This window comes from Diadema setosum, chromosome 18, assembly GCF_964275005.1.
Source record: "Diadema setosum chromosome 18, eeDiaSeto1, whole genome shotgun sequence".
In the NCBI taxonomy this organism is placed as follows: domain Eukaryota; kingdom Metazoa; phylum Echinodermata; class Echinoidea; order Diadematoida; family Diadematidae; genus Diadema; species Diadema setosum.
The window spans coordinates 25,014,030-25,286,529 of record NC_092702.1 but is presented as its reverse complement, the minus strand read 5'-3'; the positions used below and the strand labels follow the sequence as shown (position 1 = coordinate 25,286,529).

The 272,500-nt window shown below is 38.1% G+C and overlaps 5 protein-coding genes across 8 annotated transcripts; 4 read left to right on the top strand and 1 right to left on the bottom strand.

Annotated features, from left to right (window-relative positions):
* Positions 1-33,496: 33,496 nt before the first annotated feature.
* LOC140241755 (poly(U)-binding-splicing factor PUF60-like) lies at positions 33,497-60,284 on the top strand. Of its 3 annotated transcripts, XM_072321504.1 has the most exons (12): positions 33,497-33,609; positions 39,015-39,090; positions 44,299-44,531; positions 45,611-45,883; positions 47,111-47,238; positions 48,670-48,738; positions 50,088-50,190; positions 52,499-52,600; positions 53,018-53,201; positions 53,527-53,756; positions 54,806-54,995; positions 57,813-60,284. In XM_072321504.1, exons 1-12 carry the CDS (start codon positions 33,586-33,588, stop codon positions 57,920-57,922), a joined length of 1,722 nt encoding a protein of 573 aa, XP_072177605.1. In that variant the 5' UTR covers positions 33,497-33,585; the 3' UTR covers positions 57,923-60,284. The 3 variants fall into 3 exon arrangements, with proteins under 3 accessions (XP_072177605.1, XP_072177607.1, XP_072177606.1); XM_072321506.1 differs by lacking the exon at positions 52,499-52,600; XM_072321505.1 differs by lacking the exons at positions 33,497-33,609; positions 39,015-39,090 and adding an exon at positions 42,101-43,664.
* An 8,258-nt stretch (positions 60,285-68,542) lies between these two features.
* Positions 68,543-111,547, top strand: LOC140242026 (lateral signaling target protein 2 homolog). Of its 2 annotated transcripts, XM_072321770.1 has the most exons (11): positions 68,543-68,641; positions 74,713-74,866; positions 89,496-89,620; positions 90,616-90,765; positions 92,196-92,338; positions 97,697-97,888; positions 98,284-99,765; positions 100,227-100,378; positions 101,031-101,348; positions 102,733-102,836; positions 105,350-111,547. In XM_072321770.1, the coding sequence occupies exons 1-11, from the start codon at positions 68,606-68,608 to the stop codon at positions 105,464-105,466; spliced, it is 2,973 nt and encodes a 990-aa protein (XP_072177871.1). In that variant the 5' UTR covers positions 68,543-68,605; the 3' UTR covers positions 105,467-111,547. The 2 variants fall into 2 exon arrangements, with proteins under 2 accessions (XP_072177871.1, XP_072177872.1); XM_072321771.1 differs by lacking the exons at positions 68,543-68,641; positions 74,713-74,866 and adding an exon at positions 81,601-81,725.
* Positions 111,548-112,293: 746 nt separating this feature from the next.
* LOC140241408 (transcription termination factor 2-like) lies at positions 112,294-152,145 on the bottom strand. Its single transcript, XM_072321137.1, has 21 exons — positions 152,009-152,145; positions 142,178-142,286; positions 140,802-140,885; positions 139,076-139,136; positions 137,763-138,558; positions 136,341-136,594; positions 133,861-134,008; positions 132,613-132,762; positions 131,836-131,935; positions 129,832-129,971; positions 128,839-128,928; positions 127,757-128,022; positions 126,045-126,250; positions 125,368-125,435; positions 123,739-123,821; positions 122,307-122,398; positions 118,979-119,210; positions 118,061-118,216; positions 116,871-117,175; positions 115,538-115,696; positions 112,294-114,018 (listed from the first exon to the last, which is right to left on the bottom strand). The coding sequence occupies exons 1-21, from the start codon at positions 152,034-152,036 to the stop codon at positions 113,955-113,957; spliced, it is 3,591 nt and encodes a 1,196-aa protein (XP_072177238.1). The 5' UTR covers positions 152,037-152,145; the 3' UTR covers positions 112,294-113,954.
* Positions 152,146-154,698: 2,553 nt separating this feature from the next.
* On the top strand, positions 154,699-169,921 carry LOC140242093 (ADP-ribosylation factor-like protein 3). Its single transcript, XM_072321852.1, has 5 exons — positions 154,699-154,768; positions 158,013-158,223; positions 159,844-159,950; positions 161,462-161,653; positions 163,092-169,921. Exons 1-5 carry the CDS (start codon positions 154,766-154,768, stop codon positions 163,131-163,133), a joined length of 555 nt encoding a protein of 184 aa, XP_072177953.1. The 5' UTR covers positions 154,699-154,765; the 3' UTR covers positions 163,134-169,921.
* A 7,346-nt stretch (positions 169,922-177,267) lies between these two features.
* On the top strand, positions 177,268-191,228 carry LOC140241407 (uncharacterized). The gene is made up of 7 exons (XM_072321136.1): positions 177,268-177,677; positions 178,216-178,693; positions 180,204-180,430; positions 181,722-181,884; positions 182,887-183,051; positions 188,557-188,689; positions 189,575-191,228. The coding sequence occupies exons 1-7, from the start codon at positions 177,337-177,339 to the stop codon at positions 189,793-189,795; spliced, it is 1,728 nt and encodes a 575-aa protein (XP_072177237.1). The 5' UTR covers positions 177,268-177,336; the 3' UTR covers positions 189,796-191,228.
* The last annotated feature ends 81,272 nt before the right edge of the window (positions 191,229-272,500 follow it).

Here is a 272,500-nt window from a genome sequence, read left to right as displayed (position 1 = left end):
ACCGATACGTTATTATATCACGTGGTCACACGTACGTACGCTTTCCGTCGTGCTGCAATCAACACTGTTCTCCATGACGGAACTTGTGGAAAGAAACCCAGCGCAGAGGAAGCAGATCACGCGCCAAAGTCCCACGAGTATTCTTTACAGTGACTAAACGACTTCATATAAATTCTTCGACTGAATGACGCGTAATGAGTTGTTGTTGGCAACAATCGTCAACCGGGTTTCAGGCATGAAACCAAAACAGCGGGACCATCTCTTCATCGTTTCATCTCACACCTTCCGCACTTTCTTTCGCCCGTGACGCTCTTCAGAGGACGTCAGAGAAATCTTCCAGTTCAGGTTGGTTTCTGTACAGGCAGTCCTTGCCACCTTTTGATTGTGGGGTCACAGTAGAGGACAACCCGCGATCACGGGGTAGAGTCACCAGACTGTCACCTTATGAGTACGCGGTCTGATGGCGGAGGGGGAAAAATTGTTTCTTCAAATAAACCTCGTGGTGGAAATCCAATCAATCGTTACAAGCCATTCCTGTCCCTGACAGAAAGTCGTATGAATTTGTGACCAGAGCAACGGGGACACACAATATGGCAACGAGTTGTTCAAGTCACATGAAACTAGAGTGAATCATACTGATATGTGGGAAAAGATGTGATTGGGCTAGAAAGGTCGAGCCGGAAATCTTGTGTTTTGTCAAAGACGGTAAAAAAAGATCATATTATATTAGCAATAGGTCGTATGTAACGCCTCCAAAACTTATCTATACACAACACCAAGTTAAAAGGGTATTTCAAGAAAACTAAGCAGTAATCACAGTTATTGCAACATAGTTTGACTGTTTTTCAATGTAGAATCTAAAACATCGTGCGCATAATTACTGAAGAAGATTCGCATTTCATTAACGTTCACTGTCACAATAGTCAGAGAAGACACTTTTTGCAAAAGCGAAATTTCATCACAATCTGTTCGTTGTAAATGTCTTGTTTGTTAGCTTCTTGCTAAGTATGATTTATACGTCTTGTCTCATGCTTCTCTTTTTTTTTTGGCAAAGGTGTGATTGCCCACCTTAAACTTGGTGCTTCAGATTGGAGATATATTCTCGTGCGTATATAGCTACCTCCATCTAGGTTAGATGTAATCAAGCTTCCACGAAGGACACTGAACTATTGCGGCGTTTCCAGGGTTTCGCACATTAATATCCTCTCTTTGAGTTCCTCTTGAGACGGGCTTTACATTGAAGTCTTTCAAACATCCATTTCCCGTCATCCCTGAGCTGTATTTTACAGGTCGAGGGGAAGGTGTGGGTTCGCGAAGGAGAAGGTACGAGCCGTTACACAGGGGAGAGGATGCAGGGACGCAGTAAGTGGAGAGAATAGAAACAGCTATAGTCGGTGGATCGGGAGAGGGGGAGGGCGACTGGGGATAAAAGTTATTTGAGGAAATTGGTGCACTGCGCATGGGGATGGGAGAGTGTGCTTTGTGAATACGTGGCGGAGAACTACAGACATCCCCACTGGAATATATGGCGGGAAATATGCGTTATTGAGTTACACACGTATTTCCATTGGCGCTTCCAACACAATGCCAGCGAGAACCGCGGCTGCCCTCCTCAAATTGCAAATATTATTGGTCACCATCTGACTTCACTTTTTTTTTTCTCCTTCTGATGGTGAAGCTCTTTCACTTGTGGCATCTTTAATTGAACTTCAAGGAAGGAAATCCACACGAAATAAGAAGAATAAGACTTCTTTAAGATATTTCCGGAGTTTGGTATCGGCATTGTTGGCGATGCCTGCTGTATAGTTATAAGCGCAGAAGAATCTCCCTCGATTGTGATTGCAGGCAATGTTGAGTGTGCTCAACATCAGGGTAAGATAATCCACCATTCGGGATTAGGCTCTTTCACCACGTTCGGCGAGGATTTAGCGAAAGTAAATTAGATTGTTGGCTTCTGAGGGACGTGGTCGTGTCGTTTGGAACCCCTAAATCGCTACTCGCGATGGACAGGTCGACGCGGGCCGTGCCGTCTCGCAGATTGCCTCTAATGGGATTTCGTGAGTGCCGGCGCGAGTTTAAAAGAAAGAAAAAAAAAAGGAACTTGAATGTCACACGATCTTACGTTAAATGTCAAGGAAACATGCACTAATATTGTTGTTTTATCCCTGCGCCAAGGGGGAGGGGGTGGAAGGAAGAGGAGGGAAAGCTTAAAGTCCCGAAAATTCTAATGATGTTTGCAGGGAAGAAAACTGGGCTAATTTGCATACATTTTGATTACAATGAAAACGGAATAAATCAAAACATTCATCACATTAGTCGCATATTTAGTTGTTGTTTTTTCATTTTTTTAAATTAATGACCGTGGATAGCGTTACCAGTCTATTGTGTCCTGTGCATACGAAAAACAAAAGCTGGTAACTTAGCTGTTTCACATAAAATTAGGAGTTTGAAGTGGAGCCGGGAATATGCCGCGTCTGTTTCGGTTGAGCGACGTGAAGTCCACATAGCTATACTCTTCGGTCGTAGAGGCCAATTGAGCCTTGATCTGTAGCACTTTCTGGGAGGAACGGATATTTCACTTGAAATGAAGATCGTGCACATGAATTATTCTGAAAGTGAGATCAATTGATTCTAGTGACGAGTGTTTCAAAATTCTGCCATGTGCACATATACAAATATTATGAAGCATTACTATATAACACCAATTGTTCGACTAAGAAGCTTCAAACAGGAGAAATGTTTCAAACTCTGTTGTGTAATGTTAAAGTCTCTGTGGATATAATACCTCTTGGTAAAATCAATACTTTCCTGTTAAAATTATAAATAATGCATTTTCACTGTTAAGAGACTTACTTTTCTTCTCGAGCGGTGTTTACTTCTTGCGTTATGGTTTTGACACAAATCATTATGAAAAACGAAATGCAACAAGGTATCCCTTATGGAACAAAAACAGTGTTGCCACACTGTGTTCACATAGTTAACTATGTGTAAGATGTGTGACTATAGTGTGTTCACAGTGCTGTCACAGTGTGAAATTGCAAACTATGTGGTTCACCACGTACAACTCACATATAATAGTCATTCACATTTACCACAACTTACCACATAATGGTCACAGTGTGTTATATTTTATGCTGCAGTATTTTGACAAGGTGTGTTCACAGAGTTGTCATAATATGAATTTCTAGACTATGTGGTTTACCACATACTTATCATATGGTGACATGTGGTTACCACATAATAGTCACAGTGTGTCACATATCGCAGTCTATGGGAATAGTGCCTCACAGAGACGTCACAGTGTGAAACAATTGACTGTGTAGTTTATCTCCTACTAGTCACATAAATGTGTCACATAGTTGTATGCACTTACCACAGCTACCACATAATAGTCGCAGTGCGTTACATATTTCAGTCTCTGGGGAAGATGTGTTCACTTAAGTGCACAGTGTGTATTTCAAACTATGTGACTAACCACATACTAATCTCATAGAAATCACAGTTACCACAGATTACCACATAATGACCACAGTATGTCGCATACTGCAATATGTGAAATTTCTATGTCCACAGAGTTGTCACAGTGTGGAATTGTAGTCTATGTGGTTTTTCATCGAAAGTCACATAGTAATCGCAGTTGCCACAGCTTCCCACACAAAAACGACATTGTGTAACATATTATTGCAGTATGTGGAAATATTTTGTCCGCCGAATTGTCACAGTCTGAAATTCTAGATTATGTGGTTTCTCACCAAAAAAGTTACACAGTGACTCATCACCACAGCTTACCACAAAACAACTATATAACGTGTCACATGTTGCAGCATGTTGAAAGGTAGTGTTGCAGATTTGTCGAAGTAGACCGACCCACAAGTGATTGGGGAGGGGGCATTATATATGATTATTTTTTATTATTATTATTATTATTTCTATTATTATTATATTGCCGGAGAAAACATTCATTCACAATCATTGTTTTATCACAGACGATTGGTCCCAAAGTACGTCAGACCTATCCAGGCAATCTCAACAGTCACACAAGTTATAGAATAGATTTTTTTTTATTATATATCAGCCCTATTGCAAGCAATTCCAAATCATGGCAGATGAATTTTGAGTGATCCTGAGAGACATGATTTGGCTCAGCATGCTTTCTGAATATGAATAGTGATATTCATTCTCGACTTTGTTTTGCAAAATTATGAATTAAGTGAACGATAGAGCCTATACTAAGCTGTTGATTTACTTTAACCCATCGTTCTGTTTCACAAATTGTAAAGTAACACGACGTGGCGTGATGTGTATGCCGTGACACAGAAGTAAAGTATTTGGGGCCCATATGGGTTGAACATGGGCCTAAATTACGGGGCCCATCCAATGTCATGTTTAAAACCCACATGCATAGAACCCACATATTACAATGTTACATCTCGTAACGGATTAGTGCGGACATCATTAGTCATCCCTACCAAAAACTACCATCCCTACTGTGGTATTCCCTGACGTGGTACTTGTCGGTTCCACACAATGTACCACACAAATACATGTTACCACAGGCACTGTATGGTACTGTACCACAGGCTTGTGTGGTTCACTGCTCGTGAGACTGTGGTTTGATTCAGAGTGTGTTTAATATGTGTTTTGGGCCATGTGGTAACGCTGTGGTTGCACAGTGTGGTGACGCTGTGTTGCACACTGTGGTAAATACAGTGTTACCACACGTCCCAATAAACACATGGTGCTATTATCATGATTATCCTGTGTTCGACACTGTGTTACACATTGTGTACATAGTGCGGTAAAACTGTGTTCTTTCCATTTGGGATATTCTACTTTTCTCTAACAGGAGCTTAGGAACAATTAATGAATTGGATGTCTGGCAGAAAACTATTTCAGAAAAGTATGTTTCCGAGAAGACAACTGACGTCACGTTTGACGCTGTGTAATGTTACACTATGATGCATATCACAGTTTATTACAACTGTCCAACAGAACGAAGTTTCACGAATTAAAGTTGTTACAAACAGTAATTTTGAATGAACCACGATGACCAAAAATATATTACAATGTGTTCTGATTCAATAGATTTAACCGCATTTTGCCAGCACTGCTGTAATAAAAAAAGAGAGAAGCCCCCCCCCCCCCCCATTAAAACATTTCAATATTTGTACACGACTGTCGTCAAATGAAGCAAAAGAAGCCTAATTACCCTGGATTGTCCACCGGTTAATACATGAGTAATGTTTGCGCTTCTCATCACAGCGTGAAGCATGTTTTGAGTACCTTGCGGTGTCGTCTGGTACTTTGAAGATGACACGATAACGGGTGGCGCCCCCGATCATGTCCGCGAGTATATACACAGAAGAAACCATACAGGCGACCAAAAAGACTTTTAAACTGAAAGATTATCAAAGCAGCAAAAAGTACAGCTTCATTAAATTCTCACTCCCATATTCAAAGATCCTGTCAGATTATGATTGTTACAAGGTGATAAAGATTACGAGAATTATAACAACAATGAATTCATAATATAGAGCGTGGTAATGACACAAATGTGGCATCATCAGTATTATCATTACGTTTCAAGAGGCCGTGTTTTCTTTTCTCAAGCACTTTAACACTATAGAGGATCAAAAGAGGTCGACATAATGATTGGGAGTATTTTCACTTTGGTGGAGGCATGTTTGTTCGTTTGCTTGCTTGCTTGTTTGCTTGTATATAGGATGAATTCCAGGTATACTGGGCAGGATACGAACAGAGTTAAACCAAGCAGTATATCTCAGTGCTTGCACACATGAGCATTAAAGACACACCACCTATAGTCTATCTGTCATTATCTATCAAGATTTTAGTCAGAACAGAATGATGCTCTCCCTTTACTGACATGGACTGTGCTATCTTGATAAGATGTGAATTTGAGCAGAAAGTGATGGGTGTGTATCTAGATCGTCCGATAATTGACCGCTCGTCTGTATGACTCCGGGTTTCATCATCTGCTCTCCTTTCCTTATTTGCACCTATTTGATTACATCTAATGTCGCTACTCAGAATTTTATTTACTCAGTACGAAGACATATTTCTGCTGACTGCACACAATCTTGGAAAATGCGGCATCAGTACATAAGAGCTCTCTACAATACTATCGCTGCGCTACACACTCCTCTTCTTCGCCTTTCAACTAATATTACATAACTACATATATACATCCTCTTGAAAGTAGTAATGCTACCAGTATATATACGTGTGCATACGCCTTGTGATTTCTGCAGTGTTTATTCTACGAGACTGGTAATACGATTTCCAATCTACGCTGATTATCGAAGCGTAATATTATGAGACACAGAATACTCAATGTTTTTGGTAAGATATCATCATCCATCATTATTTTTGAGATGACTCCGCCCCTTCATGTCTTAATGACCTCTTGCATCGTTTGATCTGCTCCCGACATGTAATGAAATCTAGCACCTCTTCAGCAGTCCTTTTAAGCTACTAGTACTTTATAAAATTATCATATCAGACGACAGATAAGTGTGATATTAATATCGTCTGTTCGAACACGCCAGACTGGCATTTTTATACAAAGAGATAAAAGAGTGCAGGGCTTGTATGAATCATAATCACTGTGATTCTGCGGGAAAAGTGCGTAATGAATGAGCAAATTAATAATAGATGAGTATACTGCTTATCCATATTATTATGCACTTTATATGTTTTTTATCGTTGCCTTCTGTACGTTGAATGCATGGCATCATTATCACAACATTGCGCGCATTTGTGCATTTCTCGGAATTAATCAGTACAAATTAGCGCTCTCGCTAAATTAGGGGAAGGTGGGGCAAGATGGGACACCGGGGCAGGATGGGACAATGCGACAACTATCTAAGTAAGCATCAGAGGGCACTATAATCTGCACTGATAAAAAGCGCGCTGTCAGGAAGCCATCTTTACGCTCTGTGAAGCCGAGATTCTCTTGAGCTTTGGTGGACAAACGCAAAAAATTGATATTGATGACGGCAGAATTTCTGCGGTTCAGAATTTTATAATATCCCTGGCATAATATGGAGAAAGGTAGAACGTTGATATCGTGTGGTTTTTATAGTATATACATCAAGTTTATTTCACAAAATGTAGGCAGACTGTATGTCATTGCATGTATTGTGTAGAGCTTAGAAGTCTAGTGTGTGTGTGCATGGGGCAGGATGGGACATCCACCTCGGGGCAGGATGGGAGTGTGTCCCATCTTGCCCCATCATATTTGATGTGGTTGATATAAATGTTTTATTCTTTTTTCAGTTTCAGAATGGTCCGCTATTACAAACGAAAGAGCGACCGTTTCAAGTGGAACACGGAAATATGCGTCTTCATTGTTTGTCCCATCGTGCCCCACGTATGTGGGGCAGGATGGGACAGATTTGGCTATTTTGAGATGGCTATTACGTAAAATAAAAGAAGGCAATTAAGATGATATTACGTGTGATTGTGTTGCCTTACACAATCTTTGCAAATCCTGTTTCATGTGGTAGTTTGTGACGTAGTATTTGAAATAAAGCACATTTAGTGAAATGTGGCCAATCCTGCCCCACGTTCCCCTACATTTGCGGAGAGCTGCAAAATAATGCTCAACTTCAACTGCAAATAAAAAACTTACATCAGGATGTCATGATATGGCAACTCATCATAAAGACCCTCGAGTGGCTTATTCATAAGATTAAAATCACCAGAATACATCGAGCTAAAAAGGGCGAAAAAGCGCCATCAGAGAGAAAAAAAAAGAAGAAAACAATTGGGCTAAAGCCTCGTGCGGATATGTCAGGTGCAAAATCTGTCACACTTATCTCGAAAGCACAAGAAAGAAGGGCAAGGTTGATAGACTTCTAGACATTTTTTATTATAATTACTATTTTTTTGTTTCACTGGTTTGGCTTGATGCATCTTTTCTAAAAACTTTTATTTTGTTTCTTTCCTTTCAAACATCATGTCATACTTTGAAGTTAATCTATTTGAGTTTCAAGTTTATATAGATTAGACAAACTGGAGGATTATCATGAATGATAATATTATGCTTGCTCCACAAAAATAGTTAATTCCTGCGATGAAAATCCATACCAAGCTTTTGATGCACTCTAAAGCTGGTATCTCACTGAGCGGCGAACGTTTGCGAACGTAGCGAATTTGAGATTCGCCAACTTTTCTGACGAATGTTTGCGAAAAATCAAGGTTCGCTTCTGCCATTAGCGACAGTTAGCGACTTTTAGCGATGCTTAGCGACAATTAGCAACGCTTGAGCGAATGTTTTGCGAAAGTGTTTGCGAAACACAGGTGGCGACTGTTAGCGACAGTTTTGCAAATGTTAGCGACAGTTTTGCAAATATTAGCAACTGTTTGCAAATCCCTTGCGACAATTTGCGATGTTTTGGAACCTGGAAAAGCACCAGACGATTATGTATAGTCAGACCCAATAAAACGAACGTACAACCTTCCAGATCTCTTGTGACTACCGTTCAAGATGGATTTCCAGAATATTGAAATGAATTTCTGCCAAGAAGAGGCTAAACGTGCTGCTATCCTTGAACAGCTGCTTTGCCTGGCTGCTGCTACAGCTATCGTGCAGCTTAAGAGAAAGAAGAATATGTTTTATTGGTTTAACAAATTGGTGCTGTCGTTGTTTTGTTCAAAGTGTTACTCGTCTTACAAGCTTGGCCTGAACACTGTTTTCCATCGTTATGATTATACTATTTTTGTTGCCATAACAAAATGCATTGTTCCTTTTTTATGACATCATTCGTGCATATACTTTATATTGTATTTGAAAAAATGCCCTTATCAGACGAATGAAAGACAAACTGAAAACTTGTACCGCTTTTGATCATGTTCCTTTTCTTTTTCTTTTTTTTTGATGATGGAAATAGATAAACTATTGAACTTGTACTTGAACTTGAAGATGAAGAAAAACAAGAAAGGAAGAAGAAAAGAAAGACTGTTTGGGTCAGAGAGTGGTTGTTGCAGAGGACAGACTTTGGTCAATATGAAAACTTTTGCAGCAATATTTACATGATGGAGATGTCAATAGCTTCAAGAACTTTCTTAGAGTGGAACCTTGCCTGTTTCAGGAGCGTTTATATAGGAACTATATGGTTACTTGTTCGCTAGCAGTGGCGAATCAAATAAAAATGTTAGCGACACCGTATTACGACCTTTTGCGAATTCTTACGAGTCTTTGCGAATTCTTTGCTAATGTTTGCAACTGTTAGCGAAAATACAAATTCGCAAAGAAATTTTGAGCATGTTCAAAATTTCTTTGCGACAAGAAAAACTGCTTGCGACAATAAAAACCGTTTGCGAACTTTCTTGCAACTGTTAACGAACCTTTTGCAACCCTTTACAACGTACGAACCCTGGCGAAATCCCAAATTCGCTACGTTCGCAAACGTTCGCCGCTCAGTGAGATACCAGCTTAAGTATACATTTTGTGCTCCTATAACTACACGTGCAGACGTGGCGCGGTCGGATTGATTGAATTATATCTAATTAGTTTAATCGTAAAGCTCGGCAGCTTTTCTGGCCTGCAAGAGAGGAAACTATATACGGCTTTCCTTGAAGGCAGTTGGTATTCTATTATTTCCTCGACACACTTTTCTCTTCTCATCCCATGCCAGGCGTTGAACCAGATTCTGAGAATATTCTCCGCATTATCCCGACCTACCTTCTGATCACTTCCCCTTTTGTTCTCTTTCTCTGAAACTTCGAGCGTCGTCGCTGCGCTGAATTCTCCCTTTGTTTTCCTTCCGTTCCATTTTTGGGGACCTCGTTATCATTACTGCACTCTCTTCTTTCTCCCACTTCTAATTTTATACATTTCCACGATTTACTTCTGTTCATTGTCTCTTGTCATGTTGTCATAGGGCGATTAAGTTTCTTGCTATCTCGCTCTGCTTTGCCTTTCTTTATGCTTTTATAGCATGGAGACAATATAGGGTGAACCTCCAAGGGCTTGCCTGAATTGTGCCCCGTTCGACGCCCCGCACACCGGTGAAAATGCCAGCAAACCTTCCACGCGCATGACTTCACATCCCGAGTACCTCCACCTGTTTTCTGACGACCGCGGGGCGCTGCTTCCGCGGTCGAAAAGAAGAAGATATTGCTGGGAGGAATATGGAGCATCAGTGCAAGTCAGAAGAAAATCGAATCATTCTGCTCATATTGACGCAAGAAGCCTGAAATATAATCTCTCTTTTTTTTTTCAAAGTTTCTGCATGAAAAAGACGAATGTTATTTAAATCGATGAGGTAAAATCTTCATAAGGTGATGACAGCTATCAGTTGCTTGGATATCTCAGAAATTAGTCATCATTTGCAGTTTAATATAGAGAGAGGAGGAGTACTAGAATGCGTCATGTTGAATTACTATAGCGGAAAAATAAACTTGCCGACTATAAAAAATACGTTATTGTAGATAAAGTCTCCGGTTTCCAATAATAGACTATATGGATTCATTTAAAAAAAGAAAAAAGAAAAAATATATATAGGTTGAGTTTGATCCATTCAAAAGATTGAAAACTTGGCTTGATATATTGAAGGGCCTGATTTTAAGCTGTTTAGCGATACGTTCGCATGTGTAAATTAATATTTTGGCGAAACCACATCTCATGATAACAATGAATAATTCGATAGTCCAACACCTTGTCATAACTCGTTCGGTGGACAGTGCGGCTCTTGAGTACTTTCGTGTGAATATACAGAGTTGAGAAAGGACACTCAATATTATTTTCCTCGCAGATGATGCGAGGCACCGGGGCAATTATACAACAAAAACACTCATCGCAATGCACCACGCCGTCCTAAATCTAGGCCAATTATCCCCTCGACCAAACGGTCAACGTTTACGGAGCTGCAAGGCGGGGCCAAATCGCCGCTTTTACCTCATCGCGAGCGAGACATGAATTTGCGATCCATCGCACCTCCGTAGTGGAGATATTCGATCAACAAAGATTTATATGAGCACCTGTTTGCTTTGGAAAGGACGGCGTGAATGCCATCGTTGACGACAGCCTTGAGCGATCTCGACGATGGTACCGTGATCTGGACTTCATTATGGTAGTGAACGAGTGATTAGCATTCGGCGTGAGAGCTTGGGGGCGCTATAGCAAGGCCAAAACTGATAAAGGTAAACAAAAAAGGACTATTATAACTTAGGCTTTGAGATGCACTGTCTAACCTAATATCTCGATGCATGGTGATATTGTGGAACACCTACAAACAAAGAAGTGGAATTTTACCTGTGTTTACCTGACTATATATAATCCACATGGGCGTGCACTCGTTAGTCTGTTTGTAGTGGGCGTATGTGTGAGAGTGAAAGCTTTCAGGCAAATTGTTGCCAAAGGGAATATTTAGCTTTATGGAGCACAATGATAAAACAATAACATTCATACACGATGTACAACATAGGACAATTAACCTTAAAGGGAAGGTAAACCCAAAGAACAATGTGGATTGAGTGAAAGCAGCAACATTAGTAGAACACATCAGTGAAAGTTTGAGGAAAATCGGACAATCGATGCAAAAGTTATGAATTTTTAAAGTTTTGGTGTTGGAACCGCTGGAGGAGGAGACTACTAGAGGATATGACGTATGAGTGGACAACAGTACAAAGAAAATATAAAGGAAATTCAACAAAAATTCACTTTTCTAGAATTATGAAAGAGCAATGGACCAACCGCTTTCAGAAAGCAGGGGGAATAATTGCTACCCTTAACATATGTCAACATCAAGTTGATGGAATTTGTAATTTTCATGAAAAATTGATTTTTGCAGAATTTTCTTTATATTTTCTTGGTATTGTTGTCCACTCATACGTCATAACCTCTAGTAGTCTCCTCATCCAGCGGTTCCAACATCAAAACTTTAAAAATTCATAACTTTTGCATCGATTGTCCGATTTTCTTCAAACTTTCACTGTTTAATTCACTATTAATGTTCTTGCTTTCACTCAATCCACATTGCTCTTGGGGTTTATCTTCCCTTTAATATGCGTCATTATTCAATATACACACTCCTTTTCCACTGGCTCGTTTATGTCTGATCGTGGGAAACTGATTATCATTTTCTCATGCAAGAGCTAACGATATCTGACATACAGTTAGGATTTACCACCAGCAAAAGACTGGACAATTACTGAACGTGCCCTATACGACAATACACTTGACAGCTTTACTGTGCAGGGGCACATACCTTACCAACGTGGTGTTATTGAATGTTTAAATCTCTACGTCACATCTTTCCAAATTGGGTATTGGGTTTCTCGTCTCACGCCCGTCGCAAAGATCGCCACGAACGTGCCCGGATGCAATAATTAGGCTAAACCGGTTCGTTGCGATACACTACACACCCCTCTTTTTTCTTGACCTGTTAGCACTAAAGCATTATGGACGCGATGATCATCGCTGAGAAGGCAGGTAATCATATCAGGTTACCAAGGAACGATTGGGTCTTTTTGAAAGTTTCGCGGATAGAAAAAGTTATATTTTCCGTCCCTCTCAGGTAAACTGTCTAAAAATTCCATTAATGTTATTTGTACGAAAAGGCTTCCAATAGCAATTTCGACTAAATTGACTTTGGCTTAATTTTACCCAAAATTTGCGCCATTTTGTTCCGTCTCGATATTTCCCTTTGCGATTAATTGAGGAGAGATGCTTAAGTATTAGAAAGTAGGGCCAGAATGACTAAAAAAAAGAAGAAAAGAAAACAAATCCATCATTAATGCCATTCCTGTTCTGTTTATTGACTTTGTGAACTTTACAGCGTTTAAAATATGATTTATTCAATGTCACGATGATAAGAAATGTCAAGAAATTTGTCATTTGAAAAATGTAAAGGTAAAAAAGGCCTACGTTTAACTCTTAGAAAAAAAAAATCTGTTTTTATTTTTCTATAGAAACAATATACTCCCAGTGAGCCTTTTTTTTTTAGTTTTTTTTTTCTTTCTGGTTAAAGTGTTGCCTTTATCTTTGCTTATCACGAATTGAAACGGTCTCGTACGGGAAAGTACCCATTTCTTACATTTTTGGAGAAAATAATGAGGCACCACAGTCTTCTGATTTCAGTCGTCACTGACAAAAGCTTTAGGGTACGGACGAGGATAGTTGTTAAGAAATAATGTATATCAAATGTCGCTGAAATTGGTCATGTTTGAAAGGCCATCTTGTGATATTTTTTTTTTCTCTCTCTCTCTACCTGCAATGACGTAGATCCAAGTGACGATGAACTCTTCAAAATAACGTTTCGATCACGAAAATCATTATGTTCTTGGTCTATATGATCTCCAAAACCTACTTCGCTTTTCTTATCATCTTCATTTTTCTAGTACACTCCCTCCCTAAAGCCAACAACGAATAACAAAGACGTGATTATTCCGTATTCAAACAGTAAACTGTTGGACAATTGATGGAGAGGGATGGGATCTTCATATAGCTAGAGGCCATGGTATACTTTAAAGAAGCATTACAAACAACCATAAACGCACAACGATATTATGAATAATAGTATTTCCCAGCGCACACGATGAACTGTGATATACCTCCGTTGTAAGTGCACGAGCAAAATGTTTCCTTTTATAGGTGCGGTAGATGGAATTTCTAATTATAGACATGTCACGCTGTAGTGCTATATTACCTTAACATTCTAGAGAACATTGTATTCCTCGTCACAACGCCAGATTTTTTCCTTACTGTGAAGTAAGCACACGGGACTAACATCCCCTTTTCGATAATAGGGAACCGCTTTTGCATCACAATTATCATGAGGTATAGCTCGTAGAGCCTGAAGTGACGGCACACCTCATGCTGTAAAAAAAAAAAAAAAAAAAAAAAAAAAAGTACTAATTGATCGATGCGGAACATTATGAGCTGGTTGTGGTATACGCGCGCTGACATCCCTATATGCAACATGTAACACAACATCGCAATATATACTCATATCACGGTTAATGCGATGAAAGCTTAACTAGAATATGGATTATTATGAATAATGGATGATGTCCTATCCACGTCAACTCTACTTCGGTGGCAGCTGCAAGGGAGAGAGGGAGAGAGAGGGAGTTGAAAACAGGGTAGCTGCATCCAAGCTTTCCTATTTTAAATATGAAAGGAAACTGATGAAGGCGGTATTTTCCCCACTTCTAAATAAGTTTGCAAATTGACACATCCAATTCCAATCCGTGACGTGATAACTAATAATGTTTTTTTTTTTAATTTATTTATTTATAGAATGGATGCCTTGTAAAGAAGGGTGCCCTCCAATATGCTTTCTCCACAGGAAAAAAAAAAAAAAAAAATTGGATAGAAGGGTCTGACCAGCACCGCTTTGATGGGAGTCAATTCATTGACCAGCCTAGTTTAATTCGAGGCAATATCACTACAGCAAAAAGCAAAACAATGCTCAATAATTTGTTTATTTTCATGAAAAAAATTGTGTGAAGCACTCGAGTCATGACCGGTGTATTGTTTGTTTTTAATTATCATCTATATATAGACCAGAGAAAAAGTAAAATTTAACTCGAGATCCATTCAAAGCCAGCGGCTTTTAATTGTCTCGAAGAATTTAGCTATATCAAAAGCCGTGGTGGCGTTTTGTCTTCCGTCACAAAGGGAAGAATTTATACATGCTGAATTCATTTAGGCCGAATTCCTTGTCAATAACAGGTTCATTGCTTTTATAGTACCGCAGCTTTACACTTGCCGTCAATAGCTTTTATTGATTGTGAAGGACAGCTGGTATAACTTACAGGTCGGTAAATGATTCAATGATGAATGAACTATGACACTTTTTCATCCTTACCGCTGACACAAGTTCTCATTGATTTACTAATGAGAAAGATACAATGGATTTTTGCGGCGCAGATTGCTATTGCACAATTTAATTGTCGACAAATTGAACGGGCAATGACATTCGGATTGCGAGCGCGTGTGAGTGTGTGTGTGAGCGCGCGTGTGTGTATTTTCATTTGTCTCCTCATGAGTCTGTCTTTCTGTCTAATACGATTCACGCCTATTGTCTACGCCTGCGTTTGTGTTTGACTCTGGATTAGTTTTTACGTAAACACCACTAGGAAAGCAATTAAATGCTTTTTATAGATAATACTAAGCAACTACTTTTTTCGTTCATGCACTTAATAAATATGATCCATCAGAAGAAGTCATAAAGACAATGAAGATAAACAAAGTTGGGTGTTGTTTGTCTGTTTGTTTTTGTTTTGTATTGTTTTGTTTTGCCTGCATGGGGCATACTGCTGTTGCTGCTAATTCCAACGACCTCGACTAAAGGGCCCTCAAGATTGAAAGTCCATGATCTAGACCACTGAGCGCAATACGTCCTCCCATGTATAATGTGAATGATAATGAGAAATGTGACAGTGTGTTTCTTTTTCCTTCAAATCTTTTGTTGAACTTTATGTTGATATGTAGTGACATAACTTTTGCTATAACTGTATGATAATATATAGAGACAATTCAAACAAATGACATTGACAATAACTATTGTTACTCTCTCCTTCTGGTACGATCAAAATTTCCATCAATGATTATACATCAGTGCGATGTGCGTTTCTTATACATCTACCAATATCTCTTTTATTATTTTTTTCCTCTCAACATCCTTCTCATTTCAGATGTACAGGCGCGTGCTCTAGACCCAACGCCGGACATCAACATTATGAACAGACGCGAGTTACAGTACACCACAGAGACCACAGCGACCTGTAAGAAAGTGATCAAGTATGATGTTGGTTCACTCGAAGGATGAAGATTTCATAACAAAAGCGAAGTATTCATGCATGCCGGGGAGGCGGTCTACTTTACCCCTATTTCACGACTTCATTACTCTATAGATTGGTATCTCTTTATACTTTGCTTCACGTTTATTATTTCACTCGTCACACCCTGACAAGCTTGTAAAGTAATGCGATATATACCTGAAACTGAAATTCTGCTTTAGCTTTTCATCAACCACTGTCAACAGCCTCGTGAGTGAGGTTTCATTATGACCATCAGTCGTATCATTAACACTGATCTGCATGTGTTCCATTCGCATTATACTTATCAATCATGATTATTGTATAACACCATCATTATAATCATCTCCATTTTCACCATTAGTATCACGATTGCTTATCAATGACATCATTATCTTCAAACGCGGACTGCAGCGACTCGTAGAGGATGGAGAAGGTTCGGTATACAGGTTTAAACAAAAGATTATACGTCAGGCGCAGAGTCAACGCCTGCCTTATTATATAGATATCACATCTATATTCATCTATATCAAAGCTATAGAAAATCCCTTTTCCTTCTCTCTGCTTGAATTAATAAAACAAGCCTTTACTGCTTTGATTTTTGGGATTCTGTCGTTGGCCTCATTTTTCTGAGGGTAGATTTTGTCCAGCACTATAACTGTCTTCGAGATGGATTTAATCAAGCTTTGTGTTATTCGCGTCCTGGAAAAAAAAAAGAAGAAACGTTGCATTTCAAGGCGCCTGCGAACTCTTCTGGAAAATCAATGCCTTATATCCTTTTGTGACGGACCATTCTATTGATGCTGTAATAATTATAGTAAGTGTTGTCAGCATCAGCATAATTCTCAGTCCATATCGTGATTATGATGATGACGATTGTCATGTTATCATTGTTATACTTATCATTAATTTCATTATCGCTATCATCGACATCGTCGTACTCATCATTTAAAATCAATATTGATAATTATGATCACCTGGGGGTTTCGCAGGGGCAGGAAAAGTGAAAGAGAGCAATACGGAGAAAAAGATAAAGTCCCCTCTGTGCAATTGTTATATGCAAGATACGTAATAGTCATGATAATTATACTCCTCCATTAATGTTCCATTAAAAGCCACTCCGAAGTTGTGGGTGATAGATATAAAATATTACATTTAATGCAGGACGAGCAGGCTCTCCTTGCTCCGGCGCTATAAAACCACGATTTTTCTTCCTTTTTTTTTTTAAATGGTGAGAATCTTCTTGACATTTTTCGACATGATTTATGGGAAGCGACCTTGTCGAGAGCACTAATGAAACGAAAGAAAATGTTAACCCTTCACGATTATTCCGATTCACATGCTCATCAGCTCTTCAAACAAGTTACAACTGGAAGCAGATTTTAAAGGAAACCTCCGGATGATTTTCAGATTTTTACATTTGAACAACTATAGATTAGTTACACTGAGTACAGAGTTTCAGGATTTATAATGATTGGGATGAGGAATAACAATGTTTTCAAAATTTACAATAAATTGCAATGATCAAGGATGATCATTGCAATCTCACCATAAGAATGCATGAGATGGGGCTCAAGGAAGCAGAACAAAATAAGAAGGTATGCATAGATTCTACACAGGTGAACTTGTTTACTAAGCAAGCGGTATTGTGACGGAATTTATACACTGCTATACATTTCTGAAATATGTGAGGCTCCTATGTCACCAACATTGTTCAGTGGAATTTGTTTAAGATTTTTCAGATTATTGGCTTCTCTGCTCAAGGACCACAATAAATTCCAATAAATTCTACACGATGTGAAATTATGAAAATTGTCTGGAATGCCCCTTTAAATTCCTGTTCACTTTATTTCGCTCGACCTCGATCCAGTTGAACGTTGTGCCTGAATGACAGAGAATAGAAATCCATCTAGTGTCATTTTACGACTGGCATTTGATGACTATCAACATTCATGCCCAGTGATGTTCATCTGATGTTCACGGCATTCAGTGATAAGTCTCCAATCACAGGAATGATCGTGACGATATCTACTATCAAAATTGATGTGACTTTAAGCTAACACCTCTGCAGACTTAAGTAATGTATAAAGTCGCTGAATTCGCGAAGTTTGTCTGGTTATTATGCAATCGTAGAATACCAGGCCCTGCCTGCCGTCACTTCCGAAGTAGCACTGATTTTACGGTGTTGACATAAGGTCAACGATTAACCAGTTACTAATCATAAACCGCATCATCGGTCACTGTTTTGAGATCTAGTCCAATAGAACCAGTAAACTAATCAAGGCAACCATGGCCATCAAGGGATAAACGAAAAGGGAGCAATTTTTAGTTTGAAGCTGCGAGTAGTATTTTCTCCGGATGGGACACAGATTCCCGGCAAAAGGTCAAACTATGGTCTTCAATGACGAAAATAATAATAGCGAGATGAATGACAATAAGTCATGGTTAACAAAATGAAATATCGAAGTGTTTGAACAAATAACTTGACACATTCCTTTCATGACAACGAAAATATACCACACGTAACCTGACTTGCGCAAAGCGGATCATTCTGATCTTTTTTTTTTACTGAAAAAGTGGTCACAGGGATAAGAGTTAATGGAGTCGTGGTCATCAATGTATCAAAGGAAAGTCATATGTGGACGAAGCATTTGCACTATCCACAATAAATTAATAACATGATCTCATAGGTGCCTAATACGCAATAATAGAAAGTGTAGGTATTTAGCCTCATATCATATTACTAGTAAAGTCATTAAAAACTGCAACCGACGTGATGTGCCATGAGGTCCATTGTAAACAAAACAAAACAAAACAAAAAAAACAAAAAAAAACCTGCTTGTACAATGTATTGTTATGAGTTACAATACCTGCAACCACCACACAACCACATCATTAACTTGAAGTCAATATAGTCATTACTCAAGCTGTTGTTACAGTATCTGTGATTTACATTGCGACTTTGTTGTTCTACAGTGAGAACCAGGAACCTGAGAATTTTAACCAACTGACCAAGGCATTGTGTGAAAAGTTACTTGAAAAAGAATTCCAGGTATGACTATCTGTTGACAAAATTGAAAGAATGACTTTACGTATGAACAAGAGAGACAAAAAAAAATCAAAATAGCTCACCGAGTTATTCCAATCCAACAGAACAAACGCAAACCGCAGAGTTGACTGGACGTGATCAGGTAGCTCACAGCTGCTTTTTGCGCGATCTGACTCTCAACATCCCGCAGTGAAAATCGAATAAACCCTCGAAATGGTAATCGATGAACGCTGCATTCCGTTTTAGATCAAGCCCGAGCCTTAACGAATGCAAACAAGGAAAGAGTACGACATCGTCAGCTGGAGATAAATTGACTCATGGGCACCGAGTGACACAGCCGTCTAACTCCGTCGATGCAGCCCAGAGTTCCCCTCACCACTGACAATCAAAAATTTTACTGAACCTCCGACGAACGCGAGACTTCGCACCACAGAACCCTAGTTGTCTGCTCCGTTGTGTAAGGTTAGCTAACGGTGCGCGCGTGTCAAATTTTCCCGTTCGCACACAGGTCGTCTGCGCTGCGCGTCACAGGTCCGACGATGTAAGCTACGGAGAGCGTCAGGGTCAACTTTGAATTTCATAAAATTCCCTAGATTTTTTTTTTCCGTATGCGTACTTGACTATCATGTTAATCTTAATACTATTGTTTCGTTTGTTTGTTTGTTTCTTTCTTTCTTTCTTTCTTTCTTTGCGGGTAGGGTTTTTCATCGTAGTAATGTATGCCCCCCTGTCCCGTGATAACGAGCAAGCTGAAACCAATGTAGCGCGCGTTCCATTATGCAGACCTTGTGTTTTGTTTTGTCTTATCCCGTTGGCATAAGTTCTATGTGTAAATTACTATAACATTCTTTTGTCTGCCTTTATGTAGAAAACTGCTACATCGTCGCTCTTTGTCTGGAATCTGGATACAAAAATGGCTGCCAGTCATGTCGACTTACCTTGATCGCTTGGGTATGTAGTTTTATTTAGTCCCCCTCCCCTTCTCGTTGCAATATTTACGTTTTACTGAAAGAGGAAAATATACATATTTAATTTTTAAGTTTATTGATGTTTTAAATGTTACATTCATGTAAGTATAACAGTAAATAATAAAAGAGCAGGGCCCCGTTGCAAGAAAGTTGCAATCAATTGCAAATAATTGCTAATTTTGAAACAACCATTCTGATTGGCTCAGGGTCTGCCCTATTAAGAAGACATGCATGCAACAATGATTTTGATTGGCCAGTGACAATCAGCTGCAAGTTGCGTTTAAACGCAAAGTTTCTAGCAACGGGGCCCAGATCTTACGTAAAATGTAGAACAGATCCGGGAACAGATGAGCTCCACTAGTATCATACGCTTCAGTATATTATAGTACTAATTCACATAATGTATGCATTAACATAATTAGGTGTTATTCGAGTGCAGTATAGGGCCTGTTGCGTAAAAAAAAAAAAAAAAAAAAAAAGATGTGGCGACAGTGGTGAATAAAACGTTCGTGTAGGGTCCAATAACAGTTAATGTCACTGAATCCAGTCCTGTCTATTGGATGTGCTCGATCATCACACGCAGTATGTAAACCCCGTGTTGCGTTTAAAGTGATGTTCAGTCGATTACAGTTTGACGCTCTTCAGTTCAGTGCTCGTCTTTTTTATCTATGTAATGTATATTTATGCCTTTATTATATATATATATATATATATATATATATATATATATATATATATATATCTCACATGTAACATAAAGCAACTTACACCAGATTCAACTTCACAATATCAACTTATTGTATCAGAACTTAATAGATCAGAAAAATACATTTTAGAAAAAGAATTGCAATAGTTGTATGCCTAATAAACAATCAAACAAACAAACATCCAGTCAGGAGATTTTTTTTTTTTTACTATATTCAACATGGTCCAATAAACGAATGTATATACATGCAGTGTTTGATAATAGGGAAACGACTAATAAAGGACATCGGTGTCAGAATTGTCCAAAGTGGTTTGTATTTTCCTTGTCGACCATGTGTTATCGTATTACCAACGAAATCTTTCGCAGTTTGTAAGTTTGGGTTGAATTGATTTTTGTAAAACATATATATGAAAATACACGATTTATCGGAAATGCTTTGCTGGCTGTCGAAACAAGATCCGTCGTCTTTCGTTTCATGTAGATCTTACATTTGCATATGTTTGAGGGCTTATGTGTGTGTGTGTGTGTGTGTGTGTGTGTGTGTGTGTATTCTTGTGCATATTATTATGTGTGTGTGTTGTGTGTTTGTCATTCAATGGAATGTGTCACTAGGCGTTTATAAAGGTTTCCTCTCAGATAATTCACAAATCGATCAGAGTGCCATGATGAAATAAGTGTTTATATACTGAAGAAAATCATCAAACAAATAACCACACCTTTATCTTACATTTTCAATCTTTCACTGTCTTCTGGAATATGCCCAAACTCATTAAAAATTGCGAAAGTAGTTCCAATTTTCAAAAGAAAAGATGACCCTTCTCTTTTAACAAATTATAGACCAATATCGTTATTACCTAGTATTTCTAAAATTCTGGAAAAAATTATTCATAAACGCCTGTACATTTTTCTTCATGTAAATGACCTACTTATACCTAATCAGTTTGGATTTAGAAAGGGCCATTCCACCGATTTAGCTATAATTCAATTGTTAGATAAGATTACTGAATCTTTTGCAAATAAAAAACACTTTATAGGAATTTTCATGGATTTATCAAAGGCTTTTGATACCATAGATCATGATATATCAATTTACAAATTAAAATATTGATATGGTATTCGTGGTTTAGCACTTTCTTGGATTATTGATTATTTATCCAACAGAAAGCAATATGTACTATTTAAGTCATCTAAATCTCCGAATTCTAATATTGTATGTGGTGTTCCCCAGGGATCAATTCTTGGCCCCCTACTGTTCCTTGTATATATCAATGATATTATAAATACATCAAAAACTCTTAAATTTATACTTTTTGCGGATGATACTAATATTTTTTACTCCCATGAGAACCTTGAAACACTGTTTGATACTCTGAACACGGAAATAGACAAAGTCTCCCAATGGTTTATATGTAATAAAGTATCCCTTAATGTCTCTAAAACAAATTTTATATGTTTCAAACCTACTGCTTCACAGAACATTAACAGCAGTTATAATATTAATATTGATGGATTATCCTTAACTGAAGTAAGATCTATTAAATTTTTAGGAATCACAATTGACTCGAGTTTAACTTGGAACGATCACATTCATAATATCCACACGTCTGTCTCGAGAACTGTAGGAATTTTATATCGACTGAAAAACTTCATTTCTCAAAATTCCCTGACTATTCTATACAATGCATTGATCTTTCCACATATCACATACTGCAATATCGTTTGGGGAAACTGTGGCTCAACTAAAATTAATCCAATTCTTACCCTCCAAAAACGTGCTGTACGTTTGATTACCAATTCCCGTTACTTATCCCCATCCAATCCCCTATTTCGTCAACTAAAAACATTGAAAATTGAGGATCTTCACATCTTTCAAACTGCTGTTTTTATGTATAAATATACATTTAATTGTCTTCAAAAAATTTTTGATGGCTTTTTCACTCCAAATTCCACCGTTCATTCATATCCAACACGTCAGTCGTCCGATTACCATCTCGAAAACCCCAGAATCATTTTAGCTCAAAAATCATTAAAACATAATGGACCAGATATTTGGAATTCCTTACCCCCTCATTTAAAACAAAGTACGTCGTTGAACATTTTCAAACGAGAACTAAAAAACACCCTCATAATCCAGTATACTTCTGACACATAAATATTCATACCACCTGGTCAACAAACACCCTAAACAATGAGTTCAGGGCCATAACTGAAGTAACATTCACCTCATCACACTGATACACAAAATAACACTCGACGTACAAACCAAGATTCATCCCAACACAATGCACACCGCACTGCACCGCACGTCCTTCGCACAATTACCAGTACTTCCCACTCAGTGAGTGGCAAGATTTTCTTTATGTATCTCTTTATTGTGCCCTTTGCACAATTACCCCCCACTCAGTGAGTGGCAAGATTTTCTTTATGTATCTCTTTACCTGGGGCCATCTTCCTCGTCAAGCTTAGCTTATGATGATGGTCCCCTGCATTTCATATTTATCATTTCCTATTGCTTCCTTTCATATATGATATTCGTTCTTGAAAAAAAAAGAAAGAAAATGTATGTAAGATCCAAACGTTACGAATATTAGCTGTGTAAATGACTATATAAGTATTTTGTTGATTTGTTGATTTGTACTGATTTTGAAATGCAGAAATAAAAACTGAACTGAACTGAACTGAACAGAGTCGCATTGTGTCGTCTGCATACTTTATCCCTACTATGTGAGTTAGTGAATGTGTCTGCATGACTGTGTGTGTCAAAATTTTTTTACTCAGATTCTTTTTTTGAGAGGTACAGTTTCAGTTTGTTGTTGTTATTTTAAAGATCGAAAGAAGAGAGAGAGAAATGGGGCCCTATACAAATAATTTGCCCCAAAGTTTCAGTTTCAGTTTGTTTTATTTCTCCACTTGTACAAACTTCAACGCAATCAGTACATGAGAGGGAGAGTGAGAAACCACTAATATTATTTTAAAGAATGATGTTTTTCTTTGTACTTCACTCACACATTTACCGTGCGCCAACAGCTATATAAATCTTTAAATCTGCGATATATACACTAGATACAACTTATCTAGAGAAGCTTAGTGACAGCAAAGTTGTTGCTTTTTGGCCAATGGCATGTAGTAATGGCACCTGCTAGAAATGATAGCAGTTATAGTTTTCCCATGCGTATATAATTTATACGAATTTGGAATGTGAGAAGTAATTGTGTTACCGCATTGACTCAGATGGGAGAAAGGCATGCCTTGATGAGAGTCGATCGGCGGGACATTTTGGTTGTAACGACTATAAAAGCATGCCATGCAGTGCAGCTCGTCTTCGTCGTCGATTTATCAATTTACAACTTCTGCCCGTCGCGTTACGATTCGCTGCCAATTTGGACGCGGCCAATTGAGCAAAACCTTCGGAGATTGAGAAGATTGAAATGACACACACTGAAGGGTGTGTCACTAGCAGCGTGCTATAGTGAACCACTATTTTTTTTTCTTTCGTTTTCATGACATTCATTGACAATCAGAATGGCCTTTCCTATTCTTGAGCGCGTAGAGAAGTGTACACTGTTGTGCGATATAAGAGTTGTTAATCATGATGATTCAATTCAATTCAATTCAATTCAATTCAAACTTTATTTCATTTTTCGAAAAAAACATAAGCATTTCACTTTCTTTGGTAACAGAGAATAAGGTTACATATACTCAAAACAGAGTAAATTGAAAAAACATAATTGTGGAACCTTGGGGTAACAAATAATGTTGTAATGAAAATTGACTGAAGTGATATAGACGATATAACATTACACAAAATATCGAAAAATGGAGGGACCCACTAAAAAGGCAATGCTTGTAGAATGTGGGCCCCTCAGGTACAGAATGTCAATAGAAAATGATCCGATGCAAAAAGGGGAAAAATTGGTAATAAAGTCAGATAAAAAAAGTCTGGAAGCCCAAAAGAAGACAGGGTAACAGACAGACACACATACACAGGCGAATGGACATTAAACAAGACTGGGACGATAAAACTTATAAAGGGGGACTTGAATACAAGACTGTCATAATAGGAAGACAATACAACAGACAGAAAGGCAAAACAGATCCAGCGATCCTCGACAGAACTATATCGAAAAAATAATGGGATGCGTGGAAAGGATACGGAAATATGAAAAAAATAGAGAGAAATAGATGCGGAAGTAATACAAGTAGAATCGAATCTACTCTGTAAGTGTCTCAGGACAACAGGGACGAGAAAATATGTGACAGTATATATGGTATATAATCAAAATTCTTCGAAAAGAAATTAAAATGAGCCAACAGGCTGATTCAATTCTGTAGGAACATAACATTGCAATAAGAAAGACTTTAATCTCCTCTTAAATGAAAATATAGAGGGTGCAATTTTTATGTCATTATTCAGAAAATTCCAATAAGTTGGGCCAGTATAGATAAGTGTGTTCTTAGCAAGAATTGTTCGTAAAAGAGGTAAGTGAAATTCATTGGAACGTCGAGTGGAATAGTCATGGAATGATTGATTTCTTTGAAACGTAGAATCGAATAAGGAGGGGAGTGAGTTGTTACTGTACGTATACATAAATTGCCCCAAATTAAATAAATACAAATCTTTAATTTTTAGCAGCTTATTAGCGGCAAATAACAGTGAGTGGGAGGGTATGAAAGGATAACTGATGACACAGAGAGCTTTCTTTTGAAGAAGGAACACTCTATCCAGTAGGTTCTGGTGAGTGTTGCCCCAAACTAAAACACCATAATTAAGATAAGGCAATATCAATGACGAATATAACATAAGTAATGATTTTTGTGGATATACAATTTCATTCTATTTATAACACCTATATTACGTGAGATTGTGTTGGATATATAATCAATATGTAACTTCCAGGAACATCACATGATGATGATGATGATGATAATGACTTTTATCTTTATTATCATTATCATAGTCATTATTATTATTGTTGTTATCATTTGTATTGTTATCATTATAATGATGATGATGATGCTGATGATTATTATTATCATTATTGTCATCATTATTGTCAGTATTATCATCATCAATGATAATAATTAAAGCAATATGACCCTATAGTGTCCCTCTCATCCAAGCATTCATTGGGGAGTGTAAATTCACAAGAAGACAAAATGTGTCAGAAACATTTGAAGAAACCTCCTTTGAGCTAACTCTGTATACAAAAATGAAAATCAACCAACTGATATAAATTGCCACGTTATGAGCTGATTTTCACAATGTGATATACGCTGTACAAAATAATGAAGATTATTACAGTTATTATCATCGTTATGTTTGTCGTTAGAGGTTGAAACTCTGACTTTTATTATAGTAGCCAAAGATTGCGTCTCTACTTGGACGTAAATCGCTTGAAACTGACGAGTATAAGGCAAGTAATTCCATCATGTTATCACAGTATTTGCATTGTGTGTGTGTGTGTGTGTATGTGTGTGTGTGTGTGTGTGTGTATGTGTGTGTGTGTGTGTGTGTATTAATGAGGATTTTAATTCACGTTTCGGTTCCGGCACACAAAAGATAGGCGGAAGTGTATGAGTAAGTTTGTGTATATAACTAATTTAAGATGTATAATTATGATTCTCGGGTTATGTACCGATTGATCGTTTTTCGTTTGATTAAGCATTGTTTACTGAATATTGTTTGTATCCATTCAAGATGAATTACAGAAATCAAATATAAAGAAATATTATACCTTTGCATAAATCCATCATTTACTTCAACACAAAAATGCAATCTAACATCATCTCTTCAACAGAAACATATTACATACATTATACGATATTGCGCTATATTATCATGGTAATATTGATAATATTTCACTTATCATATCATGGCACATTATGCCACCTAGACTATTATTGTAATGTGTGTTCTGTTTGTAGATCCTGATGAAGGGCATGACAGGCCGAAAGCTCGATTAAAAGGGAAAAGAAGAGAGCAATTCACGTCCGCCTCCAATTTGATTTCTTCACTATAATAAAGTATATGCTATGCACAATGAGGCACCGCGTACATTTTGGTCAGGAATGATCTCTCTCTCTCTCTCTCTCTCTCTCTCTCTCTCTTTCACACATACACACACACACACACATAATATATATATATAAATATATTATATATATATATATATTATATATATATATATATATATATATATATATATATATATATATATATATATATATATACATATGCACGTATACATGTCATGATGTGTTAATGTCCCCTAAAGTTCATTTGGTCTGGAATGTATACATATTTTTATTACCTATGTCCGGGCTCACTATAGATGCGCCATTCCGAAGAAGCAATAGATTGCTTAAAGGGGATGGCTAGTAACTGATCAGTGGGACTCAGTGGGATTCTGGTGGATGATTGTTCCAATCCTTGTGGGATTCATTTAAGAATACATAATATATCTATTGTTGTGTGGAAATTATTTGCTTCTGAATGGTTTCATATTCAAGTAATGTGCAGTTTAATTTTTCCAGGTTAGCATGCTTGTACAATGACGGGGCGATCGTTAACGGGCCGTTAACCATTGAACTGCACATTACTTGCATATGAGACCATTCTGAAGCAAATAATTTTCACATAACAATAGATATATAATGTACTCTCAAATGAATCCCACAAGGATTGGAATAATCATCCCCCAGCATTCCCACTGATTCCCACTGATCAGTTACTAGCCATCCCCTTTAAGGGATTGGTATAATTTTGGTTGGGATGAGGCTTCAGGTTTTTATCTATTTTTCTGTCTTTTTTGTAAGATAAATAAGAAATTACGTATGAAATTTGAAAGAGCATACAATTCTAAGAGGAATTCAGAATATATTTGATGAAAATCGGTTTTGAAATGGTTGAGATATCCAAAACCAACTTAGTCCTAATAAAATGTGGACCCCACCTTTCATTAAGCGACCTCTTTGTTTTACCTTCTTTTCGGATATCTCAGCCATTTCGAAAACAATTTCATTTCCATCAAATAAACCTTGAATTCCTCTAACATATTGTACGCTCTTTCCCTTTTCATGGTTGGTTTATTATTATCTCACAAAAATGTAAAAACCGGAAACCCCATCTCAACGGGGCACTCCCCCCCCCCCCCCCCCCGCCCGCCCAACAGTCGGTAAAGTGTACATAGCCCTGTATGGCTTGCAGTTGCCTTGCAAACTGCAAACAAGCGCACAAAGAAGCCGGTCTATAAAAACATGTTATGCATATTAGTTTCTTTACAGTTTGACAGATGTCCATTCAAAGTGCGAAGCTTTCCACTACATCCTAACCCCTCCCCCTCCCCCACCCTCCCACCCTCGAAAAATATGTTGAACAAAATCACCAAAAGTGCATTCAATTTGTCAGGCGAACACGCGTCAGAGATCAGGATGTTATCCGTGGGGAAAAGTGATCGGGATAGATAAACCGTTCCGTTTCAGGGAAATGAAAAAGCTTTCAACCACATTACAAATTACTCCATATGGAATGGTCTCAGTCCACGGTAAGAACGCAACTCTTCATTCCGGAACTACTTTCTCAATTCAGCAACACTCACTGCGTAATAATCGAGGCAGAGGTGTACTGAAAAAGAAAAAATAAAGCCTCATGCTTTGGACGTGATAATCACACGTTCATTTGGGATTGTTAAATTCATCTCGATTCAAGTAAAATTTATTTCACTTCTTTTCTTGTGAAAGTGCAAAGCTCGAGAATAAATGATATAATCCGGACAAAACAAGCTAAACAATGTGATTCATATGTTTTGCAAGATGTCATGATCATGTTCAGCAAATAGAATAGATATATGATAAACTCACAGAAAACCAATGCTTTATACCACGTGAATCTCTCAAATGAATTCCCTTACCACTGAATGTGAAACGAAAATGTCAAACCCTAAACTTTCCCCCTTATTGTAGTTCTTTATCCTGTGTTAGTCTGTTTTGTTTCAATATGAAATACATTGACGTCAGACAGACGAGCATACAAAATGCAATAAAACAAAACAAGATAAAACAGAAGCAACATTTTTTGAGAGAACCTCAGAGAAATGAAAGAATTCTTGGTAGATGATAGCCAGCACTTCGAACGAGGGGTCTACAAAATGCACAAAATAGATCGCCACGACATCATCACAGGTCAAATAGGCCTAAAAGTGATGATCAAATTGATTTGCAAGCAAAAGCACTGATCGCTGAAAATATGTGAAACAGTAAATTTCCTCCAATCGTGCTGTTGTAAGTCAGAGTGTAACTCCGAAATTTCTACCACAATTCTGTTATCTGATTTCATATTCATTCATTTAAGTGAACTTGAATATGGCGTGGAGTAGTCCTTTACTCGAGGTGTGTAAAACAATTAAGACTGGAGTAACGCTCCTATTATATCACACGGGATTTATTCTTAACAAGTTTTAGCTATGTAGTTCTGGATGGTGTATGGCGTCAAAGCATTGGTACAGTCCGGGAAACATCATGCTTGAGGAGCTTTTCCCATACATGCATATATGAAAAAGGCTATAAGGCATTGGGGGTTTGTTTGTTTGTTTGTTTGTTTGTCCGTTTGTTTTGTTTGTTTGTTTGTTTCTTGTTTCTCTCTGCCTCTCTTTCTTTCTTTCTTTCTTTCTTTCTGGAGAGAAATCAGGGGAAAATCCGCTATGGCGGTATGATATGAGAGAAATTTGTACGTTCTTTATAGATTCTAATATCCAGTTATCTTTTGTTAATGCTGCATTCGAAATACGTGTAATTGATAACATTGAAACTGGTATAAAATATAGATTATGTCCTCACCAATGTCCCAATTATTTAATCCATAATGAACTTGTGCTTATGTGAAAGATACTGTCATTAGGTAGATCCCCTCTTTGAAGATTGTACTGCACGTAAAAAAAAAAAAAAAAATCGCAGACATATACCCATGGAATTATGAGAAAAGAACGCAATGAATGACCATGTTTGCATTGGATGTTCATGATTGATTATTATGTGATATGTTGTTATATTCCGATATGTTGATGATTATGTAATAATAACAATCGATTTGGAGGGGTGTGGGTGGGGAGGGAATATCAGTCGGGATGGGAGGGACAACTTTTTAACGGGCTTCTTGTGATGTTGTTTCAGCTAATGTACTGATGTATATTGTATTTGTATGATGTTATTCTGTGTATGCATGAATGCGTATGTCATTGATTATGTGTGTATCTATAGATATATATACACTCAGCAAAAAAGAAAAAGAAAAAGAAAAAAGACGAAGAAAGTAAACTTTATTTCCAGTTCGTATTTTTCATAGAAGATTTTGATAAAAATCATTGTGTCATATACAATATTGAAGATTATCTAATTGGCTATCAACCTGGTAGGTTTATACAAAGGTTAACTTTACGCATGAGTGAACACATTTGTTGTTTGTTTTTTTATTCCTCCAAGGCAGAAAAGTAAGACTTGCAGAAAGTCGCATATTGAAATTCATTTTGCAAATGCCCTTCAAGATAGCAATGATAACAAAAGACCAATTTAACGCAATGAGAGACATGAAAATGACGCACCGACCGCTATATACTAGTTTGTATTTCTATTTCTTTTTGTATATATCCAAGCTGGACATTTTGCATTGTTTATTATTTTGTTATATTTCATGTACAGTATTTTCGGTCGAGAAATACGAAAATAATATTGAAATTGAATTGAAATTGTAATTGAATGAAATTGCAGAAATAAGTTTCCCTTCCCTTGTATTTCTCTTTATAGGCAGTAAGCCGCAAAGGTGATAAAATCAACAGAATTTCTTCATTCATTTTTTTAATTAAGAAATTTAAGAATGCACGAGATAAATTCAAGAACCAAATATTATTTAAAATTTTCTTAAATTGAAGTAACGTTTCAAATTTCTACCATATTTGTTGCCATTGCTTCTTCTCTTTTGTCTTTTGACAACGGATTTTACAGAAGATTCTTCATTTCCTCCATTGTTTGTTGCCTTTTTATCTTTGGAGGGTTACAGAGACATTATAGAGATCATAGGTTGATATTTGCAAATTAATTTGTATTTTTTGTTATGCTGAATTTGTTTTTTGTTCTCATTGCTATACGGATCAAAAGCACATTGTGCTTGAAAAATAACAACGTGTCCATTTTTGCAATTTTACTTTTGTGTCTTGGAAGAGCAAAACGAATGTGTTCACTCATGCGTAAAGTCTCTTTTTTTTTATTGACCTAATAGGTTGATACTGATATTTTACGAGAAAGATGAATTTGAAAAAAAAAAAAGTGTTAACTTTCTTTTCTTGCTGAGTGTAGTTTCGTTGATTTCATTGTGTTGAGTTTCAAATGTGGTTAGTCATGTGAAGCTGCGCCCTTGGAAGGTTGCAGCACGACCATGAAAGCCGAGCTGATAGCAGGGCAATCCATCCGTTTATTTTAAGCTTTATATTCCATCGTATTGTATCATTATTACTTTGTGATTTTACGGTGAATAGATAAACAAACAAACAAAAGATATGGGACAAAAAAAATGAAAGAGCGTACAATTCTAAGAGGAATTCAAAGTTTATTTGATTTTAAATTAAAAAAAAAAAATGTTTTTGAAATGGCTGAGATATCCAGAAGCAAAAAGGTTCTAATAAAAGATGGGACCAAACCCTTTTTTATAGGACCACTCTGTTTGTATTGGTTTTTGGATATGGCCCATTTCAAAACCGATTTTCAACAAATAAACTTTTAATACATGTACCTCTTAGAATTGTATGCTCTTAAATTCACAAACTACTTTTAATTCCGGACTCAGCTGTGCTGTGCTGTGACAAGGAATAAGTTGGAAGTTTGGTTTGAAACAACAAAGACACATAAAGAATATTGACCCCCTCTGATGGGAATATAATACGATGGGATTATTTCGTAACTCGCAATAGTTATCAATGTGCGCTTTTCACGTGCATGAGATGTATGACTGTCACATTTTAGTGTCCATGTCAAAAGGGCTAGAAAGGAGATCAAGTTGATTTCACCATGAATGTCCAGTATTTTGTTCTTCTTCTTCTTCTTCTTCTTCTTCTTCTTATTATTATTATTATTATTATTATTATTATTATTATTATTATTGTTCTGTAAAAAGCAACTTCATGTTTGAAGATTACGCACTATGGTGTGCAGAGTGTGCAGCCGTATATTATGTGTACCCCAGCAGTCAAATTCCACAAGTAGTGTATTTACAACATAATATCTACGTGGAGTGCAAGTAAAATCCATAATTTCTTATATAAGCTGCAGTCACTTCTCCCTCAAGAAGGACTTGAGTGCCTCGAGGGAGGGTGAGTCAGCCGGGTCTGCTGGTAGGTGGTCCCAGCCTAGCTCTGGTATAGTTCTGGAGAAGAAGGATGAGCTATACACCAGATTGGTGCACAATGGGTTCTGAAGCGGGAATCATCCCCCTTGTAGAAGATGTTGACTTCTGAAGGTATTGCTGCCAGCAGTGTCTACCAGATCATAACGCATGCGATACAGCGTTACAAGACGACTTTGTAGACGTCTACTAGCAAGTGAACGCCACCGGAGTAACCATCTTTTCTCTCTTTCCTGTAAAGTTTGTATCCAGATGGAAATACTTCACCATCTCCTGTTCCTGAATTCAACCATGTTTCACAGTCCATGATGACATCCGGTCTTTTACACGCATTACTTAATTAACTTACTTATGCCTATCATCTCTCACTGGACACTCAATAGACCACTAACAAATCAAATATGTTGCTCATGCGAAGCAATAATATCTTCCATGTTATACGAAGCAACTATGTTGAAAATAATTCGGGATTTTTTTATTGCTAACAGTGGAACCTGCAGTAGCAATACGCGTTAAAGAACAAAGTTCTCATTTCCATCATTATCATCCTCACGGTAATATTCGTGAAAACACCACTATCATTGTCCAGGCAATATAAAGTAGATATGATATATCAATATCTACATATCTATCCATATATCATCACCATCTTAATCATGGATTTTAGAAATTAAAAACCATTACGTGCCAGTCTATACAAGTTATTCATGTTTTAAGTTTGGTGAACATGTGCTTTAAAAGGCTTCGATTGTGTTTGTGTATCTGCATTAAGTTTGCCTATTTGTCCATCGATTTGCAGGTTAGTTCAGTTTTAAAAAGTGCATGTTTAACTATAACATAATTTCCATTTTTATTTCCTCAGCACAAATTAAGTAGTCAAGCAATACATCGGTTCAAAACCTTTTTGTTCAGGTACCCTGAGAAAACTCATAGCTGAAAGTTAAGAATCGCAAGTCGCAAGACTAAAATCAACGCATGGCACTTATTGAGAAATAAAATATTCTGCTAAATTTGAAGAGTTTTATTGCAAATTGAGCTAATCGCCATTTTTTAACATTTCAAAGTAAGTCCATCATCAGAGCAAAACAAAACCTCTCCAGTAATACCTCACTTGTAACATTGTAACATAACAAGGAATATTTTTAGAAGTTATGATTAAATCCCGTATTTTCTTATCATTTTCTTTGTTTTTAGCAACTTTAATCACAAAAAAAAAATATCTCAATTTAACAAGAATGGAGTAAGCTCATTTGCGATAAAAACCTTTATATGATTTAAGTAAATCAAGTTGATTTACGCGGAAATTAAACCTGCAATACATAATATGTACCACGTCATGATATCTCATGTAGATATAAGTGTATAATTTTATGATTATTTATGTGTTTTTGCACAGCATGCACACAGTTCGTAATCATGATGGCGCTATGGCGCTGAACAATATTTCGCTGCTACTCATCGGACTTTTCACACGTATTGTGCCAGTGCCAGTGGTGTATTATAGCACCGGTAGGGCCATTGCGCACGTAGTATACGCACGTAAGGCTTGGCTAGAAAAACAGACACAGCTAGCTTCATATTTTGAAGGAGCTTCGAAATATCAGGGCTGACGGTGGTGTGACGTGCGTTTGTTCCCTAGATTTGGAGATTCCAACGCAGAAATCGTGCCGAAGAGGACAACAAAATGGCCGAAACGAATGGAGACACGGTAAATATGTGCAAATATTATGTTTGTAGGTGCTTAATTTTTGACAGGAATGGATGTTATCGTTGTAATATACTGCTAATCGACACTGAAACCGACCAGACGCCGTGACTTCTGAAAGCGACAGGGCTGTGTATATCATTCATGGCATGGGGAACGTGTATGACAGAGGCCCTATAGTATATGGGCTATGTATGCTATGTGATGCATGCGCATGCTTGAGCTTGGGTGTCCAAATACATCGATAGAAGCTTAAAATATCTCACAATTCGCCTGAAATTTTACTCACATGTTAAAAAAATTACTCTATATTCACAAGCGCGCCTTAAAAATGCGATTTGCGGTGGGAAACCTACACGCAAAGTTCAAGATAACTGCTTGGAACACCATCAGCGATCAGTAGAGACTTCTAGCCACCACCACCATGACCACCCGAAAATCAGATGTACATCAAGCCATGAAATGAGATCAATTATCCGTAGATTAATACGTGATATAGACATAAACAGTGTTTAAATCAGTCTATTTTTTCGTTTTCTTGAAAAAATCTCACATTTTACTAACTTTTCGCGTACCCGATTTTCCCATTGTAGTGGCGGCTTTGATTCGCCCATCATCGTAACAACAAGAGCTCGCTAGCGATGAGCCAGCGCGCAGCCTGCGCGGCATCTGCGGGTAGTCGTAATGCACTTGTCAATGTAATGACGCACCCCACTACCCCCGGACATGGGTGCGTCATGGTCATTTTTTGACTGACCACACGGGGTTTTTGACGGACACCACAGTCACTTTTTTGACGGACAAAAGGCTGCAAGTGACGAACACCACAGTCACTTTTTTGACGGACAACACGTTGAAAGTGACGAACACCTCGGTCACTTTTTTGACGGACATCCTCAGTACATTTGACGCACCCCCGAAAATACTGAAACGATTTTTGCATACGTTTTATTCAAGCAATTTCATTTTCTTTTGGTTCGTAAACATAATTTGTAAAAGTTTCGGCAAGTTTCCCTTACCCTGGCCCTGCAAGCACCGTATTGTCATTCACCGTACATCACGCTGCTGCTACGATATTCCGTACAGTAGGCCCTAGTATGTATTCTGTGCATGCAATCCATCCATACGACAATCACATGTGTGCAGATGCGCTGTGTGTGCGCGGCCATTGCTAGTCCATGCATACTGTAGCGCAGGTACACACCACGCCACGGCATTCCCGCGAGTATACACAGCCGGCTAGCCCAGTCGCTGTACGTAGAGATTCGCACAGCAAATTGTTACATCGCTAAACAAGTCCCTGGTTTGACTTGAGATTGAGTATGCGTGATTTCATGGGTTTGTTGGATAGAAAATGTGAGGAGAAAGGGTGGCTTTTAAATTATTTGCTTGCCAGATTCTGGCAAGCATTTTTCCCTCTTATTCCAAAATGCTTCCCGACTTTGATTTTCACTTGCCGCGGGAAAACGCTCACCGTAATTTCACTCGCGGTACGTGTATACGGTACTGGTAGCGTGCAAAAATGCGTGCAGTTTTCCATAGGCTGTAGCCAAGTGACGCACCCCTCGGTTCAGAATAATGCGTGTTATTTTCCATAGCCAAGTGACGTACCATGACGCACCCCTCGGTCAAAAATTTGACCGACAATGATGGGATTTTGACGCACCCCTCGGTCAAAAATTTGACGGACAAAGCTGGTAAAATGACGGACACCTAAGTCACAAATTTGACGGACCAAACGAGGAAATGACGCACCCATGTCCGGGGGTAGTGGGGTGAGTCATTACATTGACAAGTGCATAAATCACACAACACCCATTGCGACACCCGCGGCAGCAACCGCGAAGCTCTCCACCGGGCTCCGATCGGGCAGCCAATTTCACTGAAACAGGCATTGCAAGGTCCATTTCGTGTACCGTTCTTGCCACATGCGCTAACTTGCGCTCGATAAATTTTCCTTTCAAAAAATCAGAAAACATTTCAATTTTGAAAAAAGTGAAGTTTCGATACTGCCATATTTTGCGCAGCCATATTTTGCGCAATGTGGATTAAGTACAAAATACACCAAAGGTCACGACAAATAAGTGCGAAATTTCGACTTAGCATGCCAAACAGATCGTCCTCCTCGGGCTACTAGCGATAGGTATGTAGCAGCCGCAAACCCACGTACAGGATGGCAAAAGTAGTTCAGGTTTGTGATTCGAACATGTTGTTTGCAGTACGGCCGTATTACTTTTGAAAAGAATGATATCAATGCACCCTGTCATAACTGCTACAGCTAGCGATCGTCGCGAATGGGCTCAGAAATTGAGCACACTGCGTGTGTAGAAAACGATGTACATGCGCGACAGCGCCATCTAGTGCTGAATGACGAACGCTACGATCAGGTCAGACCATGGCATTGAACACGTCAGTCGTGAGGTGTAGAAAAGTAACTGTTAGTGTTACCAGGTCCAGGCCATGTTGCACTTAACGGAGTTAAACTTACTGAAGGCGAAGCTGGAAGGGTGTAATTTCAGTGCGTGGACGGTACTCGCATGCCACACGCTGGTACAACTTGGTAGCGAAGCAGACGCCGAGATATCAAGATAGGTGTGATTCTAACGGCATTTACATGTAAAATTTACACCAATTTATTGTTGGATTCATGTAAATTTAGGCCTACCTGCGCTTTGACAGAATATGGAACAAAACTTCCTCTTTCATATGATACCAAATTTGTTAGGATTCGATAGCGGCATGGACCAGGGATTTTGCAATAAATGTGATTTTTAGCACAAAACGCGGGGTCAAAACAGCGTAGTAGGCGCGCGACTCCATTGTGTTCTATGGGGCTTGCGTGTTGTAAGATAGGGGCGCGTTTTGTCCGAAGGTTGGCAGTGCACGATCAGACACCCTAGTACAGTGTCGACGTGTTGGACACCTACCATACTAGGGGGTCGGTAGCGCGATGTGCTTTGTCATCCCCTTCAAAATTCACGCACAAGTCACGAGTTCACAAGACCTAGGTCTATATGCATTTACAGAGCATAAAACTACTTCAAAACATTTTTTTACAATAAGAGAAATCTATCATATTATTTTCGATACATATGATATCATGGAAGTCACATTTTGATTGCAAAAGCGCTAGCATTTTCAAATAAACTTGCGACTACCAGATGCGTTCAGTGCGTGTTGGGCAATGGGCAAACGTAGGGCGCGCGTTTGGTCGAAAAGTGGACCCACAATTTTGGCTTAAAATCACCTTTCATGCATTTTTGCGGGTTCATCCCGGGAACAAATGCCCATAAATTTGGTATCATATATAATGAACATCGATGAAAGCTTTTGGTGGTCTCATTCTTCTCGTCCTAGGCCGAGTTCAGATATCAAGACGTATTGCTACCTAAATTCAGAAAAAGCCCAAACATCGCTATAACTCGGCTGTTCCGTCCGACTGTGAAACTGGCCAGGCTGGTGTAGGAGGATTCAATGGTGCTGAATCCAAAAATAGAATTGGTTTTTCGCTTATTCAACGGGATGAACCCGCGAAATAGCGATTAAGATACCCTGTCAGCATAGTAACAGCATCAGCGAACTAAGTGAGGCGGGGCCTACTAAGTCTTAGACACGTAGTTACACGCCATGACTCGTGGTTACGGCGCGCACTTACACGAAGCTCCAGAACAGTCGAGTCATTTTTTCATGCATAGGTGCGATGTTCAGCCTCCGCACAGCATAGCGCACTGCCGGTACGTATTTATGTGAGTACATGTGCGCGTCTCCATGCAATCTGTAGACCAAAAGCTATAGCGATGCACATGCACCACTACTGTGTGCGCTTTTACTCCACCGCGCTGTTAGACCGACGTTTTATACTGTATGGTCATCGGTCTCGTAAACCTGTGTACAAATCGGTCTGTGGCCGGGAATATGTCAGGGGCCGCGGAACCGGGGGGCTGGGGGGGCCCCCACACCTTTGGTCGGAAAAAAAAAAAAAAAAAATCGTGAAAAAAAATCACAACCCATTAATTTTAATTTCCAAAGCTTCCAACCTCAGATTCTTGCCGTCTAAGCGGGGGGGGGGGGGGGGGGGGGGGGGGGGGGGGGGTTCTTGACCTTGACCCCCCCCCCCCCCCCTCGCACAGCTAGCTGGGTAGGTGTGTGCTAGCTGACAAGGATGCGCGCTTAGCCTTAGAAACACGCATGCTTTGAATGTGATAAATGCAGTGAATAGCACCGCCCACTGGAGTGCGCTTAACAGTGAATTTTCATTACGCTCGCGACCCACTTTTTCGCCAAGGTTTTAACAGCGTGAGGATGAAAAATACCATGTTTTTATTTGCTCATAACTTCACCATTATTTGTGATTATGGTGAGAAATTTTGCACATGTATTATGTTAACTATGGACATTATGGATATGTTTCTGTGTGAAATGACATGTATTTCTCCAGTTGCAAAAATCTATCAGACGCCCTAACCATACATACAGCTACGAGTAGAAAAGTAGAAGAAAATGCTCTTCACAAGCTTGTGAAGAGCATTGAAGCTGATACAGAGCGGTTTAGTGCACTGAATCATAAATGACATAATCATATAATTATGTCATTTTGGCCCGAATTCACGAAGGTGGTACAAATGAAACCATGGTTTAAACCATGGACAAAAACCATGGAGCGCCAAGTGTCGCACGAAATATTTCGTTACGAAACGGTCATTTTGCCGACGAAATGACCAATTTCGTAACGAAATATTCCGTGCGACACTCGGCGCTCCATGGTTTTTGTCCATGGTTTAAACCATGGTTTCATTTGTACCACCTTCGTGAATTCGGGCCTTTATGTCAAAATTTCCATGCACCACCAGATCAGATCCCACATGCTTGTTGTTGGACTCGACACCAAATTTTATCTTCGATGGAGTAGGCTATCGGATCCTAACTGAGTAACTGTGGCAGTATGCGGCCATGAGCCATTTCACGGCAGGTGCATGTATGGTAGGTGTCCAACACATCAGTCACATTCAGTGGTTGGCACAGCAGACAGATTTTCTTTTATAAGTTAGTGTGACAAGAAATGGGTAGATACCATACATGTCTTCAACACTGGTGAAGAGCATGGAGGCAACACTCCACTACCTGGTAGATCTGGGCTACCAAGCTGCAGTGGGGGAAGTGATGGGATCACCATCTTGTGTCATGTGTGTATAATTTCTTTTTATTGCAAAATGTAAAATTAAGAAAACCTGCACTACAGACATCCCATTAAACCTGCTAGTATTCCTGTCTGCCATAATCAAATTGATATTGTGAAAATACTAACATAGTAGGTTATGTTGGCTTTCTCTCGTTTGCCATTACAGCAGTGCAAGCCCGGGAGTAATGACTTTGTGCAACAAATCTTGTGTCTTTCTCATCATCAACAGGTGGCTCCTGCAGCTGAGAACCATGTCATCCAGGAACCATCTCCCAAAAAGATAAAGGTGGAAACAAGCTCAAATGGTGGGTATCTGGTGGTAGTAAACAAGAATGTCAAGTGTGTAGAGAGTCTACTCTGCCCTGACACACTGAAACACCTCATGAAGGAGGACACAGCACAGGTTTCAACTTGTCATTGCTGAAATGCCTCTTTTGCAGTAGGAAACCATGCAGTGTGAAAGATGAAATGTCAGTTCTCTTGATCATAAGTGTCAATTCATTGCATTGTTGAAAGAGCATGCCCATGTTGTAGTCAGATGCTGCAGTCTTGTGATTTATTTTCTCCCCTGCGCTAACCCCATTTGTGTGATGGTTAAAGTGTTCATCGTTTGTAGGCATGTTAAAGTGTAGTGACATCTTGATATACCTTGTATTGGAGGCCCAAGGAGCAAAAGCAACAGCATTCTGTACTAAAAAGTGTGATTTGTGGTATAACACCAAACAATGTGAATATTTCTCAAAAATTATGTGCTACTTCTCACATACACACACAAAAAAGAAAAAAACAGTGTAAATTGTAACTACTGGTACATTTGCAAGTACCTTATAGGGCATACAATCTACATGTAGACTGTCTCCTAACTTAAACTGGAGTTGTTCAAGGCAAGGCTGCCAGTAAAAAAAAAAAATAAAAAAAAATGGATAAATAAAAATGATCATAGAAATAAAGGGGGAAAAGAGTGAAGCTTGTTAGAAATAAATAGTGCCTTGTAATTTCATGCCAAAGGTAGGAAAAATCAAATGTATATTTACATGTATGCTGCAGGATTGGTTGTTGAGACACAATCTGAGTATGATGAATTACTGCAGTGGAAGTGTGAATTGTTTGGCTATGTGTGAACACTTTAGCCATTGTGAAAGTCATATGAAATCCCTCTTCTTTGTGCATGGTAATCATCCTTTTGTCTTTGAGAGTTTGAACTTGGTATGCTGCAGTAAGGAGGTGGATAGCTTTCATCTGTTCTTTTTCAGTTTTTTCTTTTTCCCATTTGAGGCATTACCAGGTCATTTTAAGAAAAGGCTCTTGGAACCTGTGCGTGAAGATTTATTCTGAAAATCATTATTTCCTTTGGAGGTTCTCAAATCTGTGACTTCAAAAAGCATTTGAAAGGTTATTTGTATTACAACTGTAAATGGCATATTTGCTTTTTGGACCTAAAAATTTACAGCAAAAATATGTGAATTCAACCTTACCATATTCTTCAAATTTGTTTTGTGTGTCATGCAGGATAGATCATCAGGCTTGATGTTCTTTTAACTCATTTGTTGGCTTGTTGTCATTTTACTTTGCAAGGACTTAAGTTGTGTGTACAGTGGGAGGTGAGTGTGCGTACGTTTGTCATCAACACAACATTATGTGTTCTGTTGATGAGTTCAGCATCTGTAAATTGTGCTTCATTGAAATGACAGTCCCTTATTGTTTTTTTCTTTTTCTTCTGTTTTCTTTTCTTTTTGTCTTTTTTTTTTTTGGAGTTCTTCTTTTCAGGCAACAATTTCTAGTCTTCACACCGGGCGGAGAGCTGAATGAGTTCTTAAACTCAAGCAGTCACGTGGACAAGAAGAACTAATGTAGTAAAATATACTGCTCACAGTTTAGGTCTTCCCTGTCATACTATATCAGTTGTCTACAAATCCATTAATACAACCATTCTTAGAGCATCCATGGCAAACCCACGTCAGAAGTAGGGAGAAAATGCATGTGTATGTGTGAATTATACAGATTAAAGTCAATTTCATGTAAAGTTGCTGTGATGAAAAGGAAACTCTGTGACTATGCATTCAGGTATTTGATCAGGCTAACTAACTGCCTTTTGTATTCAAAATATTTATGCCCAAATGATTCCCCCCCCCCAAAAAAAAAAAACAAAAAAACAACAACAACAACAACAACAAAACAACAAACAAACCAACAAACAACAACCCACAAAACACTAGCTCATAAGAAATGATCAAATTAAATGCAGTTTTGTTTGGAGGACTTTCTAGCACTTGCAGAGTTTTAGATAGAAGAGCTGGTTACCTTTTTTGACATTGTGTACAATATGCCTTTATTCATTTTAATTGAACAGTCACTTTAATATTTCCATCTTGTAGCAAAGAATATCTATTTCCGTTGCCCCAATTTCCTTAAAACATTTTGAAATCATCAAATTTACCATTTCACTTTGAGGAATTTCTCAATAATTCATAATTTTCTCTCCTTTCTTGTTTATTTCTTGTAATTAATTCCAGAATAGTCAAGTCAACACCATAAATACTACATGATGGAAAACAAACTAGTCAGATAAACCAATTTGTCTTCAATTTTATTAATTTCTTAAATGTGGGGAGGGGGGAGGGTGGTGAGAAGGTCCAGCCAAGATCATGCGTAGAAAAAGAAAGGTCATGTACTGTACTGGAAATCTACTTTCTATGCAATATGATATGCATTGTGTTCTTTAGTAAACTAAGTGCGTAGTTCCAAATTGACAAGGCAGTTCACAGATTTGAAGTTGGCAAACTCTTGTGCAGGCCCAAAGTTAAAAGAAAAAAAAAATCCAGTTTCTGCAATAACTCATGATACTTAAAACAGTGACATCAATTCAAATCCGTTGATAAACATCTTTTAGGGCAGTAAATTGATGTCTGCAGAATATTGTGAAAATGAAGGGTAATGGGCAAGATCAAGTGATTACATTTCATCAGTATCACAGGATTCAAGTAATTATTCGTTTTTCAGCTACATATGGTAGACATTTCACCGGTTACACAATAATTTGAACTCTTTATTTGTAAACTGGACAACTTTTTTGAGAGTATGAGGTGGGATTGTAACTGTGTTTCAAACCACTGCTTCTTTACTCTAATACTTGATAAATTCTTTAGTCATGCAATACTGACAGTCAAAGTCACTATAGTTTGGACTAAAATCCAATCGTTTAGTGGTGAGAGAGATGTAAACTGAGACTGCTATAAATGCTCTCCTCTTTCTTTGTCTTTTTTGTCTTTCATTCTTCCTTCGTTCCTCCAGGTTTGATGCTTATCCCCTGCACTTGACGAACGCAGCTGTGCGATCAGACTTTCAGAAATGCGTGCATTTAAAGAAAGAAAAGTAACACACTGTCAGACCAGACTACAGATAATTGTTGATACATGCATGTTCAATTTGGAATAGGATGTGCTTTTCATGTTTATTTCCATGTAGTCAGTACAAAAAAAGCACAAAGAAAAAATGATAGAATTCTACGTAAATAGTTGCTACACACAATTGAGCTAGGAATGGATTGAACGTGTGAAAAAAAAAAAATTCAGACATGGACCACAAATATTTTTGTAACACTCGGCAGATTGATGACAAGAGTTTATATTGAATCAAAGAGAGTAATAGAAAAAGTAAGTCAGCGAGTGTGAGATTGTGACTGTGAGTAAGTGGTTGTTTTTCTTTCTTTTTTTTTTCCTTTTTTGGTAGTGTTAGCAGTCTGGCTTGTTTTTGTTTTTTTTTGTCACACAATTTGTTCTTCGAATCCGATCAAATGAAGGTTACTGTTGGCCCTCTGTGGCCATTTGTGTGCTAACCTCTGTGTTCTTCTCTTCTTGTTTGTTTTTTTCTGGTCATTTTTATTTGCATATAAATGAAGCACTTACAGCCAGAGAGAATGGTAGTTCGTCGAGTGTCGGAGATGACCTGCTGCATTTCAGAACAGATCGGTTCCAGAATCATCAATTTCTCTTCTCTTCCTCCCTCTTTTTATTTTTATTTTTTCATTGCGTTTTGTCCGTTCATCAAGTTTGATCAAGTACATGACATTCCCTGTAAACTAGTCTTACATGTGAACAAATTTCAGTCAGATTAATCAGAATCCTGTTCATACATACTGACCCCTGTATTGGCATGGCATTCTGGTTCCTATGCAACCATGAGCCAGATTTTTTCCCCTCTCCCAAATTAGATTTATAGTGTAGCTTCTTACATGAATACAATTTTTTTAAAAACAAAGGTAGGAACTTTGATGCAAAAATGATGTGTATTTGTGTTGTGAAATTACCATACCATATAAATCAAAGAATGCAGGAGAGTAGCATAAATTTCATGCTGTTAACATGACATGTTAGAAACAAACTTTTTAGGTTCATTTGTGTCAGTGAAAACCTTTGATTGCACATAGTGAACTTGTAGAAAATGGATAACTGTAAAGGAATTACACATGCAAGAAGTGCTCCAATTACGCCCCGCTCAATTGCTGCGATATGTTTCCTTTGACGAAGATTAAGTTACAAATTGTGATTTCCCAACCCCCATCCTCCCTGTTAAATGCAGAAAAGGTGTGCTTATTAGTTCTTTCATGTGGATGTGATTCAAGGTTTTCTTTTCCCCACTTTTTTTTCTTCTGTGCATTATTTATTTTTATCTTGTGCCATTTAGCTCCAACCAGTGTGAAGTGGGCGAGGTTACATAAAATGTGACCTTTGACCTATGCGAGCGGAAAGCATTCATCATGAATGTCCCAACGGGTCGCTCACCTAGTGCTTCAGCAGCGAGTGGCCTCCCTTTTAATTTTGGCCTGATGCTACACTGCAACCTATGCACTCATCCAACCACCCCTTATGCTACTCCAGTGGTAAACAAGCAGTGCTGTTTGTAAACAGTGGTGGTGATTCTTTTCCGTTGAAGACAGAGAAGATTTGAATGCAAAATTACTCTGTCCCCCACCCCTCTCCATAGTCGTGTATTTTCAGTCTTTCATGCCGGGTTTGTGCTTGGTAGAGGATGTTTAGGGAAGGTTGAGTGTAAGTATGCGTGTGTCTTGGAAGACACGACCAAATGTACCACAATCCTACTTGGCTACCAGAAGAAGAAGAAAAAAGTATTTTTGAAATGTTTGAAAAATGTTCGAAGTTATGTCTGGAGTTTTGAGGGAGTGTTCCAAGCTGTCCAAAAATATATCTTCCATCTGAATTAACTGTCTTTACTTGAGCTGTCCATAATAATACAATTAGACTTCATATGGCTTGTTTCTCTTTGTTGTGTTGAACAAAAAAGGAAAAATTAAGTCATGTGGTATGTAGTGCAGAGCTTATTGTGACTTTTTGAGTGGGTGTGTTTGCATGTAGGTGAAGGGTATGCTTGTCTGGGGTTGAGGGTGTGTTCATACTCCCATGTGCTGCCACTAAGGGGAAACTAATGCTACGTTTTATCCTCGTTCCCTTCACTGCCTTTCCCTGCCGCTGCTGGCCGTCCCCTCCCGACACCAGAGCGCTCCCCCTCCCCGCCAGTGCTCTTCGCAGAGCAGACGGGTCCAGTGCTGGCCGGGCCGGGCGCCAAGAAGGAGACGCTGCTGACCAACATGCCGGGGATGCCCACCATGCAGGGCCTCCCCAAGCTGAGCTCGGAGCAGCAGGAGGCCGTGATGAGAGCCAAGAAGTATGCCATGGAGCAGAGCATCAAGAGTGTGCTGGTCAAACAGACCCTCGCCCACCAGCAACAGGTGAGCCCACACAGAATGAGGAAGTTGTGCTCCATTGCAGAGCAGAGTGTAAAATGTCACCAGTAACATCTCACAAGACAATTTTTTTGGGGGGGGGTCAAAAATATCTTTTAAATCCTCTTCTTTAAAATGCTATTTTCATGAGTATGGTAATTTAAAAGGGCAATTGCCATTCAAAGAGGACCTCCAGACTAAAGGACAGTTTTGTTTATCTTTTTTGCCCATCAAATCCAATCAAATGGAGAGTGTTATTGGTTTATTGTGGAGAAATATTATTTGTAATGCTCTACTTAGGCAGGGCCTAACGTTAGCTGTGGCTTGGCAAGATTGATGTCGGGTCACCAAATTTCCAATTGATTATCTTTAGGTGGCCCAATCGGATACCAAAGATTGAAATGGATTGTAATGTTTCCATTTATTTTGCGGCACAACATTTCTTTGTCGGACCAACAAACTTGCAGATTATCAGATTTTAGTGGCCCGAATTTTGTGAGGCTGCTAGAAAAAAAAGAAAAAAAGTTAATGGTTAAACCCTGACATACGATAGAGGAAAAGCAATTATACTTACTTTCTTTTGAAGAAGCATTTAAAACCTCAAATTACAGACAATCTGATGCTCCCCTGCAGTACAGTAAAGATTATGTTCTATATGCAGTGGGTTCATGTTAGACCTCGCTGAGGATTTCTCTTGATCTTTATCTAGTTTTCAATTTGCATGTGATGTCAATGACAAATCAGGTGCATTTTGGTGTATGAGCATTTTCGGTAGTGTTTTCAAGTTTTAACCAAGGCACTTTGGGCCATAGTCCAAAAGCCAGAAGTTGTGCTACATTTGCTTGCATGAAGGCAGATGGTACATGAGTACCTGAATTATTTTGTATGACATGCACTATATGCAGCAAACTTCTTACCTACAAGATTGCTCTAACTTCTTTGTCAGTAGTATGTATTTTTTATTTTTTTTTTTTTAGGGAGAGTTCATGATGAATGATAGCTTCTTCCATGATACGAGTAACTTGGCTTCTGCTGGTGTCCACTCAACAACATGTTGGCACTTCTTTGTCTTTTTATTCTCACAGCAAATGTCCAACCTTCAAATGCAAGCCCAGCGACAGCGTGCCATTGCCCTGATGTGTCGGGTGTACGTCGGCTCCATCAGCTTTGAGCTGAAGGAGGACACCATCAGGCAAGCCTTCCAGCCGTTCGGCCCCATCAAGTCCATCAACATGTCTTGGGATCCCATCACCATGAAGCACAAGGGTTTCGCCTTTGTTGAATATGACCTGCCCGAGGCGGCTCAGTTGGCCCTTGAGCAAATGAACGGTGTCATGATTGGAGGTCGCAACATCAAGGTGAGTGGGGTGGGGAGGCAGCAAGGGGGACTCGCTCAAAAGCATTGCCCTTACCTCATGTGATGACAAAGGGAAGGATGGTAGTGGTGGATAATATTTTTACATGTTTGGAAACAGTATACTATGCAGCTAACAGGTGCTGGGTAGTTGCGTGGCTTAAAGACCGATCCCCTGGGTATGCAATGGACTGGAAAGGCTGGCCTGGCTAGGATATATTCAAGAATTCCTGTAATGAATTGTGTACAGCTTAATTACTGACCTCTAGTTATAAAGTACAAACAAAGAATCTTGACTCGGGTAGACCGTTACCGATGAGTGTTCCGGTGAGCGATGCACATATTTGCTGATGGGCGCTGTTCATGGTTTTTCATATGTTTCCTTGTGGACAGCAGATGAAGATACGTTAAATCAAGCCATCCTTGTCTCACTACACTATGGGGTCTTTAAAAACATGTTATGTTGTGGGATGTTGTACCGCCAAGATATTTTTAGATTGTGATGTGGAATAATATTACGATTATTGTTAAGCTGTAGATATTTTGTCAACATGAAAGTTAAGATGAATAACAGACAGGAGGCTGTGCTGCATTCAGGACCTCAAGATACTCAGATACTGTACATACTCAGACAATTTCTGCAGAATCAATGTAAGAGGTATTTTAGGTAACAGCAGTTTTTTGATGTTATGAAGACAGTGTATGACTACCATTAAAACAGCTATTTGTTTGGCACTAATAAATCATATCAAAAGGCAAGTTGTACAGAAGAGTAGCGGTGGATTGAATTGCATTCCAAGTTCAAGGTAGTGCATGATTGATAACCTTCCAACCAATCTATTACATGTTTTCATGCTTATGGTGATTTATTTTTTTTTTTTGCTTGATAATTAGAGAGCAGTATAAGCTTTATTTTTGTTGCTTTCCTCTTCAACATAATGATTGCTATTAGATAAAGTCTTCCATCAGATTGTTGAAGTGTGTTGTGTGGAACTGCCTTACCAATCTGTACTCTTAATATTCATTTATATTATTGATGTGCACATACCTATAAGCAAGTGCTAGAAGGCTGTTTATTACTGTTTTTGCCTAGGAGAATGAATTGCTGCCCTGTAATGCAAGCCCTTATTTAATAGCCCTAGGAAGCAGGAAGGGGAATGGGCATGTTGATATACTATGTTGTTAGAGTTTAAGATTCTGTTAACTGTCCATTTATATTGCTCTCCATTAGGTTGGCCGTCCCAGCAACATGCCCCAGGCACAACCTGTGGTAGACCAGATCATGGAAGAAGCCAAGCAGACTCCCAGGATATTTGTCACATCAATTCATGGAGACCTGTCAGCAGATGACATCAAGAGGTAGGTTGGCCCTGCATGCATTCTCATGCACTAAGCTGCCGAGAACTTCCTCGCCCCCTGCCCCTGCTGGTCACATGGTTCCATGACTCCTGCGACAAATGCTCTCATGAAATATCTGCACGCTAAGCCAAACAAATTCTACTAACAAACATAATGCTAACCCTTATCCTAATCCTCACATCAAACTTAACGTAAGACCCTATCGCAACCCTAACCCTTAGTCCTTGGAGAAAGTAAGACCAGAGCAGTTGTGGCAAGAGCAAATGTTGTGTCAACTGGCCACACAACTGCCCTGAGGGGAGCCTACTGGCACACTGTTTTGCTGGGGGCCAGCAGGGGGCATGGCCCTCCATTGTCTCGCCCACTCCTGGTGTAATTTCCATGTTTGGTACTTGGCCCCATCCCTGGGGCCCACACACCTCCTGCCTGCGGTAGTCACAGACTGTCATGATAGACCAGCTAGTAGGATTTGGAGTGGGGCTGCCAGCATGACTGTCGGGCTGCCAGCATGACTGTAAGGCTGTAATTTGTTGAGCTCACTGCTAAAAGTTGCAAGCTGGGGAGGCAGACCTGTCTGTGGGGTTAATTGACACCTTTAATGAAGTAAACAGACCCCCTTCTCCCACATTAAACTCATTGCTGTCGGTCGCCATACTAAACCCAGGTCATTGCTTGGAGGAGGGTTTCTGGTGCATTCTTCAATAGGCCCCTCTTTGCCTCATATATTCCTGCAGCAGTTGTTAGTTTGGTCTGTCAGCAAGTGATTTTTAAAAATATGTTAGTGACACTGCTTATTTCAATTTCTCACAGAGCAGGCAGTGACATTTTTCAATTGCCATGCCCTCATAAGGAGTAACCTTTACACAGTTTCCATGAATAATTCATCACAACCATTACATTTTATTATGAAAGAGCCATTGTCGGGTCCCTTGCAGAAACAATTGATTGTCTTGCCCTGTCTATGTGTGCTAATAGTGGTCTAGTCCTCTGTACTAACATGTTATTCTTTGCAATGCAATTTGATGAAAATAGTGTGAAATATTAAAGCCAGAATTAATAGCAGACTTTAAACTCCACATTCTGCACAATCAGTACTGATTAGTGTTTCCTACCAATTAGTTTTACTCCTTACCTATTTAGAGTGAGAAATGCAATTTGTGATTGATTAACTGAGATGAAAAAACAAAATCGAACTGTTCTAAAATGATATTTAAGAAGTAATCAGATACCTTACAATATTTTATTTGCATGCACAAAATTTGCGTTCATTTGAAGATGACCACGTTCTACTAGAATGAAGACTGGTAAGGAAATGTGAAGAAACTAAGTGGGTAATGTGTTGTGACCCCCCTTTTTAAACACTGCTCTTGATTAACAGGTGCACATGTCGTACCTCAGTTCATTTCTTCCCATCTTTTCTTTCCTCTACAGTGTCTTTGAAGCATTCGGCAAGATTGTATCCTGCAATTTACCTTCAGACTCAATAGGAGGCAAACACAAGTAAGTCTTTCTATAATAACCACTTCCTGTGAGAAATTGAAAAGCATGTATAGAGGAATGAATTTGGAGAATTGGTTCTCTCTGAAATACGAGTATATAATTCTGTATGTGTCCTGTCCCTCCCCCCCCAAAAAAAAGAAAAGAAAAAAGTATGAGGGCACCATCTTGATTTAGTTAAGTCAGAGATCAGAGTTTCATCTGTGAAATTCCTAAAAATGGTTTGAAAATTATCTTGCTGCTTGAAAAGGACTCAATTGATGGTGATTTTGAAGACTGAGCAGAGATGGCCGACGTTACTCATGAAATGTACATGAAAGATACATTGTAGATTTAATGCCGGAATACAAGGAAGTTAGATTCTGTGAACTGTTGTGAACTTCGTATGAGATGGTGCCCTTCGCAGTCAGATATGTACTTTAACCCTAATCAGGCCGGGCTTTTTTGGCTATGCTAAAACCGGAGGGGGGCGGATTCCGCCATTGGTGCGTTCGCGACAAAACTTGGCATGCGTGACACCCTCATCATAAATTACAATGAAGCAATCAATTTCTAATTTTAATTAATTAATTATGCAAATTAAGCTTAAGATCATATTTTAGCCTAATTAAAAGTATCAAGAGTCTACTTTTTGGTCTGTAAATCTGTTTTAGCATATTTAACAATTGTACATCACAAAAACTTCCAAAACTCGTTTCAATTCTTATGTATTTTATTGTTTTCAGAATTTCTTATGTATTTTTTGTTTTTCAACTTTTGTTTTTTCTTTGTTTTTTTATTGGAAATTGTCACTGACCACTTTTCTACCATAATTAGCATAAAATTAATCAATGAAACTGATTAATTGTATAAATAATCAGGTTTTTATAACTTTCATGACAGAGCACTGTTTTCCATAGGAAATGTACACAAAATCACAAAATTGTGCCTGTTTTGGGGCGACATGCCGTTACCAAAATGGGCGTGGCTTCGAAAAAGTATGTGCGGACGTTGCAAATTTGGTCTCAAAAATTGCGCGAGACTTGAAAGAAAAAAGTGAAGAAGCCTCGCGACGAGGCCTTCTCGCATTACAGAATTATAGCGCGAAACATCAAGGGGGGTGGCGGATTCTGCCCCTCTCGCAACCCCCCCCCCCTCCCCTCCCCCCCGGCCCTGTTAGGGTTAAACTCAAGGGTTGAATATTCTGTGATCTGTGATTTGCTGTTGTTTTACCATTAGAATAACTTAAAGTATACATTTTGTGTGCATGTTTTTGTCCAAAATCCATTCTCTACATTGTTTTGCTTGAGACTACTAATGTTTAAAGATCATTATGAAGGCACTCTAAACTTTCTCTTTTTTCTCCTTCACAGAGGTTATGGTTTCATTGAGTACGACAAGATGCAATCAGCACAAGATGCAATATCATCCATGAACCTTTTTGACCTGGGTGGCCAGTTCTTGAGAGTTGGCAGAGTATGTAGATTCTGATATTATTTTTACAATATTTCACATATCCAGATAGCTCTCTAATGGATTGCATGTATGAATTATGAAATGCTCGTCTTTGATTTGAGCCCTGTTGCGTGTTTTGTGGTAAGACAATATACTTACTCTTCCTGTGTTTTTGTGTGTCTGTGAATGCTAAAAGAGTTTATCTGCTATGTGTAGAGTGATCTCAACTTCGTGAAAACACATAAGAGATGAAAAAAAGGACAAAACAAAACAAAACCTGTGGCAGAATTACATTACTGAAAGATGGCTTGTAAAGTGCTTGGTGAGGGTTGATGGAAAATATATTTTAGACTGTAGAACTAGCACTTTCCCCAGTACTGAGAGTAGTATGTGGCAGCCAGGCCATAAGTGGTTTCTTGGTCAATTTATTTGATTTGTCTTTGTGTTTGTTTGTTTTGCTTTGTTTTTTTGTAGCGTAGCGTACAAATGATGCATAGCTTGCATGTTGGTTGCACCAAATGTGAGATCAAAATCTAATTGGAATGCACACTTACTGCTCATTCTATCTTATGCATTTTGTGATAAGGGCTCTACGTGTAGAGGTGACACCTATCACACAGCTGTATGTTCCCATGAGATGTCTTTCAAAGCTATCAGTCATATCATTTTTCCCCTGCTATTATCTGCTTCTTCCGCATGTCTATTATTAGCTCACCTGAGCCAAAGGCTCAAGTGAGCTATTGCGATCGCCCTTCGTCCGGCGTCTGGCGTGCGTCGTGTGTTGTCCGTCGTCCGTCGTGCGTAAACTTTTTACATTTTCATCTTCTTCTTGAAAACCCCAAGACCGATTTTCCTCAAACTTGGCAGGTAGCATCCCTAGGGGGTTAGGAACTCAATTTGTTAAAATGGGCACCATGCCCCACCCAGAGGGCCCCCAGGGGGGCCCAAACCCCCCAAAATTAAGGAATCTGTAAAAATCTTCTTCTTTAGAACCAGAAGTGATAGAGCTAAGTTAATACTATGAGTTAGTACATTGATGACTGTAGTTTCAAGTTTGTTCATGGCAGAATCAGGGGTGCCCCCCTTGGGACCCAGGGGAGGGGGATGGGGAGGGGTCCTAATATGGCCTAAATTGTACATTTTCATCTTCTTCTTGAGAACCCCATGACCCATTTTCACCAAACTTGGCAGGTAGCATCCCTAGGGGGATAGGATCTCATTTTGTTAAAATGGGCACCATGCCCCACCCAGGGGGCCCCCAGGGGGCCCAAACCCCCCAAAATGAAGGAATCTTTAAAAATCTTCTCTAGAATCAGAAGTTATAGAGCTAAGATAATACTATGAGTGAGTACATTAATGACTGTAGTTTCAAGTTTGTTCATAGCAGATCCAGGGGTGCCCCTCCTGGGGGCAGGGGGTGGGGTTGGGAAGGTCCAAATGGGGGCCTGAATTGTACATTTTCATCTTCTTCCTGAAAACCTCATGATGGATTTTCATCAAACTTGGCAGGTAGCATCCCTAGGGGGTCAGGATCTCAATTTATCAAAGTGGGCACCATGCCCCGCCCAGTGGGCCCCAGGGGGCCCCAATCCCCCCAAATTAAGGAATCTTTAAAAATTTGGGCCCTTATTGTACATTTTCATGTTCTACTTGAGAATGCCTGGTCAAATTTTAGTAGAGCTGTGAATAATTTACATTAGCGACTGCGTGAAAGGTGAACTTGCGATACTCAGGTGAGCACTAGACCCGCGGGTCTCTTGTTAAAATGAGTAGTATGAGCTCATCCCTTGTTAACCCGCGGGTCTCTTGTTAAAATGAGTAGTATGAGCTCATCCCTTGTTAACTAATGCACTTGCTAGCATTGCTGCATACTAAGTTCTTCAACTTAATGCTTGAATATATCTCATGTGTAGCTTCAAAGATGTTACATCAGCTGTCAGCATTGACTCGTTAGTGCTGTATTCTTTGTGTGATAATGCATGCTATAACATTGTCTTCTATAAACCATAAGCATTGAAAGTACATACAGATTTGACTGTCAAATTGCAATGTTCATGAATTTAACCCTTCCCCTCGCAGATATCTTATATTCTAAGAAAAATACCATAAAGTAATTGCATTTTATGATTTTGTAATCTTTCTTTGTTCTGACATCCTTCAATTAATTGAGTACATTCAGCTTTGGTGTGAAAACCTTCATCGTGTTGATTATAGGGAAAGAAGGTTTTAGAAAGCATGAGGTTTAGGATACAGCAAGGCTTCATATTTGAAACTTCATGCAGCATCAATGATGACCAGACCAATTCTTGCCTTGCCCCTCCATCCCTAGGCCATAACTCCTACATCAACAGCAGTCCCCACAGCTGTGGTAGGAACAGGTCTGCCTCCAGCTGCCGCTGTGGCTGCTGCTGCAGCGACTGCCAAGATACAGGTAAGTTATTCGCGATATGCCCCTTTCTTCGATATGGGGCTAGGCCAGGTGATGAATCTTATTGTGACTCTAAGATGTAAGAGGTTGTTTTTGTAGGGTTTTTTGTTATTTTTGTTCGTGTGTTTACATTTTTTTTCCCAACCCTCACCATGCCACATTCATATCTACAAGCACACAGCAGAAGGCTTCGTCCATGTTTCCTTGCAGTAAGCAAACAATTTTTATCTGTAGGCCTATTGCTCTTTGGGAATTTTACTGAATACTTGACTTACTCCATTGTTACAGTAGTACTCCATCATCCTTTATCACACTGTGAAGAGGATATGGGACAAACCATCTTGCATTAGATATCAATTCAGGCAGTTCTGAGGTGTAGCAGTATCTTGACGCCATTCTCTTGTCCCTTTTTCTCATCAGGCATTGGATGCCGTGACAGCCCCAGCAGCAGCAGCCGCACTCAACATGGCCGGCACAAGTACTCCTTCCCTTCTCAACCCCACCACCCTGACAGCAGCTCCCGGTCTACTTGCCACACCCCAGGTTGGGTTACTGGGCATGCCCCATGCAGTCATGGCCAGCAGTGCAGCGGGTGTCATTACAGGTGAGGCACTGAGATGAGGAATAACCCCCTCAACACCTCTACTTAAAAATGCCAGTACCATTTTTATGCAATGTATTTGCCAGTGGTAATGCCAGAATTAAATTTTAATTGTGTCCCCCACACAAAATGTTGGTGAATGAGAGCAACAATTTACATGCAACTTATCAATTCCAGTCTAGATTTTAGCCACATTCTGACTGATGATGACAAAATTTTCAGACCATTTAATTCAGTTATAGTATGTACCTGAAGTTTATATGTAAGTTTATGACTGAATGATGTGGCATGTAATGATAAGCAATGTTATTCAATTTTGATCTGGCAGGTGTCACGCCCGTCAGGCCACAGGTGAGCACAGTTCCCATCACTACTGCTCCAGTGGCCCTGACAGCCGGAGTGATGGCCATGCAGCCAGTAGTAGAACCTGCCAAGGAAGAACCAGCAGAACCCAAAGAGACTGAGCTCCCCCAGACCATCAGTGAGCAGGAGAATATGACCATCTCAGGCAGCAATGCAAGACACATGGTCATGCAAAAATTACTAAGGAAGTCAGATGTAAGTTGGACCCCTTGAACTTCTGTCTCTTATTTTTTTAAATTTTACATTTCTTGTTACAGTTCTTGCTCAGTTGTTTTTGTTAGGAGTGGTGAATCATGACATAAAGCATCATGTATAATTTGATAACCAAACTGTGTTTTCATGCCAATCATAAACTTTACTTTTGCTCTTTTTATAAATGGTCAAACTTATACTTGAATAGATGTTCAAATGTAAGATTATAGTTTATACAAGCTGGTTGTGTGAAATTTCAAAGTCCTGTCGGTGTGACACTTAGAAGATGAAGTCCTGTGAATTAACTCCTCGTCCAGCTCACACGTGATAAATGTTCAAAGGTTGTAGTCATGAGATCTGATACTGCTTTATTTACATGATTGTGAGAGGGATAGTATGAATCTAGATGCAGATTAAAGGGACTGTACAGTACTGGTTGAGGTGGGGATTCATGTTTTGAACATTCCTAAGTGAGATAATGAAAAGGCTCTTATGAAATATGAAAGAGCATGTAATTTTAAGAAGGATTCAACGTTTATTTGATGAAAATTGGTTTTCAAATGGCTGAGATATCCAAAAAAGTGCTAATAATAAAAGGCGACATGCCACAACTTTATTAGGATCTCTTTGTTTCACCTTGTTTTTGGATATCTCAGCCATTTCAAAACCGATTTTCATCGAATAAACTTTTGAAACCCTTTAGAACTGCATGCTCTTTGACATCTCATAGAGTGGTTTCTTAATATCTCGCAAAACCTTATAAGCTAAATCCTCACCTCGACCAGAACTGTACACACCCTTTAAATGCAATACAAGTCTTCAGTGTCTCACCACGGAACAGTGAATGTGTGAGTTCATCGACATGTGAAATAGTATGTTTACGTTTCTGTTTTATTTATTGACTGATAGGAAGGAGATAGTATTGGGTTCATTTAGCTTAGAGAAGGGATACTGCTTGTATCAGATGACTGCTGTGTTATGGTTTTCAATTTCTTGCAATGATACAGTTTTAATGTGCCAATGTTTACTATTCCAATGAATCTTGAATGCAGTCAAATGTGATGGTGTTGCGCAACATGGTGGGCGTGGAGGACCTGGACGACGAGTTGGAGGGCGAGGTCACAGAAGAATGCGGAAAGTTTGGAGTGGTCAACAGAGTGGTCATCTACCAGGAGAGGCAAGGGGAGGAGGAGGATGCTGAGGTCATCGTCAAAATCTTTGTGGAATTCTCTGACCCATCAGGTGAGCATGTCGTAGAATTGACTATGAAAACATTCTATATACTCACATTCCGGAAAAATACCAAACAATACAGGCACAATTATATCAGAACTAGTAGGTACAATTATATCAGAACTAGTAAGCACAAATGTGGTAATTGTGCAGTTTATGTGCATATCCAATTATCACATAATCCGAGACCTATATTTAAGTAAATTCAAAAAACATTCTTCACTTCACGGTTAATCTTTGACATGTCAGACTTTGATGGGATGCTTCAATTATTTCTTGATTTTGGCCTCTGTATAAAGACTGTTCGTACTACGAGATCAGAAATTAATTGGTCGGCTCAATGACATTTATTTTCGGCAAACAATATACATAAACAATAGTGTGATAATGTTGAGCATGCTGGGGGCACATCTCTAAAAGTAAAGAACTTTTTGTGAGTGTGCCCTCTACATGAAGGAATATGATACACAGTAATATATGAAATCATAGGAGATGAAGATACAGAAGCAGAGATGGGGACGAGAACAAGGTCAGAGACGAAGACAGACGTATGGACATGAACAAGGGTGTACATGACGATAGCAAGAAAAACTTAGGACATAACAGATGTGCAGGCTAAGTGGAGAGGAATGCAGAATGGAAAGCGGCAAACTCGGGCAGAAAAACAAAGCATAGGCTACAACTAGGAGTGACAATTAGGAGAAAATAAAACATACTTATACCATACTCGGGGTTGGACATTAGTGGTGGTGCTGTGGCTCAAGACCACTAAAGATTAATTTTGGGCCACCAAGTTTTTCTTTTGGTGGCCCAAGCTGGCAGCTAAAATCCACAACGTATTTTTATATTTCCTATTATTTTAGGCCACTACCTTTCTTTTTTGGGCCACCAAAATTTTCAAATCCAAAGATTTTAGTTGCCCTAATGAGCCACCAGAGAAAAAAGAGTTAGTGTCGAGCCCTGATGCATTTAGTAGGAAGCGCCAAACAATAGAATTATCATGAAAGAAAATGTTTCCCAGGCTTTGTTTTGAAATTGTTAAGCAAACTAGCACTTTTAATGGGGATATGCTGTTGAATACGAGGTTGCAAGATTTGTGAGTGTTAGTCTGTTGGGAGCAGGTGTCTCATTCCCCTCTCTTTGTGTTGTTATCAGTGAGAAGGCAGATTATCTGTCTACCTCAGCACTGATAAGCGTGTGAGTGTCAACACACTGTGCCAAACACTGCCCATTCATGAGAGACAGAGCTATTCTTGGCGCTCGGTGCGGGACGATAGCTTGATAGTGGGACAGCACACCTAATTAGGAGGTGGCTCAGTGTAGTCAATGAATGACAACCTTTGAACCAAAATATTTACCGTCCTTCGTGTGAGGAATACGTTGAACCCTATCGGGATATGAAGGAAGAAGGAAGAAATGTTGATGTAATTAAAGGCAAGGGCAGATTGTCATGTATTGTTATTTGTAAATGGGAAAAGCAGCATCACTATTTCCATGAATAGATTTAAAGGCATAAATCTGAATAATTCTGACTGATGTTACCCAAATCAGCTACCATAGGGCAGTGTAGTCTCTGACTTCAAAAACAGTTTGAATTCTGTTGCACAGATACAACAAATTATTTAGTTGAAAAATTGATTACCATTAATGTTTGCTCATACAGCAAGTGGAATAGAAGATAAGTACCGAATATGACCATTGCATCAACTCTTGCTGAGTAATTGCATCATGTGTGTGTTGGAGAAGGGAGGGATTGTGCAAACAGTGAACCACAAGGCTGTTTAATGACATACTTGTCCAGGTTCCATTGTACAATGGTCTTGCTGACAAGTGGTATTTTTCCTTGACGTCATTCTGAAATAGAGGAGACATGATGTCGTTAATATTTGATCAGTTATCGCTCTCTGTCGAGTATTTCGTATAGATGTGTATTCAATCATTGACTTTCTGAGTCTTGATTGTAATGTACTTGTACTGGCCAACCATTTTAAGACAGTGAGATATTGTGTAAATATGTTGACTGTGCTAAGGTCCAAGGGGTTTCTCTTCCACTACGGAGAGTGCAATTATGGTGTATGTGATGTGTCAACATACTATGTCAATTTTGCTTTCTTAGGTTGTTTTATACACAGTGGTTTCTACAATGTATAGATGTGAGTGGGTGTATCATAGTGTATGTATGTGCTGTTAGTATCACTCACTGATGTAGTGTAATAGACTCCCTCTGAAACTGTTCTTAATAATTATTAATTGGCCAGACTGTGATTATGTGTATAGTCAGGGTGAAAAAATGACTGTAATTGGCATCTCTGGGGCTAAAAGATTGTGTTTCTTGCTACATATTCCACAGTAAGTCTTGTAATTAGCCTCCAAAAAGATTCACTTATCTATCACATATCACATATCAAAGGAGACACAAGACATTTGTCCTTCAGTGGAGTTCCAGCACACAGATATTTATACTTATGCTACCATTTGACGGTCCTGTTTTAATAGCAGTTTCATAACTGAGCAATAATTGCATGTGTTACTACGTGTCTCTTCCATCAAACTCTTTGTTCATGTTTTTGTTGTCATTGATTGCTGAGGATGACTTCAGAGGAATGCTGCTTGCACAGTAATGGAAATTTTTATCAGTAGAATTAGGATGAGAATTTATCTAGAGCTTTACACCATCAAAATCATCCAAATAATCTCTGAACAGATTTTCCTTTTTTTTTTTAAGTGTTCGCCAACATTATTGTACTGCTAACATACAAGGAGGCGTCACGTAGATTGATTTTTCGTAAATTTCTGAACCTTTTTTCTTTTTCTTGATCGCTACAGAAGCAGAGAAGGCTGCTGATGCCCTCAATGGCAGATGGTTTGGTGGAAGAATGGTGCGAGCCGAGAGCTACGACCAGGACAAGTTTGACTCCAGTGATCTATCAGGCTGAGAGGGGAAACTCATTCTCAACTCAAAAACTCTCCATTCGTCATGGATATCTGAATGTTCTGTTCAGTGAGATTGGCGAGTGCCTGGCAGAAGGGAACAACTGAATGCATAATCAGAAATGAAAAAGAAGCAATGCTTCATTGCATTTCTGTTGCTGTGATATTCTCTTCCTGCATATCTTCTTCCTTTTTTGCACTTTGTGATTCTATTTTTGTATTGTTCTCTGCTTCATAATGATGGCTTATATGTTTCTCCATGCCCTTTCCTCACAAAAAAAGATATCCAGTTTTCACATTCTTCTGCCAGGCACTAAATGATTTTTTTTTTCTTTTTTCTTTTTTTTTTCAAGTTGAGGGTCAATCTTCATTAACTATGTGATGGTATTCATCATGTTCTTGTAGTCCAGTGTGAGTTGGGTTGATTTGTACATTCCCCTTTCTACAATGAATGTCCATTATTGTTGACAATCGATCAAGGACATGATTAACATTTGCCATCCGTCGCATGAAATGCAACTCGAATGTATCGCCAAAGAAGAAGAAAAAGAAAAAGATTGGGAGTGTGGTGTAGGAGTTGCTGCTTTCTAATTTTGAACCTTTGAAGGACCAGAATGCCCACCAAGTATCAGAGCATTATCGTCACTGTTATCTTATATGAGTGGAGATGTGGTTTGCATGGGCCAAATTTTGTACACTTGTATCCTTTTGCCAGAATTATATGCTTGTCTCTCGGCTAGGAGTTGCACTTATGCTGCTTGTAGAAAGACTGACAAGAGTGATGTGGATTTCACACATGCTAGTTTTACGTTAGTTCTGACGTTTGAGACATTACAACAAATTTGGTGTGCCATGGTGTTGTGAAGTCTGCAAGCGCGCTTTCACGTTTTGTTGCCAGAACACCTCACCTTGTGTGTGATTAGAATTTTCCTCCCAACTGGCTGATACTGTATGACAGTCAGTAAGTGTACACCTTGGCGGACATCTAGAAGGGGGTTGATATTGCATAACAGGTCAGTCGGGACACCAGCTCTGACCTAGCAGAATTTCCAAATCGAAAGGAGGTGATTTTTTGTGAGGTTGACTGTGTGTTGTTGAGGGCAATTTAAGTGCAAGTTTGCACTCATTGTCAATGTCATAAGCTTAAATGAATGTGGATTACGCATGAAGATCTGATCAGTATGATTTAGCATTGAATCCTTCAGTTAAGTTTCTGAAGAGAGGTTTTTACTTGTACATAGTACAAAGCTCTCCAAACATATGAGTGCTCCTTATCTCAAATGCTAGTTTGGTATTGTAATCACAGATTTATGATGAAGCAAGGATCCATTTGCAGAGAAAACATAGCAATGCTGCACATGTTCAGCATGATAATAGTAAATCAAAAAAAAAAGAAACTGGAACATAACTGATTGAAAAAGAATGTTTTGTTGATATTCACTGACTCATGGAAATCAATTTAGTTGCACCATTGTATTTATTCTGAATTTATTCTGATTCAGTCAAGCATCACTTGCTGTGAACCAGAAAATTTTCATTGTTTTTTTTAATATTTCAAATCCTGCCTTGTCAACTTACGCCCTGCCTAGAGGATGCTATGATAGTATCTTTGGCCAATATGTAATGGTTGAATGATCTAAGAGTACATGTCATTATATCAATGAGTGATAATGATTGTCTGCAGAAAGTGTTCCAAACTGTTGTGATTCAGTGAACAAGACGACAGATGCAGCAGTTGTAAAGGAACAGTTATGCAGGGTTTCTTCTTGAATATATGATACTGTACTCGCTGTATTTTTCACAAGCATTATACAATGTACAGTGTATTTTGCAAATTGGGACTTGTGAGACAACTTTATGAGTGGTTTAATTTATGTTCGAGAACTACAGTGAGAAATGACAAATAAGTACCTGTACTGTTCTTTTGGGGTAAGAATTTAGTAATTTTGCATGACTAAGAGAATATACAGGGCGTTTGTGTTAAAGTTGACAATTTTTCACAAAAAAAAAAAAAAATAAAAGCACTGAATTATACCATGTGTACAGTTGATGAATTACTAGGTCTGTTGGGGGAAAGTAATTTCCATCCCCTAGCTTACATCAGTTACATGTACGCTTCAAGCATTCACTTAACTTGACTTACCGACTGTGCTCTGACTTTGCAGTCAACAGAGAGACTGTAAACAGATACATGCCTTATCCTAGGTCATTATCTTCAATAAGAACAGAGGTTGATTCGCAGCAAAAGCTTGCAATAGTTTTGTCTTTTCCCCGGTCACAAACTGTTCTTGTGCTCTTCGACTCGTTGATAGAGTTGCATTGCTGCCAGTGGCACATTGTGAATAAAATTTGTGTAAATATCATGAATGACTTAGCATGGCAGACTGACCTTTATTTCAAGTGATGTCCATTTATACTTGACAATCAAAACACTTCTCTCAGAATTCAAGTTTTTATTGATTTTTTTTTTTAATTCTCCAGCTACTTCTGTTCTTCTTTTTGTTAAAGCATAATGTATTTATTCAGCTAATGTGTACATGAGTGTTCATGTGTTTTGTGTGTGTGAGTGAGTGTGTGTGTGTGTGTGTGTTTCATGTGTGAATGTGAATGGGCAAGAGGTTTGTCCTGATGATGGTGAAATCAGTTGATACCAACAACAACAACAACAAAAAAAAACCATATGAAACAAGTGCCTGTCATTTCCTTGCCTGTGTGAATGAATCCATGTCCGTGCAAGACAACCAAGAAACGTATGTGACACATGTACAAAACATTAATGTTCAATTTACATTTACTGTGTACAGTAATGATTAAAATAGTAAGTCTCAGGGAACATGCTGTATTTAAGAGTCTACATTCATGTACAATGTTACACCACTTCAAAGTAGCTTTAAGTTAAAAAAAAACACAAAACAAATTGTAGTTGACAGCTTAAAGGGACTATACAGTACTGGTTGAGGTGAGGATTCAGGTTTGTAACATTTTTTTGTGAGATAGTGAGAAACCTTATGAAATATGAAAGAGCATGTAATTTCAAGAAGGATTCCTCATTTATTTGATGAAAATTGGCCTTGAAATGGCTGAGATATTCAAAAAGCGATTCTAATACAATTGACAGGCCACAACTTTTATAAGGAGCTCTTTGTTTAACCTTGTTTTTTGATGTCTCGGTCATTTCAAAACCGATTTTCATTAAATAAACTTTTGGTCCTCCTAGAATTGTGTGCTTGTTAACATTTCATAGAGTGGTTTCTACTCACCTCAATCGCTACTGAACAGTCCCTTTAATGATGCAGAGCTAATGAAGTGAGATACAATAAAGCAAATCATTACTTGGATAGTAATTTGTCAAATGATGAATTTTACAGGTGTAAGGGAAAACGTACTACTATCCTCACAGACCCAATGACACTAACAGAGGCAGTTTTAAGACCAATGCTATGAATCACATATTCAGCCTGCACATAATTATTGGTCTTAAACTTTTCTCAGTTGTTTTAAGTGTCAGTGGGAGTTATAATGTGAGAAAACGGGCTTTCTCCCTCTCCACACTTCTTTTTCTCGTTCCTACTCCCATTTCTTTCTTGGGTGCTGTTCGTTATTCCGAAGGTTCGTTAATCCGAAACACGCAAATTCCCTATACCTAGAGGTTCGTTAATCCGAATGTGAAAAAGGGTTCGTTAATCCGAACATTAATTTGTGGCGTTATTCCGAAGGTTCGTTATTCCGAAGATTTGTTCATCTGAAAATGGAATTCTGAAAAACGAACCTTCGGAATAAGGAATCTGCGGACTGAAGAGCCTTCGGACTGAAGAGCCTTCGGAATAACGAACCTTCGGAATAACGAGCTGTAACCTTCTTCTTGACCTCTAGGCCCTACTGATTCCATTTCCTTCTATTTTTTTCATTCTCCTTCAGTATTTTCCTCAGTAATCATTACTGTGGTTTCAAGAATAGGCACAATACAATAATTGAAGGGGTCGGTGCAATATAGTGCTAACCCACACAATGTTCATTTTGAGATAATCGCTGTTGAATGTTAGGAAAGTCCATACATTATATACACTGATAAAACATGAATGCATGCATTTTTTACCATCTTATTGGTTGAATTCAAATATGATATTTTCACGGAGGTTAGAGTGAAGGATAAGGATTATGAAAATGCATGTAACTCAATTTTGACAGAAGTGTGGGTTAGCACTATATTGCACCGACCCCTTCAATTATTTGTTCAACGTAACAGTGGAGATTTAAAAATATCAGAAATCAGTTTTGTTTGATGATGTAAAGATATCATCTTTTGTGATATAGATATTTACATTAAGAAAGGAACTTCTTACGAATTGTTTTATTAACCAATGAAAGTTTGTCTTTCCATTTTTTTAGTCTCCATTCAAGAAATTTCACTTTTGACTGGTGCATATAGCAAATAATAGCATCATTGATATATCTATCCTCTGAAAATTGAAATGAGAGACACAATATGTTCATCCTAGTTCTATCGAAGTATATATAGTTCCAAATTTAATAACCTGAGAATCATCATTTCTTGCTTGATATAATCCTGCCAGCCATATACAAAGTAGTAAATCCTCGTAGCATTTTTGCCTTTGTCGCGTCAGCATGATTATTCCAATCACGAAGATGTGTAGTTGCCCAACACCTGTCTTCCTTCCCACCAGGACCTCGCATGCATGATATATTCACAGACAATTCAAATACTGGTACTGATTGTAGATACGTGAGCGATTTTACAAATCCATACACAAACCTTTTCACCCACTGCCCCACGAATTTAAGTCGGCCACAGACACTCTCTTGACACTGCAGGGCCGCCATCCTTAACTAGTGTGGAGTTCGGAGTAAAGACAACGCGAGGGTTGGGCGTGGCAGGGGTATTCCCCTTCCAAGGTGGGAGCTCTTGCGAGTTAAGGTGGTTAAATATAGAGGAGCTCTGATTGACGGGAACTCTGACAATTTAAAATGGTGCATTGTGCTCAGGGGCGGATCTATCTTTTTATAAAGGGGGGGGGGGGGAGGGTGTGGGAGGGGGTTGTCCCCCCTCCCACAGTAGGGAGAATTTTTGAAAATCTGTGTGTGAAAATGGCGTTTTCTTGCATCTAAAATACAATAATAATAATAATAATAATAAATGAAATAAATACATAAATAGAAAAAAAATAACATTACAAGTTTAAACAAAAAAGATAAGATTAAAAAAAAATGGTCCCCGGATTTTTTTTTTTTTTTTTTTTTTGGGGGGGGGGGGGTTGCAACCCCCCCCCCCCCCCCCCTCTAGATCCGCTTCTGGTGCTATGGTGCAAACATGTATTGTATTACAGGTCGTAGGCCTACTTATTAATGTATTAAGTCATGATTTCAACACATGCGTAATATGTACTATAGGTTTTCCCGCCCAATTTCATTTGATTTGCATTCGAATTAATGAAAAGGCGTTCAAATTCAAGCGATTTTGGTCACTGCTCTCCTCTCACGGTTCATTTTAATTCTTTGAGTATTTAATTTCATTTCATGTCATTCCTTTTAGATTTTATTTCATTCAATTTAGAGAGAAATTAATTCAATTAACGACTCAAAGTTGGCATTCAATTTCGCGCCAGCTGGATAAACTTTCAAATTCATGCCAAATATCAGTTTCAATTTAATTTAACGAAGCACGACTTCGCACTTTGAAAGTTCGAATTCAATCAACATACACAACTATACCTATTGGCCTTTTTTTTTTTTTTCACTGTCACACGATTGGATGATACAATTTAATTTTCATGTCAAATTCTCATTGAATTATAACTTCATTGTACTGGATGTATTTCTCTCCTGTCGACCTTTCGGTCACTTTCAATTCATCCCTATAACAGTGTGGACGTATCATCTAGGAAATAGCCATAATATCTCAGAATTGTATATCTTAGGGGTCCTATACGTCCAAATCCATAGTGATCCATTTGATTCCATTCCTTAGTTTCCCGCGTCCATATCATAAATTGCTGCAGTCGGATCAGCTGTTTTATAGATAGACCTACAATTGTATTTCACCAAAGGGTTATATCGCCACTATTTGCTGGTTGTCAAGGTCATGCTTCATCCACTAATTTCGTATTCGAGATGTTCACGCGTACTCTGCAGCAGCGCCTAAAATCGTGTATGAATGAAGTGTAAATGTATGTGTTTGAAAGTGGGGTTATACGAGTTAATAGCTATATACATGTAGTATGAGTAAAAAATCATATTTCAAAGTACCTGGTATGTTAAGTTTGCATAATTCAAACAGCTGAGTAACTACAATAAAAGCAACAAAAAAAAAAAAAAAAAAAAGACTGCCCATAGGGCCTACTTTGTAATTGTTTGCCCAATCGTGAATTCGAATTCTTTGCGCTCTCCACGGCGGTGCTGATGCGAATTTGAATGCGTTGCACTTGCATTTTTAATTTGAATGCCCGTTTTACACCCTTCTGTGAGAAACTCCTTGAAATCGCATGCTGGTGAAATTAGATTGAATGAGCTGGTTACATTTTTGAATGTCGATCTCGGTGATCATTCAAATTCACTCCAACTTGAATGACCGCATTGAGTAAAATCAAATGCAAATCTGATGAAATTGGACGCGAAAAAACTATAGGCCTAATATTTCCCCCTTTCTATTTTGGGGGTTCTGCGTGAGAATTCGTTTATCAAATTAGTTAGAATCGGGTAGATTAGGGCCTACGTGAGTGAGCTATTGATATTACCAAGGAGTTGGAGTTAGAACTCCATGGTATTTACCGGTGTCACAGACATTGCATCTAATAGCCGCTCTAGAAACTAGATCCACAGCATCACACCGTTTCTGTCCGACTACGCTCCATCTCACCCTGATGAACCAGGGAGGTGGGAAGAGTCCCACCTCCCTGGATGAACAGACAGCCCTTAGACGTCCACGCACAGAGCAACGAGCGTAAAATGCCTCTCCGTAGTACCAGGGAGGTGGTAATCCCACCTCCCTGGTATACCACCTCCCTGGTAGTACCGTGACCAAGTAAGATTATGAGCAAAGAGCACATTCCCCAGTGTGTGCGGTATTATAATCTTTGGTATAGCAGGCCTACCGTGAAAACTCTAGCTTATAAAACCCGTTAGCATATGATCGTCAACTGCAATCGTCTACGAAACCTCGAGATTGTTTACAGTAGTCGAATGAATCGCGACACTCAAGTTGCATTTTACTTTCTACTTACTGGTGTCTTGTGGATGGGGGATAATGAAAGGGAAATGTGAAAGATGTATGGAACAAAAACAGATCTATCCTTTAAACTCTAGGCCAGTTAATTATTCCTAAGGTATGCTGATGATTCTGTGTGTTTTTTTTTAATGGTTCTGATAATTCCTTTTTTGAGCTTTTTGAAACTTTGCACAATTTCGGGCGTTTTTCTGGTTGCAAAATTAACTCCAGCAAAACTGAAGCTATCTGGACAGGGGCTAAGAATTAGGTAACCAAAATGTTCCTTACATAAATTGTGGTGTTATACATGGAAAGTTTCAAGATTTAAATGTTTAGGGGTAGTTTTTTCTCTCAATGTTTCGCAAATTTATGATTTGAATTATAAGGGGAAATTAAAAAGAATGGAACAAACTTTAAACTGCTGGCGAACTAGAAATCTTTTTCTAATTGGCAGAGTCTGTGTAATGAAAACTCTTATTTTGCCGCAGTTAATTTATCTTTTCTCCGTTCTTGCAGTTAAATTACACAAAGTTTTTTTAAAAGAATTAAACAAGTTATTTTTTTAATTCATTTGGAATGGTGGTAATGATAGAGTTCAACGAAAGATAATGTGTAATCATTATACCCAGGCAGGTCTTAGAATGATTGACCCTTTTTCTTTTGCATGTGCTCAAAAAATTGTATGGGTAAAACATCTACTAGATGAAAATTTTGATGCCCCATGGAAAAATACTGAAGTAGCTTTAAAAAAAAAAAATCAACCAAGATGTCCAAATTCTGTGGAAATTTCATGCTCCTGAGAGTGTTTAAGTTGTCTTGGTAATTTCTTATCTGAAGCATTGAGAATGTGGTATTTATTTAGAGAGGAAGCCACAATTGAATTTTTTGGTAACAAATTTTCACATTTGAGTGGTTGTCAGTTTTTGTGGTGCTATAACAAATTAATTCGTTCAAAATCTAAACAATATCTTAACTATTCGGTGTGGTGTGATAAGCATGTGTTAACATTGTCAGATTTATTTAATCCACCTCTTGCAGGTCATAAACTCTTTGAAGAGCTTGTGTTATTGGAGTCCCAGAAACAGACAGAAGGAAATACAATTTTTTAGTTAGAAACATTCCAGAAGAGTGGTTGGAGAATTTTGACCCTGATATTGTTGGTGTTCATGAAACAATTGTACATAAACTATCGAGTTTTAAAAAAGTTCCTAAGAATACATACAATTTATTATTGGGATCGCACACTCCTGACAAAAGATATGCCTACTGGGATAAATGTTTATTCATACCGGTGACCGTTAATTGGGAAAAAGTTCATAGAGCAATTTTTTTTCTTTTTTTTTTTTTACCATTGATACTAAATTGAGATCATTTTATTTTAAGATTTTTCTTAAAGCTGTTGCATTAAATGATTTCCTTCTTAAGATTAAATCTAAAGATTCACATAATTGTGTTTTTTGTGATAAAAGTGAGGAAACAATGGTCCACTTATTTTGTGAGTGTGAAAATGTTATTCCTATTTGGTTAGCTCTCCTTTCCCCAGTTTCCCAAAATGATGTTCAAATAAATGTCACTAATTTTGAAAAAATGTTTGGAATTTTCAGCTGATAAATTTATTACATATTTGTTTTTACTTTTGAAGTATCATATTTATATCTGTAAATTTAAGAATAATCTCCCAAGTTATGCTTTGTTTAAAGTATTTGTGAAAAAACAACAGGATCTAGAATATTCGATAGCCAAGAAAAGAAATTTAATTTTACCTGCACATTTCAAAAAATGGCGATTTGATATTTAATTTTTTCTTTATAGTCATCACGTCATAAGAACATTAGAATGTAATTGTTTTATTTAATGTTCAAATGAAATAATTTGTTGAGATTTAGTGCTTCTTTTTTGTTGCGATACTGCACTCTATGTGTTTATTTTAGCAGTACTTGATTGTGGACATCATATTTCATATTTTGTCACGCAACCCAAGTTTAGAAATTGTAAGTTAGTTTATTTGATGTAGTAATTGAACCTTTTATACATGTATATTGCTTTTTATGACCATCTGGTGTCTATTAATGTTATCATTTATTTGCTAAGAAAACTACTGCATAACTCCAGCTATTTTTGATATGATTTTTTTTTTTTTTTGGGGGGGGGGTAAATTTTTTAATATTTACTAAATCACTTAATTTTGTTTTGATTAAACTTACATTAAATAATCACTTTGCCTTCTTTTTTTTTGGGGGGGGGGCAGGGGGATGGGTGAGGTTCATCAAGGGTATTATATTTTTGCTGATGTACCTTTTTATTTTGTGTAATCTTTTTGTTTTGGTGTGATTTGTAATCATGTAATGATTGTTGTAAATGTTGTAATTGATCTCAATTTGTTCTAATAAAAACAAAATTAAAAGAAATATTCCTAAGGTATTATAGGCCTATATAGAGGATGTTAGTTAAGTCGGAACGTCACGTGAAGCTCAGCACTTAGGTGATTATTCAAATTCATGAAATCCTTCCGTCGAGATGTATGAATTACAACTGATTGACAAATTGCCCTACATCGACGTCGATGTAGGGCAATTTGTCAATCAGTAGGTTATTTTTCCCCGTTTGATTTGGTCTGTCCAGTACATGGCACATCTCTTAGTGTAAATGCTTAAAAAAATAAAAATACTCAATACTAAAGTAACCTGAAACCTGTCGATTGTAGTAATTTACACCAAAGATCCTATACACTCCTTGGGATTTTTGCTTTGGAACACACCACCTTTCACTCCCCACCAGACGAGTGTACGTCACAGAACTCCTAGTGAGATGATAGGTCAAAGAGGTTTAGAGAACCTCTCTCTTTGGATGAGCTGAGAGGTGCGGGCGGGCTCATGCTACATGCTGTATGATAGCCTGCGCGCAGTGTGATCTCCGCAGTGCGCGCGCCGTGCACACGGATACAGAATCGTACCGCATCGTAATGCATGCAACGCAACGTCGCTGTGTGTACACCGTACCCGCAGCGCAGACAGATACCGATACCGTATACGTATAGCGTACATCGTATACAGTACGTTATATTTTGGATTTTTAACGAACAGACTCGCTGCTACCTTCACTTGCCGGTGTATTAATTCGTGAGATCGGTAGTCATTCGTTGCAATTAGTTACCGACGCCCGACACTCTGAACGAGAGATTTCGCCATATGTCCTGCATGTTGAAAACCTTAGGCTGTTAGACTCAATTATCGGTAAGCTAGTGCATCTCATGGTGTTACTCACAGCTCTCTGCGTTACTTGACCAACGTAAAATCTGCTAGCTGTTTTGGTGTTGGCTTCTGGATTCGCCTAAACAACGACTCGAGCTTGGACATCCGCCGTGGCCCGTGGGATTGCTCGTGCACGAACCGTCTCGCTCGCGTCGCGTCTGCTCGCCTGCTGCACAGTATAACCTTTCAGTATTTGTGGATGTAATGTTAGCAGGATGTTAGCCTTTAGAAAATGGTTCTATAAACCCAAGGTAAGTGAGTGATACAACACACTTCGAGTTGTAGACCTAACGTTACTGATACGGAGAAATGATTTACTGTTTTCGGATGCACTCATGTCTTTAACTTGTATTTCTGTACTGAAAACTCGATCTAAAATTTTATAGAATAGAAGTATTTGATTGTAAAAAGTTTACTTGTGACTTGTGTTGTATGTTGTGACTTGTGTATTAAACATTTGCCATTGCGAGTTGTCAAGATCATGTCCTACGAAATCAGTGAAATGTATTTGATCCAAGGGTTCAGGAGAATATCAAATGGACTGTAGCAGCAGAACTTTCGTGTTTGGTAGTCTGTAGAACAATGAGGGATATAGATTCTAGTAGGAAACTTTAGTATTGACCAAAAGATCACGATTTTGCCTAATGGCTTCACAGAATCTTGCAGAAAAATGAGAGAATACAAGTTTCAAGTTTAAGTTTCAAGTTTATTTATTCATTTGTCTTTCTTCCAACAATAGGCAATATAACAATAACATAACAATAACATTGACACTTTCTTTCAAGAATATATAGGAACAAACAACAACTAATACTAAAATTTGTGCAAATACATCAGGGTTCGAAATTGGCGATGGTCCGCTGGCCATTGGCCACCCAAAATCACGTCGGACTAGCTAAAAATCATAAAATTCTGAAGTTACTAGTCCGTCTGGCTAGCCAAAATATTGCTTCAGTGTTAAAATTGATTCTAAGTAGTCCGCCTGGCTTGTTAAAAAAAAAAGTTAAGTGCGACCCCTGTACATAAGTATATGATTACATACCAGAAATGATAAAGAAAGGGTAACAAATATTTTGAGAAAGGCAAACGAGGAGACCTTAGTGAAGCATAGCTTGTGAGACAAGGTCCCTCAGGAATAAAAGATGGAAAAAAAATACATTGTGTATATATATATATATACGTAGTGGGAAAAAAAATAACAAAAGGTACACAATTCCAAACGGAAACAGGGAATAGACAAGGGAGGCTATGTGTAATGGGGTGAAGGGAGATTATGTACATAAAACAAGGGTAGGAATGAAGGGAGGGGGTGGAAAGGAAGGATAAAAAAGGGTTATGTGAGACGATAAAATACATACAAAAAACACACTTATAACAACAAAAACAAAACAAACAAAAACACAAAAACAAAACAAAACAAAACAAAACATAACAGAACAAAACATGACAAGAAGACAACTGGGTTTCAATAATATTATACATTGATTCTTTCTTTTCTTTAAAGGGGAAGTCTGACATAAAAGTATATGCAAAATAGAAACAATGCATGCATATGTCTGGTAGCAAAATTTAATTGAATCCCTGAATACTATGATGGCCTGATCTTCATGATGTAGGCCTACACTGTTGTATTCTTTGAAATGACGGACTATTGATTTCATAATGAAACTTACAATTTGTAGTAGGCCTATGCCTATAAGGCTATATTTTCTGCCAGAGCCTGTTTTTTTTTTTGTTTTTTTTTGTTTTGTTTGTTTGTTTGTTTTTTGTTGCTGCTGCTGCAATGTCCACCATACTTTTTTTTTTTCATATTATCAGGTGTGTGGGACATCCAAGGTGGAAAATTCCTTGATAGCATTTCCTTCTACTGCCTGATGGACTTTAAAACTATGTCACAATGTTTTTCTCTTGAAGTGGCAATTATTGATATTTGATCATAATGATTAAAGCAACCAAGGGTGACTCAGTCTTTTAGGAAGCATCATTATCTTTCGGCAAGGGTTTCAACAATGATAAGTTGTGAAAATTGGGCCTTCTCTATCCTAGGCTGTCCATGCTACAGTACATAATACACAGTTCTTCCTATTCATGCCCTGGAATTCATTCCAAGCTACGAACAACTAAGTATTAAAGAGATACAAGAACATGTCATTGTATTTCATTGAATGTCCAGAACTGAAATTTGCCCCCATTGCTCTTTTAACCCATGTGAATGTAAGAACATTACATAGTTGTAGGTGTTTTCCATTTTTTTTTTCAATTCTAAGTTATTCTTTTTTATTCTCCATTCTATATGTGCATAAACAAGCACGCAAACACTATGGAATTTGATAGATATCAAGAACTACGTACAGATATTGAAAGAGAGCTCACATGCTTTCTTCATGAGGTACAGTAAAAGGACTCTATAATAATGTTCCAGCAGAAGAATCAATTCTTTTAATGGTGGAATGAAGATAAAAAAAAATATTTGTACAATGTACTATGTGTGTATCATTTTGAATCACAGAGTATGCTACAATGTAAAAAATGCTCAGCAACAGATGATCTTAACTAGCATGTATTGGCACTAGTAAATTAGCACAATGACATCATCAACATTTTGACCAAAAGTAATCAAATTAAATTTGTAATTTCAAAAGTTAACCCAAAATTATTCTTAAATAATATTTTGTGCTAAATTCAAAGCAGTTCAGTATTTTTCTGATGTCTTTCAAAGATGGAAGAAGAGATGTTTTTGTTAATTCAAAAATTAATAGCATTGCTTACATTACATCACAGTGTAATCAGCTTGTATTAATTACTCCTATCCCAAATGCCTGTAATAGGTACAAATGTATCAAATCATGGCTCTTGTCCCAGATTAATACACAAGAAAAATGCAGTTGTAGCTCTCATCCCAATTACAAAATAATAGGTAAGAACAAACATGTTGAAACACTACTACCATGATTACTGATTTTGTTGAATTAGTTCTGTTGCAATGAAATGAATCTGAAGAAACCAATTACGGAAATATTTTGCACTTCCAGGATGATAATGTGATTGGAGCTCTCGTAGGCATCAGCTAATTGGGCCCTTAGCTCCTGTACATATGGAATAAAGATAAATGTACCAAGAACCAAGATTAAATAATCAAAAATAAACAAATGGTCAATATCCATGTACCAGGACATGTGCATAGTACACAGTTAGCACTATCTACAAGGATTACAATGTATGTACTTCCTGAATAATGGTCACCAGTAAGTCAAAATAGTAAAATATGAAGTGAAAACATTCAGGATAGGGATTTCAACATCTTTAGATTCTGTGAAGGGGTATAATTCCAGTAATATCGGCCTCATAAATGATTTGTAGAATAGATGAACACAGCACATTCGGTGCAGCAGTTGTAACTGTTTACTGAGCTGAGCACGAGTTTTACACGTAAGTACAATGCAGGTAGCAAAAAAAAAAAAAAAAAAAAAAAAAAAATCCGCCCGACCGACCCTATTTGAAAATCTCATGTTACGCCAATGCAACAATTTTTTTTTTTTTTTGGCCTAATGCACCTGATTATGTGCATCTGAAAAGGTACCGGTATTCACTAACATTTGCCGCATGTGAACTATCAGAAGCAACTGTGATAGTCTCACAATCTCTTCACTCTATTGCATTTGTTGGTGAAACATACATGTGATACAGTGGGAGGAAGGACATAGTTGAGAAACACTGCATTGTGTGACATCATGATGGGCTACTTTGGTAATACGGAGAATCCCATGGAGTGGGATTCAAAGAGAACCAGTCTACGAGCTAAACAAAGGGGGTGCATGTACAAAACCTTGGAGTCCTTGAATATTATTTAAAACAGAATGTGTATGCACACACACACACTTTTAAACAACACTTGTATGCAGGGTCCATACACATTTGTTGCGTATTTTGCTGTTGTTCTTAAGATTGAGTGCCTGAAAGTCTGACTGATGGTTTATGCTGCTTCCTGTCATTTTGCCAGTCTCTGCCAATTTCCTTGTTTTGGTCCGTAAAATTCCATGGTGTGAGTACCTGTGATACATGCAATATTGGCTTTTCTGCATGTTATACTTCTGTTTCAGTAGTCTGTGTATGTTTCCAAGGTAGAATGAGGTCATTCTGACATGGACTTCCTGATAGTAGGATCACAAGTTTATTTTGTTTACTTTTTGGTGATTCTGTTGACACTAGTATGAGTATCAATATTCAACACGTAAGAACTGCATCCAGACAAACTGATTGACAGATGTTAGTGCCAGCCTGGCAACAAGGCATAGCGCAAAATGCACATTATTTTCATTTAACACTATTGGTCCGCATGTTTGCTGTTGCCGAATACAGTACAATTTACAGAAATTTCTAGTACTTTTAGGGGGGTCATATCACTTGAATATCTTTCCATTTTTTTGTTGGATAGACAACAAATGAAAAAGTTTTAGTGCTGTTCAGGGCAGTGAGGTGGCTCATTGGCAGTGTAGCTACCTCTAAATCAAATTTCATGAATTTGGGGGCTGATTCAAGTCCCAGTGTGTGAGATACAACCCACACTCCGACCAGCTTCATTCATTCATTGCAAAGAGCAGGTTACCCAATGAAATGGTCCACCCCAAGTATAGACAGCTAGGCCCAATGGAAAATCAACTAGTGCAGCGGAATGTACATGGGCTATCCAGTCATCTTGTACCGATGGAAAATGAAAACAAACAAGCCCTGTCCCTAGTTTTAGGTGCCATCATAGATATTGGTACAACGTACAGTCTGTAGTGCACCATTATTGTGTTTTGTGGGGGTTTGAATGAAATATTGAAAAGTAGCAGCTATGCTCTATGCTAGAGTTGCCAATATTGCCATGGGGGACTTTAAAGGTAGGGGTTACCTTTTACAGAACTCCCAAAATGCAGCAAAACATACATGAACCTCAGGGGGCTTGTTTAGGCCACTGCTTAGAAATTTGGAAGTCAACAGTTATCTACAATTTGAATAATGCACAAAACTCAACTACTCAGTAGTTCTGTGTGTCAGCCACACTTAAGCCTTTTTGTTGCAGTCTTCTGTATTTTTTATCTGTAAACACAAATCTAAAAGTATAAGAGCTGATGTAATAACATATAGAGTGTGTGGCAAGAATGTATATATAGAAATGTTTGTAAGTTTTGATAAACTTTATTCACAAAATATACATGATGGACACACATGCAGTGCATGGGTCTGCAAAGGTAGCCTAGTAATGTACTGGAATTTACGGTAAGCCCCGAAAAAAATTCAATTCAAAATCTAACGGTCAATAAAAATGTACTAAATGTTACCTTCCACTTTCAATACTTTATGGGAGTTTCTAAATAATATTCTCTTCAACATACCACTGTGTTTACACAACTCTTCATTTAAGGCATGCAAATGGGATTCCCTACCTTTAATTTCTGCTGAAATCAAAACACAACCATGAAGTTCTTGCATCATACTGTTTTCATTCAAGGGACTAGAATGAGGGTGGCTGTAAATTCAGTGATACACCAGCCAGTGAAAGACCTCCTAATTGTACTCCTGATGGCTAATAGAGTGAAAGTGACTTTGATATCACTGCTGAAATGATAAACACTACGTGATACCCAATGAGGTCAAGAGCTACTGTATGTGTATCAACAATTTTACTTCCGGAGCTTTCTGTTATCGGATGCAATGCATCTCCATTGGGATTTATTTGACAACCAGTCTTCTGCCAGCCCACTACAAATCCATGCATGTAAAATATTTAGATAGGAACCAGATATAACACTTTGATATCATACAAAGATATACTTACATAACAGCTGTAATAGCAAATCTAACACTGCTAAGTGCATACTCGTTGTACAACTGTTGGGGTCTGATGTACAATGTACGTATACATCTTGAGAATGTACTACAAAGTAAATGCAAAACACCATGCAGTGTGCACTTTACAGAAATTACAAAAGGCAAGAAAACACGAAGGCGCACCAAAGTCTGGTAGCATGTAAATACAAGTTGTAGTACGGTAGAGATATGGCTCGCCCTTATCTTATTAAAGTCTTTGATTACCTGGTAATAAGTGTACAAGATACATGTAGGCACTGTAACATTACTAAAAGCAGAGATCATGGCCAATCTTGCTCTAGCCTCATCACAAGAAAATGTTTTTCAAAAGTTTCTAGAATTTGAAAAGTATTTTGATAAAAGTTGCTTAAATTTCCTCAGGTCTTATTCCAAACACACTTTTCTTGGATATGAGTTGTAAAATCTCATTGATATTCAAAATGTTCGTTTTCATTCTGTCTTTAAACAGAGAAATGATAGCCAGCTTCTAGCTCAGTTCTACTATGCAGATGATGACCTCAACACTGTGTCACATGAACTGGACAGTTTCGATGGCCGCCAAGACCCCGATCGTTGCACACTGTTAGTCAACCAGCTGCGGATATGTCAAGACAGAGTGCTAGGTGAGTATTTATTGTACTCTAGACTGTCTCTCTTACTGCTGTGGGTCTTCTTTAACACTTTATGTGCCATGGTGTACATGTAAACCTGCTGTACCTGTGTAGCACATTATTCTGAGACAGCAATGTAGTCATACTTTGGGAAAACATTCTCTCATTTCAAATCTGTGTTTTCATAGGCTGTTTTAAATTATTCTGGACATGTAATGACTGAAGTTGAAGAGACAACCAAGCTTTGCTCTGATGTAAATTGTACGACAAATCTGATTATTTTTCTTTCAGATGACCAGTACCTATATTCTTCTAGAAGCATGACTTTTGCTCACAAAACAATGATAGAAACTTAAAATTCACTCGCCAATCCAGAAGGGAACACTGCTTGATATTGAATCACCACATAAAATACAAGCTTAATGTGACAGGAATGGAAGCATGAGAAATGCTTTTATTGTTCTGTGACATTTGGCGATTTATCGATCGGTTTTGTATGTTTGAGTGGAATATACATTTGTATGGGAACTTGGCACGTTGTCGACTGAGTGGGGCATGTGAACGTGGCGCATAAAGAGTTAGAGGGAAATTCCATCCAGATATTTTTTTTTTTGCTTTGTATGAAAAGAGTAAAATCAGTGAAGTAAATCAGTGAACATTTGGGAAAACAAACACATGAAAAATTTTGTGAATTGTAAGTTTATATAGAGAGTAAGGCATATTAGCAACGTTGTGGGATGTAAAATGTAGATGTTAAGCAAATCTCCATTTGTTTTATACGCAAAATTTGGCTAATTTTCATTTTAACAAAATATATAGGCACATACATAACTTATTCATTGTGAAGGACATGCAAATTCTGTATCACTCTTATAATACATGCATGCCGAGGATGGGTCTGAAGAAAGTTTTTCTCAGAAGAAATATGAAAATTTGTGAATTTTTGTGTACAAACCAAATGGAGAGCTGCTTGACACCTATGTCAAACAGAGATACCAACTTGTCATTAAAGTACTCTCTAAACCACACTTCATAATTTGTTTTGGTGTGTCTGATTTTTTCCTAAAATTTTCACTGATCTATTCCTCTTATTTTTCTATTCAAAGCAACATACATACGTACACTGTAACAGGATGGTGTTATACTGTGATAAAGATTATGTACAGTACATACGTAGAGGTCTGCAGTTATTGTATCAAAGTTGCAATAACTGCAGTCATAGAAGTATGTACTGTACGAGCTGAAATGTTCGCGTACAGATATTTTCGCGAATTGGTACTTCGAGGACTTTTTCGCGTGTTGTTAATTTCGCGGTTGCGAGGGTCTAACTGAACTTACTTTTTCGTGTGTTATTTTCGCGATTCAAAGGCGATTCGCGAAATTCGCGAAAATAAAACCACCGCGAAAATTTCAGCTCGTACGGTACTTGTATCTGCCAAGGGTCAACCGATCACTTCTGTACACACATCATATCATATATCACATACATACACTATGTAGTCTTTCACTATTCAAGCTTTCAGTAACGTGAGTGATACATGGTCATACACCTGGCAAGGGGAATTTAATTGTGCTGAAGCCCTTCCTGAAGGTAATGTTAGTCCTGCCCTTACACTTGTACAGTATATGTGCACTTGATCTGAATAATGGTCAAAGTAGCCAATATGTTACCAGGAACTCAATGCTCTAGGTCATTAGTGCAAGTGTTTTACCGGCATTACATATACAGTATGTACCTTTTCCGCCCGCACATCTTGTGTGCTCGTTGACTGATTGGAATTATAAGTTGGGTCTCAGAGTCTCTGTTACAAGTATCTTATTGGCTGATTGTCAAAGAGTATTTTGTGTATGCGTACAAATGTGTGTGTGAGTGCGAGTGTGTGTGTTTTTCGAGTGTGCGTGTACAATTGTAAAATGTGGTATGTGCACATGTGACAGCAATAGGAAAGCAAACTTTCAAATTGCCAAATAACTGTGCTATCTGCAGGAAACAGATGGACATGCAAACTTACCAGTGAGCGGAGGTGAACATTCTTGTTGTCATGGAAACAGGCAGAGACCCATAAAATGCCGGTATATGGGTTGGCAATATCACTCTGACACGTGGCACAAAGTTCATGTGTATTCCAGTGAAAGCACTCATGACAGGCATTCGACCGTGCATCAACCCTAGCTTGACTTGATACATACTGGTACCGCTACCATCTGTATGACTTCGCAAAATTGCTCATCGAATCCTTCCAATAGGTCATACCATGGGTGATGATTGCAGTAGAACCATACAGTTTAGTAAATTTGTCTGGAAAATAATAATCTTTCCTTTCCTCCCTCTCTCTGGTCTCGCTCTGTATGAGGATTTGTTTTGTTTGGTATTTTCTTGCCTTTTCAGAAGATTAATGCCTTCTTTACATGTTGTACATCAAAAATTGGGAAAAATCTTCTTTTTTTTTATTTTTTTTGTAAATTAATATGGGAGGTTTTAGTGCATTCTCATTCGCAGTGTTTCTTGCTGCTCATCTGAGTAAGTTGCAATTCCTATACCTTATTTGTTGTTGGTTTTTTCTTAAACTTATGTTATAAACCTGAGTCCAAGCCAATTATACATTGTTTATACATTACTGGTAGGTTTGTTTGTTTGTTTGTTTGTTTTTTTAACTGGGAAGGACAAGGTCAGGCGAGCATCCTTGTTGTCATGGAATCTTTTAATATCAGGCTGTGCGTACAAATGTACAAACATTTGAATGCATGTAACTTTGACAGCAAGTTGATATACTAGTGTACAGTGTTCAAATCCTAGGATGTGCTATATCTTGTACATACACTATGTACATTCATTATATAAGCCACAATGCTAAATTACATGTACGCACTTTTGTACATTACAAATATGTAGTACTCTGTAATATTTTCACGTGTGTTTCTTTTGCATTCTGTTTTCATCAATTTAGCAGTCATATAATGTACAATGTCCAAAATTGTACACAGACCTCAAGAGAATGATAAAGCCACAAGAAAATGCAAATAAGAGGTAGATTTTAGTACAAGTAAGTACTGTTTATGCATGCAATGTACATGTATACAGTAAATGTAAATGAAATGAACAGTGTAATGCAAGGGTTGTCAGCTGTGACCTGAAGATCAAACCAAGCGCCCAGTATTGCTATGGGAAATATTTTGTGTAGTAATTGTTGCCAAACAGATACACTATGTGTACATGTAGGGTTGTTGTCATTTCTCTGGTATTTCACCAGTCATACAAAATTTATTTGTACGTTATTGTAAAACCAGGAATATTTGCATGCATTTTAATTCTGTTAATTTTGCAGGAGGCAAGATTCGCAATACAAGTTCTTGTCTAAGTGAATGCCAGTGACAATTCGCAAAAATATCATGCCACGAAAAAGGCTGTCGGCTCCAATTTGCAAAAATTTCATGTGGTGAACATATCTTGCTTTACAGTAGGCCTAGATTTGTAGTAAAATAGTCTCGGTGCACAGTTGTGTTTTAAAATCTATTCTGAAACCCTTTGCCACACCACCTTTGACCCCCACCTCCTTGAAGGTTTGGTTCATACATGTCATCAGTTGACCCCCCCCCCCCCCCCCAAAAAAAAAAGGCAATGTCTTTTCCATACCATTATTACTACGTGATCATGACAGACAATGGCCTTGCCTCTCCCAAGCCCTTGTTTCCCAATTTAAACCATGGTTTGTACAATCCGCACCCTGCTGGATTTTTCTGCTGCTTTCACTTAGAATTTGTGATCAGAGTAAACAGCGTAGCATCCGTTTGCCCCTTTTTTCAGACTAAACTTAGAGCTGTAATCTTCTTGAAGTTAAGCATGGTAATACGTTGGGGGCTTGCCTGTCTGGAAAGGGAAGGAATACAGGTACTTGTAATTCATTTGCCACGTGTCGGGCATTCCGAGAGAAGAGAACTGATACACTGTCGAATGCTGCATGTTATTCTACCATGGGTATGCTATGTGCCTGTGTTCATCATCATGGCACAACTGTGTAGTGTACATGTACCCAGACAAGAAATCAGCACGTAGCCAGGGAAAGCGTACAATGAGTGCCCCATGACACCATACATGTATTATATGTACGTGCTGACATGAAGCATGCACACTGTACAAATGGGGTTTCTGCTTGCATTGAAATTTTGTACCTTTTCATTAAAAAAAAGGGGGGGGGTGAAGAGAGCCCTCATCATTCCTCACTTATGAATGAAGTTTGTTTTGCAGAGTGATACATTGTAAACAATGTATGTTGAAAAATTGAGCTCTCGATACAGCTTCACGTGGAGGCCATATACTTACCGTGACTTGTGCACTGTACATTGTACAGTGCACATGTCATGCATCTGAGTGTCTGTGTAGTCATATTGATATAGACTTGCGACGTGATTAGCAGCTCCAGGCATTAATTTTTGAGCTGTTCTGCCTCAGTGCATTGCCATTGAAAACGAGTAAACTGAATAAGATAAGTCAAGCTTTTATTGTACAAAGCATAGTGTTTGATTTACCGGTACCACACTTTTTATGTTCTAACCTACATACTGGTGTTGAGAGCCACTATTGCTCTCATGCAAGCCCTCCACAGTCTTTTTTGTTTGTTTGTTTGTTTGTTTTTGTTATGCCAATTTGTATTGTTTTTAAAATCCTATAATTGTACCGGTACTCTAGAGCAGTTTGACTGCAGCGCTGCCAACAGTGGAAACTAGTTGATAGTGAGACTCCCGTAGGCCAATGCTATAATTTAGGAGTCAAAATGAGTGAGATCAATAGAAATGAATGCAAATGAAATAAAGTTTTAGAGTGAGAAAGGACCAAAATGAGTGAGTCTCACTCTCAATGAGTGAGAGTTGGCAGCCCTGTGACTGCCACAGGCAGTTTACTGGGATCCCTTCTCAATCAGTATGTTCTGCTTACATAGTAAGTATGGCCTCCACATTTATGTTCTAGAGCTCTGCAGATAAAGTTCATTGATCTTGTCCATTTCCCATTAGGATTTCCCTTTAACTCTTTACATGCTAAACATATTGCTGCTCTAGGGGATTTGTGTGTATTGTATAGCAAAATTGCAACTTTGGCAAACTAAGACTTAGACTAAATATCTCTTTAACTCTTTGCGTGCCACATTCTCATTTCAGACTCGAGTGACAGCTTGCTAGGTTCACATACAGGACATGTGCTTTGCTCAAACTTATTCATAAATTGCAATATGCCATAGTACATTAAGAGTGTCATAGCCATAGCTTTATCATAAAATTTACGTCACAGCATAGTGTGCAATTTTCTGTACGTCTTTGCTGTACTGAATTTTTAACAGAAATGTGTAGAAAAAAGTTATGTGGCTTTGAAAAACAGTGTTCTTTAAAAACGCTCATGCCTTGTACAATGTAGTTCCAGAATAATGTGGAACGCGGGGGGATTACTTTCACTATGGCACGCAAAAGAGTTAAAGAAAGGAAATATCTTCCAGTTTTTATCTTTTTATCATTCCAATGATATGATTGGACTTTGCAACTAGAGTTTATGATCTAAAAATGACATTTCTTACTAAATTTCAGTGGTCTTTATTAATAACTTTGAACTTCATTCATCCTCTCTGTCATCTTTCTACAAGTATCCATGTGTAAAATGATACCACTAGTCCACATTCCTAGCTTGAATTAATGCTGGATTGATATGTGGTCAAAAGAAAATGTTTGATCTTGACCGTTGGCCTTTTCACCACTCTCACTCCATTCAAAGATATTTTAAGTTCTGTCCTTTCCTATAATAGTACAAGTGGACATTTCTCGCTAGAAACATTTATTAACCTTGGATTTGGCCCAAAATCTGACATATACAACCATGCAAAATGCATACAATGTATGTGTACTTTATACATTGTGTCAAGTACAAATCATGAAAAATTCAGGAATTTTTTTTTTTTTTTTAAATCTGAAGAGTAAAGAATGAATGGACAAACAAAACTCTCGGGGCTATGAAAGGGATTAAAAAAAAAGCAACTTGTAGTTTTTGATCAGCTTTAAATTAAGCTTTACATACATGTAAGTAGAATTTCAATATAACATGTAATAAAATATACTCTATTTATATTACAGAGGCTGGAGGTTTACTCAAACCCTCCACACAATAGAAATTTGACAATTACCATTTTAACCGATCTTTTTCACAACTGCAAACTTACACAGTCATGTTTAATAGTAAGGCTCTGTCATGAACCTCTCCGTGATTTCCATACAAGATACAGGTGTGAGTGAGAAAATACCTACAGTGATCACATGATAAATCTCTTTGACTTCTGTCATCTACAGTATTGCACTCTTTGCCACATGCTTTGACATCATGAGGTACACACACGTGTAACAAGTGTTTACATAGTCCCTATTATGCACAAAGACTGGTCTAAATTTGATTGCATTCAGAGTACTTTTCCATGAAAAGATTGGACTCCTGTCCAAACTTTGGGGGTGGTGTAGAAAATTGCTGGGTCTTGAAAAAACAGGGAGAGTAACCGCAGACACTCTACCAAAAAGTGAAAAAACAAAAAACAGAAAAGAGCAAAGCAAGACAAACAAGAAGAGTTTGAAATCGGAAGCAATAAACTACTCAGCTTCCATTTGGCAAAGCTGGATTGCTGGGAATGTGAGTGAAATGGAAGGCCCTTGTCAGGAAATAACTCTCTCTCTTGCTAGCAAACTTTGATCATGGCACCAGTGCGTGAACATACAGGAGGACCACAACCAGGGGCTGAAGAAAAATTACTGGGGAAGTATTTTAGCATGCAAGACAGCACTCTTATTGCAGGTCACCAAGAAGATACAATACTACCTGGGATAATTCTTCTGAATGTGATTAGTGAGATCGCTTTTGTTTTTGTTTTTTCTTATTCACAAAGTAGTTAGAAATTCTGGTGGCCATGTTTTGAAATAGATGATTGTACAGTCAAACCTGTCTATAGCGGCCACACAAGGGAGACGAAAAAAAAAGTGGCTGTTGTAGACAGATGGCCACTATAGACAGGTTCTTTATCATGCTTTTTCACTCAGAGGGAATTGTTTTTGGTGGTCGCATATGGCAGGTGGTCGCTAAAGACAGGTTTAACTGTATAAGCCCCACATACAGTGTAGTACAACTATAACAAATATTACACTGATTGCAGGCACTTCTTGGTGAAATCAGTTGTTTTTTTTTTTTTTGGGGGGGGGGTTTCAGAGAAAATACACTGTACATGAGCATACCATTGATAGTGGTAATCTGGGGTAATCAATGCCTTTCCTTTGCTTACCCAGGAGAATCCAGATTGGTGTCAAAATGTGATGTTGATTTATATAAAATTATAGAGATAGGAATGCTTGTGTGCAAGATGTTATATGCATTGCAAAAGAATGATTTTTTTTTTCTAATGATATCCTACTGTAAATATGATAATAATCATCATTATGAATAGTACTGTTATTATTCACCATCCTTATGAGAAGCAGCGTTGTCCTCATTCATATGTTGTCAGGGCTTTTTTGAAATTGGTATTACAAAAATCTTACCAACCCTTCAGGGAACTTGAAGGTTACACTGATACCTAAATAGTGTACACATGTATATTAGCACCAACATCAGCAGTTATTATTAGTGTCTTTATTGTCATTAAATGAATGCAGTCTTCGTCACAAAGTTTAACCTCCATTGGCCCGAATTCACGAAGGTGGTACAAACAAAACCATGGTCTAAACCATGGACAAAAACCATGGAGCGCCAAGTGTCAAACAGAATATTTCGTTACGAAATTGGTCATTTCGTCGACAAAATGACTGTTTCGTTAACGAAATTATCATTTTGTGGGCGAAATGTTCATTTAGTTACAAAATGTTGTCATTTCTTTACAAAATAATCATTTCATCGATGAAATGACTGATTTCGTAGCGAAATATCGCATGCGACACTTGGCATTCCATGGTTTCATTTGTACCACCTTCGTGAATTCGGGCCCAAATGTTTGAATGGCCCCATGTCCCATCAAACGCTGTATTACCTAGATGTAATACAAAGAGAGAGAAAAAAAAAGTGTTTTTCAAGAAGTGAATTTTAATCAAATTTCTCTTTGGACTATGTCAGGACCTCAAGGAAGAGGAATGAACAAAATTGTCTTGAACAAAACTATGTGATTGCCCGCTGACAGCTATCACAGGTCGTAGTCAATGAAAGTGAGGAGAGACTGTGAGAAAGGTCTGGGGTAGATGTCAAAGAATCTGGTGATAGCTTGCCCAGCTAGCAGCCAGTCAATCAGGCAGGACGTACCATAGGAAGGAGGTCCAGGCTTCCTGGAAGGATTTGGACTACGTGACTGATCCAGCAGACACTCGCTGTGGCAGTGAATTGCCCTGTCAGGAAGAGGGACACCAAGCTTGCTCAGAAAGATTGTCCCTGTCCAGTTAGTCAGGTCAGACTGGTCCAGTGGGCGTGATGGTCAGGCCCCCTCCAGCCAGATCCAGGGGTCTAGTCCAGCTGTCTGAATCCTCAGGAGGCCCATCTGGTCCAGAAATAAGCCAGACTGGTTTCACCTCCTTTAAACCTGTGACTACCACCTTTTCCATGATACAATCACTTGACTTTGATCTAACACTGATTTACAGATAGTAGTTGCCAGTGTTACTGACATCGTATGAAGCAGCTTCTGTATTTTACATGTTTCTTTTTATGGCACAAAGTTAGTAGAGTGTTATGTATAAACCAGTGTGACATAGTTGGTTGAACAACAAAATTAGTCTCTGTAAGCAACAACAAATTTCATGGCAAAGAAGTGTTGCAGTCTTCTCTCACAGTCCTTCTAAATTTGTGCCAAGTTTAAAGGCATCTTCAATGGTACATCATGTGTCATAGATTATATGTCATTTTGTGAATTGTACCAAACACATTCAATATGACCGGTCACCCCCACCCCCCTTAGAATCATTTTCATGACAGCAATACAGAAATGTCTGGATTTTTACTCCATGATATACTGTATCCCCAGCCTGTGAAGGAGAACTCAGGAGGACACAGAAGTAATCAGTCTCGATCTTCATATAATGATCCATTGAGGGTGCATTCAGGAGATACGGTTTCCATGGTGATGATTGAGTCATGGTTCATCAATCTTTCTGGAGATCTGGCTGTTTCATGGCGATAAGGAGACCATGAAGGACAGGAAAAAAGTTGAGCTGTCTACCATTTGGTTCTGTTGACCTGTCCAGAAGAGTCATATAGAGCAAAGGACTAGTTCTCAGAGATTCCAACTGTTTTTCTTTTTTTTTAAAGTATTTTGTACTGTCATTGTTGTTGTTGGGGGTTTTTTTGCCAAAAATACCCCAGGTTTCATGAAAAATAGTGTTTTCCAAATGATACTATCGGTACACATGTCTATTGCAGGAAGATGAAAATACTGCGTTTCCTCCAAAATATCTGTTTTTTCAGCTCTCAAAATACAGTGCTATTTATTACTACCTATAATTTGTAGTTCTTGTCATGAATAACACTTCATTAGAAAAAATTCCATATTTACAGTGTACTTGGACAACAGAAGTTGTCTAAGGTACAGCTGTAGTTACCTTGACATTACCCCAACAAACCTTTCATTAGAACACAATTGTGGTAAAGATTCCTTTGATACGCTTAACCCGCATGCACGACATTGCAGGTCAGAGAATGTTTGATATGCCAGGCGCCGATCACGTGCATGGATTGTAACCACTGCTCTTTATGTAGTTGAGATCAGTGATTGTAACCACGTTTTGTTTACTAACATGATTTGCGTACCTAGATGTTCGCAAATTAGAACAATAGGCGGCGGTGGGCGGTGGGCAGGGTAGTCGCATAAGTGGACACACCCCCTTTGTGGAAGCCTACCTGGAGAATGTTTTAGGTATGACTCTATTAAGATACCCCTTGCTCTCTCTTCTGCGGTTTTATTGCCAGAGGCGAGGATTTTGTTCTCCAGATGTTGTCCTGACTTTGAGCGTGTTTCTACTGAGTGACAAAAATTCGAGGTGATGCCAGGCAATGCGAGGTGATTCGTGGTGATACGTGGTGATGCGTGGTGACACCTCAAATTTTTCCTCAGTAGAAACAGATCGGGTAGTGGCCGATGCGCGGTGATGCGAGGTGCTCCGTTGTCCATCTTTTGAGGTGGTCGATGCGTGGTGATGCGATGGACGATTCTCAGTAGAAACACACCGGGTAGTGAAATTTACGGTGTACCGGAAGTCTGGAATTCTTGGGAGCTTTCGCCCGTGCTTTTCAAATCGGTTCACTCCGACACTTGTGTACACAGTGACCATATCTCACATAGTTTCACACGCATCAGTACCAACTCCTACTATACATGAGGTGGTATGGTACATTGTGAATTAGCGTGCATTCATCGTCTGTTGTTTGCGTGCCCAACAGCTTATCATATTATATACTCTGATTTTTACACTGAGTTCATTTTCCCATAATATTGTATCGTCTCGAAGTTGTAGATTCCCTAATTCGTTTTCGCTGGAATACTAACATTAGTATGTCGGAGCCCCGGGAGAGCATTAATTGGACCCTCGACTTGCAACGATTCCTAATAACCAAGTGGCAGGAAATGAGGGGCATTTTGGACGGAAAGACTAAACGAAATTTAGTGGCCTACCACAAAATGGCTGAGGCAGCGCGACCTGATCTGTGACCTGAAAATATGTGACTTCCGGATTTACGGCATTTAGCACGTCACATTGCATTGCCACATATTCTATCGCTCAGTAGAAACAGCTCGAATGGTTGTAAAATACGAGGTGATGTGGGAGACAAAATTCGCGGTGAAGCGAGGTGCTCTAAGTAGAAACATGCTCATTGTCTGGTTTAAGGTCTGTTAAAAACAGGGCTTTAGGCTAATGATAGCAATTGATGGCTATTCTTTTATTATCTGCATCGTTGATGTAAGTGTATGACATGTTAACAAGATGTATTGTGTGTTTTACTTCATTCTAAGTACCAGTACCGTGTTTTTCGCTGATAGAGACTGAAGTGCAGTTTTATACATTTCATTGAATAATTTAACTTCCTCTATCATGTATAACTTGTGGTGAATAGCACCCTCAATACTGTAAAAGTGGCTTCTTTCGCATACAGATACATTGCACTTTCGCGGTTTCCATCACTGCCGTGTGTTTAAATTCGTGGTCGGTAAAATCTGTGAATTCACAGTCGGCAAAAACTGTTTTATTTTGCACATGAAAACCCATAAAACTATAATCCAGTTATTCTTCTTTTTTTTTTTTTTCGTCATAGAAATTGGAAATAAATGCAGGCTTTGAAATCCCGTCTCTCGAGTACTTTATAACGTGCTTGTATCTACATTGATTGCGCGGTATCGCTTTGTGTGTGTTGACCATCAATACACTCAATGCGCGGAATCTTCGTGTGTGCATGTACACGTATGCAAGAGCATTGTAACAAGCGGCGAGTCCGAAACCTTTCCTTGCGTGGTTAATTTCGCGCGACTTTTCAAAACACTTTCATGTGATGTTAAATTCGCAGTTCAACCTCAAAGCTCAAAAAACGCGAAAAATAAAACCACTGTGAAAGAAACCACTTTTACAGTATATTGCTAATAATTGTTTTATGGGATACTACGTTGTAGTTAACCACTATTAGTATGGTACATGTATGTCGTGCTGATACACGACAGTTTAATCGTGACAGGTGGGGGGGGGTACAGCATAAAGAGACATACTTTGCTTATCTTGGAAGAGGTCCAGTGAGAAAGTTGTGACTGTTTGGAATAGGAAAAGACACAGAGGTGTTTGTGATGAGATAAGATTGGATGGAAATTGCAGAATGAGCGCAACTCGATTTTGACAGGATGTGCCGTCACCCTTGCAGACAGTGTGGAGCTGAGATTAGGAATCAAATCGAAACCTCAGTTTGCTGAATGCGGGGGGGGGGGGGGGGGGGGTAGTCATCTTCATCCTCCTATTGAAATCACAGACTTTCACCAATGATGTCATTTGTAGCAGTTGTTGGAATTTTTTTACATATTGATGTGTTTGTTGAGTGCAGGCCAAAAACAGTGTTGTAAAGCTTTTAAGAGTATTGAATCAGTCTACTCAGAAACTATTCACCATAATGAAATTGCAGTGCACGTGATATGCATCACTTGAGGTGAATATTTTTTTCAGCTTGAAAAAGCGTGTACGGGGTATGATTCGAGAATTTAAAATCAGGAATTACATGTACAGTATCTCTAGCACCTTCTGTTACATACTGGGTGCTTGGTAAGCTGTGACTTTCATTTGGGTAGCTGATTTCTTTCTGTCATTCATCCTTCATACAAATATTTTGTAGTGCCTGTAATATATAGAAAAAAAATGCCCCCCCCCCCATCCGATCTCCATTTTTCCTGTTAATCCATGAATGCAAAATCAACAGGAGATTGTAAATCTTTGTGCAATTACACCCACTAGTCATTTTCATGTTCTGCCCCCATTTTGAATCCAGGGGTGAAGACTCTTGATTTTAGAGTGATTGCATTTGCAGTACCTGGAACAGTTAGAGAGCTAGCTACATTGTCATTACAGTGCAATTGGTGTTACTGCCTTGTGGGCATGTGTTCATTTTCATCTTTGCGAGAAGTGCTGTTTTCTAGCTGCTGATTGTGATGCCGCCACACTGGGAACTCGCAGGGCTGCACTCTTTTTTGCCCACCTGATCACATTGTCGTCCCATCCCTCATGCTATTCTCTATTATTTGCTCTAACAGTCAGGTGCTTCCACTACACAGTTTTCTTTTTCTCATTCTCCATTTGCAGTGTCAGTGTGTGATATAAAGGCCCAATAGGAGCAGCTATGAATGAAAATAATCCTCCTTTACTCAGAAATCGTGACAACTGAGCTCTGTCTCTTAATAAAAGACATGCATAATATGACTGTGTGTGGGTGTATGATTTTTCCTTTTTATTTCCTTTGGTAGAGAACAACAAAGCAAGTAAACACCAACAAAGTGCTCAACCAAATCAAGGACAGTAAAAAGTGTGAAGTGATTGCGACTCTGACATTTGGTGCAGCAACGAAGTGTACAGAGTATATTTTGATAATTTATTGAATGATTACTATTTATCAGTGCTCGTTGAGAGTGTGTACTTCTGTGGATGTTTGTGTGTGTGTGTGTTTCTCTCTCTCTCCCTGTCTGCCTCTTTGCATGTTTGCTTTGCCAGTGATTGTTAAGTGATAGAAAGATGGTTTTTGAAACTTTTTTTTAAAATGTGAATTGTCTTTCTTCTTCTTGGAGCAAAGACCAACCTTGAAACATTGTAATATAATATGGTATGTCTTCTAATTGATCATCATTGGCACAGTGGTTTACACTAGAGTGTGTGTAAATACCTAACATATTGAAGGTTTCATACATTGCATGTATTGAGGAATTGGTCCATATGACATGTATCAAGCATATGAACAAGACATCAAATGCAGAAACTAGGAATTGTCAGGGTCAGTACCTACAACCTTGGCAATCATGTTGCTGCTACAGACCCTTGATCTGATTCATCATGCACAATTGTATAGTGTAAGATTATTTTTTGCTTGGACAAGGGAGGTTGGACTCAGAAAATCATTGTTATCTGGTTGCCGGACTATTGAAAGTATGATCTCAGAGCTGCTACTTCTCCCTAGTTTCACAGGAAGCCATAATGCACCATTTGACCGGTAATTCTGAAAAACTTCGTACATAATAAACAAAAGTTTATTGGTGATAAACTAGGTTTTACAGAATTATTGGGCGAAGGGTGCGCCATAAGAGGCTCCATGAAAATTTGACTTCCCTCTCTCCACGTACTGACATGAGAATGTAAAAGTCTCTTTGATTTTCGCACAGGCAACGTTGGTGCCAGTTGAGATGCATTGTGTAACACAAGTATCTCTCTGATTGTTCTTTTGAATCTTTGTGGATTTGATGATGGTTCAAATGTTCTGCAGCAACACCTAGATCAGAAGCCATGCTGCAAACTGTATACCCTTTTCAGTGCTTACTGTACTTTACTGTACTTTTACTTTCCTGGGACAATGGTGCAGGACAGGGCCTGTTCATCGATCGGTGCTATTAAAGTTATCTTTTGCTTCTTTCCTTACATTAAAGTTATTATACTAGTATCTCAAAGTGATATTACCCTAAAAATTATGAAATATATACATGGCAGGGAAGGATGTAAGTTGCTGGAGACCAAGAACCTAATGTCACAGGTAATTATTCATCGTCAAATGCAACAACCCTCCAGTGCTCGTCTAGCCTTTTCTTTAAAGTGCTCACAGAACATGCTGAGACCACGGGCCCGTTTTGTCAAAAGATATAATCGATTATAAATTTCCTTACCACACAGGCTGCCATAGACTTACCATAGAAATCAACTATAAAACAGGGCCCATGTCTTCTGGAAGAAATTTCCACATATCAACCACTCTGTTAGAAAAAAAAAGTACTTCCTCACACTCAATCCAGGTGCTTGCCCCAAGAGACTTGTTTGGAAGAACAAGTGATTACTTTGGATGTACTTTTCCATGATGATCGTGTTATATGCTAAAAGTTTATTTTTTTCCCCCCTATTCTTCTTCTGGTTGTTGCACCAGCAATCATAGAGCAGCTCCTGAATGAAGCCATTCCTGAGCACCGAGCAAGCCGAGACTTCAGGGCAAAGTTTCCTGATGACGTGCTTCAAGACAGCCTTGCCGGACAGCTTTGGTTTGGTGCAGAAGTAAGATTTCACTCCAAAACAAGCCAGCAATTCTTGAAAGTCTGTTAAACAGAAATACATGTATCTGAAAACTCATATGAGCAAGTCAGTCTGAGTAAAGAGAATTTTTTTTTATGCCTCTGCCACAAAATGTCGCTAGAGGCATTATTTTTTTGTTCATCTAAAATGAAGTCATACCATCAAAGCATTCATTTTACAGATATGACACCTGGAGGCCAAGAGGTACACTGTATTTTGTCAGTATCTGATCCTAGATCACTATATTTCGAAAAGAAAAAAGAAAAAAATGTAGCGAGAAAAATATATTTATAGAAGTTTGTGAATGCCTGAAGGCTGTTTATGGTCCTTGGCTACCAGACAAGCAGAATTAAACATTCCACAGTCTGTAAATGTGTTTGTTGCATGTATACTTTCAGTTGACATTTTGTGGATTGGTTCTCATTTTGTGGATTGGTTGACAAAAGGCCAAGAATTCATTGATCTGAGATTTAATATTATTGTAAAGAGAAACCAGCTCAATGGGTGTAGTGTATCTCTCATGTATGGTTGTTTCTGTGTTCAGAGTTGCTCATAAAGTTGTTTCAAATGATAATTAGATGCTTGTTGGAGTTTCATGATATGACAGTGCACTACAGTGCACTTGTTATAAGGAACACAGTTATGAAGAAATTTGGGTTACAGTGAAGTACAAATTTAGGCCCCAATATTATCCGCTCTGTATCTTTCTCTTTTTGTGTTTTGTTTATTTGTTCTTTTATAACTAAATTTTGATATAATGAAAAAAAAAATCTGCCTGTTTCAAGGACATTGTTATAATGGGAGTCAACTGTTTTATCAAGTTTTTAAACTAAAGTAAAAAGTTTCTGTGAAACATGGAATGTTGAAAATTTAGTGATGGTCAAAAGCAGCACATCAGTTTTTACTGTACACTCTCCTGGTGTGTGATGGATTGCTTAATAAGCTCATTGAAATCCACTCCTTGCCTTTCCCTACAGTGTCTGGCAGCAGGTTCCACTATCATGAATCGAGAGATCGAGAGTGCTGCACTCCGTCCTCTGGCACGCTGTCTGACCAGAAGTCTGGACACGCTACGGACAATTCTCCGAGAGCAGAGCTACAAAAACATCAGCACGTACCCTCCCAAGGTGACTTCACATGTGCCCAGTGGCTCTATTCAAAGCGGAATATTGTGTCAAACCATTCTTCAAATGACATTGTACCAGCATACATTAATATTCCGGTTTTCATTAGCTTGTCAAATTTCCAGTGCTTGCTTACCCTACTTGCCCATTGTGGAATCTTAGGCTTCTGTGCAATCTCTTGGGAAGAGAAAAAAAAAATGGTATAAGTCAAATTTTCTAGACAGACTGACTGCAAATGTCTGGAGTTATATTTAATAACCTTTCACAATATAGTTATGTATCGATTCATAACTTAGAATAAGTCATTAAGATTCTGATTTTCATCTGCAGATTCTTTTATAATTTTGTGTGTGTGTGTGCAAAGGGGAGGAGGAAATGCTAGCCGTAAAATGCTCTCATATGAGTGGGATGATGGCTACTATCCTGAAACTTTGAAGTATACTTTGCTGATTACTTTGTGTCAGTCACTGTGACAATTGCAGAGTCATTTATTTTCTGTGTGTTATACCAGCCAATACAGACAGAGCCAAGCTGGTTTGAATTCATAGCACGTGGGTTGCTTGAAGTGCTGTGTACTTCATGCCAGTTGATATTCCCGTGAGCCATTTTTGAAGATCATGAATTCTCTGCTCCTTGAAGTAATGATATGTCTCAAGGAAGGTCATAGTGATAAAGATATGTTTTGAGATAGCAAAATCAGGAGTGAATCATGGGCAAACCTCAAACATGATGTAATAGTTACCTTGAAATGTCTAGCATTTTGCTATTCCATATAATGTGGTAGCCTGTTTACCTTCTCCTTTACTTTGTTGAAACTTTATTTTAGATGTTTATGAGATATCTTTGGGAGAAGATATGCTCACTAATTGTATAGGTCAATCTTTAGGTGTATAACAGAAAACAAGAATCCTATTGAGCAAAAAATCTGGTGAATTCCGAGAGCGCCTCCTTCAGTTCTTTATGTGCCACATTGTCACACCTGGCTCAGTCGATGGCTTGCCAACTTCGCATATTTCACTCAACCACGCACAAACCAGTCATATATGCCACAGTACACTGAAAGCATCATGCAATTCAATTCAATTCCTCATACGTATTTACATCAAGGCAAAGCTTGCTATTTTCTCCACAACTTTACTGAACTGCATTTCTAGCATAAGCACCTCTGTAAGAAATATATGGCTCAGAAACCCCCCCCCAAAAAAAAAAAAAACAACAACAAACAAACACAAAACAGAATGTTTTCCAAAAGTGCTCATAATGCATTGTGGTCTCAGAATAATGTGGCACACAGGGGGTTTACACTGGCACCCAGGAGGCTTACACCTTGGCACATGGGGGTTTACACATTGACACACAAGGCGTTTACACTGTGGCACACAACAAGTTAATGAAAGTGGTCTGATCCTTTGTCTTTCTCCATCGCTGCCCAGGTCAAAGATGCCCTGAAGAAGTTTGACCATGTCTTTGCGGAGTTCGAGCTGAGCTACGTCAGCGCCATGGTGCCCGTCAAGTTGGCACACGAGTACGACACGATGCAGGATGTCATCGTCCTGTTTTGTGAAACCATCAATAGGTGAGATCAGACAGCACCATCGCTCTGTTTCCTCTTCTACCATACTAGAAGTGCAGAGAACGTGAGTGAACAAAGTTCAGCATCATGGTCTCCAGTCTCAGAAATTGCGGCAGTAACATAGCTTTTTTGCCAAACGAAGGCGCAAGTATTTGTTTCAGAATTTTGTTGGTTATGAAGTAAAAAAAAATTGCCAAGTCTAAAATATTGCTCTCTTGAATGACTAGCAGCCCTTCTGTGTATAGTTCGTCCGAAGCTCACAAATAGATGCACTTTTCTGTAGCATTAATTTGGAAAGTTCTAATTTTGATGCAAATTTTGCATTTGCTTTTCTTTTCTGAAGAATTGACTAAATGGCCCCCCATACCTTTCCTTTTTTTTTTTCTGAAACAAAACAAAACTGAACTGAACTGAATGACTTTCTAGACAGTCATTAATAATCAATGCTGTTTCCTTCTGTGATATGAACACATATATAAAGTCCAGATATAGATGTCGGTAGATGAAAATAAAGGGAATCAAGATAAATCTGTCATACACACGACTTCGAATGTTGGGAATATGATATGTATTTCATTCATAAAAAGCTGCGCTGAAATGTGGCGTAAACCAGAACTATTGTCAGCACGTAACAAGACCCATAGCAATGAATGAACCATGTGTGGTTTGATGAGAATCTCTGCTGCTCTATATGGAAGTCGCCTACTTATTGCTTGGCCATTACGCAGATTCCGCATACATACAAGAGTTCGTGGAATCCCGGAGTATATTCTAACTTGGGGATTTTATGGATCAGCATTACCTTGATTGTGCAGGAAGCTGAGGATAAGTTTGACTTGTTATTAAAATGATAAAGTCACCAAATATGGATATTCTGGTTTTGGTGTCATCAAAAGCTGCGGACTCTTATGATTGATCCCTCTAAACTTGTAGGAACCTGCCCCAGAGATGGCAAGAAAGCCAGTCACTAGATAATCGCGGTGTGAAGAAAATCAGTTTTAAATTTTATGTGCAGCGTAGAGTCTACGAAAATGCATGTCTAAATGTGTAGGCCAATTCAGCACTCTGTTGTAACATGCTTCAGGAAAATGTTACTATTCAAAACAGTCTGACACTGTAAGATCTTGATACTGGGTAATAAAGATATCAAAAATTAGATTTTACAATATCAAAATTATCTCCTTTTTTTCTTCTTTTTCAGGCAAATCACCATGTTATGCAGTTATTGTAGCTTTAATGTCTGATTTTATAACCGTAATTGAGATGACGGGTCACAACTAGATACAGCTGTTTTATAAAGGACATTGCACCCAAACTTCCATTTTTATGGCCAATTTCTAAGAAATCACATGATTTCACTGCACATGTACGTGCAAATTGTACCATTTCTCCTGTTTTCATTTGCTGTTGTTAAGGTTTGAGATAGAAAAGGCTGTGTAGTTAGATATTGCTATTTTGCTAGTCCGTATCTCTGTGGTACCGCATGTATCTGTTTTTTTTTTTTAACTTTCTTTTGATAGGCAGCTTGTAGGCTGAAATAACAAGTCCTCCAAAACTTGATTTGCGGTCAGTTTGCATGATAGTGGTTGCCATTAGCTGACTAATTGGGTCGAGGAGGAGAGTGGATTGATTTGTTTTTCTCCGATTCTGTGCCATGTGACATATGATATGGGAGGCAGTCAAAGTAGTGACTAGCACCGTTCATTTCCATGTGTGACTGTACCAGGTCAGGCTGTATCGCGTTGTCCTTGGCCAGAATCTAAACCAGAAATGTGGTAGGATGGGTTATTGACCCACGTACCAATCAACAAGGTCTGCATGGTGTAGACTATTCTTGCACTCTCTTTGTTTCTCTCTCTCTGTACCAGACGCCAGGGAGAAAATTGATTCCAAATAGTTCCACCATATGTAGCATCTACAGTCAATATGCACAGGGTAGACTTCCGGAGCATATGTCATTCACATTTTCTTGCTCGTGCCACAAGTTATTATTCACTGAACGTTTCCTGTCATGATGAAGTTGCGTGCAACAAATAAAATTAGAGCAAACTTTTTGCAATACAAAGTCACCCAGTTGTGAATATGATGTCACAGGAAGCTCCAAAGATATCAAATTTAAATTTAACAGGCAATCATTGATTGTTGTTCAAAATAGACCAAGCAAGAAGTGATGTGATGTTTTCCATTTCATGTGTGCTACATGATAAGTATGGATTTGTTGTTTCTTTCTTTCTTATTGTGTTAGGCAGATATTTTGGAAATAGAAATTAAGAGTCTGCTGTGATATAGAATCATAAAGTGCCTAACTGATTTATTCAAAGGAATGTATGCAAATTGCTGCATATGTCATAGGTGTTTATTATTGATATTTTAAAGTTTGGATGCCTGTAGGTATCACCCAAAAGAACAGGAGTTGATTCATCTTTCTGACATTGTTATGGCTCCCACAGCTCAGAATGAGGAATACATTGTACTATACCTCTGTTTATTCAAGTTGCAATTTCCTCCAGAGTCCAAACAGCCCAAGATAAGAATATTTTTTTTTAATGTCAAATTGGTTCCGCTATTTAAAGTGCTCTCGGACTTTTTCAACTCTTTCCTTCCTGTCTACATTGTGCATCCCAACACCAGGTGGTTTCAAAGCTACTTCCCTGATTCTCCTCTTACGAGAGAACCGCAGAGCACATTTTTTGGAGAAAATGATGGAAACAAATAAACCTTTGTAGGTTACAGAGAAAATTAGGATTACCCAAGGGATGAATGTTCCTTTTTCATAGTGTCAGGCAAAATGGTCACTAATAGGAATTTGTTAATGTATTTATCTTAGTCGTTTTGTCAGTATGGCTAATGTGATGTTAATGGGAGTTATATTGACTACCATTGTGAACCTCGGGAAAGGATACTTGGTGCATCCTGACTGGAAATGACAAGTGTTGATTTGCCTGTATGTGAGTTCATGATAGCAGATAGACAAGGGTAGACCAAGTCACGTCACAGCAGACAATAGACCAATGACACATGTCACATGGACATCTGCTGTTGGTTTTCATCCCTCTAGTCTTATAATCAATTATCGTGGCTGTGGTATGCTACCGGCCGATCAGCAATCAGAGGGGTGCCATGAGATCGACATGACACCCCCACCACCCACCCCCACACACTCACACACACACACCAACAGACACACAGTCACAAATACCTTTCACCTTGTACTGACTTTGTTTTGCCAGGGAAGTGATTCTATGGACAGAACGCTTGCACAGTGAACCATCAGCTGTGGAGTAGAACATAGTGTTCCATCAGGTGATGAATGCAATAGCTATTGTACAGTGGCACCAGTCATCTGTTGAGAAATGTCAACTTTCGTAGATCGTATTGTTCTGATGGTCTCGTTGTTGTATCGCAGATACAGCTAAGCCACTATACGTGATTATAAAAAGAGAAAGACTTGTAAGTCACATACAGTCACTCCTAAACAAACATAGCATACTATGAGCTCTTTCCCCCTTCCCTGATTACATGGGGAACTTCTATTTCCTGATTTATATTTTGCAAAAATAACTTGGCCAGAAATGAACAGTTATTTGATTTTATATGTACACCCATTTAAAAAACAAACAAACAAACAAGCAAAGTTTTTAGGTGAAAACTCTTGAAATTTGTATGACTTCTATCCTTGTATATGTGCCAGAAATGCCAACTGGAATAATTTTAGTGGTAAATGGCAATGCATGTTTCACCAGACTGAATGTTAAAGTAGTTCAACATCATCTATTAGCCATTCTTTCCACCATATTGTCAATATGGAGTAAGTAGTACACTTTTGGTTTTACCATAATTTTAAGTTCTTATTACTCACCCAACATAATATAAACATATATGATAAGAGACAACTGCTGACACACACACACACACACACACACACACACACACACACACACACACACACACACACACACACCTTCATGTTCACAGTTACAATGTTCTATACAATCTGTCAATATGAACTAATGTCATAATATACTTCTTCTTTTTTTTTTAAATACATCAGAATATCAACAAACAAAAGTATCAATACTGTAGATGAATGTGTGACATGGTTTCTCCAACCTATGAACAGTATTGCCGTGATGAACAAAGTGCAGAACAAGTAGGTCACTTTTCTCCCAAGGGATAATGAATTTACATGGACACAACAGGTGTTGAGCACAACTTGAGCACAACAGCACCCTGTAGGCTTGTAACCTAGCTTGTAAGTGTTGAAAACCTATCATCTGTTGCGGAACCAGTGGTGCTATATTCCACACGTTTCTGCTGTAAAACCTTGATGATTTAAGAGCTGGATGGGTATGTGTATACATTCCAAGTTTTGTTTGAAGAAACAAACCGGCCGAGAGATTTGCTTGAACTGAGCATTCCAAAATGACAACAGAATTTCAGGAAGCATGCTTGCATGTGTTCTCTCGACAACAAAAAAGCATTGTTGAAAAATATGTTATACAATTTTGCAACTGCATGGGCACTTTTTCTCTCTCCTTGTCACAAGTACAGGATAGTCATTCTTGTAGTGACAAGTCCTGCATACAAGTATGTACCCAGTTCAGTATTTTATAGGTTGCAAAGTGCATTGATCTGGAGCACATTCTTCAAATGGTTATCAGAGTTTGTTTATTTACACTACACGTTCCAAAATGTTTGCAGATATGCATGATCAATCACTTTAAATAAATCTTCATATTTTCCTTTATTATGACCTCTCTCCTGACTGTAAAATGGACTCAAAATGGGTTGTGTGTGTGTGTGTGCTTTTTTTAAGAAATTGAAGTTAACTTTATGTTATTACACTTGCTTCCTGCAGGCAGTTGACATTGTGGTTGTCAGCATGGTTTCACTTTCTGGACATCATTACATATCGTCATTTCCACAAGTACATCAAAAATTTGATTTATGGGGTGGGGGAGTTTGCATACCTGTGTGTGTGTGAGTTATTCCATTCGATAGATCAAAGCAACACTTTTGTCTGATTAAATATCAATCTGTGCTTAGTGTATTGTAGTACACATAACATGAGCCAAAGTAACATTCTGTTGTTTCAGAACTGGCATTCATTTACCAGTCTGTCCTTCCAGCGTATCAAAATGTGGCAGATACCTCTGGTGATGATTGTATTACTCATACTTCTGTACGACTGTATTCAATAGGAAAGAAGAAAAGTAACATGACAGTCCTACCAAGTAAATTGCAAAATAAGTTCATAAGGATGGTTGATGGTAAGTACAACTATTGGATGTGTTAAAAGAACTCTTTATCTAAGTCTTCCCTGGTGTTTAGAAAGTGTTTGACTTGGTCATAACTCCTCAGGGCTCTGGCCAACAAGCTCCTAAGCCAAGACCAGATTGACGACTACGACCCAGGGCTCATGTTCACCATCCCACGGCTTGCCATCGTCAGCGGCCTTGTCATCTACCCCGACGGTCCGCTCAATATGATGAAGCCCTCGGCTCACATCTCAGAACTCTTCCGACCATTCCAGAATCTGCTGATCAAGATACGGTGAGTTCTCCTCCTGCAACCCCAGTCAGTGTTCAGCCTTTTAATTCGTGACAAACTAGTCTCGACTTTGATACACCTCAATTCACAAGTATCCGTTATTGACTCTGTCATATTTTCTGCTATTCAAAGATTTCATAGGGATTGAAGTAGTCACAGTACTTGTCATCACAAATTTGCAGAAATACTTGCATGTAAGATCTTTATCTCCCTGATGCATCAGCAATAATGACTAACAATACTTTGAGTTATATGTTTAGCAGTAGATCCATAAAGTAATTGCATGCTTATCCAAAATCCAATTTGAATTAATTTGTTGCTTTTAAAGGCAAAATTTTTGTAACCTATCCATTAGTTAAAGATCTTGAAGACCTCTACATAATGGACTTGTTTTGCAGGGAGTTGTTAGAGACGCTTTCTTCAGAAGAAATCCATCTTCTAGAGAGGGCGCTATGCAGCTCAGAGGAATCATGGGAAGATATTGAGCGACAGCTGAACCAACTATCATTCCGCGACAGACCTTTGACCTCCATAGACGGAGGGAGCAATGACACTGAATCGTGCAATCTGTCACCCTGTAGCAGTTGTGAAACAGAGAGTGACAGGATTTGTAGTAGTGGCCAATCGCTAACTCCTGAGAGTAGACCATGTCTCGACAGTAGCGTGCGGAGAAAATGCAGCACCCACAGCAACCAGGGCTCACTGGATAATGTCCACAATGTGAACGTTCCTGGTATGGTAAATGACGGCTACACCCAGAGCACAGCGATCCAGATAAAGAAATGTGCCAAGAAGGATGGGTTTGCTTTCTCCCCACAAATGAGCCCAGACTCCCTGGAAGGCTCCGCCACGGGGTCAAGGGAGTGTGTCCAGAAAAGGCGCCACTCCAGTCAGCCTAGTGATCTGAGCTTGGAAGACAGCGGACACTTTCAGGGGGGAAGCCCAACATCAAGGAGCATGGACTCATCTCCCCAGCTGGGTAAGAGGCGTGTCAAACGGGGTGCCATGAGGGAAAGAGCAGCTTCAGATAACTCATCCCTGTCTCCCGACAGAGTGGCTGTGCTGTCAACTAACGATGCACAGGTTTTGCGACGAGAGGACAGTGGGTTGGGATCGGCCCCGAATGGAGACCTGATGGAGTTGTACATCCAGGAGATGAGTGCATATGAACCATACCGTGATGAATCTGAGATGGGTTCCCATGACGACACCACGCCCTATGTGAGTCCTAGACAAGGGTCATTCACCCCTTCACAGCAGCTGCTGAGCGAGATGAGTGAGGGCAGAGTGCTAGTGGATGATCAGGGCCATGAACTCATTGTGCCCATGTCTGCCAAGGAGGTCAATCCTCTGAAAAGTGCCATTCCAAGCAATGCCTCGCGGATCACCATGGACTTCAGGTCAAACTTCCCCATGTTTGGCAAGGGTAAGCCCAGCACGGAGCTCAATACCACCGGCACCGTCGGAAACACGGTGCACAGGATAGTGGGCGAGGGCAACCAGCCGGATCATCATGAGACCTTGGCCCCCAACAGACACAGCGACTCCAGTCTGTCACTAGACCAGTCCTCCAGACATGCCGACGATGAGACCGACATCCCCCAGCAGGGGACAGTGAGGCCTTCCCGCAGTGAGCCAAGCTTCAGGTTCTCCCTCCTGGGGAACCACTCGCAGACCTCCCATTCCAGAGACCACCCTTCTAGCGCAATCAACAGGGTGACCGGAAGTAGGGGCATCGTACGACAACCACCGACATCGGGGTCTGACGGAGAAGAGTCCAGCGACCTGTCCTCCTCCACTTCTTCCTGCTCATCTTGCTGTTCGTCTGGGTCAGAGTTTGAAGACAGGGACACCGATTACAAATGGGAGTCTGATGATAGGTAGGCCCCTTGATATTTATTTACTGGATTCATTACTAAGTTTTAGACTTTCTGAAGGTGGTGCTATTGCATGCCTTATTTTTATGAAAGAATTTACATATTTTCACTAGAACTCTCGAAATTGACCATAGCAACATGTTCAACAAGCAATCAGAAGTGACAGAAATGTGCTGCAGATATCTGTTGACAAAAAGTACTTGGTATGGAATAATAAAGTGTACATCTAATTTTTTTTTTTTTTTTTTGGGGGGGGGGGGGGAGGGATGATGAGGGATGGTGAGGGATTGGATATCCAAACAGGTTAAGGTCACTTTAATGATAGCAAAACTATCAAGTGATTATAAAAGAACCTTAGCAAGTATCTCAACATTTTTGACAAGTAACCACTGTAATGCAGAGAAGTGATTCTCATATTCCTATTAAAGAAATATGGTTTGTGCTTTCATCTTCATGTACAACAGTAGTGAGACAAACTCGCTGATTTCTGAGAGCAATGATGAACAAGAGATCACCATGGCCATCCAGGCTGCAGAGTTGGCTGCTAGGCAACAGGTCAGGTCACAGTTCAGAAGTTCAAGTGATCTTGTACACCGCCTCTTTGTCTGTATAGCAGGTAAGACCCAGTGTTAGGTGCAGTATGTTCAAGCTGTGGAGGGACATCACTTAGCAGTGTTATTGTGTTTTTAGCATTTTGGTATTCCAAGAAAAAACAAACAAACAATTTGAGAACAATGATGACCTTGACAATTTCCTCCCCCTGATGATTCCCCCAGGGACCATTACCTCCCAGAACAATCACCCCTAGAATTATTTCTGGAGCTGTTGCTTGATAGGATGGTGAATACATCAACCATAGATATGATATTGAGAGAAATTCATTCAGTTGGAAGAAAAAGTAGGAAATTATATTTTTAATTGTTGAAGCTGAAGAGCATCATGTGGGATTTTTTGTGTGTTTTTTTTAAATTCTTTTTATAGAACAATAATCATTTTCTCTTTTACGTATGTATTGATGAACATTTTACTTGGTAAGTTATAAACCCAACTTGTGAATGTCAGTGGAGCAGTAGAATTTACTTCAGTCAGTTTGTTCACAACTTGGAGATAAATGTATGAGATTGAAAGTTGTGTGATGTATGATTGCCATCAATATTCATGTCATTGATTGCCATCACAAGTTTCAGTGACAGTCATCCGTTCAGTATTTACGTTGAAAGGTGAATATAGGGAAAACATGATTTTTTTCCCTGTTTTGGGCTATTAAGGTGTGGCTGATCAGCTGCAGACCAACTTTGCCAGTGACCTTCGTAGCATCCTCAAGACTGTCTTCGAGGTCACGGCGTGCAATCCCCTTGCTGCTGATGACAACGTCTTCCCGGCTGCCACACCAGCCCACGCCAACCCCGCCGCCACCAGCAGCCCGCTTGCATCGCTGCCCCACGGGGCAGCTGGCAGCAGCAGCAGTGGCAGTGCTCACAGGAATCGGGCAACAGAGGGAAGCAGAGAGTTGACGGGGGAGGGGCGCGAGAGGCGCAGACATAGGAGCAACTCTTCCCACAGGAGTAGGAGATCCACCATTGATGGTGAGAACCCTTGTCTCTGTGTCATGCACATCCTTCAAGAGTCTGGAAAAAGGGGGGGGGGGTCTTCTTTTATTCAAGCCTCTGTGTCATGTGATGGAAAGTTATGCAACTCCTTCAATGTCAAAAGATTGCCACCAAAAGGCACCAATTTTGGAGGGAAAGGAGTGCTTATATTTTAAAGTATGTATTCTTTTTTTTTTGTGAGGTTGATATCTCCTTGTTTGGTGTTCTCATACAAGCTTAAAAGACAGAGAAAAAAAAAGCAACTGTACCCTGACACTTGGAGAGTAGGAAAAGTGCTTTAGAAGTTTTGACACGCTTGACACAGACACTTTGGAAGGATGTTGTATTGATCTTTAAATATTGTTCTTAAACATAAGCAGGAAGCTTGAATACCCATTGTAATTATGCATGTATGATTTTTAAAGGTGCATAGTCCTGGTAGTGTAGAGGGCGCTGTTGATGATACTGCCGATCACCGTTAGCGTTGATACGAAGATTGCCGAAGTTGAGCTGTCATCAAGAGTAAAGCGCGCAGGTGTTGCTAAGTAACGTTGCCTTTGTTGTCTTCTCTGCGCATCACGCAGTCTGTAGTAATACCAGGGTGCATGCATATGTGTTTCTTATTATGACATCACAAAAGTAGTTTGCTAAAGCTGTCATCCCCTCAGCCGAATCATGCGAACTGTGATCGGACCACTGACTACAATGAATCGGACTTCTTCGGACTTGGGGAAGTGGGCCACAGCATAAGCGCTAAAGAGGAGTTGATAGCGTAGGTCTGTATAGGAAACTTGCGCCGTGCGCCCGCGTACGCATTTGACTAAACCACCAGGACCATGTACCTTTAAGTTACCATGGCATTTCTCATTTTTATTTTTGTGACACAGATTATTTCATTCAAGAGGCCCATGCTATTATTATCAGATATAAAGATATGTAAATGCATGATATGTAATCTTCATTTAATTAAATTCATTAAAAATTAAAATAAAATTATTTTATATCAACTTCATTTCAAATTTCACACACATTTGGTTAACCCATGTCATTTCAGATAATGTAAACATTGATCAGATAAAACGAGCTGTATTTACCATTGTTTCCCTTTGATCGACCATTTTATTTAAGAGAACAGTCATCAGAAGTATTATATCGAACATGCATGTTTTTTCACGACCTTAAATAGTCGTCATTTCTTCATTATTAAAAACCACCAATAAAGGCCAAAGGCAAAAAGAAAAGAAAAGAGAAAACCCCAAACATTATTTGGAAGCAAGAGATGACTCATGACTGTCACGCTCTTCAAAGGGAAGCGATTCTCACCCAAATTTCACGGCCTTTGGCTGGTTGCATGACATGTCGCGTGTTCACATTGCTGTAGACCCACCGATGTGGATTCCCGACGAAGCCAGTGATGAGTGCATGGCGTGCCGCTCAGCCTTCACTGTCATCAGGAGAAAACATCACTGTAGAAATTGTGGTCAGGTAAAGTGGCAACGAAATAACCCACAATTACTTATGCCAATGCCAAACTGTGGCTAAATGAGGCAAAATATTGATGGACTTCCCAACCTAACCTGATTATTTCTCCTTCTTTTTTTCTCTATCCTTCTATCTATCTATCTATCCATCCATCCATCAGTCTGTCTATTTCTCTATCTCTATTTATTTTTCTGTCTGTCCATCTCTCTGTATATCTCTTTTAGTCTTAGTCTTTATATTTGTCATTTTATTACTTTGTGTTGTGTGTATCCTAACTCCTATAATGAATTCACTTAAAGTCATCCAGTAATATTTCAATTGTCATTGCCATTGTCTGTTGATTATCTCTTCATATTTACAAGCCTAACCCAAACAGATCGGTCATCAAAACCAATATCAGGCATCATAAGTTCTGGCTGTTCTGTAGTAGGCACAAGTATCTGAAATTTAATTGATATGTTCATTGCTTTTAATCAATATGCCAGGCCTTGTTCATCCCTCATGTGCATGCATATTTATTGCAATTATTGTAAGCAGTAATAGCAATGTCGGCACTTTGTCATGATGACTTTGCTTTCAAAACCTAAACTTGCATCACTATAATATTTTGCTTCACTTTCATGAATGTATTCAGACAGAAGTTTTGTGAAAAGCAGTAATTATCACATTTATTTCTCCTTGTGTGTGTGCATGTGATATTGAATTATGAAAGCGATCCTGTAACTTAAGAGGTATAGACCCTTCCGAGCGAGATACAGCCCTCAGGGGCATAACTGCAGTTATCGTTGGCCGAGAACCAGGGCCCTGTCTTATAAAACTTGTGATAGAAATCAATCAATCACAAATCTCTTGAAAGCTACAATCAATCGCAACCTGTGATTGATTGATTGCAGTTCCCTGTCTTGATTTTAATCATAACTTTTTGTGCCTCCGCCAACGAAGTGGCCGGAGGCATTATGTTTTCGGGTCGTCCGTCCGTCCGTACGTCCGTACGTCCGTCCGTCCGTCCGTACGTCTGTACGTCTGTACGTCCGTACGTCCGTCCGTCCCATTTTGTTTTTGTCGATATCTCAAGAACCGTGTGGTGGTTTTGCATCAAACTTGGTATGAGGGTATATCCTTGGGGGATGATACTTTGTGTGGATTTTAGGGTCACAGGGTCAAAGGTCAAAGGTCACAGGTTATTTTGTGAAAAAAAAATTTCATGTTTTTCTCCATATCTCGCAAATGGTTCAAGGTATCTTCATGGAACTTAGTATATATGCTTGTACCGATGGGCAGTGATTATCTAGGGAAGTTGGGGGTCATGGGTCAAAGGTCAGGGGTCAAAGGTCAAGGTCAACTCCTCAAAATATAACTACTTTCCTTATATTTATGCAGTGCCTGAAGGATTTTTTTAAAACTTGATGTATGCATGTATAACCCAATATATATTCTGTGGGAAGTTTCTTGCCAAAAGGTCAAAGGTCAAAAGGTCAAAGGTCAAGTGAAAGTGCTAAATTGCACTTTTTCCTCCATATCTCAAAAATAACTCAAGGTATTGTCATGAAACTTACATATTTATGCATGTTCTACCTAACAGTGATTCTCTTTGGAACTGTGGGGTCAAAGGTCAAAGGCCAGGTTTCGATAATACTATTTTACCATTTGATACTGAAATTATACTTTTTCTCAATACCTTGAAAATTACTCAATGCATAAACTTGTAAAAGGGTCAAAAGTCAAGTGAAAATCATCAGTTCCCCCAAATACCTGCACTCTGACGTTTTAATCATTCATCCAATTGAACCTAGTTCTAGGAAAGTGAACATTCAGCACATTTGTGGCAAACCTGTCATTTTAATATTTTGCCAATTGTGTGAAACTGTCATCACACATTGTCAAGACATTGTACTATAGACCTACCTTAGGAGAACCATGTATTATGGCGGAGGCATACACCAGTCGCCGTAGCGACATTTCTAGTTTATAAGATGGATTTGCATTCAGTCGTAAAAGTTGTGATTGATTTGAATCAATCACAAGTCTTTATAAGACAGGGCTCAGAAGGGCTTAATCGTGATTTTTTTTTTTTTTTTTTTTTTTTTTTGCGGGGGGGGGGGGGAGGGGGTATTGAGTTATTGGTATCACATTGTAGAGCTTGATCTCCTCTACATTATGGTCTCAATTTTAAATTATTTTCATTTTCAGTGAAATGTTAACAATTAAACACAAGGGCGCTATTTTACCTGATGTTTGGAACAATGCTTATAAATCTACCTGCTATTGAAGAAGTAAACTTTTGATCTCATGAAAATTGTTTTGTTTTTATTTACACTTAAATCTTAGAACACAATAGCGCCCTTCTGGTTCTCAGCTGATGATATTTTCTCCTAAGTCACATGTGACTTTCTGATTTCAGACTCAAGGGTTTATGTCCTATTAATAACACACATTTCACCACTTGTTAAATAAGTGAAATGTAAGTGATGCATTGTGTGTCATGTCCAATTTTCTTTCCTTTTTAATGCAAACAGATATTCTGTGCTCGATGCTCAGCTAACTCGGTCCCCTTGCCCCGCTACGGCCAGATGAAACCGGTCCGCGTTTGTAATAGGTGCTACATGTTTCACGTGACTCCATTTCAGCATTGATAGCGACTCTCTGAAGCAGACAAGGACTCGGCATTCTGGACACGTCCACAAGACCGAACACATACCTTGTAATGCCAGAACTACTTTAAGTGGAAAACCATCAGCTGTATGTGTGTATGCAGTAAGTAGGTGCAATTTATAAGCAGAGCAATGCATGACATTGACCAAAAACAAAATGATACCAAAGCTTAAGAAAGACAACTTCAAGAATGAATAGGTCACATGCTAATTCAGAGCTTCTTTAAGTTTGGCCAGTAAGTGAGAATTATGTAATGTGATGTGCTTTGTAGAGCATAGAGAGAGAAACCAAATTAAATTTGTCTTTCTATCTTTAATCCAGTTTTCACAGAGGGTAGTTTACATTTGTAGAGAATTGGTTTGAAATGTTGCCAAATCCCATGCATTCTACACTCCGGCATGTACACTGCCTCTTCCAAATTGGCAACATGCTGCCATCTGAACTGGCACTGCATCTGCCAAGTTCTGCTGTCCAAAATATACGGTGGTAAAGTCCCCTAGATGTCAGACTCTGCGCCTCTTGTTGCGCTCATCAAGAACAGTCTTTCAGAGACATGGACAGGAATCCCTACTAGAGGTAGTGTCTGTCTTCCTCATTATGGCTGTCCCTGCAAGAATTGTGCTGCATCTTGGAAAGGCAACAGAACTTTTTTTTTTTTCAGTGAGCCATTAATTCCCCTTCAACATGTTCATCAGAAGGTATTGGACAGCATCACCAGTAGTTTGAGTGTCAAAGTTTTGGTGAAACTCTTTTTTTTTTCAGTCAGGTACTGATGAATAACACCTTCTCTTAATTTTGTATTCACATATGATAATTTTAACTTTACTTGGGGCATCTTTTAGTCTTCTCTAGAATGGATAAAAAAAGGGAGAAAAGTGTGTGTTGTCTTTTAATATCAGCATAACCAGGACACAAAAAGGACTTGGCAAGCTGTGTAATGTTAAGATGCTCCTATTTTTGAGAGAGTTCCCCTCCCATGATGTGTGGCTTGAAGGTAGAGAGAGTTAAGGTAACTAGACAGTACTGCATTCTGTGGCAGAAGTGTTCGAGAGTGGGAGTTTGGGATATTGTCTAGTCACAACAGTATTGTGCAAGCATCAGATGAGCCCAAGGGTGTGTGTGACTTGTCACAGATGAAAACATCCCTTGGTGTATCTCACAGGCCTTGGTCTGAACGTGCCATGACAGGCCTCGGTACTTGGGGAAATATTTTGGCTAACTACATCCCCATTTGGCATGTCGGAGGGACACCAATAAATGGAACATTTTTATTCCATAAAAAGAGCAGTCAACAGCATCTAAACTATTTCATCATTTTAAGACCTGGGCCCCGTTTCACAAAAAGTTGATATGATAGCAAATCTTGCTGGAATGGCAATTGTCATGACAATGACAAGAATCCAGCTTCCTGATTGGCTGTTGCTATTGGAAATTGTCATTCCAGCAAGAGTTGCCATCCTAACATCTTTTATGAAATGGGGCCCAGGTCATATACCTAGGATATTTGTTGTAAAGAATGGCAGATGACTGTTTGTCATTTGACACTAAGTTTACTCTCACCTGTGTGTGATAGATGACCAAAGCTGAGGAGGACCAAGTTCTGTAGTCCGCCAACTGTTTGACTGAACTTTGGTTTACTTGTTTTCAACGATTGATTGATTAATTGATTGAGAGCTAGCTTGATGACTGATAGATACCAGAGGTACTAAAGGAATAGTTTGGCACATCAGTGATTTCTACTTGAGGTTTATGATACTCCGTTCTTATTCCATCAATTTATCCCCGGGCCCAAATTCAATAAGATGTAGTCCATGGATTATTCAAATTTTGACTGCGTAAATACGCATGACATATAACAACACCAACATATGCCATTCATTAAGGAACTCATGCAGACAACTGCATGTGAAAGGTACACTCTGTCTCGAGCTTATTTTAGTCCATTGACTGAATTGTAAACCATGGATTTCAATTGCCTTTGTGAATGAGTACCCGGGTGTGTGATGTGTGCATACTGCGGTACAAAACTTCTGGAATCTTTCAATCTGAACATTGTTTTGTGTCAAGCTAAGTTCATATTTACAAATCATGCTTGTGGAACCATAAAAAGATAAATAATGGCATTCCTTCTCTGACTTGCAAAAAAGAAAAAAAAAAGGAAGATATGGGCACATATATTAAACTGCATATGTGGTTTGGAAGTGTAGTTAAGTCCATGTCCTCAGAGATATTTGAACAGGAATAAGTGACAATTTGTGTGATGCATCGTCTCAAAGATCACAGTGCATTTCACACCTGTCAGAATTGTAGCATGATGTACATGTATTTGCTGTTAACAAATATTATAACTGCGACAGTAGCCGAAGTCAGTGACAGATCATGTGTGAGGTGATATATGCTCTTGCTCTCAATTGTGCTTATAGTGATATTGTAATTGTGGATCCTTCATACATGTATGTTGTTAGACACCTACTCAATAGTTACATCCTCTAAACTGTCTTTTGTTTTTCATGTATACACTTGTCATATTATTAGAAATGATGGTACGTATATGTCAGAAAGACTGTAGTTACTGTAGGAATCACTGGCCACAAGCATGGCTTTCTCTTTTTTTTTCATTTGATATGCTGAACGACTTTGGGACCAAACGCTCCAGTGATTCCCATAATACCGGCCTGGTCGACCCGTTGAGGACAGGCTGATTTAGCTACAACATGCATTTCCCATAGACCCCTGCCCGAGTATACTCGGGACTCATCCTCAACGGGTTGATATGATGTAGCTTATGTTTGTAGTCAATGCAGCGAGTGGTGAAATTTACCTTGAATTCTGTAACTGCAGTCTTGTATTTGATCAGGGTTGGTGAGATTTTTTTTTCTGTTATCAGGCAGTAGTGATCAATTTCAAATGCATTGCTGGTTGAACCCTCTAGAGAATTTCTTACTTCTTTAAAAAAAAAACAAACCAAACTTTACTTTCAGAATATTTCCAAGGGGACTGGTACATAAAGCAGTAGAAGTAGTTGAATAAGGCTCAGAAGCATAATATTCTTCAGCAATTTTCTTTTCTTTTTTTTTGGTCAATGCTAGCCCAAGGGTGCTGGAAGCATTGTTGCTTTTCATATTTATTTCAAAGCCTCACATGAGTGAGAGACTATAGGCTGTAGCAGAGTAGTTCTTGTAGCATGTTTTACCATGGCACATCAGATAGCTGTATTATCCAATTCAAGGAATGCAGAGGAGAACTGAAATATTGCTAAAAACATGTTTATTTTACTTTTTTGGGGGAGGGGTCATGAAGTGCTGAGGGATGTAGTGTATGTTCTAAAGAGTTATGACACAGCAAGTGTGCTATACAGAATTTTCCGAGTATGGCTGAAAACGTTAACACACCAATTCCAAGAAAATCTGTAGGTGAATTTGGTATAAGTGGCTGCTACCTGCAGAAATGCACCTTTGTAGAAGTTGCCATCATGCTGAAAATGTAGAATTTTAGAGCAGAAAAATGGTAACCAGTTCAAAAGAGGTTTGTTTATCTTCCGCATTAGTCAATTAGTTTGCTGACATAGTACCGTATAATGTAAATGAAAGAAAACTGGTAAACAAATGTATTCAGGATGTTTATGGGCGATTATTGAATGAATATGAATCTTATGATAATGAAATCTTTTAAAAAAAATAATCAAAACACTTCAATTGTGGTTCACTTCATTTTGATGCTCAAATCATTTGTAAATATCCTATGTGGAATGTTTTGATCATGGAAAAAAAAACACAGCTCATATCTCCTGTATGTTCTCCACCAAATGTATTCAGATATCTATTTTGTTATATTGTGTGAGAGCAAATTGTCATGCAGCCAGTGTATATTCACCCATTTTTGTAACTGTTAATTGGGTAAAGCATCAATCATGTTTCGCAAGGAAAAGAGTCTTTAATAAAGAGTGTCCGTGTCTGCTTTATCGTAGAGTTGAAGTTTTAAGGTTTAAAGTTTTGTTGCCCTCACAAAAATCCAAGCTCTGATGTGTATAGTCCATAGATAATATTTTCCCAACTGTTTTATCGGAAAATAGGAATAAACAGTGAAGAATTTCATCTAAGTAGCAACTGTCTGATTGATTACAGAACATAAACTGTTTCTTACCGGTGAATGACTGTACCATAGACCCTTGTATTAATACCAGCACATTTCCACAAGAGGGGAATCTAGCAGCCTCAGCGTGGTTCGACATGCAGTATTGTGTAAGGATCGTTCCCACCATATCAGAATGTGTGGGACGTCTTACTTTTAGGACACTAGGTTTAAGAGAATTATAAAATCCACAAATAAAAATGTGAGCTAGGACCATGTGAGTGGACAGAAATCAATCATGTTTTGTTCAGTTGTGTATCATTTATACTGTGTGATGGAAATCTTCTTTGTTTTTTGCAATCTATAAAGCTACTTCCAAAACAAAAGGATTTGCCTTTACCAGCACATCTACTGTAATCCATTCATTTGATCAAAGACTTAATCTTTCAAAGCTTCACATTGTGACAACCCTGTTTTCCAGTCAATCAATATGAAATCATGTGACTTCACCAACATCTAGTATTACTTCACTCTGAACCAGAAAGTGCCAAGATGCAATTTATTGTGAATCTGTCATCCATCATATTCTGATTCAAATGAATGAAAAAGGAAAAAAGGTGATCATATCATTTCAGTATTTTCATCCAGCCATCTGTGGAGGTTGTCTGTTTCATTGTATTTTCTGAATATTTTACTTGTTGATCAACATAAATAGATTTAAAATCTGTTAAATTACTCTCTTTCAGAGATCTAATGTTAGGCAGGAAATCATGTGAAGTAGATACATTTACTGGTGAATGAGTAACTGTCGGCTTTGTCAGTCTTCTGAACTCATTACATTGAATTAGATGCAAAGGATCTACTTGTAATAACTTCATATGTAGTACAATGCAAGACCTCTCAAACCTATAAAGTACTATAAAAGTATACAATATTGCACAAAGTATCAGCCTAAGTCTGTCGGTGCCGTAGGTAACTTTTATAGCGTGCGCTGTCATTGGTATCTTCAAGTAATTGGTCACGAGAGAGTTACGTACAAATAGTGTGTTGATGTTTGGTCTGCTTGTACGTAATGAGCAGCCCAGTGATGGCTCTGTGTAGGCCTTAGTCACACTTTGGCAGCTGTTGTCATCCTCGCAGCTAGATTATTGAGGTGTATCAACATTACACTCATTTGCTGAACTATCCACTTACAGCGAAGTGGGAAAATGCTATGATTGGGTGAAGAAAGAGGATGTATGGTGGCTTCAACTCCAGAACAGCATTACCGATGCGAGTGTAATTCATACAGCATACTAGCTAAAAGAGGATTGAATGAAATTATGTTTGCGTGAGAATGTAACGATCAGTTGTGATGTAATGAAAATTTTATCTCCACAATGGAGATTGGGCACTGTTGTCACACAAATCATGAATTTCAATCAAAGGTACTGACAGCACCTATTTGCATAGACAGTCGTAGCACAGTGGAAATGAATAAGCACATGATAAAATTTAATGCAAGTTCTGTTGCTGGCAACAAAATTATATTTCAAAATGACTAAAAATTAGTTATTCACATGATAGATAAAATGAAATAACCATGATTACTGCCCACTATTTTAGTGCACATTGGCACACAAAGAATGGTCAAGTTCTCGTCTTTGAAATCAAAGCTAAGAATGGTCAAGTTCTCGTCTTTGAAATCAAAGCTTTGTATGTCGCACTGTCTGTTCTTGATTCATGAACTTAAATAAAGAGCTACATTACATTGCATGTATGATAAATAGCCTATGTACATAATATATAAGTTGTAAACTGGCTTGTAAACTTGTGTGTCATGTATGGGTAGGCTGACCCTTATTTGAAGTCATTTTGTTCTTCTGAAATTTCCTTTGATGAGTTTCGTGGGCTTACTCTGTTGTCTTTTCATTGCCTGTCTTCAACTGTATTACCAACAGCAATTTGTTGCAATAAAAATGACTTCTAAAGTGACATGATCTTTGCTTCACTCAGAATGATTCTTGTCTCATCTGCGCTTCGTCTAGAAGTACTCCAGCTAAACTTACAGCCCAAATTCCTTCTCCTACCATACAATACATGCTGAACCTTGACCACGCTTGAGAAATATCAGTGGGATTGACCGTACCTCTGCAATGCCGAACTGGACATTGATTAGATTACCACAACGGACTTTCAAGCATCCATTCTAAACACCTGAGGAAATACAGACAACTTCCTGTATCATTTTACCACTTCATAGCACACTGTCTGGGGCATATAAATGTCAATGTCTCCTGTCCCTTGATGACGAGGACGACATGTTCGATCAATTGATTTCAGTTTGGTGTGGTCAGCACTGACAAGGAAATCGTGTGTAAATACCCTGCTACCTACATATATGAATTTGCTGTAATTTCATCTGATATTGCAACAAATAGAATCCTAGAAAAGGAATCGTGGTTGCTATGGCAGTAGGTTTTGGCGAGTTTCTATTGCACAAAGTGCTCTATAGAGCACTGCCTAGTGGTAGGTGTACATTATCACACAGATTACAACTAAATGAACCTCGTAATGAAGCTATTTGAATATCGCCGTAAATATATTGATTACTGGTGCTTAATATTGTTTTACCTTAAAAAAAAAAAAAAATCATATACATGTACATGTATGTATATATATACACATATATGTCTATACAGATGTATATATATATACATATCAGAGACACAGAAGAGAAGAGAGAGAGAGAGAGAGAGAGAGAGAGAGAGGGGAGGCCACATAACAATAGCCCAAAGTGTCAACTATAACATATCAAAATCTGAGAGAAATCCAGCCAAGGATAAACAATCAGCTAGTGTTCAATGAATAAAGTCATGCTAATTGGCATTTTGCAAAAAATGGACTGCTACAGAGAAAACACATAACATGGTCAACTTTTACAAGGGTAACTTCAATCCATTTTTTTCACAATGATGTCATCAAGAGGAAAAACTGTTCATATAAATTAGACAGTACAGTGTATACTGAAATTTGGGTACAAATATAGCAAGGAAGAGTGGGATATGCTTGAATAAATTTGAAACCTGATGACATCATGACAAAATTCCATATCTTTTATTTCATGCAGGAATTTGATAACTTAAAATCATTTGCCAGACTTGAAGACCAATTAACTGACATCTGCAACTCTTCAGCTTTCAGAATATGTAACAAAATGTGGAGGTCATGGGTCCATTCTAACAAGCTACAACATATTTATAGAATACATTTCTTTTCCGAACAATTGCAGTGTATGTATCACCACTGACGCACACAAAGAATTTCAAATTTGATGGGCCTAACAATATATCAAGTGGGACAGACTTGAAATTTGATGAAAATATTCTCAATGAAATTAGAAACTGATTCCATGCAAAAAAAGAAATAATTTTTGCCTTACTGACGCACAAATACGCACAGATGACACAGCACGGACGTGCGCACTTGATCAATTTCAAAATGCTGGAAATGGTCTGAAATGTATGTAAAATAAATTTTAGCTCAATTGGAGCCTTTTGAAATTTGATGTGTGTGTCATGGTTAATTCTTTATATTGAAAACATTATATAGATAATTACATGAAATATGTTATCTGCCAAGTTTCATCGTAAAATAACATAATTTAGAAATGGACATACAGATAATAATGTTAATTCTGAAAATTATGTCATAATGACATTGCAGTTGACTGATCACATTAAGATTCAAGATTTTCCATCCTCGAAACATGGGTCATAAGTTTCATGAAATTTGCGACAGAAATTTTTGAGCAAACATTTACACAAGATTCATACAGAAAGAAAGAAAAAAATAAACATTTGTACAGAATCAAAAGGTGATCTGGTATACTCCCGGATCACCTAATAATCAAATTAGTTACTTCTTCTCTCAAGTACCTGATAAATAGATACAGCTGAGTTTAAGACCAATATTCCTGTGAGGTCACAAGAAATTATGGTAGGAACATGTAACATGTACACCTTTCCACTACAAAACACTCTACATATTGCAGCAGATTGTGGCAGGACAGGGCACTTCACTCACTGTCACACATAGTCCCTTGGAAGAACAAAACAGTGGTATGTATGTTGCAGCACATCATACTATGCATAGTTCACATATATTTGGTATGCCTTTAACATAGTCAATTCTACTGGCAAGTTTTCACTAGTGATAGCGATAACTAAAAATAGTTCTTACATCAATACACTTGGTGTATTGTACTAGTGTTTAATACCATCCATGGTGCTACTACAGGATTTACGTTACAGACTGACAACGTCCGATGTTGTTGAAGCATTGGCCTGTACAATGACAACACTGCAGTCTGTACGTCAGTGGCTGTATCCATGCAGTGAATTATGGTCCTGCGTTCATCTATTGAACGCCAAACAAGAATCTCAGGTCTGCCAGGCTTAGCTTCTGGTTCTTGGTTTGGGCTCTGGAAAAGAAGAGAGACACAAAAAATAATCATTGTTTCATATTTCTTTCTATTTTTTATGGGAGTCCATACATCAGCAATAAAAGCCCTATACAAAGAGATCTAAAACTACCCTGATTCAGATATCTGTATTTGAGACCCATGCGTATGAGTGATAGAGTACGAGGCACAGTTAAGTCATTAACTACATCACTCCTGCGGTGTGTCCCCATCTTCTATCACTTTTGTCACTTTTGCAGCCAACAAGTCAACCACAAGGCACAGTGAAAACAGTGAAACAGCTCATTTTTCAGACTCTTTCATCAAGGCTGGACATTTTAGGGGATCGTCATGAATGCATGATTGATCCCCCCCCCCCCCTTCCCCTTTCTTGCACGTTGAGTCGATTGGTAATAATCATGGTAATATCTGGAAGCACTGTCAAACCCATCTCCTACTTTACTTGTGAAACTACAGCATCTCAATGTAAGTGCAGCCCCTCCTTTTTTTTCCTACAAGTAGATGAAGTTCATTGCACTTTCTTTTTTTTCAATTTCAATTACACTTTTTCATTGACGATAACCTTTACCTCTCTTTGCATGCAAATAATCCTCATTTCATTTCTATCCCTCGTACCAAGCTATTTTTCCACTGCGCTGTCCTAGTGAAGGTATGGCTGTAAATGTCACTTTTAGCCCAAGTTCAACGATCTTTGACAGTAAAGAATGAAGACCTTACAGCCCTCTCGCTTCTTTATTTCTCCTGGACATTTCTTTTTCTTCCAAAGTTCAGTGACTTTTGTCTTTAAGGCACATCTGGCCCTATGATCGTTCCATAATTGAGATCTGAGGTCGAAGGATTGCTAAATGGACTACTTGTTGTTTTTGCAATTGCCGTTGACGCTTAAAGGTACAATTTACCATTGGGAGCAGTGATTCAAAAAATGTTTGAGATATCACATTTGATTTATATGTGTAGGTCAGCTGTATCACAAAACATGCTACCACATGAAAATTTCAAAATAAAGCCTAAAATACAAGAAGATATCTCTATTTTTCTCAATAAACCTTACCTGTAGACGGTTTGGTCTATAAAAATTTTTTTTTTTAAAAATAACTATTGTTCTCATTTTGTATCTTTGACCATACTTAACATTGATTATACTGATTCAAATTTTCACACTGGTTGTTTCTATTCCTGCATCACATTTTAGAACTATTTTGAAGCACTAAAGGTGGGTTTTTGTTTCATCTGTAAATGATAAAGAATGCCTTTTAAGGCACTTCATTCAGTGTTGAATATTAATGCCCACCACTGTCCCACCACCCATATGATATATGGGTGGTGGGACAGATGGGAAAATCCCCAACAAACAACTTCCAACACCCTCTTTAACCCGTTGAGGACGGGTTAATTTTGCTACAACATGCATTTCCCATAAGACGCTTGCTGAGTTTACTCGGGTCTCGTCTTCAACGGGTTTTTAAAGGGCCGCGGGGCAAGCACCCGACAGATAGAGAGGAATGAGAAATGGACCCACCCTGTGAGGACGTCCTGGGCCAGCTGAGTCTTATTCCGCTGCAGCTGAAGGATTCTCTCCTCCACCGTGTCACTGCAGACAAACTTGTGGATGTTGACGCTTCTCTTCTGCCCCACTCGATAGATCCTGTCACATGCCTGGTCCTCCAGGGCGGGGTTCCTGTCCAAGGCAGGGGGACGAGATACAATGAAGTCCGCATCGAGTGTTCAGTGAGACTTGTAAACTACAAGTCGGGGGGCTCCGACATTATTCCACATTCAGTACCACAGTTCCTAACTTGATGCTTAAAAGGGACAAATCCAACTTCATAAACAGAAGGCTTGAGAGAATGCAGCAATATCAATAGAACACAACAGTGAACGTTTGAGGAAAATTGGACAATCCATTCAAAAGTTACGAATTTTTTCAATGCCGCCATTGCTGGAAGAAAAGACTGCTACAGCTTGTGATGTCACATGCGTAGAACGATTTAAGGAAAGTACAAAGAAAATTCAACATATTTTCACTTTTCTTGCATCATAAAGGAACACTTGATTAGCCTCTTTCAGAAGGCGGGGGGGGGGGGGGGAGGAATAATATTACCCTTAACATACATCAATGACATGTCGAGGAACATCCAAAAAATTAAATTTTGTGACATTCCTTTTATATTTTCCTTACGTCGATCTACACATGTGACATCATCAACTATGAAAGTCTTCTCGTCCAGCATTGACTGTGTAGAAACTTGAAAAAATTAATAATTTTTGAACAGATCATCTGATTTCCCTCAAACTTTCACTAATGTGTTCTACTGATATTTCTGCATTCACTCAATCCTTATGTATATGAAGGTGGACTTGTCCCTTAAATGTAATTTTGCAGATTAACCTCATATCTTCGACTTTTTGAAAATATGACTGGACACTATCAACAGCTCCCCTGAAATGATCATTCACCTATCACCACAAAAATCAGTTTCATTGATATGGCCTGATTATTGCATACATGGTTGACCAATCAGAAATATTTTTTTTCTTAATACACTGGAATGACAGTCATGAATGCTTTGGAAAAGGAGTCCCTATAACACTGTGAATATAAGTTTGGCCCACATTTGACACTTGATCTGATTTTTGAAGACTGAAAATAGTAGTCACCTGAGGTGTCAGGAATTTAAGCATAAATCAAAGCTACATACCTGGTAGACATAAACACTCACCATGGCTACACAGAAACACAAAACTGATTTCCACCCTGTAAGGCAGCTAAAACAACATGGACTGTATAACTTCACAAGATACGAAGTGTTGTTGTTGGTTTTTTTATAGGAATAAATAGATGTATTACTAACCAGTGCATGTCCAGCAGAAAGAGGTTGTTCCCACCGATGAGGTTCAGCCCCACCCCACCAGCCCTCAGAGATACCAGCAGCACCTCCCTCCCACGGGGGTTGTTGTTGAAGTCTTCCAGGACCTCGTTGCGCTTCTTGGGCGGGATGTCGCCACGTATGCTCCAGTACTCAAAGCCGGCGGCGGTCAGGTGCGATGCCACAACGTCCAGCATCTGTGTCCACTGGGACACCAGGACACTCTTCATGGGCTGGTCCGGCGGACTCTCGGCTCGAATCTCCTTCAGTCTCCTCATCACCACATTGATCTGGCCAACAGATTTCATTAAAAAAAAAACGTTCAGGCCAATGTCACAGCCTGTCACACAATGTCATAACTATGCTTGATATGACAGACTAGTAAACTTTCCTGCAGTATTATTTCAATATTGAATAGTGCAGTAGAACACCATACCACATTCAATGTGCAAAGTTAGGCATATATACTTGTTTTGTAACACACAGTTCTGAAATATGAGAAGTTCATGTTCAATGTGAATGAAATCCACTTAGCTCATATATTCTAGTCTGTTTCTCCTACATGTTTGAAATAGGTTTGCTCTTTTCAGGGCTACTGCTAAAATATGATCCACCTTAAACTTCGTGTACATTTAGCACCACCCTCCCATGTAAACCATTGTCCAGAATATCATCTCTACTTACACTCCTCACTCACAATCATATTTTTCCATTGATATTAAAAGAGATAAAGACTTATCTCTCTTTTCTTTTTGTGCACATCAATGGCCTACACATTCCTTGCATTCCTCTTTTTTAATTCTTTCTTAAAAATGCTGTAGAAATAATACTTGTACAAATCTGGTAACAACATTGTCTGCCTGGATGAAGCTTAATGTACAGCTTGGATTATGTTGGCAAATGGTAATTCATGTCAAAATACCTGCCACAGTTTCTTTCATATTCATTTCCTGTTGCACTTTCCCCCTCTTCAATCTTTAGGAACATTTAAAAATCACTCTGAGAAGAAAAATACTTTCAAGTCTTGAGGAATTTTATCTATCAGTACGACCAAATCAAAGTGTTTCCTTGAAGTGTGTTTTGTTGCATTACAGTCAACCTAAATCAACATGCTATCAGTGCCACAAAAGAGGCTGATGACTTGATTATTATGAACATACACTACAGACACAAACCTTCGTGCTGACAAAGGTAGGGTCATACTTTCGCTGCTTGACCTCCTCCTTGACCCCAGAAGCACCGCTGTCCTTGTCGCCGAGTCCAAGCTCCTTCATCTGGCTGATCAGGTCGAGGTCGATTCCGTCCGAGTCGCACGATTCAGTTTCAGGCAGCTGGAGAACGAAGCCATATCAATGATTGGTGAAGGAATCTTCCTTATAGAAAAAGGGGCCACAACTTTTGGTTTGGTTAAACCTTTCTCTATGAAAGACTACACTATTGATCATTCTGTTTCATAAGAGTCAAAGTGAAAAGCAGGAACGAGCTCAGGATTTAAATCCGTCACCCAATGCCCACCAGGCAGTGGAATTACAAAGAGTGTAGAAGCCAGTTCATGGAAGCCACACAATAAACTTAACAGCATGAGAATCCCGTCGCGCCGCTTCACAATCCCCAAGCTCCTCTCCAAATCTTACCACCCCTGTCAGATTCCCACTAGAATCCCACTGGCCCCATCAGAATCCCACAATCCCTTTTCCAATCCCACTACTCCTCTCAGAATCCAACTATCCCTGTCAAAATCCCATCATCCCCCATCTGGATCCCCGTGGCCCCATCAGAATTCCAACACAACTCCATCAGAATCCCACTGCTCCTTTCAGAATTCTACTGCCCCCTTTAGAATCCCACTATCGCCTTCAGAATCCCATGGCCCCCATCAGAATCCAACTGCCCCCTTCAGAATCCCACCGACGCCTTCAAAATTCCATGGCTCTCCTTCAGCATCCCGTCACCCCATTCAAAATCCAACTGCCCCCCCCCTTAAGAATCCCACCAACCTCTTCAGAATCCCACTGCCCCACTCAGAATCCCATCACCCCCTTTAGAATCTCGCTATCCCCTTCAGAATCTCACCACCCCTCTCTGAACCCCACCTGCTTCATGAGGCTGAGATGGCTACAGCATTGCCTCAGTCTCAGGAGGATGACCAGGATGTAGGAAGCGTTCATCTTTCCTCCTGGAGCTGCTCGGTCCAGCTGCTGCATCACCTCCGTTGCCATGGCACCAGGGTACCCTGGCGCAGACTTTGATGCTGTGGAGGGAAGAGTTGGGGCTGAGTTTTGACCTTTGCCCTCGTGCCATCTGATGTATGCCTTGACAGAAGATCTGGTAAACAGCATCACAACGACAAGAAGGAATACATGACAGCATCAAGGGTTTGTTGGTCATGGTGCATGGTAACGATATCACTTTATCACCATGTCAAAGTTTTTCGCAGAGCAATCAATCATCGTGATTCAACTTTTCAAAATGGACGTTCAGACTTCAAACAGCTGAGAAACCATGTTCAAAGGCTGATTATCAAAGCAAAGGAAGTCATTCTACAGTCACAAAGTTGAACACTTGAAGAAATTTGAGCCTGGAAAGTGGCATCATCAAATCCATAGTCTTGCCGGAATCCACAAGAAGCCTGTAAGTTTCCAATCTGATGGTAAATCGGACCTCGACATTGCAAATGAACTGAACTGGCACTTTGCCGCCATTTGCAAACATGCCAACTGCTAATCTAATCATGATGGTTGGGAGACACTGTGGCTGAACAGAATTAAGAGACTCTGACTAGAATCTGCTGTTTGGAAGATGAACACCAGAGTCAACAACGAGCTCATTTACATCGACAAAGCTGGGTTTAGTCTCTGGACCAAAAGAATCCCTGGCTGTGCCAGGCATGAGAGATGGGCAGTAAGGGTTGTTGCTGAACACTGAGGATGGCCTTCACCGTGAGAAATAGAAGAGGACTCATTAATCATGACATGATTAAAAGTGGTGTGACTGGAGACAGGTTCAACCGTTTCTTGAAGCAAGTTCTCCTCATTGCTGGACAGAACACATGCATGCTCACTGACAATGCTCCAGCACATGGTCGAGCACAAGAGGCAAACCTGGAGGCAACTCTTGTGTTATGTTTATGGTTTACTTGTTGAAACGTGGAATATGGAACAATAACAACAAATAAGCAAACAAACAAAATATGTGGAGGTCAGAGCCTTTCCACCATACTCTCCATTTCTGAGCATCGCAGAGAACTGTTTCTCTACTTTGAAGGCTGCTGTCAAAAGGGAATTGGCAAATGTCCGTGAAGAGATTCTCCGCCAGTCTCATGAGAATTTATTGCCATGTTGGCTCAGATTGCTATTCAAATTGTCAACATGATTACCCTACACACGAGCTAGAATCTCTTCCAGCGAATACGTTACCTTCCAGATTGAATGAGGCAGAATGGCATTATCATGTGAAGACAGTGAAATCATCATATGGAGCTAAGTGACAGTATCATGCAAAGACAATCTTTAATGAATTCATAACAACAAAAAACAAGTTTCCATGTTCATTCTTTTCTCTCTTTTTTTCTCTTTTCTACGGACAGTGCATCACCCTTTTTTTTTTTAGAGAAAATACTGAAGAGAAAAGGAACATTCTCTACAAACGAAGACTTGAGAAATATTCTTTTTATTTTTTCATGGAAGAAACAAAAATATACATGAATGTACTCTTCATGAAACTGTAAAAGAGTATGAAGTACACAGACTATCCAACAAAAGTGAGTACACCCCTCAAAAAATGTTGATGACTAAAATATTTGATGTCTTCGAAGCATTATTGAAATCTTTTCCTTGGTCTTTATATGATTATTTGTCTAAAATACCATGTTTCGTTTTTACCTCAATGTTGTCATTCAAATTAGTGTTCAGTTCAAAGTGAAAAGAAACAACAAGAGTTTAATGCTTCCTCGAAGGCTGTTCTCAATTACATAAGATACAATATCTAAAATTGTTGTTTTTGCATGAAGGATTTTTTTAAGCTGTATGAGATGATGCGAAGAAGTGAAGAAAACATTCTCAAGAAAACTGAAACTAACAAAAAATGTATATCTATTCTTTTTTACGGAAAAAGTATTTATGTGCAAAGAATTTCAGGTTTGTTTGTTTTTTCTAGTTTAGCAAGTTGATGGAAGAGAAGGAAAAAATTCTCAGGGAGAAGTACACCCATGAATAATTTGCTTGTGAAGGTAAAATGTAAACACATTAATGTATCTATGAAACTACGAAACAAGAGTATAAGAGAGGCCACATTTTTATGAAAAAGATTAATAATGTTCTATGAGAGGATGCAAGAGAGTAATATGAAGACAAGTGAAACAAGAAATAATTGTGTGTTTTTCATAAAATGATTAGTACATATTTATTTATGAACTGCTACAAAGCCGAAGCAAACGTTGTACAAGATAGATCATTTTTGTTCAAGAATATTTGTTGTTTGAGATAATGCAAAAGAGTTGAGAAACATTTTCAAGAAAGATTATTTCTGGTATGTTAGATTCATCATCATGGAAGTTTTGTTAGTTGGATATTTTTCTTCCGGTGTGCATTTATACAAAAGTGTCAATAATAAGAAATCATATTTCTTGACACTGTATAGTCTGTTTTTATCTATATGTATGGTACTGTGTACATCTGTTTTTCTTTGAGATTATGCAAAATAGTTAAGAAAGATTCTCAAGAAAAATTATTATTGGTATGTTTTAGACAATGAAAGTGAATAGTCACAAGTGAGAAAATACCATCTTTTCTGATGAAATGTTACATGTAAGGATGTCATGTTCATAAGATTTATGGAAGTTTTGTTAATTGAATATTTTTTTAATGTGCATTTACACAAAGGTTTCAATAAGTTCATATTTCTTGACAATGTAGAACCGATGTTGGGTGTTGATTCACTCAGGTTTCATATGGACATTTGAATGGCCTATAATGACCATCGGTCTCAACCAGTGGACATTTGACCTGGAAAACCTATAAAAAATAAATCTATAAAAAGTTATCTACTATTCGATGACTAGATGTATGTTTTATTCGGACAGAGCTGAAAGTGACATATATGTATGTGTTTGTCTTTAATTGAAATGCTAATTGTCATTATTCATAAGAGTTTCGGAACAAAAGACCTTACCCTATTATCTATCCATCTAGATACATTTTTGAAAGTGACTGCAATATATCTTTGATATTATCATCGAGAGAAAATGAAAGACACTCACTTCAAAACACAAGAAAGAAGTGTGAATGTATTGCTCCTACTTGTACAAGTGAATAGATGACTTCTTTGCTGTATCAATTATTTCGGGGCATGATCTTCATGTTGTGAATTATCTTGTTCATCACAAGGATGTCCATATTGTTCCGCTCTCTATCTCTGTCTTACCTGGACTGCTGATACAGCTGATCGTAAACTTTCCTCTCCTCCTCTGAGAGTTGAATCCTGTGACATTTAACAGTCTTTTCTGGCAGCACAACCTTTGAAAAAGAGATTATGGTATAAATGTCAATTACTGTATTTCATTTGGTGAAATTTTCGTGATCGATTTATTTTCGTGAAGTAAGGGAAGAGGCTACTGATCGTAAAAAATCACAACACTGCAAAACTTTGACAAAACTTATAACACAAATTTCCCCCACACCCACTGTTCCAGGCCAGCATGCTGGCGTTGCAATTTCAAGTGACTACTAGTATAAAAGCCCCAATGCCATGCTAGCGGGCCCAATGCTCCTTGGAATCTTTGGAATACTACTAAATTTTTTCTTCTTCTTTTTTTTTTTTTTGGAGATTTTCCTCACTTCACGCAATGTTCACACAAAATTATTTTTGTGAGAAGTCACGTTTTCTGCTGAATATCTATCTTAAATGTTCTTTTTTGTGCAATTAACATGATAATGAGAATAACACAAAGTGCGATATTAACAACTTACAAACACATCCAATCAACTGCCATTCGCAAAAATATCAGTGAGCATCATAGTCAATAACTTACAAACACCGACAGACAAAGGTGTGTGTCTGTCTTTCCATGAGTCAGTCAAATCATTTTGACCTGTCTGACTGTATCTAACGTTTGTGCATTCTGTATCTGGCAGGCTCTGGATTAAAAGTTTCATCAGATATTTCACCATAACCCCTGTTCTGATCTCAGAAGTAGCTTTCACACAATTTCGTCTGTTGAGAATGATAAGGGCGTTAAGTTGTCACAAAACCCATAGTGTTCAAGACAACTTAACGCCCTTCTCATTCTCAACAGACGATTTCATCCCCTATATGCCTACCATATTTTAGAAATTTACACTTCTTTGACCCCAAGCTAAATTGCATCAAATGATTAGCTGTGGTATATTTTGACTTTCCAAGATGTATGTTACAAGAAGCAGAAACTTTATAATTTATGTTGACAGATATCAAACAAAAGTGATTTTCAGTAATTCCATCTATCTTAACCAGTTGAGGGCAAGCCGTTTTGCTACAACACGCATTTTCCACAGACCACTGCCTGAGTATACTCGGGACTCATCATTAATGGGTTAAAGAGGAATTCAGAAAATTTCTGTGTACAAAACAAACAGAAAGCTGTTGCTATTTTGTCTCTCTCTGAACTTTACAGCTCATACCTTTTTTGTATGTTTTTTCCCCAATTTTTATTGATCTACATATCTGATTTTGTTTTCATCCAAATGCAACATATCAAGATGGAATTTCCCTTTAATGTGAGCTGTAGAGCTGAAAGACAGAATAGTTATTTGAAACAGTACCCATGCATAAGAACACCTCCGCTAATAATAGGTGTTGCCGTGGAAACGTGACTCACCAGCGGCTTCCCGTTTGCAGTCTTCTGGTCCTTGGTTCTCCTCAGGAGCAAGCTTTTGACCAACGTGTGCAGTCTGTCTGATCCTACCAACAGAATTGTTGTCGCACCAAAATTAACAAAGCTACTGATATGTGAAGTCATATACACAGATTTACACTTGGACCATCACTACATGACATACCAAGTGAATTTCAAGCTTGTCAAGGGTCACCTTCGTAGAGGCTGCAGATTGAAAATATCAAAGTGTTTACAGCTGCCTGTTTCAGATGGTCACAAATGTATTCACCATAGATATTCAAAGAATAACAACAAGAACAAGCACTGGCTTTTTAAAGTCACACATTAAAGTAAGTTACTGTTCTTCTTCGAAGATCAGTTTTACAGCGAATTCTACTCATTGAAAAAAAAGGTGAATTGTACATCTAAAGTGCTGATTACAGTAATATGAACTAATATTAAATCTATGACATTACTCCAATGTATTCACTGGTGTCAATGAATGATACTTGACTGAATACTGTTTGAAGGTTAACATAAGTGTGGGGTTTTTTGTAACTCTTTTCAAGCTTCTTGTTATTGACCTCTACTGCATTCAACAAGTTTAACGAGTAGCATTTACTGAAATTAAGAACTGCATGAATATATCAAGAAAATGTAGAGTGCATGATAACTCTCCACTTTCAAAATTTTGTTTCTAGACAGGTATATGTTTCTTTACAAGAAATGTATTTCAGACACAGACAATGGCGTATAAATAGACACATCTGTACTGTTAACTGTACTCTGTCAGGCAATACAATCTTTAACCCTATTTTAACTGGGCCATTTGAGGCCAAGTTTTTACTGGGGGGTGAATTTGACCCCCCCTTTCAGGTCTCGACCGCCGATCCCATGATCGCCGCAAAATTTTGCCTGCAGATAGAGCCGGATGTCAACTACAAGATTACATGGTCATACATTAGAAAAATATTGGCTTTCTACTTTTAGTAAATTAATCATGCAAATTTACGCATGAAATCATATTTTCACCTATAACTCCATTAAAGAGACTGAAGGATTGCTTAATTTTTGTGTCAGAATTCCTCAAGACACATCGAACAACTTTCTTGTAAAAAAAATAGCACAATCAAAATCAGTTTTTTATTGTTTTGTTAATTTCTTATGTGTTTTGTTGTTTTTTGACCTTTTGTTTTCTTCTCTTTTTTTTTGGCCAAAATTTGTTGCAGGCACTTTTTCAAGCTCATCTACATTAGAATTGATTAATTTCAATGGTTAAAAGTTGAAATAATCTAATTTACATCAATTTAACAAAAAAACACAATTTGCATTGGATTTGCACACGATATCATGAATTTGAGCCATTTTCAGGTCGACATGCATATGCAAAACATTACGTAACTTCAGAACAGTGTACCCGGATGTCGCAAATTTGGTCTCAAAATATGCGGGAGACTTCAATGAAAAAAAGTCATGAAACGCCGCAGCAAAATCTTTCGGAATCATGGCGCAAAATGTCAGAATAGGGTTGAATGTAACATATGTCATCAACGTCAACTGAAGGAGCAAAATCAAACACTGAAAATGAGAGAGAGATACAGGTAGACAGAAAGAGACAGAGAATAAACTTACTCCGTCCAGCATTCTCTACTTGTCTCTTCCAAACCTGGTATTCATCAAATGGACTACACCTCAAGAACCTAGTAACAGAAGACAAGAAGCATCAGAGTCAAGAGCCAACATGCATCGTTGGAAACCAATCCTTCATGAACTGAGTTATCAACAAATTACCTTACATTCATGGTAAACAAGGTCATGCTTTACTCTTGAAGTAGTAATATAAAGTGGAGACAATACGTAAACAAACTTGATTGAGATGATTTCATTTTTCACTTATAAAATCTTTTTTCTTTTTTTTTTTTGATACTCACATAACAGTTACAAGTTTTAAGAGTAATCCATCGCATATAACTAGTCTTGTGGATATGCTGCCAACAGGCATGTTATAGGTGATGAGTTTGAGTCTCACTGGAAGAACTGACCTTCTTTACAATCACATCAAGCAGGATACTGTTTAACAACATCATACATCATGGTTGCTATGGAAACATGATGGAGTGAAAAAAAAAAAAAAAAAAAAAAACAAGCCAGTGATGTTGTCCTGATTGGATGTTGATGGTAGTAATGTATCAATAAAGGATGAAGCCAGCATGTATAAAGGATCTGTGAGGGTCTGTGCAGATGTGGTGTGGAAGCCAGATAACAGACATTACCATTGTCATGACTACGTCTGACAGGATGACACTGACCTGAGGAGAGAGAACATGTCCAGAAGGTTGTTCTGGATGGGCGTGCCCGTCACCGCCCAGCGCGCCCTGGCCCTGAGACGGCATGCGGCAATGGCCGTCTGACTCTTGTGGTTCTTGATGGCATGGGCTTCATCCAAGACGATGCGGTCCCAGAGGATCTGGAGCAGGAGCGGCTGACTTTGTTTGCTGGGCGGGGCATCCTCATCCTGTCATCAATTTGAAATGATTTCTCAATTCTTTTTGTATACATGACTTGCTTCCAAAGTTGTTGAGATGACGTAGCCATTAAACAGTGACTTTGTGACTCAAATATTTCAGAGGTTCTTAATTACAGATTTGATAGACTGATGTAAATTCTTCTCATTCATTCAGTCGAAGTACAAGATCAATAATTAGTTGAATCAAGAAACTGGAAAACAAACTCACCGTTGCAACGTTTCGCCAATTATCAATTGGCTTCTTCGGGCGAGTTATGCTCCCGATGATGGAATGGCCCTTAAATAGTGCGAGATTGTGCAGAGCGCACTGGACCTTGTCCAGCACGCGAAAGACGGCTTGGGATCTTGAGACCCACACTTAACAAGAGAGGAGGTCTCCGTTTCAATTTATCGCACGCGTGGGATCAGGCCGTTCGCAAGATCCCAAGCCGTCTTTCACGCGCTGGATAAGGTCCAGTGCGCTCTGCACAATCTTGCACTATTTAAGAACCATTCCATCATCGGGAGCATCATTCGCCCAAAGAAGCCAATTGATAATTGGCGAAACGTCGCAACAGTAAGTTTGTTTTTCAGTTTCTTGATTCAACTAATTATTGATCTACAGATTTGATATCACAGAGGATACAGCAAGGACATTTCCAGACTCTCTCCACACAATCCTTTGGCACTGCAACATTTTACATGCTTGAAGATATTTCCGTCTACTGAATTCCCCCATCCACAAAGAAACAAATTAAAGCCACTAAATCTATCACACTATGCAGCTGAGGGAAATGCTTGTGCACATTTGCCTAAATGCGCTAACAAATGACTTCCATTGATTGACTTCTGTTCAAGAATCGCCACACAATGCTTTTATTGACTTTAAGATCAATGAGGTTTTGTTAGACAAAATATACAGTAGGTGTTCCTCGAAGGAAGTGATTTGCATGGCAGATTAATTGTGAAAGTATAGAGTTTATGGTCTACCATGCATGTATGGTGAACATAAACTCTACACCTTTACAGAATGTACGCTGTAATAACAAACAAACAAACAAACAAACAAACAAATACACACATACACAAACAAACAAACACACAAACACACACTGAGGCGGTGAGTTGGCTCAGTCGGTAGCGCGTCTGCCTCACGATCCTAAGGGCCCGGGTTCGAACCTGAGTCTGGACTGAGCAATGTTGTGTGTAATCATACCGTCCCCTCTAGCAAGAGGCAAAACACTGTCCCTCGGATAGGACATAAAGTGGAGGTCCCGTGTATGAGAGAGTCACAACTCATGCACGTAAAAGAACCCGCTTCATTCATTCATCACAAAGAGCAGGGTGTTTAACCTGGTAAAGTGGTCCCACCTCACATCCAACTGGACCCCATGGAAGACCAGCTTAGTGTAGCTGAATATGGGCTATCCAGCCATCTTCACAGATGGAAAATGAAAAATAACAATAACAATAACAATAACAATAACACAAAAAAACACTTCAAGCTGGACAAACCTTGACCGGCTCCAAGCCTTTGTCTTCTTCCAGAAGATGTTTCAACTCATTGCTGACCACCTTGTAGGTAGTGAGGACCATGTCGTGACCAGCGAGCCTCTCGGCGTTCTTCTCGCGGCCCGGGCCATGGTAGAGGTAGACGCTGAGTTGGCTTGGCTCACAGCGCCTCTCTACTTCCTTGGCCCACTGGTGCATCAGGGAGGCGGGGCATACCACCAGGGTGCAGGACGACTTGATGACGCCTGCCTCGGCCACTGTCGCAGAGTCTGGGGTCAAATCGCAATCATGGGCATTTAAGGAAATTCAGTGAAAGGACAGCTCAGTAATTCGTCTGTGCCAAAGCAGTCAACTGAACTGAGGAGATGAATAGAGTGTGTGCTGCGCTCACAAATTATTTTGTTATACACTATAAAGACACCACAATGAAGTCAGCGAAATTCAAATCTATTGAGCTTAGCCTTGATTGCTACACACACTTTCATACAAGTTTTACAGCATAACGAGCACATTATAATATTGAAAAATGTAAATGTACACAAAAATATTTTGCAATTCTGAGACAGAAAAGAACAGATATTGACAGCAGAAACTCTAGTCTTTCGATCAAAGTCACTTTTCTACTCATATAATACAAATAAACATTAAAATAGGCCACAAATGCAGACAACCTTGTGTACACTCTGGGAACTCGGTGTACCTGGTTTCCATCTGTGAGTTGACACAACAGGAACCTGGTATTCCTGGTTCTCGGAAGGAACAGATTAATTTCCTGAAAATCTAATCGTTCATGTTTTTTGTTGGCATATATGTCATGATGCAGGCATATACTCTCAGTGGAGCATGTATGTGATTTCATTTTCCAAGTATGTGCCATGTACGAGGGCATCAATTAAGTGAAATGGCAAATGAAATGCTACATTTTACAATTTCTCACAGCGACAAAATCCAGTCAAGTAAACCAAAATGCAGTTCTTCTGCAACAGAAGCATTATTTTTAAGTTGTAAGGTTTAGCAGAGAACAGCACACACACAAAAAGTAGCTTTAAGAAAGATTTAGTTTTAGAGTAGGATAGAATCCTTACCTTTCTCTGGTTTTTGAGACCCCGTGAGTTGCTTGTGTTTCATGACCAGAGATATCATGGTGAGAGTCTTGCCTAATCCCATGTCATCAGCTGGAAACATGATACGAGAGAGAGAGAGAGAGTGTGTGTGTGTGTTCATAACGGGAGTCTGGCAAACACACACTCACATACACTCAAGCATACACTCATGCACGCATATACATTTTTATTCTTTTTATTATAGTTTCATTAATTAATACATGAAATAATATAATCTGGTACTGCATCACAGTGACAAAATTACAAAATTTCATCATTAATGTCATACAGCAATAAACAAAATTACACAAAAAAAATCTTAATTCCTTTGTATTCTTGTCTAAAAAATACACCAAAAGTAACCTGTGTTTATTAAAAGAAAGATTTACAAGCCCAGACCCCCTCACCCATCTCCCCAGAGAAAGTTCCTTCTTTTCCATCCCTAAAGGTAACCTTCGATCTACAAACCTATTCAAATGTACTTCCTATAGCCACCTTCCCACCCAGTTAATTTCCCATTGACCCCTATATATTTACCCCATACATATAAATACACACTTCTTCACACACACTCACACACACACGCACAAGCTCAAAGGTAAGATTATAGAATGAGGAAACTCAAAGGCCCGAATTCACGAAGGTGGTACAAATGAAACCATGGTTTAAACCATGGACAAAAACCATGGAGCGCCAAGTGTCGCACAGAATATTTTGTTACAAAATTGGTCATTTCGTTGACAAAATGACTGTTTTGTTAACGAAATTATCATTTCGTGGACGAAATGTTCAATTTGTTACAAAATGCAGTCATTTCATTACAAAATAATCATTTCATCGACGAAATGACTGATTTCATAACGAAATATTCCATGCGACATTTGGCGCTCCATGGTTTTTGTCCATGGTTTAAACCATGGTTTCATTTCTACCACCTTTGTGAATTCGGGCCAAAGTGTACGAAGTGTGACTAACCAAGTATCCCACCACACGGGTGCTGTTTCTCTCTCCACACCAACCAAGCGAGGGCGTGCTTCTGATGTGGCATCAAATTGACCTGCAGTCCTTGAGGGTCATCTGATTCTGTCTCCGGCGAGGGACACGTTTCAAGTGCTCTGTAAGCCAAGAGAGAAAGAAACAACACAACTTACAACGAAGCCTGACTTCACTAGTTATTAATGATTTTTCTGCTTTCGAATGTATGTTCATATATTTTGCATTACACTTATTTGTGGCAATTGTATCTGAAAAATATTTGCGATATTGGAAATAGAATTTGATTTTTAATATGAATTATGTGTCATAAAGCTGTCAGTTGCTCGCAAAAATATGCAGAGGAGAATTTTTATCTACGTTGTATTCTGTCATTGGTCATTCAAGGCCAATCCAATCACATTATTTGTTTCATTTCCATCTGAGAGGATGGCTGGAGAGCCCATATTCAGCTGCAATAGCTGGTCTTCCATGGGGTCCAGTTGGATGTGAGGCGGGACCACTTCACCGGGGTAAACACTCTGCTCTTTGCGATGGATACATGAAGCAGGATCATTTATGTGCATGAATTGTGATTCTCTCACACAGGGACCTCCATTTTATGTCCTATCCAAGGGAGAGAGTGTTTTGCCTCTTGATAGAGGCGATGGTATGATTACACAGAACATTGCTCAGTGGGATCTGGGAATTGATCCAGGGTCCTTTGGATCGTGAGGCAGACGCGCTACAGACTGAGCCAACTCACCGCCCTTAAAGGGACTGTACAGTAGTGGTTGAGGTGGGGATTCATGTTTTGAACATTCCTAAGTGAGATAATGAGAAACCTCGTATGAAATATGAAAGAGCATGTAATTTTAAGAAGGATTCAAAGTTTATTTGATGAAAATTGGTTTTCAAATGGCTGAGATATCAAAAAAAGTGAAAATAATAAAAGGTGACAGGCCACGCCTTTTATTAGGATCTCTTTGTTTCACCTTGTTTTTGGATATCTCATCCATTTCAAAACCGATTTTCATCAAACAAACTTTTGATACCCTTTAGAATTGCATGCTCTTTGACATCTCATAGAGCGGTTTCTGAATATCTCGCAAAACGTTAAAAGCTAAATCCTCACCTCGACCAGAACTGTACACACCCTTTAACATTAAAGGGGAAGGCTAGTAACTGATCAGTGGGAATCAGTGGAAATGCTGGGAGATGATTGTTCCAATCCTTATGGGATTCATTCAAGAGTACATTATCATATCTATTGTTGTGTGAAAACTATTTGCTTCAGAATGGTCTCATATTCAAGTAATGTGCAGTTTAATGTTTCCAGGTAAGCGTCCCTGGTCAGTGACGGGGCATTAATCTGCACATTACTTGAATATGAGACCGTTCTGAAGCAAATGATTTTCACACAACAGTAGATATATAATGTACTCTTAAATGAATCCCACAAGGATTGGAACAATCATCCCCCAGCATTCGCACTGATTCCCACTGATCAGGTACTAGCCTTCCCCTTTAATTGACGATTCTGGGCTCAGTCCTTTGATTACTATGATTCTAGCTCACACCTTCATACTCTGCTATGGGCTTTCACTTGACTAGCTTTCTATCTAGATCACCTTCCTCTCAGATTACTGCATCCATAGAAAGAGAGAAAAAAAAGTCATTCCATTCTGAATAAATCATTTTGATTTCAATACATCCACATGTATAGCATTTACGTCTATGTTTTCCGTTGAGTTATGTCATTGTTTATGTATTCAGTGAAATCATGTCATCGTAAGTAACTTACTGTTATATTGTGATTATCACACATTGCTCTCTTGAAATGCTCCCTCACAACAAACACGCAATAGCAGGCGAAGCAGCAATCAAAGAGACACATCAGCCATCATAGGTTTATATCAAAGTTGAAGATTGGGATCAGTAAAATGACAGAAAGTGGAATAAACAAACTACATAATGCCAGAAATTTTCACATTTTCTTTAAATTACTTGTGAAGCTTTTCCAGGGCATCACTGATGGTGGAATTGACTTCCCGTTGCCTGGATACCGTCATCCGGCCGCCATATAGCTGCTGCATCTGAGGTTGGGCTGTGAGTGAAAAATCAGGGTCATTATTCAGGCTGTCATGCAACTGTCCCAGTGCCAAATTTATTTTTTTATTTCTTTATTTTTTTGCATCTATATGGTGCTACATATAGAAACCTTTAGATCAGATAAAAGAATATTTGCATGTTGCAATCCTTCATGCATTCAGGATAAGATAAATGGGGCTAACATGAATACATATGCACCAACATATTAGTCAGTGTGCATACAAAGCTTCCTCAGAATATACTGTATATGGCGAATATTTCGCAAGGTTTTTATTTTTGCGAATTTTGCGAGTCAGGTGCTATTTGCGAAATTAAAGACACGCGAAAATATTGACTCTGATCCCGATATGAATGTGACGTGCATGTCATACTCTTCTCCGTTCAGTACAGGACTCCACGATCGCGAATTTAATCACTCGCAAAATCGTCGGGAATTCCCAATTCGCGAAAATTTAGACTAAAGAAAGGTATGTCGTATACAGTAAAGAGATGTTAGTGGTAAAAATGACACTAGTGAATCATTTTTCACTTGATTTCTGACAAAATATTCCAAGTACCAATGCAGTTACCAAGGTTTACAACAACCATCTACACTTTGAGGTCATTGACCTCTGTAAAGGCAAAGTATTAATTAAGGAACATAAAACGGTATACAAAATGATGGTTACTGACCTGCATACTGATATGGCAGATATATGGTTTGTGGCTGATTGGACAGTCCAGTATTGGTTACAGCTGACTGAAGTGGGAGGAAATGTTGCTTAATGGAAGTCTGTTGCATGGCGGGTTTCTTCTGAGTTGCAGGGTTCGAAGCAGTTGCAGCTGCAGATTAACATGAGGTGTGGAAGTTCAAAAAGAAAAAGACAAATAAATGATAAAAAAAACTAGACTGCAGAAAATGCGAGTACAGCCCCATCTCTATAATCCAGCCCTCTCTTATCTAGACTTCTCTATTATCTGGGTGCCTCCAAGCAGTGAAGGCCAGAAAAGAAAGTTATTTCAACACAATTAGAACTACAAAACTCACAGAATTTACCTCCAATATTCCCTACAGACACATGTGATGAATTTTACAGTCAGATGTTTCAATTTCATGACTATGATTTTAAGTAGACAAGAATAAATTACAAATCTGTTGTGGTGTACACTACCTATGTACCTTTTACTGGGTTGCGGCCTACTTGTACTCATTGCTTCTCCCACAACCAACCATATTGCTTATCTTGACGTGTGTTGGTCCCCACATGGCTGGATAACAGAGGTCGGACAGTAATTCAAAATTTAACACCTTTCATAACACAAACATTAATCCCGAGATACAATTATATGCTTCTTGTCAGATATGTAATGCTATCAATGCAATGTCATGTAACATGAGAAATTTTCAAATAAGCCAGAAATCTATGGGAGAGAATCTTTCACACTGGTTTGCTGAATCACAAGTGGTCATGACTTGAAGCTACAAAGTAAAAAGGGCATTGGAAGGCATTGTGGAATGCGATATCATTAGAAATGAGGCAAGCACTTTAAAGTAACAAATCATTATTCTGTTACAGAGGTCAACAAGAACAAGTCAGGACTCTAAAAAGAGAGAGAAAAGGACAAGCTCAGCCAATCCACTCCAGAACAGGCTAAATATGAAAAGAAGTAAAAACCCACCTCCCAAAGCCATGACACAAAGTATGACAATTACATGGATGTACTTAGAGCAATCCATTGCAGCACACCTCATATTCATTTCATTTAGTTTATTCATTTCTAACTTAGAACCACCCCCCCATACAACTTTTTTTTTTTCTTTTGCTAATGCATCTTCTCTCCTTCATGTGCCTGTAAAATAAAAAGAAAGGCACAACTTTGCAATATAGGCTCCTAATTTACCAAAGCTTGATGTTGTGGCCTAATAAGGGAGATAGTTACCGAGCGATACTTGATTTTGTTGAGGTGTCTTCTGAGTGAGGGCCAGTTGGTCCAGCTTCCTTATAGCTCTCTCCAATTCAAACGCCTGTTGCTTCAACCTCTCTCCATTGTCTGGTAAACTACTGAGTGGAATCTTCTTCATCAGCTCCTGGGGAAGAGTGGAAGCATGACAACATGTTGAATATGACTAAATATTGCCTATTCACAGAAATATATATATGGCAACTACTTTGAGTAGGTGTACACATTGTATACATGCAAATTGAGAGAATGCAGCAATATCGATGGAACACATCAGTGAAAGTTAGAAGAACATCGGACAATCTGTTCAAAGTTTTGAATTGTTAAAGTTTCTGTACAGTTACGGCTAGATGAGAAGACTACTACAGTTTGTGATGTCACATGCATAGAACGATATAAGAAAATTCAAAAAAATTTGACTTTTTTGAAAAAAGTACACATTTCTCTAACTTGTTACAGACATATATTCAGGGAAATATTATTCCCCCTACCTTCTGAAAGAGGAAAGTTGAGTGCTCTTTTTTAAAGGAGAAAAGCAAAAATATGCTAATTTTCTTTAGATGTTCTACATATTATTCTTCAAGTGTGACATCACAAGCTGTAGTACTAATTAAGTAGTCTTCTCATCCGGTGATGGCGGCATTGAAACTTCAAAAATTCAAAACTTTTGAAGATTGTCCAATTTTCTTCTAACTTTCATTGATGTGTTCCATCGATATTGTTGCATTTTCTCAATTAGCATGTATATGAAGGTGAACTTGCCCTTTAACAATATACTGAGTATACTAGCTACTGCAGAGTAGCAATGGATCACTTCATGCTCTTTTCTTGATGTTTAAGATGAGAAAAATCAACAAAACTTTTTTTTTTTTTTGGAAAAGGATGTATTTACAATTTAAAGAGAATCGCCTTCAAAATTTTGTGACGGATGAGAAGGCATTGTTGGAAAGGCATAATCTTTTTCTTTCCTTCTTTCTTTTTTCTTTCTCTCTCTAAAGTGCATAGAGACCTTGTCAAAGGTAGTATGCGCTATATAAGAACGGTAATAATAATAATAATAATAACTATAATAATGATTTTTCTTGAGCTTCTTTGACTTGTTGACAACAGTAAGCACCTCAAGTACTGTTTAAGGGATGGTAACACTTTAAGTCATACGTTCTTAAATGAGTTCTTGCTGTTGTTGCTGTTGTTCTTATAGCCCTGACTGATGTCGTAAAAAATTGTTTAAAGGGTGTGTACAGTTCTGGTCGAGGTGAGGATTTAGCTTTTAACGTTTTGCGAGATATTCAGAAACCACTCTATGAGATGTCAAAGAGCATGCAGTTCTAAGGGGTATCAAAAGTTTATTTGATGAAAATCGGTTTTTAAATGGCTGAGATATCCAAAAACAAGGTGAAACAAGGAAAAGTAGCAATTACGCGGTGCGTAATATACGTCCCCGCCGGTAGTAGCATTTTGTAGCAAAATGTGCAATATAGGTAAAAAATCAAGGTCAAAGGTCAAAGAAGTCAAAGGTCAAAATTCTGTGTAAAAGTTTTGAAGCCCTCACCTAGTGCCATCACATAAAGCAAACGGAATCGAAATCGGGTTAGAAATGGCGAAGGAGTAGCATTTTGTAGCCAATGTACAATACAGGTCAAAAATCAAGGTCAAAGGTCAAAGAAGGCAAAGGTCAAATTTCTGTGTAAAGTTTTGAAGCCCTCACCTAGTGCCATCACATAAAGCAAACGGAATCGAAATCGGGTTAGAAATGGCGAAGGAGTAGCATTTTGTAGCAAAATGTACAATACAGGTCAAAAATCAAGGTCAAAGGTCAAAGAAGTCAAAGGTCAAAATTCTGTGTAGAAGTTTTGAAGCCCTCACTTAGTGCCATCATATAAAGCAAACGGAATCGAAATCGGGTTAGAAATGGCGAAGGAGTAGCATTTTGTAGCAAAATGTACAATATAGGTCAAAGGTCACGACTGAAATTCTGTGTAGAAGTTTCAAAGCTCCCATGTAGTGTTATCATATAAAGCAAACAGAATCAAAATTGGCTCATAAATGACAGAGAAGTAGCAAATTGAAGATTTTGATCACACACAGACGCACACACGGACGGACGGACACACGGACACACACACGTACGGAGCCCGTTTCATAGTCCCCTGCTCGAACTCGTTCGGCGGGGACAACAAAGAGATCCTAAAAAAGTTGTGGCATGTCGCCTTTTATTATTAGCACTTTTTTGGATATCTAAGCCATTTGAAAACCAATTTTCATCAAATAAACGTTGAATCCTTCTTAAAAATTACATGCTCTTTCATATTTCATTAGAGGCTTTTCATTATCTCACTTAGGAATGTTCAAAACATGAATCCCCACCTCAACCAGTACTGTACAGTCCCTTTAACACTTCTCTAGAAAGACAAAGGAAAGCCCCATGGCAATCTTCAGGGTCCATATTCATGCCTGACCTTCTGCTTGTTCAGCTGTCTCTCGTACGCCTTTCTTTGTGCCAACATAGAGGGCGGATAGACCGCACCAGACTGCGGTACTTGTTTCTCTCCCATTGGCTGTAGAGTGGAATGGCTGGACAGCGCTGTCGATTGAGAAATGTGTGTTGGTGCACCAGGCTGGGCAGAAGGTGGCATATTACTGGTGGGCACATTTGGGTTGGTGCCATGTGTCGTCGCTGCTTCTCCTCTGCTCTGAATGCTGGAAGGTTTTTCTGTTCATTGTTGTAATGGAAGATAGCATCAATTTTTGAAATTAAAAAGACATAGAATGTGTACTTATGCCATAAATCTATGCAGGCATGGCAAAAAAGGAAAAATTCTGAATGAACACCTTGACCTTATCAGTTTTAAAGCTTCCTTCAAGTTAATGTGGTAACATGCATTCCCATTTTGGTTTTAAGCTGGACTAGGTATGATTCAACTTGATCCAACTATCACAAAAATTATGGAAATAATTGCAAAATTTCAGATTATGACTTATGCCTACACAAGCCTCAGCAGGTTACCAACAGAATGTCATGCAATTCTCCTGGATTACTACTGTGACTAAAGTGAACTTATGACCTTCAACCTTGACCCAAGAGCACTGACCAGCAAACCACATGGAACACAATCTTAATCAATTTATCTGTCTATAGTCTTTCATACATTCATCGTGTATTGCCCAGGTACCTTGCTTCAGTCCAAAAGTTATTGCAGCAACAATATTGAAGTAATCATATTCATAGGTTCACATGGACTACCATTACACCCCTAGCACCACTCCAGGGTGGAGACTTGAAAAGATTCGGCAAGTATTTAGACACAAGCACAGGAGAGCTGCACATGTTAACTACGTATCCTACAAATCAAAGAACAAGCACAGACTTACAAAATAGTATGAAAAAAAAAAAAACATTGTATGATGCGAACATCCCATTGTAAATGTTAGAATTGATATACTTAAAGACTGTTGCCCTTGGGGAGTTACAGGTAGAGTAATTTGGATGGCTTTAGGTAGAAACGGAACCTTTGCAGCATTAAATGTCTTGATATCTTGATACCATGAAAATTTTAACAGCAAGAATAATTTTCAGGTCACCCTGGGATATCTATCACAGAAGAGTTACAGGACAATCTGAGCACAGATGGTATGAGGTTATAAAGAACAAAGACAGATTTTACACATGATTTCTGCAGCAACCTCAAGATGACTGAAGCATATTATTGGCAGTCTGTAGATGATAGTTTCTCTTCCTCAAAATTGCAGGTTGAATGTTCTTGGAGTGTGGCTTGCTTGTTTTTGTTTTTGTTTTGTTTTATTTAGTTGTATGTTTGTTTGTGTGTGTGTTTTCTTTTTTTTTTGGGGGGGGGGGGGTGGTTAGGTTTCTTTTGCCTTACCTGGTGGGTCAAGTTTCATCTTGAGCATAAGTCTTTCTCGAAGTCCTACTGTAGGATCTAGATGAGGGGTTGCTTCTGCAGTTTTCCCCAAACTCTTGGAAGAAGAATGAGTTCTCTTCTGTGTCTCTTCCTCCTCATTCTCGCTCGCACTCTCATCGCTGGAACTGCTTTCAGCAGCAGCTCTACTAGACTCCCGCCAAGACGAGTTGAGGTCCCGACCTTGCCGCAGCCCTGCAACCTCCTTAAGTTTCCCTACTTGACCGTGGAGTGTGGCCTGGTCGGTGGTGGCCACCTGTTGCTGCTGTTGCTGGGCTGTGGGTTTCACCTCGCCTGATTTTGATTCCTTTCTGTGTGTTTCTTGGTCACCACATGTTGCAAGCTTCCTCCCCGACTCTTCGAGGGAGGACGTTTTCTTGGAGGCACCACGCTCTCCTGCATCTCCATCGCTATGGCAACGGTGGGCATCTTTCTTGTGCTCCACCTTCTTCCTCGCATCGGCATCACAGCCTTCACTCAGTGTTCGACTAGAAGTAGAACTTCCACTCCTGGTAGCACTGCTATCACTGTCAGAGACTCCATGTTTAGAACTAGACCTTTCAGATTTGGCAGTTAAATTGCTCAGTGGGCGAGGATCCTCTGGAGAAATATTCCTCACATCGGACTTTGGTTCTGTGTTGTCCCTCATATTTCCGCCAAGCTGTGTCCCTTTCTCTTTGTCTGTTGTGGACATCTGATGATGGGCTCCCAAGTGATGTTTATTCACATCTGCCAATGGTTTACGATCGCCTTTGCGAACCTATGAAAGAACAACAAGTAGTACAGGAGAATTGAGCCGATGTGCAAAACACCAGAATGTGTATACATGCGATTCACTTTGTAACTAGAGCACTCGGACGGGGAACCCATACAAGCACATGCATCCCCCAAACTCATACCCCCTTAACCCATTTGGATGACTTCTAGGACCACAATGTTGTGTAATGTGGCAACTGTCGCAGGATACAGTGACATCTGCTGAGAAATGAGCCCAGCATAATATATCCAAGAAATATGACATGCCATCTTATAAAAGTCAGAATAATGAGAGGTAATGAAAAATTAAGAAGGAAACTTAAAAAGGAAATCCATTGCATGGAAATGGGTGTACTTTATACAGTGTGAAATGTTCAACTTTATTTAATTTACGTACTTATCTATCTATATATCCATCTATCTATCTACCTATTTATTTATTTATTTATTTATTTGTTCATTTATTTGTTATTTATTCATTCATTCATTCATTCATTTATTCTTTGTCTATCTGTACTTACAATGACATATCCACACCATCCTTTCTTCTCCTGTTTGGACTTTGTGCAACGGTAGTATTGTCTAAAGAGAAAGAAAGTAAATGAGGAAATGACACACACAAAAAAATATAGTGATCGATAGATGAAAGTGACCTTCCTAGGACACAATCTCTGACAGATTGGATTTCACTATTGCATAGGAGGAGAAATGTCATGTGTCAGTCGATCACATATGAGTCAGTCAAGAGAAGAGAAGAGACCATGTTTTCTGAATCAGTATATATGGGAGAATTATGCCAGATTCTGATTAAACGTAGCACTAACATGGCAAAGAATAAGGATACTACATGAATAGTTACATGACAACATGAAACTAGAAATGTCGCTATGGCGACTGACGCCTTCGCCATAATGCATGATTCTCCCAATAGGTGTATAGTACAATGTCGTCACAATGTGTGATGACAGTTTCACATAAATGGCAAAATATTGATATGACAGTTTTGTCAGAAATGTCTTGAATGTTTACTTTCCTCAAACTGGGTTTGCTATAATTGTCTAAGAGTGCAGGTACACAATACAGTCATATTTGGGGAAATGAGGATTTTTATTTGACTTCTGACCGACCGAAGTTTATGCATTGAGTAATTTTCAAGGTATGAAGAAAGAATGTAATTACAGTACAAAATATTTTTTTTTCATTTAAACCTGGCCTTTGACCTTTGACCTTCTGGCCGGAAATTTCCCAGAGAATCTCCATTAGGTAATACATGTATATATCAAATTTTAAAACTAATAATGCAAGCATTGCATTATATACCAGTATATGAGGGAAACAGTAAAATTTTGAGGAGTTGACCTTCACCTTTGACCCCCTGACTATTGACCCATGACCCCTAAATTCCCTAGATAGTCCCTGCCAGTCAGTACATGCATATGTACCAAGTTCCATGAAGATACATTGAACCATTTGCGAGAAAAGTGAAATTGCAACATTTTCACCTAACCTTTCACCTTTTGACCTTTGACCTTATGACATGAAACTCTCTCTGGGAAATCTTTACGCAGTAGTACATGTCTACACTAAGTTTTCAATAAAATACCTTTGGGCATTGCATAGATATGGGGGAAATAGCAAGATTTTTAGCATTTGACCTTTGACCTCTTGCCAATGTCACTAAAATCTCCTCAACTAATTGCCCCATCATACATCATCCTTGGACCAAGTTTGGTGAAAGCTGCTTCATTCAGTTTTGAGTTATCATGTAAACAGATACATTTTAGGATTTGACCTTGATCTTTGACCTTTGACCTCTGTCCAATTTCATTAAAAAACTTATCATGTAATTGTCCCATCATACATCATCCTCGGACAAAGTTTGGTGAAATTTGCTTGATCAAGTCTTGAGTTATCGCGTAAACGGATACAATTTCATGATTTGACCTTGACTTTTGACCTTTGACCTTTGGCCGATTTCACCCAAAATCTAATCAAGTAATTGCCCCATCATACTTTATACTTGGACCAAGTTTGGTAAAATTTACATGTCTTGCAAATCTATTACTATTATATCTATCTATTATATATATATTACTGAGGAATTTATAAGACCTCATGGAATCCATCTGATTCTTTCATCTTTTTTTTTTCTTTTTTTCTTTTTTTGCACTGTTTCATTGTGATTGATTTTATTCATAATTTTCGGCTGTTGTAAGATACTAGTATTAGTGTTTTGTGCTTTCTTACCTGAGCTCTCCATTGGCTTTGGTCCCAAATGCCTGTAATTCAACCAGTATGTCAGGGTGATTCAGGCAGTGTGATGGGGGAAGACTGGAAGTGGAATGGCAAAAATAATTAATGGTCTTGTATTCTCCATTCATAAGAAATGAATAAAAAGAATATTTAAAGGAAACCCAAACCCATAGAAAAATGTGGATTGAGAGAAAGCAGCAACATTAGTAGAACGTATCAGTGAAAGTTTGATGAAAATCGGACAATCGATGCAAAAGTTATGAATTCCTTAAATTCTGGCGATGGAACCGCTTGATGAGGAGACTTCTAGAGGCTATGGCGTCATGTATGGACAACATAAAGAAAATATAAAGGCAATTCCACAAAAAAATCATTTTTCATGACAATTACACATCTCATCATCTTGATATTGACATTATGTTAAGGGTAACAATTATTCCCCCTGCTTTCTGAAAGTGGTCAGTCAAGTGCTCTTTCATTATGCTAGGGATGGATGAGAAGACTACTACAGTGTATGATGACACATGCGTACAACGATATAAGGAAGATGAATGAAGTGTACATTTCTTCGACTTGTTACTGACGTATGTTAAGGGTAATATTATTCCCCCAGCCTTCTGAAAGAGAAAAGCCGTGTTCTTTTGTTATGTGAGAAAAGTGTAAATATGTTGAATCGTCTTTATTCTTTCTTTATATCATTGTACACATGTGACATCACAAGCTATTAGTCTTTTCATCCAGCTGTGACCGAGCAGAAACTTCAAAAATTCATAACTTTTGCATAGATTGTCCAATTTTCCTCAAACTCTCACTGATGTGTTCTACTAATATTGCTGCATTCACTCAACCTACATGTCTATGAAGGTGAACTTGTCCTTTTAGTTATAATCTCTAATAACTTAATATCTATATCTACTGTATACCAATACTTATTTTCAACAATGAAAGCTCTTACATCATGACAACAAGCCACAACTTTTAGTGGGATGTCCCAATCATGAAAGCAGTATCACATGTCCATAAATGCATGATTGAAGCCTAAAAGATGCAGAGTTGCAAATTGGTGGCACTAAATCCTGAATGTTATTTACATTTTCCATCCTAACAACCTTTCTCTGGGTTGGTCCGTTTTCATTCATATCGGTTATTCAGAAAAAAAAAGTTTCAGATTAAACTAGGTTTAATTTTTGAAAATGCAATGTTGCCATTATCAGTAAGAACTTGATTCAGAATCAACAGTGCAAATATAGCCTAGTGCATTGTGGCATAAAAGGACAAAGCTGGTATCAACTCTACCGAGATATTGTGTAAATGAGCGAATAGAAATTAAGCTAGAGTACAAGTTGTTCTGTCTGCGAGGAAACACTTACTCTGTTTCCTGCACAAAGCTGCACTTTTCTGCTGACACTCCACAGATGTAGAAACTTTTTCCTTTCCTGGGTCCTTCGCTGATGCCTGTTTTCAAGAAACAGGGTAGTCCTGAAACAGAGAGATTCATGATTCATGATTGCCAAACTAAAAAAAAAGATACTGGAAAATGACTCCTCAAACAAGTATCTCATAGATCCTCTCTTTCAAAAAAGTTTATGACTATTATAGTGACTTTGACATGTCATGTGATGGTCTGTTGCCAGTTGGGATCCTCCAGATGTAGGCAGAACACTCTTTATCTTTCTAAATTGACCTTAAGCCTTTCACCAGTAAATGGTCTGTAAAAAGAGTAAATTGGAAGTTACTTTTGGTGGGAATGTACAATCAAGAACTGATACATTTCTGGGGTACACTTTCTCTGCTGAGACATCATAATCATATCTGTGGACTTGTTTATTACCAAGCTCGACTGAAAATTATTCCATTCACTTTACATGGTAAATTGACAAGAAACCCCACATTAAAAACGTCCATTATCAAAAGACAATGCACAGCAAATTTGCATCATTGATATTACAGCAATATGCAGAGTCTTGATATGAAATTCAAAACATCCTAGGTAGGACATTAGTATACTCTATAAGCTGTTATTTTCATGAGGGTTTAATTTTCGCGAATTTCCTGAAACACAATTGGATTGCGAATTGAAGAACATGCAAAAATTTTGCTGGACATCAGAGTAATAGTACACTTGAATTAGTGTCGGTTTCAATTCGCACAAACAACATCTCGCAAAAATGTCTGTGACCTCCTCATTCGTGAAAATAACAGCGTATACAGTAATCATATCTACCAAAATGAATAAAAGTTGGTTACAACAACATCCATCCAATAGATCTCTAGGTCTACATAATGTGGTAGATAGTCAACTTGAAATTAATTACATCCAATAAAAGTGACTCAACCCTCTAAAATACTGAAAAGAGTTTTTAAAATAAATGAATGCCCAGCTCACAAAACCCCCAAAAAGTTGCAGATTAGGATTCTTTGTAATGGACCAAAGTATTTATTTGGGTTGACTGACCTGAGAGTACTAGTAATCTCTTCTCTACCTGCAATCAAAATTGGTGACTTAAAAATAAAACAAAAATTAAGATATTTCAGTTTTCTGGACTATATTTTTTGGACAGGTGCTGCATTTGCTGTGATTTTCATTGATAATAAGTATGCCCGAGTCCTTTTTGGTGGGTTTTGAGCCGGGGGCACATACATGTATGTTGTATAATGCATTTTGTACCCCACTCAAACTAATAGGGATTTGGTTGTACAAACTCTTTGTTTTTTGTTTGTTTTTTTATTCTACACGGTCGATCTAGGGTATAAAGACTACAGTTGGTTAGAGATGTCTAGTAGATCTGGGGTACCCGCATCTCGCCATGGTCTGAAACCACCACAATGTCTAAAATGGCTACAAGCACACCGAACATAAATGCACGCACGAACACGCACACATGGCAGTGCCTGTGGGTCTGATGCAGGTGCATTAACACATGCAAGTTGCATGCTGGTGACTCAACGGTAGTAGAGATTTTCTGATTTCACGTCCTAGACGTGGATGGTGAGGTAATTCATGTCATAGACGTGGATGGTGAGGTAAATGACGGCATTTCAAGGAACTCCGCATGCTCCTGGTTCTCCAGCATGTCCAATGCCAGAATCGAGAGTGCGTCTTCTAAGGATTTCATGTCCTAGATTCAGAACGGGAATGATGTCATCATTTGGCATGCCAATTGCCAGCCCATGGGACCATGATGTCATAACAGTACGTCGTGATCTTTAACAATCTTTGTAAAATGGATGAGGCTATTAAAAAACATTGCAATTGCCTGAAATAGGGTAAAACTCTCAGAACTCGGTCATTTTTTAAACTTTTCTGCAATATTTCTTTAAACTAAAATAATACATACAAAGTCATATATACATTTACAACAATGTATGTTAAATATATCAAACTTCTTTTATCTCAATCTTAATGTTCAGTACCGGTACATCATAGAATTTCAGAAAATCCAAGATATATCGCTACGATAACCAACCAGAATCCAATCAACACGATCAGAATTCCGTCAGGCGATATGCCGATGCGTGTATAGTGAGGACGAGGTGCCCGCACCTCGCCAGGGGCCCTGAGTGATACCGTCACCCTGCTTAAAATTGCTACAAGCACACTGAACAAAAATTTACGCCCGGGACTGTGTTCAGTATGCTTGAAACTTTGCACAACCACGCAAACTGAGGTGAAAACCAAACAGTTTTTCTCGAAAATCTTACATTTATGTAAGGAATACGTGTTATCAGTATCACCACGGTCACCCGCACACGTCTTTTACGTGCTTTGTCTATGGGAGAGCGGGGTGGTGAGGCAGAGGTGTGGGGCCCCTCCCTTAGCGCACATGAATTCCGCATCGTTTGACGATAGCTGTAAATTTCCGATAATGATTATTGAACTTGTGGTTCCATTTGAATCTTCAGCATTTTTCCTTTATGCGAATGGGATTTCATAGAATTTCAGTGAAGTAACATTAGTGTGATTTAAAACATGCATAATAGTAACCCCAGGGCGCTCCTTGTACACAGTGCCGTCATTGCAGTGGGGCTGGTCGCAGTTAGCATCTTATCAGTAACTATGACGAGGTGGTGTGGGTGGATCACCCATTAATACAAGGCAGGGGAGTCCGCTGAAAAATGCATCGAATTCTGGCTTCTGTTTATGTTTCTGTTCCAGTTCCGTCGGTATACTCAGAATTAACTGTACTCCACCAACGTTATGACTAGTATGTACACGGGGAAATAAATCGCCTGGATTACAAGGAAATTGTCATAGATACAGAGAATTGCGTAATGTTGATAAAGTAAATATGACAGAATTTGTTGATGATGTGAGTAAAATCATTTGGAATGATATCACAACTATGAAAAATGTTGATGATGCATATCGCTCGTTTGAGGAAAGCTTGATGAAAATCATCGATAAACGTGCACCATTAAAGAAACAAAGAGTTAAAAAGAAAAACTCGCCATGGATGACTGTCAATATAGTGGAATTAATTCCCACAAGAAATGTACAAAAGAAAAAAGCAATAAAATCTGAGCGAGAAAGTGATTGGTTTGAATATCGGAAACTAAGGAATCTCGTCACAAAGGAAGTGAGAAAGGCCAAAACTGAATTTGTTAGTAATACCGTTAAATCAAATATTAGTAATTCAAGTCCAATTTGGAAATAGTGAAACATCTCATACCATCCAAAAGTCGGAAAGAAAATATAGTTTATAGAAAAAGAGAATGGAATTATAAGTGACAAACGGGAAATAGCAGACTGTTTTAATTCATTTTTTACTGAAATTGGTGAGTCCATACAAAAAAAGTGTGGAGTGTGATGATAATGCACAGTACAGACAGTTCATAAGAGCATGTGACAAAACGTTTGAATTTCACCAGATCTCGGAAAGAGATGTAATCGACGTAATAGGCATATTACCAGATAAAAAGTCTTGTGGAAGTGATAATTTGCCATTGTTTTTGTTGAAACTTATTTCAAAATATATTGCGATTCCTTTGACCCAAATATTCAATCTGTCAATTCGAACAGGTAAGGTGCCAATGAAACTGAAATATTCCAGAATTACACCCATTTTGAAGAGTGGTAAAAAGACTGATATGAATAACTATAGACCGATATCTATATTACCTCTTTGCGCTAAGATATTAGAGAAAATTGTGTACAATCAGGTTCATGTTTATTTGAAAGCTGTTGATATTATCAATGTGAACCAGTCCGGTTTCCATTCACTACACTCCACTCAAACCCCCTCCTAAATGTGACGGAAGACTGGTTAAGTTCTATGGACAAAGGAAAACTCATTGGCATGGTTACTATTGCCCTGCGAAAAGCATTTGATACAGTCGACCACTCTATACTTCTTGACAAACTGCGCTTGATTGGTATGGGTCCTCTCGCCTGTGAATGGTTTGGGGATTATTTGAGTGGTCGCTTTCAGTACACTGAAGTCAATGCAGTTAGATCCCAGCCTTTGAATATGAGGTGTGGCATCCCACAGGGGTCCAATCTCGGTCCTCTTTTGTTTATATGGTCTACATTAACGACCTACCCAACTGTTTGCAACATTCATCTGTTGCGTTGTATGCGGATGACACATGCATTTATTTTTCTGGAGAGAGAATCAGTCAAATTGAAGCCAAACTTAATACCGATTTGGAACATATATCTAAATGGCTGAAGTGTAATCATTTAGTTCTAAATTCCAATAAATGTGAAGCTATGATAACTGGTACACATGAGCGAGTTAAAAAGCAACATATAGTTATTAATAATACAACCATTAAACAGGTTTCTTGTTGCAAATATCTTGGCGTTTATGTTGATCATTCACTTGACTGGAATGAACATATTGATTATTTGTGCAAAAGCACTGTGAAAAATTTGTATTCGTTGAAACAAATTCGGTCTTTTATTTCTGATAATATTGCTCTTTTGTTTTATAAATCAATTATTCAAAGTAAATTAGATTATTGTGATGTTGTATGGAGGAATATAAAGAAATCTCATATTCAAAGACTCCAAATTCTTCAAAATAGATCACTGCGTGCTGTACTAAACGTACAAGCTAGGTTCCCTACTGAATTACTATACACAGCACTACCCATTGATAAACTGGATAAGAGACGAAATAAACATACTCTATATATTATGTAAGTTGTATAAAATTGCACACAAGCTTTGTCCAAAATATTTGCTTGATATGTTTCAATTCAAAGTTTTCAACTATAACGTAAGGAATTCATCATTAAATTTTGTGTTACCTTTGATTCAGACTTGTTTCAAACATAAAAGTTTGACTTAGACCCCGTTTACAGTGCGGGGCTGGGCCGAGCCGCGGCCGAGCCCAGCCTCAATTGCGGGGCCGAGCCCCGCAATTTTGTCCGTTTACACTGCCGGGCTCTAGTGCCGGGCTCGGCCGCGCTTTTAATTCAAACCTTTCAATATTTTGTCGTAGTGGCGCTCTGCTTGTAAACAAGCGCAATTTGGTATAGTCTGGTTTTCAGACCCTTTGCCAACTGGATTCCGAGACGAGTCGCCGTTCGGGCAAAGGCCTTTGCCGAAGGTGTCACAAATGTACACACTAGTAGTTATGTACATGTATGATGTACTGCATGCATGGTTAATTGTTTTAATGTGTATGTACACAGGTGGACCAGATTAATGGAGAACATTCTATACGGTATAGATATAGTACATACAGGCTGACCAGATCAGTGGAGAATTTTCTAGGTGGTATACAATGTAGAGCTACAGTACATGCATGTGACAGGAAATACATTATAGCTCACTCAATCTAGAATGATTTCACCCATTCCAGAATGTTCTAGGAAGTGCTAACATATTTGGCTGAGTGAGGCACTGTCCTTGTAGCCCAATGTGATTGGTGGTTATTTTTGGTAGGATGTTATGCACATAGTTAGGCAGTGAGTCATCCAGGATTTCTGGAACAGTCTTGGACTTGCTAGTACATACAAGTATGTGGTCCCAGGTTGGAGAAAATTACAGAATATTCAAGAAAGGGGTGAATGGATAGTATATAAGCCGGAGAAATTCAGAGGTAGGCAGAGTACCTAACACCACTGCTCTGAAAGTTACGTCACTTCTGGTTCTGAAGCGACTTGTTATAGTCAGTCCTGTGTTACCTGCTGACCTGTTATGTTTGTGGATATAAGGCCTGGGAGACATTTTGCCTGCAGAGAATTAATTTGCCTACATTGGAGATAGACTCCATATTTCAATGTCAACGGACATTGCTACGACAAAGCTGTGACGGGCTGGATTCCCAGCTGGACAATATAAAGTGAATCATTCAACGCCTCGACTGGACGTGGTCGTTATAACGTTGGATTCTGCACATTTCGCTGTGAACATTATACCGTGGACATATATCGTGGATTTTACCCCGGATCTATACCGTGGACTATCGTAACCTGCGCCTCGAGTTACGTCGGAGGAATCATTCATCGGCACGTCAAGGATCATTCATCTGTGCATCGAACATCGTATTTGGACCTTTCCAAAGGATTACTTGATTTCAAATACGTGTAAGTGATTCCACTACTGATTTATAATTGTTTTATTGATCATTATTGTACTGATGTGAAAACCGATTACGAGTCTGTACCCACAATATCACTGTTAATAAACCGCCTGAACATTAGTTGATTGTTTCTTTTGTGCGATCATTCTCAGAGTGATTTTGGTCGTAACAAAGGAAAAATCCTTTGCAGGACTTTGCAGGTCATTGACATTGAGGGGGTTAATATCCTGAATAGCGAAATAGTACGGGCAGAGGGTCTGGAAGCCAGACTAAAATTGGCCGGGCATTTGGCCCAGTTTGCGTTTACACTGATAAAAGGCCGGGCTCGGCCATGGCCGAGACCACCACCAGAGCGTGGCCAAATGCGCGGCCAATTTTGGCCCCGCATTTGGCCTTTTGCGCGTTTACACTGAAATAAAGGCGGGCTTGGCCGCGGCCTCGCCTCGCACTGTAAACGGGGTCCTATTCTAGATCAATACATTGGAATAAGTTACCATTGGAACTGAAACAAAAACCAACGTTTGTAAGCTTTAAAAATGCACTTGACCGAAACTGTTAGTAGACAACTTTCTCAGTTTTTTTCCCTTTGCATGCGCTTCTCTCTCTTTATCTCATCTCTCTCTCCCTCTCTCCATCTCTTTCTGTCTGTCTCTCTCTCTCTCCTGAACTCTCCTTTGTTTTTGTCTCTTTCATTTTAAACTACGGCGATGTACAATTGTTTGTATAATAATTGTACATGGTTATCTTTGATTGATCATGTTTGTTTCTGTCGAAATGTGTGCCATAGTTTCATCACCATGTTTTTCTGTTTTCTATGTTTTTGTTGTTTTTTATGTATGAGTTTTGTTTTTTCGTTTCTGTATATCTATGTTGTATTTTATCCGCATGGACCTGCGGAAGAACAGTCTTCAGACTGAAGTAAGTTGCCGTGCTTAAATAAATGAATGAAATGAAATGAAATGAAAGGGCAATTGTGTTTCATATTTGAAGTCTCTGTTTGAAGACTGTATTGGATGTAGACGTGACTGTTTCCTCGTCAAGTAGGTTCCAGTCCACTGCTGTCCTGTGGAAGAATGAGTACTTATGTACACCTTTCTTGGTCAGTGTTCTTTGGATTCTTCTGCTGTTCCCTCTGGTTGCTCTTCCCTCTCTGTCATTAACTCTAATGTAGGCGTTGGGATCAATTCCCACTTCCCCATTCATGATTTTGAACAGTAGTTGAAGTCTCGAAATTCTCCTCCTGTTCTCCAGGGTGTCCCATTCCTGATCCTTTAGCATTTGGGAGACACTGCTCTGTTGTTTGTAGTCATTCATACAAAATCTAGCTGCCTTACATTGAACAGATTCTATGAGATGAATATCCCCTCTGTGATATGGATCCCATGAGCTACTGGCGTACTCTAAGATGGGTCAAACTAATGTTGTGTAGGCAGTGGCTTTGATGAACTTGGTACGGAACCACAGGTTCCTCCTCATGAAACCAAGAACCTTGTCGGCTTTGGCGGTGATCTTTTTGTAATGGGTGTCCCATCTCAGTTTGTTGTCAATTTCTACCCCAAGGTATGGATGCGTGTTAACTTCTTGGAGAGGTTGTCCACAGAAGGTGTAATTCCTGTCGGGTGGATTCTGCTTGCAAGTTGCCGCTTGTGTAACGTTAGACTTTAGAGGATACACAGTCGTCGGCAAACAGTCTGACTGTGCTGCGAAGATTGTCTGGTAAATAAGTCATTTCATGTATAACAAAAACATAGTCTAAAACTTTTAGGTAGGTCTAGTCGTCTACTCTAGTCTAGATCTATATTCTACACAATTAGGGGCCTGGGGTGGAAAATCTGAAAATCTTCCTAAGTTTCTTCCCAAGTCAGAAACTTAGGAAGTGCCTAGGAAAGACAGAATTGGTATTCTGAAATTTCTTCATGCGCGGCATGTCCCCTTTCTCACGCCCATTTCGAGCATCAAAGTACATGTTGCGCACAGTGAATGACAAGTGCGCCTATCACGATGTTTTACAGCTTGCTATTCTTAACAACATACATAGGACAGGGGTAGAGCTTTCCTAAATATCTTCCTAAAATTCTTTCCTAAGTGCATTCTTTCTAGAATACCAACTTCTTCCTAAGTCAGAAATTTGCATATTCCCGCCCCCTTCCTAACAACCTAAGTTTCTTCGACCAGATGCTGTTACTACGCTGTGCAAATACAGCGTCTGACAGGGGAGGCATGCAGCTTCAAAGTGGGGAACCTCAACACAACTACAAAACTTATGAAAATTTATACTTTTCTTTTAAAAACAGAATACGTTACTCACGTTAAATGCATGCTTGTATTACAGAAGCATTGTTCGCCACACCGGGTCCATAGAGAGCCCTTGCTATAAGTCCGTGGAACAAAAAATGACAATTTCTGGCGCAATTCTTGACCGTCGGGGTTCATCGTTGCAGAATTCAAAATGGCGCCTTCAGCGAGCGCGGCGTGTGCGTTGAGAACGTATTACGTAGAACCTATATTGTATGGCGTACTGCCCAACGTCGTCTGCTGCGGAGAGATCTCAATATTGATGCGTGCCTGCGCTGCTTGAGTGTAGCAGCACGGTCCACAGAGCGACCTTTTGAAAGGGCATTCACATCACGTGACCTCCTGATATTAAAATTGGGGCATACTCCTGAAATAAGCCCCACCACTGCGTGTCCGTACAAATACTACGGCGGCTCGCCTGTTTATACTCGTGAATTCAGCCCCACCGTGTGGCGTTCATCGGTAGGTAAGCACGGCGGTGGGGCTTCCTTCCACAGTATAAAATACTCGTGAATGCGGCCCCATCAAACGGCGTTTAATACGCAAGATTAATACAGCGGTGGGGCCGATTTCCACAGCATAGCATCTTTCGTCGTCCCTTTCTCCCGTTTTTTGCTTTCGGAAGGACTCCCTAATGTCCCTCGACTAATTTAACGGCCAATTTAACCATAAATACAACCCTACCTAACCCTAAACCCTAACCCTAACCCTAGGAACTACCCTGCGGTGGGGCCTATTTCATGATTTTGCCAAAATTGGCCTGGTGTGAAAGATGATGTACCGTTTGGACATGCTGGATATAATCATCAATTTCGGTAAGTTGCATAACGTAAATTTGAATATTGATAGCATGTATTAGATGAGTTTGAGGCAACAAAAATAATCTGAAGTATCAAAATTCAGTTGAACTCTCTTCGTGGTTGGTGGTCCCGCCTGTACAGCCCTGTCGCTACGTATCTACGTACAGCAGCGACTGGGCTGTGTGTGTGTAAAATTTATAGAATCTAACGTTAGGCCTAGAACATTCTGCCGTTCTGGATGATGATAGATCGTACTAGTTACTTAGGAAGAAACTTAGGAAGATTTTCAGAATACCACTTACGACTTAGGAAAAAATCCTGACTTAGGAAGAAATTTCTTCCTAGGAAGGATTTCAGAATACCACCCCTCCTGGCCCTGGTGCATAAGCTGCATTTACTAATCAGGGTCTAGATCTATCGTCTAACCAACGTTAGATGCATTTATTGAGACTGGTGCACAGACTACAAAACTGATATAATTATCAATATATGGGACTACGAGACAAACATGCATTACAATCGCAGACTTCATAAACGTAAATAACAGGAAACATATGACTTATTTATAACTCACCGTGTGATTTACAGAGTACTTGCTCCATTTTAGCGTAGCAAAGTCTGTTGTTAAGAGAACATAACTTATACAATAAATGGAATCTATTAACTTTGCTTGTGGATTTTCAGCCAGTTCCGTCGCAGGAGTCGCAGTTGGGGAAGTTCACACATTTAAAATTGTAATATTGCCGCTGCATAAGTAGTCTTATCTACCAGTCGTCGTCCGTAGAACTTGCATAACGTGCGAAGAGTCGTTATCAGAACCTCTTTGGTCGCTATTATTCCTGCAACTTGTAACCATATATTAGGATATATTTCAGAGTAGTATGCACTGGGCCCTGTTTTGTCTCACCTCCCTGGTTTTATGAAGAGTTAAAATCGATTATATAGTTGATTTCAACTGTAAGTCTATGGCGGCCTGTGTGGTAAGGAAATTTAAAATCAATTTTATCTTTTGATAAAACGGGGCCCTGGTATGCCTATGCTTACTTGCCGATGACTTCTGCGTGTACCTTAAAATGGTCTACTATTTGATTGAATCTATTTTACTTTCTTTGGAAGCTCTGGATAAGACCACAAACGCGGCCCTGGTTTGTTCTTGGTCTCTGTTTTGAATCCCTTGAACCTGAAATTTTGATGGCTAGGGCCTGTCTTATAAAGACTTGTGATAGAAATCAATCACAAGTTTTTTGTGTGCTGCAATGCAAGTTGCGATTGATTTGGGGACTTGTGATTGATTTGAAGGCTTTATAAGACGGGGCCCAGGAAAAAGAAATGTAGTGACCGGAAGTAATAGAAAATACAACAACAACAACAACAACAACAACAACAACAACAACAACACCCCCCCCCCTAAAAAAGGATCCTTTTTTTTTTTTAATTCTAGCTGCCCAATCGAGCCAAAAGATAACCTTTTTAGAAACTTTTTGTAATGAACTCACAACTTCAAGTGAAGCAGTTGTCCACTTTCCTCAAACTTTCCTGATGTACTTGTTCTACTATGGAGCTAGTGTAGTATAGCTCCATGGACCATGCCATATGGTTCTGCTAATAAGCTACTTTCACTCAATCCTCATTTTGGGGTTTGGTTTATTAAGTTCTGCAGTCCCATTATAGTTGCATGACTTGTTGTTTATAGATCCTTCATGTGCACATAGTATGCAACAATTACCGGTAAGTGAACACTGAAAATATATAGGCCTATTTTTTCTCCCTCATGATCTGTGGCAGATCCAGGGGGTGGACGTGCTCCTTTATTTTTTAATCAAAAGAATTATTTTAAAAAAAATGAAAATGGCCATGTCCACCCCCTATAATTTTGTTGCGCTGAAGCCTTGTTTTTTTTTTTCTTTTCAGCTGATGAAACCACAGTGACGTAACAGATGTGTGTATGTCTGTTGATAATTTACCTATATTTTTCTTACAATGTTATTCTGTTCATCGCATTGTGGTACTGATTTCATGACGTCTGTGTATATGAGTGTTTCTTTGTATTTCTTATTTGTTTGTTGGAAGTGAAATAAAATCAACTTGACAACTTGACAACTCAACTTGAAACCCGGAAGAGGCTTTTTTTTTTTTCGTTTTTTTTTTCTTGCTCGCTTGCTTGCTTGCTTATTGCTGGTTTCTCAGCACCAGAAATATTTTTGGCCCCCCCCCCCTTTAAGGAATTCCTGGATCCGCCCCTGATGATGGCCACTTGATATCTCCATCTCCCTATTTTGCAAAAGTCATGAAAAGGGGATGTAGGCCTGTCATGAGCCAAGACGCCTGCTCCGATATTCTGATGGGAAAGAAAACAACAACAGCAACAAACCAACAAATCAACACTGATCACTATGCTTTAGCATAGGCCCTAAACATTCTTCTTTGCCACAGCCATGACCATCGCCCCCAATTTCCAATTATTTTAGATTCATTTCAGCAACCATGGGATCTCGACATCCCCCACGGATCTTTTACCCTCTAACATTGCTGGGGTAGATATCAATGGCCTCACTTCCCTGGTACACAAACGTCGCGAGTTCAATTGAGTACCTGAATATAAGAACGACCCAAGTCCAAATTTGGCTATCGCGTTTGAAAGCCATTTACGTAGTCATGCAAATACAGATAATCATTCAAGTGACTGTTTTATATTCAAATTTGAATTAATAACACCCCAATTTATTAATTTCCATTTTTCCTAAATTTTCTCTAATGGACTTGGGTTGTTCTTATATTCATATACTCAATTGTAAGTGGTATAAAAGGTAATATTAGTGTCTTCTTCTTTTTCTTCGAGTTACTCCTGAACGTTCCGTCTGGAACCAAACGAGGAGGAAAGGGGGAGTGCGCGAAAGTCCTGTAGCTTGAGTCTTGGTTGCGGAAGAAAGTGGTTGCTTGAAGTTTATAAGTGTCGTTATTGACTGTGTTCTGAATGCCCGGTGGTAATGAGTTCCAGTCCTTGATGGTATGTGGAATATAGGAGTGTTTGAAACAGTTGGTGCGGGTGACTGGGGTGTCACTTCAAAATGAAAAGAAGTTAAAAACACTGTAGGTACTATCTGACATGTGGTATCCGATATAGTATACTTATTACTCAGCTAATGCTACTAGTATTATATAAAAGAGATGTTGTGGGTGTTGAACAACTACAGTATGCGAAGGAATCTTCCCACAATGCAATGTTTTCGCCTAGTCGGCGGAAGTTCCCTGACGTCACTGAACATCGACATAGTTACAGAAAGCCGTTTGCTGCTGAAGGAAGAGACAACCTTTGAAACAGACACCAACCATGGTAGGAATTTGTCGTATTTCAATGAAGTTTTTAGCTGTGCCGTTTGTAGGTGTATGTGATGGTTGGATTTGTCCTGTCTGATTATAGATTAGGTTTCTAGAGGGGATGTCGTCAACTAGCTGAATGAATGCACTGGGGTCTGAGTTGCATGCACTCACGTCACTCACCGCAGTGCAGTGGGTGTACCGCCGCGCCGTGCAAACATGAGCGCAAGTGCGCTAGTAGTTTAGCTAATCATGAGACATGATGTATGGAGATGGGTGTCCAATAGCAATACATCGACACCCTAATCTTTTTTCTATCGATAGAAACTTAAAATATCTCACAATTTGCCTGAAATTTTACTCACATGCAAAGAAAATACTCTGAATTAACAAGCGTGCATTGAAAATGCGATTTGCGGTATGAGTGTCAGCCCGCGCCCGGCCCAGGCCCAGGGGCCCTAAAAAACTGCGACCAGCCCGAACGCGAAGCGTTACGCCTACGGCCCGGGCTGGTTGCTGCAGTCTATGAGCGTGTTTATAGGGAAGAGAAGCAAAATACGCGCTCATGCCGGCTCATGCCGGCTCATGCGAGAGGACCTCTCGAATTTTGCTCTGTATAAACACGGCGTATGCCGGCATACGCCGCCAAATGCAGGCGCATGCGAGAGGTTCCGTCTGCCACCTTTTGAGGTGGCCGATGCGAGAGGAGCCTCGCGTATTTTGCTGTGTGTTTATACAGACGACCGAAATTCGAGAGGTAACCGGAAAGCGTGTATTTTAATATCTGTCATGATCGAACCACGTCTTCTCCGTCTTACTGAAAAACTGGATTTCAATTGATCATTTGGCCGGGTGGTTGTCAAGAGGAACGTTACAAGAATGACCTTCAAGCTTGGTGGTCCTGATGACTTTGCCGGTATTTTGACTTCTGTATAAACACGAGAAATAAGCGCTCATGCGGGAGGTAAAATACCGGCTCATGCGCGCCGATGCGAGAGGCTCCTCCTCCTGTATAAACACGCACTATGTAGACCTAACATTGTTACATAGCTAGGGTACAAATCCGATAGAAGTTTCGAATAGTGTCTAAATTAACAGTCTAGAAATGGTTCTATTTCTACCTAACATTAGTGTAGAATCCTAAGTTTAGACGCCTGTATACATGTAGTAAGTCTACTACCACTGGTACTATTCGTCGACCACCCTCGCGCAATCCACGGCAATGATGGCTTTCTCGCATATGAAATAAAAAATACATGTGAGACGGGGCGCAATAATACACTGGAACATTCGAACATGAATACAATCAAGAAAAATTAGGAGGATACAGGTAAATAACCTGAGGAAACAGGAGGAAAAGGAATTGAAGAAAATCCTCAACAATTATTGTTAACACATATTTGCCCATTCACTGGATTTGTGTTATTTTCAATGGGAAAACAGGCGGTCGGTTTAAAATATGAGCATTGGCTGTGTGTACTGTGAGCATTGTATCTTGCTCATTTCGCTTCCTGCCATCGCCAGCATGCACAGCGCGTGTAGTCACTGCACGCTATCCCGCTCTCTAACCTGTTTGTAATTGTATGTACCCTCACAGCCTCGCTGTGCACCACAGAAGTATCAGGTAGGTCGCTCGCTATGGAATTCAAACATTTTTAACATTGATCTATGCACTTCAAACATCCTCGCACTTACATTGCACATACGCGTACACGTTAAAAGTAGTATCAAAACACAGATAAATCGCTCAAGAATTCATAAAAGAATACCACGAGAATGAAAAAAAAAACAACAAATTGCATGTGTGACCAAAACTACTCCTTTGATGACATATTCCTGGCACAGAATGCTGGAAAATTCCATAATAAAGGGTGAGATTATACGGAAAATATTATGTCGTTTTCCAAAGAGCAACGGAGGTGTATTCGGTATCAAAGTAAAGCATCTATATGAATGGAAGAAAGCGATGATGTCATTTTCGAAAGGCTTTGTGGGAGAGCAAGCTGACCAATGAGGGAAAACCTTTCATAGTTGAAAGCGATAGCAAACCGATCATCAACTGATACTACAGACTAGCGTGCCGTCGTCTGTAGGGATGAAGGACATGGTGCGTGCAGTGCGCTGAGCGAGGCATGACGTCATCGCTCATGAACGGTGGGAGTGCGAACCGTAGTGTGATGGGCAGGCACAGGCATCCATAGGAATACTTGGCATTCTTGGCTTAACTGCAGAATACCCCGTCAAATATTCAGTAATTTTCCTGTTCTAACACAAGAAAACTAGTTGGTCAACCAATTCATGTGTTGTTATGGGATCTGCAGGACACGCATTGGTTCACATCATTGGATCATATCAGTCCGGGAAGAACTCGCTCATGAGGAGGCTTCTGCTCGTGTCATGAGAAGGATCCCTCCTCATGAGGGGTGCACATCATGAGACCGACACCCATGAGTCACATAGCCCACAAGTCATACAGCCCACGAGTCATAGAATCTACAGCCCACGAGTCATGCAGCCCATGAGCTGTTCGACATCTAAGTAAAATAGGCCCACGAGTTATACAGCCCATGAGTTCGACACTGCACAGAAAAGGCTGACGAGACTGACACTATGCAAACAGAGCCCATGAGACATACACCATGCTTAAAAGACTCACGAGACCAACACTACGCAAACAAAGCTCACGAGACTGACACTATGCAAACGAGGCTCATGAGACTGACACTAGGCAAAGAAGGCCCACAAGACTGACACTGTGGATATACCTATACAGAAGTTGAGTGTATGTGTATGGTGTATGTGTCGTAGTTGCACAAGTGCTTGCTGATGTTGATTAAGACTGCAAAAATTTTTTTGATGTTCCACTCTATAGATATTTTCTCCTTACTTCATAGATGATATACACACATTTTCAGAAGTTTCATTATTATCGTTATCCCATTTGATTAGTAATTGAAGTATAATTATGTTTCCCAATGTTCTGCAGATTTTTGTAAAATATAATGCAAAAGGAAAAAAAATAATACGGTACATGAGGTATTTAACATATAATTTATATCTATTGCATTGACAGCCTTTCTATATTTGTAGAATGTAGAACAGTGTGTTAATGTATGCTGCCATCTTGTCACTGGTCTCACATCTTTTTGTGTGCATTGAGGCTGTACAGCATGTAGGTTTGCATCATAAATGCAAGCAAACACACATGCTGTGTTGCAAATGTTGACCATATCCTCTTTGCACTTTTTGTTCATTTTCAGGGTCTTTTAGATTTATTACGAAAGATGAAGGGAGGCTCACAAGGCAACAAAGAGCTGAGAGTTCTGCTTCTTGGGTTAGACAATGCAGGAAAAACAACAATTCTGAAAAAACTCTCCAATGAAAGTGTGGAAAATATTTCACCAACACAAGGATTTAACATCAAGAGCTTGAAAACACATAATTGGAATCTGAATGTGTGGGATATTGGAGGTAGGTAGAACGTGATTTTCGTGGTATTGTGTCCCATTGATATTACTTTGATTGGTCTGTAAAAGTACATTTGTGGACTTTGAAATATGCAGTGCACCTCAATTATGGTAACAAAAAAGCCTAGCATAACAGTGTTGAAACTAATTAAGACTTGTATGATTTAGGATGGTTATATTTAGTGTATCTATATCATTGACATACATTATGTGTATTTTAACATGTTATTGTACTATCAAATATTCCTTCACTCCAGTACTACCTGTGAAAGCTGCAATCAGACTGAAACATCCACTGCGTGTTAAAAGCCATGAGTAGTTGTAATCGAGCTACTCTGTGTGTCAATAGGTTATTGGGGCTTGTATGAGGTGGCCATTGAAATTCCTTTGAAGTACAATGTATGAGTGGAATCTTGAAAGTAAGGATCAAGCAAAAGTACATTAACTCTAAGTGGAGCAGTGATAACAACATCAACATCATTTTGTTTTTTATACTAAGTGGTCAACAGTTATGAAGTGATCTTTATACTGTACACATGTACTCTGGGGTGCTGCTTGTGTGTGGGCAGGGGACTTTCAAAGAAAGAAGTTTTTTGACTAACATAAACATACTCATAAATGGTATGAATGCATACTGCATGAAGGCAGAAGTACAATGTAACATACATTTTATACATATCACAGTCAACTAGAGGCTGCATTGGCTTTTGCTCTAGATATTCAACCTGTGGTGTGAGCAAGTTGAATACATACACCATTGTACATGTACAATGTACATCATGTAGTAAATGCAATGTTGGCACACATCAAACGGTATACTAAAGAATATGAAAGAATCCCTAAGTGGCATTTTTTTTCTTGCCTCTATACAGAGCTCACATACTTGGTGCTCTTGCACAAATTTTTTTTTAAGTATTTTCCACTTTGAGCAGAAAAAGGTCATTCATAGCAACAGGCATGCTTGTTTTTAGAATTACTGGGATTAGCATTTGTGCTGTAACGGTTGTTCATGCAATCCTTATAAATGCTGCTTGCCAGCACATCCACCTGACAGCAAAATTGGTATTTGGCAATAACAACAGCAAGAGATTATTCATACTACTAATGACATGGTTGCTTTCTGGTCGTCTTGTCTACACAAGTTAATTCTTTGCTTGTGCAGGACTGATGAATCCCAAAAATTGTTACGTAAAGCTTACATAATTATATGCCTTATTTCGCTCTGAAAACAAGTTTAGTGCCTCTAACCGACTGAAAAAAAGAAAGAAAGGTCTTCTGTACCAATGTGCCCACGATTTAACTCCAAACATTTCTTTTTCAATGTTGCTTATATTTAAGAAAAAGCTCATACATTGTATACTTGGTTCTCTTTATGAATTTGATATTTGATACACTTGTTAATACATGTACTTCTACATTGTTCTGGTACTGATGCTAGTCATGAAATAAACATGACACTGATTGCTTTATATTGTAGAAGAAAAAGCAACAAGATTATGATGATATGTACACTGTATAAAGTTTCCATAACGTTAGAGTGGTAGTGTATATGTTATTTCAAGTTTAGAAGTTAAAGCAGGGAAAAGATTCTCAATATGTGTCCCCTTCTTGCCACCGTCCACAGGTCAAAGAAAATTAAGAGCGTACTGGCGAAACTACTATGAAAATACAGACATTCTCATCTACGTCATAGACAGCACAGATAGGGCAAGGTTTCAAGAAACAGGTCTGGTAAGTACAAATAACTATTAAATAAGGAATCTTTAAAAATCTACTTCTCTAGAACCAGAAGTGATGGAGCTATGTTAATACTGTGAGTTAGTACATTGATAACTTTAGTTTCAAGTTTGTTCATGGTAGAATCAGGAGTGCTCCCCTTGGGACCCAGGGGAGGTGGATGAGAGGAGTCCTAATGGGGGCCTGAATTGTACATTTACGTCTTCTTGAAAACCCCACAATGAATTTTCTTCAAACTTGGCACTCGTTGGCAAGTAGCATTCCTCGGGGGTGGGATCTCAATTCCTTCAAATGGGCACCCTGCCCCACCTGGGGGCCCACAGGGAGGCCCAACCCACCCCCATTAAGGAATCTTAAAAGATCTTCTGTAGAATCAGAAATGATAGAGCTAAGTCAATACAGTGAGTTAGTACCGGGTATATTGATGACTGTTGTTTCAAGTTTGTTCATGGTGGAATCAGGGGTGCCCCCCAGGGTCCCAGGGGAGGGTGATTGGATTGGTCCAAATTTGTGCCTAAATTGTGCATGTTTATATTCTTCTTTGAAAACCCTTTGATGGGTTTCACCAAACTTGGCAGGTAGCATACCTAGGGGATAGGATCTCAATTTGTTGAACTGGGCACTTGAATGCTCCCCTTGAAGGCCCCTAGGGGGCCCAACCCCCCCCCCCCCCCCCAAACACCAAAAAGAAAGATGAATAAATGAATTAAGGAATATTTACAAATCTTCTTCTCTAGAATCAGAAGTGATAAAGCGAAGGTAATACCATGAGTTAGTACATTGATGACTGTAGTTCAAAGTTTGCTCATTGCAGATCCAGGGTGCCCCTCCCCCACCCGTACCCCCTTGTATTCGTGAGAGGGGGATCCAAATGTTGGCCTAAATTGTACATTATCATCTTCTTGAAACAACATAATGAATTTTCACCATAATTTGCAATTAGCATTCCGGTAAGGATAGGATCTCAGTATATTTGAATGGGCACCATGGTCCCCTTGGGGGTTCCAGGGGGCACAAACCTACTAAATTTAGGAGTATTTATTAACCTTCTTCTCTAAAAATCAAAAGTGATAGAGCTTAAAGTCCTTTTTTTTTCCAAACTGCATAGTCCAACTTTTAGTGTATTTGGCAGGTATTTTTATCAGTGTGATAGAATATGCAAACGAACACCATGTCCCCAGCTTTCAAAGCTGCCCCCGCCCCAAGTTACCAATGTTCTCGGGCGAGAGTCTGCAAGAATGCATGGAAAGTGAACTTGCGATACTCAGGTGAGCGCGAGATCCCCGGGTCTCTTGTGTATCTGATATGTTCATTCAACCCTGCAAAAAGATAAAAGTCAATTGCAGGGAGAATTGAGTCAAATGATCACAAAGGAAAATTTGAAGGAGCATGCCCAGGTACATAGTTGTTGTTTTTTTTTCTCCCGACAAAAAGGGAGTTCGGTTAATACTTGGGTGCAGTTAATACCAGTACACAATTATTTACAATATCCTTTTACTTTTCAGGAACTTGCAGAGCTTCTCGAAGAAGAGAAGTTACAAAGGGTGCCAGTGCTGATATACGCCAATAAGCAGGACCTGATGGGTGCTGCGTCAGCAGCAGAACTCTCTGACCTTCAAGCGCTGGACCTGCAGAACATCAGGGGAAGAGTATGGCAAATCCAGCCCTGCTCAGCAATGTCAGGAGAAGGTGTACAAGTGAGTAATGTGTTGAGATCAATGCCCCGGGCCAAAGGATGACCTACACTGGACAGCTGTAAATGTCCTTGTTTGATACATGTCAAGTGAGGTCAGATTACATGTCTTTTCCCCAGCAAATATCAGCTAGGAAAGTCCACTGGGAAAGTAATTCTGTTATTTTGGACAGAGGATAACAACAACTTAGGGGGTGGGGGATTCTTTGTGCCACAGGGGTTAAAGGTCACTCCTTAAATGACAAGTCCACCTTCATATACATATGGATTGAGTGAATGCAACAATATTAGTAGAACACATCAGTGAAAGTTTGGGGAAAATATGACAATCCATTCCAAAGTTATGACCAGTCACTGCTGGATTTGAAGACTACTGCAGTGTATGATGTCACATGCATACAACGATATAAGGAAAATAAAAGGAGAATTTCACAAAACTTTACTTTTTTAATAAAGTGCACATTTTTTTGACTTGTTACTGACGTATGTTAAGGGTATTATTATTTCCCCTGCCTTCTGATAGAGGGAAGTCGAATGTTCTTTTGTTATATGAGAAAAGTGAAAATATGTTGAATTTTCTTTATTCTTTCTAATATACAGTTTTAGTGTTTTACACATGTGACATCACAAGCTGTAGTAGTCTTCTCATCCAGCCGTGACTGAGCAGAAACTTCCAAAAATTCATAACTTTTGAACTGATTGTCCGATTTTCCTCAAACTCTCACTGATGTGTTCTACTATTAATATTGCTGCATTCCCTCAATCCACATGTCTATGAAGGTGGACTTGTCCTTTAAAGGGAAGGTAAACCCAAAGAGCAATGTGGATTGAGTGAAAGCAGCAACATTAGTAGAAACACCAAAACTTTAAAAATTCATAACTTTTGCATCGATTGTCCGATTTTCTTCAAACTCTTACTGATGTGTTCTACTAATCTTGCTGCTTTCACTCAATCCACATTGCTCTTTTGGTTTGCCTTCCCTTTAGGATCAATGGTCACGATATTTCAAGTGAACCCCATTTAGTTGTAAGTAAAGGGTCATGCAAGAGGCAGAGTGCAGTGGTTACCTGAGAAGGCATCAAAGGTGATTCAGTCGACTGCACATATTAGTGAAAGTGCTCTGATTTAGCTATTGTTGATATTCACTTTTAATGTGCATACCACTTATCTTGCAATATACTACATGTATGATGATTTTTGTGTAGACCATATCCCAGTTTGCTGTACAGTATGTACGTTGTCTATAATGAGTAAAGTTCACAGTGCACAGATTGCCACTTACAACCCATATAGGCATATGCAGAGACATATGTTCTTACATTACTTTTGAATAAATGTCTCATCAATGTACCATTGTGGAAGCAGTGAGGTTGTGTTAAATGTACAATGTCAATCCTCAAAGGGTTACACAGCTTTCACGTCTCTTCTTTTCTCAAAACAGGACGGAATGAAGTGGGTAATAAACACAGTGTACAAGAAGTAGAGTGGAAGGTGAGGACAGCCACAATTCATCACCAAAACTGTGTCAGCTGGGAGGTTGGTGCGATGTGTGGACCTCAACATCCCCCGAGCATGGTCCAGCACATCACGTCATCTCCTAAGCAAAGTTCTACATCTGTCGGCAGTATTGGCAGTATGAAATATATTGCCGATTATCTGGTACTATAAGAGTCTTTTAAATGTCACTCTAATCCAAAGCACTGCAGCAACAGCTGCACTTGCGATCGATGAAGCTCACCTTGTTATGATTTGCCACCGACCACGACAGCCATTCACTAAGGTTACAATCACTCAACTGCATTCATGGAGCCCTGATGATCACCATCGTCGTTCATGTCACCTTGAGTTTTGATCCGTCTTTAACAGTCTTTGCCATGAGCGTAGTGGGAGATTCTGTACTTGTGTAGTAGATTAAATAAGGAAGAGTGGACGGGTATGCAATCTCTGCTGGATTAGTAGACTAGGCATGAATGTCTAGTGCAATGTGTGGGGGTGAGTTAGCTGCTTACTTTTATATTCGTATGATATCAGTACTGAAAATTAATGCATTTAGAGTTCATATGTACCCAAGTTATGATGTCATTCCCTGATTGATTAAGCCAATTTCATCTGACACATTCACACAAACACATGAATGCCAGCAGGTCAATTACAGGATTCTGCTGTAGAAAATGTACAGAGCAGCTCCGTCTGAACTGATTTTGTCGTTGCTGTTCCCCCAGACCAGTCCCCCCCCCCCCCCACACACACAAATTTTTATGGGTTTTATACTTTGACAGGAGAAATAGATTGGTAGCTTAATACACAGCCTTAAAACTTCAATGTCATCAGTTGCTGCAGATTTTTAAAGGGTTTTGGGGGGTTTTTTGTGTTTTTTTTTTTTGTCCCATACACCATGTTGAATTATACCATTCTTGACTGTGTCAATTCTGAGCCAGATGTTCAAGGGAAGGAGATGTTCGGAAAATATTGACTTTCTTGTTGATGTTATATAAATTTGAGTCTTTATGAAAAATAAAATTTAAAAAAAAAAATCACTCGTGCGTACATAATCAAAACAAAAGAAAGAAAAGCAAACCTCAAAAAGGTCACTGCTGTTATTGAAGGTTTTACTGGGTAATCCTCATGTTCCAGTACCAAATTGGATGTAGAAATATGGTGTAACTATAATGATGGCTTTTAGTACATTTTTCAATCTATAATTTGAGATCATAATGCCTATTGTGCATGATGAATTAGACATATTTTTTATGTGGTTTGTTTGATGTTTTTATTGTCTGTCTGTCTGTTTGTCTTGAAGCCAGAAGGAAGGTGTCACACCTCAGCTTAATACAAAAATAAGAATAAGAAATTATAGAGGTCCTTGCATTTCTCGTATTCTCTTGATTTGTTTCAAATTTAACCCATGCTAATCTGTGAGACTGTTCGTGGATGAAACCTTTAAGGAGATTTTGAAGGCTTGCTTAAAACAAGGTACTTCCTTAAGCTGGAAAGCATGTTACCAGGTGTAAATGAATATTATGCTGTGTTGTCAGTTGTTGTGCACTGCTCTGTCATCGTGTCAAAAATTATGAGTAGTTTCCATTATCTTGAGGCATGGCATCGTACCGATGTGTGAAATTAAAGGGCTAGTGTGAATCACACTAGACCTCCTTTGATCATCTGCGCAAGGTGCTTTGCTGCAGCGTAAAACAGTGTGTGACAAATATAAGGTATCAGTATAACAGGCGTGTCCACAAACAATTAGAAGAAAGGGCAAAACTGAGTGTGTGGCATGGAGGCAAAAGTGATGTGTTATCAAAATGGAATATGTCTTATTTTTGTTCAGACCCAGAAGGCCGTAAACATGGCACAAAGCCAAAGAAGGAAACCCCTTTCTGTGTCTCAATTGACAGCATAGCTTAATATTCATTTGCAATTAGCCCATGGAGAAAGACATAGGGAAACGTATTGAATCACATGAATAATCATAGCTGCTGCCCCAATTTCCGATCATTTTTTTAGTAAAGAAACAACATCTCGTAAGTGTCCACAGACATGGCATCAGGAACTCACCAGTATTATTGGAAAGAAATGTTCTTTTCCTCAGGCATGAAACCTGTCAAATTTGTTTGGTGAGTGTGTGTGCATTGTCGGTGTTATCCTGTGCACTGCCATGCCAAACGCAAGATGTACCTGTGCAAGTTTGAAACCAATGTTTCACTATCACTGAGTGTCCTTGGATTTCTCCCAATGTTTGTAGGTCAGAGGGCAATGGAGGTAACCAGTCAAAAGTCCTCACAGGAAAGGAGAGATTTGCCAGATTTGGGATTTGTCAAGTTCAACTGTAGTTCCTGAGGAAAAGAAACCAGAGAAAAGAAACCAGGTGTAACCAGGGAGGTGTTAGAGAAGGAGGAAAAACTAGAGTCTCTCCTTTGAACCCATGCTCCTTGCCACGGAGAAGTTAGGCACTCTATCGCAAGTGTTAATAAAGTGCTTTGACAAGAGACAGCAATTCTGTTGTTAGTATTCATCATTCCTCAATCACAATAAACCTAGCAAGCAGCAATTCACTGCCTCTTTCTCTATTTTCCACAGCAACTATTTTGCGTGCAGAGAACAGGACATGCCATGTAAGATCAGTACTAAAAGATTGTGCTTCTTTATCTGTAGAAGGCTACTAATCATGGAGGAAACAAGCATTAGCCAATTACTTTATCCGAAAGATTTAACATTCAAATGCTTAACCTGGCAAACAAAATTATGCATAAATGTGCAGAAGAAGCTTAAAAGTTCAGTTTCGTGAGGTAATAATATTCCCCCTTTTTCAGTAGGGTGTTGAGAACAAGAAGATTTGAAGAAGAATTGAAAGGATTTGTTCCATGAAATTATTGCCAGCAGGTTCCATACATAATTTCAAAGTTTCCTCTGAAATGCAGCTTAAAATTGATAAGATTGAGAGTCTCTTCGTTGGTCTCCATATTCAAACTGTATCAAAGAGCGGCTTGGAGTATGGAACATCAAAGCCAGCGAAATGCTAAGCACTGCATTGTCATGCTATAGAACTTCCACATAAATTTGCACAAAGTGCAAAGAGATTCTACTCCTCTCTAACACCTCCCTGGTGTAACTAGCTCATCAAGATGTACATGCACCAACTTCGGAATATTTAACCCTAAAAAGACTGGGGGGGGGGGCTTTTTGGGTCCCCCCTCGACATTTTTCGTGATAAATCTGGAACGTAATAATCTCGCGCCGTGACGTTTTATGATTTTAAGTCTTGCGCAACTTTTGAGACCAAATTCGCGACGCCCAGGTACGCAGTTCTTAAGTTATGCAATATTTTGTAAGTGCATGTCGGACCCGAAATTGCTCAAAAACGTGATTTCATGTACAAATCCAATGCAAATTCTGTTTCTGACCAAAATTCATAAATGTATCATTATTTTTACTTTAACTGATCAAAATCAATTAATATCATGTTCTTTATGATCGAAATAGTGTCGCCGATGATTTCCATCGAAAAAAACAAACAAGTCAAAAACAATGAAATACATAAAAAAAATAAAAACGATAAAATACCTAAGAACAAAATTTTGATACTGCCGTTTTTTTATGTACATTCAATAAGAATCCTACACAGAGTACCTAAACCAAAAATTAGCAGTTTTGGACCTTTAATTACAGATTTAAAGCCATTTTTTTTAATTCATGCATAAATTAGCATAATTAATTTATTAAAAATAAATATGAATATTTGTGAAACAATTACCAATTCAGTTTTGTAGATTACCTTGTGGGTGACGCGCGTGCCAATTTTCCTTGCGATCACGCGGTCAACGGGCAAGATCTTAGGGGGGCCCAATGAGCCCCCCAGTCCTACGAGGCATCAAAAATAGCCCAGTCTTTTTAGGGTTAAAGGATCAGGACATGGTGTGTTTGATTCCTGGGTGCTAGTGTGCATCTGGCCGTAGTCCATTTAGTCTATTGTAGTATCAACTTGTTGATACATGTGTCTTCTCTGTTTGTATCCGTATATGTGAAGGATCTATACAAAGATGTCATCAAACATGGCAACTCTCAATCCATATTGGGCTCCTCTACTGTCTGTCTTCTGGTTTTAGCTTGCTTTGCCCCTTAAGATTGGCTCCTAGTTTTTAGATGTTTGATTGGTTTGCTCTTTCAGTATTTTGTTTCCCCAAAGACAAGTAGTTCACTTGTATCAATGTAGTTTACAGCTTTCTAGCAGTGTTCACCATGGTTAGGTGTGGCAGTTGCAGTCAGTAAGTGCGTTTAAGCAATGATTGCTGATATACACGAGAGTCAGAAATCTAGAGAGTATCGCATTCTTTTACCTGCCGTTCCAAACTTAGACAAGATGTTGATATCGCTGTATTGAATCTCTGATTTAGTTTGTTTGTTTGTTTTTTTTTAACAATCATGACACCATTATACATGTGTATATGGATGCCTTTCTTTTTGTTAGGTTGTACAAAATTTGAGGACAGTAGTGTTCTTCAGATGTAAGTAATGGTATTCTGTGGTTATGCTGGAACAGATCTGTATTCACTTCCTTTTTTCCCTGTGTTAATAAATCATTTTTTTCATTGAACGTAATGATACACAGAATCTGTGTTGAAGACAGTTGTACAGTAAACTTTAATGGCTGTGTAATTTTATAAATAGCAACTTGTTTTTGTAAAAAGAATGCATCAATCTTAAATTTTGGACACAAGAATTTGATGAGGTATGTTTTATTGTGAGAAACAGTGTACTTGAATCCCTGTTGATTGAATTCAAAATCGCTGTACCGTTGATGTTACGAAGATGTCATCTGAGTTGATTTAGACCAGCCCTTTCCCACTCCCATGGGCCAATTGTCAGTCAACTGGCCAATCAGAAACAAATATTAGGTTGTGAGACCACTGACTGGAGGCTTGTAAGAGTCAGAGTAGGAAGTAGGGCCAGCAGGGTTCACAGAATTTGATCACCCACCTCACAGAGGATGCGACAAGCTTCCTTTACCTCTCAACACTCACCCACATACAAACCACATACACACACACACACACCGACACACACACACACATACACGCAGCGTTCTGTGAAAAGATGTTGATAATTGCTTGCAGCAGAGTTGTACAAGTTCTATTGGTTTTGATCCATCAGTACACTACATCAGTACTTCACTTTTGCTCATATGACTACTTATTCATCAATTTTTGTTTACAATCATTTCATTATCATTAGGTTTGTCTAAAAAAAAATGTGAACACCTGTGAGTAAAACCCTTGTAGTATCTGTTTTGTGTTTGTAGATTAATCCTCAAAAAGTTTATGTGGTTGCTAGCACAAACTTAAGTGTAAGAAAAGCCATCACGGCCCTCGTGACAGTAGTTCAATGTACAATATACTTATAATCCCCACGTGTTTGACAGTCACACGCAGTGGAAAACAGTGTTCATTTCTGGTGTATGTATGAGTCTTCAAAACATGTTGCTTATGATAAAGAGTTTGTGCTTACTAACAGCTTGTCTTCAAACATTTACTTTTACTGTACAAATGTAGTGGACTTTACACGGCATAACATGCAGTAATGGTATTCTTAATTTCACAATGAAACTCTTGGTGATTCACATCGATATTGGGCAGCATAGCACTATTCTTTGAATCAGTGTTTTCCACATATAGATGTTTTAGCAAGCCCTTTAAATAAAACAATTGAAAAGAGATAATAAAAACAAACAAGCAAACAAACAAAAAGAGAATAGAAGTTTTATGTTGCATAGGTGCTGTTTAGGCAGTTCCAATACACTTGTATCATGGAGTGCACATGAACACAGAGGCCCCATGGGATAAACTTTTTAATTGGTATGCCTCGGGTACTGGGCTGAATCAAATGCTTGATATCTTCTGAAAACTGAGGCTCAATTGCTTTAATTGTTCGAATTTAATGTCCCCCTCACTTTAATGTTTAATGTTGAATGTTAAACGTGGCGGGAAATCAAATCCCGATAAGGGTCCAAATGAAGCAACTGGTTCAAGTTTGTTATGGGATAAGAGTCCCAGAAGAAGCAATGTCAGTCGCAATGGCTGTAAGCACTATGACAGATCTATGTTAATTCTTATACATTCGTAATCGTAATGATTTTGCTTCTGAGTAGTGATACTAGTGTTTTATAGTGTACATGTATTTCTAACCAGTGTGTGTTGTAATTGATATGGCATGTTATTTCTGTTTTGTGCAGCCTATTAATTCAGAACATTGTAGTTATTCAGGTGGTAACTGTATTCACTCTCATGTGTGATGTGCACATGGAGGTACACAGTCCTTGCTAGGTCATCAAAGTTTGATATAGATATTCAAGAGAAAAGTCTCTATTCTTGTAACGATGTGTACCATGCAAATTTGTGATAAGTCATATTTTTTGTTTATTGTTGTCATTTTGTGGTTTGTTTCTGAAACCATGTAAACATTGAGGCTATAATGATGATATAGCAGCATCACCCAAAATACAAATTCCTTGTATTGTACATGGCACATTTGAGTTGTGCAAAATATGGGAGGCGGTCTAAGATGTGTTTTTATGTATTCGTAATGACTTGATAGCAAAATGTTCTTCGCTGAAGTACAATCTTGTGTAATTGTAGAAGCCTTCTCTATTGTATTTATGTATATATGGATCTTCACTCTCTTTCACGAAAAAAAAAGTAAACTTGTAATTGGATGATTGAAATAAAAGAGGAAGAATACATGTTTAAATTTGGCGTGACACAAAACCTCATCTTTAAATCCCTTGGATACTGGTGCTTGTTTTTTTCTGTGTTTCTGTGTTTATTTGTATTGTTATGTGTTTGTGTAGTTTTCTTTCACCTGGACAACCAGAAATGGAGCCTTAGTCCTATTGCGTAAGAGATTGGCACTCATTTCTCCCTCACTGGTTTTGCGCACGCAGCTATGTGACAATATTATCATTCGTAACAGATGAACATGGCAGCAGATTTTTATCTTTTAAAAAAAAAAAAAGAAGAAAGAAACGGTAAACATGTACATACTGTACAGAAGCAATCCCATATTGTTTGTTGTATGGTGGGGTGTGCTGAACTGTCCAGTTTGGAAAATTTTTGCAGAGTAAAAATTGCTTTTTGTGGTCCTCAAATCTGCTCAAATAAAACACAATATAACAACAGCAGCATCAATCAGAAGTTCAAACATTTTGGCTATATGTTGTTGTGGTTGTTGTTTTTTTGTTTTTGTTTTTTGGTGTGTGTAGCCGATCACTAATGTCTTTATTTCTAGTCATCTACAAAGTAGATCATTGCAGTGAACTACAGTTAGAGTGTATAACAGTCCTCGGGGACCGGCCATTTTCTTTTGTTGTAACGAAATTTCATTATAACCAAATGGTATAGGTATACAAGGATAAATACATGTATATAGACAGGGCTCGACACTAACGGTGGCCCGGTGGCCCGGGGCCACAAAAATCGCACGTCGGGCCACCAAAATTTCAGAAATGAAGAATTTGGTGGCCTGATCGGGCCACCGAAAAAGGTCGGATGTTTGCCTTTAGGCCACCAAAAATAAAAGTTAGTGTGGAGCCCTGATATAGATGATAATTTTTGGCCCTGAATTTTTATTCTATTGTAACGAGAACTTTGTTATAACCGTGTTCCTTATAATGGGAGTGCTCTCTATATGTCAATATTAATGTATGTCTGTCTGAAACACATAATGCTCTCCACAAAAGTTTCAGTTTTCAATTTCAGTAAGTTTTATTTCTCCACTTGTACATAGCAGAAAATAAGTATAAAAATATCAAAGATATTATTCACAAGTCATGAAAATGCAAACAAGATTTCACATTACAAGTATTATGGCATAGTGGATAAGACTCCCGACTCCCGAACGGAGGACCGTGAGTTCGAATCCCGCCCAGTGCTTACATCCTTGGAGAAGATTGTTTTACCCACAATGTCCCTCTCGACCCAGGTGTATAAATGGGTACCTGGCAACGCTAGGGTAAAAATAATAGCAGGGCCCTCTGGTAGAGCAGTGGCAACACTGAAGAGGCTACCCTGGGTAAATAAGACCTTATTATTATTATTATTATTATTATTATTATTATTATTATTATTATTATTATTATTATTATTATTATTATTATTATTATTATTATTATTATTATTATTATTATTATTATTATTATTATTATTATTATTATTATTATTATTATTATTATTATTATTATTATTATTATTATTATTATTATTATTATTATTATTATTATTATTATTATTATTATTATTATTATTATTATTATTATTATTATTATTATTATTATTATTATTATTATTATTATTATTATTATTATTATTATTATTATTATTATAAACATGTGAAATAATACGTAAATTTCATTACAGTACAGGTGGGGGAGACCGTAAAGCAAATCGCTTGACTTGGACAACGGCCTCTGAACATAATAATGCCTTGTAACAATTTTTTTTTTTGAACTAAAGGAATGGAACACACACACGTAGAACAAATAACGTAAATCTCCAAAACATTTCAAATATCAATTGACCAAAAAGGACAACACAAGGTGGAATGTATAATGACGGAAAACCCCCCCCCCCCCCCCCCGAGAATAAGGGACCCAAATAGGAAGAGTGGAGGGAAGAGATAAGAGAGGAGAAGAGAAGAAAAGCGATGAGGTACAGTGTTCAGGAGTTGGGAGCTAACAAAAGCGTAATTTCTCATTCGAGTGGTACATTACGAGAAGAACGTTTTTATAGGATGATTTAAAACGTTAAAAAGAAGAACTGCGTTTAAGGTCATCATTCAATGAGTTCCATACTTCTGGACCACGATGTCTATGGAATTTTGAGCTATAATGAGTTTAGGATTTTCCAAATGATAATCTGTTTCATGACGGGTAGCATATGAATGAATCCGTACTATAATTTGAAATATACATATCTTTAAACAATTCAGGGAGCTGATTGTTAGTATATTTATAATATTGCCGTTTGCCAGAAACTCGTAAGAGTCTTTAAATTATAAACAAAGTTTCAGTGTGTCCTAAGTAGTGTGAAGTGTTTTGCTCTCCCTGGTCAAATCATAGATACTGAATTAAGTAGCTTTCTAGGAGGCCTATTGAGACTTTCTGTCGGTCAGATAATGATGATTGGTATAAAAACTTGACGTGTTCGAGCTCTCGGATACGAACCCTTGCAATGTCTACACCAGAACCGACCACACAGTAATATCAAGCCAAGTAACAGTTGGAATTTCGACTCTATCCCCATCAGATATAAACTGAGAAATTTTCAAAATGATTCCAGAGATCCCATGAAACGGGACTCATTAAGTATTTTTTTTTAAATTCATATGCTAGTATTTATTTTTTAAACTACATGTGTAGCCGCCCTCGTATGCTTATCAAGTCGCTATAAAATAACTTTTACTACCGTGAGACAAGCACAGACACAAACACGCACACTGACACAAATTTGCACACACACACACACACACACACACACACACACACACACACACACACACACACACACAGTGTACACACACACACACACACACACACACACAAGTGAGTCACTTTGTTTGCGTTTGTGACGTGTTTTTCTTGCCGATCTCTGTGAGTTCAAAGTTTGTGCTCCGTTGCATAGTACCCCGTCATGCTTGTGAAAGAAATATTCTCGACATCCTACAGAGATGTGGAATACACGTACAACTCGACACATAGGGTACCTACTTTTCATGTAAACATAATCCACTCTTTGATCGCTAATTGGCTGATGAAAAGATAGCCATTAAACAACAGTGAATGCTTCATAATTAGACCCCCCCCCAAAAAAAAAAAAAAATGAGAAAGTTACTCATAAATTCATGTGTTCACGGAAACGTGATATCGGTCACCTATTTGCATACAAATTAAATGAGGTAATGATGTCCTGGCCTCGTAAGTCCCTATCGGCCTACACAAAGATTTGAACTAAACTTTTTTTAAAGTAATTATTTAGATTTACCTTTTCGACAGCTTGTTTATAGTTGACATCGTCATCCTAACTCGGTTTGACAATAAAAAACTCATGGATTTCTAGGCAACTGGAGTAAATCTGTGAGTCGTCGAGTAATGTTTTTGTTTGTGTGTGTGTGTGCGTGTGTGTGTGTGTGTGTATGTGTGTGTGTGTGTGCGTGATGTGTGTGTGTGTGGGGGGGGGATCACGCAATGATTCAGCAATTATTTAGTTTCATATAGGCCTAGATTAAATCACCCGACAATAAGTAAATCATTTCGCATAATATGTATGGAGAACCATCACCTCTTACACTGAACATCCCCCCAAAACAAACAAACAAACAAACAAACAAACAAACAACAACAAAAACAACAACTGTCACTACAGGTCTCACATATAGGGACACGAGAAACGATTGGGGTATAATAACAATCTAATAGATTATAGTCAGGGACCAATCCAAAACTGGATTGAAAATTTCAATCGAATAAGAATGAATTCTATCTCTATTAGATTGAAAACTTTAATCCAAGGTTTGGATTGGTCCCTGACTACAATCTATTTCAATCTCAGGAATTTAGAGTGGAAATTCAACATCTTTTTCAAAGACTCATATTGTCAGTTTACTCGGGACATGTCGAGCATCAGATCAACGAGCTCCTGCATATCACGGAGTATCAATTTTCTTTTTATTCCAAACCACTTGTGTTGCGATGAATTCAACGACGGCTCGAAGGGCTGTGGTATGATATCCGTGTATGAGTGTTGCATGTTTGTTATTTTTGCAATTACTGTATCAAATTAGACATCAATTGCCTGTTTAGATGATGACAAGAAACCGATTGTAGACTTCATAAGATTTTGCTTTTTTACTTGTGTGGTGATATTTTTTCAAAGGATTTACGAGATAAGATCGTCAAACGTTTGAAGGTCCAACGATCAGACCACATGATTTTTCACAATTGGTCAGACAATCACTAAGGCACACACATCCGAGCAGCTCCTCGGTTTGGGTCGCCCAAAAAACAAACATGGTCACAGTGTTTGCACACGGGAATTCACAACGGTGTGTTTGTGGTGTAACATCGGTTAGAGCCAGGACACAGAATATTGCTACTGACTGAAAAAAGGCAACTAAACTAATCAAAGAAAAAAAAAAGTTCGTTTGAGAAACCAGCTGCCTTTGAGAGTGTATGAATATAACGTATATAGGGGTTTTTAAAAGACCTCAACCTTACGTGTCGGTACGATGCCGATTTTGATAATAAGTAAATGGCACGACATTTTTTTCCTATAGATATCATTCGTACGCGGTAGTCCACCTCCATTTGGTACATATTCCCATTTGTTTTCATCTATGGAGTAGGCTCCCTGGCCTATGTTATTGTTAATTTTTATATAATGTCTAAATCTCTGCTGCCGCATCAACTTACAATAAGTATACCAATATCACTATCTCATCACGATCCATTCATATTGTACAACGATTTGATACCAATAGCAATGACATAGGCCTTTCTATCTTAGCTGCATGTGTGTTTCCTAATCTTCAACGGCTCAATGTTTAGCGTTTATATACTACCGACATTGTATAAACTTTATTTATAAATCATTGTATAAACTTTATTTATAAATCAAAAGTTACTCTTGGTGACAGGGCATTTTTGTACGCTTCACCAAAATTATGGAATAATCTCCCTTTGTTTGTAAGACAAGCAGTCACAATTAATGAGTTTAAGGCCAGGTTAAAAAGTCATCTCTTGAAGTAGTGTACATTCTGTTTGAATTTCTTGTATGCATGGCATTTTGTAATGCGCAGTATATAGAGTATATCATTATAGTATAGCTGCGCAACTGTAAATGTCCTTTTATTATTATTATTATTATTATTTAAGTTAACACTTCATAAATGTCTTGCTTGGGTTTTGTTTTTTGTAACAGCATAAACGTAGAGATAATAGTTACGGTCCCAAGCTTTGATTCGATTATTTATGTGAACTGAACTTATGCAATTCCACTCCGTACATGTTTAAATTGGAGTATCATAATCAAACAGACTGCTACCAGAGATTCCAATAAAGTCTTACCTATAGGTACAATAGAAAAGGGAGGTATAGACTTGTATAAGTTTCATGAACATAAGTTTAAGAAGTACATACCCGCTGCTGTAATAGACATCGAGTGATCATGCCCATTGCCTATACAAAGATTTCACTGAATTACAGTATTTCGAAAACGATGTAAAAGCAAAAAGAAAAGAAAAAGCATTGCTAAATCCAATCAACCCAATACTGTTATTTTGTGTGTGTGTTTGCGTATACGAGAATCAAATTAACACAAAAATGCGTCGGACTGTACCTAATTCATTTTAAGGAATGTGAAGTCCAAATATAGACGTGAATAGAGGAAATGCAGCAATAAGTAGGAAAATTGAACAATCCGTCAAAAAATTACTTATCAAGTTTAGGTGCAGCCATCGCGCTGGATGACAAGTCTACGCTACAAATTATTCGTGATGCCCGTACATTGTATACTAGTATGCAAGGATATAAATAAAGTTTACACAATATTTTCACTTCTCTGCATAATGAGAGAGCGTTTTAACTTACTTCTTTCATAAAGCAGTGGAATGATATAACCCTTTTATGTCAATACCAAGTCGAGGAAAATATGTGCATGCTTTTCATTAAAGAAATGAAATTTTGTGGAATTCTCATTCCGCTGTCTTCATATCGTTGTCCTGAAGTGACGTCACGAATTATCGTCTTCTCATCCCGAGACGGCTGCACCTAGACTTTCAAAATGTTAACTTTTCAACGGATTGTCGATTTTTTTAAGATCTTCGTTGATATTTATTCTACTGATATTCCTGCATTCACTCAATTTCCGTGTGTATAATTATCATGTAGGTTTCATTCGATTTAAGTCAACTTTAACATGACGTGAACATCGAAAATTGTACCACACATATACACGTTAGTCTTTTATTGGTCTGGATCATACCTATTATGATATCTCGGGGCGATGGGAATTGGGAACTAGGATGGCAGATGAAGTTAGCGATCTGTCATCGTATTGACGTTTATTTATCTCCAAGAGATATTGCCATCATTCTAAACAATATACCTTTCACTCGGCCCATGATAAATAGATACAATCTACATCTCAAAGGAAGTGTGACAAACACAAAATAAAAGAAAGAAAAAAAAAGGAAAAGAAAAGACAAGAGGGTTAAAAGTAGGACAGGACCTAGACTGGTAACACACCTCAAATTCAGTAAAGTTCATCACTGTCGCTCGGCAGAATGAGATCTCCGAACAAGCGTCTCACACACAATGCCTGTCTGTGGTCTTTTACGTTCTGTCCGTGTATGCTCACCTCTTTTTCCTGCTGTCGGAAGTCCTGTGGTTAGTATGGAAATGATAAGACTACAATGTCTAGTTCCTCTGAACTTATCATACGAAATGCAGAACGTTACCATCACACTCAAGATTCTGCGCTCGTTTTAGCAGACTAAGTTCACCTTGCGTGCTTCTAAAATTCTATAAAACATAAGCAAAGATTTTGTGAGCACACGTACAATAACTGCCCTCAACAAAAATTGTAGGAAATTATGCGGCATGATATTGTCGCAGGGTCAGAGGGGCCTAGTAATTCCAAAAAGTCCCAGAGTTCTAAAAACGTCGCATCGAATCACTCTCTGTTTTTCTCTTTTCGTATTCATGGTAGATAAACAAAGTGGAAGAGAGAGGGAGAGAGAGAGAGTGAAAAGGGAAGAGAAGAAAGAAAGGTAGATAGGAAAACATAGCAGCCTGTGTCGTCTACAAAAGAATATTGATCGCTCTATTACCATCACAACAGTTTTGCAGAGGCGTTCCTTGCCTTCTGTTCCACGGGATTAGCGGGATCAATAGTGGGTAATGATGTAATGGCACCAGGCAGGAACCAGCCAATGAGAACTGCGCTCTCGCTGGATACCGAACATCCCCGATTTATTTATAGCATATTAGCTCATCGAATCTTGGGCCAGGTTCACGCTGTGTATATTTATGCGGAGCCGTTTGACATAAACTGTCAGAGACAGGGACAGCAACCTGTTGAGGGAACCACCAAAAGTAACTTCTCAGCCTTTAAAAGAAAGAACAAAAAGCTTCCAAAGACAACATGGAATCTGCTAGGAGTATTTTTCGACGTGCTAGCAGGCGTTTAAGCCGCCGGTCAAGGCGCGGGGAGCGGAGAACTTCAGAAATGTCAGTCGAATCCATGGATTCCGTGGTGCCACCGCCAACGGCAACGGCCGAGGAGATCGCCGAAAAGCGCAGCATGACATCGAGCGAACGTGGAGAGTCTGTTTCGCAGGCCCTGTCGGGAGATGAGATGCTTGCAGCAGCTGCTAAATTGTCGGATGCTGATACCAACAGCTCGATTAGCACGGAGGACCTACCATCTCCCCAGCCCTCCGCTCCTGTCAGTGCCATTGAAGGCTTGCTGCAAAAGCAGCGCAGGTACGTGCGTTGTCAGTCTGAATCGGAATACTGTATTACTGGCAAGATATACCCTACAAATACCATGCCCTCATTGAAATTATTATCTTCACAGTCCTTTACATTATGTACCAAGTAACGCAATGATTGCCACATGTGGGCCTACCTTGTAAAAATAGAAATTTAGTCCCTTCCAATGTTTTTAAGTGTTTAAAAATGTTTTGTTATCACACCTGTTCTGTTGCCACTGATTACATCCTGCAGACACGTTACCATGGTAATGTAGACCCTTTTTTTTTAGAGTTTCTGGGAAATGACCATTGGATGCTGGAGTTATTTAGTCCTGGAGTATTATCCCAGTGCACTTCAGCTTTGCTGTTATATGTCATCCTTGTGTGCATTGATACATTTTCAGAGCAACGATGTGTAGACATCAAAAACAGAGTAAATCTGGACAGACTGATTATGTATGATGAAATTAGAGTAATGATCACGATTATATAAGTGCTCTCTAAAGATTTACTTGATTTGGATGTATCATTGTTCTTAATCCAAACAGGGAGTTAATGTGTGAGCTGCTGACTATACAGAACAGCCATCGCCCAGTGAGCAAGGGGGACCAGCGTCGCCGTCTCGAGCGCTTTCTGCGCCAGCACATCCATGGGGACGTATCTGACAGCATCAGTGTTGACTCCAACGATGGCAGCGAGTCATCGTCATCGTCGAGGCAGCGCCGGAATGGTGTGGTGACCATGGAACTGGAGGGGTTGTCTAGGCAACAGTCCGTGACACAGCGGCTCCAAAGCGACGGCTTCCGCCAGCGGCTGGAGAATATCATCCGCTCCACGATTGGCAGACAGGAGAGGGAGGTTGAGGCAGCCCTGAGACTGCGCACTGCTGGTCTCCCAGGCAACAGGAGGGTTCCACTGGCTGCTGAAGGCGGAGCGGTGGCTGACACAGCGAGTCAGGCCAGCGGAATATCTTCATTCTCCGACTCCAGTTCTCTTCACATCAGTGTGCTCCATGAGGGTGTTCCTGTAAGTTTCCCTGCTACAAATAAAGATATGTCCACCAACTTCACTGAAAAAAAAAAAGGGATATATGCTTCTAGGACTGATCCAAACCAATATAACAATTGTCCTAATGAAATCTTCCTTAATCACTAAATACAGTTTAGTCCAGCAAAACTATACCATCCACATGAAAGCCCAAGACTTCCCAGGATAGTTGTGCAGTTATTTATGCTAAAATAACTTTTTGTGAATTGGTAATCCAGATTTTCTTACGTTATCTTCAAGGATTGCATGTAGAGGGGGGAGGGTGATTTATCAGTTGTAATATGAGAGGGTTAGGAAATGGAAAACAATTTTAGGGGTTGCTTACTTGGGTGTGGCTTAAAATATCTTTTTTATTTTGTCATCTGTTCTGATCTTTGCATGCATTTTTCAAATTAATATTTGTTTTTATCATTCTTATTGTCAGCACAACATACACGATATGAAACAATATACATTCTAAATGGCTCTACTGTTAAATGCTATTGAAGCCTTGAAACAAGACTAGTTCAGTGCACAGTGGCTGATGACTAATCAGGCTAGACCTTGGGTATTGCACAACACAGCGCTGTGAACACAATATCGGCATAGGAGGAAACAAGGAATATACTGCCTCTATTTGCTCATGAAGTTCACTATGTAATCTTCTAAATGTCATTAATATCAGTAGGCTTGAGCAAAGATTATGATTATCAGTTGGAGGGGAAGGATAAACTCATCTGTTAGTGTGCAATGCATCATTGGTTGTACTTTGAACAAAAGGAAGTAGGTGTTGGATAGTGACTAAACACTACTCGGCTGATTATGAGGGTTCAGGAAAGGTGCTATCTGCCTGATGTCAGTGGGGCCCCAAAAGAGGTTGATGCTTTAGTTGCTATCACAAGTGTGTTCTGTGCTGTCCTTGCTGTAGTTGTGTCTACAATGATCCATAGCATAATTGATTATGCTTTATTATGCTCACAGTTTATCACCCAAAGGCATAGACACATGTCTATTCTAGCTGCCATGTAAGATTTATACAAATAAGAGGAGTTGGGGTAAAGTTTATTTTCAAAGCCATATTATACATTTGCATTATATTACTGAATGACATTGAATGTGTAGGACCTAATGGAAATGTGATGTAGGGGGTCTTTACCTTATTATGGTTTATAACAGTGGGAAGAGAAGGATTGTGACATCATTTTAAATAGCTCTTTCATAATAGCATGTAACCAAACAGATGTACATTCATGCTGTTTTTCATGAAAACTTCAAGCAAATGTTGTTAAGGAGAATGGTCAGTATATTTTGCATATACAAGCAAGTGAATATATGAATTATAGGTATAATGATATCAAGGAACATATATAACATATTTCATTTAGCCATTTTTTTAAATGTCTTATGCAATGACAAGTTCTACCCACACCACTTTGATAAGCACATGGTAACATTATAATGACTTCACAAGGTAGTTGTCTCATTCTGCATTTTTTTTCTTCTCATACAGGCTGCTCCACCACCCCCTCCTCCCCCTGGCCAGGGGATGGCTGCCCCCCGTGCCCCACACATTCCTCCTCCCCCACCCCCACAGCCGCCACAGCTGGCCCAGGGCCCCGCACGCTGGCACACGGCCCAGCAGCAACGACAGCAGCGGGTCCAGCACCACAACCAGTCGCAGCAGCAAAATGGTGGCCGGTGGCCATTACCTTCTGATCCTTGGTTGCTCCGTGGCAGGTATGGAAGAATTTGGAAAAATTGTAGAAGAGGGATTCTTACAGTTGTTTGGTTTTATTCCATCAAGGTAATTTTGATCCTTACTAATACTGATATTCAAGAGACATCAACCATTGCTTGGTCTAGTTTATTGTCAAAGACTGCTCAGAGTATTTCGTGTTGGATAATTTCTTCGATTGCAGAAGTCACAGTTCTTTCATTGTTGGCTCAATTTTTGACATGTCTCTTTATTTCAATATAGTTATGCACATGATAACTGTGCATGGATTATGATGTAAGAGCAGGGATATGTTTGTATCTTTTGTCAGCTGATGCACCACTTAAAGGCATAATTTACCATTTGCAGATGAAACAAAAACCCAGCATTAGTGCTTTAAAATAGTTCTAAAATGTGAGTAAGGGATAGAAACAACCACTGTAAAAATTTGAATTAGTAAAATCAATTTTAAGTATTGTTAAATATACCAAATGTGAACAATACTGCCCTACTTTGGCAAAAGGAAGCAAGTGACAAAAGTGACATTTCTCGTAAAAGGGCAAAATGTGTCTGTTATTTACACTGACGTCAATGGACTATCATGATATCTTATCTAACATATCTCTTAGTAGGATGAGTGTTTCTGCGTGAAATTTGGCCTGGAATAAGAGTTCATTATGTGAAATATGAAAACATCAATAACTCAAGTTCGGATGGTATGTCACTTGCTTCCTTTTGCCAAAGTAGGGCAGAATAGTTATAATAAGAATGCTTTCAGACTAAACCGTCTACAGTCAGAGAAAAATATAGATATCTCCTAATATTTTAGGCCTTATCGCGAAAATTTTAGATGAGATGTTTTGTGGTACAACAGACCTACACATATGCATTAAATGTCATATCTTGACAATTTTTTAATCATTGTTCCCAAAGGTAAACAGGACCTTTAATGATGTTGGATTCTTTTAAACTCGTGCAGTTGATAGAAAATTGCTTTCGTAACTCATGTTGCTAAGGTTTTTACTTTCGTGTGAACTATACCACTTGCTTAACTACTGCAGGATGCTACATCAGACTGTATTTGAAACAGTAAGGCTGTAAGTCTCAGTAAGTCTCATGAACAATTTTTAGCTGTGCCAGACATACATGCAAGCCTTCAAGTCTTTCTCGGTCAAAGGGTCTATTTGGCACCGTCAATACACAAACGATAATAGATCTCAGAATGTGTCCAAAATTCAAAGGGTTAAACAGCATTAATTCTTTGGTCAATCCTTTGATACTCAAGAGACAATTCTTCATCCTCTTACCACACAGCAGAGGCAACAATGCGCCAGCAACCGAGGCGACGCCACCGGCTGAGATACAGCAGGTGCAGCGAGAGGCGATCATCTCAGAGATCAGCGACCTCGTGCACCGACAGATTGTCCACGAAACCCTCGAGAGCGACTTCAGGGGACGGCTGGAGTTCCTCATGATGGTAAGAAGAATGGAGTCATTGCAACTCTGTTATCATGGCAGTATTGAATATTCAACCTCTCTGTTTTGTGTGGTTTGTTTGGGGGGTTTAGGGACGAGGTAGGAAGGAACAAACTTCATCATTTCTTACTCTAAGTAGTGTATGGTGGGTAGACTGCATTTACAAGATTTTAAGAAGTTCTTGATAAGTTGCTTAACTAAAAGCTGATTATTTTTCACATGTTGGAAATGTCACATTTTGTTTACAGTCATGGATTAAAGATAAGTTTTGAAGAGTATGTATTGTTGAAATATGTCCCTTTCTCTTGTGAAATATTTTTCTCCTCAAACAAGATTTTATAGAAATAGAGACGTGTGTGAGAGAGGGAGAGTTTTGTCAAATGTAGACTTATGTGGGGAAAGATAATTGGTGTGCTGGAAGAGACAGCATAGGAAAGAACAATGATTACCTTTTCAAGAAATAGTTGCTAATAGATCATAACTGAACAAGTGTTCATCATTGATAAAATTATATCAAAATGTAAGGTTTTAAAGTAATGGACACTTTTCACATCGATTTGATATTAGCAGAAATTTACAAGATTATACGTAGCATGTCAACTAGAGGTAATTTTTTCAATTAACATGAAGCATTCTTCAGTACATCTACTGTAAAACATGATATATTTGCGGCATGAAAATGTCACGAATTGGAGCCGACGGCCTTTCTCACATCATGAAATTTTCGTGATTTGCCACTGGCATCCAATGCATATTGTGTAGGTTTTTTGCGTGAATTTTAATTTCGCGAATTTTGCCGCACGAGAAATTCGCGAAAATAAAATGCACGCGAACGGTATTAAAAGATCTGCCAAAATGATTCCAGAATTTGTTTTCCCATCTTATCTCACTGTAGTCATCATGTTAACATCTCATTTACACAGAGATTTCCTTAAGTTGGAATGGGAGAGATGATGTGCATCTCTGATGGAAACATTTTGTTGTCCTCGTTCCTCTGTTACAGAACCGACTCAGCAACACGGATTCAAATGGTGCCGAGGTGATGAACTTTGTCAACTCCATTCAACAAAGTCGCCCGCATCGTCGCAACGACTTCTCCCACCTGGGCATCCGCGTTGCCAGGAGCGACCAACACGCTGAGGGAGGAGCTGTTGGTGGTGCAGCTTTCGTAAGTTATTCCCAAAAATGTCTCTTTACAATTCAATAGGGCTGTATTTCAAGAAGATTTGTTACGATTATTGCTGGTCACAATAGGGAGACATTGTGGTTCAGTCAATATTTCACTGACATTCTGTCCAGAGGTCGCTGGTTCAAGTCCCATAACATTGTATGCACTGTCCAAAGTCCTTGGCACAGAAAGGGGTAATGCATGTACCCCTCTCAAGACCACGACTTAACTATGCCATATTGAAATCTGATGCAGACTGGCTTCCAGTGGAAATATATATATATAAAAATGGTATCCTTAGTGGTATGCTTCCCCAAGAATAAGCAAGGCTCTAAAGTGAAAACAACTGGTTTTGGTACAGTGTGGAACTCATAAGAACCAGAGCAATAACGATGCAGGTAGGCTATATATGCATCCATGTAGCAATAAGATTCTGTTAGCAGTTAATCGTAACTACGGAGTATTATGCTATGCCATTCAGATGGTTTATTATGGGAACAATCCTGTCTTCAGCCAGCGATGTGGTCCAGCGCCCTCTATTGGCAGGAACACTCTCAAGCCCCCATTGCTGAGCACTTGCTTCTTTTTTTCTTCTTTTTTTTTTACACATTTAACACCTATGCCATGATCACTTGTTTGAACACGGATAACTAGATTATTTACTATATGTTTCAAAATATGTCCAATGCAGAAAAAGAAAAGGGGAAAGTGCCTTGTCAGCTGAATGCAATAGAAAACACAAGACCATTGTGATGTGGTGAAATTTGCAGCAGAAGTTTGTGATATGGAATGTTTTCAAGCACCAGTTCAGTGTACAACTAGTCTGGAATTGATTGATTGATATTTATTTTTTTAATCTGTTATCCTGTCGACACTGATTGAACTGATATCTGTATCATAGGTGAAAAATTACAGACCTTTATTAATACAAATATTACAACCACTAAAGCCATCGAGAGCTGTCTCAGACCTCATTCCAAAACTAGTTTTGCTCCCTAACAAAGTATGAAGAAGAGCGCCCCCTGTTGACATGCATAATGACAACCCATCACAGCACTTGAGAAAAGAGTACTGCATGTGGTATATACATGATATAACTATGTGTGTGATAGATATTCAAGTTTGGTGAAACCTGACCCTTACCAATGGTGTCCTCTGACCAAAAGGGCATCGGTCAATCAGAACAGACACGTCAGAGGTCAATTCCAAGATTGCGAGGAGGATTTTGCGATCCCCTCTTTGAACACATCCTTGCTTCCTCACTTCTCAATTACCAAGGGCTGTCCCTGCTTGGCTTGGGGAGGGGGGGGGGGGGGGGTGGGGGGTGGGGGTAGGAACCAGAAAACAACATACCAGTAGGTTTCTGAATAGGGTCAGGTCATCTATTATGGTCACTTCCCATTCCGGTCTCCACACCTTACTATGCCCCTATCTCTCTGGCTATATTTTCTGTAGTAATTTTTTTTTTCTTTTTCTCTTTCTCTATCTCTTATTTCTAGATGTCTCTTTATATTTTTACAGTATTATTTTACTCTCTTCCTCTTTTTCTTTTGGTTTGTTTGTTGTTGTTCTTTGAACTCTTTGCTGCATTAAGCAATTTGTTTTCTCTGAGACTTATGAACCAAAAATGATTGGAGGAGAAATTGCCTTTGATCAGCTTCAATTCTTTTTCTTTCTCTCTATTTTCTGTTGAATCAACTTAACCTGTTGAGAACGGGCTAATTTTGCTACAACATGCATTTCCCATAGACTCTTGCTCGAGTTCACTTGGTACTCGTCTTCTGACTTCAACAGGTTAATTGAAACTTTCGGTGATCTCAGCTCTGCAATGAGTAAAGGTTGCAGCTTTGCATAGGCAATAGGCTACCTATGCTGATGTGGAATATCACACATATACAAAATCTGTGCATTCAAAGCATAACTGACCTTGTGGGGGTCTGTAGTATCCTGGTAGAGTGCCCACCACATGCACGACAAAGCAAACATGCAAGTCTTTGTGTAACTAGCGCTTGGCGTTTGCAGGCAGGCACATATAGACACAGGATGTAAGGTTTAAAAACTATGCCACATGGACAGTTTAGCAACAGGAAAGAAGGACTGTTATTGTAGGGACCTTTTTTTTTTCTTTGACCCACCACATTAAGAGAGTTTTGATTTGGAGACAGTGTATTTGAAATATTGACTGAACAACTGTTGCATCGACCAGCCTACTAATTCTTTCATGTTTGTCTTGTCTGTTTTTCTTTCTCTCCTTCTCATTCTTTGTTTTGCTTTCCTTTCTTCCTTTGTTTTCTTTGACCATTCCCTTGGCTCTATCTGTCTTTGTTTTTCCAAATGGCATGTCTTCACACATTCCTCTTTTATGCATTGTGTGTGTGTGTGTGTGTGTGTGCATATAATCATTATATATACATATATATATATATATATATATATATATATATACATATATATATATATATATATATATATATATATATATCTTTCTATGTCTCTCTGTGGCTGTGTCACTTATCTGTGTAGCATTCTGCTGTTCAGCTCTTCATATTTTTTCTGCTCCCTCCCTCCTTTCCTTTCTCTCTTTCTCCGTCATTGTTCATCTCTCATTCCTTCTCCTTTCTCGATCTCTGATCTACTTTTTTTTTTTTACTCTTCGACCCGTCTGTGTGCAGTTTTCTCTTTGCTCATCTTTTTATCTTTACTTCTTTTACTCTCTGTCTAGCCCATCTTTTTATCTTTACTTCTTTTACTCTCTGTCTAGCCCATCTTTTTATCTTTACTTCTTTTACTCTCTGTCTAGCCCATCTTTTTATATTACTTCTTTTACTCTCTGTCTAGCCCATCTTTTTATATTACTTCTTTTACTCTCTGTCTAGCCCATCTTAATCAATCTTTAATGATTCTACATTTTTACACTTCTTAGTCAATTATATCCTCTATCTATTCTCTCTCTCACTCTCTCTCTCTACCCCCCCCCCCTGTCTGTCTGTCTGTCTGTCTGTCTGTCTCTGTCTGTCTGTTTGTCTCCATGTCATTATATCTCACTGATCTTCAACTGAACTGTGTACTGTGGCACAACTTTTTTAGCCAGGTCAAGGTTTCGGCCTTAACCACAGCCTGTTGCACTTTCTTGACCAAGCAGACCTTATGCTGGCCCAGAACACCAGAAGTCATTTCATTTCACTTTTTTTTTTTTTGGTTTTTGGTGGTAAATTCTCCTTCCCCACCCTCCCATTCCTCCCCCCCCCCGCAACATACACACACACACACACACACACACACACACACACACACACACACATACATACAAGCACACCCATTCACAGAGCTAACCATTGCCTGTATAGGTTTTGGCCATGGGTGGATGTACTGTATAAATATTTTCTATCACGCGTTCAAAGATCAGACCCTAACAGTGATCATGTCCTGTAGGCTAGAGAAGATTTTATTGTTGGGAACACAAGTTCACTGTGTCACTACTATGCCATTATGCTCACCAGAGTTGAAAGTGAGGTAGTGAATGATATATGCAGAATTATTACATTTTTGTGGTTGGGGTAGTTCAAAAGGATCTGTGATATGTCTGGAGCGAAAAAAAATGATTCTGAGTAATCTGAAATAGAGTACTTCTCCAATGTGCATTGCTTAAGATTTAATTATATAGTGTTTGCATCTTAGCAGCAGTGATACTTCTGTGTTTATAACAGCTTTAAATGTGGAATGGTGGCATATGGTATCTATGTTTGGATATTAGCATACATGTACTAGATATATCAATCCAGTCGTTAAAAAAAAAGAGATATTTGGCTATGTTTCTTAATTTGGGAGTATTTGGTAAAAATAATGGCAGGCAGCCTTCTGATAACACTATAATGGTATGCAGCAACTCAGGCATTCTTGAGTACATGAAACTTATAAGCATTTTTATGTTTCAATTTTTGAGTCATTTTAAACCATTAAAGACGAGTCCTGAGCATTCTCGGGCAGGCGTCTATGGAAAATGTGTGTTCTAGCAATATCAACTCGTCATCAGTGGGTTAACATGACTCATGATCCATGAGAAAAAAACCAATGTCTCTCTCGTAAGTTGAAAAGAGGCTGATTAAGCCATAGGACACTTCCTTTCAATTGAGTGACTCCCAAAAGCTTTAAAAGTCACCCGCAACATTAACTTTAACTTATTACATTTACCCTATCCTTGGTAGAATGGTGCAGATAGTTCTATGGTGAAACTTAAAATTGAATATTGAATACAAAATTATGACACTTGGATCAACAACCTCCTTTTGCGTACACACATCTCACTTTATATCAATTTTGTTTATTTCTTGTGTGCTATCGGAAAAAAAAAATAGATATGCTAAAAACAAATCACACACTCATTTTGGTAAGTGGGCTAAGCATGTATCTGATCATCAAACTTGGTAAGACCTTTTGAACAAAGAGAATGAAAGAAGGGTGCTGGATTTGTAAAGTTGGAATTTCCCTGAGTCCATTGGCCTCAAATCTGTAATCCATGCAGGGTGAGAGTAAATTGATTTTTCTTCGAGGCATTGTCAAAAGTTACAAAAAGATACATTGGGAGGTAGAACGCCCTTTCCCCATCAATCTGTGACCTAGTTCACCCCAGGGGGCTGCTTGTCATGTTTTCAAAATTTGCTTGAAAAATAGAAAAAAGAGAAATATTACTGCTCTCTTCCTGGCCAGCATAATCCTAGAATAATTGGGACAACCCAATTTTTGCATTTTCGTAGAAGTAATAATCTTGAACTAGTTTTACACATTCACTCTAATCAGCCTCTTTTAGATGTGTCATGAAAATTTTGTCTCACATTTCAGATTTATTTCCATGTTTAACCCACTATACTAAGTTAAACCCTCATGAATATTCATTTCTTGTCATGTGTGTATGTGTTCACCAGATATAATCAAAGCTTCTCCGCAGCTCCTCAAAGTCATTAATATGCAGTCAATTAGCCTCGTTTAAATTTACTTTCCTCTTTAAAAGTTTTTTTTTTTTAGAAGACTTCTTTTTACAATTTTCAATGTCATGATTATGATAAGACTTCTTAGGACAATTTTTGATGACATGCAAATTATTTCTTTCACAGCACACCTGTACATCTTCATCATTTTCTTTTCTCTCTTTTTTTAGAAAATGTTAAATTATATCAAATCTCAACAAATCATGTCAAATCAATGCAAATTTTGCCCTATCATGCGGAGCTTTTGAAAATTAGGTCAAATCAGTTCAAATCATATCCGTCAATGTCGGGTAATACAAATTTACATAAAATCTGATCAATTCGTGAAATCATGTCACATTAAGGCAAACAGATTTTGCACGTCTAGTAAAGTTAATTTTCATCCGTTCTAATTACATGGTATCAAAGTATGTGATATTCATCAGACTGTATGATGTGTCAATTCATGTGATTTTGTGTCAAATCAGCCCATTTTTTTGATAGTCAAATCTCTCCGATGTTTTGTATCCATCCCATATAGATGAGTGAGATGGAGAGCCTGCGGTCACGCATGGACGAGCTCCACGAAATGGTGCGCATGAGCATGGAGATGCAGCTCGACCTCCAGAGGGCGATCCGACAGGAAGTGGCTGCCGCTCTCCACCAGCAAAATGGTGAGTCTTGGATTCAGGTCTCATTCTGTGGAATCATATTCGCGAGATTTCAACAGTAGTATGATACAGATAAAAGCAAGGAAGTACTGTAAGACTAAAAACATTCAAGGCATGAAACTTTTGGAAATTGGAGCTGACAGCCTTTTTCACAGCATAAACTAAACTTTCATAAATCGCCTCAGCATCCAAGCCATTGTGTAAAAAAAACAAACAAACAAACAAACAAACTTTCACATGCATTGTACTTTCATGAATCTTGGTTCTTCAGGAAATTCGTCAAAGTTTCATGCATGTGAAAATTTTTGATTTAACAGTAGCTTGTGGATGGAGCAGAGCAGCATAAATGTATAATGTGTCTGGATGTTGTACGGCAGGTGTAAGATCCTACAGAGGAGCGGGTACATTGGTAGTAAGTGACAATGATTATCATGTATGACTCAGCAGATGGCTCTCATCTAAAATCAGTTTGATGGTATGCTTACAGCTTACAGCTCACAGCTTATTACATTCTGCCACCAACCAGTAATAGGTCATTGGATTGTATTTTGTAACCCCTGCCAGCAGTGCAGAGTTCGCAGCAACACGAAATGCATGCAAACACAATATGTGATATGATTCATACTTCTGTAGACCCTCGTTTGATGTATAGAAACATGAGTGGGTTCTAAGAATAACAACCTGGTGATTGAGACGGTGACTCCAAATCTTCATCGTTTGATGCATCAACACACATTCGGATGGTAGCATGCACTGGACAGGTTTTATCTGGTTTCTTTTTATCAAGTGGGTCACCAACATCTCAAATTTCATTAGCAATCCATTGACACGTTTAGACCTGCTACTTCATGCTGCTCACATCTCTTTCCCTATCTCTTCTGCCTCCAGGCACCACACCCACCCCTGCATCCATGGCGACGCATCCTGCTTCCGAGGGCAACTGTATCATCTGTCTGGACAAGGAGGTGGACGCCGTGCTCTACCAGTGCGGCCACATGTGTGTCTGCCTGACCTGCGGCCTGAGGCTGTCCACCATGGGTTCCCACTGCCCCATGTGCAGGGCGCCCATCCGTGATGTCATCCGCGCCTACCGCTGCCAGCGCGAATGAATTTCTCATCGCTTCCACTCTCTCCCCTCGCCCATCGAGACATTGGGTTCCACTGTTCCTCTCCTCTCTTTGTTAGCATGCAAATCAGTGCGTGGGAAGTCTCATCGTGGCCACCACCATGTCTAATGCATGCTAATGAGCCCATGAAGGATATGTTCTGAGAGGCGGTTTGACAATCTCATCGAGTATTCTCATTTTTTTTTTTACACTTTTGGTAAACCAGGGAGGTGAGAGGATACCTCACCTCCCTGAGTAAACACATCTGATCACTGTAACTTGCATAGAACAACAGTCATAATGCCAGTAAGATGTCATTAATGGAACTACAGAATGTAGCCAAAAGAGAGACGAAAATGCATAAAATGGACATGCAAGGGCATAACAATTTCATCCATGTTTACACTCTTTGTGCTATGCACTATGAGAGGTGGTTTGGCAATCTCATAAAGTATGCTCATTTTTTTTATTACTTTTGGTAAACACATTTTAGCAGTCACTGTAACTTGCAAAGAACAAGTCATAATGCCAGTGAGATGCCATTAATGCAACTACAGAATGTAGCCAAAGAAGAGACAAAAATGCATAAAATGGACACGCAAGTGCATAATAATTTCATCCATGTTTACACTATTTGTGCTATGAACAGATACCGACCAGATCAGTTTTGTCTTTAACCAAGCTTAAGTGCAGATAGAAGGTAATACATTAAAAAAAATGTATCATGTTGCAGCATCAAGAGTTTACTTTTCAAAGAAAATTAATATCATATATTTCACTTTGCTTGCATGATGTACATGTTTATGACACGTATCCCTTTTATAGAAAATTGCTCCTAGCAATGCACTTATCTGACAAATATTAAATAGAATATTTGAAAAAACATGGTTTTGAAAAGATATTTTCGTAACTTTAAAGTTTCTTTTTTTTTCATTGGACTTCAGTTTGTTGTTTTTTAACCTTTTATTTCACAAGCTGTTAGCTTAATGTACTTTGACTATAATGTCGTAATGTGATTATATATGTGAGATTTTAATCTCTCCATGTGCCTATTATATTTATGATATATCTTCCTGTGCACTATTAACACACCAAAGTGAACCAATGATATGGATTGATGCCTTGCACACCCATGACATAGCAATAACAAAATAACACCTTTGAAAATCTGACATTACACGTGAAATAACTGGTGTCTGTTCAGACAACTTGTAACGTAAGTGATATTTCTATTTCTGTTTACCATCAAATGTCTGAATATATACAGTTTTGTACTGATTAGTTTGTATTGATTGTATTCTTCTGTCAGGTAATCTCTTATATATGTGTTAATTTACAGTATGAATACCTGTCTCCTAAATTTTCTGTTCACACTGCCTGTTTATTCATTGAAGATATCAATTTTGTCAAAAGATATCTCAGAGAAAATGTAGAATTGTGGCATTAAAACTTGTGCAATTATATCAAATATACTTCCATGTATTCTATGTTTCTCTCATTTCAGTGCCTTTGTCATGCAAATATATGTAGTAAGATACATTGTATATCAAATATGATGCTATCATAAAGACATTGTTAGCATTTGCATTTCTGTTAGTGAGAGGAGCAACAGGTAATTGTATTTATGTGTTTTTGTTTGTTTGTGTGTGTGTGTGTATTTGTTTTGAGTTTGCTTGGTTTTTGTTTTTGGTTTGTTTGTTTTTGGTTGTTGGTTTTATTTTTTTTTGGGGGGGGGGTGGAGGGCAGGGCAATATTTCACCTTATCGGGTAATCAGGTTCTTTGTGTTGTGTGTTGCAGGTTGTGCAAAAAAACAAACAAATAAACAAATAAACAATGTTTGTTGCTGAAGGGTTGTTTTGTTGTGATGGTTTGCAGCCACAAAGGTTGGGAGTGTGATTCACATAGCTGTATTTATGGAGAAAGTTTAGCCCTTTATCTCACATACACATGTAGACTTCTGCATGGACACCATGAAAGACAAATAGAAACACGGTATTCATTCAAACATTGTAGTTGTATGGGTGTAGACCTACATAGTTTTGGTTGGGGAACACATTCCACCATATCTTCAAATAGTCAGTTTTGTTTTGTTTGTTTGTTTGTGTTTTTCAAATCAAATTGATAACACTCCAGCGGATATCTTCCTTCTGAAGATGTGTTTATGTTAGTGACAGTTTAACAAGAAGAGACACCTTGCCAGATTATTATATCTTTCAAGACTCCAAAGAAGAAGCAGTCTTCTAATTATAAACTTTCCCAGCTCAACCTGATAATTGGTGCACATGGTGTTTGGTACCTTTGTGTATCTTAATTTTTGCAGTTTTTCCTGATAAACATTTTCATTTTCGCTATGCGTGCAGTATACAGAGAAAAATGGAGTGAAAAGTTGTCATGAAACATAAATGTTCCATTTCTTCCCTTAGTGGTGCATTATGGCCATCCTGGTGCAATGTTGTATACATGATTGTGAAGCCATCAATTTAAGCTACGATAAATTGGATTGAATGCTAAACTAAGCACGAAATTTCAGCGACACCATGTTGTTTTCACTGTTCAGAACAACACAAAAAGTTGCTTGTTTGATATCTGTTCAAGTATGCCGTAATGACTACTTTTGAAAGTTAAATACAGTGTACAAATTCTGTCTGTAAAAACCTAAATCAACCTCATGATCGATCGAGCCAAAACCCTACTTGCGATGTGTACAACAATGTATCTGGCAGAGACGTCTCCAAACGGCTACCTGATATTTGATGAAATTCGCAGATCATTGCGGAACTACGTATCGCTCACAAAACTTGATGTCTTGAAGATACATTATGTCGTGGGTTCGCGGGTACATCTAGCTACTGTATACAGTAGGAGTATAGGCCCTATTTGCCTCATCGCTGCGTGGTTGCACAGATACGTGTATCCGAAGAAGTATAGTCCCTGATATTGGATCGTGCAACACAAAATGGTATAATTTTTTTTTTTTTTTTAACCAATGTACCATACTACAAAGGCATTGGTATTCCGGATGTTTATACACATGACTATAAAAAAATCCCCAGAATGAGTGATAATTGACTAGTTTGTCTCTAAGAGTACAGATACTTCCATCGTATAATCTTCGTTTTCATTGATTCGAAAATGAGCTGCGGCCTATAACAGTTTAGCCAGGCACAATTAGCGGGAATGAACAGTTAGAATCTGTGAAAAAAAAATGCCCTTGAACACCTAGCTGCAGCTTCGGACTAGATAGTTGATGTGATTCAGCTCATGGCTAAAATATTTCTCCTTAAATAAATGGTCCAGCAGCAGTCAAAAGTTGAAATCCAATGTAACAGTAGTCTTCATGACAGTGTACCATGTCATAAGATTTTAATAAAAATAGAATAACTTCTTTGTTGTCGTCTTGTTTCAGGCGATTGTGCACCAACTCCAAAAGAAATACAATTTTCGAGATGACATTATAAGCCTACTATTCTTCTCCTTGTCTGGAGTGGGTGAATAGCGAGCCTGTAGATTGCATAAAAGTGTGCCATGTGATTCAAACATATCATTCAAATATTATTATACCCTCAAAACAGAGATATAACGGGCTACAGTGCAGGCTTGCGCTCAAAAAATACGTGCACTGGGTTGTCTCGTGCTTTGCCTTTTGCGCTTATCTTGTTTTTTGTTTTCTTTTGTAACGTGGACAGAAAAGAACCCGGGGCAAGCAGAAAAAAAAAAAATAATAAGACACAAAAGGCAACCAAAATAACTCGTCATGGACACATAATCGCACGTCTGTTGATTTCCATGTTCCGGGTCAATTTCTACTCATATTGATCGCCTGCCGTGCGTGACAAAAGCTCTTGTTCAAATGGCAAAGTTATAATGTCGCCCTTTTGATGGTGTACTGAGTTGTTATGTTGGTGACCATTGCAGTGACTTGTTCCCCTTTGACCATTATCCTAATGGGGGTTAACGTGAAAAACACACGCTACATACTGGCTAGGGTGTTGTGCACGATTTCAATGTCCTCAGTGTATAACTACACAAAGACACTTTTTTTTTTCTTCGTAAGTTTTCACCTACATGATTGTCGTCCTTGAGCCATCACGTTCGCATCATTCAGTCACATCATATGTGTTTGCATTGAGAAAAAAAAAGTACAATGAAATGTATATTTTATGAGAGATTCTGTTTTGTTGGGCAGCTGAACGTGTGGATAACAAGCAGAGCAAGTAGTCACGTTCGCAGACTTTTCATGAGTAAGTTTGTTCTCACAAATCATGTGTTGAAGATGTATGAATCCAACGCCCCACTACACTTTTCCTTGCACAGACACGCCCCTCTTCCCAAGGTTGCTGAATATGACCGATTTTGGATCACGTCAGTTCTTCCGTATTCTTCATTGAACAATAATCAGACATTTAGGCCTACCACAATCATTATCACTATTATTATCATTGTCATCATCATCACCACCATCATCATTACCACCACCACCATCATCATCATCATCATCATCATCATCATCATCCGATCATCAATCATTGTCATCATCGTCATCACCATCATCATCACTCTACGCCACCACTTGACTTCGGGTTAATGATGGGTTTTTTTATCTCAGTGTGATCAGGACATTCCACAGCCCCACCACCAACTATTCTTCCTCAGTCATGTTCATGACCATTTCTACCACAGTGGTTGAGTGGTTATAAGACCGCGGGCTTCATGCATGCACTCATGAGGTTCGAGTCCTAGTATCATGCAGAGCCCGGCTATCGTGCCCTTTGATAAGGCACTTTATCCTCATCGCTAAGTCTCTCGGAGGAGACGTACAACCCTTGGTTCCGTGTGTTGGTTAGTCCAAGGTTAGTCATCGTATCCACGCAAAAGAACTCGCTTCACATTATATGTATATCGTTCAGAGTATAGGGAGAAATCCCATACAACAGCATCTTATAATCGGGCAGTAAGACCTTCATCATAATCAGTGAGTTAACTTTTCACTGCCCCGCCAGTAGAGTTGGTTATTGTCCTACAATTAATGATAGTAATTAGTAATCGCCTTTTAATTTCTATGGCTATCTTTCGTTATTACGAACTTTACATACACGGCGCCCTCTGTGAACGTAGCATGCGCGAAGTTTTCAGCGCGTAGCCAACCATATTTATGCCTATCTAGACTTAAGGTAAGCAATATGAGCAGGTCAGTAGGTTTGACAAGTAAGCTACCTACCCAAGGAAGATTGGAAACTTTTGAAGGACCCACTCACTAACCATGGAAATAAATCTGCTCCCTATATTTGCTTGTATAAATAGAGCATTTTATGGAATTGACTATATAACCCTGTTGGTGTAATGAGGACAGTACTCGGTATCTTGTCTTTTTCATGTCAACCATGGTTCTATTCATATAACTTTTGATAAAGATTTTTACAGACTTAGAAATGAACGATGGTATGTGGCAATATAAACTAATAAAGCTAATGGCAGAAAGACAGTATTTTGAATGAGTTAACTATTCATGCTAATGGCAGAATTATAAGCATATTGACAAATGCATGCTGATGTTATCCTGCAATCAGGTTGCAATTATGAAGAATGTTCAATTGGGTGAAAACCTGTCACCCTCCTCTTGTCTTTCCTTACAGCATTCAAGAGTCTGGGATTGCAGATTCTTGCTAATTTTGAGGCTAGACGTGCAGACAGGCAGAAAAGCTTTATCTCAAATTATGTGAGATATATAGCCATTAGCTGTGAATTGTAAACTCTTACTTACATGCGAATGTTCTTGTGGGAACTCTGCTCTCCCCAAGAGTCACTATACAAGATGTTGAATGATTAATTTCTGGGCCAAACTGCTGCAAATTAGTTAATTTAACAATTCTTTTGCAATCTAGTCTCATTTTTCCCTGGATAGAGTCCAAGACTTCCAATATGAATGACTTAACTGCGCTATGATAATTATCATAGATAGTTTTACTGGCAAATGGTCATCAAAAACGTATATATTTTTGTTGTTGTTGTCGTCGTCTTTGATTGTTGTTATCGTGAAATAAAGATTAATATGATGACCAATAGATACATTAAAAGATGGTCAATTCCTCTATTAAAGCGTCACGTGTTTGTGTTAAACAGGCCCCATAAGAGCATTTTCAGAAACAAGTTTTCCCTTGGGGAAAAAAGTAATTGTTGATCCTTCAAGCAATAATGCCCTTATTTATGACCAAATTTAAATTTGGCAATATACAATGTACCCTATTCTTTATTTTTTTGTTTATTTATTTATTTTTATTTTTTATTTATGTTTTTTTTTATTTTTTTATTTTTTTTATTTTATTTTCATTTATTTATTCCTTTATTTATTTACATTTTTTTTTTTTTTTTTGGGGGGGGGGGGGTGAGGTTTGCATCAGTATATCCAGCGAGGAAGAAAGATACATTGTAATGAACGGTTACAGCTCGTTATTCCGAAGGTTCGTTATTCCGAAGGCTCTTCAGTCCGAAGATTCGTTATTCCGAAGGTTCGTTTTTCCGAATTTTATTTTCGGATGAACAAATCTTCGGAATAACGAACCTTCGGAATAACGCCACTAATTTTTGGATTAACGAACCCTTTTTCATTTTCGGATTAACGGACCTCTATGTATAGGGAATTTGTGTGTTTCGGATCAACGAACCTTCGGAATAACGAACCTTCGGGATATCGAACCTTCGGAAAAACGAACAGCACCCTAATGAACATTAGCTAAAACTGAGAGAATCGATAATGAAATTCAGGCTCGTTTTGAATGCAGGATTTTAAAGACTATGAGATGTTATTGTCAAGATACTATTTTTTAACAAACCAAAATATTTTGAAATGGAATTGTTGTTTGGCATTACAAATAGAAAACTTTGAATCAGCCTTTCCAATGCTGCTATACAATATTATATTTCATTATCATGGTGGAAAGTACCTTTTAAGCCACCATTTTAACTCTTATTACCCGCTCACCAGACTATTAAGATAATAATAAAGAAATATTGATATCAATCAAGTAATATATACTTTTATGTTTTAAAATCCTGTGATTGAGATATCATACCATTATATTCTGATTTGCCATGGATTAATGATTCTCTAGTCATTTCATTCATAGCAGTAGACACTTGCCTCGAATGTCAAAAACCGATGTTTTTACCCTCTATCGGTAAGATAGTCACGGTTGAATGAGCTAGAGTAACCTTGTTATGTTGTAGAAAAGACTGTAAAAGCGCCGTAAAACTTTATATAGAGTGTTTGCTCAGGTCTTTATTTGCTCCCACGTGGGCAAAAATGTGTTTCAAGAAATGTTCAAAGTTCAATGGAAAGGATATCCACTATAATCCAAATCACATCTTTAACCCATGCCTGCTGGCGCCCAACTTGTTCCATCCTGTTCAAAGTATATGAATATTTCCGGCTCGTGACGGGGAATGGGTTAGATATAGCTCATAAGCTTTAAATCGCATGTCTTCAAACTTAAAGCCCTCCTCCGTCAAGCCTAGACTCTTTTGCAACTTACCCTATGAAATGTCATCGAAGAAAAGTTGTTTCCAATTTCGGATATACGTTTTAGCTGTACCACCCCAAACTTATAATTACGCACAGTTTCATTTCTAAAAGGCATAATTAACCATTTGCAGATGAAACAAAAATCCAGCATTAGTGCTTTAAAATAGTTCTAAAATGTGAGTTAGGGATAGAAACAACCACTGTAAAAATTTGAATCGGTAAAACCGATGTTAAGTATTGTTAAATATACAAATTGTGAACAACAGTTATAATAAAAGTGTTTCCAGACTAAACCGTATATAGTTACGGTTTATTGAGGAAAATACAGATATCTCCTTATATTTAAGGCTTTATCGCGAAAATTTTATATGATATGATGTTTTGTGGTACAACAATCCTACACATATGCATTAAATGTCATATCTTGAAAAGATTTTAAATCACTGTTCCCAAAGGTAAACAAGACCTTTAATCATTATATTTTCTTCCCGTCGCTGTGATAACGACGAGAAGACTTATTAGATTTTTTTTTTTCTAAACTTCGTGAGACATTTTGGATGGTCACGTAAGAGATGTTGGTTTATCTTCACTAAAGATTTATTAGAGTTCATTAGAGATGTTCAGCGAAATCAGCAAATTTGAGCTCCTGTCTTTCAAATAAATCTTGCATATACTTCTTTTTTTTTCTCTATACATGAATACTGATTATTTACACGATATCATAATAAAATTGTATAAACTCCGAATTCAAGTCATCTCATGCTCTCTAAATTTCTTAGATTTAGATGAGGGACAAATCCCAAATTAGAATGAAAATCTTAATCTGATAGATTTAGAAGACAATCTAATTCTTAAGTCTAATTTTGAATTTGTCCCCAACCACAATCTCATAGATTGATTTCCAATCAAAGGAATTTAGAGAGTATAAATGTCGCGAACGGCCGAGACACCACTGGATCTTTGCTGGAACCATTACCAACCGAAATTCTGACGTCATCACAGTAGATATCATGAACGTTAGTACTGATGGGAGGAATGGTAATTTGTTTATTCAAAGTAGATGCGCTCATTAAGCTTCGCGAGGCGCCGTGGGAATCGCGAACAGATTCATGTTTGTTTGCATCGTATATACTATGACTCATCGTTAGAGAACATAAAAAAATGTGACACAGCTGTGATTGCATTCAAAACAAAATGTGACCGCCGCGGCGCGCCGGGTGCATGACAATATTTTACATTTCCATGATATTAGGGGGACGTCATTCAACGCTCGCCTTCACACGAAACAGTCAATGCCATTGATAAAGACACTACATGACTATTTCAGTATCCTGGTGGCTCAGTTACAAAAGAAGAGAAAGAAGAAAAGACGTAGAAACTGTTCACTGCTGAGATGGATGAAGAAGCATTCAACACTATCAACTTTTTGCAAATTATGTTGGCACTATCGAGATTTCTACGAACAAAACGATATCACAATACCAGCAAACCCATGATTCTGACATCACTGTTTCAGAGTGAAAGTGTGGTCAATCCGGTCAGTACAGAAGTACGCTGTTGCATTTAACAATGATATTCATCGTTTTCCTTTGTGTGACCTTTAAAGGGAACACAAAGAGCAGTGTGGATTGAGTGAAAGCAGCTGTTTTAGTAGAACACATCAGTGGAAGTTTTAGGATTTTTGTACATTTTTAAAGTTTTGGTGTTGGAACCGCAGGATGAGGAGACTAGTAGAGGTTATGACGGATGTTTCGAAAATAATATAAAGAAAATAAAGGAAATTCCACAAAAATCAACTTTTAATTATGAAAGAGCACTTGACTAACCGCTTTCAGAAACAGGGGGAATAATACCCTAACATGATATGTCAGTATCAAGTTGATGGAATGTGCAATTTTCACGATAAAGTAATTGTTGTGGAATTCCCTTTATGTTTCCTTTATATTGTTGTCCACACATACGTCATAATCTCTAGTAGTCTCCTCATCCAGCGGTTCCGACACCAAAACTTAAATAAAAAAAAAAATCATAACTTTTTGCATCGATTGTGCAATTTTCCTCAAACTTTAACTGATGTATTCTACTTATGTTGCTGCTTTCACTCATTCCACATTGCTCTTTGGGTTTGGGCTCCCTTTAATACTGGCAAACCGAATACCACTCGTGACCGACTGAGCCATGAGATAGCCAGTTGTCAGTATGGACGGACCCTTGAACCGAATCTGAAAATTGATCAAAAGTGGTTGGTTGTCTTACTTTCTACTCCTGATATTGCAATTGTGATAGCAGATTAACCAAAGAGTGAAAGAGGGTATCCATGTAAACATGATTTAAAAGTACGACACATTAATTGTCTTTTTGAAAAGAGGAGCATCGTTCCTGTGATGCACACGTTTTAATTTTCTGTGCGGGTTTAATAGATTGGAAACCGTAGAAATATTTTCACCCGACCGCTGCAATATTCATGAATTCGGGACAAAGTCTATTGTGGTGACTATAAAATATCATGTAACTTGTTTGCTCGTTGTGAAGTTTCCCATTAAGCTACCAACTATTAGTTTAGTCGAGGTCATCTGTTGTCATTTTATGGGATCATGCGTCCTTTTTTTTTGGGGGGGGGGATGGCAAAGCTGCAGTCAGAGAGAGAGAAAAACAAAATCGACCTAATAAGAAGAGTTCAACCGCCCTTCCTTAGAAAAATATTTGCATTAATGTAGCTCTTTTTCACATCCGCTTGGGATCAGAGTATCCAATTTCACTGACGGTTAATCACGCGTAGCACATACGGCTGTTTTCACACGAGTGGTGGTCACAAAGGAAAACATGTATATACCGCCATTAACATTGTGCGCGTCATTAAAGTCTAACGAATGAAAATATGACAGTGTATAAAGTGGTATACTGGTAGTCAATTTTGTGAGTGTGCACGCATTAGTGTTTATGTGTTCATGTGTGTGTGTGTGTGTTGTGTGTGCGCGCGCGCGTGCTTGTACATGTGTGCTTGACTTAAATACTGACTAGTAAACTATTGAATTGAATTGAATTGAATTCACTGAATTTCCCTTGAGAGTGTACAGTGCTTTTCAGCTGGAGCAATGGTATATGTTTGGTTCCCAAAGGGGAAGACAATGCCGATTAAAAGTGATGAAGGCTTTGGTTCAAACAAACAAACAAACAAACAAACAGACAAACAAACTACCAAACAAAAAAGGTATGATGAAAAACCCGCCATTTTTTCCGATGCTTTCAAACCTGTCTTTTTGATTGTCATTACACTCTATTTGGTTAATCGTAAGTGAATTATTCTCTCATGAATACATATCGAATAGACGAATACAGATCGAAACAAAATAGTACTATACATCGAATGTCTTTTCCCCAACAGTTGAACGCTGTGAAGAATGCAGACAAAAAAAAAAAAAGCCAAAAAAAAAGTGTAATCTAACCGATGACAGGGAATCGTGTTACCCAGCTCCTATTCCAGTTCCAAACTACTAAAAGCAAGACATACTAAATCCTCTGAATCTTCTTTCCGTTCTGCATAAAAAAAAACCCCTGCTTGATACACAACTAAAATTGTGCCTACTGCATACTGTGTAAACGTGGGTACTCATTCTATTCTTGTACTAGGAAACGGAGTCTCTCCCCCCCCCCCCCAAAAAAAAAAAAAAAAAAAAAACAGAAAAACAGAAAAAAAAACTTTTCAGCGGAGGTTGATGACAGTAATTGTTTCATAGTCCTCCTGGTAACACCAATCACCTAAGATGAACTGGCCAGAATCAGGTTTTTCTCCCATCTATCGCATGTGCATATTTTATGCGTAACTTTTATTTAGTTAATGTCAAAAATAAATGTAATAATATGCCAATTATTTTGAATATGCTCAAAATTTCTTTGCGACAAATAAGAAACAAACAAAACGTTTACAACATTCGTTTTTAACAAGGAGTGACAATGTACAAACACATCACTAGAAAAGAACAAATGATATAAAAATAAAAATACATATTCTCAATATGTGCACTGGAGAGACTCGACATGATAAGTTTACTGTGATAAAATTTCTCAATTAATGAAATAAGCGAAACGAAAGAAAGATAATGGGCATGAAATATGCCTAGCCTTCCCGCTGAGGAATTCCTATTTTGGGAAAGATGCTGTGACACCTTTAATGAACATAAGGCCGACTGAAGGTAAAAATTTCTTGCAATTTGGGGAGTACATACCTGTCCCACGATAGTTTGTTCAAGGTACCATGAATATATATATATATATATATATATATATATATATATATATATATATATATATATATATATATATATATATATATATATATACATACATATATACATACAGTATAATTGAATGTTTGAATCCGCAATTAATTTCCATTCCAGTGCGATTCCCTTTCCATGTCGTAAAGGGCGCCTTCCGCATCCCGCGCAAAAGGGACAAATCGAAGATTTATCTTATTATTGTTGTTGCGCACAGTGATTTATAGCTAAGGAGGTAATCTGACACTTTTTTTTCTTTGTGGTCGTTGTTTTTGTATATAAAGTCTTTTTACAAGGCGAGAATTTTGAGAAACGAGAGAAAATGATAGAACGAAGGACTGCTAACTATGAGACGTGTAGGATCATTTGCTGTATAAATTCCATGTCAACACTTTTAATCACGATGTGGATGTTTTTAACATCATGAAAAAGGTTGGGGTCTTGTGCATTGTAGTTCCAATCATGCGGTATCAATTACAGAATACTGAGTATTATGACTTTTTGATTTTACCTGCTATATACGCTCCATGAACTAAAATGCGATTGCCACAGTCATTGTCAACGTCTTACCACAACAAAAACGCTTTCCACACCTTGAAAGTGTATATTGTTGAATGTTTGATATACTCCACACTTCCTGCCCTAGAAAATCAAAAGGCACACACACACACACACACACACACACACACACACACACAGAGGCACATACACTCCCACATGAGTTAATGTGGTATTGTGCGACTCGTTTTGCAAAGTGGATCCCATTTTCGTGACACATGCAAGCAAATTTTTATAGTTGAATACAAGTTGCACAAATTCACGCTGATTCATTAAAGATGTGATAATTACTACATAAAATGCATACATCTTCTGCTTTATCTCTCTCTCTCTCTCTCTCCTTCTATAGTTTTGTCTGTAAAGAAGTGTATTTCGACACATTGAAAGTCTTTACATCTGCTCATCACATCGAATTTATTTCGTGCCTTGCATCTTTATGACTTGTTTTAAACGTGAGCGTTGTTACTTAGGAATTTGAAAGTGATGCTACGATTAGACGGAAATGTCACGCGCGAATCGACTGAAATCCACCGTATTTAAGGTCGGAGCTGTTGGAATAGTGTAACGAGACCAGCTTTCTCTGGCGACATCGTTAGTGTCATCTGGTTGCTAGGCAACGCTGGGAAGAAGAGCGTAAGCAAGTATTACTCGTCAGTCATGTTGATGTTGGGAATTAGAAGCCCCCATAAACGAAGGTGTTGTCGAACATGCATAATTTGTGTGAAGTCTTTCGCTTCTTTCTGCGGAGGTGAATGAGATTATTGGGTCTCCAACGAAAAATGGGATCAATTTCTCAAAAAAAGAAGAGTATCAGACTATTAGCCGCCATCAAGCCAGTTTGTCTGGTAACAAGGATAGCTCCGTCATGTTCTACAAGAAGACAGCTCTTCAACTTATCATGTATGCTTCCATAGTGTGTCCTTAAATAACCTAATCCACTTGAAATGAGAATGAAAAGATCAGTAGATATCAGAATAAAAGGTACATTCTCCCCCTACATATCACCTTCTTTTGCTGAACGTCAACGTTTAATTAATTATTGTAAAGTGTTTGACCTGACATTGACTTCATAACTATTGAAAGGCGAAAGTGTCACATCAATGTTGCATCGTCTGTATTTCTAGCAGATAAGCTTGCATCTGATAATAAAATTTGGTTGCTGAAAAATTGTTAAGTTGGTTATCATTATACCGAGACTTGGTTCATGCTTTTGAGCATGACGAAATTCATTTTTAACATGTGTGAATACCAATGCCATTTTGAAACTAGTTACATTTTCGACTAGGAAGTGAGGCGGCCTGTTGTTGTTGTTTTTTTTTTCTTTTGAAAACTGGTGAGGGATTCTGCCGTCTTTTTTTAGATTAAAGTACCTCTAAATGCCATGGGCCAATTGGTCATCCAAAGATGGTGTAGGTATCTTTGTTGAAGATTCGCTGTATCACGTCTGATTCCAAAAAAGATAGATTTCACGTCATGAAGAATTATCCTTCCCTGTAAAAACATGAAGACAAAAAACAAACAAACAAACAAACACAAACAAACAAAACCACTACAACATCAATCCTCCGAATGAAGGCGAGAAAATGAATGAAGTGTTTCACAGTGCTGCATCTGGGAGCTGTACGATATTTTATTTCATTTTTTTTTTCCATTAAGGAATGCTAGCGATGTCCAAGTGTGTATTCCAATGTTTAGGCTTGTCCTGTCACTTTGAAGACCATAGAATAGGGAATCAGTGAAGGGTTTCGGCCGGTCGTTAGCTCTCGTAATGGTCGTTATGCGTACTTCAAATGGTTTGCCAATGATCAATGGCTACATCCTTCTCGAAGTACAGGGTGTTCATGAATTTTTCATTTTAAATGGATTCCGTTTGATCCAGATAATACGAACATCTGATCTTTAATGGCCCTACAATAACAGTCTCAATACCTTGGCGCTGTCAGGTGAATTAATGAAAGAACAAATTATCGCTTTCCTTCGAGAATTGCAGATGCTGTGTTATTCATGATAACTCCATTCATCGCACTTGTTATGCCATCGATTAAAGTAGACTCTTATAAGTATAAGGTTTGAAATTGCGATTGAATTGTCGTCCTATTGAATTGTTGATAGGACAACCATATAAAATCACTTTTATACCGCGTGCTGGTATACTGCAATCATGGTAGCTCCATGCTGCAATACTGTCATCCCCAACCGAACATTATACATGTACCTAAATCATTGCAAATGTTTGCCAACCACTAGGAGAGCCAACTTGCTACAGAATGAAACATACCATTACACAATGATAGAGATCTTATTTTGAGACAGCTTTCGAGCTCTTTTAACCCTATTATGTAAAAAAAAAAGAAGATTATCTCATCCTTAAGGTTGCTATACCATAACTTTTTGTTTTGTTTATTTTTTTTTTCATTTAAATTCTGTACATATTAAATTTCACAAAACATACAGACAATAGCGGTAAAGTGTGATGGACAACGACAGGAAAATAGTGGAACGTGAGTACAAAGAACAAGTTTCAGTCCATCAACCACTGCTACAACAAATGATATTTGAATGGAGGTTTTATTTTTGTGTATGAACTTATAGGGTTCACTGGCACAGAGATCGTATGAGCTGCGTATCAATCTACGAGCCTTTTTGAACTCTCATCGGATTTCAAAGGTACCAAACAGCGCATAACTGTTAATTTATCATTGTTTTTTTTTTTTTTTTTTTTTTTTTGGGGGGGGGGGGTTTACATGCAGCTTTCAGTGCAGTATGAAGTCAGCTTCACGCTATGATAGGCCTAATTAGACCAAACAGACAAACACAAAAGTACTAAAAATCGCCCAAAACACTAAAGGAGGTACAATGTTGATAGTACGACACATTGTGTGGGCTATACAGTACACATCTACTGTACTGCAGGGAGCCGAGAAAATGAGAGGTTCTATTTTGTCTTTCTTCCAAGTTCTATAATGTCCCGTTCTCCTTACACGGCAGTTACGTATACGCGCCACAAGCGCACACTTCTGTGCCACGAACACACGCGCGTACACGAACACAAATCTACAAGTTCAATAATAAAATGTCTTGAATTTACATAAAATATATCTTTTTATTGATGAAAGAGATGCAAAGAGGGCGTAACACATATTTATTTTTATAACTTATGAAATTGTCACTAGTCATTGTAATCATCTAGGTGATCTTCTGTCAGTAGTGTAAGCGAAGTACGCCGAAAAGTAAACAACTTCGGAATGAAATATCATTCAGATGGGTATGCATATGAATGTGTGTTGATTTCAGTTACAGTTCGTTATTCCGAAGGTTCATTAATCTGAAGATGAAATAAGGTTTGTGTTTCCCGGGATTCGTTAATCCGAAAATGAAATAAGGTTCGTTATTCCGAAGGTTATTCGTTATAAGCCGAAATGAAATAAGGTTTGTAATTCAGAAGGCTCATTACCACGCACCGTCTTTAGACCCTACATTTTCGGAAGAACGAACCGTCGGAATAACGAACCTTATTCTTTCTTCTTCTTTTTTTCTTCTTTCTTCTTTCTTCTTCTTATTCTTTTCCGATTAATGATACCTTATTCCATTTCTGGAACTACGAACCTTCAGATTAATGAATCTTCAGAACAACGCCACAAATGTTCGGATTAACTACGTATTCCAATATTATTCGGATTAATGAACCTTTATTATATAAGCAGAGGGAATTTGTGTGTTTCGGAATAACGAACCTTCGGAATAACGAACCTTAGGCCTATTTCATGTTTGGATTAACTCGTTGAAGGTTGATTTCGATTGTTTACCGAATTGAGTGTGAACGATATGCGTGTCGCATTCAATTTTCACTCAACGCTAAAAGCACAATGTGTTGCTTGATGACCAATAGAATGACGGCATGTATAAGTGAGTTCTTGATGGAGTCTGAATACGAACATAAATTTGTATTATCATGACAGTAATGGCTCCTCCTACAATGAAGATGACAATATTAGATTTTATGATGCTTTAATCTGTTTATTTTACATACTTTGTCCTCAAACATCTACCTTGGAAGATTCAGCACACACACACACAAACACAAACACATACACATATGCACACATACAAAAACACAAACACATACACATACACATACACATACACAAACACAAAAACATACACATACACATACACAAACACACACAATATGAACGGACCTCCATGATAATGCTTCTCATAAATCCGTCGGACTCTGTTAAGAATATTTACCAATCTGAAATAAACATCGCTCAACGCCATGAACGTGCAAGATTTGAGAGAAGGGGAGGGATGAATAATATGACGCGTTAAGCCACAATTTTCGAACATTTTAAGAGAGGTATTAACCGTGAATTATTCTAGGTTAGAATGATCACAGGGCCAGCGATTTATCAAACCCGTTTCTCCGAGTATACTCTGGCACTTCGGGGAGAGTTTCAGGCAGCTGACCGCGAGAGAGAAGATTTAGTGTAACACGGTTACAAGACCGAGTGACAAGGAGCGAAGGTGATAATGAATCATGGAAAACAGTGGATTTCTGGCTTCCGAGGTACGTGATGGTTATAAACCTCCCACCGAGATTATTACCATTTCAACAAGTGATATTTTCCTTCCTTCTTACAGCCCCTATATTCATGACATCTTCAGGGATATACATATATACACACACACACACACCAATGCACACGCACGCACACACATTTATTTTGTATACCGTTCAATTGTTCATCTAACGCAGAGAAAGTTGCGTGTTTTTCCTCTGATTTCTAGCTTGAACATCACTCACGATACACTATTGACCGCAAGTTTTCATCTTACACTCCTGAAATAATTTACTAGAAGCATGGCATGCCTACCATTTACCTAATCAAACTACACTCAACACCAAAACAAACAAACAAAAACAAAACAAACGCAAACAGACTAAAATAGAGACAAATTTTACATGGACTTAGCACACTGAAAACATATAGGCCTACCATCAATAAAACTACCAGTTCATAATATTGAAGGCATTAACACGATCATCACAAACTTCAGTCAATGTACTGAGAGTCTGATCATTATGGTCTTTATCTTATCCTGAAACTATTTTTTTTTTTAATTCAGATTGAGCAAACTTTGTGTAAACCACGTTCTTGGTACCCAAAGTTCATAGTGAAGGACTTCATCTCGAACTAAGAAATCTTTTCACAGTGGGAGATCCAATCTCACAGAATGACGTCATGAATACAGTATAGCTCTTTCAGTTCAAAGGTCACGCTGGAAGTTGCGTTGATGCGGTCAGGTCATGTTGCCTGACAAGCTGTGTGTTCGTTTCTTACGGTGAACGAGCATGCAAAGAGGACTATAGTATTTGTGATTCCTCTTCCTCTTGGCTCTTCCATATCTTTTATTTTCCCCCTCATTCATCCGCAGTAACTCCTCTTTCTTTCATCCAACACTACGGGAGCATGGTCTGGGCTGTTTAACATTAATTTATGTATTAAGTTTGATTCGATGAAAACAATGTCATCCCTTCGCGATTATTTCAAGTTGAGAACTCTCCATGGAAACTTCATATAGACTGAGAGAGAGAGAGAGGATGAAATATAATTACAATACCTGTACGCTTATGTTCACGTTTAAGATCTAAGAATTCAATTCAATCATCATGGAATGCGGCTGGTCTTGTCATTGGGATATTAATGTAAACATGAATTATGATTAACTGCTGATAATTCACACGTCATTTTAGTCTTTCTATTTGCAATCTCACATCGACTCTTGTCTGCGAACTACAAAGACAGTGGTAGTAACTAAAATTTATGTGCACATTTGCTTTATTGGCCCTACAGCTCTACCTATATTGTACTTACTGCCCCCACCCCCAAACTTAGAATCGTCACTTTACATATTCATCAAGCCTCATACTCGCTCTACAGGACCTTTAAAAAGTTTGCATCATTCGCGTTTTGATTCGTTGATTCCTTCCTCATCTGGCGTTCCTACAGACAAAAAAAGTAAGCCATCCAGGGTCTTTTCTCTTTTTTTATTTCTTTCAGGACTATGAAATGAATGACAAAACAAAAGAGATGGGTATGATTAAGGTATCCAAAAATTCGTCATGATATAAGACCGCCTGGCCCGAGGCTAAACTTGGACGTGTAGCGAGAGAAATCACTAATGTGATCATACGAGAGCACTTTGATGAACGCGGCAGGAGGCATATTCATTTAGCCTTTTCAGGTCAGACAATTGGCCGGATAGTGTAGAGCGAAGGCCAGAGCTAATGAAACATGACAATCGAGTCTTCAGACAACAAGGGGATGTGGCTTTTTCGCACGTTAACATCCATGTCTATCTTGTATTATTTTTACTCCGATCTGGCTCGGCCGGGGAAGCGCGCATTAGCCGCCTCAGAAAGTCCATGGCCAGCAGTTCCATCCGCCTTGGAAAGGCGCTGTGGGTAAGGTCAACTCATGCGTCCCTGGGGGACATTCACCAACTTCCTCGCGGTCATCACTGCTGAGAAGGACCCCCCCCCCCCCACACACACACACACACACACACATTTACACATATTCACACAAACAGGCACACATACACTCACACCACACGAAGGAGGGGTGGGGCGGGCACACGAAGGAGGGGTGGGGTGCTGCTCCATGTCACCACTTAAGGAGGGACACGAAGAGTTTTCATTTCCTTCTACTTTCTTTCTCGTCTTTATGACCTCCGTAATGATGCCACTGAGTGATTGATAAAAATGTTTTCAGATTGACCTAGATATGGGTCAAAACCCCACATTTCTGACCAGAAGTGGCGAATTATGTGTCATGGTGAGCCGTGGGTGGAGAACGTATGGGGCACTTTCTCCAGTAATCGTCTCGGGTGGCGAAGGGCGGGAAAACTACTGATCCGCACCCCTAAAGTGAGGTGACGGCGAAAGATTCGGGAATACACGTTGGCTTTGTGTTTTTCTGGGTTTGTGAGCCTCGTTACCTCTTTCAATCATATTGATTGTTTCATTTCTTAAATGTAGTTGTAGTTTTAAAACATTTGTTTCCTCATTTCATCATAATCAAGCATGATACGAACCATACAAGTTATTACAGGGCATAGCTGATAAACAAGCAATTTCATGCAATTAAAGTTATGCCATAAAACATATTCACTGAACAAATAAGAGATGATATTAATCTGAATCTACAAAATGGATTCTTAGCCAAAAGACGTCCTTCTTATCAATGGTTATTCAAAATAATTCAGAATAATTCAACAAATCAGATCATAATCCTTCACAGGAACATGAAAAAAGGAGAAAATACCAGGAACTTAAAGGGAATGATGTCTACCAACTATTATGCTGATCCAAACACACTGCTTGCTTAGTTTACACAGATTGTTTCAGATTACACAGAATGAATATGCAAAACTCGAGCGAAATGTACTCTTCCCCATGATTACCATCATCCTTCATAATCACAACCATCAGAACATTCATTTTGAAAAGAAAAAAAAAAACCCCAAAATAAACACTTTTGTTTGATATAGCTCATAATATAATTTCCAAAATTTTACTTTAGATCTTAGATTTCATAATCTTCAAAGATGATAATATGGTCCCTACAGGAAAACTCTTAGACTTTAATTTTTTTAGGATAAGGATATTATAATTATGTGTATATTCAATCTTCTGTCGTTTTGTTTGAGTCTATAGAGCAACCGGATTGCGAATAGACTCTATTTATAGCTTTATTTGTTGACCGCTTAAGTGCAAAATAAAATGTTTAATAATACTCATTAGTACAAAGGTAAGTGACTTTAAAAGAAGATTCAGCTCGTACCCGATTGGTTTTACCAACTGTGGGTAAGAAATTGACAGGACTTTGTTGAACACATTTGCACTGTAATAGGCCATTCTTAACGTTGCCAGATTAAAGTAATCTAAAATATCAAATCCATTCAGTTGATTCCACTGGTTTCTTGCGAAGTAGCGAATGAATACAATCCTCACAAGTTTTCACCGAAATTGAAATTTCATCCTTCTTATTGCGAGACAAACTGGAATAGAAAGACGGCCTTGGCTGGCAGCTACGCGTAGCCTCATGACGCTCTGATGTCGAACTCGATGTCGTTAATGTTTAGTGTCCAGGCTTTTAGGTGTCCATGTGTCTATAATTATCTGAACATGTGCTAGCAATATTAAGGTCTCATATTATTGGTAATCTTCAAAGGTTGCTTTCGAAAAACGGGTAGACAATACACCTGGTCAACAAGAGCTCCGTTTTAATTAAGAGAAAGGTTTTTCTCTCGTGTTAGACGAAACTTCCTGGCCCTGATTGGACATTATATCGGCACCTATTCCAGGGTGAAATTCACAGGCCTGTTTGCCTAATAAAAAAACATCTGCAATATGCAAAGATGTAGCCTACTATGGTCTTCGAGGAGTCTAGAGTTTCAGAGACGGGATCAGTCTGAGACTGAAATTGACATTGGATATTAAGATACGAATATCATGGCATTTCATTACTTTAAGTGCAAGTCTACATGTAAATTGACGTGCATGATCAGAGTAATATCAGCAGAGCAAATGGTCTCATCAGCGTCGGACATTAAGTAAAAAAAAAAAGAAAAGTTATAAGGAAATCTAAAGTTCCACGTTTTCACCCAACGTGGTATAATTATAATCTCCACGTTTTTATTGGTCGTACAGTAGGTCTAATAGCCACACACAAAGTAGAAAGTATATTACAATGACATTATTGGGTCATAACTCTCTCTGTGGTATGTAAAAGGAGGAGGAAATGAAGTAATGAGGAGAGGAGGGATGGAAGAGGGGGAAAGGATATGAACTTAAAACTTCAAAACGAAGACTGGTCAGATCAATCACGTCAAACATCATTCTAAGTACAAATCTTATTCCCTCAAAACTTGACAGACAATCTAGATTGGGTTAATAATCTCCCAGCCCTTAGTAGAAGCATGCAATATATATATATATATATATATTGGCTTATTATTGATATATATATATATATATATACAAACTACATTTTTCAGTAGATCATTCTTTTCCAATTCTATATCAACTTTTTGTCACCATTGCAAAGTGTACATTATTTTCTCAGTGTATATACATGTAGGTCCTATATAATAAATTTGTACATAATTTGTATCATACTATGTGACTTGTGCTTCTTTCAAATATTGTTTTGGAAATGATATGAATTGACAAATTCTCTGTATTATAAATACTATTACTCGTTCGTTTTGCTTGATGGAAATATTAAGGTATGATTAAATTGAAAGAATAAAAAAAAAATGAATTGAAAAAAATATAATAGGAGACAATCATATTTAAGATGGGCCAGTTAATAAACTAAATAAAGATATGTATGTTTATATTATATGTAAATCATTATATTTGTATATATATATATATATATATATATATATATTTATATATATAGCAATATGTACATTTGAATGTTGATTCAAATTCAAATGTTGATGCAATGTAAACGCTGAACTGATAAAATGAATTTATCTCGTTAAGTAGGACTCTCTGAATGTAGTATACTGTGCTATTTTGTTTCGTTCTTTCTCAAAAACCAGCAACTTGTGACGTCACTGACTAAGGTCATTCCAGCTCTGTGTTCAACATCTGATCCCGAGTCCTTACTCTATTTTGAAGTACAGTGTATATCCTTGAATCATTCGTGATTTTGTGATATAACCGTGTAACGATGCTGTTCCTCGTTGAAACTGAAAATGCTAACAATTTGGCCCGATTTCTATACACTCCGTCACAAAAAAAGAGCTACTTTGGCACTCTTTCACAAAGGCTGATTAAAAAAATATGAAGGGGGGGGGGGGCTGCTTTTGAATTCTCCATGTAACGAGCCAAACAATCGTGACCTCTTTGGACCGCGAATATTTATGACCTGGATTTCATCGTAAATCATAAATCACCACAGATCATAATCACGAGTCTTTCATGGACTGTTCAGCCGACGTTTTGACCTACTTCTTCTCTCATACAATGTTCCTTGCAAGCGACTCACGAAAGCATGAAAAGCGAAAGTAAAGATTCCAAGATGTCACGAACACTTTCTGTTCTCAAACATTGTTTCCCAAGTATAGGCATTGTTACTTTATGGTATGGGCTGGTTCAGGGTTGGCAACATCTTTTGTGTTCGCGCCAAACTATCAAAATACATTGTAGATATTTAGGAGTTAATGATGCGGATGGTTTAAGTTGATGTTTTCTTTTCTTTTTTTGTTCTGCTGTTGTTGTATTCCTGGAATCTGAATAGCATTCCTCAGCATGCAAAGCGGCAATTGGATGGTTTTGACATTGTTGGCGATGTGCCAACGCCAGGAGTTAAATGCCGAGCGGAGAGCGCGAATACAGGAGGTGGGATAGCTCTCGGCTATCGACTAGCTCGCTTTCCGCACTGGTCAGGTCAGTTCAGGCTGCTGTTCGACCTGCCCCCAACCTTCAACTTGACGGTCCTGTCCCATCTCAAGGCAGATGCGACCTAAGCAATCCGGACATCTTTAAGATCCAGTGGGTCAGGAGGAGAGCCATCGCGGTTCCAAACACCAGTTGACCTATGACATCGTCCGAACTGCTCCCCTGTACAGCGTGTCGCAAGAAAACAAAGAGAACACCAAAATATGTAATGATGCATTCATGCAAGTTGTACCAAGAATACGGGAAACCTGTCTGCACTCACAAAGCTGACTGAAGTGTTTTCGTGCATGCGTTGGGTAACAGTGCCGAGTGAATTAGTTGCGTGACAGAGTAAACAATGATACTATAATATACACCATGCAACTTATCGGTTGATTTGGAAAATACGTACTCTCATTCTTGTAAAATAAACGTAATGGCATTCTACCACACACAGGCTTCGTCTCGATTTGGTTGGAAAAACAGATTTTCTTCTTTTCAAATAAACGTAATGGCTTCCCATTTTATATAGGCTTCGTCTCATATTAGACGAAACTGATGTTCGTGTTGCCTTTTTCCATTGCCTTTCATGTTTGGTTTGTTGCTTTCTCTTTTTATCTTATCATCATAACATCAATATGTCCTATTATGGATTAATCTTCTTGATTTCACGTTCCAGCGATCTGCACATATTTCTAGCAAAATAATGATATCCGAAAAATGATTAGTTTAACATAACTGAAAAAAAAAATCCTCATTCAAATGTCGCCCGTGCTGTGTGTCAAGGATAGTAGTGTGGCAAAATAGTGTTCGAACAACGACTCCATGTGTCAAAAGATGCCTAGCCTCAAGTGACATAATTACCTTCACTAAACACTTCCGATAATTTCCTACAGGTCGATACTCTACAAATAGGCCTATATTACCCCAAAATAGAGGAGATTGTAAAATCGAATGTGAAATTACCCAAATTTACAAACAGCTAAATGACAATATTATATAAACAGTGTATTAGTCATTTGTCATTTTCCTTTATAAAAGTGGTTCGTTTTGCGTATTTCGAGTAATTTCTAAAAGATGTTTGGATTGCTAACTACCATCATTTCTCATGTAAAAGAAAGAAATGAACAGAAAGGATTATTACTAAATTTGTTAATTCAAAAATCACTCTCAAATATTTTTCCATTCAACACCAACTGTCTCCTCCAAAAGAATAGTCGGTTTAATCACAGATATAATATAAAAAAGTGGCTATGCAAGCATGCATCTCTGATCACTGTAACAAGATAATGTTTACTTTACATCGAACGCTGCTTTCAACCTTTATACTCTTACTGCCTAACTGATGAAAAAAGTCATATATCTTGAAACTTGTGGTCATGAAAGTTATCTAATGTCCTTATTGCAATTTTAGCCATGAAGATAACGTAACAGACAAGACGGTGTAGAGTTTTTCTTGGTGCATTGGTCAATTCATTATCTTTTCAAAATCGAGCTGAGAACGTGGATGAGTTCCTCTTTTCATAGGAGACGATAAACTTCATGGATTGCAAAAAAGTCAGTTGAAAGATATTCCAAGGTAATAGAGATGAATTCTTGTCTTTATGGAAGAAGCCTACAAAGTCTCATTGTAACGAAACAGAAGAAAAGCATGATCTCGATAAGATTTGTCTATTATCATTTTTCCACTTAGTTTTTGCACCGTCACTTCATGGTTACAATCATAAGGCATATTGTTTCGCCATTTAGAACTGACTAAAACGCTGAAAGAAGGTAAACTGTAATCTAAGTAGAAAAAAAAAAATCTCTCCTCAGGTTATAGTTATTTGCGGACGCTTACGCGTTTTCTTGATTGTTGTTGTTGTTCCATTTTTATCGCAGCTTAGGCGGTCTTCTCCGCGTGATTGGAGAAAGAGAGGGGAAAAAGTGCAGTGAAGTACATGCGTGTTTCTTGTCTAGACCGTGTTTTCCCCGCGTCCCGTGACTATTTCCCCGTGTTCCCTCTCTCCTTGACATCTCAGACATCTACTTCCTGTCATGTCAGAGCTCCTTCAACTCGACTTCCGGCATGGATGGAGGAGGGAAGGGTTTGGGGGGGGGGGGAGGGTGAGGGGAAGGGGAGAGGTCCTATAACTCCTGCCCCAGTTTCTCCGAGAAAGGGAGAATAGGAGAAGGGAGTAATGTACAATAATATCATATAGCCATCAAGAACACGGTGAAGAATGGGGCCAAAGTCTTGACCACATGCGGCTCTGTCTGTCTGTCTGTGTGTGTGTGGGGGGGGGGGGGGGAGGAAGGGTTTCAACTGCGGGTGGAAGGGGATGGTGTATGAAATTGACCACAGTTAGGTGTAAACCTCCCTTGCCTATAACTACCGGAGTGTTGTTGCTTTAAGGGGTGTGTGAGAATTCAGAGAGAGAGAGAGAGAGAGAGAGAGAAAGAGAGATAGTGAGATATACAGAGAGAGAGAAAAAAAAAGATGGGCGGGGGGGGGGGGGTGAGTATATGGTGACCGATCTACTTCTATGGTGACCTCCTTTAATAGAAAGTAACCCGACCTTGTCATTGAGGTGATGGGTTAGCCTACATTACAGTTCCAGAGATGTGTGTGGTGGTATGTTCTTGAACTATAGTGATGGTCTTCGAAAGTTCACGGTTTTATTTGGCATTTCGCTGTTACTTCTACTTGCTCACCCATCTACATAGTTTATACCAACTGTTCACAGATAGTAGAATCGCATAAAATTGGTCAGAAGTTAGTTGTTTATACTTACCTCCCTGTACATCTGCACACAGAAATACGTCGACATCGTGCAAAGTTCTAGACAGACAGCCCAGTGTTTTCTGTAAATGTGCGTGTGCCTATTTGAGTGTGCAAAAGACTTTCTTGAGCCTTGTAGGTCATCCACAGGCTCCCAAGTTTTCCATAATCCCTCTACTTTTCTTCCTTACACTCAGGGTGTGTTACAGGTTTGTTCGATGTTACTTTTCAATTATGTCCTTTGTATGAGTTACATTGTATCTTGTAGCTGTCTGGATGTGCCGTTTTCTCCGTTTAGCCAATTTTTCACCTCTCAGTCATAAAACTTTCTCTGAGAGAGCCACACGTTGTAAACTTTCAGTGTGTGTGTGTGTGTGTGTATTTTTCCCCCAGAGAATCACCTAACATATATTATAGAAGATCATAATCTTCAAACATAAAGATTTGTGGAAATGTGAGTAATAATATGTGAATAGTTTTGTCAACACATAACATTGTGTGCTTGATGAACTGTATATGAGAGTTGTATTTCTAAACTAATGAAAGCTGAGTTTTATTGATGTAGATCGTCATTTAACATGTCTACGCGTTACTTTCGTTAAAAACAACCCTTCTTTTCTCGCATCGATAACAATTGAAGCCCATGTAATATTTTGATTGATTTATTGAGGCCAATTTAGGCCATTTATTCGGCAAAATAAAACACAATAACATGTAATAATGGCGTTTACAATGAGAGCCAGGCAGCCTTGAAAGCATCTTGTGCTTGTGTTAGGTTGCCTACACATGAAAATACAACTTTTCAATAGCAACATATATTACAACTGGTTCTGTGTGAAATCAAGTAAATAAAAAAAAAATCATCACATTAATACGTACATAGTATATACACACTCTCACACACACACACACACACATGCAGTTTACATACTACTCTACTACTCAGTCATGGCTAACTGTTCAAAGAAAGAACGCTTCAGTAAGCACTTAAATCTAGAAAGAGTTGTACTGCATTTCAAAGCAGTACTATAAGCTTATTGAATTCCATTCACTTACACCTGTGAACCTAATAGAGTGGGATCGTACAGTCAAACAAGTAAAGGGATACCGTAAATTACTTCGGGAACGAGTGGAATACATATGAAAATAAGAATTTGTTAGAAACATATTATCAAATACAGAAGGGAGCATACCTCTATGATATTTGAACATAAAGATAAGGATATTCAATCTGTTCATGCAATGGCAAAATCTGTAATTTAATAAACAATGGCAGACTGGGGCTATAATATGGGGCATTACTTATTAAACGTATTGTTCGTTTTTGAAGAAGAACAAGCTTATTAATATGTACATGATATGTTTTTCCCCAGATTTCATTACAGTAATTTAAATGTGGCAACACAATAGAGTTATAAATAATAATCAATATTTTTCTTGGTAAAAATTTTTTGAGTTTTGATAAAATCCCAACGGTCCGTGAGATTTTTGAAGAAACATTTGATATATGAAGTTTCCAACTGAGGGATTCACTGATAAGTATACCTAGAAAAGATATTGATTCAGTTCTTTCAATAACATTATTATCTATCATTAAAGTATCACTATTCAACGATACTTTTTTAGTCATAGAATGAAAAATAACATATTTTGTTTTATTATAATTCAAAAATAACTTGTTACTCTTGAACCATTCATTTAATAATTGAAGTTGTGTATTCACTGTCCTTATCAATAAAGCAATATTCTTATGTGAAAACATAACCACTGTATCATCAGCAAAAAGTGAAAACTTAAATACACTAGAACAATTTACTATATCATTAACATAAATACACTAGAACAATTTACTATATCATTAACATAAATAAGAAATTTTATTTAAATAAGAATATTAGTCCTTGGTCCCTGTTTTTCATATTCTCTGACTTACGGTATGTCCTTATATTTTTCATGTAAGTTTATACAATATTTCCATTCATGATACATAGTTGTAATTGCAGTTGTACTTCATAGATTTACAATTACTCTCTTCTTCAGCCATTCAAGAGCGTATTCACCAATTTCAATTAGACCAAGAGATGCATAAATATGCGTCTTACCCTGTTGGAATGTCCCGGTCATTAAGTTACTTGTCGTCATAAGCTCCCTATAGCGTGCGGTGTACAAAACATATATCTGACAAGACTTAAAAGACTTGACAAACTTGAATTGAATCACCTTATTCTCTATCATGCACTCAACTTCTCATGTATAGAAAGACGGGCAAAATTATACTTGTTGCGATATCATCTGAACTTAAACCATTAACAGTCATAAGATGATATTGATATAGCCTGCACAATAATGACACTTTTGACAAGGGAAAATGACGGTTTGCGCCACGGCGTCACCATCATAATCGGTTTAAGAAACAAAGCTCTACCACAAAATCATACCTATGAAGATGATCATACAACTGTCATAGAAGAAATTCGAGAAACTGAAGACATTGATGTGGGTGGGTTTAGCAGCCACTTTGGGGCAAAATATGAATTGTCATGTGATCTATACCGGACATCATTGTGAACGTAACACGCTATGGTGTCGTTTCAATGAAAAGGAAAGTGCATGTTACCCCTTGTCCTTGTTTTACCTATGGGTTTCATTCAGTGAACAGACATGAAAATGTCTTTTGATAGAAACGATCGGTACATAGATTAAAATATAACAAAATTAAGATATGCCTTCATCAAAAGCCTTGTCAATTAGTTTGTGCGATAAAGTCTAGTACTGGCTAAATGTTCAATTCAATTCAATGTAATAATTGAAATCCAACGTGCATTTAGATAATATTATTATAAAGAAATGCAACATTATATCATCATTTACAATCGAATAAAACAGCAGCAGCAGCAGCAACAACAACAACCCACACCTATATAATCTTTTGAAAAATGTAGAGGCTCACTCAAAATGTGACATATGATTCTTTGAGTTGACTCAACGTGACATTACGGTTAGTGTTGTATGGTGCATGGTCATGCAATATTCGTGTAGGGGTTCTTTGAACTTCATGCGTGTATAGCAGATGCACTTTGCCACTTTGAAATACTTTGAACGTTCTGTCAGGCCATTTCATATGTTGTGATTATGCACCCCAATTATTGCAATCATTGGTACTCGTCTTATACAGTTTTTTTTTTTTCACTCTGACCGTCGAGCTAGTGCAATAAAACTGCACTCGGGATGATCATAAATTTGTCCTATCAGTGACGAGCACGATGTAAACATATTCATGATAATATAATTATGTCTCATAATATGTATGGGAAATTCTACAAAAACGCATTTCGGAATCATCAACATCTCAACGAACGTTTGGTTGTTTGATTTAAGCACGAACAAAAGACAGCTTTCAGTTATAAGCTGGTTTGTAGATTGTCCGTGAACATTTTAACAAAGCGAATATTTACTAAAGAAGGTACAATGAAAAAAAATAAAAATCATAAACAAATTATAGTAACAAGTGGAAAAATACAAAAGAATCAAGATAAGTATTGAATAAAATAATCACATTCTAGAATTTTACACGGATTCAAGTGCAGAACAAAAGTTGAACATGACGCAGGATAAGAAAGACCGAGCTAGATTGTTAGCAAATAATTTAGTATACAACAAAGAATGACTGTTTGATATAAACATGCAAATGAAAAAAACAAAAACAAAAACAAAAACGATCTCCATTTGTTACTGGCTTAGGTCTGATATAACGTGGAGTTTTACCTTGAACAAAGGGTTAAAATATTATGAATCCAACACGTGTTTTAAGTAAGATTTTATCGACAGATTAATAATTTGAGGCTTATGGGGCATGCATATTCTATGTGCGTGCTTACATGTGAATGATCTCAAGATCAGAAACAAAAGTTTTATAAGCACTAGTATTGACGATAAACAACGATGAGACAACGAAGCACCTTCAACACGCTTCACAAGGCCACCGAACCAGAAATTCACTTCGCTCAGATGGAATACCGTTGCACCATTATGAGTCGCAAGCGACCCATACAGTCACCACTTGATAATTACCCATACCTAAATACTTCCTAATTCACTTCCCTGCAGGATATGATGGAATGCCATTTGTGATGCCGCTAATATTATACCCGATACTGACTGACATGATACAAAAAAAAAAAAATACAAAAAAAAATGGTTCATTGACAAACAAATTGCGCAGTCATTGCAATAAACGGCTGGGCTATCTTGAGTAGATATTGAACTAGTTTACTACTTTAGATTCCTGACTGCTGCCGGTATCTCATTACTCTTTTTGCCCTCTCCTGATTACAAGAAAAGTCAAATAATATTCTCTATAGCTTTCACATTATAGCCGTAGCATGCAAACTCTCACCACTCTTGGCAATTAGTGTGATTGGGAACTCAGTGACGCATGCGCAAATGTGCAGACGTTTGGCGTTCATTACCATTATACCGTTAACACCTTCGCGAGATCCAAAAGAGGAAACGAATTTCAGTAATTTAATGATTAATCTATCTGGAAGGTCCTATGGTGCATCTCACAGGTACTTAATAACAAAAGAGCCCTTTTGATGTGACTGAGGTCAAGCCCATAAAGCAGATTAACGAGAGAGACAGTAACCTTCGGATTTGGAGAACAATGAATGTGATCCACGAGCGAGGACGCCAGGTGGGAGTGAGAGAATAAGTCATTCTTCATTGAACAAGACACCTAATAGGAGTTCGTAATTACAACAGTCGAGTGAATGATGCTATGATCATGTCAAATGGCATAGATGTGTAACCCCCTTGTGCAAACACCAATCCACATTGCATAGCCGGAATGATTTCACCTGTTTCTTTTCAAGACTCATTTTGATTGGGAAATTGAATAACATCAACGGTCACATCTACAGAATTAGCTATAGTGCAAGCTTCTTTGCCATTTTTCGTCGCTGCTCTCATTGTGTCTTTACAGTATTGATGTCCCATAGCTTTATAACTCTTTGCAGGCTTCTGTACAAACACAACAATAAACGTCATTCTCCCGTTATTCTTTATTTAAGTTGGGAAGAGCCACTGATCTTGTATAATACTGGTTTGTATTGAATCAAGGCTAATGTCAAAATTATCGACTCAAAATGAACTTCATGATGACGAGTATTCTACGTCAGTTAGTAAATGATACATGGTCAAGTATTCACTTCTGATGAGGTCTTATCAGTAATTGGTTTTGTTGTGGGGTTAGGGCATTAAATCCATAGCATGACGTTTTTCAATGTACATTCGTCAGCATTGAGTGATTAATCTATATGGCTCCAGTCGAGCTTCGATTTATAAGTCACGTTCAACCAGAAACCAGGGCCCAGTTTTATCAAAAGATATTGATCGATTATAAATTTCCTCACTAAACAGGCTGCCATAGACTTATCATAGAAATCAACTACACAATCAATTATAACTCTTCATGAAACAGGGCCCAGACCCTTTCATCTATTATATAAGAATCGCTATCAAACTTTACTATATAAACACGTGCTCCAAGCTGTTTGATCTTGCATTTAAGCACGTGTGAATTCATACTTCCCACATTGCAGGTCTTGTACCAAAGAATGCGTATGCTTTGAAATGCTGAAATTTCACTCCGCAACTGTCGAGAGAGAGAGATAGGAAGATATAAAGTCCCATTATACACGATAAACACAATTTATTTCGTGACTTACCGTAAGGATAAACCTTGCTCTTATACGTTACGGCTTCCATATACACTGAGTATAGACGGTATAAGTTATTTTAAACACATATCTTACCATGAAAAAGCTAAATTCACTCATTTACTACATCACACTGTCTGCAGGCCTTATAGAGTAAGTGCCACTTTATCGAGTTATCTATGTAAAAGTTTTCACCTTTCTTGTTGAAAAAAAAGGCAATAAACCCACTGAAGATTAGTCCCGAATTTACTCTCGCAGGTGTCTTGTGTATTCTGGCAAATTGTATCGTCTTTAAAGGATTAAGAAAGTTTACAGGGATTGTTCACAAATTAGAAAGTATTGTGTGTGGTGACGTTGATTATTTAACGTTACTCTGGGCACATGTATTCGTTATAATTATTTTCCCCTTTTTCTTCTGTTATTGGTAAGTCCCCCTACTTACCCTCCTTCCCAGTGTCCACTGCAGACAATAGCTCCTTCCAAACCTGACCTCGGGTGGTTCCAGGCAGGGTACAGTGCAGTGCCCTTAGATGTGCGTCGCCATCCCTTCAAACTTTACAGGTGCACATTTACACCAGAGACAGACGGAGAGAGAGAAATATATAACATATATTATTTATTTTTAAGGCAGACAGTCTGGCTGCTTAACTGCAAGAGACATTTGGACAGTTTCCAAGAGATAAAGTGAGAAATAGAGAGAAAGAGGGGAAAGAAAAGCTAAATGAGAAACGGGAAATAACAAAGACGTGTCCTTTTTCCGCACCTTCTTCTCTTTATACCCATACGACTCTACTATTGATACTTATCATACCGCCCTTACTTTAAAATGGGAATATCTTCCCAAAAGAGAAAAGTTTAGAGAAACAAAAAAGAGTGTGCAAGAAAATAGATCGCACCCGTCAAATTGTCTTCGTATCCCTAAATCTATCCTAACACTTGAGAAGCTTACACCTGTACAGGGTGCAATGTAAGACAAAGGCATGCTCGAGTAATCTAATGGTATACGGCGACTGAGAATAACTTTTGCTGCTTTTCGATGAGCCAAATAAGACGCCACTTCACTGCGCCTCACTAGGAACACGAAAAATAACGTGCCTGTGGAGATTTATTGTTTGAGATTATTTCCGTCTGTCGTATATAGATGGTAAAGTTGTGTGCGAACACGAACTTACGTATATAGCCACTAACAGACACACACACACACAAACACACACACATATATATATACACACACACATCATTATACACACATCGATTAAACCCCTCTTTGATTTATATATTAACAAAGTGCGGTCTTAAATACGTAATAGTCACTCAACGTGATTTTCACCAAAATGCAGAGCATAAAGTGACCAAAACATCACAGTACATACACATAACTGATGCATTTCCCAACGTCACAAACTGAACAGGCTGATAGACCAATACTTAATGCACGTTTTGGCGCCAACAGAATTACTAATGTTGGCTGCACGCTTGGCATTTGCAAATTCGTTCACACTATAGAACAAACAGATATATTGGGTCTGACGTTAACCCTGTACTGGAAGGATAATGTCTAATGTTATTCATCATTCATCTTTCAGGACATAAAGCTAGACACATCTCCTATGGTATTAGCATTTCGGTATAGTCTTTTCCTGCCCAGAGTGAGGTCATTAAGGGCTGATGTAATCCTTCACCAAAGCCATGAGATATGCTATAAAAAAGGAGGTTGCATAAAACTTAAAGGTAGTTTACATGACAGTGTTCGGGAGGAAGACTGAAGTGCATTTCGACACCAAGGTCAATTTTTCTTTAATTAATAGAGTTATATTTGACGGACAGAACGGTAATTGTTTAAAAAATGACACCTAAAAAATCAAAGTTTCAAAGCTTCCCCTGTTTTCACAAATCACCAATATCTCAACCAAGTGATAACATTCAAACTATATAGCAGAAGTGGTGGTGTCATTACTCCCAGGTTTCTAATTAAGCTGTACAAAAACATTACCTAACTGTAATTCTATGACATGAATAAGTAGGAATAGGAAGTAGTCTCCCCCCCCCCCCCCCGGAAAAAAAAAATCGTTGTGATCTAGTAACAATCTAGCAAAAATGACTGCAAGGTAGTATGAAAGCATTGTATACTTTTTATGCCATCAATGTAAAGCAGTTGATCTTTATGACTTATTGTGTTCTGTGTCCTATGCCTTTTTTTTTGTATTTGTTCTGTAGGTTCACATTTTATTTATCTTATTTAGTAGTAAATCTCCCAAATAGCTGAAAGAGAGGTAAAAGTCGTTGAATAAAAAAAATGCTACTTGGTGCTACAAGATCCTTTATGTATTTGTATCTATTCGTATAATAATGTTCAAAATATCCGACATGCAGAACAACGTAATCATGCCAGGAAACGTTTCTGTTTAAAGACATGCGTTTTCTCTCTTGTTTTTTTTTTTTTTATGAATTCGTAAGGATTGTAATGACTGGTTTATATTATTTTGAATTGGACTGTGATTAGTTCAATCATTGAGTAAAATCTACTTCCGAAAAGTTGAAATCAAGATAATGTGCGTATCCGGGAGGTTCCTTGGTAAATCCATAACGCGTGAAGTCTGCACATGGGATATTATAGCACAAAATTACAAACACGTCGTTTTTAACTCGTTGATTACTAGCACCTATACATAAAGCATCAATAGAATAACAGCATAGTAATATTATACAAGGATTGTATTCTTCTGATTTCAAATGGTCGCCTTTCCTTGACACGAGTCTGATGTCAGGCAAATTTCCACGGTTTTCTCGAGTGACATCAAAGCAATCAATATTAATGGAATAAATTGGTGGGCTGGTCAACTCCAAGAGGACTGGACTCTGCGTTTTAAGCATGTCATTTGTACCAAGCAATGACTTGGTGATTTCAGCAGTAGGAAAGAAAATAAAATAACAACAACCACCGACAGCGAAATGCAACTTGAATTTCCTCCTTTTTTGTCAAATTTTGGCTGGACTTTACCGGTCAGACATAGGTTAGTATTGGACGGACAGAATCAAAGTAGAACAAAACGTCCATCTCATGAATATTTTAACAGACTTGAGTATTAGACTCCCATGCAGTAACCAAGTCGATCCCAATGATCACGTATAGGTAGCCAGTAGGTATATGAAGACGGTTCCAGCTCATTGTTAGGTATTTTTTTTCTTTTTTTTTTTTGTTGTTCATCGAATATTTTTTTTCTCGCTAGGATTATTTTAGGCCTATTTTTATCAGTGACTGTAAAAAAAAAGAAGAAAATAATGTGTCTTTTGGCACATCTACCGTAGATCGAGAAACAGTTTACACTGTTGTACAACAGTTTACACTGTTGGTCGTATATTGGTCGAGAACATGCCCCTATACACCTTAAATGCATTAGTGGTGATGATTTAAAAATCGTAACTAAATGTTTTCGGTAGTTTCATTTCAAATGTTATTATCATTTCAATATATGATAGATTTCTGTGTTAATATTGCTCTACCCTTTGTCAATGCCCAATATAGTACGAATCTGAAAGTACAACACATAATGAGATTAATTCGAAATTTTGACCAAACATCGCGAAGAATATCTCGTTCTCCTCTCGTAAACTCATCTTTTGGTTGACCTTTAATCTAAATGTAAAATATTATCTCGAACGTTTCATGAGAAACCTACGGCAGCCAGATAAAACGAATGAATGATAAAGAGTTGCAAGAGATATGATTCGTTCAACCCTGCCCCCCTCCCCCTCCCCCCCCCCCACCCGCCGTTCCTCCTCTCCTCTTATCCCCTTTCTCCTCCTCCGTTAAACCCCTCTACATGACCGCGCTCACCGCTATGCCCTCCGCGCTGCACATTCGTGTTGGTCACCGCAGAAATCGATCGACGGGCCGCTGTGTATGCCGTGCAGCATGCGTATCGCGCCCAGGTCACTGACCGAAAACCGACATCCAAAAAATGCTCCTCTCGCCCCGCCATACGCCGCCACAGCCAGCCAGCACGCACTCACTTTCCGCGTGTCTAGCTCATTTCAATAATACCCGGGGGTGCGCTTATGGATCGGTCAGCTCAGGACTTGACCTGAGTAGCCGTCGTTTGGTCAGGGCTTCGGACAATAACAAAACAGCGAGCTCTCGAAAGCACGGAGTAGACGGGAACAGACAGATAGAAAGAGAGCAAGAGGGAATCATAGAATGGGGGGGGGGGGGGATGAGCATTACCCACACATGGCTAAGCCCATTTCTCTCACTGCGTTCATATCAAGCCCCGTCGCCCATGTTCCATTTTCGCATATGTCATTTAATCCTTCATGACGCGCTGCCGGTTTTTCTTTTCCATCCACGCCCTGCAATTTGTTTGTCTCGCACGTATGCTCTGCACGTTCTCCCGTACAATACATTTATAGCTTAATCCGGTCAACGCGTGCCTGCCTATACAGCATGCTTAAATTGAATAAATATCAACTGCTCCAGCTCTTGCCAGCTAGGGGCGGTTCCTTCATCGTTCATGGCACATTTCTCATATTATTTTCCTTCCCCACCCCAACCCCTACCCCTCTTCCTGGATTACTATTTGTCGGTTAGAACGGGAAGGAGAGGGAGGGTGGGGAGGCGGGAGGCTAGGTCAAGGTTTTACATTATCCCATCATTTTCAGCACTGCTGACGAAAAAGAGGGGAGTCTGTCGCAGCAGCTCACGCGCACGTCGCCGCCTCAATGTTTGTTATGTGTTAGTACAAGTCGAGGTCAACCCGATATCGTGATTGCCACGTATGTTACAGCATGCACGGTGCACAAGATTCGTAGCCATTTTTGTCTCCTTCCCCAGTCTCGGCAATCACCATTTTGTGGTTGATTTTCACCCATCGATTTAATCAAGTTCATGCAGAGATAAGCCAGTGATGATAACGGACATTTGTGTATCACCCTGTTCTATTCTAAAAGCTGAATGGGGCGAAATACATCCATTTTTTTTTTTATTTTTTTTTTTTTTGCGGCGATTGCCGGTAACTCTGACGATGACATAACCACAACAACAGGCAAAATCAAACTTCCAGTTTCTCTTAGCTAGAGTACATTGCATCATAATACAATAAGAACATCGGTGGAAGTGACTACATTACAACATGTGGTAACATGGAACACATAAGTATATCCATTTTGATGATCGAGTGAAGAAAACCAAAAACGTCACGCTTGATCGAAAGGATCTCGTAACCTGCTGCCATAAAGCGTTTGCAATCCATTTTACCGAACTCGATGCTTCCAGAATGCAAATACAAATCGCTAGAGATTGCTGCTTGGATACAAATTTATCATGTGAATAATTATAAGCACTGGATAGGCAATCTCAAAAAACGAAGAAGAAAAGATAGAAGTTTATGGGCATATCAAAATAAGATCATGATGACTCTACCGGTAACAAATTGGAGCACGCCACCAACGATGACTTTAAGCTTTTATTTGTTTGTTCGCTTGTTGTAAAAGTGTTCAGTGTGGAATGTTATCATAGAAGCAGAATCTTGGCCAATAAGTATACATTACAGGGGTATGATCTCATTTGCCTTTTATATACTGTAGTTATGATATAGGGTATAAACTATATGTATACACACACACACACACACACACACACATTTTCATTTTCATTTCACACATGCATGTTCGCATGCATGTTTTTTATTTTCATTTCCAATCAATATACACAGGTAATACACTTCAAATGATTACATATCTTGGAACATAATAATGCATATTGGTTATTAAAAGAACTTCATGGAAATGAAAATTGAGGGGCTGCTAAAAAGTGAACTTGTATAGTGCAGTCCCCTCACTTACGTTACATTACTGCAATACATTAATTATACATGGCTTTATAACACAATACAACGATACATGTACCGTACAAGCTAATCATTGGAAGTGTACAGTTTTCATTCAATCGAATCGGATGGTAACATGAAGCATACGCTTTCACACATACACATACACATACACATACACACATACACGCACACACACACACACACACACACACACACACACACACACACTCACATACACATACACATACACATACACATACACACACACACACACGCACGTACACACACATGTATGCATCCACATACATTGTGCACACACAGAGGAGAGTAGGGAAAGAGAGAGAGAGGGAGGGAGGGAGGGGGGAGTAGAGAGAGCGAAGGGCAGGTCAGCATTCTCGATGCATATTTATGAGCTAATCAAATATTTCTTTAGATTACTAGAGAATGATTTCGAACTAATAGAATCTTTTATATTTTTCTCGAGGGAATTCCCAAATTTTGGGCACTGTAAATAAACGTGGATTTTGTAAATAAAGTTCGGGTGAGGGGCAAATGATACTCCTCTGTTTGACGAGTGGGGTATTTATGAACATATATACATATATATATATATATATATATATATATATATATATATATATATATATATATATATATAATGTATTTGTCTTTGTATTTGTGTGCGTGTGTATTATATATAATTGACACAAATAAAAAAACATGTTTTATGTATATATTTTATATGTATGTATATACATGATTATATATATATATAATATATGCACAAATGTGTGTGCGTGTGTGTGTGTGTGTGTGTGTGTGTGTGTACAGTGTGTGCCTGCTATGATAGTTGTGTTACCGAGTATATCATTTACATAATATATATAGTATACAGACATTTGCCTCAAGAAATCAGTGACTGATTTCAAAGAGCCGATTGTTTTGATGATCACATAGGCCTACATTATTCTCAGATTTTGAAATATTATCTTTCTATCTATCTGTGTGCCTCATGCTGCAATTTTATACGATGACTTCCTCCTCCCTGCACCACATCCATGGAAAGGAGAGAGAAGAAATCGTAAATACAGAGGGAGAATATGACGTAGATTGTCCTATCACTTTTATAGGTGAAATCATAAGACTTCTTAAAGTCTTCTCATGTCCTCAAGGACATAAGATTGTCACGTTGTCGAATATTACATCAAACTGATTCCCAGTGTGGTATACAAAGAAATATAACCAAATCAAAATAGAACATAATGCTTTTGAACGTTTAGTCTACTTCCTTCAATGCACCTGATCATAAATGAAATATATTTTTACGTATACCAGATAAAACATCATATCGATATTAACCCTTTATGTGCTATGTGTGTTTCGATTGGAACAGAAAGTCCCATAGCATTGTACACACTCTCCAAAATTCATGGCACAGAAAGGGTTTTAAAAATTTCTCGTGCAAACCCTATAAGAAGCTTCGACAAAAACAAGGCTAGAGTTGCTGCGGCATTTTCTTCAGGAATTTATGTTTCGTCATGGAAGAAATGGCAAACGAGTGATACGGCTCTTGCTCCTTGCCTCCCGCCAAATAAAATCACAAAAGGTGCTCAGAACTTTATCCTCCTAGAATAGGTCTCTCGACACTAGAGGTCTTAACCCTATGATCCGACGTGTCATCGAGGGGGTACAATTCCAACACCTTCATTCACGACTCCTCCCCATCTGGGTCATCCCATATCTCACTACAACGACCCACGTACCAATAGGACGGAAGATGAAGATGATATACTATAATAGGTCGAGGAAGGGGAACTTACAGATGACTATGATCTCATTGAAAAGTTATCCAGCTGCTTGTATGAAAATCGGGTTAGAACGCCGTGTTTAGCCATCAAGTTGAAACTCCCCTTCATTTTAAATGAATGGGACTGCAGGAAACACATTGATTGAATCCATAACACAGTGTGTAAGTTTTTATTTGAGTTTGTCACCGCAGCCTGCGGTATGACCCATCCGGGTTTTAGAACTTGATAAAATGCACATGCATGTATTGAAAGAAGCACTTCATGAATTATTTTCATTGAATAAGCCAGTTCGGGGTTCTACATTGAGCATGAGCAGAAAAAGGTCATCTGTACCAGCAGAGCATGTTGGTTTTTAAATTCACTGAGATAACCATCTGTGATGTAATAATTATTCAAGTGATCCCTATAAGTGGTGCTTGCCAGCACATCCACCTGACAGCAAAAGCGGTATCTGACAATATCAACAGAAAGAGATTGTTAATACATTAAATGCAAAATAATGAAATGGATGTTTTCCAAAATGCCAATGGAAGGATCCGCATTCTGGTCACCTGGTCTACGCAAGTTCATCCTTTGTTTGAACATGACTGACGAATTCCATAAATTGTTACGTTGCGCAAGCTTATGCCTTCTGTCGCTTGAAACTAGTGGAGTGCCTAATCAACTGAGAAAGAAGAAAAGTCATTTGCACCCATGTGCCCATGAGCTAACCCCGAACTGGCTTATTGCTGAGCACACTAAAAAAAATGTTAATTGATGGTGTTGATTATAATGTTTATGATAACGAAAAAGAAAATCATAATCATATTGATAATTAAGATGATGATGATGATAAAACATGACCAAATCTAATCATCATCTGCATAATTGTAATTCACTCTTCATACTTCCCTTTTGGCCCAGGTCATATGGGTCAAAGGAAAAGAGAGGTCATACCACTTAAATACCACACTACTATAAATTTTGATGAATTAAAGTGTAAAATTACAGTAAAAGGTCGGTAACTATAATTGCATTTCTCGTCTCTTTGTGCCCAAATAATTGATTTGTATAAATGTTAAATAATGTAATGTAAATAATTTCTTGGTGGGTTCCATCAATTCTCGAGAACAAAATAGCACGCCCAGTTGGATTGAGAAAATATACACGCGTTTCGTTCTAAAATGACGTGCTTTAAAGGGATGAGTATAGTTTTGTTGAGATGGGGATTCAGATTTTAACTCTTTACGAGAAAATTAGAAACCTCTTATATGAAATATTAAAGAGCATACAATTCTAAGAGAAATTAAAAGTGTCTCTTTGATGAAAATCGCTTTTGATATGGCTGAGATATCTGAAAACAAAGTAAAATGAAGTGGTCCCTTTATAGGACCGCTTTGTCTTGCTTAGTACTAGAATATATCAGCCATATCAAAACCAATTTTCATCAGGTACACTTTTAATTCGTCTTAGGATTGTATAATGCTCTTTTATATCTCATATAAGTTGTTTCTAATCATCTCGCAAAAGGTTAAAATCCCCTTTTAAACCAAAACTCCATATACCATTCCTGTAAAGTAAACTCGATTTGTATCCTTGTGTTTAGAAGCATTTTGTCTAACCGAATATAGTCCGTGTACCTTCCTTATATTAGATCTTTAGCATTTACCACAAAAGCGAGTTATCATTTGACTTATTGCACTTAAGTCAAATTAAAAAAAAAGGGACGAACAAGACCCAGGGAACCTTGCTTGGCCGCCTGCAATAATCCAAGTTGATTTCAGCTAAATGCAAAACACAGTGTCATGTCCTCCTTACATTGAGCACAGATTCAAGCCTCGGGCAACTGGCAGAGTTTGCTTCAAATGATTTGCATTTATCTTGTTACAGTTCCATCGATTTCGCCTCAATGAATCACTTGGTTGAGTCTCGGCAGAAAGGAAGCATCCAACGATTTGATTTTAAGTTTCAAATGGTTGATTTTTCCCCTTTTAAAATTTCACTGGAGCTTAGGCCTGCAGCCACCTCTTCATTTGAAGAAACATAATGGTTGACTTACAATTTGCAATTCTAGATGTCAGTGCTCTTAATGGCACTTGTTTTCCATTACAATCTATCTCAGCCCAACAATCCTATGTATAATCTACTTTTTTACACCTCCTGCACTTACATTTGTCACAATTTCTAAGTCCCTGTCTATCAACCATTATGCATCCTTTAATCTTTTAAGAGTCGCGATGAATAAAAACTCAAGCAAGTGTTACAAAATGAGATCATCGAAAGGTTTTTGGTTAAAAGCAAAAGCAAAAGCAAAAACAAAACAAAACAACACAAAACAAAATAAAACCTTGAAAAAAGTCCATAATATGATCATAATAAACCTGACTCCTCATCAACAGGTTTTGTGATTTGAAGTTTAAGTGGTATACTGCAAAAACACTGACAATATAAGCTAGTGCGACAAAATGAACCGCTTATACCATAGGCGCTAGCTCTGATCTCTGGAGTTTTGTGGTATAATTCATTATTGAAGGAGATATAATGTTTTCATTAAATAATACTTCCTTAGCTTTTGTTTTCGAGAAAGTTTTTTTTTTTTTCTATCAGAAAAGGTCACGAAAACGATGTAGCCTTTCGTGTTTATTTCGACCCTTATTTACGAGTTGCACGGGAATAAAGTTTGATACTTAAGAAGAGAGAAAGCTAAGAACTCAGATTTGGTTCTTCTCCTACATTCAAGTGTACCCTCCCGTTTGCCAAACAAAATCATTCGCATGTGCAAATAGTTGCAAATAGTCTTTACCCCTTGCTACTTATTTCTGGTTGTGCAGACCTTGTGCGGTCAATGGAAACAGGTCAGTGAATAAAGAAGAAAAAAGGAAAAAAAAAGCCAAGACTCTAATTGATTTCAACTTCTCTTCCAACGCCTTTATAATTATTGTGACCGTTCACCGCGTTTCCGTTCACTGAAAAATATACGAGTTTGCTGTCGAAAAAAAAAAAACGACTTTGGTTGAGTTTGTTGTTCTAATTTGAGATAATAGTTGACTGTACTCAACCAGTAGAACTTACTGCATCTCAGACGCGGCGACCGTGATTGCGAGATTTCAATTCTACACACGGTGGACGACGGTGATCTGCATTTTAATGACCAGGGCCCCGTTGCAAAAAAGTTGCAATCAATTGCAAATAATTGCTAATTTTGAAACAACCATTCTGATTGGCTCAGGGTCTGCCCTATTAAGAAGACATGCATGATTTTGATTGGCCAGTGACAATCAGTTGTAAGTTGCGTTTAAACGCAGAGTTTCTAGCAACGGGGCCCAGATGTTTTATTAAACCACAATGAATCCCATAGGTTCTTTTCTCTGTTTATGAAATGCCTACACTTGATTTGCATTGTTAAGCATTGACTACGTACGGCTTGTCACTTCTAAACATTGTGTGATTATTTGCTTACGTAATGTGTGTGATGTGTTTTAAACGTCCTTCCGGACGCTACTCCCACCTCCTTTCAAAGGGCAGTCAAAGGCACCTGTTTATATGTATTTATCAATTTATCTTGATGTCCTTTTTGAAAATGTCATTATGTAACCATGTATCACAAGCCATTTTGATTCTTTCAGCCATTCAGCCATTTTGATTCTTTCGGTTCTGAAGTCTGGATTCTTTGTTGTTGTTGTTTTTTTTTTTTTTTGTTTTTTTTTTTTGTTGTTGTTGTTGTTGTTTTTTTTTGTTGTTGCTGGGCAACTCTCGTGAACTTCTGTGAACTGAACATGCACGACTCTGGTTACATCGCCAAAATCGCCAAAATGGTTTATTGAATTACACGTAACCCTATTTTCTCCTTATTTTATATTCTAAGATACGATCGTTGACCGTGATCTGCATCTTAAAATCCGATGTTTCATTGAACCACATGAATCCTATAGTTCTTTTATCTCTATATTTAATGTCTACTCTCGATTTGTATTGTTAAGCATTGACCACGTACAGCGTGTCATTTCTAAAACAAAGTTCGATTATTTGCTAATGTGTTTAACGTCTTCCTGGACGGTACCCCACCCCCGCTTTCCAAGCGGTTGAAGGGCGGGTTAAAGGCTTCTGTTCATATGTATCCGTCAGTTTATCTTGGTGTTCTTTTGGAAGGTGTCATTATATAACCTCGTGTCACCATGTAATTCAGCTGTTTCGTTTCTCTCTCTTTTTTTTTTTCCTTTTATAGGTCACGCCCTTGGGGTTAACCCCCCCCCCCATGCTTGTTTCTGGTTGTTGTTTTTTTGTCAGGGGTATTCTTTGTAAACATTTTCAAACTGACACATTATCAATGATTCCATCCAAAGTATGCGGGTGTCTTCAAAAAACTTGCCACTTTTTGTATGTTATTTCAAGCAGTCATTCCGCTCTCCCTTTTAGGGTGGTATGATAGTTCGCGGGTCTTTCTTTTCCTACCAGCCTAATAACCCACCATGTAATCTCAGCTTTTTCATTCCTTACTGTTCTTTTAATCGGGAATTCATTTGCTTGACGAAAGACAGGCCATGCCTTCCGCAATGCGTTTCTCCCACCCCCTTTTTTTTAAACCCTCCTTCTTTCTTGATTGTTATGGGCAACGTTTGTTAACTTTTATGAACAGAACGTGCATGTATCTGGTTACATTGCCGAAGTGGTCTTACTATTGAATTCCAAGTACCTCTATTTTCAGTTCATATTTTCAATTCTATGACATGTTTGATGTCTCAGCCTGTGATGTGCATTTAAGGCCTTTGTTCTACACTGAGCCTCATGAATCCTAGGTAATGTTTTCTGTATATGTATGTCTTCTCTTGATTTGCATTCTTACTCCTCGGGACATCGTGCATAATGTACCTATGTCAGTACCAATAAGCCAGTTCGTAATTAGCTCATGTACACATTGGTACAAATGACCTTTCTTTTTTCTCAGTTAGTTAGGCACTTCACTCGTTTTCAAAGCGGCATAATGCCTAAGCTTGCCTGACGTAACAATTTATGGAATTCATGTTCAAACAAAGAATTATCTCGCGTTTGGAGCAGGTGATCAGAATACTCTATCAGTTGACAATCTAGCGGGCATCCATTTCATTGTTTTGTATTGAATGCAATAACAGCCTATTTCCTTTTATATTGCGAAATACCATTCTTGCTGTCAGGTGGATGTGCTGGCAAGCACCATTTAGATAAGGATCACATGAATAATTATCGCATCACAGATGCTTATCTCAGTGAATTTACAAACTGAAATGCCTGTTGGTACAAATTACCTTTTTCTGCTCATGCGCAAAGTAGAATTACGAGCTGGTCTATTGACTGCTGTTCCAATGAACCTTGTGATCAAGAATTTAAAGGTAAAGTTGTAGGTGGCGAGTTCTTTTCTTCTTCTTCTTCTTTCTTTTTTTAAAATACTAGATATCTTACTTTGCCAAAAATGTATGATTGGCACGGACAGCCATTCATGCTGTCGATTCACTGCTTCCACTGAACTCTCGCTGATTCTTTTTCCCGTCAAAGTTTGAGTTGATGTGTTTATGCTGCAATTCACAAGTTTACGCACTGTGCAACACTTTGAATTCTTAATACCCCCGTCACACTCGAGGCAGAATGAGCCGGAATGCCGCTGGAATGAAAATTCTTCCTGCATATTCGAAGTGCATTCTAAAAATTATGACGACATTCTGAGTGCGTTCCAAACATTCGGGCCCATTCTTGTGGCCAGCCCGAATGTTTTAAGCATGCTTAAAACATTCGAGGAGCATTCGAAGTGGATAAATATCGATTTTTATTCGAAGGGTATTCTAACTGGACTCTGATTGCATTCTAAATATTCCTACGGCATTCTAAATATTCTGACGGCATTCTAACAGCATTTGAAACAATCTGATCTCATTTGAGGGAGAATCGGAACGGTGTTGCACCTCAAATTCTGCCAAAATATCTCAAATGCTCAAATGTTCATACAATTACCCCCAGTTAAATACTGGTTAGTGAAAAGGTTAGAGTAAAGATTACGATTAGGGTTAGCTTTAGGGTTAGAGTTTGGGTTAGGGTTAGAGTTTGGGTTAGGGTTAGGATTAGGTTCAGGATTAGGAGTAGGGTTAGGGTCACGGGAAGGGTCTGGGGTAATTGTCCAGGGGGTAACTAGCCTAGACACACTCTTTCAAGACGGTCTTGCTGGAGGACAGCAATCTGTAGGAAAGCATTATGGTCCAAGGATGATTGGGTTGAGACTGGTGAAAATCACCATTTTATACGCTATCGGAGACCATTCCGGCGGCATTCTATTGAATTGAATTCTTGACACACACGGGACATTCATGTTACATTCTAAGTACATTCTAAGTGTATTCCAAATTTTCGGGCTGCATTCTGTTTGTATTCGTGAACATTCAAAGTATATTTGGTAGCCATTCCTGGAACGTTCTGACCGCATTCGAAATGAGTTTGTACTGCATGCGAGACGCTTTCCGACCATCAGACTTCGGGCAGCAATCAAACCGCGCTCGTGCGGCATTCGAAGTGCTTTCTAAAGATTATGACCCCATTCTAACAGTATTCTGAATATTCCTAAAGCGTTCCAAGTACATTCGAGCAGCATTCGAGAGCTAATTCATTCGGAATGTGCAAGAATTATTCGAGAATGATTCGAAGTCCATTCTAAGTATTCGAACAGCATTCCCTACCAAACTGTTAGAATTTGAATTCTTCTCCCGAATGTGGCATGAATTTGGAAAATCTTTAATTCCGGCTGGTCCTGCTTGATTCGTGCTTATTCCGAATAAGTGTGACGGGGGTATAAGCTAGTGCAACTCACGTCTTTGTACTTCTCCTTTTTCGACAACAGCTGGTCGAGCTCGTACTTTTACTTCCCTTCTCATCCCTATTCTCCTCTCTCGGAAGCCCACAGAGACGATTTATTCTTGTTATAGTGTTGTGTGTGTTCTATGTCTTTCTCTGTTAATGCCTCTGTAAGTTCTCACTTACCTTATTCTGCTTTTTCTCTTTTCACGTTCTATGTTTCACGTTCACGTTCTTCTATGTGTTCTATGTCTTTCTCTGTTAATGCCTCTGTAAGTTCTCACTTACCTTATTCTGCTTTTTCTCGTTTCACGTTCTTCTTCTCCTCAGCGATCTTCTGCTTATCGTGATTTTGACGTCATTTATGCTTATAGATTACTCCAGTGTATTGCCTCTTTCTGGCGACTGGATATTTTCTTGTATCATCCACTTATTTACGACATCCTAGTTTTGCTGACATCGCAGACTTTTATAATTTCGTGTCGTACCTCCAATCATGGCTAATTTTCTTAATGCTCCATTTAATTCCGTATCGAATGATGACTTTTTTGAATTGTTTAGGAACACTAGGTTAGACTCTGACCCAGTTAGCGGGTCAACCTGTACACGATCCACCCCTTATGATGATTTTGTTACTGATGGCCTGAATACAGAAGCAAATGAATTGCCTCATGATTTTAGTAATGATCTCACTCAAAATATGTTGTGCAATTATATTACAGTGAATCAATAGAAAGATATGATTCACAACTTCTCTGAAGATACGTTTTCTTTGTTACACTTAAATATAAGGAGTCTGAATAAACATTTTGATGATTTAAAGTTTTTATTAGAATCTGATGAAAGTCAGTCGCTATCGGTTATCGGATTAACTTAGACATGGTTAACTTCCAATGCAGGAAATTCTTTTGCAATTGATGGTTACAATTTATTTGTTAATAATAGGCCTGATAAGAATGGTGGGGGTGTTGCATTGTACATATCATGTTCCTTTGAAACTATTGTCCATGAAGGTATTTCTAGTTATGGACAATGCTGTTGAATCTTTGTCTATAGAAATTCTCATCCCATGCAGGATGCAGAAATCTTATGGTAGGCATTATATACAGACCTCCTAATTCAAACGCTAATGATTTTTAACCTATTACTCAGATTTGGCAAATTCACACGTTTTCCGAAATAAGGATTGCTTTTTACTCGGCGATTTCAATATTGATTTGCTGAAGTCTGAGCATGACAATATCTCTAGTGAATTTCTTCCGCTCATTTCTAAACCCACACGTATTACAGATCGTTCTGCAACCCTCATTGATAACTTCTTTTGTAATATTCTACCCCTCTCCGATTCTTTTAAAATTCTTTCAGATATGACTGATCATTTTCCAATAATGTCTTATTTTACTCTCAAAACACCATTTAATATTAAATCTTCTTCATTTCCTTTGCTTGGTCGTAGAGTTTCGCCCGAAAAGTTAGCTAGTTTTGATGTGGCTCTCGAGAATGCTAACTGGTCAAGAGTGTCTGGCAGCGACGATATCAATATATCTTTTCATAATCTTATGGAACTTTTTAATCATCATTTAGATGATGTAATTCCAAAACAACAACAACAACAAAAAAAAAAGAACAGATTACAAAAAAAAAACAAAACACCCAGGTTACCTTGGATCTCAAGATCAATCCTTCGTTCAGTTAATATAGGAAAAATCGTTTGTATTCAAATATAAGCTGAAAAAAAAAATGAGCGATCGAAGATTAGATATACATAATACAAAAATACATTGACAATGATTTTACGTTCTGAAAAGAAAAGATATTATTTCAAGCAATTCTCGAGATATAAGTTTGATATGAAAAATACTTGGAAAGTTTTAAAACAGGCAATGAATGTTCCGAGTAAAAACTCTGACATTGACAAAATCAAAATGAATGATGAATTGATTAATGATCCTCTTCATATTGCAAATATTTTTAGTTCTTATTTTTCAAAAATAGGTGAAAATTATGCTCAAAATATTCCTGCAACAGAAACTCATTGTACTGAATTTTAAGGCCAGCACATCTTTGATTCCATATTCTTTACACCAACTAATAGATTTGAAATTACTGATATAGTTTCCTCTTTTGAGAACAAACGAAGTTCTGGTTATGATGAGATAGATGAGTATATACTTAAGGGTGTTATTTCCTCGATTGCTGATCCACTTGTTCATGTATTTAATTTGTCAATCTTTAACGGTGTGTGTTTTCCGATAAAATGAAATTGGCTAAAGTAATCCCAATATTTAAGAAAGGCGATAAACTTGTAGTCAGTAATTATCGCCCAATTTCATTATTACCCTCACTGTCTAAGGTTTTAGAAAAACTTATTTACAAGAGAATGATCAATTTTTTGAAGGTACATGAATTTTTTTACGAATTCTCAGTTTGGTTTTCGCGAGAAACATAGTACTTCGCATGCTCTTTTACATTTCGTTGATAGAGTAGTTCATGCAATTGATAATCATTCTCATTTAGTTAGTTTTTTCTTGGACTTCTCCAAGGCCTTCGACACCATCAATCACGACATTTTACTTCATAAGTTATCGCATTATGGAATACGTGGGAAGGCCTTGGAGTGGTTCAAGAGTTATTTAGTTGATAGAAAACAATTTGTTACAATTTAAAATAATAATTCAGTTATCAGAGAAGTCAAATGTGGCGTCCCACAGGGAAGTCTTTTATGGCCGTTACTGTTCATTATCTATATAAATGATTTTTGTCGTGTATCTGATGATCTCTCCTTTGCAGATGATACACATGTATTTTTTTACCCACAATGATATTGATTTTCTCGTTCACAAAATCAATATTGAATTGAAGAAAGTGGCAAACTGGGTCAGAGCTAATAAGTTATCACTCAATGCTCAACAAACGAAATATATGATTTTCAGTAATTCTGTTGACAGTTTAAACACAAATATATTTTTAGATGATTCTCATCTACAAAGAGTATCAAATATTACATTCTTGGGGGTCATTGTAGATGATAAACTTTCCTGGAAATCACATGTTGATAATGTTTGTAACATAATATCGCGTAACATTATAGGTGTTATGAATAGATTGAAATTTCATATTCCACAAAAAAACATTACTTATGTTATATTCGTCGTTAATATTGCCTCATTTGAACTATGGAGTTTTAGTTTGGGGCAACACGCATCAGAATTTATTTGAAAGAGTGTCCCTCTTGCAAAAGAAAGCCCTCCGCGTTATCTGCCATTCCCCTGTACGTTCTCATACAAATACGTTGTTTGCCTCTAACAAGCTCTTAAAAATTAAAGATCTGTTTCTGTATAATTTAGGGCTATTTATGTACAAAATTTTTTAATATAGCAACAATTTGCTTCCGTCATTTTTGATTCTATGTTCCTAAAAAATCAATCATTTCATGAATATCCCACTAGGCGTTCCAATGAATTTCATTTATCCCTTTTACGAACGATCCTTGCTAAAAACATACTTATTTATATAGGCCCAAATTATTGGAATTCTTTGAATCATGATATGAAAAACGCCCCATCTATATATTCTTTCAGGAGGAGACTGAAGCCCTTTCTATTGCAATCGTATGACTCTGCAGCACTGAACTAGCCATTTGGTCTTCTTTCTCACATGCTGACTTACTCACTTTTTCTCCTCTTTGAAGAATAAATTGTAATCTTTTGGATGTCTGTTGTCATCTATGCTATTGCTTAAAGTGTCAAAGAGTTGAATTTCCGTATGTTACTCCTGTTGATACGTCCCTCTATTTCATTGTTTTTCTCTTTTCGGGCATTACAATATCACTTTTGTTTTTCTCCACAACTATCATCTCTTTCTCTTGGCATGCTTCTGCCGAAGATCGCTGTCTCCGTTGTGCGTTTTTGTTTGCTATTTTGTCTTCTGTCTGTTAGTCTTGTCCATTCCGTTTTGTTCCGTACAGCCTTTTGTTCAGTAGTAGTTTTGTTGTCTAGCCTTGTTTCATGCTTGTTCGCGTTTGTTAGTCTTGTCCATTCCGTTTTGTCCAGTGCAGCCTTTTCTTCAGCAGTTGCTTTGTTGTCTAGTCTTGTTTCATGTTTGTTCGCATCTATGAAAGTAAATGTATTTATCTGTGAATCTAATTCTCAGTGGGCTTCCAGATTTCTTCCTCTTCTTCCTTCTTTCCTTCTGTATTTATGATGCTCAAATTAATCTTCCCATCGATGTTTGCTTGTTTGGTTTGTTTTTGTTTTTGTTTTCCAGAGGGGCCCACATTCTACAAGCTCTGTCTTTTTAGTGGGTTTCTCCATTTTTCGCACTTTAAGCAAGGTTATACATGTACTTCATTTCGACCATTTCTGTGTTTTTTTTTTCTACAATGTATAATTACTATAAGGTCCTCAATTATTGTACAGTCTTTTAATTGCATAATGTTCTGTTTGCCTTATTCTCTGTTGTCAAAAGAAGTGTAACATATATGCTTTGTCGAAAAATGAAATAAACTTTGAATTGAATTGAATTGAATTATTGAAAAAAAAAACCGTTTTCCCGCCAAATTCCTTTCCAATGTTTTGTCCGAGTTATATAATATGCGTGGTGCTACATTTCGTATTCTAGAAATGAGAAGTTAAAGTTCAATTGTTCAATGGAAACTACTCTCATTAACGCTCTGTCGTCTGGAGGAAAAAAGATTGCATACTTCTCGTTCGATGGTTTTGTCAGCGATTTAACGATTGAAATGAACGTTTTGCTGTTTCCTAATAGCAAATCCAAATGAACATCGAAAGCTAAACACATTTTACTTAGTTATTAAAATATGTTTGTCCTTTCGTTAATTATTATCAACATATATCATTATAAAGTAATTAGTGCTTTACTCTTACTTTTCATTTTCAAGTGATTTTCTATTCTTTTTTTTTTATACACTAAATGTTTTTCCGCAAAGAACGTTTGTCACTTTACTGCATTCTTTTAGTTCAGTTGTGGGTTGTGAATTTCAATTTCCGTCTTTTAGTGACGGAAAACACAATACATGTATTTTCATGTACGTACGGGAAAGTTTTTGCAAGTACGTCTGGCCCGGGTGAATATACTCATAATTATTATGATTATGATATGATTTTGTTTCTATTATACAAAATGACACCATGGAATAACCGTCCCCATGCATCACATTTGTATGCTATTCCAAAGAAATACCGTAGGACGTATGACCACCGAACACCTTGAATTATTTTTCTGTAATGGAATGAAACACACAATGATTTTCTATTACGCGTAATTAGGAAATATTCACAGTACAATTTTGCATTTTCATCGCTATTGAGGTATTGTATTGTATTCATGAGTTTAGAATGTAATAAGATCACTGTGAAAATGATTGACGGAGCTACCGTCATTTGTTAAGAGGCAATGTTTTGAACTGCAGAGCTAATTATGTATTCCAAGCTGTATAATTATGATGTTGCTGGCATTTTCCGACGGTAGCTGTCTTTGCCTATACTCTCCCCTTCCCCGCACAATGAATTCTACTTCCTTATACAGTACGTAACAACAACAAAAAAGAAATTAAACTTGGAGCATGCCGTTTTGTATTTAATACAATTCTTAGGAAATTGTGCGTATGTTGGGGGCTTGGGGTGGGGGAGTTTGTCGGTTGTTTGTTTTCTTCTTGTTGTTTTTTCTTGATTGAAAATTGCGTGCAAATACTCGACTCGACCCCAAAAATGATAAATGCGAATATGTGGTCAAACATACCACATTATCAGTCGACAAATATGGGAGACTTGTAGCAGTGTTTGCGAACAAGGGTCATCGGGCGGGGAGCGGGATAGAGAATAAAGCAAATTAATTGTATTTCCGCAAATAAACCCACCGTCCCCACCCCCCCCCCCCAAAAAAAAGGATGGCAATACCCACAAGCCATGATAATAATGCCTCCTGCCGATAAACACTTATGACTGTGACGTTGACTACTCAATTTATGACGGGTTACACTGTTTACAATGGCTATACATTAGACACCAATATAACAAAGTTCATTCTCTTCAATGGCATATAGGAATCAGATTCAGATACATGCGTATATACAGTATACATACACATAATTACATGACCTCGACATAATCAGACTCATGCACATTAATGCATCCCCAGGGTAAATATCATCAGTTAGTGAAGCTCTTTCTGAGCAAAGTCTGACCTTAATCAAATGATATTTTATATCTAATTTAGTACAGACTTAACTATGTGCAGGTTTTTGCCAGGATCATCTAAACAGAAACAGCAACAACAAACAAACAAATCGCCATGTAATGGAGGTGAATTCTCTTAGGACAAAGTTAAAGGGATAGTATAGTATTAGTTGAGATGAGGATTCATATTTCAACTGTTTGCAAGATACCAAGAAACCGCTTTATGAAATATTAAAGAGCATACAATGCGAGAAGAACTCGAAGTTTGTTTTTGATGAAATTCTATTTTGAAATGATTGATATATCCAAGAATAAAGTCAAACAAAGCGATAGTAAGAAAAGGTGGGTCCTCTTTCATTAGGATCGCTTTGTTTGCTTTGGATTTCTCAGCCATCTCAAAACCAATTTTCACCAAATAAACTTTGAATTTCTCTTAGAATTATATGCTCTTTCATATTTCACAAGATGCTTCTTGTTATGTCATAAAAAAAAGTTGGAAACATGAAGCCCCATCTCAACCAAAACTAAATCATCCGTTTCCCGTTAATGAGGACAGAGTAGAATAAATCTAACTATTAAAGTTTTATTGGCTACCTTATACCCTTCTGCATCAAGCAATATAACTTCTTGGGTATAAACGTAAACCTAAAGAAAATAAGAATATACCATCTAAAGCATGAAATATATGGGTATAATCACCTATAACTACATAATTATGCTTAACTTTTTTTTTTTTAACTGAATTAAAAATTATAAAAATTTCAATAAAATCATTGTTGTTTGGTTGCTGCGTACACTTTTTCTTTTGTCCTTTACTACATCCCTGGTCTTTCAGTTTGAACTGATCTGGTTTGATTTGTTTATTTGTATTGAATTTTTTAGATTGTTTATTTAGGAAGAAGCCATCGGAGCCAACAGCTGGTTTTACTGCAATTGTTTTTATTTTTCATAAAAAAGAACAAAAAGAATACGGTAATACTGATATATAAAGCACTACAAATACGTCTACTACTACCATTTACTATTGGTTCTACTTCTACTATACTACTACTATTACTTCTATTACTACTATTACTACTACTACTACTACTACTACTACTACTACTACTAAAACATCAGTGTACTATTACGTGTACTATTACTATTACTATTACTATTACTATGGAGATACAGAGAACAGTCAGTACTGCTCGTAGAGTTCAGCATGACGTGAGACAATATTTTCAAAAAAAAATTAATGAAGTCATTTCTTGGCGACTAAAACTGCACGAAGAAAACAAGTTGGTGCTGAAATTGTGGGTATTCAGCGCATTACTGTTAAGTATAAAAACCTATATGATATAACATCTTACGCCTTGTTGTCACCATCTTCGTGTGTGATGTGGCTTAGCCATGGATTTTGTCATTATTACTCTCCTTTTTTTTTTGGCTCGAAACTATTTCTGACCGACAATCAAAAGCAAACATGACCTCCACGGCGCACAAAGGAACTGACCATGACGATCAGTGCCATCACGTGTCCTCCGCCTATTATGTGGTTAAAGTTGGCCGGAAAAATTATGAAATCATCGGAACGAGAAGGCGGTAATCATCGGACGATTATGTGATGTGAGTCAAGTTTACCGTGAGGCGATAACGGTGATAACAGTAGCCCAGGCACCTATATAAATCGAGCAAGAGCCAAGATAACTTAACAGATAACGTGTTATCACTCTTCAATGTAGGGCATATATCCATCCTTTTGGCCAGTTCGAGGAATGAAACTAACATAGTTTATATGGTAAGAGGCAAACAATAGTGACACAGTGTGTACTTTGCACTGTAGGTAATTATACGTACATCATTTTATGTATGCATGTATGTATGTACGTATGTATGTATGTATGTGTATATATTATAGCAAGACTCGACAATATCTTGCTTTTAATTTTGGTGGCCATGCAATGAAATATGGTGGTCCGAACGAATGAAGAACATAAAAAGAATAAAATAATTCCATAAAACATTAAATGATAGAATTAACCATGGCAAGATAATCATGTGAAAATTGGCAGGTGGTTATCATTAAGTGTTTCAAATACCACGTAGGGGTGACCAGGAAGTAAACACTTCAAATACCACAACACCTTTAAAAAATGAAATGCTCGATTAAAAGTTTAAGATAGCAGTGAGGTGTCTCCACCTCTTCTGGATAAGAAAAACGCATCGTAACAATGTACAAACTCAGATTTCTTTTTTTTTTGTGTGTGTGTGTGTATGCGTGTGTGTGTGTGTGTGTGTGTGTGTGTTTTGGTAGCCTGAATGGACCACCAAAACATATAATTTTCTCAAAGTGGTGGCCCCTGCCCACAGCTGTAATGTCGAACTCTGTGGTTATTATGATTACAAACACATACACGATATATTACATAACATAAGTATACTATAATAATTAATATAATTTAATATAATATAATGTAATGTAATATGATATAATATAATATAATGTAATATAATATAATATAATATAATATAATATAATATAATATGACGCAATATAATATAATATGATATAATATAATATGATATAATATAATATAATGCAATATGATATAATATCATATAATATAATATGATACAATATGATACGATATAATATGATATAATATTATGTAATATAATATGATGTAACATTTACATTTAAACGACCATTTAAGTACATTTAAATGCCCAGGTATGATGTTTTAAACCTTCGGTGCAGACCAACCATTTAGTTACATTATTTTCTTGCCTTTCTCTTGTCGTCCTGTCTTTCAACATTATATCTGTACATATATATCTTCTTCTTTTTTTTTGATGTGATTCTAACAGTAAAATATTTGGTGCCAGATAATGTCTTCTGAATGTTTATGCCAAGATATTATATTATGTTGAGTGAACAAAGGAAATAAGTCACCAATAATTATGTCTATCGTTTTCTGGGGTTAATTATAAGGCAAAAGATTTCTCAAATGCAATTGTTTCTGGAAGACTTCCCTCATATCACCTATTATGTTGTTATAAGATGACACATCAATGTCACAATGTTAATATTACTAAAAGCCACCAGACCTTTCACTAAACGGACTGCCACAAATCATTAACAAATTATGTTTTAAGAAAAAGGTAAGATCATTACCTTTTGATAGCATTTTCACACTCTTTTTTTTTTTTTTTTTTGGGGGGGGGGGGGGGGGGGGGCTTCCTCGCTGAAATTCTTTACTAACCCGTTCCATAAGGGAACCTGCATGGTGGCCTGTGTATTAAGTCTATGGGGATTTCAGAATTTAGTATGGAACTGGTTAAGAAGTTTGAGCCCTTCGCGAGTATACGATTCATCTGAGGTTGTATAACTATAATAATGGCTTGTATGGTGGTCCTGAGGAACAAACATTCTAATTCGGAGTTCCGATGTCCTTTTTCACCCTCAACCTCAGCTGTTAGCTTTTCAAATTCCGCCTAAACCTTCCTCTCTTCATCCCTCCTCTCTTTCTCTCTTTCCCATCCCCTATTTCTCTTTCTTTTTTCTTTTGCTACCCATGTCGGTTCATTTCATTTCATTTCATACATTTCATTTCATTTCATTTCATTTCATTTCATTTCATTTCATTTACTGCTCGTAATCCAGCAAAAAAGTATTAGTATTCACATTGATTAACACAGCGTAATTGTATAAACACAAAGTATTTGAAATACTTACATCAGATCGTGAATTGTTATAATATGATAGGGTAACAAACTTTGAACAAAGTAATATATATTAATTAACGTTGTATTATTCAGCAGTGGGTAATTAAGTTGGATATATTGGAAATGGAGGGGACTGCTTAAAGGCTTCATATATTGCAGTCCCCTCGGAAAAGAACAAAACAAAACAAAATCAAACCCACAAAATGCAAGCATGTCGGTCCTGCCTATCTGGCTGCTTTGCTTTGCTCTATATCGCTACATCGCTTTATCGCTATTGTTTGTGTTTGGTAATGTGCGAGGTGACAAGTTCAATATTGTCGTCATGTTAATTGACTGTAATGTGACATGAGTGTATAAGTCCCGCGTATCGCAACTAATTTCATTTCATCAGCCGACATGTAAAATGTAATATCGCATGTTCCAATGCATGCAAAGTGATTCATGATTTCGATTTCAGCTTGATGCGTCTCCATCGGCATGTTGAAAACTTGCACGGATCCGCAATTTGAAAAGCTCATGTAAGGTGGTCCAAGTACTGATTCTTGCGCCTGTTTCTCCCCTACTCCTATCTGTCTGTATGTCTGTCTGTCTTTTTCTCTGTCGTCTTCCAAACAGATCCTATACGGTATAGCTCCCTTTCATTGTGACGTTTGTTCGTGGTAAACAGATGCATAATGATTCCCATTATTTACTCAAAAACGTGTAAGTGAAGCATGGCTGGACAAATATTTCAAAAGGGGTGGCGGAGGACGCGAACTTCCGCTTCTCTATGCCCGTATCCACGTATGTGTTACGAAGGTCAATGTCATTGCGGATCACATGGTACTTAACTCTCCAAAAAAAACCGTCTCATGAGCGACCTAGAAAAAAGTGCAGTCTGCTTGGAAAATAGGCTATCAGAAGGAAAGAAAATGCGAAAGAGTAAATCAAAGTAGGTCATGTTGACTCACTTTCCGACTCAGCGGGTGTAAAAAGGAATGAATAATCGACAGCGATACAGCAAAATATGACATTATGCATTTCAGGAAGACATTGGCATGTGTACTGACAAACGAACCTTACAATTTACTGGCGACGATAGTTTAAAAAAAATCACTTCCAAACAATAGCATAAACCACAAGCTATATTGATTGACAAATATAGGAGGAGGAAAATGATAACCGTGTGGCGCCAGTGAACATTCCTCATTAATAATGTGCCTGGTAGTCACTCATGTAGAGATAGGGGAAGAGAGGGGAAAATCGGCTAGCTGAATATTATTCGCGTAGAAAACAAAAGGTGAAATTAGGTCTATTTGTCACATACCTATTGGTTCTGTCCTATTATAAGAGCTACACAAACATGGACAATGTTTGTCCATGAGGCGTATGCCTCATGTTACCATCGATGTAATGAAAAGTGTATACTTCCAAAGATTAACTTGTACGGTACATGTATTGTAGTTTTGTAAGCTATGTATCAATGTATTGTAGTAATGTAACGTGAGTAGTGAGGGGACTGCACTATACAAGTTCGCTTTTTAGCAGCCCCTCAATTTTCATTTTCATTTCCACCAAGTCCTTTATGAAACAAGATGCATTAAATGTTACAATATATGTTATCATTTTGACGTTTGTATTACCTATGTATATTGATTGGAAATGAAAATAAAAACATAAATGAATAAATGAATGAATGAATGAATGTTGACCCCCGCCCCCTATACGCTTCGTCTTTCTGACAATAACTACCAAATTACTGTAACCATGACAACAATAATATATCTATTACGTAAAAATGACAAAAAATGCCTCCGTAGTCCTTTATTTTGTCTAACATGATGTACCTGAGTTAACCCAGGTATAAAATCAAGCTAAAAGCGCCTAAGAACCTTTCCCTCAGTTATTTTTTGAAATAAAGTGAGGCATACTAAGGGGTAGTTGAATGTTGCGTAAGCTGTCATAAGCCTTCATTTGATATTTGTCGTCATTATCATTATAACATTCAGTTTCTTCATCATCATCATCCTCATTGGATTCTGAGGAAATTCTATAATGCTGGACGACAATCACTCATAAAATAAGTAGGGCCTACTTTCCCAGCCGAAAGCTATTCTCTTGATTACCTATTTTGATAAACATTCCTAGCATGATTTATCAAAAAGTGATGGCAAGTATGTATAAAAGTTTTTAAGTCTCATTTGGGAGGACCGTTCTGATAATTTCTCAAAAATAGACCTTCCAAGTGTTTATTGAGTATCATAGTTACAATCTCTTCTGGACATCACTTAGACATTCTGTCCGCGTTAAACAATCCACCTTCTAGCACTTTCACAAACTTACACCAATGACTATAGAGGTATAAAGATGTGTAATAGTCTTCCCATTTGTATTCACAACTGCCCAACTCTTGCTTTATCTAAGCGATTATTGTTAGATAATTAGAATGAATTAGATTCAATGGTGTTTTTCGTGAATAATTCAAAGATTTTTGTGCATAATGTTTTGTATTATTTATATAAAGACCATTAACTAGAATAATAAGAAAATGTTGATTTTTATTGTTATCATTACAAGACGATACGACTCCCCCCCCCCCCCTTGTAAACTCTGTATATTTGCAAAGCCATTTCATTTGTATTTTTCTATGACGGAAAATAAAAACAAAGAAATAAACAGGGTCCTTCTGTATCTATATACAGAAGGACTGGAAAAGTAATTCCGTCCAGTTCTTGGGGAGATGGATCCCAATATCTCCCAGTGAGATGATATCACCAAACGACATAAAGAACATCGTAAAAATCAACTTGAAATCACCAACTTACTAAAAATGAGATCGCTGCTAACAAGAGATAGCATTTTAAAGGAGACCTCCGGATGATTTTCAGATTTTTACATTTGAACAACTATAAATTATTTATGCTGAGGACAGAGTTTCAGAATTTGTGATAATTGGGATGAAAAATAAGAATATTTTCAAAATTTAGAACAAATTGCACTGAACAAGGATGATGACATGGCAGAGTCACCATAAGAATGCATGAGTTGGGGCTCAAGGAAGCAGAACAAAAGAAGAAGGCATGCATAGATTATACACAGGTGAACTCGCAAGCAAGCTGTATTGTAATGGAATTACACTGCTACATTTCTGAAATATGTGAACCTCCTATGTCATCATCCTTGTTCAGTGTAATTTGTTTAAGGTTTTTCAAACTATTGTTTCTCTGCTCAAGAACCACAATAAATTCCACAAATCTAAACATGGAGTTGTCGATTTATGTACTACATGATGTGAAATTATGAAAATCGTCTGGAATGTCCCTTTAAAGTTATAATCCCTCTAATAACTTTATTCATTTGATAATGAAATATTAAATGGTGAAAAGACAGAAGGCAAAAAGCTACGTATATATATATATATATATATATATATATATATACATATATATATATGTGCATATATATATAATAATTTATATATGTATATAGAAATATAATATATCATCACAAACATAACTGAAACAAAGTATCCTGAACACTTGAGAAAGAGCGAATCGCTCGAAAATTTGTGTACCGAAATAGATTGTTGGTGAATATAGCATGAACTTTGTTTCAGTTTTGTTTTTGATGATATTATCACGCCAACACGTGGACAACTTACTCAATATACATATATATATATATATATATACATACATACATATATATATGTATATGTATACATATATATATATATATATATATATATATGTGTGTGTGTGGGTGTGTGCGTGTGTGTGTACATATATACATATACTGTATGGCAGATACTGCTGTTATATTGTAAGATGGATATTAATTTCATTAGAAATGTAAAGATTTTGAATTTTCTCCAGTTTTGTTTTGTTTTGTTTTTGTCTTTCGGTAAACGATGTTACTATCTAAATACAAACAGTTCTTATTTTTCGTACTTTCCAATTTAAGAGGTGCTTACGACATGCTTTTATATCATTAGCATCATAGTACTTATATTTATATCAATTATCAAATGCTTTAACAGCGCAAATTTAAAATGATTCTGCATTTATGTTACTCACATTTTTTTTTTCGAGTGATTCATTTCTTACAAGCTCCGCTAGTCAGCAGATCACTCTTTTCCATCATTTTTTTTTCGTCTATACCATCGCAAAGTCTACGGCCTAGATTGTTTTCACCTTGCATGATTATCCATAGATATGTTATGTGTTATACTTTATGACTTGTACTTCTCTCAAATCGTTTAACAATATGAACTGACAAAATGTGTACTTTATATCCATATTACTTTTGATGTGCATATCGTATTGAATGGAATTGGATTGAATTTAAATACCGCAAGAGTGCCAAAAGTTCGACACATTCAAGAGTTGACACGGACCAGTTTGTGATCATATCGTTGTGTAAATGATTCATTGCACACAAATTGTTGCCGAGTTTAGTTGTCAAACATGAACTTATACTTCCCTGATTGAAGGGTAAACACAATGGGTCATGCATGTAAATCAATTTCAAAAAGAAAGCATAAGCTATAGCCAGTGACAATGCAATCAATCTATGACAAAACATTCAGACCGACATAATATCATCCTTTCAATCAAATATTATGTATATAGCTCAAACCAGTCTTTGTATTAATACAATGCTCAAAACGTTTGATTAACAAATAACATCACATGTGCACTAACATCGATCTTTGGAGTAGTAACATGCACACAATTACAGGCCGACTATTGATTCTAAAATTGACAACACAACCCCAACTTTAACCTCGTTCTAATTTTGTCCGAAACAGCCCATCATAATTATGTTGCATGTAAAACTTTCAATAATCTTCCTGTTCATTTAAGACCAATTAGTGACATCAAAAGTTTCTCGAAGAGATCATGAAATTAGCGGAAATCCCTTAATGTGTCCATAGAAGTATATCGATTTTCTCTTTGCGTGTGTTTTTTTAAATATCTGTATTTTTTTTCATTGATTTTCTTTTGTAACTTGTTCAGTATTTTGTCATTTATTGTATATGTCTGCATTTTCGCCGTGTGTATGTATGCTTTGTTATTCGATGTGAAACACGGCCTTGCTGAAAAACAGCCGTCCAGCCGAAAGCAGGCTTTTATTTCCGTGTATAAATAAAATAAACTCAAACTCAAACTCAACCAATCTCATAAGCTTAACCCCCGTTTGCACCTTTCAATACCAAAAGCCAAAACAGATTTGAGGTATCTCCTAAATGTACAACTTTCAGTCACTTACAGAAAACAATTATTATTATTATTATTATTTTTGCTATCAGGCTTCGAAATATTTTATTGTAGAGCTATACAATTATGAATAAAATCATATGAAACTGATATCAGCTTACTTATAGTTGTAACTCATCAAGGTTTTGAGGAAAAGTAGCATTGTCAAGACATCGTTTTTACTATCTATATAGTGATCCATAGACACTCAACGTGCAAAGTTAGGGGGCAGATTGAATAGATCTTGCTGCCTACCAGGGTACTTACGAAAACTGGTTGCAGTTCGTTATTCGAAGATTCATTATTCCGAACGTTTGTTACTCCGAAAATGACATAGGGTTCGTTATTCCGAAGGTTCATTCTTCAGAATCTTCGTTCTGCCGAAGGTTCGTTACTCCGAAAATGAAATAATATTAACTGTTCCGAAGATTCGTTAATCCGAAAAAAACGAAAGAGGGTTCGTTCTCCAGAAGGTTCGTTTATCCGAAAACGAAATAAGGTTCGTTATTCCGAAGGTTCGTTAGTAAGCACCTTCTATTCATTTTCCGATTAACGATTTTAGAGTGGATTTCTCATGTCTTACCTTTTTTCTCGATTTTTCACTTACCATACCATGTATTTCGTATAATTCCTGAATATTTTTTTTTTCATAATCTTACTGATGTTAGAGACTATAAATGTGACTGTCATTATCTTGCGATTTATTTATTTTGATTTTATGCAAGGCTCGACACTAACGGTGGCCCGGTGGACCGGGGCCACCAAAGATGAAAGTCGGGCCACCAAATTTCAAAAAAGGGCAAATTTGGTGGCCCGCCTCGGGCCACCAAAAATGTCAATGTCAATAAATTCGTAACTTTTTGCGCCGGAAATGTTGAGGTTTATTTATGAGTAGATATGTCCAACTTCCAATTCTTACTATGATAAGACTTAGATATTTGACTCATTTTAAAAAAGAGGACTTTTAAATTTTTTATTGTTTTTTTTTTTTTTCGGGCCACCAATTTTTTCTCTCGGGCCACCAAAAATTTGAAATTGATGATTTTGGTGGCTCCATCGGGCCACCAAAAAAAAAGGGTTAGTGTGGAGCCCTGTTTCATGTTTTGTTGATTTGAAATAAAATTTGTCGAACTGAATGAATTGAACTGACCCGTTGTCACTACATGACCTTACTGCAAGGATTTTGCCATTTGCTTACTTTACTGCTTCCATTCTCGCATTGTATCTTTGCATCGGAGGCACTGTGGCATTAGTGGATAAGACTCCTGGGGCCCGTTGTATAAAAGTTACAATTATGGTAACTTTGCCATCCAATGGTAACTACCATGGTAACAATACTCAACAGCCAATCAAAATCAAGAATTCCATGGAAGTTACCATTGGATGGCAAAGTTACCATAATTGTAACTTTTATGCAACAGGCCCCTGATTTTTAATCTGAGAACCCGAGTTCGAATCCAGTCCAATGCTTACGTCCTCAGACAGGATGTTTGTACCAAACATGTCCCATTGCATCTAGGTGTATAAACGGGTACCTACATGCTGACCTAGCAACGCTAGGGTAATGACAACACAAGGGTCCCATTTCATTAAAAAAAGTTGATATGATAGCGACTCTTTCTCCAATGGCAATTGTCATGGTAACAAGAAGAATCCAGCTTCCTGATTGGCTGTTGCTACTGGAAGTTGTCATTCCAGCAAGAGTTGCCATCCTAACATCTTTTATGAAATGGGGCCCAGGTCCCTCTGATAGAACAGTGTCAACACTGACGAGGCTATCTTGGATAAAGAAGACTATCACAATTATCATCATTTTTTTTTTTTTTAACCTAGATTCATCATTTTTTTTCTTGGCAAGTATTGACTAGTCATCAATACAATCGATATCATAACAATTAAACCGTCTAAGACCATCGTCATCCTATATGTCTTATACCGCCACAATGAAAATTATTGTCATTTATAGCACTTCATAACCACCAATGATATCATTGCAATCGGGATTGCAATTTCAATCCACGTAACCATGACCATTATAGACAAACAACGATGTGTCGTTTAATTATCAAAATATTGGATCCAGATACTGTCACAAATCTCACCATTATTTTTTTAAACTGGCATAGCAATTATCCATAGCAATCATCATGATCATCATAAACTATTATGATAAGACAGTATCACACAAGTCAATAGGGTTGTCAGCATTGTCAGATTAGTATTAATGTGTGTATGTGTGTGTACGTGTGTATTTCTGTGTTTGAGTGCGTGTGTTTGTGGGTGTGTGCGTGCGTGTATGTGTGTGTGTGTGTGCGTGTGTGTGCGTGTGTGTGTGTGTGTGTGTGTGTGTGTGTGTGTGTGTGTGTGCGTGTGTGTGTGTGTGTGTGTGTGTGTGTGTGTGTGTGTGTTGAATCAGACAAAGAATATTCATCCCGGCGTACTCGCAACATAGGCCTGTGGATATTGACATGAAATATGAATGAGGGTCGTTGAATTAGTGCGATTAACATCCAACCGATATGCCTGTTTAAGAGCTGATAATAACGCCTTCTCAAGGGCATGCTCTCTCACATATTAAACTATCAATAAGTCAACAGAAGGTCAACTCTTGTCACCATTTATTCATCACATTACACTTATTGAAAAGAAGGTAACAAGACAAAGTCTAAAAAATTCATAAGGTGTATACTAGTATACCCTGTGTCCATTGCACACATTCCCGTGTTGCTAAGACATGCTCCATTTTTGCTCAAGCTGGCGCCATTGTTGCTATAGGCATATCGAAGAAAACCATTGGTCTAGGTCGAGCGAACAGTACATGACACGCCCACTAGCTCCAACTCAGACCGGGATAGTCACCACAGTATACCGACAGCTATGGATCTCAGGATGTGTTTGGTATATTTTGTTTGTCCTGTATGCTCCTCGCGACATAGTCTCAGTTCCTCAATGAAAAAAAAAATCTAAAAAGCTGAAATCGAACTTCACTTGTTGTGATTACAATTCAAAGAAGTTTACCAATCGACTGTTTCTTGCAAGCTCATGCTGTAAACCCTTCTAATGAACATCAGGTTTGGAGGGATATTGATTGTCATATGTGCTTGACGTCTTTGTATGTCAAATTTAAAAAAGCTGTCTGTTTTGCTTTGTATGTCCATTTGGTATGAAAGTGTATCAAATACCGTCCCTATGATTCAATAAACTATTGGAAATACGCCTAAAATTGCTTAACTCTATGTGCTTTTATTTTTCGGCAAATAGTACTTAGTGTTTGCTAATGATTAATTCCACTCTTCAAATTTTCTTTCTGATTTCAGCCATTCACAGCTGTATGTTTGACTGGAATTTCGTTCTTATAATTTCAAAGGAAAGGTACGTAAAATGAAATGAAAATGGAGACTAAAGTTGAGGTTTGTACCTCGACCTACGTCAGTCTCGAAGGATGCCAGCTGCAGTAAAACCCTGTATCGAGCATACAACAGTATCTAAAAAGTTCTGAATTTCTTGACAGAATCTATGTCGCCGGTAAATGACGTTAGGTATCTTAAAGGTACTATTTACCATTGGGAGTAATGATTTAAAACAATGTTAGAGATATCACATTTGATGCATATAATGTAGGTAAGTTGTATCACTAAGCATCCTACCATGTCAACATTTTGCAATTAAGCCTAAAATATAAGGAGATATAACTATTTTTCTCTATAAACCATAGACTGTTTAGTCTAGAAACATTTTGCATATTTGATATATAACAATATTTAATATTTAACAATACTTAACATTGATTATACTGATTCAAATTTTTACATTGGTTGTTTCTATCCCTAAATCACATTTTATGATTATTTTGAAGCACTAAAACTGGTTTTTTGTTTCATCCGCAATTGGTAGATAATGCCTTTAATCAATGGTCCTCTGTACTTTTAAAGACAGTTAACGCTTAGATGCTGACAAGTGACCTTTCACTATTACGAAACTCTTGATTTGCGGGACACACAGGTGAACAAGCATTACTTCCCTGATGGCACACATTAATTCATTATACTGGAGCGATGGTCAACGCAATTGAATTAACTGCATTCTGGCTCCTTTTCTGACCACTTTGCCTAATATTATTGCTTTGAGTTTACAACCACGGTCCTTATTTCTTGTGTATCTCTTTTTTCGTGTCATTGGTTGTGTTTTGCATTGTCTTTTTTGTTAACGATGAAATTGACAAATTTTATATTTGAAACGAAGATAATGAAAAAAGAAGAAAAAGTAACAACATTTAGAGGTCAAATCTGTCAAGTTTGTGATTTCATGTCAGTATTATTTCAACATATGAACACGACAAATGAGCTTAAGATGAATACACCGATAACCATTAATTTCGGTAGCACCACAAACACAGATTGTAGCATATCTTTTTCGATTAACGATAATTCAGTTTCAATTAGCTTTCTCCCAATTCTCTCGTCACACAGGTGTTTGTTTGTTGTTTTTATCACTTTAATTTAATCCGTCTGGAATATCTTAACCATGTGCTTCTTTCATGTCGTATGAATATCATACTGACTTGCTTAAACTACGACGAGATTCAGTGCGAATGTCATTTTATTTAAGTTTTTTTTTTAATCGTTATACTCCTGCTGCTGACAAAAATACGTCCACCTCCAGCCCAAATAACAAGGGTATATTGCGCCCTCGAAATCGCTGCAAAGTGATGCTTTTTGGTTTAGACCCTATAGGCCTACTGGTGACGCAGGTCTAGTTTTCGTCACTTATCCGACACCAGAAATTGTAATCTTTTTGTGCTCTGCTGTGTGTAATGTGCAGCAATTAAATTAATCGAATATATACAAGCTAAGATATCCTATGATTGTACATTATTTGAATAATCATAATGTATAAGCATGACTGTGTCCATAATGTTGGGCTATAATACAAGCTTAGAAGCGGAATATCCGGGGAAAAAATGTAATGGGTCATAAGAATGTCGAGAGGCTGTTTGCGATCATGCAATGTATTGAAATTTTCTGAGAAATGGTTTGTTTCACAATTCACAAGATAGCATGAAAGTTCGATGACACAACGCCATGGTAGCAGGAAACGAACCACAAATTTTGCAAAATTAATCACAGTATAGGGACAGCTGCATACAAGATGATTTTTAAGCCGTTTTTAAGGTTTATTCTTTCATTGATTACTCGATATTTGTTATATAGGAGAAGATTTGGCGCGCATTGGACACTTGACATTAAACATCATAACAGTCAGCTGCGTATAGCAGGTTTTTCTTTGATGAAAATAACTACAAGTGACTGCACTTACAACGGCCATGACATGAGCAAAAACAGAAACAGAGCAGATAGACATAATCATAACAAATCCCAAACTAGTATAGTGGAGTAGTGGCATAGACTTAGTTGATAAACCCAGAACAAAAGAAGAGAGAGAGGGAGAAGGCCTCAACAGAAGGCTCTGTCTCGTGCAATGCCCCCTGATTCACGAATCCAATAAGCGCGCATTAATCTCAGCCTGCTGGCGATTTTATAGTTTTATTATTTATTCTCCTCTGCTTTCACGAATGTCTGCATCCATGATTTTGCCCATTATCTTCGTCCCCCTCTCTCTCCTTTTCTCCTCGTGTCTCTCCCTCTCCCTCTCTCTCTCTTCCTCTTGATATAGAGGTTGACCGCTCGGGAGATTCAGCTGGCCATGTGGCGATTCGAGATGACAGAAAAGAAGCAAACATTATAACTGGCTTGACCATCGCTCCCTCGCGTTCCGGCCAGCCGCTATTAACATAAACAGCCTTGACTGTGCATTTGCACTCTTGCGAGAAAATGACCGCTGAGCCGCCGTGTGCGAATGTGCGCAGCATACGCATCGCTAGCATTGGTCAGTGCATGGTCAGTGCGAGTCCGAATGTACCACAGCCACTTCTTTTCCGCTCTCTCCTCCTCTCTCTTCTCTCCCCCTCTCTCTCCAGCGAATGAGTAATGAGGTCAAATCGCCTTTCTTAGTCTTCTTTTTCCAAATTTCCATTTGAATTAATTTCGATTTTTGTTTTCCTGATCCCGAGCAGCTTGTAGCAATTTCCCCTGAAAGTTCCCCCATGTTTAGTATTGTCTAGGTTTGGTCGTGCCAGTTCAATGCTCGCCTACACGGAGGAAATTTGTACTGTATGTATAAAACGTCTTTTCTAGGCTTTTCAGTGCATTCAAGACCATTTCAATAATCCAACGCCACATGTTGCTAAAAATACAGTTGTCAAGGCCTACACAGCATAATCATCTTCTATCGGCAATGCCTCGTCATGGAATCATGGAGCCCTCAAAGCCTATAAGAAACAAAGCCATTGTCGTTGTTGTTGTTTTATATGTTGACAGTTCGTTAACATCAAAATGTGTTTTAAGTTGTAACAAGAGGTTGTTTTGAAGAAGAAAGGATGTGTCTACACCTTGCTTTCTAATCTCATCTCCAAACATCAGCTGTTTCCATGAACTGTGGTATATAGGCCTATGTTACTGACGTGTAACATCTATACACCGAAGCGGATAATTAGTCACAAACGTTATTAGGAATATCGTTCCAAATTTGTTAGGAATTACGCTATTACATTTATGCATTATATCTCAGAAAAAAACACGAGGACCCCTTGCGTAGGTTTCATTAAAGAATTTACAACATATTGAATCAAGAAAAGAAAATGAATAAGAAAAAAAAATAGTAAAATTGTTGATTGTAAATGTTAGTTAAGTCTACGTATTCTCACCGCAGTCTCATTCCATTTACCCAGTTAAAGTTGATATCAATCTGATATTGATTTTTCCAACTCGTAAGTGGTAATCCGAATAGTAAAGCAAGTCAGAAATGTGCATTATGATAGTAATAGGGCTAGAATACTAACGACCACTCAACAATTCTCAATCATTTAGGATAAAATAATAATCGCATTTAAATAACTCATATATGATGGCGATGTGTGTCATTATCTCTTTGGTGATACATGCATTTTTTCCATATTTTTGGTTTCAGAGAGACTACAACTAGATAGATAGATAGATAGATAGATAGATAGATAGATAGATAGATAGATAGAATAACTGCATGGATAGATGCTTGGATAGATATATATCTAGAGAGACAAACATACAGACAGACAAACAGAAAGTTTTTTGCGTGTGTGTGTGTGTGTTATGCACGGGGACAAGACACATGGTATGTCATATTCCAGCACTAAAGTCCATGTTATATACTTCTTATAATTTTTGCTTGAAACGTACTTTAAACACACACACACACACACACACACCCTCACATACACACACAAACGCTACAAAAATAACAACAACAGCAACAACAAAACACGACTACCAAGTAGGCCTTTGCAATTTCATGCTGTCAACAACACTCTCATTTACCAGGAAAATGGTTTGAATAGGCTCGTTGCATGCGATCTTTGGACGTCGTATTCTCAATGAGTCATGCAACTGAAAAATAACACCCAGCGTCCAGTGGTCAGTCATCAAGATGACTGGCTATTTCAGACTGACCGATGATGGAAACTGAGAATGTGGAGACGCACACGGGAAGGAAGAGAGGGGGAAAGGTTGGATAGCATACTTTGATAAAATGGGGAAAGCGAGAAAGAATGATTTACAAGGAGACAATACGGAATGGAAGGTATCAAGTCGTAATGGTCAGTTATCAATACGACCACTCGTGGAGTGGCCGTAGACGGAAGTAGATGGTCAAGGAGACAAAGCGGTAGGGACAGACAGCATTACAAGGAAGAAACATGACGGCGTTTTACGGGAGCGCAAACGGGTGTGTGTAGTTTCAATTTCAATTTATTCGGCAACTGATACAACATAAAAAAGTGCACATTATAAAAGACATAACATTCAAAGGCCGGGACCCCTTGTAAGCAACTAGTGCTTGTTATGGGGCCCCTTTGCAGCAATCAAACAATCAATAACAAAAATGCAATTAAGCATATATCGAGATTTCTGTCATAAGTAGTAAATTAGAAAATACAGAATTACGTTACAATATACACATAGACATACGCAAGCATACACTCAGTAAAAATGCAATGCAGGAGATTGGTAAGAGGGTGAAGAAACGAAGATAAAGAAAGAAGAAAAAGTACAGCTGTTGAAGTCTACTCAGTCAAGGATGATAGTTTTTTAAATGTAATACGTTTGAATAGGGTTCTGAAACGAGTAAGTGTAGTACTGGATTTAAGATCAGAAGAAATTAAATTCCATTCATGCGCCCCTGTGAATCGAATAGAATGAGACCTTGTTGTTAAGCGACAACTTGGAACTCGAAGATTATCTTTAGAACGGGTTGAGTATGCATGGAATGACGAATTTGTTCTAAACATGTTTTGAAAAATGGAAGGGAGTATCCCTTTATGATACTTAAACATGAATACCAATACATTAAGTTGCACAAGTTCAAATATAGGAATGATTTTATTTTTAATGAAAAGAGGTAGACTCGGACTTCGAAAATCACTTTTTGTTACAAGCCGTACGGCACGTTTTTGTAATCTGAACAGTTTGTCAATATGAACTTTGTATGTCTTGCCCCAAATTTCACTGCAATAGTTAAGGTGAGGTAATATTAAGGCATTGTAAATAGAAAGCAATATTTTTCTTGGTAAAAAAAATTTAAGTTTAGATAGAGTTCCTATACTTCTCGATATTTTAGCGGTGATGTTTGTAATGTGACACTTCCAATCGAGAGACTCATGGATTAAAATACCTAAAAAATTTATTGATTCAGTTCTATCTATAACAGCACTTTCTATTTGTATTGGAGAAAGAGTTTGTGTTATGCATTGAATACGGATTGTATAGACTGATGCCCAAAGCAATTGCTGATTTTATATGATATAGATAGATAGATAGATAGATAGACAGATAGATAGATAGATAGATAGATAGATAGATAGATAGATAGGCCAATAGGTAGTAGATAGACAGATAGTGGATAGATAGATAGATAGTAGATAGATTAATAGATAGATCGGAAGACTATGGTTTGTTAGATAGGTAGATAGATAGAAGACAGAATTAATGTTTAGAATTAAGAAAAACTAAACAGCACATTATAGGGATCATAATGACAATATCATTTTATTTTTTGTAAATGACAGAATAATTTGTTTGCAATAGGCAAGTTATATAATAGACATTAAATCTACTCTAATCAGTCTCTCTATCCATGGTGTGATTACTTCAATAAAGGCTAATAATGTTTAAAATAAGATATATATATATTTCAAAGTAGAATGGTCTTTTCCAGCTTTTTCTTTGATGACAGGGATATTGCTACATGTGAATGAAAGATCGTCGATTTTCGAACATAATTATGTGTACCACCTTTCTATGCGGTCATTCAAAATTAATACAGTATATAGATCAAGCTGCAGAAACGCTCCGCTGTTTTTGAGTTGACATTGAGTATCCTTAGTGATATTAAGGTTACCAAGTTGAGACAAGTCAGCTGATTCAAAATCAAAGACTTTTGAGGTGTCGTGTTTTGGCAATCAGTTATGAAATAATCAACACCATATCCACTGTACACTTTTCATAACATTTTAGCAACGCATTTTCAGACCTAGATGAGTTGACGTGACAACGTCAACCTTCAGTACATGGCCAACGTATGATCATTTAATTGAGTGGTTATCCATTACAGAGATGGGCAATCGCCTATGACACTGCTTTGCTTCAGTTCATATATAGCGTCGATTGCATGCATAGTCCCAAGGATGGTATACTCTATGAAATACAAAACAGATGCAAATACAACACCTGCAGTGTAGGTGAATTCAATACTTAAAGAAGAGATTTACATTGCATGACAAGCTGGGCAACAATGATAAGCAGACAATGCAAGTTAATGTGCAAGATTAGAAACGTAAGAAAGGCTATTATTATCATTGAAGTGTCGGCAAATATTAAGCAAAGTGGTGTTCAGTTGATACTTCAAAATAGGTAAGTGTGGTGGCGTGCGTTGCGCAATACTCTATTCTAATTTGGTGATAAAAATGTTAGTTATTTAAGGTTCTTCAGCTATCTTGGCTAAAAGACAGATATCTTCAAGTCTGCACTGTACTGTACCAAACGTAATATTCTAGTTACCATATTCTATGACACGAAAGGAGTTGATTTGTTGTCAAGAAATATCAAATTGAAGTCTCTGAAACCTACAAACAGAACAGGTTTTCTCTGTTTAATGATTTCTTCGCAAATTACATCACTGCCAGGTGATCAAGAAAGTTGTAAGATTTTTAAACATTCGAAATATGAGAAATCGGCTGTTCGATTCAATGAAAATAAAGTTACTCATCCTCTCATTTTAAAGCTTAATTGAAGCCAACTCGCGTGCTGAGGTAAATCTTTATGTTCTGTTTTATAACACAGTCTTTATCTGTATTCTCATGACCCACCCAAGCCCACACGTAACGTATTGACGTTTTAATACTGTGACTAAAAAAATCAGTGATACTCAGAGAATAAAGACATACGATGGACGACGAATGAGGATGAGAGAAATGATACAGTGAAAACGGGTGACAAAGATGGAGAAAGCGTGAGAGAAAAAAAAGAAATGTAATGACATCTTGAATAACAAACATCCTGACGGAAACAGAGAGAATAATAAATACAGAGACGGAGTGATTTGACGGCGACAGTGTGGGAGATAACAAAGGTGCAAAAAGTACATCTTAGCTTCCTTTTTTTAAGGGACAGGACGAAAATAGTGCAGTCTGCTGGTAGTCTGTACAGACGGATGCATCGTCGGCATATATATTGACTGGCGTCCGCCACTTCACCCTGGAAAAGTTTTTCCCCAAACACGTTTGGTCATCATCGCAGCTGACCGTTCGTCACTCATGGTCAATTCCATCCACTTGATGAGAAATAGATGGGAAGAATTAGGGGAAGAGAGAGGAAGAGAGAGAGAGAGAGAAAGAGAGAGAGAGCAGAGAGATAAAGTGAGTATACAAACATCGTCCTGAAATTAGGGTCCCTAAATTACCCTTCTCAAACTAAAGAGTTTGAAAAAAAAAAGTAAACCAAAAACAATGTTTCCAGAGCGAAATGAAATGACGGCTGAGCGAGCGATCCGTCAAATAATTAGGATTAAATTGAACGCATTTGAGCCACGGAAGAGTGGAGGGAAATGGAGCTGATGACCACACGATGAATGTTCCATATGTCCATGGGATGGTCAAGCAGTCCTCATTACTATGAAATGACCAGATGTTGATATCATTTGGAGCCAATATGTGCTGTCACTGACCGCTCATTACGCGATGGGCAAAAGAAGAAGGGATGATATCACCCTGTTACCATGACATCCGGTTTGAATCTGGCGGCTCAACATCCGACTCGGAACACTGTATTGGTCACCCCATTCCATGGTACTCTCCCCTTACGCAGCGGCGAAGGCATCAAAGCCTCGATCGTTTACGAATGCGATATTATTCACTTTCTCTGGTATCTCTCTGGTTCACATAATCTTTGACGCCTGTAATTAGGTGTTCAGCTCAAGTTCTGTTTCATATCCCTCCCTTGTTCATTCTCGGCTCCTGATGAACGTCTGCCTGTCTGACTATCACGGGACCTCAGTTCGTTTCAAGATCAGAGACGAATTGATGTTTTGATCGTTTGATGATATAACCTGTAGAAATATTTGAGGTTTAATGGGTCAAACAAAACTGATGCTGAGGTGTGCAAATAGCTATATGTGTGTGTGTAGTGTGTGTGTGTGTGTGTGTGTGCGTGTGTGTGCGTGTGTGTTTGCGTGAGCTTGTGTGTGGTGCGGGATGGAGTTTTAACGTCACACAAATTTCGTAATTTAGTCCTGGGAGATGAGAGTGTAGCTAAAAGCATATCAGGTACACAAACTGTTTTATTTGTATGATAAATATTTCATACAATGAATATTTCTACAGGTGATGTTTAATATAAAAAAGTCAAACATCAGATCGTCTCATGTGTGAATTTGATCTTGAAACAAATTGGGTTCCCATGATATATAATTTGTTGAATGTACTTTGTATCATGTATTATTTTTCCTTGGATGGGAATGAGGGAACTTTATTAAATTAAATTATATGAATTGAATTGAATTGAATTGAATTGAATTGAATTGAATTGAAAAAAATTGAATTAAATAATGTTTATGAATACTATATAAATCAGGCGTGACCTCTGACAAAAAAGGCGCGAAGAAGTTTACGCCTATCGCAGGTCTGAAAGGAACAGTAGAAATGACGTGTCCCACCCAGCTGAGACTGGGAAGGCCCGCCAAAAGGGGAAGGGGGGAAACACGAATTGGCACTCCTCTTGTCTGCATGTGATCCAGCCATCTTCCCATGGTGAGTCATTCCAAAGAAGACACGCAAAATCTCGGCATAGGGGCTATGTCAGGCAGGGAATAAAACAGATCAAAGGATGTATGGGCGTGGCTGTGTAAATACACAAAATACACTCTTCTCTTATATCTGTATAAGCGTATGATTATAGATTTATTGTATGCATTCATACACAGACACTTCAGCTAACTCATGTGCACGAATATACCTTTTTGTGCATCTATTGCAGCATCATTTCTGATGTATTTATCAATATAATTATATATATATATATATATATATATATATATATATATATATATATATATATTATATTATATTATATTAATTAATTTAACAAACTAATAACCGGACTACCCAGACCAACATTAGGCATCAATCGAGGCCAATTCTGAAGCTCGTTTTCGTTCTCCCTGCATACTATCTTAATCACAAGAAAATTGATATCGGGCTACCAAATTTCAGTAAAGGTAATATCTTGGTGGCCCTATCGGGCGGCTAGAATTCAAAATGAAATTTCATTTTTCCTTTTATTTTGGGCCACGACATTTCTTTACGTGTTTTTTTTTCTGTTACCAAAATCTTAATTTCAAAGATTTCAGTTGCCCGAACGGGCCTCCAGAGGAAATGTTACCTGTTTACGGCATACCTGTATGTAAGGTATGATACTACATTGATTTGTTATCATTGTGTTGTTGTTATATTCTAAAGCTTTCATGGCGTCCTCTTGCAGGATTATGTGCACTCAAGAGACGGAAAAATAATGCAGCTGCGATTTTCCTATCAAAGCGCAAAAGATGATAATGAGCGTATACAGTGCTGTCACCCATTTATGGCCACACTTTCGAGTAGGTACAGTTTTGTGCATTACCTGAATTACCTGAATTACCTGTCATGCCGCCCAGTAAGTCAAAGATTTGTAGAGGGCCATCCAACAGATCCAAGTCCTGAGCCTGAGGAGTTCAATGCGATGTAGGCATGGACATTCACATTTTTATGTCTCTTACCTCTACGCATTCGATTTGACGATTTTCCCGGATATATACAGCCACCGACAAGGATGTGAAACTTTCCACTTATCATAAATTCGTAGATGTCACATGTCTTAGGATCATCTTCTTGTCGTGGGAGGGGAGGGAAGGGAGGAGTGGAGTGTAAGTATACCTAGAGTACCGTTTCAGCAGTGAAAAGGGAACTATTGGTACCTACCCTTACGTCTTGTATTCCTATCATAGTTTGAAAGTACTGTGAAAAATCAAAATGAATAAGAAGAAAATACATTCAGAATCTGAATTGATATCAATATAAGATAGTGATCATTATTCTTCATGGAAGAAAGTTGTATTTGCGTATATCATGAGTCAGAGAAAAAAGAAAGTTGATGTTGACTTATTCACTTCCATGTTTTACATGGTGAGCATGGCCCTAACCAAACCCGCATTCAAGTTTGGAACATACTAGGAAATTAATGATGAAAATTAGCAATACAGCTTCAAGCATGAGAGATCATTTAAAAGGAAAGGCAAATATACCACCTGTTGCATGCATTTCGGAAGTTGGTACATGACGTCATGAATACATAACATATGCAGGGAAAATTAATTTAGATTTGGTTTTGGTTTGGTTTGGTTTATTTCTGCCTTTAGATAGATGATTTCAAACTCAATTAAAAAAGTACAAACAATTATTAAATGCAGTGATCAAAATGTTAAGTCAAGTATCATAAAAGTAAAAAAAAAAAATGGCAACAATATCATAAATCATAAACATTACACAAAACGTACAAATAAGATGAAATGGATCAAGTATTTTTCCAGTAAATGGAAAAGACATTTGGACGCAGGAAACCGCCGTCGTGAGCGATGAGGTTGGAATTGGGAGTGATGTTTGTTACACCGAAGATTCGATAATATGAAAATTAAATAAGAGTCGTTATTACGAAACATACAAATTCTCGATAACATAACTTCGTTAATTCGAAAATCAAATAGGGTTTGTTAATCCGAACATACAATGACATTATTCCGATGGTTTGTTAGTACGAAAATGAAATAAGGTTTCTTGTTCTTAAGGTTCGTGAATCCGAATTGAAATAACTTTCGTTATTCCAAACGTTCGTTAATGTGAAAATGAGAAGAAGGCATGATAACGAACTTAGTAACGAAATTTCGAAACTTTTTTTTTTTCATTTTCGGATTAACTAACCTTTGGAATTACGAACTTTATTTCATTCTCGGATTAGCGAACTTTTGGAATAACGAATATTGTGAATAAGACATTATGTTGTCGGGGAAGATTATTCCAAATTTCCGGACCAGAATGTCTGACCTCTGTGTTATTTTAATTTGAGATTTGTAAGACGGAAGTTTCAAGATACGCGAGTTATGGGTAGGAATGAACAGCAGTTTTAAACACTAACATGTTATCAAAAGATGGCGGAAGTTTGATTATATAGATGTACGTAAACATAATGACTTCTAACTTGAATAATGTTCAAATAAATAAATAATATATATATATATATATATATATATACATATATATATATATATCAAAATCATCATCAAAATAAAGGATTATATAGTCATGCAGAGAAAGCTTGAAATGCAATCTAATACAAATACGTTCACGTTTACGTTTTACTTTAAAGATACTTTTGTAAAACCACATTTCCATTTCCCATACAAGTGTTTATGCTTCTCATAGTTAGAACTTTATATCATGATGGAAAACCTTACTATAAAGCTGGTAGTTTGTACTGGCTCTTCAGGAAAGGGACCTACATGTTATGTAAAGAGAGAAAAAAGATGTGTAATCATTTTTGCTCATACATTTATTAATCCAGTAAATGATCAGCATGATTGCTAGTATTAAAGATGCATGAAAAATTACCTTAAAAACAACTCAGCGTCAATTTTGAATGGGAACATCTCAAAAGTAATTCTGACTATATTAATAACAAGGCGAATGTTTCAACAATTACAACAATAGGATTTATGTGGCCGATGCTGAAACTGGCAACTGTTGTATTTTCTTTGATGAAAGTTTCAACCTCAGCAAAAGAAAAAAAAATAAATTGGAAACGTATCACAGTTGTCAAGACATTCATTATCATGTTTCTAATCGCACAACTCAATCAAACTATTCCACCAACACCATATCAGAAATTCATGTGGAATGACATTTCAAATTTTCCCCGTTGTGGGTTATTTTTTTTTTTTCGTTTTTGTTTTCATTTTTGTCGGGCGACCGCCAAGAATGACGAATATATACGACCTCTCCTGTGAACAGGTGGAAAGACAGTACAAGGACGTGACGTAACAAAGGAGACAAAAGAGTCTGGATAATGCCCTCAACTACAAAAAAGGAAAGAAAGAAAATAGAATAAAAACAAAACCAAAGAATACAACAGAAATATGCAGCAACACAAAGTGATTGCTCACGTACATCACGTTCGAGCAAGTGGTATCATTCACGGAGAACAATAGGCCGCCATCCTTTCCAAGGTCCGGTTGAATCATTGAAATATAAACAAGATTGTTTAAGTTTAATAAAAAAGAAAATGCCGGTGTGAAAAAAGTACATCTGGTCTGTCGGATATGATTCAATCTTCATGAAGGGGTGGTCGTTATTAGCCGCAGTGGTTTATGCAACAGGGTTTAATCTAAAAGGGAGTTGATTAATGATTTTATTTTATTTCACAATAAACAAACGGATGAAAATTACACGAAAGTAGGAATATTTGCGAAACAAGAAAAACACAAACAAACGAAACTCACATCGAACGATCTCTCTTCAGCCTTTTCCTCAAGATTATAACGACTTATCGTACACTCTTAAGTATTTTCATTATCTGTAAAAACCAATATATATATATATATATATATATATATATATATATATATAGTTGTCTGTGTGTGTCTGTATGTATGTTTGTGTATGTGTGCGTTTGCTGTTAATTGATAGGCCTACAATTGCCTATCTGATTGTTATGGCAATGCTGTGAAGATACTTAAGTGTCGCTATTAAAGACCGATTTCAGATGCTTTTAATACTCAGTAATCCTCAGTTATAGTAATCTCATTCTGTCTATCAATTTTGTGCATTTTGATTTGTTGTAGTCTTTCAAATTCGCTTTGAACAATTATACAAAGCGCTACCGAAATAAAATTGATTCTTATCATAATTTCTTTATGAACATTATGTGATTTGCTAGAATATTTGACATACAGTTGCGTCTGTAAACGTTTGCGTGCATGTGCGCGTGATGGTGAAAAAAAATAAAATAAAAAAGGAATGTGTGTATGAGATTTGATTCAAATCTGCCTTTGAATGTAAAATTTAACATCTCGACAGAATATCTATCTTGCGTGTTGTAATGTGTGTGTGTGTGTGTGTGTGTGTAGACGTGCGTTAAATGTTCAATTTTTGTATTTGCACTTTTGATTGTGTATGTTTGATCATTTACCTCTATGTTCTTTTTATGTGTAAGACTTTTGGTGCACTTTTTGTGCACTTTGTTTTAGCGTTAAATGCAGTGTTGACATGTGAAAAAAACTATGGATATAATGTTTTGTGCTTATACCTGATTTTTCTTTTATGCCATTCCTTCTTTTGTGTGTGTGTGTGTGTGTGTGTGTGTGTGTGTTTGTGTGCATGATAACAAATCTTTTGGTACGATATTGCCCTTCACTACTGATTTTGGAAAATTCATGTAGGCCAAAGCAACTTGTCCGTTCAGATAATATTGTTAAAGTAACAATATATATATATATATTTTTTTTTTTTTGAATGGGCAGTATACTTTATAAGGTTTCTTGATTAGAACACTCATTATACACATCGGAAACTACTTCCAAAATTCCAAGATTACAATATGATATGATATTATGTATGGGCTATTATTCATTATATAGTACACTGGTATACAAGTCTTGTGGTATACCATAACAATCATACAAAGATCTCTCACACACGCATAGACACATACAAACCAAAAAGCACAAACAGTTGTTGCTCTTACAATCGAAAGCCCGGCACAACATTTCGCACACAAGGCAAAAGAAACAACGTGGCTCCTTTGGCAAAATTTCGCGCGTTTAGCGAATTAACTCGGACGGACATGCAAGAGTACGTTACTAAAACGATCCTTAAACATATTAGTGCCAAAGAATCGCTGGCGCATTTATCCAATTTCATTAAGGTCGTGGAAAGTCTCCTGTCTTCAACGCGCAAAATTGGCCGTAATTGTTGAAATCGACCCTTCGCTTCGAACAGCCAATCAAGTGGAAAAACACTTGACAACACGGACTATCCAGGCGGTAAAAACAGGTGAAACGGACAAACTGGCCCGCTAATGCTGCGCCATTTGTGTTATGTTGATATCGGGGGATGCATGCACTAATGTCCCTACATTTGTCTTTGGGTGATATTATTAAGTGCCTAAAACAGAACCCGCTAACGCTTTTTTTTTTTTTGGTAGTCCATCATTAATGACACCAAAATGGAGGGACTCGTTTCTTCGGTTCAGTGTTGTCCCATTTCTATCAAAGTTCTATCCATTCCATTCGGAGACTGTGTGTGTGTGTGGGGGGGGGGGGGGGGGCAACTCCGAAATAGGTAAACGTCTTTTTTTTTTTTTTAAATGGTGCTATAACCAAGTGGAGAAAATTAGGGTCAGCTAATATGTATACATCTTTTTTTAAGCAGCAAAACCAAAGCTGGCAAGTGGCATGGTTGTCTCTATTCGATGCAATTTTTTCAGTGGCATTAATATCTATCTGTACTGCAATTTGGATGTTTCGAGCATTTAATGGACATTCGTTTTTGGGCTGTCCGTGACGTTATGCGGTAAAACTCCAGTAGAACGTTTATAAAAAGAATAGCGATCAATTTACATCAAAGATCCTTGAAATATAAAATAAAGTAATAAAATATTGATGGATAAATTGTTAAAAGCACAATGGATATGCGTCACATACAGTGATGTTTAGAAATATTTGTGTCCGCGTTTAGAAGTATTTGAGAAAAGGTGATGTTGTGAGCACCAAAATATAACCGCACTTAAGTTTCGGACGTACTTTTTCAATAATTTCTTGCACAATATACATCGCCTCGTTCTTGGCACAAACCACATCATATATAGATTCTCTTACTCCATGGGAAGTCAGCACACCAATTCAATTTGTGTTGCCACGGCTGAAAGCGGTTTGAAGAGTGCGCGGGAATAGAGCGACCACTGCAGCTAGCATTTCAAGGTTGCACACGTATGTCACGATCTGTCCTTTTCTCTTTCTATCTCCCATTTTAATTTATCACGTAGGTTTCCGACGACAAAAGCGATGGCGAATGTCCACTCACAATTCATCTCGATAATTGTCCACTCTGATCAAAGGATCCATGAAATAATGATTGAAGAAAGGGAATTCCGCGTCAACTATTTCTCCGGCCATGGTCACTTTCGATCTCCCCTCACTTCTCAACCTTTTTTTTTTTTAATACATACATTTCAACAACACGTCGTTGCTCAGGTCACTAAGACCGCTTTTAGAGCAAAGTGCGGCACGGAAGGGAAAAACAACAACGACAACTACCGAACCATTAATCAGAAAACTCTGACAGAAGTGAATGACATTTCTATGGAAGTCTTCCTGCTCCTTTTATAGTAGCTGCTCTTTCTCTCTCGTGTGCGCCATTCTTTGAAAACTAACCCTAATTTTTTATTTCTGGCCATTAGTTTATTTAAATCTCTCCATTTAATATCACATCTAGCAAATGACAATATTGATATGAATAATCACACACGCACAGGAATTTCCTGTAGCATTCCTATTTTGACTCTCTATATTCAATGAACACGTCTACTTCACATAATACAATGTCGTGTAAGACTCTTTTCCCAAGGTCGTGTAACAATTTGTATGGATTTTGAATTTATATGTTAATAAGGCGACAGGTTGAAGAATGAAGAAAAACAAGCTTCAAGTGACATGACTCGAAGAGTCACGTATAGTGGAAGAATACTCTCAATTTTAGTCAGTAATAATATTCAGTTACTAAGTATGTTCCTCGATTGAGGTTGCGGATGAAACTTTCGTGCTTGAATTGAAACAAATCATATTATGTAAGTAGTTAGGTAAGATTTGTTATCCAACCACCGATTAAATGGAGTAATCCGGTATATACGCCCGTCCACTTCGAAGAATTCCCTCCATCGATAATGTGAATTTCATGTATTCATTGAGGTCACATGTTTTTTACTTCATACTTATTCTGGTTCTATCTGTACAGAAATTCGTCTCTAATGCAACAACTTTGATTTCAAGAAAGAAGGTTATCAGATAACTTTAACTTTCGCTTTTCTTCATATCTTGATAGATTCCACTCTGAATCGATGTTCTAAATTTCTCGGGAAAATGAGAAAACGAAAAAGAAATGATACTATCACTACTACTACTACTACTACTACTACTACTACTACTACTACTACTACTGTAGTAGTAGTAAGTATAGTACCAATGATAATGGTACTACTACTACTACTACTACTACTAATAATAATAATAATAATAACAATAATGATAATGATAATAGTAATGATAATAATAATGAAACAAAATAGAATAAAGAAGGGGTAATTATAATACTTGCATTCAATTTTCGTGAGCCAGATATCATAGTTTATTGGAATTATTTAGTACTTCGTGTAGGTCTGCATGGATTGTTTTAACGGTTATTGGAAGAATATGACATTAACATAACTTGGAGAACTTGGAGGTCTGAAATTATATATAATTGTTCCATAGATATGAAAATGACTTTTTTTGTTGTTGAAAAGACTGCTACTTTTTTACACAGAAATTTTGAAAGCGCGGCCAAAATTTAGAATAACGGAGGAATAAAAAGATATGTTGTTGGATAAGCAGATTTTGCGGTATAATAGACATTTGTTATGAACCTCATCCTTATCTTTATGAAGATTGGTACTCAAGTGATATATTTGAATGATATCTATACTGGATTAGGTAATCTTGTGTGCATAGAATATGTGAAAGAAACGATAAAGAATTAAAAAGCGTTTGTTTTCTTAAATCATTTCATATTAAAATCAGCTATACTAAATGTGTGGTTGGTTCACATAAAAGTATCTGATATTTTGTTGATATCAACTATTAATGTTGGATGAAAACAAAAACCCATTAATAGTCTGTCAAGTAAGCATATTTATCGTATTCTTCTTGACAGAGATAATGAAGCGGAAAGTTTGTTGTATTGAGAAAAGACCATGAACTTGAACGTAAATTGGGAGGAAGTATTTTCAAGAAATCTCACACAAGCAAAGGAACAGAGATTAAAGTAGTTTAATTTGGGAATGTTGAATAATCTTTTATGGCAAGTGACATACAGTGACATGGATTTATGTTTATTATTGTATAGGGAAACATCCAAATGTTTTTCTGTATTGCAAGATGAACAGACCTTTTTTTTTAACAATCAAAAGGTTAGTAAAATGTCTTTATAAAGGTGATTTAGATATTGATGATTTGTTATTATAGTTAAAGTTAGGGGAAATAGAAATATGGATGATTTGGTAAATTTGGCATATCTTGTAGTATTTATAAGATTGTTGATTCTGAGGAACGAAATAGGAGAAATCAAAAGTCGTTTAAACATGATAAGATGTTTGAAAAATGTGGAAAAAAAGAAAGTGTATAAATGCCATTTGCTATTGACAACTTATGTGCAAACAATATGTGTTGAGAGAAAGATTGCAACACGCCACACGTTCTTTATTTTTACACAAAAAACCCCAAGAACAATACGTTGAATAGATGCCTATGAATAGGCAAAAGAGAAAAAAATAGGGATCTGCAAGTATGCGAGTACGTGTGTGTGTGTGTGCATGCGTCTGTGTGTGGGTGTGCATATAACCTTTTATGAATGAATATTTTATATGTGTCTCTTTATAACATCTAACTACATGTCTTTGTTTAATTCTTCCTTTGTGTGCATGCATTTTGTGTGATCAAGCAGCAATAATTTGATTAAGTTGTTCGAGTTGAATCATTACGTCAGAGTTAAACACGGTAGCAGGTCTTTTTATCTTTCTTCGCATGAGTGTGCATGATTTCTTTTTGATTTGCATGTATGAATCAATATGATAGGGGGCATTGGGGTATTAAAAGTGTGTGTGTGTGTGTGTGTGTGTGTGTGTGTGTGGGCGTGTGTGTGTGTGTGTGTGTGTGTGTGTGTGTGTGTGTGTGGGCGTGTGTGTGTGTATGTGTGTACCTATTGGTTTCTCTGTGAATATGATTTCTATATCAATTAACGAAATTCGAATTGTGATACATATAAAGTATAATGTTTGTTATTCTATCCGTTTGCTTTATTCATTATATTTCTGCTGTTTTTCTGGGGGAAATGAAAACATTATTATAGGACGATGGAATCAT

Bases quoted from the DNA above. Each gene is read 5' to 3' on its own strand.
- LOC140241755 (XM_072321504.1), top strand. From the start codon at position 33,586: ATGGCCGAAACGAATGGAGACACG. The intron at 44,532-45,610 runs GTGAGCCCACAC...TTATTCTCACAG, and splicing joins CCCTCGCCCACCAGCAACAG to CAAATGTCCAACCTTCAAAT. The intron at 52,601-53,017 runs GTAAGTTATTCG...TTTTCTCATCAG, and splicing joins CAGCGACTGCCAAGATACAG to GCATTGGATGCCGTGACAGC.
- LOC140242026 (XM_072321770.1), top strand. From the start codon at position 68,606: ATGTTAGCCTTTAGAAAATGGTTCTATAAACCCAAG. The intron at 90,766-92,195 runs GTGACTTCACAT...ATCGCTGCCCAG, and splicing joins TCAGCACGTACCCTCCCAAG to GTCAAAGATGCCCTGAAGAA. The intron at 100,379-101,030 runs GTAAGACCCAGT...TGGGCTATTAAG, and splicing joins CCTCTTTGTCTGTATAGCAG to GTGTGGCTGATCAGCTGCAG.
- LOC140241408 (XM_072321137.1), bottom strand. From the start codon at position 152,036: ATGGAGCAAGTACTCTGTAAATCACACG. The intron at 125,436-126,044 runs GTCAGTGTCATC...TTCTGTTACTAG, and splicing joins GACATGTTCTCTCTCCTCAG to GTTCTTGAGGTGTAGTCCAT. The intron at 115,697-116,870 runs GTTAGTAATACA...TGCCTTGGACAG, and splicing joins TTTCTGCTGGACATGCACTG to GAACCCCGCCCTGGAGGACC.
- LOC140242093 (XM_072321852.1), top strand. The intron at 159,951-161,461 runs GTAAGTACAAAT...TTTACTTTTCAG, and splicing joins GGTTTCAAGAAACAGGTCTG to GAACTTGCAGAGCTTCTCGA. The intron at 161,654-163,091 runs GTGAGTAATGTG...TTCTCAAAACAG, and splicing joins TGTCAGGAGAAGGTGTACAA to GACGGAATGAAGTGGGTAAT.
- LOC140241407 (XM_072321136.1), top strand. From the start codon at position 177,337: ATGGAATCTGCTAGGAGTATTTTTCGACGTGCTAGCAGGCGTTTAAGC. The intron at 177,678-178,215 runs GTACGTGCGTTG...TAATCCAAACAG, and splicing joins TTGCTGCAAAAGCAGCGCAG to GGAGTTAATGTGTGAGCTGC. The intron at 183,052-188,556 runs GTAAGTTATTCC...CATCCCATATAG, and splicing joins CTGTTGGTGGTGCAGCTTTC to ATGAGTGAGATGGAGAGCCT.